At 46.6% G+C, this 239,830-nt stretch overlaps 6 protein-coding genes and 1 pseudogene across 10 annotated transcripts; all 7 read right to left on the bottom strand.

The window, feature by feature from the left end:
- Positions 1-37,298: 37,298 nt before the first annotated feature.
- Positions 37,299-80,630, bottom strand: LOC133361798 (zinc finger protein 271-like; annotated as a pseudogene).
- Positions 80,631-82,218: 1,588 nt separating this feature from the next.
- LOC133361792 (zinc finger protein OZF-like) lies at positions 82,219-171,294 on the bottom strand. 3 transcript variants are annotated; one of them, XM_061580790.1, is made up of 7 exons: positions 136,663-137,673; positions 128,685-129,244; positions 110,254-110,673; positions 106,676-107,282; positions 98,584-98,857; positions 89,562-90,658; positions 82,219-83,454 (listed from the first exon to the last, which is right to left on the bottom strand). In XM_061580790.1, the coding sequence occupies exons 1-7, from the start codon at positions 137,339-137,341 to the stop codon at positions 82,559-82,561; spliced, it is 4,533 nt and encodes a 1,510-aa protein (XP_061436774.1). In that variant the 5' UTR covers positions 137,342-137,673; the 3' UTR covers positions 82,219-82,558. The 3 variants fall into 3 exon arrangements, with proteins under 3 accessions (XP_061436774.1, XP_061436775.1, XP_061436773.1); XM_061580791.1 differs by lacking the exons at positions 82,219-83,454; positions 106,676-107,282; positions 110,254-110,673; positions 128,685-129,244; positions 136,663-137,673 and adding an exon at positions 94,247-94,262 and having other exon boundaries at positions 89,026-90,589; positions 98,615-99,547; XM_061580789.1 differs by lacking the exons at positions 82,219-83,454; positions 98,584-98,857; positions 106,676-107,282; ... (1 more) ...; positions 128,685-129,244; positions 136,663-137,673 and adding an exon at positions 171,219-171,294 and having other exon boundaries at positions 89,026-90,790.
- On the bottom strand, positions 162,316-201,475 carry LOC133361787 (zinc finger protein 62 homolog). Its single transcript, XM_061580783.1, has 5 exons — positions 200,667-201,475; positions 186,567-187,685; positions 180,333-181,164; positions 173,681-174,489; positions 162,316-164,333 (listed from the first exon to the last, which is right to left on the bottom strand). The coding sequence occupies exons 1-5, from the start codon at positions 201,332-201,334 to the stop codon at positions 163,121-163,123; spliced, it is 4,641 nt and encodes a 1,546-aa protein (XP_061436767.1). The 5' UTR covers positions 201,335-201,475; the 3' UTR covers positions 162,316-163,120.
- Positions 201,476-206,214: 4,739 nt separating this feature from the next.
- On the bottom strand, positions 206,215-212,863 carry LOC133361795 (zinc finger protein OZF-like). Its single transcript, XM_061580793.1, has 3 exons — positions 212,799-212,863; positions 212,293-212,377; positions 206,215-209,038 (listed from the first exon to the last, which is right to left on the bottom strand). Exon 3 carries the CDS (start codon positions 209,008-209,010, stop codon positions 207,424-207,426), a length of 1,587 nt encoding a protein of 528 aa, XP_061436777.1. The 5' UTR covers positions 209,011-209,038; positions 212,293-212,377; positions 212,799-212,863; the 3' UTR covers positions 206,215-207,423.
- Positions 212,864-213,723: 860 nt separating this feature from the next.
- LOC133361797 (zinc finger protein 664-like) lies at positions 213,724-220,625 on the bottom strand. Its single transcript, XM_061580795.1, has 3 exons — positions 220,574-220,625; positions 219,659-219,743; positions 213,724-215,247 (listed from the first exon to the last, which is right to left on the bottom strand). Exon 3 carries the CDS (start codon positions 215,217-215,219, stop codon positions 214,278-214,280), a length of 942 nt encoding a protein of 313 aa, XP_061436779.1. The 5' UTR covers positions 215,220-215,247; positions 219,659-219,743; positions 220,574-220,625; the 3' UTR covers positions 213,724-214,277.
- A 906-nt stretch (positions 220,626-221,531) lies between these two features.
- On the bottom strand, positions 221,532-228,430 carry LOC133361796 (zinc finger protein 664-like). The gene is made up of 3 exons (XM_061580794.1): positions 228,379-228,430; positions 227,459-227,543; positions 221,532-223,073 (listed from the first exon to the last, which is right to left on the bottom strand). Exon 3 carries the CDS (start codon positions 223,043-223,045, stop codon positions 222,101-222,103), a length of 945 nt encoding a protein of 314 aa, XP_061436778.1. The 5' UTR covers positions 223,046-223,073; positions 227,459-227,543; positions 228,379-228,430; the 3' UTR covers positions 221,532-222,100.
- A 906-nt stretch (positions 228,431-229,336) lies between these two features.
- LOC133361786 (oocyte zinc finger protein XlCOF19-like) lies at positions 229,337-235,887 on the bottom strand. Of its 3 annotated transcripts, XM_061580780.1 has the most exons (4): positions 235,839-235,883; positions 235,329-235,413; positions 233,200-233,240; positions 229,337-230,878 (listed from the first exon to the last, which is right to left on the bottom strand). In XM_061580780.1, the coding sequence occupies exon 4, from the start codon at positions 230,848-230,850 to the stop codon at positions 229,906-229,908; it is 945 nt and encodes a 314-aa protein (XP_061436764.1). In that variant the 5' UTR covers positions 230,851-230,878; positions 233,200-233,240; positions 235,329-235,413; positions 235,839-235,883; the 3' UTR covers positions 229,337-229,905. The 3 variants fall into 3 exon arrangements, with proteins under 3 accessions (XP_061436764.1, XP_061436763.1, XP_061436765.1); XM_061580779.1 differs by lacking the exon at positions 233,200-233,240 and having other exon boundaries at positions 235,839-235,887; XM_061580781.1 differs by lacking the exons at positions 233,200-233,240; positions 235,329-235,413 and having other exon boundaries at positions 235,839-235,860.
- Between the last annotated feature and the right edge of the window lie 3,943 nt (positions 235,888-239,830).

Here is a 239,830-nt window from a genome sequence, read left to right as displayed (position 1 = left end):
ACTTGACACTGTAACACACAATGGCATGGTAAAAAGGTGGTGTGTTCAGAACCATGCCTGGCCACCTTCATATGCTCCGTAATAATGCTTCCCCACAATAAGTGAAGTTTTCACCAATCAATCACGTTTGCTGTCGGCGATAATCAAACTTTAATTGTGATAACACTATGTAACACAATTTTTGTTCCTGGGTACTAATTGTTATTTTTTTATTGCTTATGCCAAAATGTCTAGAAAATGGCTTATTCCCCACAAACATTGCTTTTGTGACCAGAATTATACAAGAACTAAAAAAACTAATTCACCTATTTTCTCATTGAAAAGAGATACATTTCTAAATATCACTGTCCTGGTCACAAAAGCAAAGTTTGTGGGGAATAATTTCCATTTTTTGTACTTTAGAGGCAAAAGCAATTAGGAAATAACACATACTACCTAGGATCAAATGTTTTTTGTTATACAGTGGAAAAACTGCGCCACCGCTCCCCACATAAACTCTTACATACACATATATTTCACATGAATGCCATGTAAGTGTGGATCACTTGTCAGCATGTCATGGGAATGATCCAGGTGTCAAGGGATGACTGACTGAGATGATTAACAGACGCACCAGCTGTGCTTCCTGCTGTCTTGCTGCATTTGAGGCACCCAGCGTTCCATCCATTCATGTGATTGTTGCTACTCTAACCTCATTGTTGTTGCAGAGCAAATACCTCCAACTGCCCTGCAGCGTATGTCACGGGCCTCTTCGAGAGGCCGATCTTGACAGCAGGTCTGATCAACTCCACATCCTCCAATCTCTTCTCTAGCCAATGCCATGCCCGTTTAGCCCGTAACATCTGGACTAACAAAAGATGATTGTGCATGCTGTCTGTTTATGCGGAATTCATGACCCAACCAATGCAGCCTCCCCTGCCAAAGTCTCAGATTATATTCTGTACTGATATTTTAGGAATCTATAAAGTTTTAATACAATCTTGTTTGGTTCAATAGAGGGGATCATATGCCAGCCTTAATTAAAAGCCAGCACAGACAGTCCTTAAAATAAGTTCATATTTTGCATCCACAGAGAAAGGAGTAATGTCTGTGGCCAAGAAGACTCACAGCTTTATTCGTTCATTTATTTCTAAATCCTCTTGTCTTGGTGAGGTTTGTGGTGGCAGCACATTCAGTAGGGCAGTCCAGACCTCCCTTTCCCTGGCGACAGACTCTAGCTCTTCCTGGGGAATTCCCAGGCGTTCCCAAATCCAGCCAAGTGACATATTCCCACCAGAATGTCCGGGGCCAGGCTCCTGGGACGTCCCCCAGTGGGACGTGCCTGGTAGAGTTCCAGGGACAGTGGGGGCATCCTTACAGATATTATATATTGATATCACTCATGGAACGATGCCTGGTGGCTCGGTGACCCACGTAACCCATTTGGACCCAGCCTGGAATGGCTGCGTGGCACCGTCCTGTGCGCCCGCCATCCACAGTACGAAGAGTGAGAGGCGGGTGCGATGCCAGTATGGCAGGGAGAGGGATGGTCTCAGACAGACTAGACCTTGGTGATGGACACTCACAGCTTTGTATGGAGCAAAAGTCCAGGCAGCTTCCACACAGTGTTACACAGTCTAATGAAAGAATGCTGCTCGACAAATTTAAAGTGAGACTTTGGCTGCCAAACCAGAGCTGGTCGTGAACACATTAACCAGGTATGGGAGCTCCTCCATTACTTGCAGAACTGCCTGATTACTCATGGAGAGTTGAGCAGGTACAGTGTTGTATGACATGAAATTCCCCAGCAGGTGATTTATTTTGGTGGAACATACGCAAGGCCACCTTTCATGATGGAATTATCCAGGCACAGAACGAGATTATCTAACCCCATCTCCTTGAGTAGCCATTTCCAGATCATCAGCAGATATAACATGGTTGACCAGGGAACGATCCCTTAACTATAACCAGCCATCGATGCGCGTATCATTTTAACTGTAACGAATGCAATTTATTTATATGGCTATTGTGAGCTTCTCAACTACATAATTAATGAAGATGCTATGTAATGTAATGCATGGGGGCAGAGTGAATTTCTGTCACAAGCCAAATTGAACAGCAAATGGCTCCAATTCCTGGTCACGCAGCTTTAGACGGGCTTGCCCAAAATCATAAAAATCGTCAATGAATGTGAGCAGAGGCAGAGACATAAAAAACAAAGAACAACCCAAAGCCCCAAGCCTCGATATGGTACGATAGACCTTAATTACATAAAAAAGCAAAGACATTACTCTTAATGTTTGATTACTGAGACCTGAGCTAAGCCGGGTAACTTAGTTATTGCTGGATAAATACTATACTTCCGATTAAGTTTGTGAGTGAGTGGGGAGCGGTAGTGCAACGATTAGCGTGCTGCGCTATGAACCCAGCGAGCCGATTTCTATTCCCACAGAGCCAAGCCACAACATTTGGCTGTCGTCTGATGAAGCTGGTTGGGATTACTGTCAAAACGTTGTACTTAGATTGTAAATGTTGTGGCTTGGCTCTCCAACACACCGATGAGATGTACTAGTACACTACACTATACACTACTGTACAGTCCAGAGGTGGGACAAAGTCATTGTTATGCAAGTCACAAGTAAGTCTCAAGTCTTTGCTCTCGAGTCCCAAGTCAAGTCGAGTCAAAGATGAGGCAAGTCCCAAGTCGAGTCAGAAGTCAAAGCCTGCAAGTCTCAAGTCGATTCCGGAAGTCCTACCATTTTAGTTGAGTCATTTCAAGTCCTCTTACCACAGAAATAAAATTTATACAAATCATGTATGTCTGTAAGATTTGTATTTATTTAAACCTCTTTTTATACAATGACATTAATCAAACACAGTAAAAAACAGAAAATTTAATTTTCACAAAAAATGCTCTTATTTCAACAGCAGATTGCACTAGAACAATGCACAGCAGCTTCAGTCCTGTATTGCATTGACCTCATATTGCAAAACAGTTTAACTTTCAAATAGACATGGGTTCTTTTAGCATAAACTTTTTTAAACATGTCATCAATAAAATCCTCACTCCTCAAAATTATCACTTCTGAAAAACTGGACCAACCTGATAATATAATTGGAATGCCTCCATAGAGACTGGTGTGTATGAGAGAGAGAGAGCTGTGTGGACAGGTGATGAGCAGAGAGTGAGTGTGTGTGCGCATGCGTGCTGTGGACAGGTGGAGGGAGGCCCCTACACTGCATTGCATTTGCAAAAGATCAAATTGGCCAAAAGTCTGTCAGTCATTTGTGCACGATGGGGACGCAGAATGATGCCACCATGGCTGAAAACTCGCTCCACTGGAGCACTAGAAGCAGGCACTGCCAAGACTCGGATGGCTACTTGAAAGAGTGAAGGAAAAGTCTTACTGTTCAGTGCCCAGAACAAAAGGGCATTCTGTCCTTCTGCCATGTCAATGTAGTGACTTAGCTGTACTGCTGGTGGGGTCCCAACATCCCTTTTCTGCCTCTTATGGTATGCAGCAAACAGCCCTTCTCCTTCCATGTCCTCTAGTTCTTCTTCAGCAGGCACCGGCACAGGCACAGGTTGCTCCGTCTCTGCAGCATCTTTCAGGATCAATTCTAAAAAAACGTGTCACAACAGCAGAAACAAAAGAGCTCTTATTACCATTACTGATGTTGATGATACTGTGCAAGACTGAAAATTGTTATTATTGTTAAAGTCAGATTAATATCACATTAGATCCTAGATCAGATTAAGATCAAATTATTTTACGTTGCATTTAAGTTGCATTGCAAGTCAATAAGATTTACCTTTAACTCGTTGTGCCACCTCTGCCTTGATGTCACGGTTGACCAGCACATGGGGCTCAATCCACAGCAGACAAAAGGCTGGATCCAAGGCAGCTGCTTTCAGGTAGACTGTGTCTGAAAAGGGGGCAGTGATCCCTTCTTGAGACTGGGCCATTTTCACATTAATGAAGATCCCAAGAAATCTTTTTTCCAGGGATGCCTGCAGACCTCTGACCAGGCCGCTCAGGAAACGAACTTGAGGCTTCAGCTTCTCAAGATGGTGATTGAGGGACAAGACGGATGGAACAACTGCACTGATTGTAATGACTTTCTCCCCCTGTGTCAAATCAGTTGCTTCTCCGAACGGTTTCAAGATGTCCACCAACTCCTTCAGCAGATTCCACTCTCGTAGTGTGAATGACAGTTCTTTATGCCCGGCCTTCTCAAGAACTGCGCAGAGCTTTTGCTGATCACAATGAAGGACTGCTTTCACCTGCCGCAGTGTAGAATTCCACCTCGTGCTCACTGCAGCAGGGATGCCTCTGTGCTCCCCAAATTCACCATCGAATATGTCTTTAAACGTTGTGCTTGTGTGGAGCAGGGAGCTAAGTTTTGATAACTTGGAGAGAGAAGGACATGCCGCTTTTGTTTCTTTCAAACCGTCTCCCACCACCAGCTGCAATGTGTGTGCAAAACACTGCAGGCGCTGTTTCTTTGCCATAGCAGCATCGACGGTTTGCTGGTCTTCTAGGGTTAAGTCATGCCATAGCTCAGGATCATCAAGATTATCTCCAGCATCATCATCTTCCTCCTGTTCGCTGGGGAAGCAGACCGTAAATGCCTTGCGCATGTTAGCAGCATTGTCACTAATGATATAGTCCAATTTAGCTTTGATGTTGTATTCATCACATATTGCCTCAAATTGGTCACAGATGCGCTCCGCTGTGTGAGAGCCTTTGAAGCGGTTGCAGGCCAAGAGATTTGTCCTTAGCTGTACCCTCTCTGCATCTCTCTCCATCCAGTGCACAGTGACACCAAGGAATCCCCTCATCTTTCGATCAGACCAAATGTCCACAGTGACTGAAACATGGTCAGTGTTGCTCAATTGAGTTTTTAACTTTGAACGTCTCTCCTCAGCAAGGCTCTCTGTTTTTGTGGTCAGCGTTCGGCGACAGACTGGGGTATACTTGCTGTCCAGCACAGCCAGAAAGTGACGAAAGCTCTTATTTTCCACAATAGATAGAGGAAAATTGCAATCAATAATCAAGTCAGACAGTATCGCATTGGAGATGGCCTTCTGCTGTGGGTGGCTCATGCTGTAACGCCCTACACGAGTGTCCAGGAATTGTGAGATTGAAGGCTGTTGTGGTTCATCTACGATGCTTTTGTTCATCTGGTATTCTTCATACCTGTAACAGAAAAGAATATGAAACAGATGTCAGAAAATCCCTTATAGCCACACATGTTGTATTTGAAACTACTCTTTACTCATATCAATGTTGTTGTGTTAATATTCATTGTCTATTGTACACTACGGTATACGATAATACATTTCAGTTTCAGTGTATGCAATATTAAGAATATTTTCACTGCTTCAAAAGTCATAAGAAAGCCCTTTCCCTCAAGAAACTGAAGTCATATGCTTTATAGCAGTGGTTTTCAAAGTGGGGACGGGGACCCCTGGGTGCCGCGAGGGGGTGCTAGGGGGGCCATGGCAAGTTGGCATGAAAAGTATAGCAAAACAAAATAATTGAATAAATTAAATAAGTAAAATAAACCAAATTAAACCAAAAATAAGCTAAACAATATCCCCATTAGTTAAGAACTGCACTATAATAATCTATTGCATCTATGAACATTACTACTATAATCGTTATTATTTTATTATATACTGTATATATCCCAGTGGTGCGCTGCCTCACAGACCTAGACTACGGTAGCACGCTATGTCCATGCGCTGCCTGCTGTTTGGGCATGATATGAAAAGGGAAGGCTAATGGTGGATCTTCTGTGACTGTGTCATCATTTTCCTCTTTACAGTGTATATGTCTTACTATGTTTCCTGTTGTACTTGGATGGGTTTAGGGATGCACCAACTCTATCGAGTTGTGAAAGGAGGTGCACAGAAAAAAGAGTGTGGCACGGCCCATGTCGGGGGGCCTTGGCTGGAATCTACTGGTATATGGGGGGCCTTGTCATGGTAAAGTTTGGGAACCCCTGCTTTATAGTTCACTCTCTCCTGCACACCAGATTCCATGGTGCCTTGCTGCATCACACAGCAATTGCAGGTCTACTGCTGCCTCATTCATTGTTTAATTGTGATAGTTTATGTCTTCAGCGACAGTTCAGCTTAGTTGTGATTAACCAAAATTACATAAACGACCTCAATGAGGCAGCACACCAGCCACTCTGAAACTGAACGATTGAAAGAGTAAAACTGGAAGGCCTGTTTTTGTCTCATGTGTGTTGGAGAGACTGAGATATACATTTGTGTTTATCCGTCTAGCAGCAAGGTAGAAATGATACTTTAAAACGGACGTTGACATGATGTTGAAGAGGTTTTCCATCTGAGTGTGCTACACTCATGTACCTCATATAATCGGGGTTCAAAAATCCCTATTTTTGTAAGCATTAACCAGCAAGGGAGACGTGCGTTTACTGTCTCGTTGATACAGTAAATATGCAGCAGCTAGTAAGTTACGGTACATCCGATAAGGTGCTTAGCATTCGTTCAAAACTTACCTTTCTTTGTGCAACTTCAGGTGTCGAACAAACTTAGACGTTGTGGCAGCACCGTCTGTAATCTTCGACCCGCATGTTTTGCAAATTGCAACTCGTTTTTTGTCGACTACATCGTAATTTTTATAGCCAAACGAAACTATCTTCGGTATCATTTTGCCAACTGGCGCGTTGTTGCTTGTTGCGCTTCATTGGTTGTCTTGCAATGTGCCTGCTTAGATGCTGTCCAATCAAAACAACGTGGGATTACAGTGATTGGATGTCGTGCAGGCAGCGCGCGTGCTCTCTGCATGCATACAGGTGGTGCACATTTTTTTCACATATGCAGATAAACTGAGAGCGGCGCGGCCGTGTGAACATTTTTTCCCCCAGTTTTCATGGGAAGTAGCAAGTCTTCTCGAGTCAAAAGGCGCAAGTCCAAGTGAAGTCACGAGTCATTGATGTTAAAGTCCAAGTTGAGTTGCAAGTCTTTGTACATTTTGTCGAGTCGAGTCTGAGTCATCAAATTCATGACTCGAGTCTGACTCGAGTCCAAGTCACATGACTCGAGTCCACACCTCTGCTATACACTACACACTACTATACACTACAGTATTATACACTACACACTAGTGCTGTACTAGTGACGCATTGGCCACGTTCTGTTTACCTGACAAACCTCTTACTAATTGGCTGTGTCGGGTGGTGGCGGGGTTAACGGCACATTGATTTATTTACGCGATCTCACACAAACAAACCTGTATTATGGCTGTATATTTGGAGTTTGCGTGTCCCTCTCTCTCCGTGGTCGCGTGGATTCTCCTCCGGATCCTGCGGTTTTCCCTGCACATGTAGAGTCAACATCACCACGCGTTTAGAGTATTTGACCGATAAACATTTCCACACGTAAAATTTCGATTTAAAGCTTTCGTGACTGCAGGGATTCATCTTCTTGGTTCTTTCGGTAAAGTCACGTAGAAGGGAAGTAATAAACTAATCAAAATAAAACATAATAAAATAATTCTCACGACGTTTCGGCCGCAACGCAAGCACCCGTCCCTCAGGTGAAAACCAGGTGTCGACAGACCTGGTTTTCACCTGAGGACGGCTGCTTGCGTTGTGGCCGAAACGTCGTGAGAATTATTTTATGTTTTATTTGTATTATTGTATTACTTCCCTTCTACGTGACTTTACCGAAAGAACCAAGACGATTTCCACACGTTGATAAGCCCACTGCGTTGTGGGCAGGTCGCGTCTGAAAAAGAGCGGTGTAGCTCAAGTGGGCTATGCCTGGTAAAATAAAAAGTAGAAATATTAAAAGTAAAACAAAGTTTCAAAGTAGTGAGCCAGGTGAAGACAAATTCAACTTAAGCAGAGAATTAAAGCAAATGCAATCAGGCGAGGGCAGGAGGCAAGGCCCCGCATGGCTAGGCCCCGCATTGTAATGTTCCAACCTGGACATCGATTCCATACTCGCTGCTACTTAATTGATATCCCTACGAGGGAGAAGGAGCGAGGCTCTACCTGGGTTCACAACAACAACTCCAACAACAATCACCACAACAACAATCACCACAACAACAACAACCACCACGATGTAAACTTCTCACCTCGGATCTCAGTGAGCGAGCGTGCGCGAAGCAGCAGAGACCTGGTAACTCGTGACGTCATGCGGCAGCAGGAGGTGACATGACGTCACTTGCGAGGTTCACACAATCCTCTTCCCCAACGAGCAGCAGGGTAACTGAATATATTATGTTAATGAGAAGAACCCATGTCAGGTGATGGTGCTTGGCTGCTGACCCCGTCCCAAATAAGCATTTTACTGGAACAGAAATCGGTAGACGTGACGTCACGCTCAAAATCCCGGTGGAGGGGTAATTACCTCGGTGACATGACGTCACTAGTGGGGGACACCTCCCCCTCGCATATCATGCCGAGTTAATGAGGGGTGACGTCAGAGAGCGAGACCAGGGTTAGAGTTCAAGTTTATTTAGATTCCATTTCTGTGGCTCCCTCTCTTGAACAGACACCCATTGGGTGCGTGAGCTCAACAACAACGTGAACATTGTGTGTGTACACTGTTTGTTGGCGCAGTGGGGGCACAGGTGGTGCATTGGCCAGTCATTTAAGTCAGTCGACCCATGACACCTGGATCTGCCCCGTGCACATAGCCTGGCACAAGCGCCGTGGTGACGTCACCGCCACTTAGTGGCGAATGGCGGTTGTTACTGTGTGTATACACTGTGCGTGTACAGACTGTATACTGTGTGGGTAAACTGTGTGTACGCTGTGTACATGGTGTGTGTAGACCTTGTGGGTACACTGTGTGTGTACAGTGGGTGGTCCGAATCAGTCGGGCGGCATTATCTTTTCATCGGCTGCGCTATGCTGTGGAAGCTACCTGGTCTGTCGCTCCGCATGAAGCTTCGGTTCTTCTCGGCCAGTTTTGCCCTCCCTTCTGTAGGCATGTGAAACGTGGACCCCTCTAAATGAAACATCTGCGCCAGTTAGAAACATTCAGGCTGTCATGCCTACACTCAGATTGAGGGAAGCCAAGTGGTAGCACATTATTTATTTATTGCAGAGGTTCAAGGTTCAAATCCGACAGGCACGTCTGGCTACTCCAGTAACATTTAACAAAATATGCACCGTCTGCTTAACAGTGGATGTAAAACATACGATTGTGTCATTCAAAACGCATAGGTCATTGGATGTTGGTGTCATGGTCAATATTTGGGCAATTTCAAACATGATCCAGAAATTACATAATGAAGATTACACATCAATCATCACCCCCTATTGACAGACTCATGCACACATGCAGGTGTAGTGTGGTTCAAGGAGGCTTGGACGACGTAGTCGGAGGCACACTTATTTATTCAACACAGTTGTATCTACAGGCCGAGATATACAACATGCGGAGGGGTATCGGCCCCTCCACCCGTCTAACTGGGAGATCGACAACCTATGTTACAGCTAGCCTATTCCTAGGTCCTCCACTATCGGGCAAGGGGAGGCTAGCTAACCCAGCCCTGGTTAATCTGGGATTACGGCACCCTGAGTTCCCAGACCGGCTCTTACAAGAGCATCGGCTCTGGGCTCTTGGGGCCACGCCACTGGCTGGCCTTGGTCGGTCCTGAGAAGGACAGCGATCCAAGGGAGTCCCAGGGCTTATCTAGCAGGTCTTCTTGCTTCTCTGGTTAAAGCTGAACACTCAAACCTCGAGCCCTCTGGCTAACCGCCTTATATAGCAATTCCCCCCTGAGGGGTGGGGCCGTGGGGGATCCCAGCGCCGTATTAGCCCCCCAGGCTTAACGGTGTGGACGTCAATATAAGCACCTGCTCGCGTACAGACATAGCCACGCCCAGTGTGTTTGTTTCCCATCCGTATCAACTCTATAACACCCCCTATGTAACACCTCTACACAGGTGACAGCAGTGTCACCTTATGACACAGAGGCAGCTGCCACTTGAAGGTGCTCTTCGAACGTTTGTGATGAGATATGAAACTGAGTTGCTGAGGCAATTAAGCAAGCACCATATCAATGCAAAAATAAATATAACAGTGGAATACTTGGAAGCTTATTGGCTCTTGCTCCTGATTATTCATCTACCCAACCCACAGGTCCACAAATACTCGCCGCTCTTACTCTGCAGGTTGAACCCAGGAATTTGAGTGGTCGAATTCACGTTCTTTTTATTAAAGGCCAATGACAAAGGTGAATCTATTGGAGCTTTATTAAGCTTACACATCTACCGGGTCTCCATTTTAATTTGTATTGTCTAAGAAGTCCACCCACACCTCCACTTTCACAAACTGCTTGGAGTTGCCTCGCTCTGCCTCAAAGTCAGAATTCTCCACCTGCTTCACGTTGCCTCCATCGATGTGAAGGTACGATTTTGGAGTTGAATCTTCATCTTCACAGTTTACCGTCACTTTTTCGCTCTTCACCATCACTTCACATTTCACCTTCACTTCTTCGTTCTTCATCACTTCTTCACATTTCACCTTCGCCTCTTCACATTTCACCTTGATACCTTTAAAAGTGTCCAAGCTGGGATTCACTCTGGTTTCATGAGGGATGGGCTCATTGCAGCACTTGGACTTTCACAAGCTGATTTCAGACTCCATTTCTTGGGGATATTCTGATGCTTGTGTGTCTTCTGGTGATGTTTAAGAATTGATGACTGTGCAAACGCCTTCCCACACAGAGTGCAACTTAAGGGTTTCTCTCCCGTGTGTGTTCTCTGGTGTGCTTGAAGATGTGATGATTGTGCAAACGCCTTCCCACACAAAGTGCAACTGAAGGGTTTCTCTCCCGTGTGAGTTCTCTGGTGTCTATGAAGACCTGATGACTGTGCAAATGCCTTGTCACACACAAAGCACTTGAAGGGTTTCTCTCCCGTGTGTGTTCTCTGGTGTAATTGAAGATGTTGTGAATGTGCAAACGCCTTTCCACACACAGTGCACTTGAAGGGTTTCTCTCCAGTGTGTGTTCTCTGGTGGTTCCTTAGAAATGATGGATATGAAAATGCCTTGTCACACACAGTGCACTTGAAGGGTTTCTCTCCTGTGTGAGTTCTCTGGTGCTGTGTTAAATGTCCAACACGATCCGTGCTGTATGCACGCTGGTCGCGTTGTTGCCTTTTTGTACCGAGCTGCGCTGAGTGCCTTTGTTCCATCAAACCAATTCTGCAGAGGAAGTGTCAGCTGCAGACAGAAAAAAGAGAATATCCACACCATCTACGTCAGTATTGAGGCACAAAGGAATGCATATATAGTCACACATGACTTGCATGTCTATACTCATTCATATATTCATGATAATATGAAAAAGATTCCCAAATTCATCACACGGGCACACAATTAGAGGGCAAATGGTCAATCTGGAAGCCCTAGTATCTTCAAAATAAATGTTAACCTAAAACTCCAAGCACACAATTTCAGTTGTCTGGCTACAAAAGGAATATTTATAAAAGAAAAATGCAGCTAACATAGAAAAGGGTGTTGAAAATAATACTATTTTTATTATGCAGAAATGCATAAATTAATGTTCAATCGCTAACTTAGAGGCATGAAGCCAGGCTCAGATTTCCTTGAATGCTGGGATGAACAGATCTAACTTCAGCTGCATATGTGCTGTGTTAACTTCCCGTTTCCATTATTATGAAAAGCCCCAAAGGAAAACTAAAATAAACTATTGTTTTGATTTAACCAACGTGTTCAAAAGAGTTAATATACTTAACTGCAAATACAAACTTTACACTGTCACACATTGGCATGGTAAAAAGGTGGTGGTGTGTCCAGAACCATGCATGGCCACCTTCATCTGCTCAGTATTAATGCTTCTCTCACTTCAAGTAATTAATTGAGGATCAATCAACATAGCCGAGACCCACAAGAAGTGAAGTTTTCACTTATCAATCACGTTTGTTGTCGGCGATAATCAAACTCTAATTATTGAGTTCATAATACAGTGATAACACTGTAATAAAGGACTCGACCACTGTGTCTGTCTTCGTTGTCCTTTATTCGGGTTCTTTACACTTGCCCCACACGGCTCTCTCTCCGAGACTCCCCCGCTTGGCAGCCCGATGCTGCCGTCGCTCCCGTAGCCTCTCACTCCACTCTGATGCAGCTCCGCTGCTGATCTCCTCGTGCAGGCCTCCGGCTGCCCTCACTGCAGCCTCAACCGGCTCCCCGTTCCTCCGTGCTCGGTCACCGCTGGCCGACGCTGCCGAGTCTTATCCTGGGTGTGTGTGGCGATCTCGCCACCCTCCAACCTCCGCCCTGCGTGGCCTCACTCTCTATCTCTCTCCAACTCTCCCCCCTGCTCTTCCGGTTTCTCCCCCTTAAGACTTGATCCCTCTCTCCCACGTGACCTAACTCCTCCCCCCGTGACGTCACATCCGCGAGGCCATTTACGCCCGCATTACAACACTATGAAACACAATTTTTGTTCATGGGTATTAAGTGTTATTTTTTTATTGCTCATGCCTAAAAAGTATAGAAAATCGCTATTATTCCCCACAAACTTTGCTTTTGTAACCAGGCCCGTTTTGAAAATAGGTAAATTTCTAAATATCAATATCCTGGTCACAAAAGCAAAGTTTGTTGGGTATAATAGCAATTTTCTGTACTTTTGAGGCATAGGCAATTAGGAAATAACACTACCCAGGAACATTTTTTGTTGTTACACAGTGTAATAACTGCGCCACCGCTCCCCACGTAAATAAACTCTTACAGATGTAGTGACATAGCAGGATGTTACTGTGTAGTGCCGGCCCTAGAGAGGCACGGCGTGCGGTGTAATGACATCACGGATACCACGATGGTGGGTGTAGTACCGGCCCTAGAGGGGCTCCGTGAGCGCTGATTGATATCGCTGGATGGCACCACACTTGGCGTGTAGTACCGGCCCTACAGGATAGGGTGTGGGAGTGCCAGCCGTAGGAATGAGGTTACTAAAGGCCATGGCACTCTTGTTGACCTAGAGGACACGTGACCAGTTAAGTCTACAAAGGGGCCCCAAGTGGGGGCTAGGGGTGGTCACGTGGTTGGGGTCCAGATCCTGCTCGAAGATTCTGGAAGGTGGTCGTGGCCAAGGGTGGAGCCAGCCACACCGCAGAGAATATAAGGCGGGTCCCCCAGAGGGACCGGCGTTGTTGTTCATCCTGAAGAAACCTTCGTATACGTTCTACGTTCCACCGAGTCTCCAACAAGTGGACCTGGACCCGAGCCGTGGTCCCTGTCCGTCGTAGATATTTACGTTGTAATTAGTGTAATTAGCCTGGTGGTCACCACCATAGGTTGTTATTCTGTTAAGGGGCAGTTACCCCGTGTGTTGGTGTTAAATAAATGTGTTGCCTCCAAGTGTACATCTGCGACTCAGATGAACTCACTACACATACATTTCACATGAATGCCATGTAAGTGTGGATCACTTGTCAGCACCACCAAACACATACTATTCATACCCACTTCAAGCACTGCAAACAATTACTCCCTTCAACAACTTACATCCTTATACTTCATTCCTCTGCAGCTTTGTCTTCACATTCCTACAACGATTACACATTCAACTATCAGTTCATTAACAATCTCACCACAGCATTCACTCACACACTCACTATTTATGCTTATTCTGCTTACTAATTTTTACCTCCACCTATAACGTTCCTTGCAGAAAACGCGCACTTTTCTTCACCAAAGCTGATTACAATAACTGATGCCATTCGTACAAGTGCTGCCATGGCTGCATCTATTGAGGACACTTCTGAACACCCAAGAAGCAAGACGGCATGCTGCCAGTGCTGCTATGCCTGCACCAACAGTGAATGCATCTCATCAACAGCAATAGGCTACACAAAACTAACACAGCACAAATGGCTGCTGCCACAGCTAATCAAACTCCAGTCCGCCAACAAGCACGGCAGCTTGCAAACAGTACGACAATGGCTGCAACCAGGTGCCTACCCTGCAGCCACAAAGATAAGCATTTTTTTCCATACATTCCTCACTTCATTTACACTTCTGATCCATTAGATGCCACTGGTTCAATGTCTACTTCTTGCAGCTACTGCCATGCAATGATATGGAAAGGAGACACTCTAGGGCTATGCTGCAACAGTACCATGGTTCAGCTGCCTACATTTAATGACCATACCGAGCCTATTTATGTATTGATACCTGACAAGCCATTTCCGAAACAACAATATAAGATATAACTCATGGTTCCAAATAATCATGTTCTGGCATCGAGCAACTCATCCTAACATCTGGCTACATGCCCACATTTCAATTCAGGGCCAGGTACATAATCTCATTGGCAGTCTGCTGCCACTACCTAATAACCTACCTACATTACCACAGATCTACTTGCATCTCTGACAATACCAGACAGGCTCACCAGCATTGCAAAAATGTCATCAACACCAAGATGCCAGTCCTATTGCAAGACATGCTCCATAAGGAAAACTCTTACAATCACAGTTTCAAGTGTGCCATGGAGAAGATTACTTCAGAGTACAATGTTGTCATTCATGCAAACTAAACTCCACATGGTCAAACTGACCCAGCAACAGGCTTGCCAACATAAAAGAAGATTTCCGCCATGGTCTGCTTTGCCTTCAGCATCATGGTGCGAACGGCAACTTCAATCTCTTCTTGAGATGCAAAGAGCTCTTCCACAAATTTGCTGTCGACATGTATGCCAAAATGGAAGCATCATTTGATTAAACCTACCAGATGGAAAAACATACAACATTGTCTATCCTGAAGCTCTCCAAGGGCAACACATTTTAAAGCTGTCCTCATTATGAAAAAACAAGCCCTGCGATTGTATAACACAACTTAAAAACCGTGACGATATACACACATTTATGGATTTCATTGGCAGAATTCAATAATTCTAATAAAGCCAGCATGGCAAGACATTACTCTTAATGTTTGATTACTGAGAACTGAGCTAAGCTATTACTGGATAAATACTATTCTTCCGATTAAGTTTGTGCGTGAGTGGGGAGTGGTAGTGGAACGTTTAGCGTGCTGCGCTATGAACCAAGTGAGCCGATTTATATTCCCAGAATCAAGCCACAACATTTGGCTGTCGCCTGATGAAGCTGGTTGTAATTACTGTCAAAACGTTGTACTCAGATGGTAAATGTTGTGGCTTGGCTTTCCAACACTAGTACACTACATTTCGATTTAAAGCTTTCGTAACTGCAGGGATTCATCTTCTTGGTTCTTTCGGTAAAGTCACGTAGAAGGGAAGTAATAAAATAATAAAAATAAAACATAATAAAACAATTCTCACGACGTTTCGGCCACAACGCAAGCAGCCGTCCTCAGGTAAAAACCAGGTCTGTCGAGGCAACAGCGCCTGAATGAAACAGCACACGTGCTTATTATACACTACACCATACACTACTATACACTACACTACACACTACACTACTATGCACTACACTATACACTACTACACACTACACTACATTACACACTAGTGCTGTACTAGTGACGCATTGGCCACGTTCTGTTTACCTGACAAACCTATTACTAATTGGCTGTGTCGGGTGGTGGCGGGGTTAACGACACATTTATTTATTTACGCGATCAATCCCAAACAAACCTGTATTATGGCTGTATATTTGGAGTTTGCGTGTCCCTCTCTCTCCGTGGTCGCGTGGATTTTCCTCCGGATCCTGCGGTTTTCCCTGCACATTTAGAGTCAACATCACCACGCGTTTAGAGTATTTGACCGATAAACATTTCCACACGTTGATAAGCCCACTGTGTTGTGGGCAGGTCGCTTATGAAAAGAGCGGTGTAGCTCAAGTGGGCTATGCCTGCTAAAATAAAATCGTAGAAATATTTAAAGTAAAACAAAGTTTCAAAGTAGTGAGCCAGGTGAAGACAAATTAAACTTAAGCAGAGAAATAAAGCAAATGCAATCAGGCGAGGGCAGGAGGCAAGGCCCCGCATGGCTAGGCCCCGCGTTGTAATGTTTCAACCTGGACATCGATTCCATACTCGCTGCTACTCAATTGATATCCCTACGAGGGAGAAGGAGCGAGGCTCTACCTGGGTTCACAACAACAACCACAACAACAATCACCACAACAACAACAACGACCACCACGATGTAAACTTCTCACCTCGGATCTCAGTGAGCGAGCGTGCGCGGAGCAGCAGCTACCTGGCAACTCGTGACGTCATGCGGCAGCAGGAGGTGACATGACGTCACTTGCGAGGTTCACACAATCCCCTCCTCCTACGAGCAGCAGGGTAACTGAATATATTATTTCTAGATTTGAAGCTTTTGTGACTGCAAGGATTCATACTCTTAGATTTTTCGGTAAAGTCACGTAAGTAAAAAATTAAAATTAATAAAAGTAAAATAAAATAAAAATCACGACGTTTCGGAGGCAACACAAGCTTCCGTCTTCAGGTGGAACCGTCACAGCCACGACAGCTGTATCAAGTAAATGAGAGATCACAAGAGCTACCACTCTGTATATATAATGGTTGAAGAGGGGAAGGGCCAAGTACGGCACATTTTTTTTAATATGGTAAGGTGAGGCTTAAGACTAGGAATAGACTGCATAACAAAAGACTGAGCCTTTATTATGGAGAGGTACCTAAGAGTATGAATAAATTATGTTAATGAGAAGGGCCCATGTCAGGTGATGGTGCTTGCCTGCTGTCCCCGTCCCAAATAAGCATTTTACTGGAACGGAAAGTAGGCAGACGTGACGTCACGCTCAAAATCACGTTGGAGGGGGTAAATACCTCGGTGACATGACGTCAATAGTGGGGACACCTCCCCCTCGCGCATCACGGCAAGTTAATGAGTGGTGACGTCAGAGAGCGAGATCAGGGATAGAGTTTAAGTTTATTTAGATTCCATTTCTATGGCTCCCTCTCTTGAACAGAGACCCCTTGGGTGTGTGAGCTCAACAACAACAACGTGAACATTATTGTGTGCGTGAACATTGTGTGTGGACACTGTTTGTTGGCGCAGTCGGAGGCACAGGTGGTGCATTGGCCAGTCATCTGTCAGTCGACCCATGACACCTGGATCTGCCCCGTGCACATAGCCTGGCATAAGCGCCGTGGTGACGTCACCACCACTTCGTGGCGAATGGCGGTTGTTATTACTGTGTGTATATGTAGGGGTTATTACGGGGAGAAGGGCGGACAGAAAACACAGGGTGTCTGCACCCACACACGGGTGTCTACATCCACGTCCGCATCCATTAACCACTGGGGGGCCATGGGGGCTCTGTGATCCCCCATAAATCCGCCCCTCGGAGGGAATTCCTATAAAAGGCGGGGAGCCAGAGAGCTCGGGGCCAGTGTGGAAGAAGCTTACCAGTGAAGTCTGAAGACCGGCAGAATAGGCCCTGGGACTCCCCTGTCTCGCTGCTCTTGTCACCACCGAGCTGGGCAAGTCAGTGGCGCGGCCCCACGAGCTTCCGGACCTCTGCTCTTGTTAGAGCAAGGCCGGGTTAGCTGGGTGCCGGGATCCGTGCTTTTACCAGGGCCGGATCAGACAGCCTTCCATAGCACTATTAGAGGAGGACTGGGAACAGGACAGGGGGAATAGTGCGAGGGGTGTTTTCCCATCTAGTATGGGTGAAGGGGGCGTTACCCCTTCAAGTATTGTACTGCCCTTGAGTTTAATAAAAGAGTGTGCCTCGACTCCGTCGTCAGTCTCCCTGGAACCCACTACATCTGGCGTCAGAAGTGGTCGAAAGAATGGATACGAGACGGACAACTCGTACCCAAGACCCCGGAGAGGACGACAGCGAGGGAGAAGCGGTGCAAGATATCGTCGCCGACGTACCTGAGCAACCGCTGCCGACTCCACCACCTGCAGGGCAGTTGGAGAGAGCCGGGACATCGGCTGATGAGTTGGCATTGGCCCACTCGCGACTGGCGGAGCTCCTGTATGCAGCGGCCACCACACTTGAGCAGATAACACGCCTGGGGCCGGGGGGAGCGGCGCAGCGTGAAGACGGACAGCGCCCGCCAGAAACTCCCGCCTTTGCGATGGGCCGGAGGCTTGAACTTCCCGCCACGGGTACAGTAGGAGCCGAGGGAGGGGCCCCAGCACGTCACGCGGGCGGCAGGGCCCAACCAGCAAGCACCACGTCATCGGTGGGGGCGGGTCGCAGTGGCTACCTATCAGCAGTCGCCGGGTCATCAACAGCGGACAACTGCACCGACCAAGCCGAAACCAGCACATCACCAATGGCGTGACCTCCATTAGGGTCCGCCATTGCTCCCCATACAGTCCATGGAGACAGTACGCAAGCTGGGCGATCGTCGGAGACGGAGCCGACATTTTAGCAACGCCTGCCGGCCCTGCAGGAGTTCGTATCGAGCGGCGGCGACTGGGGTGGGTTTCAGCGCCGTTTCCTCGCCCACCAAAAGATGGCTGGGTGGACGGACAACGAGGCGCTGCATGCTCTTCCGGCGATGCTGGATAGCGACGCCCTTGGCACCCTCACCGCTGCACCCAGGTCGGAACGCTCCACACTTCGGTCGGCGCTGCAAGTGCTGGCCACGGTTTATGGGCCGCCTTCCGATTGTCGCCAGCTTTTCTACGAGCGGCAGAGAGGCGACAAGGAGTCACCACTCGCGTACCGCACGGCCCTGTTGGCGTTGGCGGCTTTCCCGCGTATGGACGAGGAAGGGGTGGATGCGATGGTGGCCGAAAAATGTTTTGCTGTTGGCCGACGACTTGAACTTCGTCATCCTGGCGCAGGATGATGCGGATATGTATTCATTGTGGGCTGCAAGGCACATCCATGCCAACCTGATTTCCCAACGGAGGAAGGCCAACAAGGCAGCTGCGGGACACACCGTGGCAGCAACCACCTCCGAATCCGAGGGGGTCTTCGCTGCGGGCCGTTCTGCGGGATGGCGGTCTGGCGGGCGACCGGCTCAGGACGCGCCGAGCCATCGAGAGCAGCCCAAGTCTTCTGGAGCACTCGTCGTGTGCTACAACTGTGGCCTCTGGGGCCACGTGGCATCGGGATGCCGGGTTCCTCGACAGCGTGGAGCAAGAACTGGGACTGAGGACGGCCCTCTTCAAAAGCCTCCACAACATCCTCCGGCAAGTCGTGGCACCCCACATGTTCGGCCTGCACGCACACCCACTTCTTTTTCACATGCCCCGACACACGATTCTCAGGGTTCGGGTGCTGGTGCGTCAAGTCGCGGCTTGATGGGGAGGGCGCTCCAACCGGGCCAATGGTCCGAGTTGGCTCACCGGATTGTGGCTGCGTCGGCGGGGTCGTCCGTTGTCACGGGGCACATTGATGGGGTGGAAGTACGGGTATTGATCGACACAGGAGCATCGGCGACTATCATTTCCGATTTAATTTATAATATCCTGCCTGTTCAAAGTCGGCCGTTGCTCCCCGTCGACATACCTTGTTACGCTGCAAACGGGGGCTCGTTAGGTATCGTCGGCCAAATTCGACAGCAAATTTCTATCGGGGACATTAAATTATCTGGGCCGGTGTTGGTCTCCTCCTCTCTGGCAATTCCGTGCCTGTTGGGGACAGACTTTTTGGCCAAAATGCCTGTCAAAATTTTTATTGACCAGGGATGCATCGAACTTCCATCGGGCCGACGTATAACGTTCTTGCCCTCCACCCCTGCCTTGCGTACAGCCTGTGCAACAGTACAGGCGCTCGTTGCTCGAACGGTGCGCGTACCCCCGGGGGCACAGATGCTCATGCCCCTGCGGTTGCGTCGACCGTTCGCTAAAGGGGTCTTAGACCAGGGTATTTTGCTGGGGTCGTCTAGGGCCGGGGTGAATGGGCCAGATTTGGTGACGGCCCAGACAATTGTTAAAGGGGATGAGGACCCGTTTATCGCGGTCCTCAATGTCGGGACACGGACGGCGGTGGTTTCCCAGGGAACCGTGTTCGCACATGCGATTCCGGTACCTGCGGAAACGCCGATCATTGGCCAGGTGGCCACCGCTTCTCAGCCGCAACTGCAGTCAGACCATGACGAGGGTTGGCTAGAGGCGCTTTGTGCTGAGACACCTGACCTATCTGACTCACAACGTGCTAAATTGCGTACCCTTTTGCGAGAATTTTCCGACGTCTTTAGTAAGCACAAATATGATATCGGATGTACGAAATTGCTGCGCCACCATATTGACACCGGTGACAACGCTCCTATCCGCCAAAATCCTTTTCGGTTAAGTCCCGCCGAAAAGGATCATGTCAAATTGGCTGTAGATTACATGCTGGTTTCTGACATTATTTCTCCCTCAACCAGCCCTTGGGGTGCACCCATAGTGTTGGTTAAAAAGCAGGATGGGTCCCTAAGGTTCTGCGTTGATTTTCGGCGTTTGAATAAAATCTCTGTGGCCGATGCTTACCCGCTTCCTCGAATGGACGAATCTCTGGATGCCCTGGCTGGATCACGATTCTTCTCCACCTTGGATTTGCTGTCAGGGTTTTGGCAACTTCCTTTGGATGACGAATCGAAGCCCAAAACGGCTTTTCGAACGCCGCACAGCCTCTTCCAATTCAATCGTTTGCCTATGGGGCTCCACTCAGCTCCCGCAACGTTCCAGCGCCTAATGGAATTGGTTCTCGCTGGCTTGCAATGGGAGGTCTGTTTGATTTACCTGGACGACGTGATCGTATTTAGTAGGACATTGGAGGAACATCTTGATAGGCTTCGGGCCGTCTTTCTCAAAATGTGCACAGCTAATTTGAAATTTAAACCGCAAAAGTGCCATTTGCTCCACGAATCTGTGAGATATTTGGGTCACATCTTCGGACGGTCAGGTATCTCAACCGATCCCGCCAAAACGCGTTGTGTCAGCTCCTGGCCGACTCCCACCTCGGTGGGGGAGGTTAGAAGCTTCATCGGTTTTGCTTCATATTACCGGCGGTTTGTCGCGGAGTTCGCTTCCATCGCTAAGCCGTTACATGCCTTAACGGCGAAGGGGGTGAAGTTTCATTGGGGGCCGGAAGAGGAGGCCGCATTTAACTCTCTTCGTGATGCCTTGGTGGGGGCCCCGCCGTTGAGTTACCCCGATTTTTCACTACCTTTCGTGCTCGACACTGACGCGAGCAACACAGGGATTGGGGGCGTGCTTCCCCAAGTTGTTGGTGGCGTGGAGCACGTTGTGTCTTACGGTAGTAGAGTATTGTCTCCTGCCGAGCAAAGATACTGCGTCACCCGCCGTGAACTGTTGGCTATTGTTTTCTTTATTCAACAGTACCGGCCATATCTGTACGGCCGGCATTTCACCGTCCGTACAGATCATGCGGCATTGCAGTATGCCCTGCGTATTCACCAGCCATCGGGGCAGTTGTCCCGATGGCTGGAGATCATTCAGGATTTCGATTTCGAAACAACATATCGCAAGGGGATTCGCCACACTAATGCCGATGCCCTGTCGCGCCTGCCGGCCACTTCGGATTGCACTTGTTTCTTGGGCTCGGGGCGTTGCAAATCGGCGAGCGACGGCCAGGATCGGGTCCTTGCGGCCGCCGTTGAGGCTCCTTCGGGCGTTGGCCCTATTGATATGGGAGAGAAGGATTCCCTACTGGGCTTGTCAGGTGCGGAGTGGGGGCACCTCCAATTGGAGGATACTTCCCTCCTGGTGCTACGGCGTCGTGCGGAAGGATCCGGTCAGGGGAAGTCGGGCGTTGACTCATGGAGGTTGTGCCAGGGCCTCCTCATGCGTTGGGACGGGACGATCCACCGCCACAGGCTGGTAGTGCTTTCCACGTTGAGGTGTAGGGCTGTATGGGCTGCTCATGAGCGGCCCCTGCACCTGGGCACCCACAAAACCCTTGCCATGCTCCAGCTTAATTTCTTTTGGCCGGGCATGGCAAGGGATGTGGACGATCTCTTGCAGTCTTGTACCCAGTGTGCTCAACGGAAGCCGCCAGCAAGGGGAGCCAGCCCACCGTTCCAGTCTATTTCGGTCTCCCGGGTTAATGAGCTGGTCGCTCTTGATATTTGGGGGCCGTTTCCCTCCACGCTTAGGGGTAATAAGTACCTACTGGTTGGCGTGGAATATTTCACGCGATGGCCTATGGCTTGGCCCCTCGCCAACCAGTCGGCAGCAGCCGTTGCGGAGGCTTTTGTCCAGGGCTATGTCCTCGACAAGGGCGCTCCGGAACGGTTGTTGACCGATCAGGGAAAGAACTTCACTAGTTCCCTTTTATACGAGGTGTGTGAGCTTCTCGGTACGAAGAAAATTCGTACTTCCCCTTACCACCCACAAACGGATGGGATGGTAGAACGCCTGCATAGGACTATTACGTCCATGCTATCACACCAGGTATCTGAGTCCCAAACTGATTGGGACCTTCAGATCCCGGGAGTTCTGGCAGCTTACAGGATGGCTCCTCACACGGCGACCGGATTCTCGCCATTTTTTTTCATGTATGGCCACGAAGTTGACCCGCCTGTCGCGGCCCAGCTGAGAATTTCCACTCCACACGCTAAGTCCAAATTGGCTGACAATGTTAAATTTAATATCCTCAAGTTGGCTGAGGTGCGGGAGGCGGCTATTCAAAACTCTGACTCTCGCCAGAAGGCGAATGAAAGGTTGCGATTGCGCCGGTCACACACGGACGAATGGCACCCGGGCAACAGAGCGTGGCTACACTGTCCCCAGGTGCCATTGGCTACCTCGTCTAAACTGTTGCGACCATGGAGAGGCCCCATGGAAATTGTGCAGGTTGTGCGACCCCAATGTGTTCGCATTAAATGGGGGAAGCGTCGGTGGTTCGTCCACCCTTCACGGTTGAAGCCGTTCTTTGCGCCACATGCTTTCTCTCACAACTATGGCCGAACATGTGGGGGGTCCACTGACTCCTGGAGGGTGGGTTCACCACCAGCCTCTGATCCGCTGCTAACTGTTCCGCCTTCAGGGGTCCAAGGATTAATGCCCTCTCGGCCGCCAGCCTCTCCCGAGGGGGTCGGCGCAGACTCGTCCAGGAAGCCGGAGGGCCGTGCGCCTGAACTGTCAACACCCGCCGCCAGCCCGACCGGGTCGGGCCCTTGTGACGGGCCCGCTGCACGGACACGCGCCAAAACGCGCTGGTTGTTATGAATTGCTTCCCGCGCGTGTTCCGCTGCCGTGGGGCTCGCTCACCGTTTTTTTTTTGGGGGGAGTGAATCACACTCTGTACATATGTTGCATGTTGGGGCTGGGGTATTTATAGGGGACCGTCGGTTGTTTGTTACTCTTGTTATTGTTACGGGGCACACGCATGTTGACTGTGTTAAGTCTTTATTGTTGGTTTTTGAGGGGTTTTGTTGCAGCCGGGACGGCTGCGGGCTGTATAGGGGCGGTGATGTAGGGGTTATTACGGGGAGAAGGGCGGACAGAAAACACAGGGTGTCTGCACCCACACATGGGTGTCTACATCCACGTCCGCATTCGTTAACCACTGGGGGGCCATGGGGGCTCTGTGATCCCCCATAACTCCGCCCCTCGGAGGGAATTCCTATAAAAGGCGGGGAGCCAGAGAGTTTAGGGCCAGTGTGGAAGAAGCAGTGAAGTCTGAAGACCGGCAGAATAGGCCCTGGGACTCCCCTGTCTCGCTGCCCTTGTCAGGGCCGAGCTGGGCAAGCCAGTGGCGCGGCCCCAAGAGCTTCCGGACATCTGTTCTTGTAAGAGCAAGGCCGGGTTAGCTGGGTGCCGGGATGTGCTTTACCAGGGCCGGATCAGACAGCCTCCCATAGCACTATTAAAGGACTGGGAACAGGACAGGGGAAATAGTGCTAGGGGTATTTTCCCATTTAGTACGGGTGAAGGGGCCGTTACCCCTTCAAGTATTGTACTGCCCTTGAGGTTAATAAAAGAGTGTGCCTCGACTCCGTCGTCAGTCTCCCTGGAACCCACTACATATACACTGTGCGTGTACAGACTATTTGTATACTGTGTGGGTAAACTGTGTACGCTGTGTACATGGTGTGTGTAGACCTTGTGGGTACACTGCGTGTGTACAGTTTGTGGGTTGTCTGGATCAGTCGGGCGGCAACATCTTTTCATCGGCTGCGCTATGCTGTGTGGAAGCTACCTGGTCTGTCGCTCCGCATGAAGCTTCGGTTCTTCTCGGCCAGTTTTGCCCTCCCTTCTGTAGGCATGTGAAACGTGGACCCCTCTAAATGGAACATCTGCGCCAGTTAGAAACATTCAGGCTATCATGCCTACACTCAGATTGAGGGAAGCCAAGTGGTAGCACATTCTATATTTATTGCAGAGGTTCAAGGTTCAAATCCGACAGGCACGTCTGGCTACTCCAGTAACATTAAACAAAATATGCACCGTCTGCTTAACAGTGGATGTAAAACATACGATTGTGTCATTCAAAACGCATAGGTCATTGCATGTTGGTGTCATGGTCAATATTTGGGCAATTTCAAACATTATCCAGAAATTACATAATAAAGATTACAAATCAATCATTACCCCCTACTGACAGACTCATGCCCACATGCAGTTGACAGCAGTGTCACCTTATGACAAAGAGGCAGCTGCCACTTGAAGGTGCTCTTCGAGTGTTTGTGATGAGATATGAAACTGAGTTGCTGAGGCAATTAAGCAAGCACCATATCAATGCAAATATAAATATAACAGTGGAATTACTTGGAAGCTTATTGGGTCTTGCTCCTGATTATTCATCTACCCAACCACAGGTCAACAAATACTCGCCGCTCTTACTCTGCAGGTTGAACCCAGGAATTCAGTGTTCAAATTCACGTTCTTTTCATTAAAGGCCTGTGACAAAGGTGCATCTATTGGAGCTTCATTGTCTCAAGCCTACCCATCTACCGGGTCTCCATTTGACTTTGTATTGTCTAAGAAGTCCACCCACACCTCCACTTCCACAAACTGCTGGGAGTTGCCTAGCTCTGCCTCGAAGTCAGAATTCTCCTCCTGCTTCACGTTGCCTCCATCGATGTGAAGGTACGATTTTGGAGTTGAATCTTCATCTTCACAGTTTACCGTCACTTTTTCGCTTTTCACCATCACTTTCTCACATTTCACCTTTACTTCTTCGCTCTTCATCATTTCTTCACATTTCACCTTCGCCTCTTCACATTTCACCTTGATACCTTTAAAAGTGTCCAAGCTGGGATTCACTTCTGGTTTCATGAGGGATGGGCTCATTGCAGCACTTTGACTTTCACAAGCCGATTTCAGACTCCATTTCTTTGGGATCTTCTGATGATTGTGTGTCCTCTGGTGTCTTTTAAGATTTGATGAATGTGCAAACGCCTTCCCACACAGAGTGCAACTGAAGGGTTTCTCTCCCGTGTGTGTTCTCTGGTGTGATACAAGACCAGATGACTGTGAAAACGCCTTCCCGCACAGACTGCACTTGAAGGGTTTTTTTCCTGTGTGTGTTCTCTGGTGTCTATGAAGACCTAATGACCGTGCAAATGCCTTGTCACACAGAGTGCACCTGAAGAGTTTATCTTCTGTGTGAGTTCTCTGGTGCTGTGTCAAATGGCCAGGACGATCCGTGCTGTATGCACACTGGTCGCATTGGTGCCTTTTTGTACCGAGCTGCGATGAGCGCCTTTGCTCCATCAGACAATTCTGCAGAGGAAGCGTCAGCTGCAGACAGAAAAAAGAGAATATCCACACCATCTACGTAAGTATCGAGGCACAGAGGAATACATATATACACAGTTACACATGACTTACACGTCTATACTTATTCATATGTTCATGAAATAGTGAAAATATTCCAAAATTCATCACAGGGGCTGTTATGACAAACAATGAGAGGGCAAATGGTCATAAATATGCCTGGAAGCCCTAGTATCTTCAAAATGAATGTTAACCCAAAACTCCAAGCACACAATTTCGGTTGTCTGGTTAGAAAATGAATATTTCTAAAAGCTAAATTCAGCTAACAAAGCAAAGTGTGTTGAAAATAATACTATTTGTATTATGCATAAATGCATAAATTAATGTTCAATCACAACTTAAAGGTGTGAAGCCAGGCTCAGATTTCCTTGAATGCTGGGATGACCAGATCTAACTTCAGCTGCATATGTGCTGTGTTAACGTCCCGTTTCCATTCCTATGAAAAGTTCCAGAGGAAAACTAAAATAAACTATTATTTTGATTTAACCTCAGCGTTCAAAAGAGTTACTACACTTTACTGCAAATACAAACTTTACACTGTCACACACTGGCATGGTAAAAAGATGGTGGTGTGTCCAGAACCATGCCTGGCCACCTTCATCTGCTCAGTATTAATGCTTTTCTCACTTCACCAATTAATTAATTGAGGATCAATCAACATAGCCCAGACCCACAATAAGTTACGTTTTAACTTATCAATTACGTTTGTTGTCAGAGATAATCAAACTCTAGTTATTGATTTCATAATCTTTCTATATATAAAAGTCTCCATGCGCTCGCGCTTGTGGGGGATTTGGCTCTCGGACGGTGGGGTTTAAGACCGAAATAATTTGCCAGGCGGCACGGCCTAAGCCCCGTGGTGGGAATAGGCTATTCCGTTTTCACATTTGTAAACTTTAAAGTAGTTTAATTAACACACTTGTGCCGTTTCATTATTCATTATTTACTTATTGCACGACATCGACCGTACCAAGTGACGCCAATTGCGTGGAGGGGGCGGACCCTGCCAAGTCATGCGCGTTCGCTCCAGCTCACGGGGGACATTTTCTTTCACGCGTTTTACAGCCAACACATACACACATCACGCTGCGGATATTTCTTCACAGTGTCATGTCCTCTTCGCACCCCCCCCCCCCAACACGATGCGTCCAGTTTATACTACAGACTCCGTAGATAATAATATTTTACTGCTTAAATAGCATTATTCTTGCACGGGCAGGGGATGCTGGGGAGGGGGGTAGCGGCTCAGCGCCTAGCCTGGCAACGTGCCAACTCCGCTGCCTCGACAATGTAGGCCAGGACGGGGGCTGCGCATGGCACAAGGCATCAACACGCCTATGGTAAGTACAAATTTCCTTGCTTTTTACACTAATAACTCAAGTCGATTGTTTACTATTGTTATACATATTAGTTGACAAACTTCTTCTTCCTAGCGTTGTTCCCACTGTGGCGCAGGGTCCGCTTTTCGGCATTGTCTTCTCCATTTGGCTCGGTCCAGGGCATCTTCAGGGGATGCGTTGACCGTCTAGTTGACAAACATTACTATAATAATGTTTGTGTGCAGATAAGAACTCACGTTGATTGCTTAGTATTATCAAGCAAATACGTTGGGAGATATTACAATAATAATGTTTGTGTGCACAAAACTCTTTATTTTTAGGTTGCTAAATTTTCCCTTTTTTTGCTGAACTTTTATGACGCTGCGACGGTCTGCCAGTCTGTGATGTGGCCATGTACGTCCATGTGTATGTGTGTGTCAGTCCATATGTGTGTGTTAGTCCACATATGTGTGTAAGTCTATACATGTGTGTGTCACTCGATGTGTGTGTGTAAGTCAATGCATTTGTGTGAGTCCATATGTGTGTGTTCATCCATGTCTGTGTATCTCAAGTAGATGTCTGTGTGTCACATGTGTATGTGTGTAGGGCTGTGTGTGTCAGTCTATCTATGTGTGTCTAAGTCCATGTGTGTGTGTCTTAGTCCATATGTGTGTGAGTACATGTGTGTTTACGTCAATGTGTGAGTCAACGTATGTCTGTGTGTGAGTCGCTGTATGTGTGTACGTAGATATGTGTGTGTAACTCCATGTGTGTATATCTCAAGTGGATGTCTATGTGTGACAGTCTGTATGTGTGTGTACGGCAATGTGTGTGTCACTATGTATGTGTGTGAGTCGCTGTATGTGTGTACGTCCATGTGTGTGTAACTCCATGTGTGTGTATCTCAAGTGGATGTCTATGTGTGTGTGAGTCCATATGTGTGTGTGTGTCTGAGTCCATGTGCGTGTGTGTTAGTTGCTGTAAGCAGTGTAAGTCCATTTCTTTGCGTGTCTGTAGGTCCATGTGTGCGTCTTAGTCCATGTGTGTGCTTTATTGACCTGCTCAAGGCCTATGATACCATCAGTAGGCCTGGCCTATGGGATGTTCTTCGTGCTTTCCGAGTCCCTCACCCACTGCTCACCATCCTTAAGGACCTTCATGATGGTGAGCGGCCACGCATCAAACTACGTGGCCGTGAGTCAGAGACATTCCCTGTACACCTTGGGGTGCAACAGCGATATCCTCTGGCTCCCACGTTATTTACATATATTTGGACCACGTCGTTCATGAAGCCTTCAATGGCTGTACCGCTAGAATTTTCATCTGGTACAGATACAATGGGAGGCTGATCGATGCCCGGGTGCGGTCAAGGGATGGCACTCTATTGTTCAACCACGTTATGTATGCCGATGATCTGCTAATTGCAACTCACTCGGAGGAGGAGTTCGAGGTGCTGCTGCTGAACCTGGAGCTTGCCACCAAGAGGTGGGGCCTTACCATCAGCCCCACTAAAACTAAGCACCTGCCTGGGTATTTTCTACCATCGGACGCTCCACCCCCACAACTTCCATTTGGTGATGGGCCAGTTGTGGAGACAGTGGAGAGTTTCCCATACCTTGCCAGTGTGCTAATGACCAGCTCTGGTTTAACAGCAGAGGTCTCACTCCGAATCAGTCGAGCCACATTATCTTGTCATTGGTTGCGTGACACTGTGTGGAAGCTACCTGGTCTATCACTCCGCACGAAGCTTCAGGTTTTCTCGGCCACGGTCATTCCCTCCCTTCTCTACGCTTGCGCCCCCCTAATGGAACATCTTCGCCGGTTACAAACATTTAGGATGGCCTGCCTACGATCCATCCTAGATTTAGCTAGGCTGCATTGTGTGAGGAACTCACAAATCCTTGAAAGATGTGGACAAAGTCCCATCAGTGAGCTCCTCCACCAGGTAAGGCTGCGTTGCCTGAGTCATGTAGCCCGCATGGCCAGACACCACATGCCTAAACATCTTTTGTTCGGCCGGATCGAGGGGGCTAAACGGGCCGGCACGGGCTAGAGAAGACATGGAGTGATGTGGTACAGGAGGACGTGGAGCTGAGTCGACTTGCCGATGACTGGTACCAGCCGTGTCAAGATCGGCCTCTGTGGAGGAGCCTCCTGAAGGATGCTACTGGGCAGTTGGAGGCAGTCGCCCTCCAACAACAATGGAGGGCAGAGGAGCGACGCTCACAACAACGAGCGGAGCGCCGGGTGGCTAAAGCACAGCAAGTTGCCACAGTAGGGGGCACAGGTGGTGCATCAGCCAGTCGTATCAGTCAGTCGACCAGTGCCATCTGGGTCTGCCCCGTGACCTCCTGCCAGCGGGCGTTCGACACTTTACGTGGCCTCAAGGTGCACATAGCCTGGCACAAGCATTGCAAGCGTTGTGGTGATGTCACCGCCACTTACTGGCGAATGGCGGTTGTTGTTGTTCAGTCTATGTATGTATGTGTGAGTCGATATGTGCGTGTAACTCTGTGTATGTGTCAGTCGATTTGTGTGTGTAACTACATGTGTGTGTCTGCCTTTTTGGCCCAGGCAACGCTGGGTACTCACCGCTCGTGTCAATATAAATGTACGTGTCTGTATCCATTACGGTATTCATTACAATACAAATGAATGTGTATTTATTCTAATTGTAAGGTTTATTAACTACGTTAATTTAGTGTTAATGAGTTTGAATGTGCTTTGACTAAAGCACTCAGCTTTTGTATTGTTTTTTTGTTAATTTGTGTACATGTATGCACTTTAAAATATAAATGTACGTGTCTATATTTATTGTAATACAAATACAAGGATATTTATTCAAATATTGGGTTTATTTTATTTGTTTATTGAGTTAAAAATGACACCGGTCACACTTTTTCTGGCATAAGGTATTCTAACGGTTTTAAGGTTATTTTGGGGTGCTGATTCCAAATCTGGCATCAGTTTTCAGGTTTTTAAGATATCAAATATTGCATTTTCAATAAAAACAGCAAATGTATGCTCATATACGAATAGCTAAACAGACATCCATACAAGAATAAGATAACATACAATAATAATGAAACAAACATTTAATGAGCCGTAGCACAAAGTTGTGAGAGTGACTGCATATCAATGTGGGTGAATGCATATTACCATGTAAGAATTGAATTGTGAAGATAAGAAAAATATGTACAAAAAGGTCATTCACAATAGTGATGTTACATCTGCATAAACAACCTCTTCTTTGATGATCTCCGATGTACAGCTTGTGGAATGTCTCTCATCAAGGACCAGCAGTAATCTGCCATCATGTTTGAGTCCCATCGGCCTTGGTAACGTTCTTCCAAAACTTTAATGTCTTGATGAAAGCATTCACCTTGCTCTTCGCTCACGTGATCCATGTTCTCTGGAAACTGGGCCAAGTGACTATGTAAGTAGTGAATCTTGATGCTCATTCTACATCCAAGTGCTTGGAAACTCAAGAGCAGCTCCTCCACAATCTCGCGATAGTTGTCCGCTTTCCTGTTCTCAAGGAAATTCCGCACCACATCAGATAATGCATTCCAAGCTCTAGCCTCTGCCGCAGTCATTGTTATAACAAAGTGTGGATCCCTGATGAGTGTTCTTATTTGAGGGCCATCAAATATTCCTGCCTTTTCTACTCGGCACTGAGACTTGAAAAGGTTGAACATATATAGCTAAAGCAGTCTCCAGTGTGATCAAGAGCTTTGACGAATTGCTTCATTAATCCAAGTTTTATGTGCAGTGGGGGAAATACAATTTTTTTCCTATCAACCAGAGGCTCATTCTTGATGTTCTTGTCACCAGGCGTCAAACTCATTCTTGGTGGCCAGTTCTTTTTAACCCAGTGTTCTAATGTAGCCCTACTGTCTCAGTAGCACAGGAAACAAGGGTATTTGGTGTGACCTCCTTGCTGACCCAGCAGAAAATTAACCATTTTCAAAGCAACACAAACTAGCCATCCATGAACATGGTATTCCAATCTATCCAGAACAATCTTGATGTTGGCATACTCTTCATTCATTTTTACAGAGTGTCCTATTGGGATTGAACCATATATATTTCTGTTGTGAAGTAACACACATTTCAAACTCCTTTTACTACTGTCAATAAAAAGTCTCAATTCACTTGAATCATATGCGGGCAGTCCCATATTGAGAAGAAGCTCTTCAACATCATTACAATAAACAAGTTGACCATCTGAATGGAAGTACTGCTTCTCTGTTACGATAAAAGGGGACAGTAGTGCCAGGTCTGAGTAGTCATTTCCCTTGCAGCCTGGAAGCCAACAATTCAGCAGACTGCTTTGGCAAATCCAAATATCTTATAAGATCATTCAATTCAGGCTGACTAAACAGATAAATTTTATCACAATCTGCATCAGATGGCGTAAATTCGATCTGAGCATCATCATCATCATCTGTAGAAGCAGGTAAACTAAGGGATTCAACATCAATCTCTGGTAGCTCAGTAAATACAGGCACAGGTATTTCCTCAGTGCTCAACTGGTCGTTTGGCAGATGGGATATCTGGGTATTGTAAGTGTTGTTTATTTTTCTTATTGAAACCTTTTACATTCACAAGGCAGAAGTAGCAGTTATCCAAATGGTTTGTAGGTTCTCTCCAAACCATTGGCACACCAAACTTCAGCTTAGCATTCTTTCCTTTAGACCATGATCGCAAAGTTTCAACACAGGTTTTACACACTTTGTGAGGAGCCCAATTTTTGTCTTGGTCTCCAAGTCGTACTTTAAAGTAGGCAAGATAAACCTTCTTGACAAAGGTATTGATGTTGTGCCTTTGATTCTGAAAAGTGAAGCTGCCACAGATGTAGCAGAAGATATCTGGGCCATTACTGCATTTCCTTCTTTCGGATGTTGCAGCCATTGTTAGATCACGCCCTGCAGAAGAAAAATATTAAGTAAATGTGGATATCTACATAAAATGGTATTATAAACACACTATCCTAAAAATACAGCACCATATTTTTACACTAACTCGCAACAACTTGAAATCATAAGTGACAGAGCTAATTTCGGGTAAAATCAATGAGAATGGGGTATGCCGATAGCATAAAAATGAGATGTGATAGGGCAAATCTGAGATCAGATTTGGAATCAGCACCCTGAAATTAGTCTAAAACAGCTAGTTCGCCAGCACATTGTCTAAAGCCCTAGGCTACAAGCTTTTCGTATTGTGTATTTATTATCCTTTACGGTTTATGAATGAATGAGGAAGCCACTGGGGCAGATTGAAAACTATTTTCTCTAGAACAGTTTGTTTGCGTGCTTAGTTTGTTGTCCTTCCCCCGCACCTCCGATTATCGCGGTCAGCTGTGTACGGTGCGAAAGAAGTTCAACGTAGAGTTGTGAGCTGCTCACACGAGGCGGCCTGGTGACACCCAGGACGGGTCGTAGGCAGGACTCCCAGGACGTAACAAAAAGCGCAGATATTCAACTCAACACTCACAAAGACCCACACACAAATGGTGACAACCGCAATTTGCCGCTAAGTGGCGGTGACGTCACCACGACGCTTGTGCCAGGCTATGTGCACGACCCAATTGCCACGGGTTGACTTGCACACAACCACACTCAGACGAAGACCCACATTTAGCCTTAACGTGCTGTTCCCGAGCAGTATAAATGGGGGCCGGCATGGCACAGGAGGAGGTGTGTGGGTAGAACCAGGCCCGGCCGCCTTGGTCACCCGAAGTCACAGGGAGCAGCACCCAGGGCCATGCGGACCGCCGTGGTCGTGGTGGTGAGGAGTGACGCGTCGCTCATGCTCGTGTGAAGTGCACGGAGAGTCTGTGACGGAGTGCTTGAGCAGACCGAGAGAGCCAAGGCAGGACTACGACGCCATGGCAGAGGTGAAGGAGGGCTGGCTCTACAAATCAGGCACACAGGCCGGCAGAGGGAACTGCAGACCACGCTCCGCTCGCTGTCCTCCAAGCTCGAGGATATGAGCACATGCAACCTGATCGGCAAGCACGGAGCCGCCCTCCAGCGCTCGCTCAACGACCTGGAAAACCTTCAGCTGCCGCCCGAGTGCAGCGAGAAGCTCAAGGCCATAAATGAGCGCGCCAACCTCTTCTACGTCACCTCCAATGCTGTGACCAATAGTGCACACGGGTGAGAAGCCGTGCATGTGTGGCGAGTGTGGCAAGACGTTTCTCGCGCTCGGCCTACAAGTATATATATTTTTCGCTCATGTGTTAAACTATGTGTATCCCTGATGTTTTAAAGATGGCAATTCTCCTGCTGTATATTCTACTGCTGTCCCTCCCGGCCATATCTAGTGCCACACTCAACTCTACAAACGGCTACCCTCGTTACTTCGCATCCATACTTGTTGCTCAATTTGCCACTACACCTGCTAATTAAACAGCGTATAGACAATTCTACACTCCATCATTGAATCATTTTCAACCTTATCTTTGTCCCATTACTTCACCAGCACTCCTTCCAAACTTCATTCTGCTCTTAAGAATATCACCACCTGCGAGCTGCTGATATTCATCCAAGGTTCGCCGCTCTTCATCCTTTCACAGAAAATACCTGTGCAAACTATTAATTCTACTTTTCTTATTTCTGGGTGGTATTGCGCTTCATCCTGGCCCAAATGTAAAGAAATCATATAATTCTATAGATTTTTCTGGCAGAAAAGGTGTTGGTGTTCTACACGTCAACATCAGAGGGCTTGTGATTAAATTAAGTCAACTAAAATTAGAAGTGGCAAGCCTGGACCCGGACATTGTTTGCCTAACAGAAACATTTCTCACTCCTGCTGTAAATGACTTGCAGATTACGATTGACAACTACATGACTTGCAGATTACGATTGACAACTACAACCTTTTTGAGCTTGACCGAGGATCTAAAGGAGGTGGAATTGCCATCTATGCTTGTAATACTATTGCATGTTCACCAGCTCACTCCTTGTTTAAAAAAATTGTATTGAAGGTCTTGTTCTCAGAATAACTCTCCCAAATAATCAACAGATATTGGTAGTGTGCTGCTATAGACCGCCTAGTGGGAAGGATGTTGAAGCTGCGTCTGCACTGAGAGAGCTTCTTGGGGGCCTCCCTAAAGGTGAAATCGTTTTAGTAGGTGATCTAAATTGGAATTGGCTAAAATTGCCGGCCGTGGCCACAAATTTTGCAGATAGATTAACCTGTTTCAATGAATAAATGTCCCCACAAAACCCAACCTAAAAAATCAGGGAGTCATGTCTGCTTGACGTCCTATTGACAAATGCCCCTCACAATTGGTTGAGAAGCACTCCATGAGATACTTGAGCATTCAGGCATTTACTAATGATGTGCTTCACTTGGATATTGACAAGGTCTCTGAAATCCCTAACCTGACTACGGCTTGGGAGACCTTCAGGTACACGTTTCTCCAAATTCTTGACAAACATGCTCCGTTGGTTAGATTTAAAACTAAAGGCAACCGCCCACCATGGTTTGATCCTTTGATTACTAAGCTCATGAAAACTAGGGACAAGGCTTGGGCACTTGCCCCAACATTCTGTCCAGGCTATATGGGGGATCTTTGTCTTTGTGTGTTCGGAGCAAGTTTGAGTGGCGTGTAGCCATGGGAGTTAAACGGGTGCGTGCCGCTACAGTCATTGACTATGGTTGGACAGACGCTGATAGACAAGACACACACAGACAGACAAGACAGGCGGACAGACACAGACAAGAGGAACACAGAGACGGAGAAAGATAGAGACGACAGAGACAGACACACAGAGGCGGGCAGAGATGTTGAATCGAACACACTTAACTCGCTCCATGGAAAGAGTTTCCTCGATCTTTGCCCATCCCCGTTAGTCGTTCTAGTTTATATTTATTTCAGTGTGGCGTGTACATGTGTAACGGGTTCCGGAGACACTTGTAGAGGTAACTTCTTTATTATAATACAACACTCCAACAGTCCTGATACTCTGTTACAGCCTAGGTACACAGCCTAGGTACACAGCCTAGATACTCTACTCTGGCTACGCTCTGGAACTCGCCTCAAAAGGTCGTCGAGTCGGGAGTTCCAGAGTCCCACCACTGGCTCTCACAGCATCCCAGGGTCTTCAGATGGCTGGTCGTGGGTCTTGGGTCTTGAGTTACAACTGGGCCCTGATCGTCCAGGGAGCTCTCCTTTTATGCCCAGTCCCCAACGAGGGGTGGGGCCGTGTGCGCCACCAGACATCCCACAGAGCACACACAGCCCCCCCCCCCCCCCCCCCCGTTGGCGGCGCCAAGAGGCTTAAGCGTCTGGACCCGCCTGAGAACCCAACGCCTGGTGCCAAGAGGCTTAAGCGCCAGGCCCACCCAGGTCCCAGAGCCCCCAGCAGCCCCTCCCTTCTTATGTCACTACACATGTAAGCAATGTGGGATATCGATGTACACAGATATGAACAAGATCAGCAGACGAGACGTCTTTCATACTCATTGGTTCTTTCCGTAAAGTCACGTAGGTAGAAAAAAGAAAATAAATCGCGACGTTTCGATCACAACAAGCGGTCGTCCTCAGGCGAAAACATCTAGACATTTTCGCGGCAGAAGTCACGTGAGCTACGGCACGTGACATATATAAGGTGCCCCCCCCCCCCCCCCCCCCCACTGTGACTTGCCCCGCTCAGCTGAGCATTGTTTTAATGCGGTGGGCTCACGCGAAATTGATTTCTGTAAGACAAAGGTACTTTGAAACCCACTGGCTATACTCTTATATAAGCACACAACTTCATCTACCTATGACGAACGCTGCACTTTCCGTCGTTTTCATGCAGGGGGCGCTGCAAACATACGCACCCCCTGTATGAACGACGGAGGCGCAGGGACAGACGTTCGATCATGTTGGAATCGATCTACGGACGGCGGTCTTCTCGCACAGCCAGCTCTGTGCCGCCTTATTTCGATCCCGCAATCCCGAAAAGGTGAAACTCCGCATGGAACCAAATCCCCGGCAAGGCCATCTACTTAACGACGAAAGGAAATTTACACGAAATGTCGTTTTCAATTAAGTCTACCAGATGTAAAATTATATAAGCTTTTAATGAAGAAATACAATTATCTAATTCAAAACATAATACAATTCAACATTGTTTCATTTTAAAACTTTAAAACGGACCATCAGGAGCTTGCGTGGATGCGTCGTTCGTGCGCAGTTTTTTTTCATGACTTTCCTGGCCCAAGGCCGTAAATGGTTCTGAGGGGCTTGCTTCAACCCATGGTTGTGAACATTCAGACGTTAATCAGCAAGGATAATTTCTAGTCCTAGTTCGACAAAATCTACGTCAACACGTAATACAAAATTATAATTCGTGTTGTAGAGAATGTACCTCCTATTCGTGTAACTTTTGAGTGGTATGCCTTGTAACTGATGAATGATCCGAATGCGCTCCCTATTTCAAAGACAATGAGTTGCTCCAAAGGGAGATGCTTCCTGAAAACACAAAAGTACCCTTTGACCTGTATCACAAAAACAACGGGTCTCACCAGAGTGATCTGTCCAGGTTACTTCCAAAACACACACTTTGTCCTAACATCACTTAATCAATGTTTAACCCTTATAGACAAAATGTTACATGTACACACACAATCATACAAGTATTAATTCTAAATTATTGAGTCATTTTAACAAAATGTAATTACTGCACCTAATTATGCTGCATCAGGTTACATCGTATTAACAATAAGTTATTTTAAAAAATACACACCGTCTACTTAAGTGTATGTACATCTTCTTGGTTCTTTCTGTAAAGTCACGTAGAAGGGAAAATAATAAAAATAAAACATAATAAAATAATTCTCACAAAGTTTCGGCTGCAACGCAAGCAGCCGTCCTCAGGTGAAGAATGAAACACCACCAAGCTTGGAGCGAATATTTAAGCTGGGTTGGCGGGGGAAGAAGAGCGCCTTGACAAAATAATTTGCATATCAAGAGGAATTTAGCATATTTATGGGAAATGCGTAGGAGGTGGGCGGGGGGTTTCAAAGTCATATTATGCCCGTGCATTATGCAGGATTAGCAGCATCAAAGGGAGGGGACAGGGGGTAGAATTAACAAAGGGAAGGAATGTTAAATTCCTCTTGATATGCAAATTAATTTGTCAAGGCGCTCTTCTTCCCCCTCCAACCCAGCTTAAATATACGCTCCAAGCTTGGTGGTGTTTCATTCTTCACCCGAGGATGGCTGCTTGCGTTGTAGCCGAAACGTCGTGAGAATTATTTTATTATGCTGTATTTTTATTATTTTATTATTTCCCTTCTACGTGACTTTACCGCAAGAACCAAGAAGATGAATCCCTGCAGTCACGAAAGCTTTAAATCGAAGTGAATGTACAACATAATAGTGTAATTCAAAACGAGTAGGCCATTGCATTCTGACGTCTGGGTCAAAATTGATCAAATTCTAAAACATTACCGACAAACTCCACAACTAAGATGCCACATCAACCACCGCCCCCTACTGACAGGCTCTTGTCCACATGCAGGCCGGTGCAGGGCCACCTCCTTGTGCCACACAGGGGCAGCTGCTACTTGGGGATGCTCTTCGAGTGTTTGAGACAAGATACGATACAAAACTCCAAGTTGCTGAGGCAATTAAGCAAGCACCATGTAAATGCAATTATGATTACATATCGAATGCTTGGGAGCTTATTGGCTCTCACTCCTGGTTAGAGATCTACACAACCCACAGGTCCACAAAGACTGGCCGCTCTTGCCCTGCAGGTTGAACCTAGGAATTGAGCGTTCAACTTCACATTCTTGTCATTAAAGGCCTGTGACAAAGGTGCGTCTATTGGAGCGACATAATCTCAAGCTACACATCTACCGGGTCTCCATTTGACTTTGTATTGTTTCAGAGGAAGTCCACCCACACCTCAACTTCCACAAACTGCTGGGAGTTGCCTCGCTCTGCCTCACAGTCAGAATTCTCCTCCTGCTTCACGTTGCCTCTATCGATGTGAAGGTCTGATTTTGGAGTGAAATCTTCATCTTCACATTTTACCTTCACTTCTTCGCTCTTGTCCATCACTTCTTCACATTTCACCTTCACCTCTTCATATTTCACCTTGATACCTTTAAAAGTGTCTAAGCTGGGATTTTCTTCCGGTTCTTGTTTAATGAGGGATGGGCTCATTGCGGCACTTTGACTTTCACAAGCCGATTTCAGACTCCACTCCTTCTGGATCTTCTGATGCTTGTGTGTTCTCTGGTGTGCATGAAGATTTGATGAAAGTGCAAATGTCTTCCCGCAAGGAGTGCACCTGAAGGGGTTCTCTCCCGTGTGTGTTCTCTGGTGTGCTACAAGACGAGTTGAACGTGCAAACGCCTTCCCACACACACTGCACTTGAAGGGTTTCTCTCCCGTGTGTGTTCTCTGGTGTATTCCAAGAGTAGATGACTGTGCAAATGCCTTCCCACAAACACTGCATTTGAAGGGTTTCTCTCCCGTGTGTGTTCTTTGGTGTGCTACAAGAGGAGATGAAAGTGCAAACGCCCTCCCACGAACACTGCACTTGAAGGGTTTCTCTCCTGTGTGTGTTCTCTGGTGGTCTACAAGAGTAGATGAGCGTGCAAACCCCTTCCCACACACACTGCACTTGAAGGGTTTCTTTGCCGTGTGTATTATCTGGTGTTTTGCAAGAGTAGATGACTGTGCAAACGCCTTCCCACACACACTGCACTTGAGAGGTTTCTCTCCTGTGTGTGTTCTCTGGTGTTCTACAAGAGTAGTTGACTGTGCAAACGCCTTCCCACACACACTGCATTTGAAGGGTTTCTCTCCTGTGTGCGTTCTCTGGTGTGCTACAAGAGAAAATGAATGTGCAAATGCCTTCCCACACACACTGCACTTGAAGGCTTTCTCTCCCGTGTGTGTTCTCTGGTGCATTGCAAGAGTAGATGACTGTGCAAACGCCTTCCCACACACACTGCACTTGAAGGGTTTCTCTCCCGTGTGTGTTCTCTGGTGTATTACAAGACAAGATGAACGTGCAAATGCCTTCCCACACACACTGCATTTGAAGGGTTTCTCTCCCGTGTGTGTTCTCTGGTGTGCTACAAGATGAGATTAAAGTGCAAACGCCTTCTCACACACATTGCACTTGAAGGGTTTCTCTCCTGTACGAGTTCTCTGGTGCCGTGTCAAATTTCCAGTACGATCCATGCTGTAAGCACCGAGCCGCGCAGAGTGCCTTTGCTCCATTAGACTAATTCTGCAGAGGAAGTGACAGCTGCAGACAGAAAAAAAAATATCAACACCATCTACACGTCAGTATCGATACACAGAGGAATGCATATTTACACAGATAAACGTCTATACCTATTCTTATATTCACGATATAGTGAAAAAGTGTCCCAAATTCATCACACGGGCTGTTATGGCACACAATGAGAAGGAAAATGGTCACAAACATGCCTAGAAGCCCTCATATCTTCAAAATGAATGTTAACCCAATACTCCGAGCACACAAAACGGCTGTCTGGCTACAAAAGTAATATTTATGAAAGCTAAATTCAGCTGATAAAGCAAAGGCTGTTGAAAATAATACTATTTGTTTTGATTTAAAGCTTTCGTGACTGCAGGGATTCATATTCGTGGTTCTTTCGGTAAAGTCACGTAGAAGGGAAACAATTAAATAATAAAAAATATAAAACAATAAAATTCTCACGATGTTTCAACTGCAACACAAGTAATCTTCATCAGGTGTGGAAAAAAAACACCTGATGATGATTGCTTGTTTTGAAGTCGAAACGTCGTGCTTGCGGGGGATTTGGCTCTCGGACGGTGGCCTTCACGTAGAAAAAAATTTGCCGAGCGACACGCCCTAAGCCCCGTGGTGGGAATAGGCTATTCCATTTTCCCATCCGTAAACATTAAAGTAGTTTAATTAACACATTTGTGCCGTTTCTATTATTCATTATTTACTTATTGCACGACATCGACCGTACCAACTGACGCCAATTGCGTGGGGGGGCGGACCCTACCAAGTGCTGCGCGTTCGCTCCAGCTCACGGGGGACATTTCCTTTTACACGTTTTACAGGCAATACATACACACATAACGCTGCGGATATTTATTCAGTGTCATGTCCTCTTGCCCCCCCCCCCAACACAATGCGTCCAGTTTATACTGCAGACTCCGTAAATCATATTTCAGTGCTTGCATACCATTATTCTTGCACGCCCGGGGGATGCTGGGGGGAGGGGTAGTGGCCCAGCCCCTAGCCTGGCAATGTGCCAACTCTGCTGCCTCGCTAATGTAGGCCAGGACGGGGGCTACGCATGGCACAAGGCCTCAACATGGCTATAGTAAGTACAAAGTCCATTGCTTCTTATGCTAACAACAAGTCCATTGTTTACTATTGTTAAACACATTAGTTGACAAACATTACTATAATAATGTTTGTGTGCAGATAGGAACTCACGTTGATTGCTTATTATTATTTAAACAATACGTTGCCAGATATTGTGTGCAGATAACAACTCAGGTTCATTGTTTACCATTATGAAACAAGTTGACATGTTACAATAATTATGTTTGTGTACACAAAACTCTTTTTGGATTTTTAGGTTGCTCATTTTCCCTTTTTTGCTGTCTTTCATTACGCTGCCACGGTCTACTGCCAGTCTGTGATTTGATTATTTCTTCAATAAATTTATATTGTTTCCATCGCTCACGTCACGCTATTTCCTCATACGTAGTACTGCCATACTGATAGCTGTGCCATCATCGGGGATTGCTGTGCCCGTCGATGTGTGTGTCTTTGAGTCCATATGTGTGTGCGTGTAGAGCCATGCGTGTCTTTAACGCCATGTGTGTCTGTCTTTTTCTAACGGACAACGCCCCATGTGTGTGTGCATGTCAAAGTGGTTATGTGTGTGTGTCAGTCCAAGTGTGCGTGTCAGTCCATTTGTGTGCATATCAGTCGCTGTGTGTGTGTGTAAGTCCATGTGTGTGCATCTTAGTCCATATGTGTGTAAGTACATGTGTGTTTACGTCAATGTGTGTGTGAGTCCACGTATTGCTGTGAGTCGGTGTGTGTGAGTCGCTGTATGTGTGTACATCCATATATGTGTGTGTATCTTAAGTGCATGTCTATGTGTGTGTGAGTCCATATGTGTGTGTGTCTGTAAGTCGATGTGTTTGTGTGAGTCGATATGTGTGTGTCTCAGTCCATGTGCGTGTTAGTCGGTGTAACTCCATTTCTTTGCGTGTCTGTAGGTCCATGTGTGCATCTTAGTCCATGCGTGTGCTTTATTGACCTGCTCAAGGCCTATGATACCATCAGTAGGCCTGGCCTCTGGGTTGCTCTTTGTGCTTTCCGAGTCCCTGACCCACTAATCACCATCCTTAAGGACTTTCATGATGGCGAGCCGCCTCACGTCTAAATACGTGGCCGTGAGTCAGAGCCATTCCCTTTCCACCTTGGGGTGCAACAGGGATGTCCTCTGGCTCCCACATTATTTTACATATATTTGGACCACGTAGTTCGTCAAGCCTTCAATGCCTGTACCAAAAGAATTCCCATCTGCTACAGAAACAATGGGAGGCTGATCGATGCCCGGGTGCGGTCAAGGGATGGCACTCTATTGTTCAACCACGTTAAGTATGCCGATGATCTGCTAATTGCAACTCACTCGGATGAGGAGTTCGAGGTGCTGCTGCTGAACCTGGAACTTGCCACCAAGAGGTGGGGGCCTTACCATCAGCCCCACCAAAACTAAGCACCTGCCTGGCTATTTTGTACCATTGGACACTCCACCCCCACAACTCCCAATTGGTGATGGGGCAGTTGCGGAGACAGTGGAGAATTTCCCATACCTTGCCAGTGTGCTAATGATCGGCTCCGGTTTAACAGCAAAGGTCGCACTCCGAATCAGTCGAGCTGCATTATTTTTTCATTGGCTGCGTAACACTGTGTGGAAGCTACCTGGTCTATCACTCCGTACGAAGCTTCAGGTCTTCTCGGCCACGGTCATTCCCTCCCTTCTCGATGCTTGCGAAACTTGGACCCCCTAATGGAACATCTTCGCCGATTATAAACATTTAGGATGGCCTGCCTACGATCCATCCTGGGTTTAACCAGGCTGCATTGTGTGAGGAGCTCACAAATCCTTGAAAGATGTGGACAAAGTCCCATCGGTGACCTCCAGCAGGCAAGGCTGCGTTGCCCAAGTCATGTAGCCCGCATGGCCAGCCACCGCATGCCTAAACAGCTTTTGTTCGACCGGATCGAGGGGGCTAAACGGGCGCGGCACGGGCTGGAGAAGACATGGAGTGATCTGGTACAGGATGACTTGGAGCTGAGTCCACTTGCGGATGACTGGTACCAACGGTGTCAAGATCGGCCTCTGGAGCAGGCTCCTGAAGGACGCTACTGGGCAGTTGGAATCAGTCACCCTCCAACAACAACGGAGGGCGGAGGAGTGATGCTCACAACAACGAGCGGAGCGCCGGGTGGCTAAAGCACAGAAAGTTGCCACAGTAGGGGCCACAGGTGGTGCATCAGCCAGTCGTCTCAGTCAGTCGATCTGTGCCATCTGGGTTTGCCCCCTGACCTCCTGCCAGCGGGCGTTCGACACTTCATGCACATAGCCTGGCACAAGCATTGTCGTGACGTCACCGCCACTTAGTGGTGAATGGCGGTTTTTGTTCAGTCTATGTATGTATGTGTGAGTCGATTTGTGCGTGTAACTCTGTGTGTGTGAGCCGATTTGCGTGTGTAACTACATGTGTCTGCCTTTTTCGCCCGGGCAACGCCGGGTACTAACCGCTAGTACAATGATAATACTATGTAACACAATTTTTGTTCCTGCGTACAAAGTGTTATTTTTTTTATTGCTTATGCCTAAAAAGTATAGAAAATCGCTATTATTCCCCACAAACTTTGCTTTTGTGACCAGGACTTTATGTGAACGAAAAGACACAAATTTATCATTGAAAATAGGTAAATTTCAAAATATCACTGTCCTAGTCACAAAAGCAAAGTTTGTGGGGAATAATAGCATTTCCTGTACTTTTGAGGTATATGCAATTAGGAAATAACACTACCCGGGAACAAAAATGTTTTTTTGTTACACAGTGTAATAACTACGCCACCGCTCCCCACATAAATAAACTCTTACAGATGTAGTGACATTGCGGGATGTCACTGTGTAGTGCCGGCTCTAGAGAGGCACGGCGTGCAGTGTAACGACATTGCGGATACCATTATGGTGAGTGTAGTACTGGCCCTAGAGAGGCTCGGTGAGCGCTGATTGATATCGCCGGATGGCACCACGCTTGGCGTGTAGTGCCGGCCCTACAGGATAGGATGTGGGAGTGCCAGCCGTAGGAATGAGGTTACTAAAGGCCATGGCACTCTTGTTGACCTAGAGGACACGTGACCAGTTAAGTCTACAAAGGGGCCCACAGTGGGGGCTAGGGGTGGTCACGTGGTCAGGGTCCAGATCCTGCTCGAGGATTCGGAAAGGTGGTCGTGGCCAAGGGCGGAGCCAGCCACACCACAAAAAATATAAGCCGGGTCCCCCAGAGGAACCGGCGTTGTTGTTCAACCTGAAGAAACGTTCGTCTACGTTCCACCAAGTCTACAACATGTGGAACTGGACCCGAGCTGTGGTCCCGGTCCGTAGTAGCTCGTTACGTTGTAATTAGTGCAGTTAGCCTGGTGGTCACCACCACAGGTTGTTATTCTGTTAAGGGGCAGTTACCCCGTGTGTTGGTGTTAAATAAATGTGTTGCCTCCAAGTGTACGTCTGCGACTCAGTTGAACTCACTACACATACATTTCAAATGAATGCCATGTAAGTGTGGATCACTTTTCAGCAGGTCATTGGAATGATCCAGGTGTCAAGGGATGAATGACTGAGATGTTTGACAGATGCACCAGCTGTGCTTCACACTGTCTTGCTGCATTTTAGGCACCCGGCGTTCCACCCATTCATGTGAGCGTTGCTCCTCCGATCTCACTGTTGTTGCAGAGCAAATACCTACAACTGCCCTGCAGCATACGTCACGGGCCTCGTCGAGAGGCAGGTCTGATCAACTCCACATCCTCAAATCTCTTCTCTAGCCAATGCCATGCCCGTTTAGCCCGTAACATCTGGACTAACAGAAGATGATTGTGCATGCGGTCTGTTTATGCGGAATTCATGACCCAACCAATGCAGCCTCGCCTGCCAAAGTCTCAGATTATATTCTGTACTGATATTTTAGGGCTCTGTAAGGTTATAATACAATCTTGTTTGGTTCAATAGAGGGGATCATAGGGAGGCCAGCCTTAATAAAAAGCCAGAACATACAGTCCTTAAAATAAGTTCATATTTTGCATCCACAGAGAAAGGAGTAATATCTGTGGCCAAGAAGACTCACAGCTTTATTCGTTCATTCATTTTTAAATCTTCTTGTCTTGGTGAGGTTGGAGGTGGCGGCACATTCAGTAGGGCAGTCCAGACCTCCCTTTCCCTGGCGACAGACGAGCTCTTCCTGGAGAATTCCCAGGCGTTCCCAAAGCCAGCCAAGCGACGTATTCCCACCAGAATGTTCTGGGCCAGGCCCCTGGGATGTTTCCCAGTGGGACGTGCCTGGTAGAGTTCCAGGGACAGTCTATTGGGGGGACTCCTTACAGATATTATATATTGATATCACTCATAGAACGATGCCTGGTGGCTAGCAGACCCACGTAACCCATTTGGGCTCAACCTGGAATGGCTGCGTGGCACCGTCCTGTGCGCCCACCGTCCACAGGACGAAGGGTGAGAGGCAGGTGCGATGCCAATATGACAGGGAGAGGGGATGATCTCAGACAGACTAGACCTTGGTGATGGACACTCACAGCTTTGTATGGAGCAAAAGTCCAGGCAGCTTTCACACAATGTTACACAGTCTAATGAAAGAATGCTGCTAGACAAATTTAAAGTGAGACTTTGGCTGCCAAACCAGAGCTGGTCGTGAACACATTAACCAGGCATGGGAGCCCCTCCATTACTTGTAGAACTGCCTGATTGCTCATGGAGAGTTGAGCAGGTACAGTGTTGTATGACCTGAAATTCCCAGGCAGGTGATTTATTTTTGTGGAACATAAGCAAGGCCACCTTTCATGATGGAATTATCCAGGCACAGAACGAGATTATCTAACCCGATCTCATTGAGTAGCCATTTCCAGATCATCAGCAGATATAACATGGTTGATCAGGGAACGATCCCTTAACTATAACCAGGCATCGATGCGGGTATCATTTTAACTGTAACGAATGCAATTTATTTATATGGCTATTATGAGCTTTTCAAACTGCATAATTAATGAACATGCTATGTAATGTAATGCATGGGGACAGATTTAATTTCTGTCACAAGCCAAGTTGAACAGCAAATGGCTCCAACTCCTGGTCACGCAGCTTTAGACGGGCTTGCCCAAATCATAAAAATCGTCAATGAATGTGAGCAGAGTCAGAGACATAAAAATACAAAGAACCCAAATCCCGAAGCCTCGATATGGTACGATAGACCTTAATTACATAAAAAAGCAGAGACATTACTCTTAATGTTTGATTACTGAGACCTGAGCTAAGCAGGGTAACTTAGTTATTGCTGGATAAATACTATACTTCCGATGAAGTTTGTGAGTGAGTGGGGAGCAGTAGTGAAACGGTTAGCGTGCTGCGCTATGAACCCAGCGAGCCGATTTCTATTCCCACAGAGCCAAGCCACAACATTTGGCTGTCGTCTGATGAAGCTGGTTGGAATTACTGTCAAAATGTTCTACTTAGATTGCAAATGTTGTGGCTTGGCTCTCCAACACACTGATATTCTGTACTAGTACACTACACTATACACAACTATACACTACATTATACACTACACTATACACTACTATACACTACACTATGCACTACTATACACTACACTATACACTACTATGCACTACAAATTAGTGCTGTACTAGTGACGCATTGGCCACGTTCTGTTTACCTGACAAACCTCTTACTAAATGGCTGTGTCGGGTGGTGGCGGGGTTAACGACACCGATTTATTTACGCGATCAATCCCAAACAAACCTGTATTATGGCTGTATATTTGGAGTTTGCGTGTCCCTCTGTCTCCGTGGTCGCGTGGATTCTCCTCCGGATCCTGCGGTTTTCCCTGCACATTTAGAGTCAACATCACCACGCGTTTAGAGTATTTGACCGATAAACATTTCCACAAGTTGATAAGCCCACTGTGTTGTGGGCAGGTCGCTTCTGAAAAAGAGCGGTGTAGCTCAAGTGGGCTATGCCTGGTAAAATAAAAAAAAACGTAGAAATATTTAAAGTAAAACCAAGTTTCAAAGTAGTGAGCCAGGTGAAGACAAATTAAACTTAAGAGAAAGCAAATGCAATCAGGCGAGGGCAGGAGGCAAGGCCCCGCATGGCTAGGCCCCGCGTTGTAATGTTTCAACGTGGACATCGATTCCATACTCGGTGCTACTCAATTGATATCCCTACGAGGGAGAAGGAGCGAGGCTCTACCTGGGTTAATAACAACAACCACCACAACAACAACAACAACCACCACGATGTAAACTTCTCACCTCGGATCTCAGTGAGCGAGCGTGCGCGAAGCAGAAGCGACCTGATAACTCGTGACGTCATGTGGCAGCAAGAGGTGACATGACGTCACTTGCGGGGTTCACACAATCCTCTTCCCCAACGAGCAGCAGGGTAACTGAATACAGTATATTATAGTAATAGGTTTTTACCCTTTTAAACTGGTACAAAACCTTTATACAAGGCATCATGTTTGCAATAACCACAACACAAGTAGTCAAAAATGCAAACAAAAAAAGCAACTCTGATAATGATAATATGCACTGTCCTTGAAGTTGATTGGTCCACACCCGAGACGGCTTTCTCCGATACTGCACTGTGTTTGAGTAGTACGCCTTCTGGTGTCATCTGGTTCTATGGCTCCCTCTCTTGAACAGAGACCCATTGGGTGCGTGAGCTCAACAATAACGTGCACATTGTGTGTGGACACTGTTTGTTGTCGCAGTCGGGGGCACAGGTGGTGCATTGGCCAGTCATCTCAGTCAGTCGACCCATGACACCTGGATGTGCCCCGTGCACATAGCCTGGCACAAGCGCCGTGGTGACGTCACCGCCACTTAGTGGCGAATGGCGGTTGTTACTGTGTGTATACACTGTGCGTGTACAGACTGTATACTGTGTGGGTAAATTGTGTCTACGCTGTGTACATGGTGTGTAGACCTTGTGGGTACACTGCGTGTGTACAGTGTGTGGGTTGTCTGGATCAGTCGGGCGGCATTATCTTTTCATCGGCTGCGCTATGCTGTGTGGAAGCTACCTGGTCTGTCGCTCCGCATGAAGCTTCGGTTCTTCTCGGCCAGTTTTGCCCTCCCTTCTGTAGGCATGTGAAACGTGCAGAGGTGGGACAAAGTCCAAGTCGAGTCTGAAGTCATCAAATTCATGACTCGAGTCTGACTCGAGTCCAAGTCACATGACTCGAGTCCACACCTCAGAGGTGGGACAAAGTCATTGTTATGCAAGTCCAAGTCGAGTCTGAAGTCATCAAATTCATGACTCGAGTCCAAGTCACATGACTCGAGTCCACACCTCTGGAAACGTGGACCCCTCTAAATGGAACATCTGCGCCAGTTAGAAACATTCAGGCTATCATGCCTACACTCAGATTGAGGGAAGCCAAGAGGTAGCACATTCTATATTTATTGCAGAGGTTCAAGGTTCAAATTCGACAGGCACGTCTGGCTACTCCAGTAACATTAAACAAAATATGCACCGTCTGCTTAACAGTGGATGTAAAACATACGATTGTGTCATTCAAAACGCATAGGTCATTGCATGTTGGTGTCATGGTCAATATTTGGGCAATTTCAAACATTCTCCAGAAATTACATAATAAAGATTACACATCAATCATCACCCCCTACTGACAGACTCATGCCCACATGCAGTTGACAGCAGTGTCACCTTATGACACAGAGGCAGCTGCCACTTGAAGGTGCTCTTCGAGTGTTTGTGATGAGATATGAAACTGAGTTGCTGAGGCAATTAAACACCATATCAATGCAAATATAAATATAACAGTGGAATACTTGGAAGCTTATTGGGTCTTGCTCCTGATTATTCATCTACCCAACCACAGGTCAACAAATACTCGCCGCTCTTACTCTGCAGGTTGAACCCAGGAATTCAGTGTTCAAATTCACGTTCTTTTCATTAAAGGCCTGTGACAAAGGTGCATCTATTGGAGCTTCATTGTCTCAAGCCTACCCATCTACCGGGTCTCCATTTGACTTTGTATTGTCTAAGAAGTCCACCCACACCTCCACTTCCACAAACTGCTGGGAGTTGCCTAGCTCTGCCTCGAAGTCAGAATTCTCCTCCTGCTTCACGTTGCCTCCATCGATGTGAAGGTACGATTTTTGAGTTGAATCTTCATCTTCCCAGTTTGCCATCACTTCTTCGCTCTTCACCATCACTTTCTCACATTTCACCTTCACCTCTTCGCTCTTCATCCTTTCTTCACATTTCACCTTCGCCTCTTCACATTTCACCTTGATACCTTTAAAAGTGTCCAAGCTGGGATTCACTTCTGGTTTCATGAGGGATGGGCTCACTGCAGCACTTTGACTTTCACAAGCCGATTTCAGACTCCATTTCTTGGGGATCGTCTGATGCTTGTGTGTCCTCTGGTGATGTTTAAGAATTGATGACTGTGCAAACGCCTTCCCACACAGAGTGCAACTGAAGGGTTTCTCTCCCATGTGTGTTCTCTGGTGTGATTGAAGATGTGGTGATTGTGCAAATGCCTTGTCACACACAGTGCACTTGAAGGGTTTATCTCCCGTGTGTGTTCTCTGGTGTAATTTAAGATGTTGTGAATTTGCAAACGCCTTCACACACAGAGGGCAACTGAAGGGGTTCTCTCTTGTGTGTGTTCTCTGGTGTCTATGAAGACATGAGGACCGTGCAAATTCCTTGTCACACACAGTGCACTTGAAGGGTTTCTCTCCCGTGTGTGTTCTCTGGTGTAATTTAAGATGTTGTGAATTTGCAAACGCCTTCCCACACAGAGTGCAAATGAAGGGTTTCTCTCCCGTGTGTGTTCTCTGATGTAATACAAGAGAAGATGACCGTGAAAACACCTTCGCGCACAGACTGCACTTGAAGGGTTTTTCTCCTGTGTGTGTTCTCCGGTGTGTTTTAAGAGCAGATGAATATGAAAATGCCTTCCCACACACACTGCACTTGAAGGGTTTCTCTCCTGTGTGAGTTCTCTGGTGCTGTATCAGATGTCCAACATGATCCGTGCTGTATGCACACTGGTTGCATTGTTGCCTTTTTGTACCGAGCTGCGCTGAGTGCCTTTGCTCCATCAAACCAATTCTGCAGAGGAAGTGTCAGAGGAACCGTCAGCTGCAGACAGAAAAAAATGATATCCAGACCATCTACGTCAATATCGAGGCACAAAAGAATGCATATATACACAGTCACACATGACTTGCACGTCTATACTCATTCATATATTCATGATAAGAGTGAAAAAGATTCCCAAATTCATCACATGGGCACACAATGAGAGGGCAAATGGTCAGCCTGGAAGCCCTAGTATCTTGAAAATGAATGTTAACCTAAAACTTCAAGCACACAATTTCGGTTGTCTGGCTACAAAAGGAATATTTATAAAAGCAAAATGCAGCTAACGTAGCAAAAGGTGTTGAAAATAATACTATTTGTATTATGCATGAATTAATGTTCAATCACAACTTAAAGGTGTGAAGCCAGGCTCAGATTTCCTTGAATGCTGGGATGAACAGATCTAATTTCAGCTGCATATGTGCTGTGTTAATTTCCTGTTTCCATTCTCGTAAAAAGTTCCAAAGGAAAACTAAAATAAACTATTGTTTTGATTTAACCTCTGTGTTCAATCGAGTTAATATACTTTACAACAAATACAAACTTGACACTGTAACACACACTGGCATGGTAAAAAGGTGGTGTGTTCAGAACCATGCCTGGCCACCTTCATATGCTCCGTCATAATGCTTCCCCACAATAAGTGAAGTTTTCACCAATCCCATTTGCTGTCGGCGATAATCAAACTTTAATTGTGATAACACTATGTAACACAATTTTTGTTCCTTGGTACTAAGTGTAATTTTTTTATTGCTTATGCCAAAAAGTCTAGAAAATGGCTTATTCCCCACAAACATTGCTTTTGTGACCAGAATTATACAAGAACTAAAAAAACTAATTCACCTGTTTTCTCATTGAAAAGAGATACATTTCTAAATATCACTGTCCTGGTCACAAAAGCAAAGTTTGTGGGGAATAATATCCATTTTTTGTACTTTAAAGGCAAAAAAAATTAGGAAATAACACATACTACCCAGGAACAAACCACTTTTTTTTGTTACACAGTGGAATAACTGCGCCACCGCTTCCCACATAGATAAACTCTTACATACACATATATTTCACATGAATGCCATGTAAGTGTGGATCACTTGTCAGCAGGTCATGGGAATGATCCAGGTGTCAAGGGATGACTGACTGAGATGATTAACAGATGCACCAGCTGTGCTTCCTGCTGTCTTGCTGCATTTGAGGTACCCAGCGTTCCACCCATTCATGTGATCGTTGCCACCCCTAATCTCATTGTTGTTGCAGAGCAAATACCTCCAACTGCCCTGCAGCATACGTCACGGGCCTCTTCCAGAGGCAGGTCTGATCAACTCCACATCCTCCAATCTCTTCTCTAGCCAAAGCCATGCCCGTTTAGCCCATAACATCTGGACTAACAGAAGATGATTGTGCATGCTGTCTGTTTATGCGGAATTCATGACCCAACCAATGCAGCCTCGCCTGCCAAAGTCTCAGATTATATTCTGTACTGATATTTTAGGCTCTGTAAGGTTATAATATAATCTTGTTTGGTTCAATAGAGGGGATCATAGGGAGGCCAGCCTTAATAAAAAGCAAGAACATACAGTCCTTAAAATAAGTTAATATTTTGCATCCACAAAGAAAGGAGTAATATCTGTGGCCAAGAAGACTCACAGCTTTATTCATTTATTTCTAAATCCTCTTGTCTTGGTGAGGTTTGTGGTGGCAGCACATTCAGTAGGGCAGTCCAGACCTCCCTTTCCCTGGCGACAGACGAGCTCTTCCTGGGGAATTTCCAGGCGTTTCCAAAGCCAGCCAAGCGACGTATTCCCACCAGAATGTCCTGGGCCAGGCCCCTAGGAAGTCCCCCAGTGGGACATGCCTGGTAGAGTTCCAGGGACAGTCTATTGGGGGGCCTCCTTACAGATATTATATATTGATATCACTCATGGAACAATGCCTGGTGGCTAGGTGACCCACGTAACCCATTTTGGCTCAACCCTGGAATGGCTCCGTGGCACCGTCCTGTGCGCCCACCATCCACAGGACGAAAGGTGAGAGGCGGGTGCGATGCCAATATGACAGGGAGAGGGGATGATCTCAGACAGACTAGACCTTGGCGATGGACACTCACAGCTTTGTATGGAGCAAAAGTCCAGGCAGCTTTCACACAGTGTTACACAGTCTAATGAAAGAATGCTGCTAGACAAATTTAAAGTGAGCCTTTGGCTGCCAAACCAGAGCTGGTCGTGAACACATTAACCAGGCATGGGAGCTCCTCCATTACTTGTCGAACTGCCCGATTGCTCATGGAGAGTTGAGCAGGTACAGTGTTGTATGACATGAAATTCCCAGGCGGGTGATTTATTTTTGTGGAACATACGAAAGGCTACCTTTCATGATGGAATTATCCAGGCACAGAACGAGATTATCTAACCCCATCTCATTGAGTAGCCATTTCCAGATCATCAGCAGATATAACATGGTTGACCAGGGAACAATCCCTTAACTATAACCAGGCATCGATGCGGGTATAATTTTAACTGTAACGAATGCAATTTATTTATGTGGCTATTATGAGCTTTTCAAACTGCATAACTAATGAAGATGCTATGTAATGTAATGCATGGGGACAGATTTAATTTCTGTCACAAGCCAAGTTGAACAGCAAATGGCTCCAACTTCTGGTCACGCAGCTTTAGATGGGCTTGCCCAAAATCATAAAAATCGTCAATGAATGTGAGCAGAGTCAGAGACATACAAAACAAAGAACCCAAATCCCCAAGCCTCGATATGGTACGATAGACCTTACTTACATAAAAAAGCAGAGACATTACTCTTAATGTTTGATTACGGAGACCTGAGCTCAGCCGGGTAACTTAGTTATTGCTGGATAAATACTATACTTCCGATGAAGTTTGTGAGTGAGTGGGTGTTGTATATGTTGGGTTAAGAAAATTTGTTATGTTGTATGCGTGCGTGGGTGAAATTATTATGTTGTATATGTGGGTTATGAATATTCAGTGAAAATAATAATAATTAAATGAAATTTGGCCAAATGTGTAATTATCCGGAAATATGTTAATTTATGTAATTACGCACATTTTAATTATGCCAATTCGAGAGGTAATCGTATTAATTATGCGAGTGGGTGTAATTATGATAATGCAAGTCGTTATGATAACCAGACCCCGCCTCGGTGACGAGGGTGGGTTATCGATCGGAATAAGGCAATTAATCGTATGCAGTTATGCAGGTGTGGTATAAGTATGCAAGATTAACTTAGATTAACTCGGCATCGTTGTCTAGGTTCGTCTCATTCTCGCTTTAACATTCCCAGAGTTTTTATTCGTGGTTATATTTTTAGGTCCCCGGTTCACCCCGTTATCGCTTTAACATTTACTGAGTATGTGTTAGTGTGTTTATTAAGGTCACCAAGTTCAAATCTCAACGCAGAAGCAGATCTTATGCATAGATCTCAGGAAAGAATCACACAACCACTTCTGTATTAATCAATTTATTACTAATTCAACCTTAACTATGATATAATATGCGAACTCTCAATCCCGGAACGTCAACACGGCATCAATACAGTATCATCAACGATTGTCTGATTTCACTTTGACAACTGCACATGGATCCCGCATAACGCGATGGTTGTTAGTGAGAGAGAGTCGTTAAAACACGCAAATACTATGCTAAGAAAACCTTAATGTTAATGAATGATTATACTCAATATTGTTCATAACGCGATGGTTGTTAGTGAGAGAGAGAGTCGTTGAAATATGCAAATACTATGCTAAGAAAACCTTAATGTTAATGAATGATTATACTCAATATTGTTCATAACGCGATGGTTGTTAGTGAGAGAGAGAGTCGTTGAAATATGCAAATACTATGCTAAGAAAACCTTAACGCTAATGAATGATTATACTCAATATTGTTCACGCAGTACCACACTCCTTATTGACCATACGCAACCCTTATCACGTTGTTAACACCTTGGGTCACGGGACAGTTGAATATTCTGTAGAGGATGCGAGTACGTGCGGCGATTATGACTGAAAGATACTTGAAAGATTATACGGCGATAAAAAAAAACACAATCAAAAACAGTTATTATTCTTAAAGGCACCAATCTCAACAGATACATCGGCAGGTTATCTCAGAACGGCTCGGAGTAAGGGCCTGCGACGGTGCTCCTTTTCCGAAGATTGTTATCTTATACCAAGTTTACTAATTGGGGACCAGATCACCTGATAAGGATCCGGTGGGCCACCACTCCCCACGTGAGCGTGGCTCGGCGGAAGGAGGTGCCAAGAATCAGTTCGTATTGATGGATCTGTTGGGAATTTATGCGATTAAGAGTACAGCCCACTAAATATTAAAGATAAAAATTAAGAATACTGTAGGCTCCTTGATAATAAACATGCCTTTTCTGCTGATTTACCCAGACCCCGGATCTTAGCCTCCTGTTCCACTGTAGCTATGTGAGTGTGTATATCCCTGTTCTTGTTATGTGGATCGAAATAGGGAATTCTCATGAGTGCTTTGTCCATTAGTTTTAGTGTCTTACTGTTAAAAGTGTGTTGTTCGTCATCAGTGGTGTCGGTTCCTGAGGAGTGCTCCCTTGAGCTACCCTTGTCTCCACTATCACTGTTGTCATGTGTCCCGTGTCCGTGTCGTGATCTCCCTCTGTCCGAGGATTCGTATCTGTCCCGTTGCTTGTGTCTCTTGTTTTCCTTATGTGGGTCTTGTGATTCGTGCTTGTGGGTTGGTGTGCGTGATCTCCTTGAGCGGTGTCTATGTGGTGAGTGTTTTTGTCCTCGACCTTCATGCTGCCTACTACGTGAGTGGTGCCTGCTAGGTGAGGTGTTGAATTTATGTTTGTCTCGTGCTTCATGGTTATCGGGATTCCTGTCTCTGTGATTTTTGGTGCGGGTGGTTTTGCGTGGGTGATTTTTACATGTCATGCGTCCCTCTGGTGAGCTCTCTCTGGTACCCATGTCGTGTTGGTCATTGTCAGAGGAGTCAGTGTCAGATGAGCCGTCACCATCACGGTGGCTCTGCTTAACATAACTTTTGTAGTGCCTTTTGCACCTGTTACGTGGGTCAACTTGGCTCGGTGATTTCTGCTTATCCCATGGCTCATGCTTGTGTGATGTGCGTCTCTCTGGTGAGCTCCTGTTACTCGTGTCGTGTTGGTCATTGTCAGAGGAGTCAGTGTCAGATGAGCGGTCACCATCACGGTGGCTCTGCTTAACATCACTTTTGTAGTGCCTTTTGCACCTGTTACGTGGGTCAATTTGGCTCGGTGATTTCTGCTTATCCCATGGCTCATGCTTGTGTGATGTGCGTCTCTCTGGTGAGCTCTTGTTACGTGTGTCGTGTTGGTCGTGTTTGTGCGAGGTGCGTTTCTCTGGTGAGCTGTCTCTGTCATCTGCATCATGTCGGTCATACTTGCGTAGCGTGCGTCTGCCTGGTGTTCTGTTTATGTCATGTTTCCCGTCTTGCACCAGCTCCGCCCTTTCCCGCTCTATCATTACAGTGTATCCTGATGACTTAGGGTTAATTATTTGTCTCTCTCTAACGTTGGGGTGGTCGGCCTCATGTTTTCCCGTTTGTATTATTATTTCCTCTTCTCTCTCCTCGATTTGCGAGGGTGTTACTTTATCAAAATTGCTTTGCATAGTAGCCATACTCATTGTGGGATCTGGCCCTGGGCTACGTCCCCGTGGCTCGGAGTGTGGTAAATTGTTACTCCCGTATGTGTTCTGTGTATCAACGTCTGGGTGTTTCACTGGTGCATTTAGTGCGGATTCTTTCTCTCTCACGAGGGCGTGCAGACGCTCTACCTGCACCATTAAGGACAGTTTCTCTTGTCTCTCCCTTTCAAATTTTTCCTCATTCCATAATCTTTCTCTGTCTGTCTGTGCGAGGAGATACGAGTCTACCCTCGCTATTTCTGCAATTTTTACATCACGTTTGGCTTTGCCACATTTCATCACGTCCTTAAGTAGTTTCCTTCTATGGGCCTTAACATCTTCTGTATGGCTCCCCTCCCATATATCTCTCTGCTCCGTCTGCTGGCTAGCAGTCCGTCCAGTACGTTTTAACACAAATTCCCGATATTGGTTTTCTATAGATTCCATCTCCTCCTCAGAGGTCCACTCTGTATCAGTGTTATGCGTTGGTGTGTCAAACTCAGAATGTTGTGGATCCTGTGCCATCTCTATTATGTAGTGTGGTTAATAGACTTAAGAGTGTATCTTAATTCTAACATCTCATGTGCGTCGTGAGTTACTCTAGAATTCCCCTTCAGAGCACATATAAACAATTGTATCACAGGATGCGTCAGTTCAACTCGAGCAAATAATCTCAGCCCAGCTGTCTTTGTTATACTCTGCTACTCTGGTATTTCCCTTCAGAGCGCGTTTTGTTTGTATACCCCCGTTTACAAGCACAAGGCAACGTTAGTTCACAACACTTTGATTAACACATCAGTGATTCGTTCCTGAATTCATGCATAAACTGTCTGCGAGAGATCCCGGAAGACGAGCCCCCATTATGTTGTATATGTTGGGTTAAGAAAATTTGTTATGTTGTATGCGTGCGTGGGTGAAATTATTATGTTGTATATGTGGGTTATGAATATTCAGTGAAAATAATAATAATTAAATGAAATTTGGCCAAATGTGTAATTATCCGGAAATATGTTAATTTATGTAATTACGCACATTTTAATTATGCCAATTCGAGAGGTAATCGTATTAATTATGCGAGTGGGTGTAATTATGATAATGCAAGTCGTTATGATAACCAGACCCCGCCTCGGTGACGAGGGTGGGTTATCGATCGGAATAAGGCAATTAATCGTATGCAGTTATGCAGGTGTGGTATAAGTATGCAAGATTAACTTAGATTAACTCGGCATCGTTGTCTAGGTTCGTCTCATTCTCGCTTTAACATTCCCAGAGTTTTTATTCGTGGTTATATTTTTAGGTCCCCGGTTCACCCCGTTATCGCTTTAACATTTACTGAGTATGTGTTAGTGTGTTTATTAAGGTCACCAAGTTCAAATCTCAACGCAGAAGCAGATCTTATGCATAGATCTCAGGAAAGAATCACACAACCACTTCTGTATTAATCAATTTATTACTAATTCAACCTTAACTATGATATAATATGCGAACTCTCAATCCCGGAACGTCAACACGGCATCAATACAGTATCATCAACGATTGTCTGATTTCACTTTGACAACTGCACATGGATCCCGCATAACGCGATGGTTGTTAGTGAGAGAGAGTCGTTAAAACACGCAAATACTATGCTAAGAAAACCTTAATGTTAATGAATGATTATACTCAATATTGTTCATAACGCGATGGTTGTTAGTGAGAGAGAGAGTCGTTGAAATATGCAAATACTATGCTAAGAAAACCTTAATGTTAATGAATGATTATACTCAATATTGTTCATAACGCGATGGTTGTTAGTGAGAGAGAGAGTCGTTGAAATATGCAAATACTATGCTAAGAAAACCTTAACGCTAATGAATGATTATACTCAATATTGTTCACGCAGTACCACACTCCTTATTGACCATACGCAACCCTTATCACGTTGTTAACACCTTGGGTCACGGGACAGTTGAATATTCTGTAGAGGATGCGAGTACGTGCGGCGATTATGACTGAAAGATACTTGAAAGATTATACGGCGATAAAAAAAAAACACAATCAAAAACAGTTATTATTCTTAAAGGCACCAATCTCAACAGATACATCGGCAGGTTATCTCAGAACGGCTCGGAGTAAGGGCCTGCGACGGTGCTCCTTTTCCGAAGATTGTTATCTTATACCAAGTTTACTAATTGGGGACCAGATCACCTGATAAGGATCCGGTGGGCCACCACTCCCCACGTGAGCGTGGCTCGGCGGAAGGAGGTGCCAAGAATCAGTTCGTATTGATGGATCTGTTGGGAATTTATGCGATTAAGAGTACAGCCCACTAAATATTAAAGATAAAAATTAAGAATACTCTTATAAACGACGGAGGGCCATCCCTCGGTCTCGTTGTGATGCTTTCCAGCCACGGATGGCTTATGGGTTCGAGTGTTTTTGAGTGGTAAGACTTGTCTTGAATATTCAGTGTTCGGAGTCGATTCTTTAGGTCAAACAGACGCCTGGTGGTCGTGTGGTGAGGGGGCGGTGCGCGTCATACGTATCAGTTGATCCCCTGTCACCGTGGCGAACTGGTTCGGATGCCCGTTGATACGCTGTCGCAGTTCGGAACCCGGTCGGTAGGTGGCGCCCACAACTCGCTCGTAGCGTGCAGCTCTGGGTTATCGCCGATCCGCGATGCTCACCACTCCGGTGGCAGCAGAGACCCCCGATTCGGCAGAGGTTGACGAGCTGAAGATGAGTCGAGCCGACCCGCTGGTCGCAGCTCGCTCCTGAGTCGACCCTCCCGGTCGAGCTCGCTCCTGGGTCGACCCGCTGGTCGCCCTCGCTCCTGAGTCGACCCTCTGGTCGCACTCCTGAGTGGACCCGCTGGTCGCACTCCTGAGTGGACCCACTCTGGTCGCACCCGTTCCTGAGTCGACCCTCCCGTCGCACTGATTTCCAATGCTCAGGATCCTTTACTTTATGCCGAAAATTCCCCCTGGATCCCGCCCACAAGGCGGGACTTCTTTCGATTTTTGCTGTGTCAGGATCTGTCCGTAGGCAGGTGTGTCCATGTGTCTGTCCGTATGTCCGTGTGCATCACTGACGGTATATTCGTTGTCACACTCCCTCCATAAACCCACGAGCAAACAATCAGATGTTACAAATTGCCTCGAGGTCGTCTCTCTGTCTGGGTGCAATATTATCTCTTGTCTGGCCTTCTTCATGAACCCAAAACACAGACGTCACAAATGTCTCATAGGCGTCTTTGTTCGCACCACCTGGAGGGAGGGGCAACGCTCTCTCCGACCCGGCGCACAAAGAAATGGCCAAAAGTTTTAAGTTAACATTTGTCCCTTACTATTTCACAGCCATGATTCCGCATGTAACCCAAGGTCTGTCGTTTCCCATCGTGGTGCCCGACCCAAGTGGAGGCGTCTCCCCGAGCGTACACACACTCCCCTCCCGCGCTGCGGGGATACAAAGACGGCCGGGATCTCCCTTTCTCTCCGACCCTGGGTTTAACATCGTTTTTTTACTATGTATTTATATTCGACCTGGTGGTGATTCATCCCGTTATCCTGGCTTTTCCATAAGTTTTACTTTTGTCTTTTCATGCATATGCTTCGGGTCGAGTTGTATAGAAAGCATTAAAGTATGGAAATAACATTTCATATTGACTTAATGATGGTGATGGTTCAGTAGGCGTACTTGTGACCTGGTTTAATTGGAGTGGGTGTGAATATCAATAACTTTAGCCTACCCTGTTGTTAAATTCCGACTTTAACGTTACTTTAATAGCAATACAGAATAATTGAGCTTTTTGTCTTAACTAGGCGAACGCGAACTTCTGGTGACCCCCGCAGCCGTGTTATTTAGCTGGGTCTGCCCGCCTTGAGAGATATACAACATTTTTTTTAAATCAGCTCTCCCCTGTCCCTCCAACCTTCTGCTCTGGGAATGTTATTCTTAATTTCAGGTCCAAGGCCTCTTTGGGTTTATCTTTATTTCCTCAGCTGCAAGAGAACAAGGCGTGCTTCTACCTCCCTTCCTGTGTGCACGTGTTCTAATTAGCTCGGAATCCCTAACACACAATCAGTGATGATTCCTGGCTTTCTGTGGTTATGACTTAGACAAAGGCCCTCTGCTTCCTTTCACTGCCTTTGCCTTGAAGCAAGGTTGCAATTCTGTCATCCTAGCCCTCCTCTCGTTCATTACTTAACAACACCTGGTGTTTTGCAGTTTGGTGCGCTTTGGTGTGTTTCACTCATTAAAAAAACAAGTAAAAAGATAATATATAAAAATCATCAAATATTATTAATCTCAATTATGGAAGAAGGGTTAGGATACAACATTCCGCCCTTTTAAAAATGACCAGTGGTCAAATGGCCACGGGTTATTTTTAAAAAAAATGTATACCCTTCTTCCATCATGAACCATCGATTGTCCTCAAGTTTTGCTGCTATTCCTTACAACGCGCGCGTACGTGTCACAACTTAACAGGTTATATGTGACAAGAGAGAGGAGAAAAAAAAATTCTAAAGGAAGGTAAGACGATAAGGGAGGGAAAAATTATTCTATTGACTACGTGTTATAGGAGATATCGTTAAAAAGATAGTTTCTACGGTTATTCTTGGGTGGCATCATCAGGCCTTGGCTCTATCCCTGTTCCCGGGCTCGAATGGTAGGTGGCTTGTGCCTGCGATTAGTCTTTTAAGTTCGGCATTCATTTTGGCCACACGGTATGTTAAGGTTAGAATAGCCAGGACTAGTATGATCATCCCTGTTGCCCCTGTGATTCCCATCCCCATCTGTTGATTTCGCTGATATCCAGCCACTTCGGTCGCCCAAGTAAGATCTGTTATGTTAATCTCTGATTCGCTGAGGGATAATTTCACCATATGGAATTCTTTACTGTTCAACAAGTTGGACAGAGTGCTGCTTATCTCAAACTTGTGGCCTCGGAATGTGTCTACTATTTCTACCTCCGCTTGGTGTAGGCTTTTGTCTAGGTTATATAATACCTTGTCCCCTATGCGTACGAATGTTCCTCTTGGTATCGTGACCAGTGCGACGTGGCTTGGAATCGGAACTTCCATGGTTATGGAGTGTTGATCGGTGGAAACAATTGCCGTGTCTAGAGGAGTGCTAATCAACCACTGGGCATTAGCTATCATGGCCACTGTTCCGGTTCTTTCTTTGGGTTTACTTAGCTTAAACTTGCAAGTTTCCTTGGAGCTTAGGTTTGACAGACCACACATTAGTTCTGCTGTATTGGTCAGAAATGGTTCCCCTGGGCAGAGCCAGTGAACCTCTTTCATTATTTGACACAGGTTTAGGTCAGGCACCAGGTACTTAAGGGGGCCTTCTTCCTGGTAGGCCACCACTAAGGGAGTTTCCATCTTGGAGTAAATGTCGTTATTCCATGTACCCACGTTCAATACTGTCCGCAATCGAAATACATTTCCGGGTTTGACCAGGGGTAAATTTAGCAAAAATGGCAGCTGTCTAGTTTGGGGGTCCACATGTATGGGTGTGGCTGTACCCATGTTGAAGGCAATTTGTACTTGAGTTGGACTGATTGTTTCCGGGGATGCTGCTTGTAGCACATCTTTTATCAGTGTAGGAGTTACCAGATATGACGGAATTTGTCCTTGTATAAGATCACTGACGCTGCCGCTGATGCTACGCAACAAGTCTTGGATCACCCACTGAATTGGCTCTCGAATACTCTCTTCTTCGTATAGACCTCGGATTGCAGAACTCAATTCTTGGAATGTTAAGTTAATCATGATAGAATGTAGGTTTACGAGAACCACGGTGTCTCGGAGGGTGGATCCCATTTCGACCAGATTCTTTTGTTGGTGTTGTATTTGCTGATGGATCTGATGCATATCGAGCTGTAAATTCTCGATACCTTGCGTGAGGTGTCCAATCTTTACGGCGTTGGATATGGATACTCCTAGTGTGATTAAGGAGCTAAAACCGGATAGTATTCCAAAGACCCCTCCCAGGCCGATAGACCTCTTGGAACGTTTTAGGTTGACAGTGGTGGGGGGAAGTATCATGGTTCTTTGTAATTGCTTCAGGATCGTTCCGATATTCTGTTCACTATATCCTAGGAAGTCATAATACCATATTCGGGTTGCTTGGGTGGCTTGGGGTGGTAACTTCCCGAAGTGCTTCTTTACCACCAAGGCAGGTTCCAAGGAGACATAGACTTGTTGGGTTACTATTTTCGTTTCGGTTACTAGGAAGCTGGAGGAGTCTCTCAGCATCACCCCGGATTCTGGTCCTGGCTTGATCAGCTCTTGGCTCCCTTCTAGCTTGACAAGGTACGTTAGCAGGAGCGTGAGCAGGAGGGCTGCCATTCCCTGGAAAACATGTTACATATTATTGTAGTGTGATAAGCCCATTAGTTTAGTCCCCCCCCTTTTCCACCTTTATTCCTCATCTCGCTCCACCAGCACAGGGTACGGTTTGATTTGGTTGATGTGCACCCACTTGTATTGCTGCTCTCTTCCTGTCTTTGTGATTTTTAGCTGATATACGACTGGGGACATTTTGTCAACAACCTCGTGTGGTCCTGTCCAGGAAGGCAGGAATTTCCTGCACTTCTGTTTCCTTTTCTCGTAATTGAGGTACCACACCTGGTCTCCTAGCTGGTATTCTGCGTGGCTGGCTTTTTGGTCATAGTATGCTTTGCTCCCCTGAGCCTCTACTTGCAACTGGTCCCTGACCATAGCGAATGTGCTCTGTAGGTGACTATTGAGTCCCGTCAGGTATTCAGTTGGCGTCATTGCCGTCGGGGTCTCGTCCTCCGCTGGGACATATAACAGGTGTACTGGGAGGGTCATTAGCCTCCCTGTCATGATCTCGAAGGGTGTCCTGCCTGTAGCTCGGTTGGGTGTGGCTCGCATGGCCATCAAGACTAGGGGTAGTTTCGTATCCCAGTCGCGGCCCGTGGTAGACACATATTTCTTTAGGAGGCTCACGATGGTCCTGTTGGCTCTTTCCACCTGTCCTGAGGATTGTGGATGGTATGCGACATGTAATTGTCTTTTTACTCCCAACATCTTCCACACTTCTGTGATGACCTCGGCTGTGAAGTGGCTTCCTTTGTCTGAATCGATCGTTGACGGTAGGCCCCATCTACTGAATATTTGGTTAATCAGTAGTATAGCGGTTGTTTCCGCGGTGTTGTTGGGTGCTGGTAAACACTCTGTCCATTTAGAGAATGCACAGGTCACAGTTAGCATGTACTTGTTCCCTTTGGTTGATCGGTTGACAGGTCCTATCCAGTCGATTTGTAGGTTGGACCAAGGATAATCTGCTCCCCTCCTCTGTAGGGGTGCCCTATGCTGTGAGGTCGTTGGCTGGTACTTACAACACACGAGACAGTTGGACACATGTTTGTGTATGTCTACCCCCATTTTTGGCCAGTAGGCCACCTGTCGCAGCATCTGTCCCGTATTCACCTCGCATCGGTGGCCGCTGCACGGTTCATTGTGGGCGTGTTGTAACATTATTTCTCGATATTGAGAGGGGACTACCCATCTAGGTCGACCGTCTTTTTCGTTTGTGTATACCAGTAGCCCTTTTCGCATTGAGAACCTTTTGATTTGGCTATGCATGATCTCGAGCTCTTTGTTGTCATTCAAGTTGTCAGTAGTGATTGGTTTTCCTGCTGGATCTTGGATATGATCGGCGAGTGTCTTTAGTGTTTCGTCCTCTTGTTGCATTCTGATCAGGTCTTCGGAAGGCTGGGCACTGTTCAATTGGGCTCTGGTTCCAGCTTCTGCCGGGTTCTTCCCACTTCTTGTGACCAGTCTTATCACGGCGATGTCTTGGTTCGTCGACTCTTGTTGTCCGTCTCTGTCGGTTTGGTCTTCTAGCTTCCACGGGGTGCCTTCCAGGCTTCCCACTTTTGCTATAGCATCTGCTTGGTCGTTCCCAGTTTTCTCTTGACCAGGTATCTTGGAGTGCCCTTTGACTTTCTTCCAAAATATCTTCATATCCTTGTTCTGAACCATCTTATCTATGGCCTCGAATAGTTCTCGATGGCGAATTGGTTTATTCCTATGGTTCTTCATCTCGTTTTTTTTCCATATGGGTAGGTGGTGCAGGAAGCTGTGCTGTACGTAGTTGGAATCAGTGCACACCACCATGGTCCGTATTTGGTTATCGGATGCCATCTGGACAGCGATGTGTACCCCGACCAACTCTGCATACTGGTTTGACTTTGGTCCCAGCTGAAATCCCTCTTGAATCCCTGCGAGTGGGCCAGTTTCCCAAATGACTCCTGACCCAGCGTGAAGCTTGTTCTCCTTCATCTTGGAGCATCCATCGATGTATACCACTGGTAGGTCGGCGCATGTCTCCTTCCTGAAGGGCAGGTACCTGTTGTCCTCCGGAGGTATCTTTTCGTCCTCTGCTTCTATGCTGTCAAAGGTACAATCATGTAAATCGGCAAGACCTTGGGCCATTGGACTTTTCTTGTTTTTTGCGTATTTCACTGTGATTGGTAGGCCTTGGAGTGTCAGTGCCCAGCTGGCTATTCGGCTGCTGGTTACGCGGCCCTCTCGAATCTTCTTACTGTTGAGGTATGCCAAGGATTCATGATTCGTTTCCAGGATGATCTTCTCTCCGTTCAACAAGTTCCGAAAATGTTGTATGGCCCAGATGTTTCCAAATATCGCCTTCTCACACTCGGAGAACTTCATCTCCACTCCCCGGAGGGCTTTGCTGGCATAGGCAATGACTCGTTTCTCTGCTTCCTGTCTCTGGTACAGTACCGAGCTGATACTATGATCTGAGTATGCGGTCTCCAGGTAGTATTCTTTCCCTTTCTCTGGGTATGCTAGGCAGGATGCCTCTGTGATCTGTCGTTTTAATTCTTTTTCTGCGGCTTCCTGTTCCTGTCCCCACTCCCATGGTTCGTCTTTTTGCAGTAGTTTGACTAAGGGTCGAACGATTCCTGCGTAGTCGTCCACGAACTGTCGAAGGTAGTTGCAAATCCCTAAGAAGCTCCGAAGGGTCGTGACTGTGGTGGGCGATTTGAGTGCGAGGAGGGCTTCAAGTCTTTTGGTTTGGGGTAACATTCCCTCAGTGCCGACCTGGAGCCCGAGGTAGTCCACCCTTTTGCGTGCCCACTGTCCTTTTTGTATTGAAATCTTTGCGCCTGCTTCCTTTAACTGCTCGAGGGTATGCTGGAGGCTCTCGAGGTGTTCTTCCCATGAGGAGTCCTTGACTAGTATGTCGTCGACGTAGACGATGGTGCCTCGCTCTTTTGCGTCGCCCATCGCCTTGTGGAGGAATATGTTGAAGTCTGCGGGTGAGTTCGAGTATCCGAACGGGCAGCGATTCCAAGTATACTGTATTCCGTCGAAGGTGAAGGCCAACTTGTATTGATCGGTTTCTTTTACTGGCATGGTCCAGAAGCCATTTGCTAGGTCCATTGTGGTGAGTACCTTTGCGCCTTTTATTTGGTTGAGACCGTGGTCGATTTCTGCCATTGGCCATCGAGATAGGGGAACCGTTTTGTTGAGTTGCCTATAGTCGATGGTGAGTCGCCACTTGCCTGTGGGTTTCAATACAGGCCAAATCGGTGAGTTGTAGGTTGAGTTGCATTCCCGGATTATGTTCTTCTTGAGTAGGTTCTCTAGGGTTTCTTGGATCGATTCATAGGCGGCCAGTGGAATCTTGTATTGTTTCACGTATACCGCTGGTGCTCCCTCCAGTGTGGGAATGGATACCACATGTAGGTCGGTTTTGCCGCAATCATAGGGGTCTTCTGAGAACAGGAAGTGGTATTTGTGGAGCAGTTGACGAAGCTCATTTCGTTGAGTGTCGTTCTCGAGGGCGTCTGCTGCTTCAATTTGTTGTTCGATTTGTTCTTCTATTATGGAGACTCCTTGTCCTGGGTCTGGGTCCAAGGCCTTCGTGGTTTCGGGCGGCTTGGTTGAAAGTTCCTTTTGCGTTACTATCGGTTGAGTTGCCTTGGCTTCATCCGAGGGTAATACGCTCTTGCCCTTGTGTTCTCCTTCATCAGTTCGCAGTTCGTCGGTTTGGCCTCCAGGGGGCGGTATATACTCCATGAGGGGACGGTCATTCGGTGATACTGACTCTAAGTCGGCTTCCTTTCGGTCTTCTCTCAGTCTGTTAGTCATTAGCTGAGTGATTCGAATTCCTGCGGGGAGCTCGTCTTCGTTCCTGATTGTCGTTGATAGGTCGTCGAGCTCTTGTGTTATCACTTGGATTCCCGTGGAGTCTCTCATAACGTCTTCATCTTCTGAGTCCCTTTGTTGCTCCGGCATTGACTGTGCCCAAATTTGTCGGGATTCAAGGTTCATAATGGGTTTCAGGCGATTCAGCAGTTCGATCCCAATAATCAGTTCTTTTCCTGGGTATTGTACGACATATAGGGGATGGTTCATGTTGATTTTGTTGAACGTCAACTTCGTCATAACTTTGCCCAATGGTCGCATGTGGGTCCCTTCACATCCTGAGTAGGTAAGTTTACTTGGCATCACTTGTAGTGTTTCATTCTTCCTCTGGAGGGCAGTCTGGAGTTCGTCAAATAATTATCTGGATATCATGGATATTTCTGCTCCAGTATCACAAAGGCCTTGGCTGGTCAGGGTGTCTTGCAGTATTACTTCCACGTGGACTCGTCCGACTGGTCCTACGGGAATCAATTCCCCCAGATGGTACCCTTTTCCCTCTGGTACCACTTCGGTGATTGCTTCGAGGCTTCTTGTCTTCTCTACGTTCACTTGGGCTACCTTTGCTCTGGGTGTGTCCTCCTCCTGTGTGGGTATAGTTGGTATTCTTCCCTTTGCTACTTGCATGGAAGTCTTCATACTCCCTAGGAGCTCTTTTTCCATCCTAATGTGGTGAGCATATCGATTCCTGTTAGCTAACGGTGGTCTATGCTCTATTGCTGGTGGAGGCGGCAGTAGGGGACGATATGGTGACTGGTTTGGTGGGCGTCGGCCTCCGCGGGGTAGGTGTGGCCCGTCACTCTCTCTTCCTCCTCCATAATTCCAGCCTCCGCCCTCTTCTGAATTCCATGGTGGTGGCGGCTGTGGGTGCCAAGTTCCTCTGGCCTCGTTCCTCCCCCCACGTGGAACGTTATTCAGCGTGTTGTGGACGGGTGTCGATTCTATTGGGTTAGGCGCCCTCTCCTGGGGGAATTCATGTCCACCCCGTGTGGCGCTAATATTATTCCTTGGAGATTCGCTTCCCTCCAGATCGAGGCATTCTTTATCTCTGGTGACGATGTGGGTTTTGGCTATGCCAGTGGTTTTCCGTCCGTTCACCCAGGCCGTGTGGGCCTTGCTTTCAATCTGGCGTAGGGAGGCAGTCTCGGGGTCCAACATCATTCCTACTATTCTCACTATTTCAGGTCTCAATGATTGGAAGAACATCACTTTTAAGACTGTCTTATCTCCCTGGGCATTGTCCACGTCCCCTGCGTAATATGCTTTCTTAAGGCGCAGGAGATAATCTCGTGGGTCTTCGTCTACACGCTGGGTCATCAACTTTGCCGCGTTCAATCCTTCGGATAGTGTGGAGTATTCCCCAAATCTCTTAACTACTGCTCGGCTCAATTGTTTAAAGTCACTCTTCACCCTATTTGGCAGGGAGGCTACCCATGGTCTGGCGGGTTCATGTAGGCTCCTTGATAATAAACATGCCTTTTCTGCTGATTTACCCAGACCCCGGATCTTAGCCTCCTGTTCCACTGTAGCTATGTGAGTGTGTATATCCCTGTTCTTGTTATGTGGATCGAAATAGGGAATTCTCATGAGTGCTTTGTCCATTAGTTTTAGTGTCTTACTGTTAAAAGTGTGTTGTTCGTCATCAGTGGTGTCGGTTCCTGAGGAGTGCTCCCTTGAGCTACCCTTGTCTCCACTATCACTGTTGTCATGTGTCCCGTGTCCGTGTCGTGATCTCCCTCTGTCCGAGGATTCGTATCTGTCCCGTTGCTTGTGTCTCTTGTTTTCCTTATGTGGGTCTTGTGATTCGTGCTTGTGGGTTGGTGTGCGTGATCTCCTTGAGCGGTGTCTATGTGGTGAGTGTTTTTGTCCTCGACCTTCATGCTGCCTACTACGTGAGTGGTGCCTGCTAGGTGAGGTGTTGAATTTATGTTTGTCTCGTGCTTCATGGTTATCGGGATTCCTGTCTCTGTGATTTTTGGTGCGGGTGGTTTTGCGTGGGTGATTTTTACATGTCATGCGTCCCTCTGGTGAGCTCTCTCTGGTACCCATGTCGTGTTGGTCATTGTCAGAGGAGTCAGTGTCAGATGAGCCGTCACCATCACGGTGGCTCTGCTTAACATAACTTTTGTAGTGCCTTTTGCACCTGTTACGTGGGTCAACTTGGCTCGGTGATTTCTGCTTATCCCATGGCTCATGCTTGTGTGATGTGCGTCTCTCTGGTGAGCTCCTGTTACTCGTGTCGTGTTGGTCATTGTCAGAGGAGTCAGTGTCAGATGAGCGGTCACCATCACGGTGGCTCTGCTTAACATCACTTTTGTAGTGCCTTTTGCACCTGTTACGTGGGTCAATTTGGCTCGGTGATTTCTGCTTATCCCATGGCTCATGCTTGTGTGATGTGCGTCTCTCTGGTGAGCTCTTGTTACGTGTGTCGTGTTGGTCGTGTTTGTGCGAGGTGCGTTTCTCTGGTGAGCTGTCTCTGTCATCTGCATCATGTCGGTCATACTTGCGTAGCGTGCGTCTGCCTGGTGTTCTGTTTATGTCATGTTTCCCGTCTTGCACCAGCTCCGCCCTTTCCCGCTCTATCATTACAGTGTATCCTGATGACTTAGGGTTAATTATTTGTCTCTCTCTAACGTTGGGGTGGTCGGCCTCATGTTTTCCCGTTTGTATTATTATTTCCTCTTCTCTCTCCTCGATTTGCGAGGGTGTTACTTTATCAAAATTGCTTTGCATAGTAGCCATACTCATTGTGGGATCTGGCCCTGGGCTACGTCCCCGTGGCTCGGAGTGTGGTAAATTGTTACTCCCGTATGTGTTCTGTGTATCAACGTCTGGGTGTTTCACTGGTGCATTTAGTGCGGATTCTTTCTCTCTCACGAGGGCGTGCAGACGCTCTACCTGCACCATTAAGGACAGTTTCTCTTGTCTCTCCCTTTCAAATTTTTCCTCATTCCATAATCTTTCTCTGTCTGTCTGTGCGAGGAGATACGAGTCTACCCTCGCTATTTCTGCAATTTTTACATCACGTTTGGCTTTGCCACATTTCATCACGTCCTTAAGTAGTTTCCTTCTATGGGCCTTAACATCTTCTGTATGGCTCCCCTCCCATATATCTCTCTGCTCCGTCTGCTGGCTAGCAGTCCGTCCAGTACGTTTTAACACAAATTCCCGATATTGGTTTTCTATAGATTCCATCTCCTCCTCAGAGGTCCACTCTGTATCAGTGTTATGCGTTGGTGTGTCAAACTCAGAATGTTGTGGATCCTGTGCCATCTCTATTATGTAGTGTGGTTAATAGACTTAAGAGTGTATCTTAATTCTAACATCTCATGTGCGTCGTGAGTTACTCTAGAATTCCCCTTCAGAGCACATATAAACAATTGTATCACAGGATGCGTCAGTTCAACTCGAGCAAATAATCTCAGCCCAGCTGTCTTTGTTATACTCTGCTACTCTGGTATTTCCCTTCAGAGCGCGTTTTGTTTGTATACCCCCGTTTACAAGCACAAGGCAACGTTAGTTCACAACACTTTGATTAACACATCAGTGATTCGTTCCTGAATTCATGCATAAACTGTCTGCGAGAGATCCCGGAAGACGAGCCCCCATTATGTTGTATATGTTGGGTTAAGAAAATTTGTTATGTTGTATGCGTGCGTGGGTGAAATTATTATGTTGTATATGTGGGTTATGAATATTCAGTGAAAATAATAATAATTAAATGAAATTTGGCCAAATGTGTAATTATCCGGAAATATGTTAATTTATGTAATTACGCACATTTTAATTATGCCAATTCGAGAGGTAATCGTATTAATTATGCGAGTGGGTGTAATTATGATAATGCAAGTCGTTATGATAACCAGACCCCGCCTCGGTGACGAGGGTGGGTTATCGATCGGAATAAGGCAATTAATCGTATGCAGTTATGCAGGTGTGGTATAAGTATGCAAGATTAACTTAGATTAACTCGGCATCGTTGTCTAGGTTCGTCTCATTCTCGCTTTAACATTCCCAGAGTTTTTATTCGTGGTTATATTTTTAGGTCCCCGGTTCACCCCGTTATCGCTTTAACATTTACTGAGTATGTGTTAGTGTGTTTATTAAGGTCACCAAGTTCAAATCTCAACGCAGAAGCAGATCTTATGCATAGATCTCAGGAAAGAATCACACAACCACTTCTGTATTAATCAATTTATTACTAATTCAACCTTAACTATGATATAATATGCGAACTCTCAATCCCGGAACGTCAACACGGCATCAATACAGTATCATCAACGATTGTCTGATTTCACTTTGACAACTGCACATGGATCCCGCATAACGCGATGGTTGTTAGTGAGAGAGAGTCGTTAAAACACGCAAATACTATGCTAAGAAAACCTTAATGTTAATGAATGATTATACTCAATATTGTTCATAACGCGATGGTTGTTAGTGAGAGAGAGAGTCGTTGAAATATGCAAATACTATGCTAAGAAAACCTTAATGTTAATGAATGATTATACTCAATATTGTTCATAACGCGATGGTTGTTAGTGAGAGAGAGAGTCGTTGAAATATGCAAATACTATGCTAAGAAAACCTTAACGCTAATGAATGATTATACTCAATATTGTTCACGCAGTACCACACTCCTTATTGACCATACGCAACCCTTATCACGTTGTTAACACCTTGGGTCACGGGACAGTTGAATATTCTGTAGAGGATGCGAGTACGTGCGGCGATTATGACTGAAAGATACTTGAAAGATTATACGGCGATAAAAAAAAAACACAATCAAAAACAGTTATTATTCTTAAAGGCACCAATCTCAACAGATACATCGGCAGGTTATCTCAGAACGGCTCGGAGTAAGGGCCTGCGACGGTGCTCCTTTTCCGAAGATTGTTATCTTATACCAAGTTTACTAATTGGGGACCAGATCACCTGATAAGGATCCGGTGGGCCACCACTCCCCACGTGAGCGTGGCTCGGCGGAAGGAGGTGCCAAGAATCAGTTCGTATTGATGGATCTGTTGGGAATTTATGCGATTAAGAGTACAGCCCACTAAATATTAAAGATAAAAATTAAGAATACTCTTATAAACGACGGAGGGCCATCCCTCGGTCTCGTTGTGATGCTTTCCAGCCACGGATGGCTTATGGGTTCGAGTGTTTTTGAGTGGTAAGACTTGTCTTGAATATTCAGTGTTCGGAGTCGATTCTTTAGGTCAAACAGACGCCTGGTGGTCGTGTGGTGAGGGGGCGGTGCGCGTCATACGTATCAGTTGATCCCCTGTCACCGTGGCGAACTGGTTCGGATGCCCGTTGATACGCTGTCGCAGTTCGGAACCCGGTCGGTAGGTGGCGCCCACAACTCGCTCGTAGCGTGCAGCTCTGGGTTATCGCCGATCCGCGATGCTCACCACTCCGGTGGCAGCAGAGACCCCCGATTCGGCAGAGGTTGACGAGCTGAAGATGAGTCGAGCCGACCCGCTGGTCGCAGCTCGCTCCTGAGTCGACCCTCCCGGTCGAGCTCGCTCCTGGGTCGACCCGCTGGTCGCCCTCGCTCCTGAGTCGACCCTCTGGTCGCACTCCTGAGTGGACCCGCTGGTCGCACTCCTGAGTGGACCCACTCTGGTCGCACCCGTTCCTGAGTCGACCCTCCCGTCGCACTGATTTCCAATGCTCAGGATCCTTTACTTTATGCCGAAAATTCCCCCTGGATCCCGCCCACAAGGCGGGACTTCTTTCGATTTTTGCTGTGTCAGGATCTGTCCGTAGGCAGGTGTGTCCATGTGTCTGTCCGTATGTCCGTGTGCATCACTGACGGTATATTCGTTGTCACACTCCCTCCATAAACCCACGAGCAAACAATCAGATGTTACAAATTGCCTCGAGGTCGTCTCTCTGTCTGGGTGCAATATTATCTCTTGTCTGGCCTTCTTCATGAACCCAAAACACAGACGTCACAAATGTCTCATAGGCGTCTTTGTTCGCACCACCTGGAGGGAGGGGCAACGCTCTCTCCGACCCGGCGCACAAAGAAATGGCCAAAAGTTTTAAGTTAACATTTGTCCCTTACTATTTCACAGCCATGATTCCGCATGTAACCCAAGGTCTGTCGTTTCCCATCGTGGTGCCCGACCCAAGTGGAGGCGTCTCCCCGAGCGTACACACACTCCCCTCCCGCGCTGCGGGGATACAAAGACGGCCGGGATCTCCCTTTCTCTCCGACCCTGGGTTTAACATCGTTTTTTTACTATGTATTTATATTCGACCTGGTGGTGATTCATCCCGTTATCCTGGCTTTTCCATAAGTTTTACTTTTGTCTTTTCATGCATATGCTTCGGGTCGAGTTGTATAGAAAGCATTAAAGTATGGAAATAACATTTCATATTGACTTAATGATGGTGATGGTTCAGTAGGCGTACTTGTGACCTGGTTTAATTGGAGTGGGTGTGAATATCAATAACTTTAGCCTACCCTGTTGTTAAATTCCGACTTTAACGTTACTTTAATAGCAATACAGAATAATTGAGCTTTTTGTCTTAACTAGGCGAACGCGAACTTCTGGTGACCCCCGCAGCCGTGTTATTTAGCTGGGTCTGCCCGCCTTGAGAGATATACAACATTTTTTTTAAATCAGCTCTCCCCTGTCCCTCCAACCTTCTGCTCTGGGAATGTTATTCTTAATTTCAGGTCCAAGGCCTCTTTGGGTTTATCTTTATTTCCTCAGCTGCAAGAGAACAAGGCGTGCTTCTACCTCCCTTCCTGTGTGCACGTGTTCTAATTAGCTCGGAATCCCTAACACACAATCAGTGATGATTCCTGGCTTTCTGTGGTTATGACTTAGACAAAGGCCCTCTGCTTCCTTTCACTGCCTTTGCCTTGAAGCAAGGTTGCAATTCTGTCATCCTAGCCCTCCTCTCGTTCATTACTTAACAACACCTGGTGTTTTGCAGTTTGGTGCGCTTTGGTGTGTTTCACTCATTAAAAAAACAAGTAAAAAGATAATATATAAAAATCATCAAATATTATTAATCTCAATTATGGAAGAAGGGTTAGGATACAACATGGGGAGCAGTAGTGCAACGGTTAGCGTGCTGCGCTATGAACCCAGCGAGCCGATTTCTATTCCCACAGAGCCAAGCCGCAACATTTGGCTGTCGTCTGATGAAGCTGGTTTGAATTACTGTCAAAACGTTGTACTCAGATTGCAAATGTTGTGGCTTGGCTCTTCCACACACTGATGTTCTGTACTAGTACACTACACTATACACAACTATACACTACACTACACACTAGTGCTGTACTAGTGACGCACTGGCCACGTTCTGTTTACGTGACAAACCTCTTACTAAATGGCTGTGTCGGGTGGTGGCGGGGTTAACGACACATCGATTCACGCGATCAATCCCAAACAAACCTGTATTATGGCTGTATATTTGGAGTTTGCGTGTCCCTCTCTCTCCGTGGTCGCGTGGATTCTCCTCCGGATCCTGCGGTTTTCCCTGCACATTTAGAGTCAACATCACCACGCGTTTAGAGTTTTTGACCGATAAACATTTCCACACGTTGAAAAGCCCACTGCGTTGTGGGCAGGTCGCTTCTGAAAAAGAGCGGTGTAGCTCAAGTGGGCTATGCCTGGTAAAATAAAAAAAACGTAGAAATATTGAAAGTAAAACAAAGTTTCAAAGTAGTGAGCCAGGTGAAGACTAATTAAACTGAAGCAGAGAAATAAAGCAAATGCAATCAGGCGAGGGCAGGAGGCAAGTTCCCGCATGGCTAGGCCCCGCGTTGTAATGTTCCAACATGGACATCGATTCCATACTCGCTGCTACTCAATTGATATCCCTACGAAGGAGAAGGAGCGAGGCTCTACCTGGGTTCACAACAACAACCACAACAACAATCACCACAACAACAACAACCACCACGATGTAAACTTCTCACCTCGGATCGCAGTGAGCGAGCGTGCGCGGAGCAGCAGCTACCTGGTAACTCGTGACGTCACGTGGCAGCAGGAGGTGACATGACGTCACTAGCGGGGTTCACACAATCTCCTCCCCCAACGAGCAGCAGGGTAACTGAATATATTATGTTAATGAGAGGGGCCCATGTCAGGTGATGGTGCTTGGCTGCTGACCCCGTCCCATAAAAGCATTTTACTGGAACGGAAATCGGTAGACGTGACGTCACGCCCAAAATCTCGGTGGAGGGGGATTTTGGGGGTATATACCTTGGTGACATGACGTCACTAGTGGGGGCCACCTCCCCCTCGCGCATCACGCCGAGTTAATGAGTGGTGACGTCAGAGCGAGATCAGGGTTAGAGTTCAAGTTTATTAAGATTCCATTTCTATGGCTCCCTCTCTTGAACAGAGACCCATTGGGTGCGTGAGCTCAACAACGTGAACATTATTGTGTGCGTGAACATTGTGTGTGTACATTGTTTGTTGGCGCAGTCGGGGGCATAGGTGATGCATTGGCCAGTCATTTAATTCAGTCGACCCATGACACCTGGATCTGCCCCGTGCACATAGCCTGGCACAAGCGCCGTGGTGACGTCACCGCCACTTAGTGGCGAATGGCGGTTGTTGTTACTGTGTGTATACACTGTGCGTGTACAGACTGTTCGCTGTGTACATGGTGTGTGTAGACCTTGTGGGTACACTGCGTGTGTACAGTGTGTGGGTGGTCCGAATCAGTCGGGCGGCATTATCTTTTCATCGGCTGCGCTATGCTGTGGAAGCTACCTGGTCTGTCGCTCCGCATGAAGCTTCGGTTCTTCTCGGCCAGTTTTGCCCTCCCTTCTGTAGGCATGTGAAACGTGGACCCCTCTAAATGGAACATCTGCGCCAGTTAGAAACATTCAGGCTGTCATGCCTACACTCAGATTGAGGGAAGCCAAGTAGAAGCACATTTTCTATTTATTGCAGAGGTTCAAGGTTCAAATCCGACAGGCACGTCTGGCTACTCAAGGAACATTTAACAAAATATGCACCGTCTGCTTAACAGTGGATGTAAAACATACGATTGTGTCATTCAAAACGCATAAGTCATTGCATGTTGGTGTCATGGTCAATATTTGGGCAATTTCAAACATTATCCAGAAATTACATAATGAAGATTACACATCAATCATCACTCCCTACTGACAGACTAATGCCCATATGCAGGTGACAGCAGTGTCACCTTATGACAGAGGCAGCTGCCACTTGAAGGTGCTCTTCGAGTGTTTATGATGAGATATGAAACTGAGTTGCTGAGGCAATTAAACACCATATCAATGCAAATATAAATATAACAGTGGAATACTTAGAAGCTTATTGGCTCTTGCTCCTGATTCTTCATCTAACCAACCCACAGGTCAACAAATACTTGCCGCTCTTACTCTGCAGGTTGAACCCAGGAATTCAGTGTTCAATTTCACGTTCTTTTCATTAAAGGCCTGTGACAAAGGTGCATCTGTAAAGTAGTAACTCGGCAGGAGACGACTTCACGGGTAGCACACTCTTTATTTTCACCAACTTGTAGTTACACGGATGACTAACACCCTACTTCGTTACACGGGTGACCAACACCCACTTAGCTACACGGGTGACGGACACCCACTCCGCTACACGGGTGACTAACACCCTACTTCGTTACATGGGTGACCAACACCCACTTAGCTACACGGGTGACGGACACCCACTCAGCTACACGGGTGACTAACACCCTACTTCGTTACACGGGTGACCAACACCCACTCAGCTACACGGGTGACTAACACCCACTCAGCTACACGGGTGACCAACACCCACTCAGCTGTACTGACACGGGCTCTTACGCCCCGTAGCCTTCCGGGACACACCCATCCGGGGCGCCCGTCTCGGCTCTGGGTACCACCGTCCCGACCCACACGGGCGTCGGACCACGGTCCCCCCAGTCTCGGCTCCGAGCCACACAGGGCCCCGGTCCCCACAAGGACGGCGGGACTAGGGGTCTCGGGCCACTACCTCCTCCACCCCGTCTTCGGTCTTCAACTGGTTAACACTGACCACGAGTGCTCTCGCGCGTCTCCCTTTATACCCCTCCTGCGGACGTCGCTGAGAGTACCCACTTATCTGACCAATCACTGCGCACTCGCTACGATCCTCTTTTCCCAGCTTGTGTCAGCGCGCCTTACCACCGGCGCGCGCGTCCATGCCACGCCCACATCGCGTGCCCAACCCCGCGCCCCGTGATCCATCACTGTCGGCGCACGTCAATACCACCACTACACATCTATTGGAGCTTCATTGTCTCAAGCCTACCCATCTACCGGGTCTCCATTTGACTTTGCATTGTCTAAGAAGTCCACCCACACTTCCACAAACTGCTGGGAATTGCCTAGCTCTGCCTCGCAGTCAGAATTCTCCTCCTGCTTCACGTTGTCTCCATCGATGTGAAGGTACGATTTTGGAGTTGAATCTTCATCTTCACAGTTTACCGTCACTTTTTCGCTCTTCACCATCACTTCACATTTCACCTTCACTTCTTCGCTCTTCATCACTTCTTCACATTTCACCTTCGCCTCTTCACATTTCACCTTGATACCTTTAAAAGTGTCCAAGCTGGGATTCACTTCTGGTTTCATGAGGGATGGCCTCATTGCAGCACTTTGACTTTCACAAGCCAATTTCAGACTCCATTTCTTGGGGATCTTCTGATGCTTGTGTGTCCTCTGGTGTCTTTTAAGAATTGATGACTGTGCAAACGCCTTCCCACACAGAGCGCAACTGAAGGGTTTCTCTCCCGTGTGTGTTCTCTGGTGTCTATGAAGACCTGATGACTGTGCAAATGCCTTGTCACACACAGTGCACTTGAAGGGTTTCTCTCCCGTGTGTGTTCTCTGGTGTAATTGAAGATGTTGTGAATGTGCAAACGCCTTCCCACACACAGTGCACTTGAAGGGTTTCTCTCCAGTGTGTGTTCTCTGGTGTAATTTAAGATATGGTGATTGTGCAAACGCCTTCCCACACAGAGTGCAACTGAAGGGTTTCTCTCCCGTGTGTGTTCTCTGGTGTATTTTAAGATGTTGTGAATGTGCAAACGCCTTCCCACACAAAGTGCAACTGAAGGGTTTCTCTCTCGTGTGAGTTCTCTGATGTAATACAAGAGCAGATGACTGTGAAAACGTCTTCCCGCACAGACTGAACTTGAAGGGTTTTTCTCCTGTGTGTGTTATCCGGTGTTTTTTAAGAGGAGATTTATCTGAAAATGCCTTCCCACACACACTGCACTTGAAGGGTTTATCTCCCGTGCGTGTTCTCTGGTGCGATACAAGACCAGATGACTGTGAAAACGCCTTCCCGCACAGACTGCACCTGAAGAGTTTCTCTCCCGTGTGTGTTCTCTGGTGGTTCCTAAGAACTGATGAATGTGAAAATGCCTTGTCACACACAGTGCACTTGAAGGGTTTCTCTCCTGTGTGTGTTCTCTGGTGTATTTTAAGATGTTGTGAACGTGCAAACGCCTTCCCACACAGAGTGCAACTGAAGGGTTTCTCTCCCGTGTGTGTTCTCTGATGTAATACAAGAGCAGATGACTGTGAAAACGCCTTCGCGCACAGACTGCACTTGAAGGGTTTTTCTCCTGTGTGTGTTCTCTGGTGGTTCCTTAGAACTGATGGATATGAAAATGCCTTGTCACACACAGTGCACTTGAAGGGTTTCTCTCCTGTGTGAGTTCTCTGGTGCTGTGTTAAATGTCCAACACGATCCGTGCTGTATGCACGTTGGTCGCGTTGTTGCCTTTTTGTACCGAGCTCCGCTGAGTGCCTTTGTTCCATCAAACCAATTCTGCAGATGAAGCGTCAGCTGCAGACAGAAAAAAGAGAATATCCACACTATCTACGTCAGTATTGAGGCACAAAGGAATGCATATATACAGTCACACATGACTTGCATGTCTATACTCATTCATATATTCATGATAATATGAAAAAGATTCCCAAATTCATCACACGGGCACACAATTAGAGGGCCAATGGTCAACCTGGAAGCCCTCGTATCTTCAAAATGAATGTTAACCTAAAACTCCAAGCACACAATTTCAGTTTTCTGGCTACAAAAAGAATATTTATGAAAGAAAAATGCAGCTAACATAGAAAAGGGTGTTGAAAATAATACTATTTTTATTATGCAGAAATGCATAAATTAATGTTCAATCGCTAACTTAGAGGCATGAAGCCAGGCTCAGATTTCCTTGAATGCTGGGATGAACAGATCTAACTTCAGCTGCATATGTGCAGTGTTAATTTCCTGTTTCCATTCTCCTAAAAATTTTCAGAAGAAAAAAAGTATATACTATTGTTTTGATTTAACCTCCGTGTTCAATTGAGTTAATATACTTTACTGCAAATACAAACTTGACACTGTAACACACACTGGCATGGACAAAAGGTGGTGGTGTGTTCAGAACCATGCCTGGCCACCTTCATATGCTCAGTATTAATGCTTCCCCACAATAAGTTAAGTTTTCACGAATCAATCACGTTTTTTGTCGAAGATAATCAAACTTTAATTGTGATAACACTATGTAACACAATTTTTGTTCCTGGGTACTAAGTGTTATTTTTTTATTGCTTATGCCTAAGAGTCTAGAAATTGGCTATTATTCCCCACAAATTTTGCTTTTGTGACCAGAATTGTACGTGAACGAAAATAACAAATTCACCAGTTTTTTCATTGAAAAGAGGTAAATTTCTAAATATCACTGTCCTGGTCACAAAAGCAAAGTTTGTGGGGAATAGCCATTTTTTGCACTTAAGAGGCAAAAGCAATTAGGAAATAACACATACTACCCAGGAACAAGACTTTTTTTTTGGTTACACAGTGGAAAAACTGCGCCACCGCTCCCCACATAGATAAACTCTTACATACACATATATTTCAAATTAATGCCATGTAAGTGTGGATCACTTGTCAGCGTGTCATGAGAATGATCCAGGTGTCAAGGGATGACTGACTGAGATGATTAACAGATGCACCAGCTGTTTTTCCTGCTGTCTTGCTGCATTTGAGGCACCCAGCGTTCCCACCCATTCATGTGATTGTTGCTACTCCAACCTCATTGTTGTTGCAGAGCAAATACCTCCAACTCCCCTGCAGCATACGTCAACGGGCCTCTTCGAGAGGCCGATCTTGACAGCAGGTCTGATCAACTCCACATCCTCCAATCTCTTCTCTAGCCAATGCCATGCCCGTTTAGCCCGTAACATCTGGACTAACAGAAGATGATTGTGCATGCTGTCTGTTAATGCGGAATTCATGACCCAACCAATGCAGCCTCCCCTGCCAAAGTCTCAGATTATATTCTGTACTGATATTTTAGGGCTCTGTAAGGTTATAATACAATCTTGTTTGGTTCAATAGAGGGGATCATAGGCTGGCCAGTCTTAATTATAAGCCAGAACAGACGGTCCTTTAAATAAGTTAATATTTTGCATCTACAGAGAAAGGAGTAATATCTGTGGCCAAGAAGACTCACAGCTTTGTTTGTTCGTTTATTTCTAAATCCTCTTGTCTTGGTGAGGGTTGTAGCGGCAGCACATTTAGTAGGGCAGTCCAGACTTCCCTTTCCCTGGCGACAGACTCTGGATCTTCCTGGGGAATTCCCAGGCATTCCCAAATCAGCCAAGCAACATATTCCCACCAGCAAGTCCTGGCCCGGGCCCCGGGGACTTCCCTCAGTGGGACGTGCCCGATAGAGTTCCAGGGGCAGTCTATTGGGGGGCCTCGTTACAGATATTGTATATTGATATCACTCGTGGAATGAGGCCTGGTGGCTCGGTGACCCACGTAACCCATTTGGACCCAGCCTGGAATGGCTGCGTGGCACCGTCCTGTGCGCCCACCATCCACAGTACGAAGAGTGAGAGGCGGGTGCGATGCCAGTATGGCAGGGAGAGGGATGGTCTCAGACAGACTAGACCTTGGTGATGGACACTCACAGCTTTGTATGGCGCAAAAGTCCAGGCAGCTTCCACACAGTGTTACACAGTCTAATGAAAGAATGCTGCTAGACAAATTTAAAGTGAGACTTTGGCTGCCAAACCAGAGCTGGTCGTGAACACATTAACCAGGTATGGGAGCTCCTCCATTACTTGCAGAACTGCCTGATTACTCATAGAGAGTTGAGCAGGTACAGTGTTGTATGACATGAAATTCCCCGGCAGGTGATTTATTTTGGTGGAACATACGCAAGGCCACCTTTCATGATGGAATTATCCAGGCACAGAACGAGATCATCTAACCCCATCTCCTTGAGTAGCCATTTCCAGATCATCAGCAGATATAACATGGTTGACCAGGGAACGATCCCTTAACTATAACAAGGCATCGATGCGCGTATCATTTTAACTGTAACGAATGCAATTATTTATATGGCTATTGTGAGCTTCTCAAACTACATAATTAATGAAGATGCTATGTAATGTAATGCATGGGGGCAGAGTGAATTTCTGTCACAAGCCAAATTGAACAGCAAATGGCTCCAATTCCTGGTCACGCAGCTTTAGACGGGCTTGCCCAAAATCATAAAAATCGTCAATGAATGTGAGCAGAGGCAGAGACATAAAAAACAAAGAACAACCCAAAGCCCCAAGCCTCGATATGGTACGATAGACCTTAATTACATAAAAAAGCAGAGACATTACTCTTAATGTTTGATTACTGAGACCTGAGCTAAGCCGGGTAACTTAGTTATTGCTGGATAAATACTATACTTCCGATTAAGTTTGTGAGTGAGTGGGGAGCGGTAGTGCAACGGTTAGCGTGCTGCGCTATGAACCCAGCGAGCCGATTTCTATTCCCACAGAGCCAAGCAACAACATGTGGCTGTCGTCTGATGAAGCTGGTTGGAATTAGTGTCAAAACGTTGTACTCAGATTGTAAATGTTGTGGCTTGGCTCTTCAACACACCGATGTGCTGTACTAGTACACTACACTATACACAACTATACACTACATTATACACTACACTATACACAACTATACACTACACTATACACAACTATACACTACACTATACACTACACTATACACAACTATACACTACACTATACACAACTATACACTACACTATGCACTACAAATTAGTGCTGTACTAGTGACGCATTGGCCACGTTCTGTTTACATGACAAACCTCTTACTAAATGGCTGTGTCGGGTGGTGGCGGGGTTAACGGCACATTTATTTACGCGATCAATCCCAAACAAACCTGTATTATGGCTGTATATTTGGAGTTTGCGCGTCCCTCTCTCTCCGTGGTCGCGTGGATTTTCCTCCGGATCCTGCGGTTTTCCCTGCACATTTAGAGTCAACATCACCACGCGTTTAGAGTATTTGACCGATAAACATTTCCACAAGTTGATCAGCCCACTGTGTTGTGGGCAGGTGGCTTCTGAAAACGAGCGGTGTAGCTCAAGTGGGCTATGCCTGGTAAAATAAAATATCAAAATATTTAAAGTAAAACAAAGTTTCAAAGTAGTGAGCCAGGTGAAGACAAATTAAACTTAAGCAGAGAATTAAAGCAAATGCAATCAGGCGAGGGCAGGAGGCAAGGCCCCGCATGGCTAGGCCCCGCGTTGTAATGTTCCAACCTGGACATCGATTCCATACTCGCTGCTACTCAATTGATATCCCTACGAGGGAGAAGGAGCGAGGCTCTACCTGGGTTCACAACAACAACAACCACCACCACCACAACGACCACCACAATGTAAACTTCTCACCTCGGATCTCAGTGAGCGAGCGTACGCGAAGCAGAAGCGACCTGGTAACTCGTGACGTCATGCGGCAGCAGGTGACATGACGTCACTCCCCCAACGAGCATCAGGGTAACTGAATATATTATAGCAATAGGTTTTTACCCTTTTAAACTGGTACAAAACTGACACCTTTATACAAGGCATCATGTTTGCAATAACCACAACACAGGTAGTCAAAAATGCAAACAAAAAGAAGCAACTATGATAATGATAATATGCACTGTCCTTGAAGTTGATTGGTCCACACCCGAGACGGCTTTCCCTGATACTGCACTGTTTGAGTAGTACGCCTTCTGGTGTCATCTGGTTCTATGGCTCCTTCTCTTGAACAGAGACCCATTGGGTGCGTGAGCTCAACAATAACGTGAACATTGTGTGTGGACACTGTTTGTTGTCGCAGTCGGGGGCACAGGTGGTGCATTGGCCAGTCATCTCAGTCAGTCGACCCATGACACCTGGATGTGCCCCGTGCACATAGCCTGGCACAAGCGCCGTGGTGACGTCACCGCCACTTAGTGGCGAATGGCAGTTGTTGTTATTGTGTGTATACACTGTGCGTGTACAGACTGTTTGTATACTGTGTGGGTAAACTGTGTGTACGCTGTGTACATGGTGTGTGTGTGTAGACATTGTGGGAACACTGCGTGTGTACACTGTGTGTGGGTGGTCCGAATCAGTCGGGCGGCATTATCTTTTAATCAGCTGCGCTATGCTGTGTGGAAGCTACCTGGTCTGTCGCTCCGCATGAAGCTTCGGTTCTTCTCGGCCAGTTTTGCCCTCCCTTCTGTAGGCATGTGAAACGTGGACCCCTCTAAATGGAACATCTGCGCCAGTTAGAAACATTCAGGCTATCATGCCTACACTCAGATTGAGGGAAGCCAAGAGGTAGCACATTCTATATTTATTGCAGAGGTTCAAGGTTCAAATTCGACAGGCACGTCTGGCTACTCCAGTAACATTAAACAAAATATGCACCGTCTGCTTAACAGTGGATGTAAAACATACGATGGTGTCATTCAAAACGCATAGGTCATTGCATGTTGGTGTCATGGTCAATATTTGGGCAATTTCAAACATTATCCAGAAATTACATAATAAAGATTACACATCAATCATCACCCCCTACTGACAGACTCATGGCCACATGCAGTTGACAGCACTGTCACCTTATGACACAAAGGCAGCTGCCACTTGAAGGTGCTCTTCGAGTGTTTGTGATGAGATATGAAACTGAGTTGCTGAGGCAATTAAACACCATATCAATGCAAATATAAATATAACAGTGGAATACTTGGAAGCTTATTGGGTCTTGCTCCTGATTATTCATCTACCCAACCACAGGTCAACAAATACTCGCCGCTCTTACTCTGCAGGTTGAACCCAGGAATTCAGTGTTCAAATTCACGTTCTTTTCATTAAAGGCCTGTGACAAAGGTGCATCTATTGGAGCTTCATTGTCTCAAGCCTACCCATCTACCGGGTCTCCATTTGACTTTGTATTGTCTAAGAAGTCCACCCACACCTCCACTTCCACAAACTGCTGGGAGTTGCCTAGCTCTGCCTCGAAGTCAGAATTCTCCTCCTGCTTCACGTTGCCTCCATCGATGTGAAGGTACGATTTTGGAGTTGAATCTTCATCTTCACAGTTTACCGTCACTTTTTCGCTTTTCACCTTTACTTCTTCGCTCTTCATCATTTCTTCACATTTCACCTTCGCCTCTTCACATTTCACCTTGATACCTTTAAAAGTGTCCAAGCTGGGATTCACTTCTGGTTTCATGAGGGATGGGCTCACTGCAGCACTTTGACTTTCACAAGCCGATTTCAGACTCCACTCCTTGGGGATGTTCTGATGATTGTATGTCCTCTGGTGTGTTTTAAGATTTGATAAACCTGCAAACGCCTTCCCACACACAGTGCACCTGAAGGGTTTCTCTCCCGTGTGTGTTCTCTGGTGTAATTTAAGATATGGTGATTGTGCAAACGCCTTCCCACACAGAGTGCAACTGAAGGGTTTCTCTCCCGTGTGTGTTCTCCGGTGTGCTTGAAGATGTGATGATTGTGCAAACGCCTTCCCACACAAAGTGCAACTGAAGGGTTTCTCTCCCGTGTGAGTTCTCTGGTGTATTTTAAGATGTTGTGAATGTGCAAACGCCTTCTCACACAGAGTGCAACTGAAGGGTTTTTCTCCTGTGTGTATTATCCAGTGTTTTTTAAGAGTAGATTTACGTGAAAATGCATTCCCACACACACTGCACTTGAAGGGTTTATCTCCCGTGTGTGTTCTCTGGTGTGATACAAGACCAGATGACTGTGAAAACGCCTTCCCGCACAGACTGCACTTGAAGGGTTTCTCTCCTGCGTGAGTTCTCTGGTGCTGTATCAGATGTTTAACATGATCCGTGCTGTATGCACACTGGTTGCATTGTTGCCTTTTTGCACTGAGCTGTGCTGAGTGCCTTTGCTCCATCAGACCAATTCTGCAGAGGAAGTGCCAGAGGAAGCATCAGCTGCAGACAGAAAAAAATTAATATCCAGACCATCTACGTCAGTATAGAGGCACAAAAGAATGCATATATACACAGTCACACATGACTTGCACGTCTATACTCATTCATATATTCATGATAAGAGTGAAAAAGATTCCCAAATTCATCACATGGGCACACAATGAGAGGGCAAATGGTCAGCCTGGAAGCCCTAGTATCTTAAAAATGACTTGTTAACCTAAAACTCCAAGCACACAATTTCAGTTGTCTGGCTACAAAAGGAATATTTATGAAAGCAAAATGCAGCTAACGTCATAAAGGGTGTTGAAAATAATACTATTTGTATTATGCAGAAATGCATAAATTAATGTTCAATCACAACTTAAAGGTGTGAAGCCAGGCTCAGATTTCCTTGAATGCTGGGATGAACAGATCTAATTTCAGCTGCATATGTGCTGTGTTAATGTCCTGTTTCCATTCTCGTAAAAAGTTCCAAAGGAAAACTAAAATAAACTATTGTTTTGATTTAACCTCTGTGTTCAATCGAGTTAATATACTTTACAGCAAATACAAACTTGACACTGTAACACACAATGGCATGGTAAAAAGGTGGTGTGTTCAGAACCATGCCTGGCCACCTTCATATGCTCCGTAATAATGCTTCCCCACAATAAGTGAAGTTTTCACCAATCAATCACGTTTGCTGTCGGCGATAATCAAACTTTAATTGTGATAACACTATGTAACACAATTTTTGTTCCTGGGTACTAATTGTTATTTTTTTATTGCTTATGCCAAAATGTCTAGAAAATGGCTTATTCCCCACAAACATTGCTTTTGTGACCAGAATTATACAAGAACTAAAAAAACTAATTCACCTATTTTCTCATTGAAAAGAGATACATTTCTAAATATCACTGTCCTGGTCACAAAAGCAAAGTTTGTAGGGAATAGCCATTTTTTGTACTTAAGAGGCAAAAGCAATTAGGAAATAACACATACTACCCAGGAACAAGACATTGTTTTTGTTACACAGTGGAAAAACTGCGCCACCGCTCCCCACATAGATAAACTCTTACATACACATATATTTCAAATGAATGCCATGTAAGTGTGGATCACTTGCCAGCATGTCATGGGAATGATCCAGGTGTCAAGGGATGACTGACTGAGATGATTAACAGATGCACCAGCTGTTTTTCCTGCTGTCTTGCTGCATTTGAGGCACCCAGCGTTCCACCCATTCATGTGATCGTTGCTACTCCAACCTCATTTATTGTTGCAGAGCAAATACCTCCAACTCCCCTGCAGCATACGTCACGGGCCTCTTCGAGAGGCCGATCTTGACAGCAGGTCTGATCAACTCCACATCCTCCAATCTCTTCTCTAGCCAATGCCATGCCCGTTTAGCCCGTAACATCTGGACTAACAGAAGATGATTGTGCATGCTGTCTGTTTATGCGGAATTCATGCCCCAACCAATGCAGCCTCCCCTGCCAAAGTCTCAGATTATATTCTGTACTGATATTTTAGGGCTCTGTAAGGTTATAATACAATCTTGTTTGGTTCAATAGAGGGGATCATAGACTGGCCAGTCTTAATTATAAGCCAGAACAGACGGTCCTTTAAATAAGTTAATATTTTGCATCTACAGAGAAAGGAGTAATATCTGTGGCCAAGAAGACTCGCAGCTTTGTTCGTTTATTTCTAAATCCTCTTGTCTTGGTGAGGGTTGTAGCGGCAGCACATTCAGTAGGGCAGTCCAGACCTCCCTTTCCCTTGCGACAGCCTCTGGATCTTCCTGGGGAATTCCCAGGCGTTCCCAAGCCAGCCAAGCGACATTCCCACCAGCATGTCCTGGCCCGGGCCCCGGGGAATTCCCTCAGTGGGACGTGCCGGATAGAGTTCCAGGGGCAGTCTATTGGGGGGCCTCGTTACAGATATTGTATATTGATATCAGTCGTGGAATGAGGCCTGGTGGCTCGGTGACCCACGTAACCCATTTGGACCCAGCCTGGAATGGCTACGTGGCACCGTCCTGTGCGCCCACCATCCACAGTACGAAGAGTGAGAGGCGGGTGCGTTGCCAGTATGGCAGGGAGAGGGATGGTCTCAGACAGACTAGACCTTGGTGATGGACACTCACAGCTTTGTATAGCGCAAAAGTCCAGGCAGCTTCCACACAGTGTTACACAGTCTAATGAAAGAATGCTGCTAGACAAATTTAAAGTGAGACTTTGGCTGCCAAACCAGAGCTGGTCGTGAACACATTAACCAGGCATGGGAGCTCCTCCACCACATGTAGAACTGCCTGATTACTCTTTGGTTCTTTCGGTTAAGTCACGTCTAAAGATAAAATAATAATAAAATAATACAAATAAAACATAATAAAATTATTCTCACGACGTTTCGGCCACAACGCAAGCAGCCGTCCTCAGGTGAAAACCAGGTCCGTCGAGGCGACAGTCTGAATGAAACAGCACACGAGCTTGGAGCATATATATAATCTATATAAATAAAGCAAACTTTGTGCATATGAACGTTTTTTTGGGAACCAAATTGTGCCAACACCACCAGATGGCAAAAATCCAACATTGTCCATCCTGAAGCTCTCCAAGGGCAACGTATTTAAAAGCTGTCCTCATGAAACAAACAAGCCCCGCTATTGTATAACACAACTACAAAACCGTGACAATATACACATTTACAGCTTTCTTTGGCAGAATTAAATTATTCTAATAAAGCCAGCATGGCAAGACATTACTTTTAATGTTTGATTACCGAGACCTGAGCTAAGCCGGGAAACTTAGTTATTACTGGATACTATACTTCCGATAAAGTTTGTGCGTGAGTGGGGAGCGGTAGTGCAACGGTTAGCGTGCTGCGCTATTAACCCAACGAGCCGATTTCTATTCCCACAGAGCCAAGCCACAACATGTGGCTGTCGTCTGATGAAGCTGGTTGGAAATAGTTTCAAAACGTTGTACTCAGATTGTAAATGTTGTGGCTTAGCTCTTCAACACACCGATGTGCTGTACTAGTACACTACACTATACACTACACGCTACTATACACTACAGTATTATACACTACACACTAGTCCTGTACTAGTAACGCATTGGCCACGTTCTGTTTACGTGACAAACCCCTTATTAATTGGATGTATCGGGTGGTAGCGGGGTGAACGACACATTTATTTATTTACACGATCTCACACAAACAAACCTGTATTATGGCTGTATATTTGGCGTTTGCGTGTCCCTCTCTCTCCGTGGTCGCGTGGATTTTCCTCCGAATCCTGCGGTTTTCCCTGCACATTTAGAGTCAACATCACCACGCGTTTAGAGTATTTGACCGATAAACATTTCCACACGTAAAAATTCGATTTAAAGCTTTCGTGACTGCAGGGATTCATCTTCTTGGTTCTTTCGGTAAAGTCACGTAGAAGGGAAGTAATAAACTAATCAAAATAAAACAAAATAATTCTCACGACGTTTCGGCCAAAACGCAAGCACCCGTCCCTCAGGTGAAAACCAGGTCTGTCGACACCTGGTTTTCACCTGAGGACGGCTGCTTGCGTTGTGGCCGAAACGTCGTAAGAATTATTTTATTATGTTTTATTTTTATTATTTTATTACTTCCCTTCTACGTGACTTTACCGAAAGAACCAAGACGATTTCCACACGTTGATAAGCCCACTGTTTTGTGGGCAGGTCGCTTCTGAAAACGAGCGGTGTAGCTCAAGTGGCCTATCCCTGGTAAAATAAAAAAACGTAGAAATATTTAAAGTAAAAACAAAGTTTCAAAGTAGTGAGCCAGGTGAAGACAAATTAAACTTAAGCAGAGAAATAAAGCAAATGCAATCAGGCGAGGGCAGGAGGCAAGTCCCCGCATGGCTAGGCCCCGCGTTGTAATGTTCCAACCTGGACATCGATTCCGTACTCGCTGCTACTCAATTGATATCCCTACGAGAAGGAGCGAGGCTCTACCTGGGTTCACAACATCAACAACCACCACAACAACAACAACCACCACGATGTAAACTTCTCACCTCGGAACTCAGTGAGCGAGCGTGCGCGGAGCAGCAGTTACCTGGTAACTCGTGACGTCATGTGGCAGCAGGAGGTGACATGACGTCACTTGCGGGGTTCACACAATCCTCTTCCCCAACGAGCAGCAGGTTAACTGAATATATTATGTTAATGAGAGGGGCCCATGTCAGGTGATGGTGCTTGACTGCTGTCCCCGTACCAAATAAGCATTTTACTGGAACGGAAATCGGTAGACGTGACGTCACGCTCAAAATCCCGGTGGGGGGGTAATTACCTCGGTGACATGACGTCACTAGTGGGGGACACCTCCCCCTCGCATATAATGCCGAGTTAATGAGGGGTGACGTCGGAGAGCGAGACCAGGGTTAGAGTTCAAGTTTATTTAGATTCCATTTCTGTGGCTCCCTCTCTTGAACAGAAACCCATTGGGTGCATGAGCTCAACAACAACGTGAACATTATGTGTGTACACTGTTTGTTGGCGCAGTAGGGGGCACAGGTGGTGCATTGGCCAGTCATTTAAGTCAGTCGACACATGACACCTGGATCTGCCCCGTGCACATAGCCTGGCACAAGCGCCGTGGTGACGTCACCGCCACTTAGTGGCGAATGGCGGTTGTTACTGTGTATACACTGTGCGTGTACAGACTGTTTGTATACTGTGTGGGCAAACTGTGTGTACGCTGTGTACATGGTGTGTGTAGATCTTGTGGGTACACTGCGCGTGTAGTGTGGGTGGTCCGAATCAGTCGGGCGGCATTATCTTTACATCGGCTGCACTATGCTGTGTGGAAGCTGCCTGGTCTGTCGCTCCACATGAAGCTTCGGTTCTTCTCGGCCAGTCATGCCCTCCCTAATGTAGGCATGTGAAACGTGGACCCCTCTAAATGGAACATCTGCGCCAGTTAGATACATTCAGGCTGTCATGCCTACACTCAGATTGAGGGAAGCCAAGTAGAAGCACATTCTCTATTTATTGCAGAGGTTCAAGGTTCAAATCCGACAGGCACGTCTGGCTACTCAAGGAACATTTAACAAAATATGCACCGTCTGCTTAACAGTGGATGTAAAACATACGATTGTGTCATTCAAAACGCATAGGTCATTGCATGTTGGTGTCATGGTCAATATTTGGGCAATTTCAAACATTATCCAGAAATTACATAATGAAGATTACACATCAATCATCACCCCCTACTGACAGACTCATGCCCACATGCAGGTGACAGCAGAGTCACCTTATGACAGAGGCAGCTGCCACTTGAAGGTGCTCTTCGAGTGTTTGTGATGAGATATGAAACTGAGTTGCTGAGGCAATTAAACACCATATCAATGCAAATATAAATATAACAGTGGAATACTTAGAAGCTTATTGGCACTTGCTCCTGATTCTTCATCTACCCAACCCACAGGTCAACAAATACTCGCCGCTCTTACTCTGCAGGTTGAACCCAGGAATTCAGTGTTCAATTTCACGTTCTTTTCATTAAAGGCCTGTGACAAAGGTGCATCTATTGGAGCTTCATTGTCTCAAGCCTACCCATCTACCGGGTCTCCATTTGACTTTGTATTGTCTAAGAAGTCCACCCACACCTCCACTTCCACAAACTGCTGGGAGTTGCCTAGCTCTGCCTCGCAGTCAGAATTCTCCTCCTGCTTCACGTTGTCTCCATCGATGTGAAGGTACGATTTTGGAGTTGAATCTTCATCTTCACAGTTTACCGTCACTTTTTCGCTCTTCACCATCACTTTCTCACATTTCACCTTCACTTCTTCGCTCTTCATCATTTCTTCACATTTCACCTTGATACCTTTAAAAGTGTCCAAGCTGGGATTCACTTCTGGTTTCATGAGGGATGGGCTCATTGCAGCACTTTGACTTTCACAAGCCGATTTCAGACTCCATTTCTTGGGGATCTTCTGATGCTTGTGTGTCCTCTGGTGTCGTTTAAGAATTGATGACTGTGCAAACGCCTTCCCACACAGAGTGCAACTGAAGGGTTTCTCTCCTGTGTGTGTTCTCTGGTGTCTATGAAGACCTGATGACTGTGCAAATGCCTTGTCACACACAGTGCACTTGAAGGGTTTCTCTCCCGTGTGTGTTCTCTGGTGTAATTGAAGATGTTGTGAATGTGCAAACGCCTTCCCACACACAGTGCACTTGAAGGGTTTCTCTCCAGTGTGTGTTCTCTGGTGTAATTTAAGATATGGTGATTGTGCAAACGCCTTCCCACACAGAGTGCAACTGAAGGGTTTCTCTCCCGTGTGTGTTCTCTGGTGTATTTTAAGATGTTGTGAATGTGCAAACGCCTTCCCACACAAAGTGCAACTAAAGGGTTTCTCTCTCGTGTGAGTTCTCTGATGTAATACAAGAGCAGATGACTGTGAAAACGCCTTCCCGCACAGACTGCACTTGAAGGGTTTTTCTCCTGTGTGTGTTATCCGGTGTTTTTTAAGAGGAGATTTATCTGAAAATGCCTTCCCACACACACTGCACTTGAAGGGTTTATCTCCCGTGTGTGTTCTCTGGTGCGATACAAGACCAGATGACTGTGAAAACGCCTTCCCGCACAGACTGCACCTGAAGAGTTTCTCTCCCGTGTGTGTTCTCTGGTGGTTCCTAAGAACTGATGAATGTGAAAATGCCTTGTCACACACAGTGCACTTGAAGGGTTTCTCTCCTGTGTGTGTTCTCTGGTGTATTTTAAGATGTTGTGAACGTGCAAATGCCTTCCCACACAGAGTGCAACTGAAGGGTTTCTCTCCCGTGTGTGTTCTCTGATGTAATACAAGAGCAGATGACTGTGAAAACGCCTTCGCGCACAGACTGCACTTGAAGGGTTTTTCTCCTGTGTGTGTTCTCCGGTGTTTTTTAAGAGCAGATGAATGTGAAAATGCCTTCCCACACACACTGCACTTGAAGGGTTTTTCTTCTGTGTGTGTTCTCTGGTGGTTCCTTAGAACTGATGGATATGAAAATGCCTTGTCACACACAGTGCACTTGAAGGGTTTCTCTCCTGTGTGAGTTCTCTGGTGCTGTGTTAAATGTCCAACACGATCCATGCTGTATGCACGCTGGTCGCGTTGTTGCCTTTTTGTACCGAGCTGCGCTGAGTGCCTTTGTTCCATCAAACCAATTCTGCAGAGGAAGCGTCAGCTGCAGACAGAAAAAAGAGAATATCCACACTATCTACGTCAGTATTGAGGCACAAAGGAATGCATATATACAGTCACACATGACTTGCATGTCTATACTCATTCATATATTCATGATAATATGAAAAAGATTCCCAAATTCATCACACGGGCACACAATTAGAGGGCCAATGGTCAACCTGGAAGCCCTAGTATCTTCAAAATGAATGTTAACCTAAAACTCCAAGCACACAATTTCAGTTTTCTGGCTACAAAAAGAATATTTATAAAAGAAAAATGCAGCTAACATAGAAAAGGGTGTTGAAAATAATACTATTTTTATTATGCAGAAATGCATAAATTAATGTTCAATCGCTAACTTAGAGGCATGAAGCCAGGCTCAGATTTCCTTGAATGCTGGGATGAACAGATCTAACTTCAGCTGCATATGTGCAGTGTTAATTTCCTGTTTCCATTCTCCTAAAAATTTCCAGAGGAAAAAAAGTATATACTATTGTTTTGATTTAACCTCCGTGTTAAATCGAGTTAATATACTTTACTGCAAATACAAACTTGACACTGTAACACACACTGGCATGGAAAAAAGGTGGTGGTGTGTTCAGAACCATGCCTGGCCACCTTCATATGCTCATTATTAATGCTTCCCCACAATAAGTTAAGTTTTCATGAATCAATCACGTTTGTTGTCGGAGATAATCAAACTTTAATTGTGATAACACTATGTAACACAATTTTTGTTCCTGGGTACTAAGTGTTATTTTTTTATTGCTTATGCCTAAGAGTCTAGAAATTGGCAATTATTCCCCACAAATTTTGCTTTTGTGACCAGAATTGTACGTGAATGAAAATAACAAATTCACCTGTTTTTTCATTGAAAAGAGGTAAATTTCTAAATATCACTGTCCTGGTCACAAAAGCAAAGTTTGTGGGGAATAGCCATTTTTTGTACTTAAGAGGCAAAAGCAATTAGGAAATAACACATACTACCCAGGAACAAGACTTTTTTTTTGGTTACACAGTGGAAAAACTGCGCCACCGCTCCCCACATAGATAAACTCTTACATACACATATATTTCACATGAATGCCATGTAAGTGTGGATCACTTGTCAGCATGTCATGAGAATGATCCAGGTGTCAAGGGATGACTGACTGAGATGATTAACAGACGCACCAGCTGTGCTTCCTGCTGTCTTGCTGCATTTGAGGCACCCAGCGTTCCACCTATTCATGTGATCGTTGCTACTCCAACCTCATTGTTGTTGCAGAGCAAATACCTCCAACTCCCCTGCAGCATACGTCACGGGCCTCTTCGAGAGGCCGATCTTGACAGCAGGTCTGATCAACTCCACATCCTCCAATCTCTTCTCTAGCCAATGCCATGCCCGTTTAGCCCGTAACATCTGGACTAACAGATGATTGTGCATGCTGTCTGTTTATGCGGAATTCATGACCCAACCAATGCAGCCTCTCCTGACAAAGTCTCAGATTATATTCTGTACTGATATTTTAGGGCTCTGTAAGGTTATAATACAATCTTGTTTGGTTCAATAGAAGCGATCATAGGCTAGCCAGTCTTAATTATAAGCCAGAACAGACGGTCCTTTAAATAAGTTAATATTTTGCATCTACAGAGAAAGGAGTAATATCTGTGGCCAAGAAGACTCACAGCTTTGTTTGTTCGTTTATTTCTAAATCCTCTTGTCTTGGTGAGGGTTGTAGCGGCAGCAGATTTAGTAGGGCAGTCCAGACTTCCCTTTCCCTGGCGACAGACTCTGGATCTTCCTGGGGAATTCCCATGCATTCCCAAATCAGCCAAGCGACATATTCCCACCAGCAAGTCCAGGCCCGGGCCCCGGGGACTTCCCTCAGTGGGACGTGCCCGATAGAGTTCCAGGGGCAGTCTATTGGGGGGCCTCGTTACAGATATTGTATATTGATATCACTCGTGGAATGAGGCCTGGTGGCTCGGTGACCCACGTAACCCATTTGGACCCAGCCTGGAATGGCTGCGTGGCACCGTCCTGTGCGCCCACCATCCACAGTACGAAGAGTGAGAGGCGGGTGCGATGCCAGTATGGCAGGGAGAGGGATGGTCTCAGACAGACTAGACCTTGGTGATGGACACTCACAGCTTTGTATGGCGCAAAAGTCCAGGCAGCTTCCACACAGTGTTACACAGTCTAATGAAAGAATGCTGCTAGACAAATTTAAAGTGAGACTTTGGCTGCCAAACCAGAGCTGGTCGTGAACACATTAACCAGGTATGGGAGCTCCTCCATTACTTGCAGAACTGCCTGATAACTCATGGAGAGTTGAGCAGGTACAGTGTTGTATGACATGAAATTCCCAGGCAGGTGATTTATTTTGGTGGAACATACGCAAGGCCACCTTTCATGATGGAATTATCCGGGCACAGAACGAGATTATCTAACCCGATCTCATTGAGTAGCCATTTCCAGATCATCAGCAGATATAACATGGTTGACCAGGGAACGATCCCTTAACTATAACCAGGCATCGATGCGCGTATCATTTTAACTGTAACGAATGCAATTATTTATATGGCTATTGTGAGCTTCTCAAATTACATAATTAATGAAGATGCTATGTAATGCAATGCATGGGGGCAGAGTGAATGTCTGTCACAAGCCAAATTGAACAGCAAATGGCTCCAACTCCTGGTCACGCAGCTTTAGACGGGCTTGCCCAAAATCATAAAAATCGTCAATGAATGTGAGCAGAGGCAGAGACATAAAAAACAAAGAACCCAAAGCCCGAAGCCTCTATATGGTACTATATGCCTTAATTGCATCAATAAAGCAGAGATATAGTTTCTGCTGAAAATCGGCACTCCTCAGCCCCTTGAATATAGAGGTTACGATCTGGGAAAGTGCCTCGCAAAGCCAAAAGTGCGATATTCAATACTTAAGCCTTACCTAAATAATGGCATGAGGTAAAAGGAAAATAAAAAAACTAAACAATTAAAATGAACATTGAGAAACCATACACAAGACAAAATATGGGAAAAATCTATATAAATAAAGCAAACTTTGTGCACATGAACGTTTTTTTGGGAACCAAATTGTGCCAACACCACCAGATGGCAAAAATCTAACATTGTCCATCCTGAAGCTCTCCAAGGGCAACGTATTTAAAAGCTGTCCTCATGAAACAAACAAGCCCCGCTATTGTATAACACAACCACAAAACCGTGACAATATACACATTTACAGCTTTCTTTGGCAGAATTAAATTATTCTAATAAAGCCAGCATGGCAAGACATTACTTTTAATGTTTGATTACCGAGACCTGAGCTTAGCCGGGAAACTTAGTTATTACTGGATACTATACTTCCGATAAAGTTTGTGCGTGAGTGGGGAGCGGTAGTGCAACGGTTAGCGTGCTGCGCTATTAACCCAGCGAGCCGATTTATATTCCCACAGAGCCAAGCCACAACATTTGGCTGTCGTCTGATGAAGCTGGTTGGAATTAGTGTCAAAACGTTGTACTCAGATTGTAAATGTTGTGGCTTGGCTCTCCAACACACCGATGAGATGTACTAGTACACTACACTATACACTACTATCAGTGGCGGCTGGTGATATTTATTTTTGGGGGGGCGCATTTTTTTTATTTTATTGAGGGGGGCAAATAAATATTAAGCAGTACCAAAAACCATTTTGACTACTTGAATATAAATTTTGATGATCTTTATTTACATTTCAGACCAAAAGAAGTACCAAAAAGCATGTTTCCTACTTGAACATAAATGTTTCTCTTTTATATACATTTCAGACCAAAGTACCAAAAAGCATGTTTCCTACTTGAACATAAATGTTTCTCTTTTATATACATTTCAGACCAAAGTACCAAAAGCATGTTTCCTACTTGAACATAAAAACGTTAGTTTCATGCTATTATCAATATGGCTGCGGCTACTTTCATGACGTTTGCATTTGTCAGAGAGATGTTTGAGGTCTCTTACCCCCGTCGTTGTCCACAAAACTTCAGTGCCGACACTTTGAAATAAAAGACAGGGAAAACAAAAAAAAGAATTGCTAACATCACATCCAGCCAGCCACCTCCGTTTCTCATAACAAGCGCGGGTGAAGCTTCGTGTGTAGCTTCGTCCTCTGTCACTGGCCTGCTGCTGGATTTGTAAATCGGGTTGGTCCGGTCCGAGATCCTTTATCTTTTTTATTTCTTCCAGCGAAAGCCTTGTGAAAGGGTTTTTTTTGTAAATAAATTACAGAATTTGGATGAACTGCTGCCATTGTTTACACAAAAAATTTGATCAGCCTAGCAAGTGTCAAAGTGGTGTCGCCTTCGCACTCGCAGTAGTGGCCTACAGCGTAAATTTGAATGACAGGTGACGAGAACCAATCAGATTGGATAAAATAACATGTATCCAATTCTGATTGGCCAGGGACGCAACGACTTGCGCCCCGAGGAGAATCTTTAAGAAACCAATTAGAGACCAGCTTCAGGTCACATGCTGTCCGAAAATGTAAAGTCTCACATAGACATCCATTTGTCCGGCGCCCCGCATGAAACACATTGAAAAACATAGAAAATAGTTGACCGATTAAAGCCAGTTTTTATTAAATGCTGATGCTTTTCTTACTACCAGCCGGCACATCGTATGAAAAAAATATTTTATTTATGTATTTTTATATAAATTTTGCATATGTATATTTCTTGAATATTGATGGGGGCGGCGCCCCCGCGCCCTCTATTGACGAGCCGCCACTGACTACTATACACTATACACTACACACTACTATACACTACAGTATTATACACTACACACTAGTGCTGTACTAGTGACGCATTGGCCACGTTTTGTTTACGTGACAAACCCTTACTAATTGGATGTATCGGGTGGTAGCGGGGTGAACGACACATTTATTTATTTACGCGATCTCACACAAACAAACCTGTATTATGGCTGTATATTTGGAGTTTGCGTGTCCCTCTCTCTCCGTGGTCGCGTGGATTTTCCTCCGGATCCTGCGGTTTTCCCTGCACATTTAGAGTCAACATCACCACGCGTTTAGAGTATTTGACCGATAAACATTTCCACATGTTAAATTTCGATTTAAAGCTTTCGTGACTGCAGGGATTCATCTTCTTGGTTCTTTCGGTAAAGTCACGTAGAAGGGAAGTAATAAAATAATCAAAATAAAACATAATAAAATAATTCTCACGACGTTTCGGCCACAACGCAAGCAGCCGTCTTCAGGTGAAAACCAGGTGTCGACAGACCTGGAATTTCACCTGAGGACGGCTGCTTGCGTTGTGGCCGAAACGTCGTGAGAATTATTTGGTCTGTCGACACCTGGTTTTGACCTGAGGACGGCTGCTTGCGTTGTGGCCGAAACGTCGTGAGAATTATTTTATTATGTTTTATTTTTATTATTTTATTACTTCCCTTCTACGTGACTTTACCGAAAGAACCAAGACGATTTCCACACGTTGATAAGCCCACTGCGTTGTGGGCAGGTCGCTTCTGAAAACGAGCGGTGTAGCTCAAGTGGGTTATGCCTGGTAAAATAAAATAAAAAGTAGAAATATTTAAAGTAAAACAAAGTTTCAAAGTAGTGAGCCAGGTGAAGACAAATTCAACTTAAGCAGAGAATTAATGCAAATGCAATCAGGCGAGGGCAAGAGGCAAGTCCCCGTATGGCTAGGCTCCGCGTTGTAATGTTCCAACCTGGACATCGATTCCATACTCGCTGCCACTCAATTGATATCTCTACGAGGCTCTACCTGGGTTCACAACAACAACCACAACAACAATCACCACAACAACAACAACGACCACCACGATGTAAACTTCTCACCTCCGATCTCAGTGAGCGAGAGTGCGCGGAGCAGCAGCTACCTGGTAACTCGTGACGTCATGTGGCAGCAGGAGGTGACATGACGTCACTTGCGGGGTTCACACAATCCTCTTCCCCAACGAGCAGCAGGGTAACTGAATATATTATGTTAATGAGAGGGGCCCATGTCAGGTGATGGTGCTTGGCTGCTGACCCCGTCCCAAATAAGCATTTTACTGGAACGGAAATCGGTAGACGTGACGTCACGCTCAAAATCCCGGTGGGGGGTAATTACCTCGGTGACATGACGTCACTAGTGGGGGACACCTCCCCCTCGCATATAATGCCGAGTTTATGAGGGTGACGTCAGAGAGCGAGATCAGGGTTAGAGTTTAAGTTTATTTAGATTCCATTTCTGTGGCTCCCTCTCTTGAACAGAGACCCATTGGGTGCGTGAGCTCAACAACGTGAACATTGTGTGTGGACACTGTTTGTTGGCGCAGTTGGGGGCACAGGTGGTGCATTGGCCAGTCATCTCAGTCAGTCGACCCATGACACCTGGATCTGCCACGTGCACATAGCCTGGCACAAGCGCCGTGGTGACGTCACCGCCACTTAGTGGCGAATGGCGGTTGTTACTGTGTGTATATACTGTGCGTGTACAGACTGTTTGTATACTGTGTGGGCAAACTGTGTGTACGCTGTGTACATGGTGTGTGTAGATCTTGTGGGTATACTGCGCGTGTAATGTGGGTGGTCCGAATCAGTCGGGCGGCATTATCTTTACATCGGCTGCGCTATGCTGTGTGGAAGCTGCCTGGTCTGTCGCTCCACATGAAGCTTCGGTTCTTCTCGGCCAGTCATGCCCTCCCTTCTGTAGGCATGTGAAACGTGGACCCCTCTAAATGGAACATCTGCGCCAGTTAGACACATTGAGGCTGTCATGCCTACACTCAGATTGAGGGAAGCCAAGTAGAAGCACATTCTCTATTTATTGCAGAGGTTCAAGGTTCAAATCTGACAGGCACGTCTGGCTACTCAAGGAACATTTAACAAAATATGCACCGTCTGCTTAACAGTGGATGTAAAACATACGATTGTGTCATTCAAAACGCATAGGTCATTGCATGTTGGTGTCATGGTCAATATTTGGGCAATTTCAAACATTATCCAGAAATTACATAATGAAGATTACACATCAATCATCACCCCCTACTGACAGACTCATGCCCACATGCAGGTGACAACAGAGTCACCTTATGACAGAGGCAGCTGCCACTTGAAGGTGCTCTTCGAGTGTTTGTGATGAGATATGAAACTGAGTTGCTGAGGCAATTAAACACCATATCAATGCAAATATAAATATAACAGTGGAATACTTAGAAGCTTATTGGCTCTTGCTCCTGATTCTTCATCTACCCAACCCACAGGTCAACAAATACTCGCCGCTCTTACTCTGCAGGTTGAACCCAGGAATTCAGTGTTCAATTTCACGTTCTTTTCATTAAAGGCCTGTGACAAAGGTGCATCTATTGGAGCTTCATTATCTCAAGCCTACCCATCTACCGGGTCTCCATTTGACTTTGTATTGTCTAAGAAGTCCACCCACACCTCCACTTCCACAAACTGCTGGGAGTTGCCTAGCTCTGCCTCGCAGTCAGAATTCTCCTGCTTCACGTTGCCTTCATCGATGTGAAGGTACGATTTTGGAGTTGAATCTTCATCTTCACAGTTTACTGTCACTTTTTCGCTCTTCACCATCACTTCTTCACATTTCACCTTCACTTCTTTGCTCTTCATCACTTCTTCACATTTCACATTCGCCTCTTCACATTTCACCTTGATACCTTTAAAAGTGTCCAAGCTGGGATTCACTTCTGGTTTCATGAGGGATGGGCTCTTTGCAGCACTTTGACTTTCACAAGCCAATTTCAGACTCCACTCCTTGGGGATGTTCTGATGATTGTATCTCCTCTGGTGTGTTTTAAGATTTGATAAACCTGCAAACGCCTTCCCGCACACAGTGCACCTGAAGGGTTTCTCTCCCGTGTGTGTTCTCTGGTGTAGTTTAAGATGTGATGACTCAGAAAACGCCTTCCCGCACAGAGTGCACATGAAGAGTTTCTCTCCTGTGTGTGTTCTCTTGTGGCAATTAAGACATGATAACCATGCAAATGCCTTCTCACAGACAGTGCACTTGAAAGGTTTCTCTCCCGTGTGTGTTCTCTGGTGTAGTTTAAGATGTGTTGACTCAGCAAACGCCTTCCCGCACAAAGTGCACCTGAAGGGTTTCTCTCCAGTGTGTGTTCTCTGGTGTCTATGAAGATCTGATGACCATGGAAATGCCTTGTCACACACAGTGCACTTGAAGGGTTTATCTCCTGTGTGAGTTATCTGGTGCTGTGTCAAATGTTCAGGACGATCCGTGCTGTATGCACACTGGTCGCGTTGTTGCCTTTTTGTACCGAGCTGCGCCGAGTGCCTTTGCTCCATCAGATCTATTCTGCGGAGGAAGCGTCAGCTGCAGACAGAAAAAAAGAATATCCACACCATCTACGTCAGTATCGAGGCACAGAGGAATGCATATATACAGTCACACATACTTACACGTCTATACTTATTCATATATTCATGATATAGTGAAAAAGATTCCCAAATTAATCACATGGCTGTTATGACACACGATGAAAGGACAAATGGTCAGAAATATGCCTGGAAGCCCTTTAATTTAAAAAATGAATGTTAACCCAAAACTCCAAGCACACAATATCAGTTGTCTGGCTACAAAAGGAATATTTATTAAAGAAAAATGCAGCTAACATAGCAAAGGGTGTTTAAAATAATACTATTTGTATTATGCAGAAATGCATAGATTAATGTTCAATCGCTTACTTAGAGGTATGAAGCCAGGCTCAGATTTCCTTGAATGCTGGGATGAACAGATCTAACTTCAGCTGCATATGTGCTGTGTTAACTTCCCGTTTCCATTATTATAAAAAGCCCCAAAGGAAAACTAAAATTAACTATTGTTTTGATTTAACCTACGTGTTCAAAAGAGTTAATATACTTAACTGCAAATACAAACTTACACTGTCACACATTGGCATGGTAAAAAGGTGGTGGTGTGTCCAGAACCATGCATGGCCACCTTCATCTGCTCAGTATTAATGCTTCTCTCACTTCACCAAGTTATTAATTGAGGATCAATCAACATAGCCGAGACCCACAAGAAGTGAAGTTTTCACTTATCAATCACGTTTGTTGTCGGCGATAATCAAACTCTAATTATTGAGTTCATAATACAGTGATAACACTGTAATAAAGGACTCGACCACTGTGTCTGTCTTCGTTGTCCTTTATTCGGGTTCTTTACACTTGCCCCACACGGCTCTCTCTCCGAGACTCCCCCGCTTGGCAGCCCGATGCTGCCGTCGCTCCCGTAGCCTCTCACTCCACTCTGATGCAGCTCCGCTGCTGATCTCCTCGTGCAGGCCTCCGGCTGCCCTCACTGCAGCCTCAACCGGCTCCCCGTTCCTCCGTGCTCGGTCACCGCTGGCCGACGCTGCCGAGTCTTATCCTGGGTGTGTGTGGCGATCTCGCCACCCTCCAACCTCCGCCCTGCGTGGCCTCACTCTCTATCTCTCTCCAACTCTCCCTCCTGCTCTTCCGGTTTCTCCCCCTTAAGACTTGATCCCTCTCTCCCACGTGACCTAACTCCTCCCCCCGTGACGTCACATCCGCGAGGCCATTTACGCCCGCATTACAACACTATGAAACACAATTTTTGTTCATGGGTATTAAGTGTTATTTTTTTTATTGCTCATGCCTAAAAAGTATAGAAAATCGCTATTATTCCCCACAAACTTTGCTTTTGTAACCAGGCCCGTTTTGAAAATAGGTAAATTTCTAAATATCAATATCCTGGTCACAAAAGCAAAGTTTGTTGGGTATAATAGCAATTTTCTGTACCTTTGAGGCATAGGCAATTAGGAAATAACACTACCCAGGAACATTTTTTGTTGTTACACAGTGTAATAACTGCGCCACCGCTCCCCACGTAAATAAACTCTTACAGATGTAGTGACATAGCAGGATGTTACTGTGTAGTGCCGGCCCTAGAGAGGCACGGCGTGCGGTGTAATGACATCACGGATACCACGATGGTGGGTGTAGTACCGGCCCTAGAGGGGCTCCGTGAGCGCTGATTGATATCGCTGGATGGCACCACGCTTGACGTGTAGTACCGGCCCTACAGGATAGGGTGTGGGAGTGCCAGCCGTAGGAATGAGGTTACTAAAGGCCATGGCACTCTTGTTGACCTAGAGGACACGTGACCAGTTAAGTCTACAAATGGGCCCCAAGTGGGGGCTAGGGGTGGTCACGTGGTTGGGGTCCAGATCCTGCTCGAAGATTCTGGAAGGTGGTCGTGGCCAAGCGTGGAGCCAGCCACACCGCAGAGAATATAAGGTGGGTCCCCCAGAGGGACCGGCATTGTTGTTCATCCTGAAGAAACCTTCGTATACGTTTTACGTTCCACCGAGTCTCCAACAAGTGGACCTGGACCCGAGCCGTGGTCCCTGTCCGTCGTAGATATTTACGTTGTAATTAGTGTAGTTAGCCTGGTGGTCACCACCATAGGTTGTTATTCTGTTAAGGGGCAGTTACCCCGTGTGTTGGTGTTAAATAAATGTGTTGCCTCCAAGTGTACATCTGCGACTCAGATGAACTCACTACACATACATTTCACATGAATGCCATGTAAGTGTGGATCACTTGTCAGCACCACCAAACACATACTATTCATACCCACTTCAAGCACTGCAAACAATTACTCCCTTCAACAACTTACATCCTTATACTTCATTCCTCTGCAGCTTTGTCTTCACATTCCTACAACGATTACACATTCAACTATCAGTTCATTAACAATCTCACCACAGCATTCACTCACACACTCACTATTTATGCTTATTCTGCTTACTAATTTTTACCTCCACCTATAACGTTCCTTGCAGAAAACGCGCACTTTTCTTCACCAAAGCTGATTACAATAACTGATGCCATTCGTACAAGTGCTGCCATGGCTGCATCTATTGAGGACACTTCTGAACACCCAAGAAGCAAGACGGCATGCTGCCAGTGCTGCTATGCCTGCACCTACAGTGAATGCATCTCATCAACAGCAATAGGCTACACAAAACTAACACAGCACAAATGGCTGCTGCCACAGCTAATCAAACTCCAGTCCGCCAACAAGCACGGCAGCTTGCAAACAGTACGACAATGGCTGCAACCAGGTGCCTACCCTGCAGCCACAAAGATAAGCATTTTTTTCCATACATTCCTCACTTCATTTACACTTCTGATCCATTAGATGCCACTGGTTCAATGTCTACTTCTTGCAGCTACTGCCATGCAATGATATGGAAAGGAGACACTCTAGGGCTATGCTGCAACAGTACCATGGTTCAGCTGCCTACATTTAATGACCATACCGAGCCTATTTATGTATTGATACCTGACAAGCCATTTCCGAAACAACAATATAAGATATAACTCATGGTTCCAAATAATCATGTTCTGGCATCGAGCAACTCATCCTAACATCTGGCTACATGCCCACATTTCAAGTTCAGGGCCAGGTACATAATCTCATTGGCAGTCTGCTGCCACTACCTAATAACCTACCTACATTACCACAGATCTACTTGCATCTCTGACAATACCAGACAGGCTCACCAGCATTGCAAAAATGTCATCAACACCAAGATGCCAGTCCTATTGCAAGACATGCTCCATAAGGAAAACTCTTACAATCACAGTTTCAAGTGTGCCATGGAGAAGATTACTTCAGAGTACAATGTTGTCATCCATGCAAACTAAACTCCGCATGGTCAAACTGACCTAGCAACAGGCTTGCCAACACAAAAGAAGATTTCCGCCATGGACTGCTTTGCCTTCAGGATCATGGTGCGAACGGCAACTTCAATCTCTTCTTGAGATGCAAAGAGCTCTTCCACAAATTTGCTGTCGACATGTATGCCAAAATGGAAGCATCATTTGATTAAACCTACCAGATGGAAAAACATACAACATTGTCTATCCTGAAGCTCTCCAAGGGCAACACATTTTAAAGCTGTCCTCATTATGAAAAAACAAGCCCTGCGATTGTATAACACAACCTAAAAACCGTGACGATATACACACATTTATGGATTTCATTTGCAAAATTCAATAATTCTAAAAAAGCCAGCACGGCAAGACATTACTCCTAATGTTTGATTACTGAGAACTGAGCTAAGCCGGGTAACTTAGTTATTACTGGATAAATACTATACTTCCGATTAAGTTTGTGCGTGAGTGGGGAGTGGTAGTGGAACGTTTAGCGTGCTGCGCTATGAACCAAGTGAGCCGATTTATATTCCCAGAATCAAGCCACAACATTTGGCTGTCGCCTGATGAAGCTGGTTGTAATTACTGTCAAAACGTTGTACTCAGATGGTAAATGTTGTGGCTTGGCTCTCCAACACTAGTACACTACATTTCGATTTAAAGCTTTCGTAACTGCAGGGATTCATCTTCTTGGTTCTTTCGGTAAAGTCACGTAGAAGGGAAGTAATAAAATAATAAAAATAATAAAAATAAAACATAATAAAACAATTCTCACGACGTTTCGGCCACAACGCAAGCAGCCGTCCTCAGGTGAAAACCAGGTCTGTCGAGGCAACAGCGTCTGAATAAAACAGCACACGTGCTTATTATACACTACACCATACACTACTATACACTACACTACACACTACACTACTATGCACTACACTATACACTACTACACACACTATACACTACATTACACACTAGTGCTGTACTAGTGACGCACTAGCCACGTTCTGTTTACCTGACAAACCTCTTACTAATTGGCTGTGTCGGGTGGTGGCGGGGTTAACGACACATCGATTTATTTACGCGATCTCACACAAACAAACCTGTGTTATGGCTGTATATTTGGAGTTCGCGTGTCCCTCTCTATCCGTGGTCGCGTGGATTTTCCTCCGGATCTTGCGGTTTTCCCTGCACATTTAGAGTCAACATCACCACGCGTTTAGAGTATTTGACCGATAAACATTTCCACAAGTTGATAAGCCCACTGCGTTGTGGGCAGGTCACTTCTGAAAACGAGCGGTGTAGCTCAAGTGGGCTATGCCTGGTAAAATAAAAAAAAACGTAGAAATATTTAAAGTAAAACAAAGTTTCAAAGTAGTGAGCCAGGTGAAGACAAATTAAACTTAAGCAGAGAATTAAAGCAAATGCAATCAGGCGAGGGCAGGAGGCAAGGCCCCGCATGGCTAGGCCCCGCGTTGTAATGTTCCAACCTGGACATCGATTCCATACTCGCTGCTACTCAATTGATATCCCTACGAGGGAGAAGGAGCGAGGCTCTACCTGGGTTCACAACAACAACTACAACAACAATCACCACAACAACCACAACAACCACCACGATGTAAACTTCTCACCTCGGATCTCAGTGAGCGAGCGTGCGCGAAGCAGAAGCGACCTGGTAACTCGTGACGTCATGCGGCAGCATGAGGTGACATAACGTCACTTGCGGGGTTCACACAATCCCCTCCCCCAACGAGCAGCAGGGTAACTGAATAAATTATGTTAATGAGAGGGGCCCATGTCAGGTGATGGTGCTTGGCTGCTGTCCCGGTCCCAAATAAGCATTTTACTGGAACGGAAATCGGTAGACGTGACGTCACGCACAAAATCCCGGTGGGGGGGGTAATTACCTCGGTGACATGACGTCACTAGTGGGGGACACCTCCCCCTCGCATATCACGCCGAGTTAATGAGGGGTGACGTCAGAGAGAGAGACCAGGGTTAGAGTTCAAGTTTATTTAGATTCCATTTCTGTGGCTCCCTCTCTTGAACAGAAACCCATTGGGTGCGTGAGCTCAACAACAACGTGAACATTGTGTGTGGACACTGTTTGTTGGCGCAGTCGGGGGCACAGGTGGTGCATTGGCCAGTCATTTAAGTCAGTCGACCCATGACACCTGGATCTGCCCCGTGCACATAGCCTGGCACAAGCGCCGTGGTGACATCACCGCCACTTAGTGGCGAATGACGGTTGTTACTGTGTGTGTATACACTGTGCGTGTACAGACTGTATACTGTGTGGGTAAACTGTGTGTACGCTGTGTACATGGTTTGTGTAGACCTTGTCGATACACTGCGTGTGTACAGTGTGTGGGTGGTCCGAATCAGTCGGGTGGCATTATCTTTACATCGGCTGCGCTATGCTTTGGAAGCTACCTGGTCTGTCGCTCCGCATGAAGCTTCGGTTCTTCTCGGCCAGTTTTGCCCTCCCTTCTGTAGGCATGTGAAACGTGGACCCCTCTAAATGGAACATCTGCGCCAGTTAGAAACATTCAGGCTGTCATGCCTACACTCAGATTGAGGGAATCCAAGAAGAAGCACATTCTCTATTTATTGCAGAGGTTCAAGGTTCAAATCCGACAGGCACGTCTGGCTACTTCAGTAACATTAAACAAAATATGCACCGTCTGCTTAACAGTGGATGTAAAACATACGATTGTGTCATTCAAAACGCATAGGGCTTCCAGGCTGTGAATGTTGTTGCTTCAACACACCGGTGGGCTAAAGCAGTGAACTATTTGTCTTTGTCAACGTGACACATTTTTTACTGATTGGCCATGTCGGGTGGTGGAGGGTTACGACACATTTATAAATAAACGCGATCTAAACCCAAAAATCGTTGATTATGCCCAAATATTGACCATGACACCAACATGCAATGACCTATGCGTTTTGAATGACACAATCGTATGTTTTACATCCACTGTTAAGCAGACGGTGCATATTTTGTTTAATGTTACTGAAGTAGCCAGACGTGCCTGTCGGATTTGAACCTTGAACCTCTGCAATAAATAGAGAATGTGCTTCTTCTTGGATTCCCTCAATCTGAGTGTAGGCATGACAGCCTGAATGTTTCTAACTGGCGCAGATGTTCCATTTAGAGGGGTCCACGTTTCACATGCCTACAGAAGGGAGGGCAAAACTGGCCGAGAAGAACCGAAGCTTCATGCGGAGCGACAGACCAGGTAGCTTCCACAGCATAGCGCAGCCGATGTAAAGATAATGCCACCCGACTGATTCGGACCATGAATAACATTGGTCGCGAAAGCCTACGTGTTAAACTGAATATTTGGGCAATTTCAAACATTATCCAGAAATTACATAATGAAGATTACACATCAATCATCACCCCCTACTGACAGACTCATGCCCACATGCAGTTGACAGCAGTGTCACCTTATGACACAGAGGCAGCTGCCACTTGAAGGTGCTCTTCGAGTGTTTGTGATGAGATATGAAACTGAGTTGCTGAGGCAATTAAGCAAGCACCATATCAATGCAAATATAAATATAACAGTGGAATACTTGGAAGCTTATTGGGTCTTGCTCCTGATTATTCATCTACCCAACCACAGGTCAACAAATACTCGCCGCTCTTACTCTGCAGGTTGAACCCAGGAATTCAGTGTTCAAATTCACGTTCTTTTCATTAAAGGCCTGTGACAAAGGTGCATCTATTGGAGCTTCATTGTCTCAAGCCTACCCATCTACCGGGTCTCCATTTGACTTTGTATTGTCTAAGAAGTCCAACCACACCTCCACTTCCACAAACTGCTGGGAGTTGCCTAGCTCTGCCTCGAAGTCAGAATTCTCTTCCTGCTTCACGTTGCCTCCATCGATGTGAAGGTACGATTTTGGAGTTGAATCTTCATCTTCACAGTTTACCGTCACTTTTTCGCTTTTCACCATCACTTTCTCACATTTCACCTTTACTTCTTCGCTCTTCATCATTTCTTCACATTTCACCTTGATACCTTTAAAAGTGTCCAAGCTGGGATTCACTTCTGGTTTCATGAGGGATGGGCTCATTGCAGCACTTTGACTTTCACAAGCCGATTTCAGACTCCATTTCTTGGGGATCTTCTGATGATTGTGTGTCCTCTGGTGTCTTTTAAGATTTGATGACTGTGCAAACGCCTTCCCACACAGAGTGCAACTGAAGGGTTTCTCTCCCGTGTGTGTTCTCCGGTGTGATACAAGACCAGATGACTGTGAAAACGCCTTCCCGCACAGACTGCACCTGAAGAGTTTCTCTCCTGTGTGTGTTCTCTGGTGTCTATGAAGACCTAATGACCATGCAAATGCCTTGTCACACACAGTGCACTTGAAGGGTTTTTCTCCCGTGTGTGTTCTCTGGTGTGATACAAGACCAGATGACTGTAAAAACGCCTTCCCGCACAGACTGCACTTGAAGGGTTTTTCTCCTGTGTGTGTTCTCCGGTGTTGTTTAAGAGTAGATGAATCTGAAAATGCCTTCCCACACACACTGCACTTGAAGGGTTTATCTCCAGTGTGTGTTCTCTGGTGGTTCCTAAGATCTGATGAATGTGAAAATGCCTTGTCACACACAGTGCACTTGAAGGGTTTCTCTCCCGTGTGAGTTCTCTGGTGTATTTTAAGATGTTGTGAATGTGCAAACGCCTTCCCACACACAGTGCAACTGAAGGGTTTTTCTCCTGTGTGTGTTCTGTGGTGTGATACAAGAGCAGATGACTGTGAAAACGCCTTCCCGCTGTTGTGTATGTACCCCCTTTTTAATATTTGTAATATTAATTTTTTTAAGAATTATTCTGCCAACATATATAATCGTTTTTTTTAATAGACACTGGGCAACGTGGAACGAACACGCCCCCACACTTCCACAGATGCGGTCATACCTCATTTCAAAGGAAAGAGGGCATGAAAGAGAGCAATCAAGGTCATAAAACTCCCCGAATTTCACACAAGAGGAACAAGGGAGGGGGGAATTGCAAGCGGGGGGGTCAGGAGGACATCCTTTTGTTAAAAAAAAAACCCTTTGATAAATACAAAACCAGGCACCACGGAGAAAGAGATAATTATATTCTTAACAAAGAAACAGCATTGACGACAAAAAGCACATACGGGTATTTGAACCATGTTAGATGCACAAAGTTACCAACTTAGCCATGAAGATTAAGCAAACAGTATCCATCCTCACTCCAATTGGAAATCAGACTACAGTCTGCACCAGAATCGCGACTCATCATTGTTAATTAAATACTGACATTATTTACCTTTAAAGAATTTCTACACGGCCGGGCCGAAGCATCAAACAATAATTATGGCATCTATTTCGCTCCAAAACAAAGATCCCTAGCCGGGATATCAGATTAAATAATCACAAGAAGTCAAATAATAAGTACGGAATTAAAGTAGAAGAGGAATCAAGGGCGGAGAAGGCTCTCAAAATTAACCAAACACAACACCCCATGGGAAGCGAGCAACACGGCCGCCTTTGTCTTTCCGAGAGGATCTCCACACGCAGGCACAAAGCCAGGAAATGACACCCATAAAGGTTGGGGCAATGGCTCAAAGGGAATTAACACGTATTCGGAAATAAATAAATAAGTGCATGCGCCGGGTGCTCCCACCGTGGAAACAACCGTCTTTGTCTCCCCACAATACGGACAGCAAAAATTGCACACGCGAGGAAATAACATTTCCATGGGAGATCGGGTCACGATGAAACATCGTGAACACGGTTTCGGCATAACTGGGCATAATGGAAATAAGTCGCATTTCAACTTCCAAACCAAAAACAACTTAAGCTGTGTGAGACAAAAGATATGATCCCCGAGCAAGGGAGGGAATAATTAAGCTCGCTTAACGCATAGGTTTTCGCGAGAAATATTATTCAGTAACAAAAACATGGATTCGAATACTTTTTTTTATATATAACTCAATGCGAACGCGAATCATCGGTCTGGTTAATGGATAAACTTAGGTGGCGCCGTCACAAGGCCCCCCCCCCCCACCCCTTTCTTCCAGAACGACACACAGCTGTGTCTTCAAAGCTAATAAACACACGGACAAACACGCACGCGAAACACACGGACGGACACGCACACACACACACACGAACGCAGATGGTTCACACCCACAGGAATGTTTTATGACAGACTTTGAACAACTCGGGAAACTGAGTGGAATGTCCAGATATAAACCGAAGGAAAATCCATTCAAAGCAGATCGCCAGGGCTCTGAGCCCCATCTCGTCGCCAGGGCTTCGACTCCACCACAGATCGTCCGGGCCACGGGCCCCACCAGAGATCGTCCGGGCCATGGGCCCCATCTCATATCAACGCCGACAACGAAGAAGTTTTCGTCATCCAGAATGACGAGGTTCGCGGAGTAGCGACGCGCAGCTACAAGCCGAGGTCTGCACCACCTGAGAAGAATCGCTACCCTGTGTCGCCGAGCTGCGAGTGAAGCCAACAAAGACGCCAACGTCCACCCTGCCACGAATGAAGCATCGCTCCTCGTCAGAGTGACGACCAGCGAACAACCCGCAGGAAAGGCGGAGATCGCCAAGCGAGCAAAGCAGAGAGTCAAAGTCTTCCGAACGAGCGCCACCGAGCGCCGCCGAGCGCCACCGAGCGCCGTCGAGCGCCACCGAGCGCCGTCGAGCGACACCGAGTGACAACGAGCGACAACGATCGCCGCCGAGCGCCGCCGAGCGCCACCGAGCGCCGTCGAGCGACACCGAGCGACAACGAGCGACAACGATCGCCGCCGAGCGCCGCCGAGCGCCGTCGAGCGCCACCGAGCGCCGTCGAGCGACGCCGAACGACACCGAGCGACAACGAGCGACAACGATCGCCACCGAGCGCCGCCGAGCGCCGCCGCTCACCTCACCGCGGAGAAAGTCTCGGCTGCAACCCGCACGGACAGAGGTCGTATCGCTCCCCACATACAGACTCAAGGAAGAACAGAGAAAATCTTGTCAAACCAGTTTCCTTTGTTATAGAGTCTCGCCGAAGAATTAATTAAAACAGAGCCAAATTCGCTCTCCCCCACACACGCCTCACCCACCATTGACTCAAAGATTCCGTTAAAAGGATTTTACACTTGCCGATGAATCTATTGACATATACTTTCGCCTCTTGGGTATAATAAGTGCTTTTTATTACCGCAAAATGAAGTGTGTCATGCTTGTTTTCAAACTCGGCCAGTCGCCGATTGTGATGGCATAATCTTGCTCATGAATTTATTGACGCATGTTTGACCTACATGATAGAATGTCACGTGCTTGTTAGAATAAAATTGTTATCACAGAAGCATATCGAGTGTTCCTTCCAAGTCCATGCAAAACTGTCTTATTCATAAGAGCTGTTACCTGCGATGAGATATGAAAATGGAGACCTAAAATATTATAACACACACTAGGATAATCGGTAAATGAATCCATGATAATCGTGTTATCCTGATTGATAACTCTGGATAAACGAAACTAAGCAAATTATCATAACTGCACACATTAACATAATCGCAAGCCTCCGCATAAATTACTATGATTATCTCCGTGATTATCATAATTTATGCATATAATTACACGCATTATCACAATTTATGCATAGTAATACACACATTAACATAATTGATGCGATTTGCGCATTTTTGGAAAAATTATTAATATTTATTATTTTTATCAAAATTTCACCATACCAACACATACAACACCGCACAGACTGCACTTGAAGGGTTTATCTCCTGTGTGTGTTCTCCGGTGTTTTTTAAGAGCAGATGAATGTGAAAATGCCTTCCCACACACACTGCACTTGAAGGGTTTTTCTCCTGTGTGTGTTCTCTGGTGGTTCCTTAGAACTGATGGATATGAAAATGCCTTGTCACACACAGTGCACTTGAAGGGTTTCTCTCCCGTGTGTGTTCTCTGGTGTAATTGAAGATGTTGTGAATGTGCAAACGCCTTCCCACACACAGTGCACTTGAAGGGTTTCTCTCCCGTGGGTGTTCTCTGGTGTAATTTAAGATATGGTGATTGTGCAAACGCCTTCCCACACAGAGTGCAACTGAAGGGTTTCTCTCCCGTGTGTGTTCTCTGGTGTGCTTGAAGATGTGATGATTGTGCAATCGCCTTCCCACACAAAGTGCAACTGAAGGGTTTCTCTCCCGTGTGAGTTATCTGATATAATACAAGAGCAGATGACTGTGAAAACGCCTTCCGCAACAGACTGCACTTGAAGGGTTTCTCTCCTGCGTGAGTTCTCTGGTGCTGTATCAGATGTTGAACATGATCCGTGCTGTATGCACACTGGTTGCATTGTTGCCTTTTTGCACCGAGCTGTGCTGAGTGCCTTTGCTCCATCAGACCAATTCTGCAGAGGAAGTGCCAGAAGAAGCATCAGCTGCAGACAGAAAAAAATAATATCCAGACCATCTACGTCAGTATAGAGGCACAAAAGAATGCATATATACACAGTCACACATGACTTGCACGTCTATACTCATTCATATATTCATGATAAGAGTGAAAAAGATTCCCAAATTCATCACATGGGCACACAATGAGAGGGCAAATGACAGCCTGGAAGCCCTAGTATCTTAAAAATGACTGTTAACCTAAAACTCCAAGCACACAATTTCAGTTGTCTGGCTACAAAAGGAATATTTATGAAAGCAAAATGCAGCTAACGTCATAAAGGGTGTTGAAAATAATACTATTTGTATTATGCAGAAATGCATAAATTAATGTTCAATCACAACGTAAAGGTGTGAAGCCAGGCTCAGATTTCCTTGAATGCTGGGATGAACAGATCTAATTTCAGCTGCAAATGTGCTGTGTTAATTTCCTGTTTCCATTCTCGTAAAAAGTTCCAAAGGAAAACTAAAATAAACTATTGTTTTGATTTAACCTCTGTGTTCAATCGAGTTAATATACTTTACAGCAAATACAAACTTGACACTGTAACACACAATGGCATGGTAAAAAGGTGGTGTGTTCAGAACCATGCCTGGCCACCTTCATATGCTCCGTAATAATGCTTCCCCACAATAAGTGAAGTTTTCACCAATCAATCACGTTTGCTGTCGGCGATAATCAAACTTTAATTGTGATAACACTATGTAACACAATTTTTGTTCCTGGGTACTAATTGTTATTTTTTTATTGCTTATGCCAAAATGTCTAGAAAATGGCTTATTCCCCACAAACATTGCTTTTGTGACCAGAATTATACAAGAACTAAAAAAACTAATTCACCTATTTTCTCATTGAAAAGAGATACATTTCTAAATATCACTGTCCTGGTCACGAAAGCAAAGTTTGTGGAGAATAATTTCCATTTTTTGTACTTTAGAGGCAAAAGCAATTAGGAAATAACACATACTACCTAGGAACAAATGTTTTTTGTTATACAGTGGAAAAACTGCGCCACCGCTCCCCACATAAACTCTTACATACACATATATTTCACATGAATGCCATGTAAGTGTGGATCACTTGTCAGCATGTCATGGGAATGATCCAGGTGTCAAGGGATGACTGACTGAGATGATTAACAGACGCACCAGCTGTGCTTCCTGCTGTCTTGCTGCATTTGAGGCACCCAGCGTTCCACCCATTCATGTGATCGTTGCTACTCTAACCTCATTGTTGTTGCAGAGCAAATACCTCCAACTGCCCTGCAGCGTATGTCACGGGCCTCTTCGAGAGGCCGATCTTGACAGCAGGTCTGATCAACTCCACATCCTCCAATCTCTTCTCTAGCCAATGCCATGCCCGTTTAGCCCGTAACATCTGGACTAACAAAAGATGATTGTGCATGCTGTCTGTTTATGCGGAATTCATGACCCAACCAATGCAGCCTCCCCTGCCAAAGTCTCAGATTATATTCTGTACTGATATTTTAGGAATCTATAAAGTTTTAATACAATCTTGTTTGGTTCAATAGAGGGGATCATAGGCCGGCCAGCCTTAATTAAAAGCCAGCACAGACAGTCCTTAAAATAAGTTCATATTTTGCATCCACAGAGAAAGGAGTAATGTCTGTGGCCAAGAAGACTCACAGCTTTATTCGTTCATTTATTTCTAAATCCTCTTGTCTTGGTGAGGTTTGTGGTGGCAGCACATTCAGTAGGGCAGTCCAGACCTCCCTTTCCCTGGCGACAGACTCTAGCTCTTCCTGGGGAATTCCCAGGCGTTCCCAAATCCAGCCAAGTGACATATTCCCACCAGAATGTCCGGGGCCAGGCTCCTGGGACGTCCCCCAGTGGGACGTGCCTGGTAGAGTTCCAGGGACAGTGGGGGCATCCTTACAGATATTATATATTGATATCACTCATGGAACGATGCCTGGTGGCTCGGTGACCCACGTAACCCATTTGGACCCAGCCTGGAATGGCTGCGTGGCACCGTCCTGTGCGCCCGCCATCCACAGTACGAAGAGTGAGAGGCGGGTGCGATGCCAGTATGGCAGGGAGAGGGATGGTCTCAGACAGACTAGACCTTGGTGATGGACACTCACAGCTTTGTATGGAGCAAAAGTCCAGGCAGCTTCCACACAGTGTTACACAGTCTAATGAAAGAATGCTGCTCGACAAATTTAAAGTGAGACTTTGGCTGCCAAACCAGAGCTGGTCGTGAACACATTAACCAGGTATGGGAGCTCCTCCATTACTTGCAGAACTGCCTGATTACTCATGGAGAGTTGAGCAGGTACAGTGTTGTATGACATGAAATTCCCCAGCAGGTGATTTATTTTGGTGGAACATACGCAAGGCCACCTTTCATGATGGAATTATCCAGGCACAGAACGAGATTATCTAACCCCATCTCCTTGAGTAGCCATTTCCAGATCATCAGCAGATATAACATGGTTGACCAGGGAACGATCCCTTAACTATAACCAGGCATCGATGCGCGTATCATTTTAACTGTAACGAATGCAATTTATTTATATGGCTATTGTGAGCTTCTCAACTACATAATTAATGAAGATGCTATGTAATGTAATGCATGGGGGCAGAGTGAATTTCTGTCACAAGCCAAATTGAACAGCAAATGGCTCCAATTCCTGGTCACGCAGCTTTAGACGGGCTTGCCCAAAATCATAAAAATCGTCAATGAATGTGAGCAGAGGCAGAGACATAAAAAACAAAGAACAACCCAAAGCCCCAAGCCTCGATATGGTACGATAGACCTTAATTACATAAAAAAGCAAAGACATTACTCTTAATGTTTGATTACTGAGACCTGAGCTAAGCCGGGTAACTTAGTTATTGCTGGATAAATACTATACTTCCGATTAAGTTTGTGAGTGAGTGGGGAGCGGTAGTGCAACCATTAGCGTGCTGCGCTATGAACCCAGCGAGCCGATTTCTATTCCCACAGAGCCAAGCCACAACATTTGGCTGTCGTCTGATGAAGCTGGTTGGGATTACTGTCAAAACGTTGTACTTAGATTGTAAATGTTGTGGCTTGGCTCTCCAACACACCGATGAGATGTACTAGTACACTACACTATACACTACTGTACAGTCCAGAGGTGGGACAAAGTCATTGTTATGCAAGTCACAAGTAAGTCTCAAGTCTTTGCTCTCGAGTCCCAAGTCAAGTCGAGTCAAAGATGAGGCAAGTCCCAAGTCGAGTCAGAAGTCAAAGCCTGCAAGTCTCAAGTCGATTCCGGAGTCCTACCATTTTAGTTGAGTCATTTCAAGTCCTCTTACCACAGAAATAAAATTTATACAAATCATGTATGTCTGTAAGATTTGTATTTATTTAAACCTCTTTTTATACAATGACATTAATCAAACACAGTAAAAAACAGAAAATTAAATTTTCACAAAAAATGCTCTTATTTCAACAGCATATTGCACTAGAACAATGCACAGCAGCTTCAGTCCTGTATTGCATTGACCTCATATTGCAAAACAGTTTAACTTTCAAATAGACATGGGTTCTTTTAGCATAAACTTTTTTAAACATGTCATCAATAAAATCCTCACTCCTCAAAATTATCACTTCTGAAAAACTGGACCAACCTGATAATATAATTGGAATGCCTCCATAGAGACTGGTGTGTATGAGAGAGAGAGAGCTGTGTGGACAGGTGATGAGCAGAGAGTGAGTGTGTGTGCGCATGCGTGCTGTGGACAGGTGGAGGGAGGCCCCTACACTGCATTGCATTTGCAAAAGATCAAATTGGCCAAAAGTCTGTCAGTCATTTGTGCACGATGGGGACGCAGAATGATGCCACCATGGCTGAAAACTCGCTCCACTGGAGCACTAGAAGCAGGCACTGCCAAGACTCGGATGGCTACTTGAAAGAGTGAAGGAAGAGTCTTACTGTTCAGTGCCCAGAACAAAAGGGCATTCTGTCCTTCTGCCATGTCAATGTAGTGACTTAGCTGTACTGCTGGTGGGGTCCCAACATCCCTTTTCTGCCTCTTATGGTATGCAGCAAACAGCCCTTCTCCTTCCATGTCCTCTAGTTCTTCTTCAGCAGGCACCGGCACAGGCACAGGTTGCTCCGTCTCTGCAGCATCTTTCAGGATCAATTCTAAAAAAACGTGTCACAACAGCAGAAACAAAAGAGCTCTTATTACCATTACTGATGTTGATGATACTGTGCAAGACTGAAAATTATTATTGTTAAAGTCAGATTAATATCACATTAGATCCTAGATCAGATTAAGATCAAATTATTTTACGTTGCATTTAAGTTGCATTGCAAGTCAATAAGATTTACCTTTAACTCGTTGTGCCACCTCTGCCTTGATGTCACGGTTGACCAGCACATGGGGCTCAATCCACAGCAGACAAAAGGCTGGATCCAAGGCAGCTGCTTTCAGGTAGACTGTGTCTGAAAAGGGGGCAGTGATCCCTTCTTGAGACTGGGCCATTTTCACATTAATGAAGATCCCAAGAAATCTTTTTTCCAGGGATGCCTGCAGACCTCTGACCAGGCCGCTCAGGAAACGAACTTGAGGCTTCAGCTTCTCAAGATGGTGATTGAGGGACAAGACGGATGGAACAACTGCACTGATTGTAATGACTTTCTCCCCCTGTGTCAAATCAGTTGCTTCTCCGAACGGTTTCAAGATGTCCACCAACTCCTTCAGCAGATTCCACTCTCGTAGTGTGAATGACAGTTCTTTATGCCCGGCCTTCTCAAGAACTGCGCAGAGCTTTTGCTGATCACAATGAAGGACTGCTTTCACCTGCCGCAGTGTAGAATTCCACCTCGTGCTCACTGCAGCAGGGATGCCTCTGTGCTCCCCAAATTCACCATCGAATATGTCTTTAAACGTTGTGCTTGTGTGAAGCAGGGAGCTAAGTTTTGATAACTTGGAGAGAGAAGGACATGCCGCTTTTGTTTCTTTCAAACCGTCTCCCACCACCAGCTGCAATGTGTGTGCAAAACACTGCAGGCGCTGTTTCTTTGCCATAGCAGCATCGACGGTTTGCTGGTCTTCTAGGGTTAAGTCATGCCATAGCTCAGGATCATCAAGATTATCTCCAGCATCATCATCTTCCTCCTGTTCGCTGGGGAAGCAGACCGTAAATGCCTTGCGCATGTTAGCAGCATTGTCACTAATGATATAGTCCAATTTAGCTTTGATGTTGTATTCATCACATATTGCCTCAAATTGGTCACAGATGCGCTCCGCTGTGCGAGAGCCTTTGAATCGGTTGCAGGCCAAGAGATTTGTCTTTAGCTGTACCCTCTCTGCATCTCTCTCCATCCAGTGCACAGTGACACCAAGGAATCCCCTCATCTTTCGATCAGACCAAATGTCCACAGTGACTGAAACATGGTCAGTGTTGCTCAATTGAGTTTTTAACTTTGAACGTCTCTCCTCAGCAAGGCTCTCTGTTTTTGTGGTCAGCGTTCGGCGACAGACTGGGGTATACTTGCTGTCCAGCACAGCCAGAAAGTGACGAAAGCTCTTATTTTCCACAATAGATAGAGGAAAATTGCAATCAATAATCAAGTCAGACAGTATCGCATTGGAGATGGCCTTCTGCTGTGGGTGGCTCATGCTGTAACGCCCTACACGAGTGTCCAGGAATTGTGAGATTGAAGGCTGTTGTGGTTCATCTACGATGCTTTTGTTCATCTGGTATTCTTCATACCTGTAACAGAAAAGAATATGAAACAGATGTCAGAAAATCCCTTATAGCCACACATGTTGTATTTGAAACTACTCTTTACTCATATCAATGTTGTTGTGTTAATATTCATTGTCTATTGTACACTACGGTATACGATAATACATTTCAGTTTCAGTGTATGCAATATTAAGAATATTTTCACTGCTTCAAAAGTCATAAGAAAGCCCTTTCCCTCAAGAAACTGAAGTCATATGCTTTATAGCAGTGGTTTTCAAAGTGGGGACGGGGACCCCTGGGTGCCGCGAGGGGGTGCTAGGGGGGCCATGGCAAGTTGGCATGAAAAGTATAGCAAAATAAAATAATTGAATAAATTAAATAAGTAAAATAAACCAAATTAAACAAAAAATAAGCTAAACAATATCCTCATTAGTTAAGAACTGCACTATAATAATCTATTGCATCTCTGAACATTACTACTATAATCGTTATTATTTTATCATATACTGTATATATCCCAGTGGTGCGCTGCCTCACAGACCTAGACTACGGTAGCACGCTATGTCCATGCGCTGCCTGCTGTTTGGGCATGATATGAAAAGGGAAGGCTAATGGTGGATCTTCTGTGACTGTGTCATCATTTTCCTCTTTACAGTGTATATGTCTTACTATGTTTCCTGTTGTACTTGGATGGGTTTAGGGATGCACCAACTCCATCGAGTTGTGAAAGGAGGTGCACAGAAAAAAGAGTGTGGCACGGCCCATGTCAGGGGGGCCTTGGCTGGAATCTACTGGTATATGGGGGGCCTTGTCATGGTAAAGTTTGGGAACCCCTGCTTTATAGTTCACTCTCTCCTGCACACCAGATTCCATGGTGCCTTGCTGCATCACACAGCAATTGCAGGTCTACTGCTGCCTCATTCATTGTTTAATTGTGATAGTTTATGTCTTCAGCGACAGTTCAGCTTAGTTGTGATTAACCAAAATTACATAAACGACCTCAATGAGGCAGCACACCAGCCACTCTGAAACTGAACGATTGAAAGAGTAAAACTGGAAGGCCTGTTTTTGTCTCATGTGTGTTGGAGAGACTGAGATATACATTTGTGTTTATCCGTCTAGCAGCAAGGTAGAAATTATACTTTAAAACGGACGTTGACATGATGTTGAAGAGGTTTTCCATCTGAGTGTGCTACACTCATGTACCTCATATAATTGGCGTTCAAAAATCCCTATTTTTGTAAGCATTAACCAGCAAGGGAGACGTGCGTTTACTGTCTCGTTGATACAGTAAATATGCAGCAGATAGTAAGTTACGGTACATCCGATAAGGTGCTTAGCATTCGTTCAAAACTTACCTTTCTTTGTGCAACTTCAGGTGTCGAACAAAGTTAGACGTTGTGGCAGCACCGTCTGTAATCTTCGACCCGCATGTTTTGCAAATTGCAACTCGTTTTTTGTCGACTACATCGTAATTTTTATAGCCAAACGAAACTATCTTCGGTATCATTTTGCCAACTGGCGCGTTGTTGCTTGTTGCGCTTCATTGGTTGTCTTGCAATGTGCCTGCTTAGATGCTGTCCAATCAAAACAACGTGGGACTACAGTGATTGGATGTCGTGCAGGCAGCGCGCGTGCTCTCTGCATGCATACAGGTGGTGCACATTTTTTTCACAGATGCAGATAAACTGAGAGCGGCGCGGCCGTGTGAACATTTTTCCCACAGTTTTCATGGGAAGTAGCAAGTCTTCTCGAGTCAAAAGGCGCAAGTCCAAGTGAAGTCACGAGTCATTGATGTTAAAGTCCAAGTCGAGTTGCAAGTCTTTGTACATTTTGTCGAGTCGAGTCTGTGGTCATCAAATTCATGACTCGAGTCTGACTCGAGTCCAAGTCACATGACTCGAGTCCACACCTCTGCTATACACTACACACTACTATACACTACAGTATTATACACTACACACTAGTGCTGTACTAGTGACGCATTGGCCACGTTCTGTTTACCTGACAAACCTCTTACTAATTGGCTGTGTCGGGTGGTGGCGGGGTTAACGGCACATTGATTTATTTACGCGATCTCACACAAACAAACCTGTATTATGGCTGTATATTTGGAGTTTGCGTGTCCCTCTCTCTCCGTGGTCGCGTGGATTCTCCTCCGGATCCTGCGGTTTTCCCTGCACATTTAGAGTCAACATCACCACGCGTTTAGAGTATTTGACCGATAAACATTTCCACACGTAAAATTTCGATTTAAAGCTTTCGTGACTGCAGGGATTCATCTACTTGGTTCTTTCGGTAAAGTCACGTAGAAGGGAAGTAATAAACTAATCAAAATAAAACATAATAAAATAATTCTCACGACGTTTCGGCCGCAACGCAAGCACCCGTCCCTCAGGTGAAAACCAGGTGTCGACAGACCTGGTTTTCACCTGAGGACGGCTGCTTGCGTTGTGGCCGAAACGTCGTGAGAATTATTTTATGTTTTATTTTTATTATTGTATTACTTCCCTTCTACGTGACTTTACCGATAGAACCAAGACGATTTCCACACGTTGATAAGCCCACTGCGTTGTGGGCAGGTCGCGTCTGAAAAAGAGCGGTGTAGCTCAAGTGGGCTATGCCTGGTAAAATAAAAAGTAGAAATATTAAAAGTAAAACAAAGTTTCAAAGTAGTGAGCCAGGTGAAGACAAATTCAACTTAAGCAGAGAATTAAAGCAAATGCAATCAGGCGAGGGCAGGAGGCAAGGCCCCGCATGGCTAGGCCCCGCATTGTAATGTTCCAACCTGGACATCGATTCCATACTCGCTGCTACTCAATTGATATCCCTACGAGGGAGAAGGAGCGAGGCTCTACCTGGGTTCACAACAACAACTCCAACAACAATCACCACAACAACAACCACCACGATGTAAACTTCTCACCTCGGATCTCAGTGAGCGAGCGTGCGCGAAGCAGCAGAGACCTGGTAACTCGTGACGTCATGCGGCAGCAGGAGGTGACATGACGTCACTTGCGAGGTTCACACAATCCTCTTCCCCAACGAGCAGCAGGGTAACTGAATATATTATTTCTAGATTTGAAGCTTTTGTGACTGCAAGGATTCATACTCTTAGATTTTTCGGTAAAGTCACGTAGGTAAAAAATTAAAATTAATAAAAGTAAAATAAAATAAAAATCACGACGTTTCGGAGGCAACACAAGCTTCCGTCTTCAGGTGTAACCCTCACAGCCACGACAGCTGTATCAAGTAAATGAGAGATCACAAGAGCTACCACTCTGTATATATAATGGTTGAAGAGGGGAAGGGCCAAGTACGGCACATTTTTTTTAATATGGTAAGGTGAGGCTTAAGACTAGGAATAGACTGCATAACAAAAGACTGAGCCTTTATTATGGAGAGGTACCTAAGAGTATGAATAAATTATGTTAATGAGAAGGGCCCATGTCAGGTGATGGTGCTTGCCTGCTGTCCCCGTCCCAAATAAGCATTTTACTGGAACGGAAAGTAGGCAGACGTGACGTCACGCTCAAAATCACGTTGGAGGGGGTAAATACCTCGGTGACATGACGTCACTAGTGGGGACACCTCCCCCTCGCGCATCACGGCAAGTTAATGAGTGGTGACGTCAGAGAGCGAGATCAGGGATAGAGTTTAAGTTTATTTAGATTCCATTTCTATGGCTCCCTCTCTTGAACAGAGACCCCTTGGGTGTGTGAGCTCAACAACAACAACGTGAACATTATTGTGTGCGTGAACATTGTGTGTGGACACTGTTTGTTGGCGCAGTCGGAGGCACAGGTGGTGCATTGGCCAGTCATCTGTCAGTCGACCCATGACACCTGGACCTGCCCCGTGCACATAGCCTGGCATAAGCGCCGTGGTGACGTCACCACCACTTCGTGGCGAATGGCGGTTGTTATTACTGTGTGTATATGTAGGGGTTATTACGGGGAGAAGGGCGGACAGAAAACACAGGGTGTCTGCACCCACACACGGGTGTCTACATCCACGTCCGCATCCATTAACCACTGGGGGGCCATGGGGGCTCTGTGATCCCCCATAAATCCGCCCCTCGGAGGGAATTCCTATAAAAGGCGGGGAGCCAGAGAGCTCGGGGCCAGTGTGGAAGAAGCTTACCAGTGAAGTCTGAAGACCGGCAGAATAGGCCCTGGGACTCCCCTGTCTCGCTGCTCTTGTCAGCACCGAGCTGGGCAAGTCAGTGGCGTGGCCCCACGAGCTTCCGGACCTCTGCTCTTGTTAGAGCAAGGCCGGGTTAGCTGGGTGCCGGGATCCGTGCTTTTACCAGGGCCGGATCAGACAGCCTCCCGAAGCACTATTAGAGGAGGACTGGGAACAGGACAGGGGGAATAGTGCGAGGGGTGTTTTCCTATCTAGTATGGGTGAAGGGGGCGTTACCCCGTCAAGTATTGTACTGCCCTTGAGTTTAATAAAAGAGTGTGCCTCGACTCCGTCGTCAGTCTCCCTGGAACCCACTACATCTGGCGTCAGAAGTGGTCGAAAGAATGGATACGAGACGGACAACTCGTACCCAAGACCCCGGAGAGGACGACAGCGAGGGAGAAGCGGTGCAAGATATCGTCGCCGACGTACCTGAGCAACCGCTGCCGACTCCACCACCTGCAGGGCAGTTGGAGAGAGCCGGGACATCGGCTGATGAGTTGGCATTGGCCCACTCGCGACTGGCGGAGCTCCTGTATGCAGCGGCCGCCACACTTGAGCAGATAACACGCCTGGGGCCGGGGGGAGCGGCGCAGCGTGAAGACGGACAGCGCCCGCCAGAAACTCCCGCCTTTGCGATGGGCCGGAGGCTTGAACTTCCCGCCACGGGTACAGTAGGAGCCGAGGGAGGGGCCCCAGCACGTCACGCGGGCGGCAGGGCCCAACCAGCAAGCACCACGTCATCGGTGGGGGCGGGTCGCAGTGGCTAACTATCAGCAGTCGCCGGGTCATCAACAGCGGACAACTGCACCGACCAAGCCGAAACCAGCACGTCACCAACGGCGTGACCTCCATTAGGGTCCGCCATTGCTCCCCATACAGTCCATGGAGACAGTACGCGAGCTGGGCGATCGTCGGAGACGGAGCCGACATTTTAGCAACGCCTGCCGGCCCTGCAGGAGTTCGTATCGAGCGGCGGCGACTGGGGTGGGTTTCAGCGCCGTTTCCTCGCCCACCAAAATATGGCTGGGTGGACGGACAACGAGGCGCTGCATGCTCTTCCGGCGATGCTGGATAGCGACGCCCTTGGCACCCTCACCGCTGCACCCAGGTCGGAACGCTCCACACTTCGGTCGGCGCTGCAAGTGCTGGCCACGGTTTATGGGCCGCCTTCCGATTGTCGCCAGCTTTTCTACGAGCGGCAGAGAGGCGACAAGGAGTCACCACTCGCGTACCGCACGGCCCTGTTGGCGTTGGCGGCTTTCCCGCGTATGGACGAGGAAGGGGTGGATGCGATGGTGGCCGAAAAATGTTTTACTGTTGGCCGACGACTTGAACTTCGTCATCCTGGCGCAGGATGATGCGGATATGTATTCATTGTGGGCTGCAAGGCACATCCATGCCAACCTGATTTCCCAACGGAGGAAGGCCAACAAGGCAGCTGCGGGACACACCGTGGCAGCAACCACCTCCGAATCCGAGGGGGTTTTCGCTGCGGGCCGTTCTGCGGGATGGCGGTCTGGCGGGCGACCAGCTCAGGACGCGCCGAGCCATCGAGAGCAGCCCAAGTCTTCTGGAGCACTCGTCGTGTGCTACAACTGTGGCCTCTGGGGCCACGTGGCATCGGGATGCCGGGTTCCTCGACAGCGTGGAGCAAGAACTGGGACTGAGGACGGCCCTCTTCAAAAGCCTCCACAACATCCTCCGGCAAGTCGTGGCACCCCACATGTTCGGCCTGCACGCACACCCACTTCTTTTTCACATGCCCCGACACACGATTCTCAGGGTTCGGGTGCTGGTGCGTCAAGTCGCGGCTTGATGGGGAGGGCGCTCCAACCGGGCCAATGGTCCGAGTTGGCTCACCGGATTGTGGCTGCGTCGGCGGGGTCGTCCGTTGTCACGGGGCACATTGATGGGGTGGAAGTACGGGTATTGATCGACACAGGAGCATCGGCGACTATCATTTCCGATTTAATTTATAATATCCTGCCTGTTCAAAGTCGGCCGTTGCTCCCCGTCGACATACCTTGTTACGCTGCAAACGGGGGCTCGTTAGGTATCGTCGGCCAAATTCGACAGCAAATTTCTATCGGGGACATTAAATTATCTGGGCCGGTGTTGGTCTCCTCCTCTCTGGAAATTCCGTGCCTGTTGGGGACAGACTTTTTGGCCAAAATGCCTGTCAAAATTTTTATTGACCAGGGATGCATCGAACTTCCATCGGGCCGACGTATAACGTTCTTGCCCTCCACCCCTGCCTTGCGTACAGCCTGTGCAACGGTACAGGCGCTCGTTGCTCGAACGGTGCGCGTACCCCCGGGGGCACAGATGCTCATGCCCCTGCGGTTGCGTCGACCGTTCGCTAAAGGGGTCTTAGACCAGGGTATTTTGCTGGGGTCGTCTAGGGCCGGGGTGAATGGGCCAGATTTGGTGACGGCCCAGACAATTGTTAAAAGGGATGAGGACCCGTTTATCGCGGTCCTCAATGTCGGGACACGGGCGGCGGTGGTTTCCCAGGGAACCGTGTTCGCACATGCGATTCCGGTACCTGCGGAAACGCCGATCATTGGCCAGGTGGCCACCGCTTCTCAGCCGCAACTGCAGTCAGACCATGACGAGGGTTGGCTAGAGGCGCTTTGTGCTGAGACACCTGACCTATCTGACTCACAACGTGCTAAATTGCGTACCCTTTTGCGAGAATTTTCCGACGTCTTTAGTAAGCACAAATATGATATCGGATGTACGAAATTGCTGCGCCACCATATTGACACCGGTGACAACGCTCCTATCCGCCAAAATCCTTTTCGGTTAAGTCCCGCCGAAAAGGATCATGTCAAATTGGCTGTAGATTACATGCTGGTTTCTGACATTATTTCTCCCTCAACCAGCCCTTGGGGTGCACCCATAGTGTTGGTTAAAAAGCAAGATGGGTCCCTAAGGTTCTGCGTTGATTCTCGGCGTTTGAATAAAATCTCTGTGGCTGATGCTTACCCGCTTCCTCGAATGGACGAATCTCTGGATGCCCTGGCTGGATCACGATTCTTCTCCACCTTGGATTTGCTGTCAGGGTTTTGGCAACTTCCTTTGGATGACGAATCGAAGCCCAAAACGGCTTTTCGAACGCCGCACAGCCTCTTCCAATTCAATCGTTTGCCTATGGGGCTCCACTCAGCTCCCGCAACGTTCCAGCGCCTAATGGAATTGGTTCTCGCTGGCTTGCAATGGGAGGTCTGTTTGATTTACCTGGACGACGTGATCGTATTTAGTAGGACATTGGAGGAACATCTTGATAGGCTTCGGGCCGTCTTTCTCAAAATGTGCACAGCTAATTTGAAATTTAAACCGCAAAAGTGCCATTTGCTCCACGAATCTGTGAGATATTTGGGTCACATCTTCGGACGGTCAGGTATCTCAACCGATCCCGCCAAAACGCGTTGTGTCAGCTCCTGGCCGACTCCCACCTCGGTGGGGGAGGTTAGGAGCTTCATCGGTTTTGCTTCATATTACCGGCGGTTTGTCGCGGAGTTCGCTTCCATCGCTAAGCTGTTACATGCCTTAACGGCGAAGGGGGTGAAATTTCATTGGGGGCCGGAAGAGGAGGCCGCATTTAACTCTCTTCGTGATGCCTTGGTGGGGGCCCCACCGTTGAGTTACCCCGATTTTTCACTACCTTTCGTGCTCGACACTGACGCGAGCAACACAGGGATTGGGGGCGTGCTTTCCCAAGTTGTTGGTGGCGTGGAGCACGTTGTGTCTTACGGTAGTAGAGTATTGTCTCCTGCCGAGCAAAGATACTGCGTCACCCGCCGTGAACTGTTGGCTATTGTTTTCTTTATTCAACAGTACCGGCCATATCTGTACGGCCGGCATTTCACCGTCCGTACAGATCATGCGGCATTGCAGTATGCCCTGCGTATTCACCAGCCATCGGGGCAGTTATCCCGATGGCTGGAGATCATTCAGGATTTCGATTTCGAAACAACATATCGCAAGGGGATTCGCCACACTAATGCCGATGCCCTGTCGCGCCTGCCGGCCACTTCGGATTGCACTTGTTTCTTGGGCTCGGGGCGTTGCAAATCGGCGAGCGACGGCCAGGATCAGGTCCTTGCGGCCGCCGTTGAGGCTCCTTCGGGCGTTGGCCCTATTGATATGGGAGGGAAGGATTCCCTACTGGGCTTGTCAGGTGCGGAATGGGGGCACCTCCAATTGGAGGATACTTCCCTCCTGGTGCTACGGCGTCGTGCGGAAGGATCCGGTCAGGGGAAGTCGGGCGTTGACTCATGGAGGTTGTGCCAGGGCATCCTCATGCGTTGGGACGGGACGATCCGCCGCCACAGGCTGGTAGTGCTTTCCACGTTGAGGTGTAGGGCTGTATGGGCTGCTCATGAGCGGCCCCTGCACCTGGGCACCCACAAAACCCTTGCCATGCTCCAGCTTAATTTCTTTTGGCCGGGCATGGCAAGGGATGTGGACGATCTCTTGCAGTCTTGTACCCAGTGTGCTCAACGGAAGCCGCCAGCAAGGGGAGCCAGCCCACCGTTCCAGTCTATTTCGGTCTCCCGGGTTAATGAGCTGGTCGCTCTTGATATTTGGGGGCCGTTTCCCTCTACGCCTAGGGGTAATAAGTACCTACTGGTTGGCGTGGAATATTTCACGCGATGGCCTATGGCTTGGCCCCTCGCCAACCAGTCGGCAGCAGCCGTTGCGGAGGCTTTTGTCCAGGGCTATGTCCTCGACAAGGGCGCTCCGGAACGGTTGTTGACCGATCAGGGAAAGAACTTCACTAGTTCCCTTTTACACGAGGTGTGTGAGCTTCTCGGTACGAAGAAAATTCGTACTTCCCCTTACCACCCACAAACGGATGGGATGGTAGAACGCCTGCATAGGACTATTACGTCCATGCTATCACACCAGGTATCTGAGTCCCAAACTGATTGGGACCTTCAGATCCCGGGAGTTCTGGCAGCTTACAGGATGGCTCCTCACACGGCGACCGGATTCTCGCCATTTTTTTTAATGTATGGCCACGAAGTTGACCCGCCTGTCGCAGCCCAGCACGCTAAGTCCAAATTGGCTGACCATGTTAAATTTAATATCCTCAAGTTGGCTGAGGTGCGGGAGGCGGCTATTCAAAACTCTGACTCTCGCCAGAAGGCGAATGAAAGGTTGCGATTACGCCGGTCACACACGGACGAATGGCACCCGGGCGACAGAGCGTGGCTACACTGTCCCCAGGTGCCATTGGCTACCTCGTATAAACTGTTGCGACCATGGAGAGGCCCCATGGAAATTGTGCAGGTTGTGCGACCCCAATGTGTTCGCATTAAATGGGGGAAGCGTCGGTGGTTCGTCCACCCTTCACGGTTGAAGCCGTTCTTTGCGCCACATGCTTTCTCTCACAACTATGGCCGAACATGTGGGGGGTCCACTGACTCCTGGAGGGTGGGTTCACCACCAGCCTCTGATCCGCTGCTAACTGTTCCGCCTTCAGGGGTCCAAGGATTAATGCCCTCTCGGCCGCCAGCCTCTCCCGAGGGGGTCGGCGCAGACTCGTCCAGGAAGCCGGAGGGCCGTGCGCCTGAACTGTCAACACCCGCCGCCAGCCCGACCGGGTCGGGCCCTTGTGACGGGCCCGCTGCACGGACACGCGCCAAAACGCGCTGGTTGTCATGAATTGCTTCCCGCGCGTGTTCCGCTGCCGTGGGGCTCGCTCACCGTTTTTTTTTTGGGGGGAGTGAATCACACTCTGTACATATGTTGCATGTTGGGGCTGGGGTATTTATAGGGGACCGTCGGTTGTTTGTTACTCTTGTTATTGTTACGGGGCACACGCATGTTGACTGTGTTAAGTCTTTATTGTTGGTTTTTGAGGGGTTTTGTTGCAGCCGGGACGGCTGCGGGCTGTATAGGGGCGGTGATGTAGGGGTTATTACGGGGAGAAGGGCGGACAGAAAACACAGGGTGTCTGCACCCACACACGGGTGTCTACATCCACGTCCGCATCCGTTAACCACTGGGGGGCCATGGGGGCTCTGTGATCCCCCATAACTCCGCCCCTCGAAGGGAATTCCTATAAAAGGCGGGGAGCCAGAGAGCTCAGGGCCAGTGTGGAAGAAGCAGTGAAGTCTGAAGACCGGCAGAATAGGCCCTGGGACTCCCCTGTCTCGCTGCCCTTGTCAGGGCCGAGCTGGGCAAGCCAGTGGCGCGGCCCCAAGAGCTTCCGGACATCTGCTCTTGTAAGAGCAAGGCCGGGTTAGCTGGGTGCCGGGATGTGCTTTACCAGGGCCGGATCAGACAGCCTCCCATAGCACTATTAGAGGACTGGGAACAGGACAGGGGAAATAGTGCTAGGGGTATTTTCCCATTTAGTACGGGTGAAGGGGCCGTTACCCCTTCAAGTATTGTACTGCCCTTGAGGTTAATAAAAGAGTGTGCCTCGACTCCGTCGTCAGTCTCCCTGGAACCCACTACATATACACTGTGCGTGTACAGACTATTTGTATACTGTGTGGGTAAACTGTGTACGCTGTGTACATGGTGTGTGTAGACCTTGTGGGTACACTGCGTGTGTACAGTTTGTGGGTTGTCTGGATCAGTCGGGCGGCAACATCTTTTCATCGGCTGCGCTATGCTGTGTGGAAGCTACCTGGTCTGTCGCTCCGCATGAAGCTTCGGTTCTTCTCGGCCAGTTTTGCCCTCCCTTCTGTAGGCATGTGAAACGTGGACCCCTCTAAATGGAACATCTGCGCCAGTTAGAAACATTCAGGCTATCATGCCTACACTCAGATTGAGGGAAGCCAAGTGGTAGCACATTCTATATTTATTGCAGAGGTTCAAGGTTCAAATCCGACAGGCACGTCTGGCTACTCCAGTAACATTAAACAAAATATGCACCGTCTGCTTAACAGTGGATGTAAAACATACGATTGTGTCATTCAAAACGCATAGGTCATTGCATGTTGGTGTCATGGTCAATATTTGGGCAATTTCAAACATTATCCAGAAATTACATAATAAAGATTACACATCAATCATCACCCCTTACTGACAGACTCATGCCCACATGCAGTTGACAGCAGTGTCACCTTATGACAAAAAGGCAGCTGCCACTTGAAGGTGCTCTTCGAGTGTTTGTGATGAGACATGAAACTGAGTTGCTGAGGCAATTAAGCAAGCACCATATCAATGCAAATATAAATATAACAGTGGAATACTTGGAAGCTTATTGGGTCTTGCTCCTGATTATTCATCTACCCAACCACAGGTCAACAAATACTCGCCGCTCTTACTCTGCAGGTTGAACCCAGGAATTCAGTGTTCAAATTCACGTTCTTTTCATTAAAGGCCTGTGACAAAGGTGCATCTATTGGAGCTTCATTGTCTCAAGCCTACCCATCTACCGGGTCTCCATTTGACTTTGTATTGTCTAAGAAGTCCACCCACACCTCCACTTCCACAAACTGCTGGGAGTTGCCTAGCTCTGCCTCGAAGTCAGAATTCTCCTCCTGCTTCACGTTGCCTCCATCGATGTGAAGGTACGATTTTGGAGTTGAATCTTCATCTTCACAGTTTACCGTCACTTTTTCGCTTTTCACCATCACTTTCTCACATTTCACCTTTACTTCTTCGCTCTTCATCATTTCTTCACATTTCACCTTCGCCTCTTCACATTTCACCTTGATACCTTTAAAAGTGTCCAAGCTGGGATTCACTTCTGGTTTCATGAGGGATGGGCTCACTGCAGCACTTTGACTTTCACAAGCCGATTTCAGACTCCATTTCTTGGGGATCTTCTGATGCTTGTGTGTCCTCTGGTGATGTTTAAGAAATGATGACCGTGCAAACGCCTTCCCACACAGAGTGCAACTGAAGGGTTTCTCTCCCGTGTGTGTTCTCTGGTGTAATTGAAGATGTTGTGAATGTGCAAACGCCTTACCACACACAGTGCACTTGAAGGGTTTCTCTCCCGTGTGTGTTCTCTGGTGTAATTTAAGATATGGTGATTGTGCAAACGCCTTCCCACACAGAGTGCAACTGAAGGGTTTCTCTCCCGTGTGTGTTCTCTGGTGTGCTTGAAGATGTGATGATTGTGCAAACGCCCTCCCACACAAAGTGCAACTGAAGGGTTTCTCTCCCGTGTGAGTTCTCTGGTGTATTTTAAGATGTTGTGAATGTGCAAACGCCTTCTCACACAGAGTGCAACTGAAGGGTTTTTCTCCTGTGTGTATTATCCAGTGTTTTTTAAGAGTAGATTTATGTGAAAATGCCTTCCCACACACACTGCACTTGAAGGGTTTATCTCCCGTGTGTGTTCTCTGGTGTGATACAAGACCAGATGACTGTGAAAACGCCTTCCCGCACAGACTGCACTTGAAGGGTTTCTCTCCTGCGTGAGTTCTCTGGTGCTGTATCAGATGTTTAACATGATCCGTGCTGTATGCACACTGGTTGCATTGTTGCCTTTTTGCACCGAGCTGTGCTGAGTGCCTTTGCTCCATCAGACCAATTCTGCAGAGGAAGTGCCAGAGGAAGCATCAGCTGCAGACAGAAAAAAATTAATATCCAGACCATCTACGTCAGTATAGAGGCACAAAAGAATGCATATATACACAGTCACACATGACTTGCACGTCTATACTCATTCATATATTCATGATAAGAGTGAAAAAGATTCCCAAATTTATCACATGGGCACACAATGAGAGGGCAAATGGTCAGCCTGGAAGCCCTAGTATCTTAAAAATGACTGTTAACCTAAAACTCCAAGCACACAATTTCAGTTGTCTGGCTACAAAAGGAATATTTATGAAAGCAAAATGCAGCTAACATCATAAAGGGTGTTGAAAATAATACTATTTGTATTATGCAGAAATTCATAAATTAATGTTCAATCACAACTTAAAGGTGTGAAGCCAGGCTCAGATTTCCTTGAATGCTGGGATGAACAGATCTAATTTCAGCTGCATATGTGCTGTGTTAATTTCCTGTTTCCATTCTCGTAAAAAGTTCCAAAGGAAAACTAAAATAAACAATTGTTTTGATTTAACCTCTGTGTTCAATCGAGTTAATCTACTTCACAGCAAATACAAACTTGACACTGTAACACACAATGACATGGTAAAAAGGTGGTGTGTTCAGAACCATGCCTGGCCACCTTCATATGCTCCGTAATAATGCTTCCCCACAATAAGTGAAGTTTTCACCAATCAATCACGTTTGCTGTCGGCGATAATCAAACTTTAATTGTGATAACACTATGTAACACAATTTTTGTTCCTGGGTACTAATTGTTATTTTTTTATTGCTTATGCCAAAATGTCTAGAAAATGGCTTATTCCCCACAAACATTGCTTTTGTGACCAGAATTATACAAGAACTAAAAAAACTAATTCACCTATTTTCTCATTGAAAAGAGATACATTTCTAAATATCACTGTCCTGGTCACAAAAGCAAAGTTTGTGGGGAATAATATCAATTTTTTGTACTTTAGAGGCAAAAGCAATTAGGAAATAACACATACTACCCAGGAACAAATGTTTTTTTTGTTACACAGTAGAAAAACTGCGCCACCGCTCCCCACATAAACTCTTACATACACATATATTTCACATGAATGCCATGTAAGTGTGGATCACTTGTCAGCAGGTCATGGGAATGATCCAGGTGTCAAGGGTTGACTGAAATGATTAACAGATGCACCAGCTGTGCATCCTGCTGTCTTGCTGCATTTGAGGCACCCAGCATTCCACCCATTCATGTGAGCATTGCTACTCCAACCTCATTGTTGTTGCAGAGCGAATACCTCCAACTGCCCTGCAGCATACGTCACGGGCCTCTTCGAGAGGCTGATCTTGACAACAGGTCTGATCAACTCCACATCCACCAATCTCTTCTCTAGCCAATGCCATGCCCGTTTAGCCCGTAACATCTGGACTAACAGAAGATGATTGTGCATGCTGTCTGTTTATGCGGAATTCATGACCCAACCAATGCAGCCTCGCCTGCCAAAGTCTCAGATGATATTTTGTACTGATATTTTAGGGCTCTGTAAGGTTATAATACAATCTTGTTTGGTTCAATAAAGGGGATCATAGGGAGGCCAGCCTTAATAAAAAGCCAGAACATACAGTCCTTAAAATAAGTTCATATTGTGCATCCACAGAGAAAGGAGTAATATCTGTGGCCAAGAAGACTGACAGCTTTATTCGTTCATTTATTTCTAAATCCTCTTGTCTTGGTGAGGTTTGTGGTGGCAGCACATTCAGTAGGGCAGTCCAGACCTCCCTTTCCCTGGCGACAGACGAGCTCTTCCTGGGGAATTCCCAAGCGTTCCCAAAGCCAGCCAAGCGACGTATTCCCACCAGAATGTCCTGGGCCAGGCCCCTGGGACGTCCCCCAGTGGGACGTGCCTGGTAGAGTTCCAGGGACAGTCTATTAGAGGGCATCCTTACAGATATTATATATTGATATCACTCATGGAACGATGCCTGGTGGCTAGGTGACCCACGTAACCCATTTGGGCTCAACCTGGAAAGGCTGCGTGGCACCGTCCTGTGCACCCACCATCCACAGGACGAAGGGTGAGAGGCGGGTGCGATGCCAACATGACAGGGAAAGGGGATGGTCTCAGATAGACTAGACCTGGGCGATGGACACTCACAGCTTTGTATGGAGCAAAAGTCCAGGCAGCTTTCACAGTGTTACACAGTCTAATGAAAGAATGCTGCTAGACAAATTTAAAGTGAGACTTTGGCTGTCAAACCAGAGCTGGTCGTGAACACATTAACCATGCATGGGAGCTCCTCCACCACTTGCAGAACTGCCTGATTACTCATGGAGAGTTGAGCAGGTACAGTGTTGTATGAAATCAAATTCCCAGGCAGGTGATTTATTTTTGTGGAACATACGAAAGGCCCCATTTCATGATGGAATTATCCAAGCACAAAACAAGATTCTCTAACCCCATTTCATTGAGTAGCCATGACCAGATCATCAGCAGATATAACATGGTTGACCAGGGAACGATCCCTTAACTATAACCAGGCATCGATGCGCGTATCATTTTAACCGTAACAAATGCTATTTATTTCTATGGCCATTGAGAGCTTCTCAAACGACAATTATTGAAGATGCTCTGTAATGTAATGAATGGGGCCAGAGTGAATTTCTGTCACAAGCCAAGTTGAACAGGAAATGGCTCCGATTCCTGGTCACGCAGCTTTAGACGGGCTTTCCCAAAATCATAAAAATCATCAAAGAATGTGAGCAGAGGCAGACATAAAAAAACAAAGAACCCAAAGCCCCAATACTCTATATGGTACTATTTGCCTTAATTACATCAATAAAGCAGAGATCTAGTTTCTGCTGAAAATCCGTAATCCTCAGCCCCTTGAATATCAGAGACTACGATCTGGGAAAGTGCCTCGCAAAGCCAAAAGTGCAATATTCAAAAATTAAGCTTTAAGTAAATAATGGCCTGAGGTAAAAAGAAAATAAATAATAAATTACGCAATTGAAATAAACATTGAGAAACCATATACAAAAACATTTGCAAGACAAAATATGGGAAAAATCTACATAAAGCAAACTTTGTGCATGTGAACGTTTTTTTGTGAACCAAATTGTGCCATCACCACCAGATGGCAAAACATCAAATATTGTCTATCCTGAAGCTCTCCAAGGGCAACGTATTTAAAAGTTGTCCTCATTATTATGAAACAAATAAGCCCTGCTATTGTATAACACAACCACAAAACCGTGACAATATACACACATCTACAGACATCATTGGCAGAATTCAATTGTAATGAAACCCAGCATGGCAAGACATTACTCTTAATGTTTGATTACCGAGACCTGAGCTAAGCCGGGAAACTTAAGTTATTACTGGATACTATACTTCCGATAAAGTTTGTGCGTGAGTGGGGAGCGGTAGTGCAACGGTTAGCGTGCTGCGCTATTAACCCAACGAGCCGATTTCTATTTCCACAGAGCCAAGCCACAACATTTGGCTGTCGTCTGATGAAGATGGTTGGAATTAGTGTCAAAACGTTGTACTCAGATTGTAAATGTTGTGGCTTGGCTCTCCAACACACCGATGAGATGTACTAGTACACTACACTATACACTACTATACACTACATTATACACAACTATACACTACACTAAACTATACACTACACTATACACTACACTACACACTAGTTCTGTACTAGTGATGCATTGGCCACGTTCTGTTTACCTGACAAACCTCTTACTAATTGGCTGTGTCGGGTGGTGGCGGGGCTAACGGCACATTGATTTATTTACGCGATCTCACACAAACAAATCTGTATTATGGCTGTATATTTGGAGTTTGCGTGTCCCTCTCTCTCCGTGGTCGCGTGGATTCTCCTCTGGATCCTGCGGTTTTCCCTGCACATTTAGAGTCAACATCACCACGCGTTTAGAGTATTTGACCGATAAACATTTCCACACGTTAAATTTCGATTTAAAGCTTTCGTGACTGCAGGGATTCATCTTCTTGGTTCTTTCGGTAAAGTCACGTAGAAGGGAAGTAATAAACTAATCAAAATAAAACATAATAAAAAAATTCTCACGACGTTTCGGCCACAACGCAAGCAGCCGTCCTCAGGTGAAAACCAGGTGTCGACAGACCTGGTTTTCACCTGAGGACGGCTGCTTGCGTTGTGGCCGAAACGTCGTGAGAATTATTTTATTATGTTTTATTTTTATTATTGTATTACTTCCCTTCTACGTGACTTTACCGAAAGAACCAAGACGATTTCCACACGTTGATAAGCCCCCCACTGTGTTGTGGGCAGGTCACTTCTGAAAACGAGCGGTGTAGCTCAAGTGGCCTATGCCTGGTAAAATAAAAAAAACGTAGAAATATTTCAAGTAAAACAAAGTTTCAAAGTAGTGAGCCAGGTGAAGACAAATTAAACTTAAGCAGAGAATTAAAGCAAATGCAATCGGGCGAGGGCAGGAGGCAAGGCCCCGCATGGCTAGGCCCCGCGTTGTAATGTTCCAACCTGGACATCGATTCCATACTCGCTGCTACTCAATTGATATCCCTACGAGGGAGAAGGAGCGAGGCTCTACCTGGGCTTACAACAACAACCACCACAACAACCACCACGATGTAAACTTCTCACCTCGGATCTCAGTGAGCGAGCGTGCGCGAAGCAGCAGAGACCTGGTTACTCGTGACGTCATGAGGCAGGTGACGTGACGTCACTTGCGGGGTTCACACAATCCCCTCCCCCAACGAACAGCAGGGTAACTGAATATATTATACACTATGGGGACCTCATTTGCCAGTAAAAATATGATAATTGGTTCTTTACCCTTCTATCTGGCAACAAAACTGACACCTTTTTACAAGGAGTCATGTTTGCATAGACCACAATACCTGCAGTCATAAATACAAACAAAAGACATAACTCTGATAATGTGCACTGTCCTTGAAGTTGATTGGTCCACACCCGAGACAGCTTTCCTTCGAGCCTAGTCTCACATGGGTTGGACCAGAAGACGCCAAAAGGCGCACAACTCAAAGACAATGCACCATCAGAGTATGAGAGCTCGGGGCAAACATCTACACTATGGGGACCTCATTTGCCAGTAAAAATATGATAATTGGTTCTTTACCCTTCTATCTGGCAACAAAACTGACACCTTTTTACAAGGAGTCATGTTTGCATAGACCACAACACCTGCAGTCATAAATACAAACAAAAGACATAACTCTGATAATGTGCACTGTCCTTGAAGTTGATTGGTCCACACCCGAGACAGCTTTCCTTCGAGCCTAGTCTCACATGGGTTGGACCAGAAGACGCCAAAAGGCGCACAACTCAAAGACAGTGCACATTATCAGAGTTATGTCTTTTGTTTGTATTTATGACTGCAGGTATTGTGGTCTATGCAAACATGACTCCTTGTAAAAAGGTGTCAGTTTTGTTGCCAGATAGAAGGGTAAAGAACCAATTATGAATATATTATGTTAATGAGAGGGGCCCATGTCAGGTGATGGTGCTTGGCTGCTGACCCCATCCCAAATAAGCATTGTACTGGAACGGAAATCAGCAGACGTGACGTCACGCTCAAAATCAAGCTGGAGGGGGTAAATACCTCGGTGACATGACGTCACTAGTGGGGGACACCTCCCCCTCACATATAATGCCGAGTTAATGAGGGGTGACGTCAGAGAGCGAGATCAGGGTTAGAGTTCAAGTTTATTTAGATTCCATTTCTGTGGCTCCCTCTCTTGAACAGAAACCCATTGGGTGCGTGAGCTCAACAACAACGTGAACATTGTGTGTGGACACTGTTGGCGCAGTCGGGGGCACAGGTGGTGCATTGGCCAGTCATTTAAGTCAGTCGACCCATGACACCTGGATCTGCCCCGTGCACATAGCCTGGCACAAGCGCCGTGGTGACGTCACCGCCACTTAGTGGCGAATGGCGGTTGTTGTTACTGTGTGTGTATACACTGCGTGTACAGACTGTATACTGTGTGGGTAAACTGTGTGTACGCTGTGTACATGGTGTGTGTAGACCTTGTGGGTACACTGCGTGTGTACAGTGGGTGGTCCGAATCAGTCGGGCGGCATTATCTTTTCATCGGCTGCGCTATGCTGTGTGGAAGCTACCTGATCTGTCGCTCCGCATGAAGCTTCGGTTCTTCTCGGCCAGTTTTGCCCTCCCTTCTGTAGGCATGTGAAACGTGGACCCCTCTAAATGGAACATCTGCGCCAGTTAGAAACATTCAGGCTGTCATGCCTACATTCAGATTGAGGGAATCCAAGTAGAAGCACATTCTCTATTTATTGCAGAGGTTCAAGGTTCAAATCCGACAGGCACGTCTGGCTACTCCAGTAACATTTAACAAAATATGCACCGTCTGCTTAACAGTGGATGTAAAACATACGCTTGTGTCATTCAAAACGCATAGGTCATTGCATGTTGGTGTCATGGTCAATAATTGGGCAATTTCAAACATGATCCAGAAATTTCATAATGAAGATTACACATCAATCATCACCCCCTGCTGACAGACTCATGCCCACATGCAGGTGACAGCAGTGTCACCTTATGACACAGAGGCAGCTGCCACTTGAAGGTGCTCTTCGAGTGTTTGTGATGAGATATGAAACTGAGTTGCTGAGGCAATTAAGCAAGCACCATATCAATGCAAATATAATAGTGTAATACTTGGAAGCTTATTGGCTCTTGCTCCTGATTCTTCATCTACCCAACCCACAGGTCAACAAATACTCGCCGCTCTTACTCTGCAGGTTGAACCCAGGAATTCAGTGTTCAAATTCACGTTCTTTTCATTAAAGGCCTGTGACAAAGGTGCATCTATTGGAGCTTCATTGTCTCAAGCCTACCCATCTACCGGGTTCTATTTGACTTTGTATTGTCTAAGAAGTCCACCCACACCTCCACTTCCACAAACTGCTGGGAGTTGCCTAGCTCTGCCTCGCAGTCAGAATTCTCCTCCTGCTTCACGTTGCCTCCATCGATGTAAAGGTACGATTTTTGAGTTGAATCTTCATCTTCCCAGTTTGCCATCACTTCTTCGCTCTTCACCATCACTTTCTCACATTTCACCTTCACCTCTTCGCTCTTCATCCTTTCTTCACATTTCACCTTCGCCTCTTCACATTTCACCTTGATACCTTTAAAAGTGTCCAAGCTGGGATTCACTTCTGGTTTCATGAGGGATGGGCTCACTGCAGCACTTTGACTTTCACAAGCCGATTTCAGACTCCATTTCTTGGGGATCGTCTGATGCTTGTGTGTCCTCTGGTGATGTTTAAGAATTGATGACTGTGCAAACGCCTTCCCACACAGAGTGCAACTGAAGGGTTTCTCTCCCGTGTGTGTTCTCTGGTGTGATTGAAGATGTGGTGATTGTGCAAATGCCATGTCACACACAGTGCACTTGAAGGGTTTATCTCCCGTGTGTGTTCTCTGGTGTAATTTAAGATGTTGTGAATTTGCAAACGCCTTCACACACAGAGGGCAACTGAAGGGTTTCTCTCTTGTGTGTGTTCTCTGGTGTCTATGAAGACATGAGGACCGTGCAAATTCCTTGTCACACACAGTGCACTTGAAGGGTTTCTCTCCCGTGTGTGTTCTCTGGTGTAATTTAAGATGTTGTGAATTTGCAAACGCCTTCCCACACAGAGTGCAACTGAAGGGTTTCTCTCCCGTGTGTGTTCTCTGATGAAATACAAGAGAAGATGACCGTGAAAACACCTTCGCGCACAAACTGCACTTGAAGGGTTTTTTTCCTGTGTGTGTTCTCCGGTGTGTTTTAAGAGCAGATGAATTTGAAAATGCCTTCCCACACACACTGCACTTGAAGGGTTTCTCTCCTGTGTGAGTTCTCTGGTGCTGTATCAGATGTCCAACATGATCCGTGCTGTATGCACACTGGTTGCATTGTTGCCTTTTTGTACCGAGTTGCGCTGAGTGCCTTTGCTCCATCAAACCAATTCTGCAGAGGAAGTGTCAGAGGAACCGTCAGCTGCAGACAGAAAAAAATTATATGCAGACCATCTACGTCAATATCGAGGCACAAAAGAATGCATATATACACAGTCACACATGACTTGCACGTCTATACTCATTCATATATTCATGATAAGAGTGAAAAAGATTCCCAAATTCATTACATGGGCACACAATGAGAGGGCAAATGGTCAGCCTGGAAGCCCTAGTATCTTGAAAATGAATGTTAACCTAAAACTCCAAGCACACAATTTCGGTTGTCTGGCTACAAAAGGAATATTTATAAAAGCAAAATGCAGCTAACGTAGCAAAGGGTGTTGAAAATAATACTATTTGTATTATGCATGAATTAATGTTCAATCACAACTTAAAGGTGTTAAGCCAGGCTCAGATTTCCTTGAATGCTGGGATGAACAGATCTAATTTCAGCTGCATATGTGCTGTGTTAATTTCCTGTTTCCATTCTCGTAAAAAGTTCCAAAGGAAAACTAAAATAAACTATTGTTTTGATTTAACCTCTGTGTTCAATCGAGTTAATATACTTTACAACAAATACAAACTTGACACTGTAACACACACTGGCATGGTAAAAAGGTGGTGTGTTCAGAACCATGCCTGGCCACCTTCATATGCTCCGTCATAATGCTTCCCCACAATAAGTGAAGTTTTCACCAATCAATCCCGTTTGCTGTCGGCGATAATCAAACTTTAATTGTGATAACACTATGTAACACAATTTTTGTTCCTTGGTACTAAGTGTCATTTTTTTATTGCTTATGCCAAAAAGTCTAGAAAATGGCTTATTCCCCACAAACATTGCTTTTGTGACCAGAATTATACAAGAACTAAAAAAACTAATTCACCTGTTTTCTCATTGAAAAGAGATACATTTCTAAATATCACTGTCCTGGTCACAAAAGCAAAGTTTGTGGGGAATAATATCCATTTTTTGTACTTTAGAGGCAAAAACAATTAGGAAATAACACATACTACCCAGGAACAAACCACCTTTTTTTGTTACACAGTGGAATAACTGCGCCACCGCTTCCCACATAGATAAACTCTTACATACACATATATTTCACATGAATGCCATGTAAGTGTGGATCACTTGTCAGCAGGTCATGGGAATGATCCAGGTGTCAAGGGATGACTGACTGAGATGATTAACAGATGCACCAGCTGTGCTTCCTGCTGTCTTGCTGCATTTGAGGTACCCAGCGTTCCACCCATTCATGTGATCGTTGCCACCCCTAATCTCATTGTTGTTGCAGAGCAAATACCTCTAACTGCCCTGCAGCATACGTCACGGGCCTCTTCCAGAGGCAGGTCTGATCAACTCCACATCCTCCAATCTCTTCTCTAGCCAAAGCCATGCCCGTTTAGCCCATAACATCTGGACTAACAGAAGATGATTGTGCATGCTGTCTGTTTATGCGGAATTCATGACCCAACCAATGCAGCCTCGCCTGCCAAAGTCTCAGATTATATTCTGTACTGATATTTTAGGCTCTGTAAGGTTATAATATAATCTTGTTTGGTTCAATAGAGGGGATCATAGGGAGGCCAGCCTTAATAAAAAGCAAGAACATACAGTCCTTAAAATAAGTTAATATTTTGCATCCACAAAGAAAGGAGTAATATCTGTGGCCAAGAAGACTCACAGCTTTATTCATTTATTTCTAAATCCTCTTGTCTTGGTGAGGTTTGTGGTGGCAGCACATTCAGTAGGGCAGTCCAGACTTCCCTTTCCCTGGCGACAGACTCTGGATCTTCCTGGGGAATTCCCAGGCATTCCCAAATCAGCCAAGCGACATATTCCCACCAGCAAGTCCTGGCCCGGGCCCCGGGGACTTCCCTCAGTGGGACGTGCCCGATAGAGTTCCAGGGGCAGTCTATTGGGGGGCCTCGTTACAGATATTGTATATTGATATCACTCGTGGAATGAGGCCTGGTGGCTCGGTGACCCACGTAACCCATTTGGACCCAGCCTGGAATGGCTGCGTGGCACCGTCCTGTGCGCCCACCATCCACAGTACGAAGAGTGAGAGGCGGGTGCGATGCCAGTATGGCAGGGAGAGGGATGGTCTCAGACAGACTAGACCTTGGTGATGGACACTCACAGCTTTATATGGCGCAAAAGTCCAGGCAGCTTCCACACAGTGTTACACAGTCTAATGAAAGAATGCTGCTAGACAAATTTAAAGTGAGACTTTGGCTGCCAAACCAGAGCTGGTCGTGAACACATTAACCAGGTATGGGAGCTCCTCCATTACTTGCAGAACTGCCTGATTACTCATGGAGAGTTGAGCAGGTACAGTGTTGTATGACATGAAATTCCCCGGCAGGTGATTTATTTTGGTGGAACATACGCAAGGCCACCTTTCATGATGGAATTATCCAGGCACAGAACGAGATCATCTAACCCCATCTCCTTGAGTAGCCATTTCCAGATCATCAGCAGATATAACATGGTTGACCAGGGAACGATCCCTTAACTATAACCAGGCATCGATGCACGTATCATTTTAACTGTAACGAATGCAATTATTTATATGGCTATTGTGAGCTTCTCAAACTACATAATTAATGAAGATGCTATGTAATGTAATGCATGGGGGCAGAGTGAATTTCTGTCACAAGCCAAATTGAACAGCAAATGGCTCCAATTCCTGGTCACGCAGCTTTAGACGGGCTTGCCCAAAATCATAAAAATTGTCAATGAATGTGAGCAGAGGCAGAGACATAAAAAACAAAGAACAACCCAAAGCCCCAAGCCTCGATATGGTACGATAGACCTTAATTACATAAAAAAGCAGAGACATTACTCTTAATGTTTGATTACTGAGACCTGAGCTAAGCCGGGTAACTTAGTCATTGCTGGATAAATACTATACTTCCGATTAAGTTTGTGAGTGAGTGGGGAGCGGTAGTGCAACGGTTAGCGTGCTGCGCTATGAACCCAGCGAGCCGATTTCTATTCCCGCAGAGCCAAGCAACAACATGTGGCTGTCGTCTGATGAAACTGGTTGGAATTAGTGTCAAAACGTTGTACTCAGATTGTAAATGTTGTGGCTTGGCTCTTCAACACACCGATGTGCTGTACTAGTACACTACACTATACACAACTATACACTACACTATACACTACACTATACACAACTATACACTACACTATACACAACTATACACTACACTATACACAACTATACACTACACTATACACTACTATACACTACACTATGCACTACAAATTAGTGCTGTACTAGTGACGCATTGGCCACGTTCTGTTTACATGACAAACCTCTTACTAAATGGCTGTGTCGGGTGGTGGCGGGGTTAACGGCACATTTATTTACGCGATCAATCCCAAACAAACCTGTATTATGGCTGTATATTTGGAGTTTGCGTGTCCCTCTCTCTCCGTGGTCGCGTGGATTTTCCTCCGGATCCTGCGGTTTTCCCTGCACATTTAGAGTCAACATCACCACGCGTTTAGAGTATTTGACCGATAAACATTTCCACAAGTTGATAAGCCCACTGCGTTGTGGGCAGGTCGCTTCTGAAAACGAGCGGTGTAGCTCAAATGGGCTATGCCTGGTAAAATAAAAAAAAACGTACAAATATTTAAAGTAAAACAAAGTTTCAAAGTAGTGAGCCAGGTGAAGACAAATTAAACTTAAGCAGAGAATTAAAGCAAATGCAATCAGAAGAGGGCAGGAGGCAAGGCCCCGCATGGCTAGGCGCCGCGTTGTAATGTTCCAACCTGGACATCGATTCCATACTCGCTGCTACTCAATTGATATCCCTACGATAAAGAAGGAGCGAGGCTCTGTCTGGGTTCACAACAACAACAACCACAACAACGACCACCACGATGTAAACTTCTCACCTCGGATCTCAGTGAGCGAGCGTACGCGAAGCAGAAGCGACCTGGTAACTCGTGACGTCATGCGGCAGCAGGTGACATGACGTCACTTGCGGGTTCAATCCCCTCCCCCAACGAGCAGCAGGGTAACTGAATATATTATAGCAATAGGTTTTTACCCTTTTAAACTGGTACAAAACTGACACCTTTATACAAGGCATCATGTTTGCAATAACCACAACACAAGTAGTCAAAAATGCAAACAAAAAGAAGCAACTATGATAATGATAATATGCACTGTCCTTGGAGTTGATTGGTCCACACCCGAGACGGCTTTCCCTGATACTGCACTGTTTGAGTAGTACGCCTTCTGGTGTCATCTGGTTCTATGGCTCCCTCTCTTGAACAGAGACCCATTGGGTGCGTGAGCTCAACAATAACGTGAACATTGTGTGTGGACACTGTTTGTTGGTGCAGTCGGGGGCACAGGTGGTCCATTGGCCAGTCATCTAAGTCAGTCGACCCATGACACCTGGATGTGCCCCGTGCACATAGCCTGGCACAAGCGCCGTGGTGACGTCACCGCCACTTAGTGGCGAATGGCGGTTGTTGTTATTGTGTGTATACACTGTGCGTGTACAGACTGTTTGTATACTGTGTGGGTAAACTGTGTGTACGCTGTGTATATGGTGTGTGTAGATATTGTGGGAACACTGCGTGTGTACACTGTGTGTGGGTGGTCCGAATCAGTCGGGCGGCATTATCTTTTCATCGGCTGCGCTATGCTGTGTGGAAGCTACCTGGTCTGTCGCTCCGCATGAAGCTTCGGTTCTTCTCGGCCAGTTTTGCCCTCCCTTCTGTAGGCATGTGAAACGTGGACCCCTCTAAATGGAACATCTGCGCCAGTTAGAAACATTCAGGCTGTCATGCCTACACTCAGATTGAGGGAATCCAAGAAGAAGCACATTCTCTATTTATTGCAGAGGTTCAAGGTTCAAATCCGACAGACATGTCTGGCTACTCCAGTAACATTAAACAAAATATGCACCGTCTGCTTAACAGTGGATGTAAAACATACTATCGTGTCATTCAAAACGCATAGGTCATTGCATGTTGGTGTCATGGTCAATATTTGGGCAATTCCAAACATTATCCAGAAATTACATAACGGAGATTAAACATCAATCATCACCCCCGACTGACAGACTCATGCCCCATGCAGGCGACAGCAGGGTCACCTTATGACACAGAGGCAGCTGCCACTTTAAGCTGCTCTTCGAGTGTCTGTGATGAGATATGAAACAACTGAGTTGCTAAGCCAATTAAGCAAGCAGCAAATCAATGCAAATATAAATATAACAGTGGAATACTTGGGAGCTTATTGGCTCTTGCTCCTGATTATTCATCTACCCAACCCACAGGTCCACAAATACTCGCCACTCTTACTCTGCAGGTTGAACCCAGGAATTTGAGTGGTCGAATTCACGTTCTTTTCATTAAAGGCCTGTGACAAAGGTGAATCTATTGGAGCTTTATTAAGCTTACACATCTACCGGGTCTCCATTTTAATTTGTATTGTCTAGGAAGTCCACCCACACCTCCACTTTCACAAACTGCTGGGAGTTGCCTCGCTCTGCCTCGCAGTCAGAATTCTCCTCCTGCTTCACGTTGTCTCCATCGATGTGAAGGTACGATTTTGGAGTTGAATCTTCATCTTCACAGTTTACCGTCACTTTTTCGCTCTTCACCATCACTTCACATTTCACCTTCACTTCTTCGCTCTTCATCACTTCTTCACATTTCACCTTCGCCTCTTCACATTTCACCTTGATACCTTTAAACGTGTCCAAGCTGGGATTCACTTCTGGTTTCATGAGGGATGGGCTCATTGCAGCACTTTGACTTTCACAAGCCGATTTCAGACTCCATTTCTTTGGGATCTTCTGATGATTTTGTGTCCTCTGGTGTCTTTTAAGATTTGATGAATGTGCAAACGCCTTCCCACACAGAGTGCAACTGAAGGGTTTCTCTCCCGTGTGTGTTCTCTGGTGTGATACAAGACCAGATGACTGTGAAAACGCCTTCCCGCACAGACTGCACTTGAAGGGTTTTTCTCCTGTGTGTGTTCTCTGGTGTCTATGAAGACCTAATGACCGTGCAAATGCCTTGTCGCACAGAGTGCACCTGAAGAGTTTATCTTCTGTGTGGGTTCTCTGGTGCTGTGTCAAATGGCCAGGACGATCCGTGCTGTATGCACACTGGTCGCATTGGTGCCTTTTTGTACCGAGCTGCGATGAGCGCCTTTGCTCCATCAGACAATTCTGCAGAGGAAGCGTCAGCTGCAGACAGAAAAAAGAGAATATCCACACCATCTACGTAAGTATCGAGGCACAGAGGAATACATATATACACAGTTACACATGACTTACACGTCTATACTTATTCATATGTTCATGAAATAGTGAAAATATTCCAAAATTCATCACAGGGGCTGTTATGACAAACAATGAGAGGGCAAATGGTCATAAATATGCCTGGAAGCCCTAGTATCTTCAAAATGAATGTTAACCCAAAACTCCAAGCACACAATTTCGGTTGTCTGGTTAGAAAATGAATATTTCTAAAAGCTAAATTCAGCTAACAAAGCAAAGTGTGTTGAAAATAATACTATTTGTATTATGCATAAATGCATAAATTAATGTTCAATCACAACTTAAAGGTGTGAAGCCAGGCTCAGATTTCCTTGAATGCTGGGATGACCAGATCTAACTTCAGCTGCATATGTGCTGTGTTAACGTCCCGTTTCCATTCCTATGAAAAGTTCCAGAGGAAAACTAAAATAAACTATTATTTTGATTTAACCTCAGCGTTCAAAAGAGTTACTACACTTTACTGCAAATACAAACTTTACACTGTCACACACTGGCATGGTAAAAAGATGGTGGTGTGTCCAGAACCATGCCTGGCCACCTTTATCTGCTCAGTATTAATGCTTTTCTCACTTCACCAATTAATTAATTGAGGATCAATCAACATAGCCCAGACCCACAATAAGTTACGTTTTAACTTATCAATTACGTTTGTTGTCAGAGATAATCAAACTCTAATTATTGATTTCATAATCTTCCTATATATAAAAGTCTCCATGCGCTCGCGCTTGTGGGGGATTTGGCTCTCGGACGGTGGGGTTTAAGACCGAAATAATTTGCCAGGCGGCACGCCCTAAGCCCCGTGGTGGGAATAGGCTATTCCGTTTTCACATTTGTAAACTTTAAAGTAGTTTAATTAACACATTTGTGCCGTTTCATTATTCATTATTTACTTATTGCACGACATCGACCATACCAAGTGACGCCAATTGCGTGGAGCGGGCGGACCCTGCCAAGTGATGCGCGTTCGCTCCAGCTCACGGGGGACATTTTCTTTCACGCGTTTTACAGCCAACACATACACACATCACGCTGCGGATATTTCTTCACAGTGTCATGTCCTCTTCGCACCCCCCCCCCCCCCCAACACGATGCGTCCAGTTTATACTACAGACTCCGTAGACAATAATATTTTACTGCTTAAATAGCATTATTCTTGCACGGGCAGGGGATGCTGGGGAGGGGGGTAGCGGCTCAGCCCCTAGCCTGGCAACGTGCCAACTCCGCTGCCTCGACAATGTAGGCCAGGACGGGGGCTGCGCATGGCACAAGGCCTCAACACGCCTATGGTAAGTACAAATTTCCTTGCTTTTTACACTAATAACTCAAGTCGATTGTTTACTATTGTAGGGCTGTTACAGAGGGGCTGGTTGTGTAGGGCTGTTTGCATAGGGGCTAACGGATAACAAACACAGTGGGCGGGGACTCCGTGAGCACACGGGGTGGTGCCCGCAACGACGTCCGTACTGGACGGCGTGAGGGGGGTTTCGATCCTCTAGGGGGGTATAAAAAGGGTTGAGCCAGAGAGCTCGGGGCTCAGTCTTAGTGTAGTTAAGGGAAGAGAGAAGACCGGCCAGATAGGCCCTGGACTCCCCCTGGGACGCCGCCCTTGTAAGGGCAGTGCAGGCTGGAGCCAGTGGCGTGGTCCCGGAACCAGAGTCAGACCTCTGGGATTCCGGGTACCGTAGCCCGACTGACCAGTGTCGGGCCAGACAGCCTCCCCTAGCCCGTTAGCGGAGGACTCGGCTAGGAAGGCTAGCTAGGGGTGAATTCCCAGTTGTACGGGTGAGGGGGCCGATACATCCCTCCAGTATTGTAAGACATTGTGCAAATAAATACGTGTGCCTTACCCCGTTGTCCACGCGTCTTCAAGAACACTTCATCTGGCGTCAGAAGAACCAAGAACATGGACACGCGCCAAACAGCTCGAGCCAGGGAACAGCAAACGGAAGACGCCGCCGAAATTGTCGAGCCCGAGATGGCTCAACAAGACGACGTGCAGCCGGGGCCGGACGCGTTCTTGCCGGAGCGTCGCCATGAAGAGGAGCAGCGGACAGACCACCTGAGGCTGGCTCACGAGAGGCTGGCGGAACTGCTCTACGCCGCTGCCGCTACGCTGGAGAACATCACACGGCTGGGGGCTGGTGGTCCACCGCGGGGCGAGGGGAACCGGCGTCCGGAGCGCCTTCCCGCCATTTCTGAAGATTCAAATTTTGAATTTCCCGCCATCGACGCGGCGACCGCTAGGGGCGTGGCCAACCTCAACCTGGGGTCCGACATCGGCCGCGCTGGGGCTGCCGCATCAACGACGGAGGAGGGCGCGTCATCAAAGCTGCGACAGGCGATGCCATCTGCCGTTCGCGCCGAGACGCAGCCGGGTCGGGGAGACAGCAGCCCACGGGACTCCACGGCAACCGCTGCGCTGCATCAAAGGCTGCCCCCGCTTAAAGAATTCGTGGGCGCAGAGGGCGACTGGAGCGGCTTCCGAAGACGCTTCCTCGCCCACCAAGAAATGGCTAAATGGACAGACGCAGAAGCTCTCAGCGCCCTGCCGGCGCTCCTGGACGGCGACGCGCTTGCCGCCCTAACATCGGCACCGAAGGAAAGGCGCTCTACGTTACCAATGGCGCTGCAGCTGCTGGGAGGGGTCTACGGACCATCGGCGGAATGCAGACAGGAGTTCTACGACCGCAAGCGGGGAGAAAAGGAGTCGCCCCTGGCGTACCGAACGAGCCTCCTGGCGATGGCCAAGTCGGCCTTCCCCCGTATGGATGACGACGGCATCGACGCTATGGTGACGGAGAAAATACTCCTCCTGGCTGACGATCTTGACATCGCTGTCGTCGCACAGGAGGACGCGGAAATGACATCGCTCCAGGCGGCGCGGCTCCTCCACGCAAACCTCCTGTCGCTCCGGCGAAAAGCCAGCAGGGCATCGGCGGGGCGTGCGGTGGCTGCAGCCACCCTTCCGACGGAGGAACTCTACGCCGTCGACCACCGACGGCAACAGGCGACGAGTGTACGGCCGGGCCAGGACGGGTCGGGCCGTTCCGACCATTCGTCACCTCCGACGTCGCTCCCGCGGTGCTTTAACTGCGGCGTCCGGGGCCACGTCGCCTCGGGGTGCCGCTCTCCTCGTCAGCGCGGGACGACACCTCACCGGGACGACGGGCCTCATCCCAAGCTCCACCATCAAAAACCGGCGAGTCGCGGCACCCCACACGTTTGGCCCACACACACACCCGTCACGCACTCAAACACCGCGACGAGAGGGGGGCCGGTATCACGCACCATCGCACCATCACGCACCACTCCGGGTACCCATATCGAACCCGGCCAGTGGTCCGTGCTGGCCGATCGCGTGGTTGCCGCATCGTCGGGGTCGTCGGCCGTTGTGGGGTATATCGACGGGGTTGAAGTGCGCATCCTGGTCGATACGGGAGCATCGGCGACTATTATTTCGGAATTAATTTATAATATTCTCCCCGTCCGGAGTCGTCCCTTGATGCCAGTTAACATACCATTCTATGCGGCTAACGGGGGCTCACTTGGCATCATCGGACAAATTCGTGCCCAAATTTGTATCGGGGAAATAAAATTGTCTGGGCCGATTTTTGTTTCTTCCTCGCTGGCGGTTCCGTGCCTGCTGGGGACGGACTTCCTGGCCAAAATGCCGATTGTAATTTTGATCGACCAGGGGTGCGTAGAGCTTCCATCGGGCAGATGCATGGCGTTTCTGCCATCACCGGTTGCGACTCGGACGGCGTTCGCGACGGTGCCGGCGCTCGTGGAAAGAACGGTACGCGTTCCTCCGGGGACGCAAATGCTGGTACCCTTGAAACTTCGGCGGCCCCTCGTTAAGGGTGCTGGGGCACAAGGGGTACTGTTGGGACCGTCTAGGGCCGGGATTAGTGGACCTGACTTACTACCGGCCCAGACCATAGTGAGAGGGGATGGTGAACCCTTCATCGCGGTCCTAAATGTGGGCTCGCGGACGGTGGTGATCCCACAGGGGACCGTGCTTGCTCACGCAACGCCGGTGCCGTGTGAGGAACCCGCCGTAAATTGCGTCAACACTGTCCCTGCGTCGCGACCGCATTCGGACAGCGATGAAGGGTGGCTCGAGGCGCTTTGTGCGGGATCGACGGACCTGTCCGATTCAGAGCGTCAACAACTTAAAACATTACTGCGAGAATTTTCCGACGTTTTTAGTCGAAATAAATATGATTTGGGTTGCACTCACTTGCTGCGTCACCATATTGACACGGGTGACAGCGCGCCAATTCGCCAAAATCCGTTTCGGTTGAGTCCCGCCGAAAAGGACCATGTCAAATCGGCTGTTGATGACATGTTGGCCGCGGACATAATTTCTCCTTCCACCAGCCCTTGGGGAGCGCCGATCGTCCTGGTTAAAAAGCAGGACGGTTCGTTGCGGTTTTGCGTTGACTTCCGGCGTCTTAATAAAATTTCGGTTGCCGACGCATACCCGCTCCCTCGGATGGATGAATCGCTTGACGCCTTGGCGGGAGCGCGATTCTTTTCCACATTCGATTTACTTTCGGGATTCTGGCAGCTTCCTCTGGATGATGAGTCAAAGCCTAAAACTGCTTTTCGTACACCGCACGGCTTGTTTCAATTCAACCGGTTGCCGATGGGCTTACACTCAGCGCCGGCAACTTTCCAGCGTTTAATGGAATTGGTTTTGGCTGGACTGCAATGGGAGTCGTGCCTCATTTATTTGGATGACGTTATCGTCTTTGGAAAAACCTTTGATGAACATCTCCAGAGGTTGCGGGCGGTTTTCCTAAAGATGCGGGCTGCTAATTTGAAATTCAAGCCCCAAAAATGGCATTTGTTGCGTGATTCGGTGCGTTATTTGGGGCACATCGTGGGACGCTCAGGTATTGCTACCGATCCCGCCAAAACGCAGTGTGTCAGCTCCTGGCCGACTCCCACCTCGGTGGGAGAGGTCAGGAGTTTCATTGGGTTCGCGTCGTATTATCGACGGTTTGTTGCTGATTTTGCGACAATTGCTAAACCCCTGCACGCTTTAACATCTAAAGGGGTTCGGTTCCACTGGGGTCAAGAGGAGGAGGCTGCGTTCCGCTCCCTTCGGGACGCCCTGGTGAAAGCCCCTCCCTTAATCTACCCTGATTTCTCGAAGCCCTTTTTGCTCGACACCGATGCGAGCAACACGGGTATTGGGGGTGTGCTTTCCCAGGTGGTTGATGGCGTTGAACGGGTGGTCGCATACGGTAGTCGGGTGTTGTCTCCTGCGGAGCAGAGATATTGTGTCACCCGTAGAGAACTGTTGGCAATTGTTTTTTTCATCCAACAGTATCGCCCATATCTGTACGGTCGGCATTTCACCGTCCGCACAGATCATGCGGCTCTACAGTATGCCCTGCGGGTTCAACAACCATCGGGACAGTTGTCTCGATGGTTGGAGGTTCTCCAGGATTTTGATTTTGAGACCACTTACCGTAAGGGCGTTCGCCATACCAACGCGGACGCTCTGTCACGCATGCCAACCACCTCGGAATGTGCATGCCTCCTGGGGTCGGGACGTTGCAGACCTTCAGGGGACGCATCGGTTCCGATCCTGGCAGCCACCGACGACGACGAACCACTGCCTGATAATTCGATCGAACAACAGGGAAGGGATTCCCTGTTGGGGTTGCCCGTCACTGAGTGGGGGCGCCTCCAAATGGAGGATACCTCCCTCCTCGGGTGGCGTCGTCGCGTCGGGGGTGCTGGCCGGGTGAAAGGTCATTCGGGTGCATGGGAAATGGTACAGGGTCTGCTCATGCATTGGGACGCAAAATCACAGCGACATCGGCTGGTCGTCCCTTCGGAGTTGCGAGGCAAAGTGGTGTGGGCCGCGCATGAGCGCCTGTTACATCTGGGGACTCTAAAGACCCTTGCACTGATACAACTAGATTTTTTTTGGCCTGGTATGACAAAGGATGTTGGGGATCTTTTGAATTCATGCCCGCGGTGTGCGCAACGGAAACCGCCGGCACGGGAGTCTAACCCGCCTTTACAATCAATCAAGGTGTCCAGAATAAATGAGCTTGTCGCGCTGGACATCTTGGGCCCATTTCCCGCCACCCCCAGGGGCAATAGGTATTTGCTGACAGGAGTCGAGTATTTTACGCGCTGGCCCATGGCCTGGCCCCTTGCCAACCAGTCGGCAGCAGCCATCGTGGACGCCTTTGTTCAGGGATACGTCCTGGACAAAGGTGCTCCGGAACGGCTGCTGACCGACCAGGGTAAAAATTTTTCAAGCAAATTACTTAAACAAGTCTGTGACCTCTTAGGCACAAAGAAAATTCGGACCTCCCCGTATCACCCACAGACAGACGGAATGGTCGAGCGCCTGCATCGCACCATTTCGTCAATGATGGCACAGCAGGTCTCAGATTCTCAGACTGATTGGGACCTGCATATTCAGGGGGTCTTGGCGGCATACCGGATGGCACCCCATGCAGCTACGGGATTTTCCCCCTTTTACCTTATGTACGGTCGCGAACCCGACCCGCCTGTTCGCGCCCAGCTGCAGATCCCCGACCCGCAAGGAAAAACTAAATTGGCTGACCACGTCAAATTTAATCTGGCTAAATTAACAGAGGCGCGGGATGCTGCGAGGTTGAACTCGGACCTCCGTCAAAAGGCGAACGAGCGCCTCAGGCTGGGTCGGGCGCATGTAATACAGTGGAAACCGGGGGACAGGGCATGGTTGCACTGTCCCCAAATACCCCTGGCCACCTCCCCTAAGCTGGCGCGGCCGTGGCGGGGCCCTGTGGAAGTGGTCGAGGTCTTGCGACCACAGTGCGTGCGCATTCGTTGGGGGAAGCGGCGATGGTTCGTGCACCCCTCTCGGTTGAAACCTTTCGTCGCGGAACACAAACCCACTTCACACATGCGTGGCCAGACGTGTGGGGGGTCGACCGACTCACTAGCTCCGTCTCCACCGCGCTCACCTAATGCCTTGCCGGCCGTGCCACCTCCAGGTGCATCGGGACTGACGAGCCCGCACCCACCTGCTGCTGCAAGGGACGCCGCGGTTCCCGCGACGTCAGACGCGGACTCTATACAAAACGAACAACCGCCACCGGCGGGTTCGCCACCCGGGATTGCCCCGTGTGACGGGCCTGCAGCAAGGACACGCGCAAAAATGCGCAGACTCTTATAATGCATTGGACGAACAGTTTTTTTCTTCTTCTCTCTTACGTACGGTTGCGTGGTGCTGCGTCGGTGGGGAGCTCCTAACACATTTTTTTTGTATTGTGTTGCATGTGTGCTGCGAGTTCCCTGCTTAACCTGTATATATGCGTCGCTCTTACGGTATTCGTATTTATTCAGGGGGGGTGCATCGGATTGTTCCCTTCGGGGTTGTGGGTTTTGTTGTTGTTGTCATTGTTGTTGTTGTTGTCGTTGTTGCTGTTGGTTCCTTCATGTTAGCGTTAAAAACGTTTTTTTAAGGCACACGCGGGTATCCAGGGGTTAAATAGCCTTTATTAAAGTTGTTGCAGCCGGGACGGCTGCGAGCTGTACAGGGGGGGGTGATGTAGGGCTGTTACAGAGGGGCTGGTTGTGTAGGGCTGTTTGCATAGGGGCTAACGGATAACAAACACAGTGGGCGGGGACTCCGTGAGCACACGGGGTGGTGCCCGCAACGACGTCCGTACTGGACGGCGTGAGGGGGGTTTCGATCCTCTAGGGGGGTATAAAAAGGGTTGAGCCAGAGAGCTCGGGGCTCAGTCTTAGTGTAGTTAAGGGAAGAGAGAAGACCGGCCAGATAGGCCCTGGACTCCCCCTGGGACGCCGCCCTTGTAAGGGCAGTGCAGGCTGGAGCCAGTGGCGTGGTCCCGGAACCAGAGTCAGACCTCTGGGATTCCGGGTACCGTAGCCCGACTGACCAGTGTCGGGCCAGACAGCCTCCCCTAGCCCGTTAGCGGAGGACTCGGCTAGGAAGGCTAGCTAGGGGTGAATTCCCAGTTGTACGGGTGAGGGGGCCGATACATCCCTCCAGTATTGTAAGACATTGTGCAAATAAATACGTGTGCCTTACCCCGTTGTCCACGCGTCTTCAAGAACACTTCACTATTGTTAAACACATTAGTTGACAAACGTCTTCTTCCTAGCGTTGTTCCCGCTGTGGCGCAGGGTCCGCTTTTCGGCATTGTCTTCTCCATTTGGCTCGGTCCAGGGCATCTTCAGGGGATGCGTTGACCGTCTAGTTGACATACATTACTATAATAATGTTTGTGTGCAGATAAGAACTCACGTTGATTGCTTAGTATTATCAAGCAAATACGTTGGGAGATATTACAATAATGTTTGTGTGCACAAAACTCTTTATTTTTAGGTTGCTAAATTTTCCCTTTTTTTGCTGAACTTTTATGACGCTGCGACGGTCTGCCAGTCTGTGATGTGGCCATGTACGTCCATGTGTATGTGTGTGTCAGTCCATATGTGTGTGTTAGTCCACATATGTGTGTAAGTCTATACATGTGTGTGTCACTCGATGTGTGTGTGTAAGTCAATGCATTTGTGTGAGTCCATATGTGTGTGTTCATCCATGTCTGTGTATCTCAAGTAGATGTCTGTGTGTCACATGTGTATGTGTGTAGGGCTGTGTGTGTCAGTCTATCTATGTGTGTCTAAGTCCATGTGTGTGTGTCTTAGTCCATATGTGTGTGAGTACATGTGTGTTTACGTCAATGTGTGAGTCAACGTATGTCTGTGTGTGAGTCGCTGTATGTGTGTACGTAGATATGTGTGTGTAACTCCATGTGTGTATATCTCAAGTGGATGTCTATGTGTGACAGTCTGTATGTGTGTGTACGGCAATGTGTGTGTCACTATGTATGTGTGTGAGTCGCTGTATGTGTGTACGTCCATGTGTGTGTAACTCCATGTGTGTGTATCTCAAGTGGATGTCTATGTGTGTGTGAGTCCATATGTGTGTGTGTGTCTGAGTCCATGTGCGTGTGTGTTAGTTGCTGTAAGCAGTGTAAGTCCATTTCTTTGCGTATTTGTAGGTCCATGTGTGCGTCTTAGTCCATGTGTGTGCTTTATTGACCTGCTCAAGGCCTATGATACCATCAGTAGGCCTGGCCTATGGGATGTTCTTCGTGCTTTCCGAGTCCCTCACCCACTGCTCACCATCCTTAAGGACCTTCATGATGGTGAGCGGCCACGCATCAAACTACGTGGCCGTGAGTCAGAGACATTCCCTGTACACCTTGGGGTGCAACAGCGATATCCTCTGGCTCCCACGTTATTTACATATATTTGGACCACGTCGTTCATGAAGCCTTCAATGGCTGTACCGCTAGAATTTTCATCTGGTACAGATACAATGGGAGGCTGATCGATGCCCGGGTGCGGTCAAGGGATGGCACTCTATTGTTCAACCACGTTATGTATGCCGATGATCTGCTAATTGCAACTCACTCGGAGGAGGAGTTCGAGGTGCTGCTGCTGAACCTGGAGCTTGCCACCAAGAGGTGGGGCCTTACCATCAGCCCCACTAAAACTAAGCACCTGCCTGGGTATTTTCTACCATCGGACGCTCCACCCCCACAACTTCCATTTGGTGATGGGCCAGTTGTGGAGACAGTGGAGAGTTTCCCATACCTTGCCAGTGTGCTAATGACCAGCTCTGGTTTAACAGCAGAGGTCTCACTCCGAATCAGTCGAGCCACATTATCTTGTCATTGGTTGCGTGACACTGTGTGGAAGCTACCTGGTCTATCACTCCGCACGAAGCTTCAGGTTTTCTCGGCCACGGTCATTCCCTCCCTTCTCTACGCTTGCGCCCCCCTAATGGAACATCTTCGCCGGTTACAAACATTTAGGATGGCCTGCCTACGATCCATCCTGGATTTAGCTAGGCTGCATTGTGTGAGGAACTCACAAATCCTTGAAAGATGTGGACAAAGTCCCATCAGTGAGCTCCTCCGCCAGGTAAGGCTGCGTTGCCTGAGTCATGTAGCCCGCATGGCCAGACACCACATGCCTAAACATCTTTTGTTCGGCCGGATCGAGGGGGCTAAACGGGCCGGCACGGGCTAGAGAAGACATGGAGTGATGTGGTACAGGAGGACGTGGAGCTGAGTCGACTTGCCGATGACTGGTACCAGCCGTGTCAAGATCGGCCTCTGTGGAGGAGCCTCCTGAAGGACGCTACTGGGCAGTTGGAGGCAGTCGCCCTCCAACAACAACGGAGGGCAGAGGAGCGACGCTCACAACAACGAGCGGAGCGCCGGGTGGCTAAAGCACAGCAAGTTGCCACAGTAGGGGACACAGGTGGTGCATCAGCCAGTCGTATCAGTCAGTCGACCAGTGCCATCTGGGTCTGCCCCGTGACCTCCTGCCAGCGGGCGTTCGACACTTTACGTGGCCTCAAGGTGCACATAGCCTGGCACAAGCATTGCAAGCGTTGTGGTGATGTCACCGCCACTTACTGGCGAATGGCGGTTGTTGTTGTTCAGTCTATGTATGTATGTGTGAGTCGATATGTGCGTGTAACTCTATGTGTATGTGTCAGTCGATTTGTGTGCGTAACTACATGTGTGTGTGTCTGCCTTTTTGGCCCGGGCAACGCTGGGTACTCACCGCTCGTGTCAATATAAATGTACGTGTCTGTATTCATTACGGTATTCATTACAATACAAATGAATGTGTATTTATTCTAATTGTAAGGTTTATTAACTACGTTAATTTAGTGTTAATGAGTTTGAATGTGCTTTGACTAAAGCACTCACCTTTATGTATTGTTTTTTTGTTAATTTGTGTACATTTATGCACTTTAAAATATAAATGTACGTGTCTATATTTATTGTAATACAAATACAAGGATATTTATTCAAATGTTGGGTTTATTTTATTTGTTTATTGAGTTAAAAATGACACCGGTCACACTTTTTCTGGCATAAGGTATTCTAACGGTTTTAAGGTTATTTTGGGGTGCTGATTCCAAATCTGGCATCAGTTTTCAGGTTTTTAAGATATCAAATATTGCATTTTCAATAAAAACAGCAAATGTATGCTCATATACGAATAGCTAAACAGACATCCATACAAGAATAAGATAACATACAATAATAATGAAACAAACATTTAATGAGCCGTAGCACAAAGTTGCGAGAGTGACTGCATATCAATGTGGGTGAATGCATATTACCATGTAAGAATTGAATTGTGAAGATAAGAAAAATATGTACAAAAAGGTCATTCACAATAGTGATGTTACATCTGCATAAACAACCTCTTCTTTGATGATCTCCGATGTACAGCTTGTGGAATGTCTCTCATCAAGGACCAGCAGTAATCTGCCATCATGTTTGAGTCCCATCGGCCTTGGTAACGTTCTTCCAAAACTTTAATGTCTTGATGAAAGCATTCACCTTGCTCTTCGCTCACGTGACCCATGTTCTCTGGAAACTGGGCCAAGTGACTATGTAAGTAGTGAACCTTGATGCTCATTCTACATCCAAGTGCTTGTAAACTCAAGAGCAGCTCCTCCACAATCTCGCGATAGTTGTCCGCTTTCCTGTTCTCAAGGAAATTCCGCACCACATCAGATAATGCATTCCAAGCTCGAGCCTCTGCCACAGTCATTGTTATAACAAAGTGTGGATCCCTGATGAGTGTTCTTATTTGAGGGCCATCAAATATTCCTGCCTTTTCTTCTCGGCACTGAGACTTGAAAAGGTTGAACATATATAGCTGAAGCAGTCTCAAGATACAAGAGCTTTGACGAATTGCTTCATTAATCCAAGTTTTATGTGCAGTGGGGGAAATAAAAAATGTTACCTATCAACCAGAGGCTCATTCTTGATGTTCTTGTCACCAGGCGTCAAACTCATTCTTGGTGGCCAGTTCTTTTTAACCCAGTGTTCTAATGTAGCCCTACTGTCTCAGTAGCACAGGAAACAATGGTATTTGGTGTGACCTCCTTGCTGACCCAGCAGAAAATTTACCATTTTCAAATCAACACAAATTAGCCATTCATGAACAGGGTATTCCAATCTATCCAGAACAATATTGATGTTGGCATACTCTTCATTCATTTTTACAGTGTCCTATTGGGATTGAACCATATATATTTCTGTTGTGAAGTAACACACATTTCAAACTCCTTTTACTACTGTCAATAAAAAGTCTAAATTCACTTGAATCATATGCGGGCAGTCCCATATTGAGAAGAAGCTCTTCAACATCATTACAATAAACAAGTTGACCATCTGAATGGAAGTACTGCTTCTCTGTTACGATAAAAGGGGACAGTAGTGCCAGGTCTGAGTAGTCCTTTCTCTTGCAGTCTGGAAGCCAACAATTCAGCAGACTGCTTTGGCAAATCCAAATATCTTACAAGATCATTCAATTCAGGCTGACTAAACAGATAAATTTTATCACAATCTGCATCAGATGGCGTAAATTCGATCTGAGCATCATCATCATCATCTGTAGAAGCAGGTAAACTAAGGGATTCAACATCAATCTCTGGTAGCTCAGTAAATACAGGCACAGGTATTTCCTCAGTGCTCAACTGGTCGTCTGGCAGATGGGATATCTGGGTATTGTAAGTGTTGTTTGTTTTTCTTATTGAAACCTTTTTACATTCACAAGGCAGAAGTAGCAGTTATCCAAATGGTTTGTAGGTTCTCTCCAAGCCATTGGCACACCAAACTTCAGCTTAGCATTCTTTCCTTTAGACCATGATCGCAAAGTTTCAACACAGGTTTTACACACTTTGTGAGGAGCCTAATTTTTATCTTGGTCTCCAAGTCGTACTTTAAAGTAGGCAAGATAAACCTTCTTGACAAAGGTATTGATGTTGTGCCTTTGATCCTGAAAAGTGAAGCTGCCACAGATGTAGCAGAAGATATCTGGGCCATTACTGCATTTCCTTCTTTCGGATGTTGTAGCCATTGTTAGATCACGCCCTGCAGAAGAAAAATATTAAATAAATGTGGATATCTACATAAAATGGTATTATAAACACACTATCCTAAAAATACAGCACCATATTTTTACACTAACTCGCAACAACTTGAAATCATAAGTGACAGAGCTAATTTCGGGTAAAATCAATGAGAATGGGGTATGCCGATAGCATAAAAATGAGATGTGATATGGCAAATCTGAGATCAGATTTGGAATCAGCACCCTGAAATTAGTCTAAAACAGCTAGTTCGCCAGCGCATTGTCTAAAGCCCTAGGCTACAAGCTTTTCGTATTGTGTATTTATTATCCTTTACGGTTTATGAATGAATATGAGGAAGCCACTGGGGCATATTGAAAACTATTTTCTCTAGAACAGTTTGTTTGCGTGCTTAGTTTGTTGTCCTTCCCCCGCACCTCCAATTATCGCGGTCAGTTGTGTACGGTGCGAAAGAAGTTCAACGTAGAGTTGTGAGCTGCTCACACGAGGCGGCCTGGTGACACCCATGACAGGTCGTAGGCAGGACTCCCAGAACGTAACAAAAAGCGCAGATACTGTATTCAACTCAACACTCACAAACACCCACACTCAAATGGTGACAACCGCAATTTGCCGCTAAGTGGCGGTGATGTCACCACGACGCTTGTGCCAGGCTATGTGCACGACCCAGGTGCCACGGGTTGACTTGCACACAACCACACTCAGACGAAGACCCACATTTAGCCTTAACGTGCTGTTCCCGAGCAGTATAAATGGGGGCCGGCATGGCACAGGAGGAGGTGTGTGGGTAGAACCAGGCCCGGCCGCCTTTGTCACCCGAAGTCACAGGGAGCAGCACCCAGGGCCCTGCGGACCGCCGTGGTCGTGGTGGTGAGGAGTGACGCGTCGCTCATGCTCGTGTGAAGTGCACGGAGAGTCTGTGGCGGAGTGCTTGAGCAGACCGAGAGAGCCAAGGCAGGACTACGACGCCATGGCAGAGGTGAAGGAGGGCTGGCTCTACAAATCAGGCACACAGGCCGGCAGAGGGAACTGCAGACCACGCTCCGCTCGCTGTCCTCCAAGCTCGAGGATATGAGCACATGCAACCTGATCGGCAAGCACGGAGCCGCCCTCCAGCGCTCGCTCAACGACCTGGAAAACCTTCAGCTGCCGCCCGAGTGCAGCGAGAAGCTCAAGGCCATAAATGAGCGCGCCAACCTCTTCTACGTCACCTCCAATGCTGTGACCAATAGTGCACACGGGTGAGAAGCCGTGCATGTGTGGCGAGTGTGGCAAGACGTTTCTCGCGCTCGGCCTACAAGTATATATATTTTTCGCTCATGTGTTAAACTATGTGTATCCCTGATGTTTTAAAGATGGCAATTCTCCTGCTGTATATTCTACTGCTGTCCCTCCCGGCCATATCTAGTGCCACACTCAACTCTACAAACGGCTACCCTCGTTACTTCGCATCCATACTTGTTGCTCAATTTGCCACTACACCTGCTAATTAAACAGCGTATAGACAATTCTACACTCCATCATTGAATCATTTTCAACCTTATCTTTGTCCCATTACTTCACCAGCACTCCTTCCAAACTTCATTCTGCTCTTAAGAATATCACCACCTGCGAACTGCTGATATTCATCCAAGGTTCGCCGCTCTTCATCCTTTCACAGAAAATACCTGTGCAAACTATTAATTCTACTTTTCTTATTTCTGGGTGGTATTGCGCTTCATCCTGGCCCAAATGTAAAGAAATCGTATAATTCTATAGATTTTTCTGGCAGAAAAGGTGTTGGTGTTCTACACGTCAACATCAGAGGGCTTGTGATTAAATTAAGTCAACTAAAATTAGAAGTGGCAAGCCTGGACCCGGACATTGTTTGCCTAACAGAAACATTTCTCACTCCTGCTGTAAATGACTTGCAGATTACGATTGACAACTACATGACTTGCAGATTACGATTGACAACTACAACCTTTTTGAGCTTGACCGAGGATCTAAAGGAGGTGGAATTGCCATCTATGTTTGTAATACTATTGCATGTTCACCAGCTCACTCCTTGTTTAAAAAAATTGTATTGAAGGTCTTGTTCTCAGAATAACTCTCCCAAATAATCAACAGATATTGGTAGTGTGCTGCTATAGACCGCCTAGTGGGAAGGATGTTGAAGCTGCGTCTGCACTGAGAGAGCTTCTTGGGGTCCTCCCTAAAGGTGAAATCGTTTTAGTAGGTGATCTAAATTGGAATTGCTAAAATTGCCGGCCGTGGCCACAAATTTTGCAGATAGATTAACCTGTTTCAATGAATAAATGTCCCCACAAAACCCAACCTAAAAAATCAGGGAGTCATGTCTGCTTGACGTCCTATTGACAAATGCCCCTCACAATTGGTTGAGAAGCACTCCATGAGATACTTGAGCATTCAGGCATTTACTAATGATGTGCTTCACTTGGATATTGACAAGGTCTCTGAAATCCCTAACCTGACTACGGCTTGGGAGACCTTCAGGTACACGTTTCTCCAAATTCTTGACAAACATGCTCCGTTGGTTAGATTTAAAACTAAAGGCAACCGCCCACCATGGTTTGATCCTTTGATTACTAAGCTCATGAAAACTAGGGACAAGGCTTGGGCACTTGCCCCAACATTCTGTCCAGGCTATACGGGGGATCTTTGTCTTTGTGTGTTTGGAGCAAGTTTGAGTGGCGTGTAGCCATGGGAGTTAAACGGGTGCGTGCCGCTACAGTCATTGACTATGGTTGGACAGACGCTGATAGACAAGACACACACAGACAGACAAGACAGGCGGACAGACACAGACAAGAGGAACACAGAGACGGAGAAAGATAGAGACGACAGAGACAGAGAGAGACACACAGAGGCGGGCAGAGATGTTGAATCGAACACACTTAACTCGCTCCATGGAAAGAGTTTCCTCGATCTTTGCCCATCCCCGTTAGTCGTTCTAGTTTATATTTATTTCAGTGTGGCGTGTACATGTGTAACGGGTTCCGGAGACACTTGTAGAGGTAACTTCTTTATTATAATACAACACTCCAACAGTCCTGATACTCTGTTACAGCCTAGGTACACAGCCTAGGTACACAGCCTAGATACTCTACTCTGGCTACGCTCTGGAACTCGCCTCAGAAGGTCGTCGAGTCGGGAGTTCCAGAGTCCCACCACTGGCTCTCACAGCATCCCAGGGTCTTCAGATGGCTGGTCGTGGGTCTTGGGTCTTGAGTTACAACTGGGCCCTGATCGTCCAGGGAGCTCTCCTTTTATGCCTGGTCCAACGAGGGGTGGGGCCGTGTGCGCCACCAGACATCCCACAGAGCACACACAGCCCCCCCCCCCCCCCCCCCCCCCGTTGGCGGCGCCAAGAGGCTTAAGCGTCTGGACCCGCCTGAGAACCCAACGCCTGGTGCCAAGAGGCTTAAGCGCCAGGCCCACCCAGGTCCCAGAGCCCCCAGCAGCCCCTCCCTTCTTATGTCACTACACATGTAAGCAATGTGGGATATCGATGTACACAGATATGAACAAGATGAGCAGACGAGACGTCTTTCATACTCATTGGTTCTTTCCGTAAAGTCACGTAGGTAGAAAAAAGAAAATAAATCGCGACGTTTCGATCACAACAAGCGGTCGTCCTCAGGCGAAAACATCTAGACATTTTCGCGGCAGAAGTCACGTGAGCTACGGCACGTGACATATATAAGGTGCCCCCCCCCCCCCCCCCCACTGTGACTTGCCCCGCTCAGCTGAGCATTGTTTTAATGCGGTGGGCTCATGCGAAATTGATTTCTGTAAGACAAAGGAACTTTGAAACCCACTGGCTATCTATATATATAAAATCGTTCATGTCTGTGTGTCTGTGTGTGTGTGTATTTCGGCCCATACGCACTTTCATTGGACGGCGGTTGCCCCTGGCAACGGCTAGCCACGCCTTCGCCGCTTTCATTGGACGGCGGTTGCCCCTGGCAACGAGTAGCAACTTTTCTCCGCGGGGTGGACGCCATTTTTAATAGCGCGGGGGGGGGGGGGGGGACCCAGCGTTCGCCGGGTGGGAAAATCAGGCAAGGCGGGAGGCTCTGCACGGTGCTAGGCCTCGACACCCAACACGCCACTCTGAGGTAAATTCATACAAATTTCACGTCCTCTACAGAGTGGCGAGGGAGGCAGAGTGGCGAGGGAGGGACTCAGCCTCAAAACGAGTAACTGGTGTGGCGTATTAACATCGCCACTGGGGAGACAAAGGCGGCCGGGCGTGGTGGATACAAGTCCCGGGCGAAGCCGGGTAGTACAGCTAGTACTCTTATATAAGCACACAACTTCATCTACCTATGACGAACGCTGCACTTTCCGTCGTTTTCATGCAGGGGGCGCTGCAAACATACGCACCCCCTGTATGAACGACGGAGGCACAGGGACAGACGTTCGATCATGTTGGAATCGATCTACGGACGGCGGTCTTCTCGCACAGCCAGCTCTGTGCCGCCTTATTTCGATCCCGCAATCCCGAAAAGGTGAAACTCCGCATGGAACCAAATCCCCGGCAAGGCCATCTACTTAACGACGAAAGGAAATTTACACGAAATGTCGTTTTCAATTAAGTCTACCAGATGTAAAATTATATAAGCTTTTAATGAAGAAATACAATTATCTAATTCAAAACATAATACAATTCAACATTGTTTCATTTTAAAACTTTAAAACGGACCATCAGGAGCTTGCGTGGATGCGTCGTTCGTGCGCAGTTTTTTTCATGACTTTCCTGGCCCAAGGCCGTAAATGGTTCTGAGGGGCTTGCTTCAACCCATGGTTGTGAACATTCAGACGTTAATCAGCAAGGATAATTTCTAGTCCTAGTTCGACAAAATCTACGTCAACACGTAATACAAAATTATAATTCGTGTTGTAGAGAATGTACCTCCTATTCGTGTAACTTTTGAGTGGTATGCCTTGTAACTGATGAATGATCCGAATGCGCTCCCTATTTCAAAGACAATGAGTTGCTCCAAAGGGAGATGCTTCCTGAAAACACAAAAGTACCCTTTGACCTGTATCACAAAAACAACGGGTCTCACCAGAGTGATCTGTCCAGGTTACTTCCAAAACACACACTTTGTCCTAACATCACTTAATCAATGTTTAACCCTTATAGACAAAATGTTACATGTACACACACAATCATACAAGTATTAATTCTAAATTATTGAGTCATTTAAAAAAAATTTAATTACTGCACCTAATTATGCTGCATCAGGTTACATCGTATTAACAATAAGTTATTTAAAAAAATACACACCGTCTGCTTAAGTGTATGTACATCTTCTTGGTTCTTTCGGTAAAGTCACGTAGAAGGGAAAATAATAAAAATAAAACATAATAAAATAATTCTCACAAAGTTTCGGCTGCAACGCAAGCAGCCGTCCTCAGGTGAAGAATGAAACACCACCAAGCTTGGAGCGAATATTTAAGCTGGGTTGGCGGGGGAAGAAGAGCGCCTTGACAAAATAATTTGCATATCAAGAGGAATTTAGCATATTTATGGGAAATGCGTAGGAGGTGGGCGGGGGGTTTCAAAGTCATATTATGCCCGTGCATTATGCAGGATTAGCAGCATCAAAGGGAGGGGACAGGGGGTAGAATTAACAAAGGGAAGGAATGTTAAATTCCTCTTGATATGCAAATTTATTTGTCAAGGCGCTCTTCTTCCCCCTCCAACCCAGCTTAAATATACGCTCCAAGCTTGGTGGTGTTTCATTCTTCACCCGAGGATGGCTGCTTGCGTTGTAGCCGAAACGTCGTGAGAATTATTTTATTATGCTGTATTTTTATTATTTTATTATTTCCCTTCTACGTGACTTTACCGAAAGAACCAAGAAGATGAATCCCTGCAGTCACGAAAGCTTTAAATCGAAGTGAATGTACAACATAATAGTGTAATTCAAAACGAGTAGGCCATTGCATTCTGACGTCTGGGTCAAAATTGATCAAATTCTAAAACATTACCGACAAACTCCACAACTAAGATGCCACATCAACCACCGCCCCCTACTGACAGGCTCTTGTCCACATGCAGGCCGGTGCAGGGCCACCTCCTTGTGCCACACAGGGGCAGCTGCTACTTGGGGATGCTCTTCGAGTGTTTGAGACAAGATACGATACAAAACTCCAAGTTGCTGAGGCAATTAAGCAAGCACCATGTAAATGCAATTATGATTACATATCGAATGCTTGGGAGCCTATTGGCTCTCACTCCTGGTTAGAGATCTACGCAACCCACAGGTCCACAAAGACTGGCCGCTCTTGCCCTGCAGGTTGAACCGAGGAATTGAGCGTTCAACTTCACATTCTTGTCATTAAAGGCCTGTGACAAAGGTGCGTCTATTGGAGCGACAATCTCAAGCTACACATCTACCGGGTCTCCATTTGACTTTGTATTGTTTCAGAGGAAGTCCACCCACACCTCAACTTCCACAAACTGCTGGGAGTTGCCTCGCTCTGCCTCAGTCAGAATTCTCCTCCTGCTTCACGTTGCCTCTATCGATGTGAAGGTCTGATTTTGGAGTGAAATCTTCATCTTCACATTTTACCTTCACTTCTTCGCTCTTGTCCATCACTTCTTCACATTTCACCTTCACCTCTTCATATTTCACCTTGATACCTTTAAAAGTGTCTAAGCTGGGATTTTCTTCCGGTTCTTGTTTAATGAGGGATGGGCTCATTGCGGCACTTTGACTTTCACAAGCCGATTTCAGACTCCACTCCTTCTGGATCTTCTGATGCTTGTGTGTTCTCTGGTGTGCATGAAGATTTGATGAAAGTGCAAATGTCTTCCCACAAGGAGTGCACCTGAAGGGGTTCTCTCCCGTGTGTGTTCTCTGGTGTGCTACAAGACGAGTTGAACGTGCAAACGCCTTCCCACACACACTGCACTTGAAGGGTTTCTCTCCCGTGTGTGTTCTCTGGTGTATTCCAAGAGTAGATGACTGTGCAAATGCCTTCCCACAAACACTGCATTTGAAGGGTTTCTCTCCCGTGTGTGTTCTTTGGTGTGCTACAAGAGGAGATGAAAGTGCAAACGCCCTCCCACAAACACTGCACTTGAAGGGTTTCTCTCCTGTGTGTGTTCTCTGGTGGTCTACAAGAGTAGATGAGCGTGCAAACCCCTTCCCACACACACTGCACTTGAAGGGGTTCTTTGCCGTGTGTGTTATCTGGTGTTTTGCAAGAGTAGATGACTGTGCAAACGCCTTCCCACACACACTGCACTTGAGAGGTTTCTCTCCTGTGTGTGTTCTCTGGTGTTCTACAAGAGTAGTTGACTGTGCAAACGCCTTCCCACACACACTGCATTTGAAGGGTTTCTCTCCTGTGTGCGTTCTCTGGTGTGCTACAAGAGAAAATGAATGTGCAAATGCCTTCCCACACACACTGCACTTGAAGGCTTTCTCTCCGGTGTGTGTTCTCTGGTGCATTGCAAGAGTAGATGACTGTGCAAACGCCTTCCCACACACACTGCACTTGAAGGGTTTCTCTCCCGTGTGTGTTCTCTGGTGTATTACAAGACAAGATGAACGTGCAAATGCCTTCCCACACACACTGCATTTGAAGGGTTTCTCTCCCGTGTGTGTTCTCTGGTGTGCTACAAGATGAGATGAAAGTGCAAACGCCTTCTCACACACACTGCACTTGAAGGGTTTCTCTCCTGTACGAGTTCTCTGGTGCCGTGTCAAATTTCCAGTACGATCCATGCTGTAAGCACCGAGCCACGCAGAGTGCCTTTGCTCCATTAGACTAATTCTGCAGAGGAAGTGACAGCTGCAGACAGAAAAAAAATATCAACACCATCTACACGTCAGTATCGATACACAGAGGAATGCATATTTACACAGATAAACGTCTATACCTATTCTTATATTCATGATATAGTGAAAAAGTGTCCCAAATTCATCACACGGGCTGTTATGGAACACAATGAGAAGGCAAATGGTCACAAACATGCCTAGAAGCCCTCATATCTTCAAAATGAATGTTAACCCAATACTCCGAGCACACAAAACGGCTGTCTGGCTACAAAAGTAATATTTATGAAAGCTAAATTCAGCTGATAAAGCAAAGGCTGTTGAAAATAATACTATTTGTTTTGATTTAAAGCTTTCGTGACTGCAGGGATTCATATTCTTGGTTCTTTCGGTAAAGTCACGTAGAAGGGAAACAATAAAATAATAAAAAATATAAAACAATAAAATTCTCACGATGTTTCAACTGCAACACAAGTAATCTTCATCAGGTTTGGAAAAAAAACACCTGATGATGATTGCTTGTTTTGAAGTCGAAACGTCGTGCTTGCGGGGGATTTGGCTCTCGGACGGTGGCCTTCACGTAGAAAAAAATTTGCCGAGCGACACGCCCTAAGCCCCGTGGTGGGAATAGGCTATTCCATTTTCCCATCCGTAAACATTAAAGTAGTTTAATTAACACATTTGTGCCGTTTCTATTATTCATTATTTACTTATTGCACGACATCGACCGTACCAACTGACGCCAATTGCGTGGGGGGGCGGACCCTACCAAGTGCTGCGCGTTCGCTCCAGCTCACGGGGGACATTTCCTTTTACACGTTTTACAGGCAATACATACACACATAACGCTGCGGATATTTATTCAGTGTCATGTCCTCTTGCCCCCCCCAACACAATGCGTCCAGTTTATACTGCAGACTCCGTAAATCATATTTCAGTGCTTGCATACCATTATTCTTGCACGCCCGGGGGATGCTGGGGGGAGGGGTAGTGGCCCAGCCCCTAGCCTGGCAATGTGCCAACTCTGCTGCCTCGCCAATGTAGGCCAGGACGGGGGCTACGCATGGCACAAGGCCTCAACATGGCTATGGTAAGTACAAAGTCCATTGCTTCTTACGCTAACAACTCAAGTCCATTGTTTACTATTGTTAAACACATTAGTTGACAAACATTACTATAATAATGTTTGTGTGCAGATAAGAACTCACGTTGATTGCTTATTATTATTTAAACAATACGTTGCCAGATATTGTGTGCAGATAACAACTCAGGTTCATTGTTTACCATTATGAAACAAGTTGACATGTTACAATAATTATGTTTGTGTACACAAAACTCTTTTTGGATTTTTAGGTTGCTCATTTTTCCCTTTTATGCTGTCTTTTATGACGCTGCCACGGTTCACTGCCAGTCTGTGATTTGATTATTTCTTCAATAAATTTATATTGTTTCCATCGCTCACGTCACGCTATTTCCTCATACGTAGTACTGCCATACTGATAGCTGTGCCATCATCGGGGATTGCTGTGCCCGTCGATGTGTGTGTCTTTGAGTCCATATGTGTGTGCGTGTAGAGCCATGCGTCTTTAACCCCATGTGTGTGTCTGTCATTTTATAACGGACAACGCCCCATGTGTGTGTATGTCAAAGTGGTTATGTGTGTGTGTCAGTCCAAGTATGCGTGTCAGTCCATTTGTGTGCGTATCAATCGCTGTGTGTGTGTGTAAGTCCATGTGTGTGCGTCTTAGTCCATATGTGTGTGTGTAAGTACATGTGTGTTTACGTCAATGTGTGTGTGAGTCCACGTATTGTTGTGTGAGTCGGTGTGTGAGTCGCTGTATGTGTGTACATCCATATATGTGTGTGTATCTTAAGTGCATGTCTATGTGTGTGTGAGTCCATATGTGTGTGTCTGTAAGTCGATGTGTTTGTGTGAGTCGATATGTGTGTGTCTCAGTCCATGTGCGTGTTAGTCAGTGTAACTCCATTTCTTTGCGTGTCTGTAGGTCCATGTGTGCATCTTAGTCCATGCGTGTGCTTTATTGACCTGCTCAAGGCCTATGATACCATCAGTAGGCCTGGCCTCTGGGTTGCTCTTTGTGCTTTCCGAGTCCCTGACCCACTAATCACCATCCTTAAGGACCTTCATGATGGCGAGCCGCCCGCGTCTAAATACGTGGCCGTCAGTCAGAGCCATTCCCTTTCCACCTTGGGGTGCAACAGGGATGTCCTCTGGCTCCCACATTATTTTACATATATTTGGACCACGTAGTTCGTCAAGCCTTCAATGCCTGTACCGGAAGAATTCCCATCTGCTACAGAAACAATGGGAGGCTGATCGATGCCCGGGTGCGGTCAAGGGATGGCACTCTATTGTTCAACCGCGTTCTGTATGCCGATGATCTGCTAATTGCAACTCACTCGGAGGAGGAGTTCGAGGTGCTGCTGCTGAACCTGGAGCTTGCCACCAAGAGGTGGGGGCCTTACCATCAGCCTCACCAAAACTAAGCACCTGCCTGGCTATTTTGTACCATTGGACACTCCACCCCCACAACTCCTAATTGGTGATGGGGCAGTTGTGGAGACAGTGGACAATTTCCCATACCTTGCCAGTGTGCTAATGACCGGCTCCGGTTTAACAGCAAAGGTCTCACTCCGAATCAGTCGAGCTGCATTATCTTTTCATTGGCTGCGTAACACTGTGTGGAAGCTACCTGGTCTATCACTCCGTACGAAGCTTCAGGTCTTCTCGGCCACGGTCATTCCTTCCCTTCTCGATGCTTGCGAAACTTGGACCCCCTAATGGAACATCTTCGCCGATTATAAACATTTAGGATGGCCTGCCTACGATCCATCCTGGGTTTAACCAGGCTGCATTGTGTGAGGAGCTCACAAATCCTTGAAAGATGTGGACAAAGTCCCATCGGTGACCTCCAGCAGGCAAGGCTGTGTTGCCCGAGTCATGTAGCCCGCATGGCCAGCCACCGCATGCCTAAACAGCTTTTGTTCGACCGGATCGAGGGGGCTAAACGGGCGCGGCACGGGCTGGAGAAGACATGGAGTGATCTGGTACAGGATGACTTGGAGCTGAGTCCACTTGCGGATGACTGGTACCAACGGTGTCAAGAGCGGCCTCTGGAGCAGGCTCCTGAAGGACGCTACTGGGCAGTTGGAATCAGTCACCCTCCAACAACAACGGAGGGCGGAGGAGTGACGCTCACAACAACGAGCGGAGCGCCGGGTGGCTAAAGCACAGAAAGTTGCCACAGTAGGGGCCACAGGTGGTGCATCAGCCAGTCGTCTCAGTCAGTCGATCTGTGCCTCTGGGTTTGCCCCCTGACCTCCTGCCAGCGGGCGTTCGACACTTCATGTGGCCTCAAGGTGCATATAGCCTGGCACAAGCATTGTCGTGACGTCACCGCCACTTAGTGGTGAATGGCGGTTTTTGTTCAGTCTATGTATGTATGTGTGAGTCGATTTGTGCGTGTAACTCTGTGTGTGTGAGTCGATTTGCGTGTGTAACTACATGTGTCTGCCTTTTTCGCCCGGGCAATGCCGGGTACTAACCGCTAGTACAATGATAATACTATGTAACACAATTTTTGTTCCTGCGTACAAAGTGTTATTTTTTTTTATTGCTTATGCCTAAAAAGTATAGAAAATCGCTATTATTCCCCACAAACTTTGCTTTGGTGACCAGGACTTTATGTGAACGAAAAGACACAAATTTATCATTGAAAATAGGTAAATTTCAAAATATCACTGTCCTAGTCACAAAAGCAAAGTTTGTGGGGAATAATAGCATTTCCTGTACTTTTGAGGTATATGCAATTAGGAAATAACACTACCCAGGAAGAAAAATGTTTTATTGTTACACAGTGTAATAACTACGCCACCGCTCCCCACATAAATAAACTCTTACAGATGTAGTGACATTGCGGGATGTCACTATGTAGTGCCGGCTCTAGAGAGGCACGGCGTGCGGTGTAACGACATCGCGGATACCATTATGGTGAGTGTAGTACTAGCCCTAAAGGGGCTCGGTGAGCGCTGATTGATATCGCCGAATGGCACCACGCTTGGCGTGTAGTGCCGGCCCTACAGGATAGGGTGTGGGAGTGCCGGCCGTAGGAATGAGGTTACGAAAGGCCATGGCACTCTGGTTGACCCGAGAGGGCACGTGACAAGCTAAGTCCACAAAGGGGCCCAAAATGGGGGCTAGGGGTGGTCACGTGGTCGGGGTCCAGATCTTGCTTGAGGATTCTGAAAGGTGGTCGTGGCCAAGGGCGGAGCCAGCCACACCGCAAAAAATATAAGCCGGGTCCCCCAGAGGAACCGGCGTTGTTGTTCAACCTGAAGAAACGTTCGTCTACGTTCCACCAAGTCTACAACATGTGGAACTGGACCCGAGCTGTGGTCCCGGTCCGTAGTAGCTCGTTACGTTGTAATTAGTGCAGTTAGCCTGGTGGTCACCACCACAGGTTGTTATTCTGTTAAGGGGCAGTTACCCCGTGTGTTGGTGTTAAATAAATGTGTTGCCTCCAAGTGTACGTCTGCGACTCAGTTGAACTCACTACACATACATTTCAAATGAATGCCATGTAAGTGTGGATCACTTTTCAGCAGGTCATTGGAATGATCCAGGTGTCAAGGGATGAATGACTGAGATGTTTGACAGATGCACCAGCTGTGCTTCACACTGTCTTGCTGCATTTTAGGCACCCGGCGTTCCACCCATTCATGTGAGCGTTGCTCCTCCGATCTCACTGTTGTTGCAGAGCAAATATCTTCAACTGACCCGCAGCATATATCTCGGGCCTCCTCCACAGAGGCTGATCATGACACTCCTGGTACCAGTCATCAGCAGGTGTGATCAACTTCACATCATCCAATCTCTTCTGAAGCCAATGCCATGCCTGTTTAGCTCGTAACACCTGGACTAACAGAAGATGCTTGAGCATGCTGTCTGTTAATGCGGGATTCATGACCCAACCAATGCAGCTTGGCCTCCCAAATAAACTCGCTGATTATGTTCTGTACTGATATTTTAGGGATCTGTAAGGTTCTAATACAATCTTGTTTGGTTCAATAGAGGGGATCATAGGCTGGCAAGTCTTAATTATAAGCCAGAACAGACAGTCCTTTAAGTAAGTTAATATTTTGCATCCACAGAGAAAGGAGTAATATCTGTGGCCAAGAAGACTCACAGCTTTGTTTGTTCGTTTATTTCTAAATCCTCTCGTCTTGGTGAGGGTTGTAGCGGCAGCAGATTTAGTAGGGCAGTCCAGACTTCCCTTTCCCTGGCGACAGACTCTGGATCTTCCTGGGGAATTCCCAGGCATTCCCAAATCAGCCAAGCGACATATTCCCACCAGCAAGTCCAGGCCCGGGCCCCGGGGACTTCCCTCAGTGGGACGTGCCCGATAGAGTTCCAGGGGCAGTCTATTGGGGGGCCTCGTTACAGATATTGTATATTGATATCACTCGTGGAATGAGGCCTGGTGGCTCGGTGACCCACGTAACCCATTTGGACCCAGCCTGGAATGGCTGCGTGGCACCGTCCTGTGCGCCCACCATCCACAGTACGAAGAGTGAGAGGCGGGTGCGATGCCAGTATGGCAGGGAGAGGGATGGTCTCAGACAGACTAGACCTTGGTGATGGACACTCACAGCTTTGTATGGCGCAAAAGTCCAGGCAGCTTCCACACAGTGTTACACAGTCTAATGAAAGAATGCTGCTAGACAAATTTAAAGTGAGACTTTGGCTGCCAAACCAGAGCTGGTCGTGAACACATTAACCAGGTATGGGAGCTCCTCCATTACTTGCAGAACTGCCTGATTACTCATGGAGAGTTGAGCAGGTACAGTGTTGTATGACATGAAATTCCCAGGCAGGTGATTTATTTTGGTGGAACATACGCAAGGCCACCTTTCATGATGGAATTATCCGGGCACAGAACGAGATTATCTAACCCGATCTCATTGAGTAGCCATTTCCAGATCATCAGCAGATATAACATGGTTGACCAGGGAACGATCCCTTAACTATAACCAGGCATCGATGCGCGTATCATTTTAACTGTAACGAATGCAATTATTTATATGGCTATTGTGAGCTTCTCAAATTACATAATTAATGAAGATGCTATGTAATGCAATGCATGGGGGCAGAGTGAATTTTTGTCACAAGCCAAATTGAACAGCAAATGGCTCCAACTCCTGGTCACGCAGCTTTAGACGGGCTTGCCCAAAATCATAAAAATCGTCAATGAATGTGAGCAGAGGCAGAGACATAAAAAACAAAGAACAACCCAAAGCCCCAAGCCTCGATATGGTACGATAGACCTTAATTACATAAAAAAGCAGAGACATTACTCTTAATGTTTGATTACTGAGACCTGAGCTAAGCCGGGTAACTTAGTTATTGCTGGATAAATACTATACTTCCGATGAAGTTTGTGTGTGAGTGGGGAGCAGTAGTGCAACGGTTAGCGTGCTGCGCTATGAACCCAGCGAGCCGATTTCTATTCCCAGAGCCAAGCCACAACATTTGGCTGTCGTTTGATGAAGCTGGTTGGAATTACTGTCAAAACGTTGTACTTAGAGTGTTAATGTTGTGGCTTGGCTCTCCAAAACACCGGTGAGATGTACTAGTGCACTACACTACACACTAGTGCTGTACTAGTGACGCATTGGGCACGTTCTGTTTACCTGACAAACCTCTTACTAAATGGCTGTGTCGGGTGGTGGCGGGGTTAACGGCACATTGATTTATTTACGCGATCAATCCCAAACAAACCTGTATATTTGGAGTTTGCGTGTCCCTCTCTCTCCGTGGTCGCGTGGATTCTCCTCCGGATCCTGCGGTTTTCCCTGCACATTTAGAGTCAACATCACCACGCGTTTAGAGTATTTGACCGATAAACATTTCCACACGTTGATAAGCCCACTGCGTTGTGGGCAGGTCGCTTCTGAAAACGAGCGGTGTAGCTCAAGTGGGCTATGCCTGGTAAAATAAAAAAAACGTAGAAATATTTAAAGTAAAAACAAAGTTTCAAAGTAGTGAGCCAGGTGAAGACAAATTAAACTTAAGCAGAGAAATAAAGCAAATGCAATCAGGCGAGGGCAGGAGGCAAGTCCCGCATGGCTAGGCCCCGCGTTGTAATGTTCCAACCTGGACATCGATTCCATACTCGCTGCTACTCAATTGATATCCCTACGAGGGAGAAGGAGCGAGGCTCTACCTGGGTTCACAACTACAACCACAACAACAATCACCACAACAACAACCACAACAACGACGATGTAAACTTCTCACCTCGGAACTCAGTGAGCAAGCGTGCGCGGAGCAGCAGCTACCTGGTAACTCGTGACGTCATGTGGCAGCAGGAGGTGACATGACGTCACTTGCGGGGTTCACACAATCCTCTTCCCCAACGAGCAGCAGGGTAACTGAATATATTATGTTAATGAGAGGGGCCCATGTCAGGTGATGGTGCTTGACTGCTGTCCCCGTACCAAATAAGCATTTTACTGGAACGGAAATCGGTAGACGTGACGTCACGCTCAAAATCCCGGTGGGGGGGTAATTACCTCGGTGACATGACGTCACTAGTGGGGGACACCTCCCCCTCGCATATAATGCCGAGTTAATGAGGGGTGACGTCGGAAAGCGAGACCAGGGTTAGAGTTCAAGTTTATTTAGATTCCATTCCTGTGGCTCCCTCTCTTGAACAGAAACCCATTGGGTGCGTGAGCACAACAACAACGTGAACATTGTGTGTGGACACTGTTTGTTGGCGCAGTCGGGGGCACAGGTGGTGAATTGGCCAGTCATTTAAGTCAGTCGACACATGACACCTGGATCTGCCCCGTGCACATAGCCTGGCACAAGCGCCGTGGTTACGTCACCGCCACTTAGTGGCGAATGGCGGTTGTTACTGTGTATACACTGTGCGTGTACAGACTGTTTGTATACTGTGTGGGCAAACTGTGTGTACGCTGTGTACATGGTGTGTGTAGATCTTGTGGGTACACTGCGCGTGTAGTGTGGGTGGTCCGAATCAGTCGGGCGGCATTATCTTTACATCGGCTGCACTATGCTGTGTGGAAGCTGCCTGGTCTGTCGCTCCACATGAAGCTTCGGTTCTTCTCGGCCAGTCATGCCCTCCCTAATGTAGGCATGTGAAACGTGGACCCCTCTAAATGGAACATCTGCGCCAGTTAGACACATTCAGGCTGTCATGCCTACACTCAGATTGAGGGAAGCCAAGTAGAAGCACATTCTCTATTTATTGCAGAGGTTCAAGGTTCAAATCCGACAGGCACGTCTGGCTACTCAAGGAACATTTAACAAAATATGCACCGTCTGCTTAACAGTGGATGTAAAACATACGATTGTGTCATTCAAAACGCATAGGTCATTGCATGTTGGTGTCATGGTCAATATTTGGGCAATTTCAAACATTATCCAGAAATTACAAAATGAAGATTACACATCAATCATCACCCCCTACTGACAGACTCATGCCCATATGCAGGTGACAGCAGTGTCACCTTATGACAGAGGCAGCTGCCACTTGAAGGTGCTCTTCGAACGTTTGTGATGAGATATGAAACTGAGTTGCTGAGGCAATTAAGCAAGCACCATATCAATGCAAATATAAATATAACAGTGGAATACTTGGAAGCTTATTGGCTCTTGTTCCTGATTATTCATCTACCCAACCCACAGGTCAACAAATACTCGCCGCTCTTACTCTGCAGGTTGAACCCAGGAATTCAGTGTTCAATTTCACGTTCTTTTCATTAAAGGCCTGTGACAAAGGTGCATCTATTGGAGCTTCATTGTCTCAAGCCTACCCATCTACCGGGTCTCCATTTGACTTTGTATTGTCTAAGAAGTCCACCCACACCTCCACAAACTGCTGGGAGTTGCCTAGCTCTGCCTCGCAGTCAGAATTCTCCTCCTGCTTCACGTTGTCTCCATCGATGTGAAGGTACGATTTTGGAGTTGAATCTTCATCTTCACAGTTTACCGTCACTTTTTCGCTCTTCACCATCACTTCACATTTCACCTTCACTTCTTCGCTCTTCATCACTTCTTCACATTTCACCTTCGCCTCTTCACATTTCACCTTGATACCTTTAAACGTGTCCAAGCTGGGATTCACTTCTGGTTTCATGAGGGATGGGCTCATTGCAGCACTTTGACTTTCACAAGCCAATTTCAGACTCCATTTCTTGGGGATCTTCTGATGCTTGTGTGTCCTCTGGTGTCTTTTAAGAATTGATGACTGTGCAAACGCCTTCCCACACAGAGTGCAACTGAAGGGTTTCTCTCCCGTGTGTGTTCTCTGGTGTCTATGAAGACCTGATGACTGTGCAAATGCCTTGTCACACACAGTGCACTTGAAGGGTTTCTCTCCCATGTGTGTTCTCTGGTGTAATTGAAGATGTTGTGAATGTGCAAACGCCTTCCCACACACAGTGCACTTGAAGGGTTTCTCTCCAGTGTGTGTTCTCTGGTGTAATTTAAGATATAGTGATTGTGCAAACGCCTTCCCACATAGAGTGCAACTGAAGGGTTTCTCTCCCGTGTGTGTTCTCTGGTGTATTTTAAGATGTTGTGAATGTGCAAACGCCTTCCCACACAAAGTGCAACTGAATGGTTTCTCTCTTGTGTGAGTTCTCTGATGTAATACAAGAGCAGATGACTGTGAAAACGCCTTCCCGCACAGACTGCACTTGAAGGGTTTTTCTCCTGTGTGTGTTATCCGGTGTTTTTTAAGAGATTTATCTGAAAATGCCTTCCCACACACACTGCACTTGAAGGGTTTATCTCCCGTGTGTGTTCTCTGGTGCGATACAAGACCAGATGACTGTGAAAACGCCTTCCCGCATAGACTGCACCTGAAGAGTTTCTCTCCCGTGTGTGTTCTCTGGTGGTTCCTAAGAACTGATGAATGTGAAAATGCCTTGTCACACACAGTGCACTTGAAGGGTTTCTCTCCTGTGTGAGTTCTCTGGTGCTGTGTTAAATGTCCAACACGATCCGTGCTGTATGCACGCTGGTCGCGTTGTTGCCTTTTTGTACCGAGCTGCGCTGAGTGCCTTTGTTCCATCAAACCAATTCTGCAGAGGAAGCGTCAGCTGCAGACAGAAAAAAGAGAATATCCACACTATCTACGTCAGTATTGAGGCACAAAGGAATGCATATATACAGTCACACATGACTTGCATGTCTATACTCATTCATATATTCATGATAATATGAAAAAGATTCCCAAATTCATCACACAGGCACACAATTAGAGGGCCAATGGTCAACCTGGAAGCCCTAGTATCTTCAAAATGAATGTTAACCTAAAACTCCAAGCACACAATTTCAGTTTTCTGGCTACAAAAAGAATATTTATAAAAGAAAAATGCAGCTAACATAGAAAAGGGTGTTGAAAATAATACTATTTTTATTATGCAGAAATGCATAAATTAATGTTCAATCGCTAACTTAGAGGCATGAAGCCAGGCTCAGATTTCCTTGAATGCTGGGATGAACAGATCTAACTTCAGATGCATATGTGCAGTGTTAATTTCCTGTTTCCATTCTCCTAAAAATTTCCAGAGGAAAAAAAGTATATACTATTGTTTTGATTTAACCTCCGTGTTCAATCGAGTTAATATACTTTACTGCAAATATAAACTTGACACTGTAACACACACTGGCATGGAAAAAAGGTGGTGGTGTGTTCAGAACCATGCCTGGCCACCTTCATATGCTCATTATTAATGCTTCCCCACAATAAGTTAAGTTTTCATGAATCAATCACGTTTGTTGTCGGAGATAATCAAACTTTAATTGTGATAACACTATGTAACACAATTTTTGTTCCTGGGTACTAAGTGTTATTTTTCTATTGCTTATGCCTAAGAGTCTAGAAATTGGCTATTATTCCCCACAAATTTTGCTTTTGTGACCAGAATTGTACGTGAACGAAAATAACAAATTCACCTGTTTTTTCATTGAAAAGAGGTACATTTCTAAATATCACTGTCCTGGTCACAAAAGCAAAGTTTGTGGGGAATAGCCATTTTTTGTACTTAAGAGGCAAAAGCAATTAGGAAATAACACATACTACCCAGGAACAAGACATTTTTTTTGTTACACAGTGGAAAAACTGCACCACCGCACCCCACATAGATAAACTCTTACATACACATATATTTCACATGAATGCCATGTAAGTGTGGATCACTTGTCAGCATGTCATAATGATCCAGGTGTCAAGGGATGACTGACCAAGATGATTAACAGATGCACCAGCTGTTTTTCCTGCTGTCTTGCTGCATTTGAGGCACCCAGCGTTCCCACCCATTCATGTGATCGTTGCTACTCCAACCTCATTGTTGTTGCAGAGCAAATACCTCCAACTCCCCTGCAGCATATGTCACGGGCCTCTTTGAGAGGCCGATCTTGACAGCAGGTCTGATCAACTCCACATCCTCCAATCTCTTCTCTAGCCAATGCCATGCCCGTTTAGCCCGTAACATCTGGACTAACAGAAGATGATTGTGCATGCTGTCTGTTTATGCAGAATTCATGACCCAACCAATGCAGCCTCCCCTGCAAAAGTCTCAGATTATATTCTGTACTGATATTTTAGGGCTCTGTAAGGTTATAATACAATCTTGTTTGGTTCAATAGAGGGGATCATAGGCTGGCCAGTCTTAATTATAAGCCAGAACAGACGGTCCTTTAAATAAGTTAATATTTTGCATCTACAGAGAAAGGAGTAATATCTGTGGCCAAGAAGACTCGCAGCTTTGTTTGTTCGTTTATTTCTAAATCCTCTTGTCTTGGTGAGGGTGTAGCGGCAGCACATTTAGTAGGGCAGTCCAGACTTCCCTTTCCCTGGCGACAGACTCTGGATCTTCCTGGGGAATTCCCAGGCATTCCCAAATCAGCCAAGCGACATATTCCCACCAGCAAGTCCTGGCCCGGGCCCCGGGGACTTCCCTCAGTGGGACGTGCCCGATAGAGTTCCAGGGGCAGTCTATTGGGGGGCCTCGTTACAGATATTGTATATTGATATCACTCGTGGAATGAGGCCTGGTGGCTCGGTGACCCACGTAACCCATTTGGACCCAGCCTGGAATGGCTGCGTGGCACCGTCCTGTGCGCCCACCATCCACAGTACGAAGAGTGAGAGGCGGGTGCGATGCCAGTATGGCAGGGAGAGGGATGGTCTCAGACAGACTAGACCTTGGTGATGGACACTCACAGCTTTGTATGGCGCAAAAGTCCAGGCAGCTTCCACACAGTGTTACACAGTCTAATGAAAGAATGCTGCTAGACAAATTTAAAGTGAGACTTTGGCTGCCAAACCAGAGCTGGTCGTGAACACATTAACCAGGTATGGGAGCTCCTCCATTACTTGCAGAACTCCCTGATTACTCATGGAGAGTTGAGCAGGTACAGTGTTGTATGACATGAAATTCCCCGGCAGGTGATTTATTTTGGTGGAACATACGCAAGGCCACCTTTCGTGATGGAATTATCCAGGCACAGAACGAGATTATCTAACCCCATCTCCTTGAGTAGCCATTTCCAGATCATCAGCAGATATAACATGGTTGACCAGGGAACGATCCCTTAACTATAACCAGGCATCGATGCGCGTATCATTTTAACTGTAACGAATGCAATTATTTATATGGCTATTGTGAGCTTCTCAAATTACATAATTAATGAAGATGCTATGTAATGCAATGCATGGGGGCAGAGTGAATTTTTGTCACAAGCCAAATTGAACAGCAAATGGCTCCAACTCCTGGTCACGCAGCTTTAGACGGGCTTGCCCAAAATCATAAAAATCGTCAATGAATGTGAGCAGAGGCAGAGACATAAAAAACAAAGAACAACCCAAAGCCCCAAGCCTCGATATGGTACGATAGACCTTAATTACATAAAAAAGCAGAGACATTACTCTTAATGTTTGATTACTGAGACCTGAGCTAAGCCGGGTAACTTAGTTATTGCTGGATAAATACTATACTTCCGATGAAGTTTGTGTGTGAGTGGGGAGCAGTAGTGCAACGGTTAGCGTGCTGCGCTATGAACCCAGCGAGCCGATTTCTATTCCCAGAGCCAAGCCACAACATTTGGCTGTCGTTTGATGAAGCTGGTTGGAATTACTGTCAAAACGTTGTACTTAGAGTGTTAATGTTGTGGCTTGGCTCTCCAAAACACCGGTGAGATGTACTAGTGCACTACACTACACACTAGTGCTGTACTAGTGACGCATTGGGCACGTTCTGTTTACCTGACAAACCTCTTACTAAATGGCTGTGTCGGGTGGTGGCGGGGTTAACGGCACATTGATTTATTTACGCGATCAATCCCAAACAAACCTGTATATTTGGAGTTTGCGTGTCCCTCTCTCTCCGTGGTCGCGTGGATTCTCCTCCGGATCCTGCGGTTTTCCCTGCACATTTAGAGTCAACATCACCACGCGTTTAGAGTATTTGACCGATAAACATTTCCACACGTTGATAAGCCCACTGCGTTGTGGGCAGGTCGCTTCTGAAAACGAGCGGTGTAGCTCAAGTGGGCTATGCCTGGTAAAATAAAAAAAACGTAGAAATATTTAAAGTAAAAACAAAGTTTCAAAGTAGTGAGCCAGGTGAAGACAAATTAAACTTAAGCAGAGAAATAAAGCAAATGCAATCAGGCGAGGGCAGGAGGCAAGTCCCGCATGGCTAGGCCCCGCGTTGTAATGTTCCAACCTGGACATCGATTCCATACTCGCTGCTACTCAATTGATATCCCTACGAGGGAGAAGGAGCGAGGCTCTACCTGGGTTCACAACTACAACCACAACAACAATCACCACAACAACAACCACAACAACGACGATGTAAACTTCTCACCTCGGAACTCAGTGAGCAAGCGTGCGCGGAGCAGCAGCTACCTGGTAACTCGTGACGTCATGTGGCAGCAGGAGGTGACATGACGTCACTTGCGGGGTTCACACAATCCTCTTCCCCAACGAGCAGCAGGGTAACTGAATATATTATGTTAATGAGAGGGGCCCATGTCAGGTGATGGTGCTTGACTGCTGTCCCCGTACCAAATAAGCATTTTACTGGAACGGAAATCGGTAGACGTGACGTCACGCTCAAAATCCCGGTGGGGGGGTAATTACCTCGGTGACATGACGTCACTAGTGGGGGACACCTCCCCCTCGCATATAATGCCGAGTTAATGAGGGGTGACGTCGGAAAGCGAGACCAGGGTTAGAGTTCAAGTTTATTTAGATTCCATTCCTGTGGCTCCCTCTCTTGAACAGAAACCCATTGGGTGCGTGAGCACAACAACAACGTGAACATTGTGTGTGGACACTGTTTGTTGGCGCAGTCGGGGGCACAGGTGGTGAATTGGCCAGTCATTTAAGTCAGTCGACACATGACACCTGGATCTGCCCCGTGCACATAGCCTGGCACAAGCGCCGTGGTTACGTCACCGCCACTTAGTGGCGAATGGCGGTTGTTACTGTGTATACACTGTGCGTGTACAGACTGTTTGTATACTGTGTGGGCAAACTGTGTGTACGCTGTGTACATGGTGTGTGTAGATCTTGTGGGTACACTGCGCGTGTAGTGTGGGTGGTCCGAATCAGTCGGGCGGCATTATCTTTACATCGGCTGCACTATGCTGTGTGGAAGCTGCCTGGTCTGTCGCTCCACATGAAGCTTCGGTTCTTCTCGGCCAGTCATGCCCTCCCTAATGTAGGCATGTGAAACGTGGACCCCTCTAAATGGAACATCTGCGCCAGTTAGACACATTCAGGCTGTCATGCCTACACTCAGATTGAGGGAAGCCAAGTAGAAGCACATTCTCTATTTATTGCAGAGGTTCAAGGTTCAAATCCGACAGGCACGTCTGGCTACTCAAGGAACATTTAACAAAATATGCACCGTCTGCTTAACAGTGGATGTAAAACATACGATTGTGTTATTCAAAACGCATAGGTCATTGCATGTTGGTGTCATGGTCAATATTTGGGCAATTTCAAACATTATCCAGAAATTACAAAATGAAGATTACACATCAATCATCACCCCCTACTGACAGACTCATGCCCATATGCAGGTGACAGCAGTGTCACCTTATGACAGAGGCAGCTGCCACTTGAAGGTGCTCTTCGAACGTTTGTGATGAGATATGAAACTGAGTTGCTGAGGCAATTAAGCAAGCACCATATCAATGCAAATATAAATATAACAGTGGAATACTTGGAAGCTTATTGGCTCTTGTTCCTGATTATTCATCTACCCAACCCACAGGTCAACAAATACTCGCCGCTCTTACTCTGCAGGTTGAACCCAGGAATTCAGTGTTCAATTTCACGTTCTTTTCATTAAAGGCCTGTGACAAAGGTGCATCTATTGGAGCTTCATTGTCTCAAGCCTACCCATCTACCGGGTCTCCATTTGACTTTGTATTGTCTAAGAAGTCCACCCACACCTCCACAAACTGCTGGGAGTTGCCTAGCTCTGCCTCGCAGTCAGAATTCTCCTCCTGCTTCACGTTGTCTCCATCGATGTGAAGGTACGATTTTGGAGTTGAATCTTCATCTTCACAGTTTACCGTCACTTTTTCGCTCTTCACCATCACTTCACATTTCACCTTCACTTCTTCGCTCTTCATCACTTCTTCACATTTCACCTTCGCCTCTTCACATTTCACCTTGATACCTTTAAACGTGTCCAAGCTGGGATTCACTTCTGGTTTCATGAGGGATGGGCTCATTGCAGCACTTTGACTTTCACAAGCCAATTTCAGACTCCATTTCTTGGGGATCTTCTGATGCTTGTGTGTCCTCTGGTGTCTTTTAAGAATTGATGACTGTGCAAACGCCTTCCCACACAGAGTGCAACTGAAGGGTTTCTCTCCCGTGTGTGTTCTCTGGTGTCTATGAAGACCTGATGACTGTGCAAATGCCTTGTCACACACAGTGCACTTGAAGGGTTTCTCTCCCATGTGTGTTCTCTGGTGTAATTGAAGATGTTGTGAATGTGCAAACGCCTTCCCACACACAGTGCACTTGAAGGGTTTCTCTCCAGTGTGTGTTCTCTGGTGTAATTTAAGATATAGTGATTGTGCAAACGCCTTCCCACATAGAGTGCAACTGAAGGGTTTCTCTCCCGTGTGTGTTCTCTGGTGTATTTTAAGATGTTGTGAATGTGCAAACGCCTTCCCACACAAAGTGCAACTGAATGGTTTCTCTCTTGTGTGAGTTCTCTGATGTAATACAAGAGCAGATGACTGTGAAAACGCCTTCCCGCACAGACTGCACTTGAAGGGTTTTTCTCCTGTGTGTGTTATCCGGTGTTTTTTAAGAGATTTATCTGAAAATGCCTTCCCACACACACTGCACTTGAAGGGTTTATCTCCCGTGTGTGTTCTCTGGTGCGATACAAGACCAGATGACTGTGAAAACGCCTTCCCGCATAGACTGCACCTGAAGAGTTTCTCTCCCGTGTGTGTTCTCTGGTGGTTCCTAAGAACTGATGAATGTGAAAATGCCTTGTCACACACAGTGCACTTGAAGGGTTTCTCTCCTGTGTGAGTTCTCTGGTGCTGTGTTAAATGTCCAACACGATCCGTGCTGTATGCACGCTGGTCGCGTTGTTGCCTTTTTGTACCGAGCTGCGCTGAGTGCCTTTGTTCCATCAAACCAATTCTGCAGAGGAAGCGTCAGCTGCAGACAGAAAAAAGAGAATATCCACACTATCTACGTCAGTATTGAGGCACAAAGGAATGCATATATACAGTCACACATGACTTGCATGTCTATACTCATTCATATATTCATGATAATATGAAAAAGATTCCCAAATTCATCACACAGGCACACAATTAGAGGGCCAATGGTCAACCTGGAAGCCCTAGTATCTTCAAAATGAATGTTAACCTAAAACTCCAAGCACACAATTTCAGTTTTCTGGCTACAAAAAGAATATTTATAAAAGAAAAATGCAGCTAACATAGAAAAGGGTGTTGAAAATAATACTATTTTTATTATGCAGAAATGCATAAATTAATGTTCAATCGCTAACTTAGAGGCATGAAGCCAGGCTCAGATTTCCTTGAATGCTGGGATGAACAGATCTAACTTCAGATGCATATGTGCAGTGTTAATTTCCTGTTTCCATTCTCCTAAAAATTTCCAGAGGAAAAAAAGTATATACTATTGTTTTGATTTAACCTCCGTGTTCAATCGAGTTAATATACTTTACTGCAAATATAAACTTGACACTGTAACACACACTGGCATGGAAAAAAGGTGGTGGTGTGTTCAGAACCATGCCTGGCCACCTTCATATGCTCATTATTAATGCTTCCCCACAATAAGTTAAGTTTTCATGAATCAATCACGTTTGTTGTCGGAGATAATCAAACTTTAATTGTGATAACACTATGTAACACAATTTTTGTTCCTGGGTACTAAGTGTTATTTTTCTATTGCTTATGCCTAAGAGTCTAGAAATTGGCTATTATTCCCCACAAATTTTGCTTTTGTGACCAGAATTGTACGTGAACGAAAATAACAAATTCACCTGTTTTTTCATTGAAAAGAGGTACATTTCTAAATATCACTGTCCTGGTCACAAAAGCAAAGTTTGTGGGGAATAGCCATTTTTTGTACTTAAGAGGCAAAAGCAATTAGGAAATAACACATACTACCCAGGAACAAGACATTTTTTTTGTTACACAGTGGAAAAACTGCACCACCGCACCCCACATAGATAAACTCTTACATACACATATATTTCACATGAATGCCATGTAAGTGTGGATCACTTGTCAGCATGTCATAATGATCCAGGTGTCAAGGGATGACTGACCAAGATGATTAACAGATGCACCAGCTGTTTTTCCTGCTGTCTTGCTGCATTTGAGGCACCCAGCGTTCCCACCCATTCATGTGATCGTTGCTACTCCAACCTCATTGTTGTTGCAGAGCAAATACCTCCAACTCCCCTGCAGCATATGTCACGGGCCTCTTTGAGAGGCCGATCTTGACAGCAGGTCTGATCAACTCCACATCCTCCAATCTCTTCTCTAGCCAATGCCATGCCCGTTTAGCCCGTAACATCTGGACTAACAGAAGATGATTGTGCATGCTGTCTGTTTATGCAGAATTCATGACCCAACCAATGCAGCCTCCCCTGCAAAAGTCTCAGATTATATTCTGTACTGATATTTTAGGGCTCTGTAAGGTTATAATACAATCTTGTTTGGTTCAATAGAGGGGATCATAGGCTGGCCAGTCTTAATTATAAGCCAGAACAGACGGTCCTTTAAATAAGTTAATATTTTGCATCTACAGAGAAAGGAGTAATATCTGTGGCCAAGAAGACTCGCAGCTTTGTTTGTTCGTTTATTTCTAAATCCTCTTGTCTTGGTGAGGGTGTAGCGGCAGCACATTTAGTAGGGCAGTCCAGACTTCCCTTTCCCTGGCGACAGACTCTGGATCTTCCTGGGGAATTCCCAGGCATTCCCAAATCAGCCAAGCGACATATTCCCACCAGCAAGTCCTGGCCCGGGCCCCGGGGACTTCCCTCAGTGGGACGTGCCCGATAGAGTTCCAGGGGCAGTCTATTGGGGGGCCTCGTTACAGATATTGTATATTGATATCACTCGTGGAATGAGGCCTGGTGGCTCGGTGACCCACGTAACCCATTTGGACCCAGCCTGGAATGGCTGCGTGGCACCGTCCTGTGCGCCCACCATCCACAGTACGAAGAGTGAGAGGCGGGTGCGATGCCAGTATGGCAGGGAGAGGGATGGTCTCAGACAGACTAGACCTTGGTGATGGACACTCACAGCTTTGTATGGCGCAAAAGTCCAGGCAGCTTCCACACAGTGTTACACAGTCTAATGAAAGAATGCTGCTAGACAAATTTAAAGTGAGACTTTGGCTGCCAAACCAGAGCTGGTCGTGAACACATTAACCAGGTATGGGAGCTCCTCCATTACTTGCAGAACTCCCTGATTACTCATGGAGAGTTGAGCAGGTACAGTGTTGTATGACATGAAATTCCCCGGCAGGTGATTTATTTTGGTGGAACATACGCAAGGCCACCTTTCGTGATGGAATTATCCAGGCACAGAACGAGATTATCTAACCCCATCTCCTTGAGTAGCCATTTCCAGATCATCAGCAGATATAACATGGTTGACCAGGGAACGATCCCTTAACTATAACCAGGCATCGATGCGCGTATCATTTTAACTGTAACGAATGCAATTATTTATATGGCTATTGTGAGCTTCTCAAATTACATAATTAATGAAGATGCTATGTAATGCAATGCATGGGGGCAGAGTGAATTTTTGTCACAAGCCAAATTGAACAGCAAATGGCTCCAACTCCTGGTCACGCAGCTTTAGACGGGCTTGCCCAAAATCATAAAAATCGTCAATGAATGTGAGCAGAGGCAGAGACATAAAAAACAAAGAACAACCCAAAGCCCCAAGCCTCGATATGGTACGATAGACCTTAATTACATAAAAAAGCAGAGACATTACTCTTAATGTTTGATTACTGAGACCTGAGCTAAGCCGGGTAACTTAGTTATTGCTGGATAAATACTATACTTCCGATGAAGTTTGTGTGTGAGTGGGGAGCAGTAGTGCAACGGTTAGCGTGCTGCGCTATGAACCCAGCGAGCCGATTTCTATTCCCAGAGCCAAGCCACAACATTTGGCTGTCGTTTGATGAAGCTGGTTGGAATTACTGTCAAAACGTTGTACTTAGAGTGTTAATGTTGTGGCTTGGCTCTCCAAAACACCGGTGAGATGTACTAGTGCACTACACTACACACTAGTGCTGTACTAGTGACGCATTGGGCACGTTCTGTTTACCTGACAAACCTCTTACTAAATGGCTGTGTCGGGTGGTGGCGGGGTTAACGGCACATTGATTTATTTACGCGATCAATCCCAAACAAACCTGTATATTTGGAGTTTGCGTGTCCCTCTCTCTCCGTGGTCGCGTGGATTCTCCTCCGGATCCTGCGGTTTTCCCTGCACATTTAGAGTCAACATCACCACGCGTTTAGAGTATTTGACCGATAAACATTTCCACACGTTGATAAGCCCACTGCGTTGTGGGCAGGTCGCTTCTGAAAACGAGCGGTGTAGCTCAAGTGGGCTATGCCTGGTAAAATAAAAAAAACGTAGAAATATTTAAAGTAAAAACAAAGTTTCAAAGTAGTGAGCCAGGTGAAGACAAATTAAACTTAAGCAGAGAAATAAAGCAAATGCAATCAGGCGAGGGCAGGAGGCAAGTCCCGCATGGCTAGGCCCCGCGTTGTAATGTTCCAACCTGGACATCGATTCCATACTCGCTGCTACTCAATTGATATCCCTACGAGGGAGAAGGAGCGAGGCTCTACCTGGGTTCACAACTACAACCACAACAACAATCACCACAACAACAACCACAACAACGACGATGTAAACTTCTCACCTCGGAACTCAGTGAGCAAGCGTGCGCGGAGCAGCAGCTACCTGGTAACTCGTGACGTCATGTGGCAGCAGGAGGTGACATGACGTCACTTGCGGGGTTCACACAATCCTCTTCCCCAACGAGCAGCAGGGTAACTGAATATATTATGTTAATGAGAGGGGCCCATGTCAGGTGATGGTGCTTGACTGCTGTCCCCGTACCAAATAAGCATTTTACTGGAACGGAAATCGGTAGACGTGACGTCACGCTCAAAATCCCGGTGGGGGGGTAATTACCTCGGTGACATGACGTCACTAGTGGGGGACACCTCCCCCTCGCATATAATGCCGAGTTAATGAGGGGTGACGTCGGAAAGCGAGACCAGGGTTAGAGTTCAAGTTTATTTAGATTCCATTCCTGTGGCTCCCTCTCTTGAACAGAAACCCATTGGGTGCGTGAGCACAACAACAACGTGAACATTGTGTGTGGACACTGTTTGTTGGCGCAGTCGGGGGCACAGGTGGTGAATTGGCCAGTCATTTAAGTCAGTCGACACATGACACCTGGATCTGCCCCGTGCACATAGCCTGGCACAAGCGCCGTGGTTACGTCACCGCCACTTAGTGGCGAATGGCGGTTGTTACTGTGTATACACTGTGCGTGTACAGACTGTTTGTATACTGTGTGGGCAAACTGTGTGTACGCTGTGTACATGGTGTGTGTAGATCTTGTGGGTACACTGCGCGTGTAGTGTGGGTGGTCCGAATCAGTCGGGCGGCATTATCTTTACATCGGCTGCACTATGCTGTGTGGAAGCTGCCTGGTCTGTCGCTCCACATGAAGCTTCGGTTCTTCTCGGCCAGTCATGCCCTCCCTAATGTAGGCATGTGAAACGTGGACCCCTCTAAATGGAACATCTGCGCCAGTTAGACACATTCAGGCTGTCATGCCTACACTCAGATTGAGGGAAGCCAAGTAGAAGCACATTCTCTATTTATTGCAGAGGTTCAAGGTTCAAATCCGACAGGCACGTCTGGCTACTCAAGGAACATTTAACAAAATATGCACCGTCTGCTTAACAGTGGATGTAAAACATACGATTGTGTCATTCAAAACGCATAGGTCATTGCATGTTGGTGTCATGGTCAATATTTGGGCAATTTCAAACATTATCCAGAAATTACAAAATGAAGATTACACATCAATCATCACCCCCTACTGACAGACTCATGCCCATATGCAGGTGACAGCAGTGTCACCTTATGACAGAGGCAGCTGCCACTTGAAGGTGCTCTTCGAACGTTTGTGATGAGATATGAAACTGAGTTGCTGAGGCAATTAAGCAAGCACCATATCAATGCAAATATAAATATAACAGTGGAATACTTGGAAGCTTATTGGCTCTTGTTCCTGATTATTCATCTACCCAACCCACAGGTCAACAAATACTCGCCGCTCTTACTCTGCAGGTTGAACCCAGGAATTCAGTGTTCAATTTCACGTTCTTTTCATTAAAGGCCTGTGACAAAGGTGCATCTATTGGAGCTTCATTGTCTCAAGCCTACCCATCTACCGGGTCTCCATTTGACTTTGTATTGTCTAAGAAGTCCACCCACACCTCCACAAACTGCTGGGAGTTGCCTAGCTCTGCCTCGCAGTCAGAATTCTCCTCCTGCTTCACGTTGTCTCCATCGATGTGAAGGTACGATTTTGGAGTTGAATCTTCATCTTCACAGTTTACCGTCACTTTTTCGCTCTTCACCATCACTTCACATTTCACCTTCACTTCTTCGCTCTTCATCACTTCTTCACATTTCACCTTCGCCTCTTCACATTTCACCTTGATACCTTTAAACGTGTCCAAGCTGGGATTCACTTCTGGTTTCATGAGGGATGGGCTCATTGCAGCACTTTGACTTTCACAAGCCAATTTCAGACTCCATTTCTTGGGGATCTTCTGATGCTTGTGTGTCCTCTGGTGTCTTTTAAGAATTGATGACTGTGCAAACGCCTTCCCACACAGAGTGCAACTGAAGGGTTTCTCTCCCGTGTGTGTTCTCTGGTGTCTATGAAGACCTGATGACTGTGCAAATGCCTTGTCACACACAGTGCACTTGAAGGGTTTCTCTCCCATGTGTGTTCTCTGGTGTAATTGAAGATGTTGTGAATGTGCAAACGCCTTCCCACACACAGTGCACTTGAAGGGTTTCTCTCCAGTGTGTGTTCTCTGGTGTAATTTAAGATATAGTGATTGTGCAAACGCCTTCCCACATAGAGTGCAACTGAAGGGTTTCTCTCCCGTGTGTGTTCTCTGGTGTATTTTAAGATGTTGTGAATGTGCAAACGCCTTCCCACACAAAGTGCAACTGAATGGTTTCTCTCTTGTGTGAGTTCTCTGATGTAATACAAGAGCAGATGACTGTGAAAACGCCTTCCCGCACAGACTGCACTTGAAGGGTTTTTCTCCTGTGTGTGTTATCCGGTGTTTTTTAAGAGATTTATCTGAAAATGCCTTCCCACACACACTGCACTTGAAGGGTTTATCTCCCGTGTGTGTTCTCTGGTGCGATACAAGACCAGATGACTGTGAAAACGCCTTCCCGCATAGACTGCACCTGAAGAGTTTCTCTCCCGTGTGTGTTCTCTGGTGGTTCCTAAGAACTGATGAATGTGAAAATGCCTTGTCACACACAGTGCACTTGAAGGGTTTCTCTCCTGTGTGAGTTCTCTGGTGCTGTGTTAAATGTCCAACACGATCCGTGCTGTATGCACGCTGGTCGCGTTGTTGCCTTTTTGTACCGAGCTGCGCTGAGTGCCTTTGTTCCATCAAACCAATTCTGCAGAGGAAGCGTCAGCTGCAGACAGAAAAAAGAGAATATCCACACTATCTACGTCAGTATTGAGGCACAAAGGAATGCATATATACAGTCACACATGACTTGCATGTCTATACTCATTCATATATTCATGATAATATGAAAAAGATTCCCAAATTCATCACACAGGCACACAATTAGAGGGCCAATGGTCAACCTGGAAGCCCTAGTATCTTCAAAATGAATGTTAACCTAAAACTCCAAGCACACAATTTCAGTTTTCTGGCTACAAAAAGAATATTTATAAAAGAAAAATGCAGCTAACATAGAAAAGGGTGTTGAAAATAATACTATTTTTATTATGCAGAAATGCATAAATTAATGTTCAATCGCTAACTTAGAGGCATGAAGCCAGGCTCAGATTTCCTTGAATGCTGGGATGAACAGATCTAACTTCAGATGCATATGTGCAGTGTTAATTTCCTGTTTCCATTCTCCTAAAAATTTCCAGAGGAAAAAAAGTATATACTATTGTTTTGATTTAACCTCCGTGTTCAATCGAGTTAATATACTTTACTGCAAATATAAACTTGACACTGTAACACACACTGGCATGGAAAAAAGGTGGTGGTGTGTTCAGAACCATGCCTGGCCACCTTCATATGCTCATTATTAATGCTTCCCCACAATAAGTTAAGTTTTCATGAATCAATCACGTTTGTTGTCGGAGATAATCAAACTTTAATTGTGATAACACTATGTAACACAATTTTTGTTCCTGGGTACTAAGTGTTATTTTTCTATTGCTTATGCCTAAGAGTCTAGAAATTGGCTATTATTCCCCACAAATTTTGCTTTTGTGACCAGAATTGTACGTGAACGAAAATAACAAATTCACCTGTTTTTTCATTGAAAAGAGGTACATTTCTAAATATCACTGTCCTGGTCACAAAAGCAAAGTTTGTGGGGAATAGCCATTTTTTGTACTTAAGAGGCAAAAGCAATTAGGAAAAAACACATACTACCCAGGAACAAGACATTTTTTTTGTTACACAGTGGAAAAACTGCACCACCGCTCCCCACATAGATAAACTCTTACATACACATATATTTCACATGAATGCCATGTAAGTGTGGATCACTTGTCAGCATGTCATAATGATCCAGGTGTCAAGGGATGACTGACCAAGATGATTAACAGATGCACCAGCTGTTTTTCCTGCTGTCTTGCTGCATTTGAGGCACCCAGCGTTCCCACCCATTCATGTGATCGTTGCTACTCCAACCTCATTGTTGTTGCAGAGCAAATACCTCCAACTCCCCTGCAGCATATGTCACGGGCCTCTTTGAGAGGCCGATCTTGACAGCAGGTCTGATCAACTCCACATCCTCCAATCTCTTCTCTAGCCAATGCCATGCCCGTTTAGCCCGTAACATCTGGACTAACAGAAGATGATTGTGCATGCTGTCTGTTTATGCAGAATTCATGACCCAACCAATGCAGCCTCCCCTGCAAAAGTCTCAGATTATATTCTGTACTGATATTTTAGGGCTCTGTAAGGTTATAATACAATCTTGTTTGGTTCAATAGAGGGGATCATAGGCTGGCCAGTCTTAATTATAAGCCAGAACAGACGGTCCTTTAAATAAGTTAATATTTTGCATCTACAGAGAAAGGAGTAATATCTGTGGCCAAGAAGACTCGCAGCTTTGTTTGTTCGTTTATTTCTAAATCCTCTTGTCTTGGTGAGGGTGTAGCGGCAGCACATTTAGTAGGGCAGTCCAGACTTCCCTTTCCCTGGCGACAGACTCTGGATCTTCCTGGGGAATTCCCAGGCATTCCCAAATCAGCCAAGCGACATATTCCCACCAGCAAGTCCTGGCCCGGGCCCCGGGGACTTCCCTCAGTGGGACGTGCCCGATAGAGTTCCAGGGGCAGTCTATTGGGGGGCCTCGTTACAGATATTGTATATTGATATCACTCGTGGAATGAGGCCTGGTGGCTCGGTGACCCACGTAACCCATTTGGACCCAGCCTGGAATGGCTGCGTGGCACCGTCCTGTGCGCCCACCATCCACAGTACGAAGAGTGAGAGGCGGGTGCGATGCCAGTATGGCAGGGAGAGGGATGGTCTCAGACAGACTAGACCTTGGTGATGGACACTCACAGCTTTGTATGGCGCAAAAGTCCAGGCAGCTTCCACACAGTGTTACACAGTCTAATGAAAGAATGCTGCTAGACAAATTTAAAGTGAGACTTTGGCTGCCAAACCAGAGCTGGTCGTGAACACATTAACCAGGTATGGGAGCTCCTCCATTACTTGCAGAACTCCCTGATTACTCATGGAGAGTTGAGCAGGTACAGTGTTGTATGACATGAAATTCCCCGGCAGGTGATTTATTTTGGTGGAACATACGCAAGGCCACCTTTCGTGATGGAATTATCCAGGCACAGAACGAGATTATCTAACCCCATCTCCTTGAGTAGCCATTTCCAGATCATCAGCAGATATAACATGGTTGACCAGGGAACGATCCCTTAACTATAACCAGGCATCAATGCGCGTATCATTTTAACTGTAACGAATGCAATTATTTATATGGCTATTGTGAGCTTCTCAAACTACATAATTAATGAAGATGCTATGTAATGTAATGCATGGGGGCAGAGTGAATTTCTGTCACAAGCCAAATTGAACAGCAAATGGCTCCAATTCCTGGTCACGCAGCTTTAGACGGGCTTGCCCAAAATCATAAAAATCGTCAATGAATGTGAGCAGAGGCAGAGACGTAAAAAACAAAGAACAACCCAAAACCCCAAGCCTCGATATGGTACGATAGACCTTAATTACATAAAAAAGCAGAGACATTACTCTTAATGTTTGATTACTGAGACCTGAGCTAAGCCGGGTAACTTAGTTATTGCTGGATAAATACTATACTTCCGATTAAGTTTGTGAGTGAGTGGGGAGCGGTAGTGCAACGGTTAGCGTGCTGCGCTATGAACCCAGCGAGCCGATTTCTATTCCCACAGAGCCAAGCCACAACATTTGGCTGTCGTCTGATGAAGCTGGTTGGAATTACTGTCAAAACGTTGTACTTAGATTGTAAATGTTGTGGCTTGGCTCTCCAACACACTGATCTGCTGTACTAGTACACTACACTATACACAACTATACATTACACTTTACACAACTATACACTACACTTTACTATACACAACTATACACTACACATTAGTGCTGTAATAGTGACGCACTGCCCACGTTCTGTTTACGTGACAAACCCTTACTAATTGGCTGTGTCGGGTGGTGGCGGGGTGAACGGCACATTGATTTATTTACGCGATCAATCCCAAACAAACCTGTATTATGGCTGTATATTTGGAGTTTGCGTGTCCCTCTCTCTCTGTGGTCGCGTGGATTTTCCTCCGGATCCTGCGGTTTTCCCTGCACATTTAGAGTCAACATCACCACGCGTTTAGAGTATTTGACCGATAAACATTTCCACACGTTGATCAGCCCACTGTGTTGTGGGCAGGTCACTTCTGAAAAAGAGCGGTGTAGCTCAAGTGGGCTATGCCTGGTAAAATAAAAAAAAACGTAGAAATATTTAAAGTAAAAACAAAGTTTCAAAGTAGTGAGCCAGGTGAAGACAAATTAAACTTAAGCAGAGAATTAAAGCAAATGCAATCAGGCGAGGGCAGGAGGCAAGGCCCCGCATGGCTAGGCCCCGCGTTGTAATGTTTCAACCTGGACATCGATTCCATACTCGCTGCTACTCAATTGATATCCCTACGAGGGAGAAGGAGCGAGGCTCTACCTGGGTTCACAACAACAACTACAACAACAATCACCACAACAACAACAACAACCACCACGATGTAAACTTCTCACCTCGGATCTCAGTGAGCGAGCGTGCGCGGAGCAGCAGCTACCTGGCAACTCGTGACGTCATGCGGCAGCAGGAGGTGACATGACGTCACTTGCGAGGTTCACACAATCCCCTCCTCCTACGAGCAGCAGGGTAACTGAATATATTATTTCTAGATTTGAAGCTTTTGTGACTGCAAGGATTCATACTCTTAGATTTTTCGGTAAAGTCACGTAGGTAAAAAATTAAAATTAATAAAAGTAAAATAAAATAAAAATCACGACGTTTCGGAGGCAACACAAGCTTCCGTCTTCAGGTGGAACCGTCACAGCCACGACAGCTGTATCAAGTAAATGAGAGATCACAAGAGCTACCACTCTGTATATATAATGGTTGAAGAGGGGAAGGGCCAAGTACGGCACATTTTTTTTAATATGGTAAGGTGAGGCTTAAGACTAGGAATAGACTGCATAACAAAAGACTGAGCCTTTATTATGGAGAGGTACCTAAGAGTATGAATAAATTATGTTAATGAGAAGGGCCCATGTCAGGTGATGGTGCTTGCCTGCTGTCCCCGTCCCAAATAAGCATTTTACTGGAACGGAAAGTAGGCAGACGTGACGTCACGCTCAAAATCACGTTGGAGGGGGTAAATACCTCGGTGACATGACGTCACTAGTGGGGACACCTCCCCCTCGCGCATCACGGCAAGTTAATGAGTGGTGACGTCAGAGAGCGAGATCAGGGATAGAGTTTAAGTTTATTTAGATTCCATTTCTATGGCTCCCTCTCTTGAACAGAGACCCCTTGGGTGTGTGAGCTCAACAACAACAACGTGAACATTATTGTGTGCGTGAACATTGTGTGTGGACACTGTTTGTTGGCGCAGTCGGAGGCACAGGTGGTGCATTGGCCAGTCATCTGTCAGTCGACCCATGACACCTGGATCTGCCCCGTGCACATACCCTGGCATAAGCGCCGTGGTGACGTCACCACCACTTCGTGGCGAATGGCGGTTGTTATTACTGTGTGTATATGTAGGGGTTATTACGGGGAGAAGGGCGGACAGAAAACACAGGGTGTCTGCACCCACACACGGGTGTCTACATCCACGTCCGCATCCATTAACCACTGGGGGGCCATGGGGGCTCTGTGATCCCCCATAAATCCGCCCCTCGGAGGGAATTCCTATAAAAGGCGGGGAGCCAGAGAGCTCGGGGCCAGTGTGGAAGAAGCTTACCAGTGAAGTCTGAAGACCGGCAGAATAGGCCCTGGGACTCCCCTGTCTCGCTGCTCTTGTCAGCACCGAGCTGGGCAAGTCAGTGGCGCGGCCCCACGAGCTTCCGGACCTCTGGGAACAGGACAGGGGGAATAGTGCGAGGGGTGTTTTCCCATCTAGTATGGGTGAAGGGGGCATTACCCCTTCAAGAATTGTACTGCCCTTGAGTTTAATAAAAGAGTGTGCCTCGACTCCGTCGTCAGTCTCCCTGGAACCCACTACATCTGGCGTCAGAAGTGGTCGAAAGAATGGATATGAGACGGACAACTCGTACCCAAGACCCCGGAGAGGACGACAGCGAGGGAGAAGCGGTGCAAGATATCGTCGCCGACGTACCTGAGCAACCGCTGCCGACTCCACCACCTGCAGGGCAGTTGGAGAGAGCCGGGACATCGGCTGATGAGTTGGCATTGGCCCACTCGCGACTGGCGGAGCTCCTGTATGCAGCGGCCGCCACACTTGAGCAGATAACACGCCTGGGGCCGGGGGGAGCGGCGCAGCGTGAAGACGGACAGCGCCCGCCAGAAACTCCCGCCTTTGCGATGGGCCGGAGGCTTGAACTTCCCGCCACGGGTACAGTAGGAGCCGAGGGAGGGGCCCCAGCACGTCACGCGGGCGGCAGGGCCCAACCAGCAAGCACCACGTCATCGGTGGGGGCGGGTCGCAGTGGCTACCTATCAGCAGTCGCCGGGTCATCAACAGCGGACAACTGCACCGACCAAGCCGAAACCAGCACGTCACCAACGGCGTGACCTCCATTAGGGTCCGCCATTGCTCCCCATACAGTCCATGGAGACAGTACGCGAGCTGGGCGATCGTCGGAGACGGAGCCGACATTTTAGCAACGCCTGCCGGCCCTGCAGGAGTTCGTATCGAGCGGCGGCGACTGGGGTGGGTTTCAGCGCCGTTTCCTCGCCCACCAAAAGATGGCTGGGTGGACGGACAACGAGGCGCTGCATGCTCTTCCGGCGATGCTGGATAGCGACGCCCTTGGCACCCTCACCGCTGCACCCAGGTCGGAACGCTCCACACTTCGGTCGGCGCTGCAAGTGCTGGCCACGGTTTATGGGCCGCCTTCCGATTGTCGCCAGCTTTTCTACGAGCGGCAGAGAGGCGACAAGGAGTCACCACTCGCGTACCGCACGGCCCTGTTGGCGTTGGCGGCTTTCCCGCGTATGGACGAGGAAGGGGTGGATGCGATGGTGGCCGAAAAATGTTTTGCTGTTGGCCGACGACTTGAACTTCGTCATCCTGGCGCAGGATGATGCGGATATGTATTCATTGTGGGCTGCAAGGCACATCCATGCCAACCTGATTTCCCAACGGAGGAAGGCCAACAAGGCAGCTGCGGGACACACCGTGGCAGCAACCACCTCCGAATCCGAGGGGGTCTTCGCTGCGGGCCGTTCTGCGGGATGGCGGTCTGGCGGGCGACCGGCTCAGGACGCGCCGAGCCATCGAGAGCAGCCCAAGTCTTCTGGAGCACTCGTCGTGTGCTACAACTGTGGCCTCTGGGGCCACGTGGCATCGGGATGCCGGGTTCCTCGACAGCGTGGAGCAAGAACTGGGACTGAGGACGGCCCTCTTCAAAAGCCTCCACAACATCCTCCGGCAAGTCGTGGCACCCCACATGTTCGGCCTGCACGCACACCCACTTCTTTTTCACATGCCCCGACACACGATTCTCAGGGTTTGGGTGCTGGTGCGTCAAGTCGCGGCTTGATGGGGAGGGCGCTCCAACCGGGCCAATGGTCCGAGTTGGCTCACCGGATTGTGGCTGCGTCGGCGGGGTCGTCCGTTGTCACGGGGCACATTGATGGGGTGGAAGTACGGGTATTGATCGACACAGGAGCATCGGCGACTATCATTTCCGATTCAATTTATAATATCCTGCCTGTTCAAAGTCGGCCGTTGCTCCCCGTCGACATACCTTGTTACGCTGCAAACGGGGGCTCGTTAGGTATCGTCGGCCAAATTCGACAGCAAATTTCTATCGGGGACATTAAATTATCTGGGCCGGTGTTGGTCTCCTCCTCTCTGGCAATTCCGTGCCTGTTGGGGACAGACTTTTTGGCCAAAATGCCTGTCAAAATTTTTATTGACCAGGGATGCATCGAACTTCCATCGGGCCGACGTATAACGTTCTTGCCCTCCACCCCTGCCTTGCGTACAGCCTGTGCAACGGTACAGGCGCTCGTTGCTCGAACGGTGCGCGTACCGCCGGGGGCACAGATGCTCATGCCCCTGCGGTTGCGTCGACCGTTCGCTAAAGGGGTCTTAGACCAGGGTATTTTGCTGGGGTCGTCTAGGGCCGGGGTGAATGGGCCAGATTTGGTGACGGCCCAGACAATTGTTAAAGGGGATGAGGACCCGTTTATCGCGGTCCTCAATGTCGGGACACGGACGGCGGTGGTTTCCCAGGGAACCGTGTTCGCACATGCGATTCCGGTACCTGCGGAAACGCCGATCATTGGCCAGGTGGCCACCGCTTCTCAGCCGCTACTGCAGTCAGACCATGACGAGGGTTGGCTAGAGGCGCTTTGTGCTGAGACACCTGACCTATCTGACTCACAACGTGCTAAATTGCGTACCCTTTTGCGAGAATTTTCCGACGTCTTTAGTAAGCACAAATATGATATCGGATGTACGAAATTGCTGCGCCACCATATTGACACCGGTGACAACGCTCCTATCCGCCAAAATCCTTTTCGGTTAAGTCCCGCCGAAAAGGATCATGTCAAATTGGCTGTAGATTACATGCTGGTTTCTGACATTATTTCTCCCTCAACCAGCCCTTGGGGTGCACCCATAGTGTTGGTCAAAAAGCAGGATGGGTCCCTAAGGTTCTGCGTTGATTTTCGGCGTTTGAATAAAATCTCTGTGGCCGATGCTTACCCGCTTCCTCGAATGGACGAATCTCTGGATGCCCTGGCTGGATCACGATTCTTCTCCACCTTGGATTTGCTGTCAGGGTTTTGGCAACTTCCTTTGGATGACGAATCGAAGCCCAAAACGGCTTTTCGAACGCCGCACAGCCTCTTCCAATTCAATCGTTTGCCTATGGGGCTCCACTCAGCTCCCGCAACGTTCCAGCGCCTAATGGAATTGGTTCTCGCTGGCTTGCAATGGGAGGTCTGTTTGATTTACCTGGACGACGTGATCGTATTTAGTAGGACATTGGAGGAACATCTTGATAGGCTTCGGGCCGTCTTTCTCAAAATGTGCACAGCTAATTTGAAATTTAAACCGCAAAAGTGCCATTTGCTCCACGAATCTGTGAGATATTTGGGTCACATCTTCGGACGGTCAGGTATCTCAACCGATCCCGCCAAAACGCGTTGTGTCAGCTCCTGGCCGACTCCCACCTCGGTGGGGGAGGTTAGGAGCTTCATCGGTTTTGCTTCATATTACCGGCGGTTTGTCGCGGAGTTCGCTTCCATCGCTAAGCCGTTACATGCCTTAATGGCGAAGGGGGTGAAGTTTCATTGGGGGCCGGAAGAGGAGGCCGCATTTAACTCTCTTCGTGATGCCTTGGTGGGGGCCCCGCCGTTGAGTTACCCCGATTTTTCACTACCTTTCGTGCTCGACACTGACGCGAGCAACACAGGGATTGGGGGCGTGCTTTCCCAAGTTGTTGGTGGCGTGGAGCACGTTGTGTCTTACGGTAGTAGAGTATTGTCTCCTGCCGAGCAAAGATACTGCGTCACCCGCCGTGAACTGTTGGCTATTGTTTTCTTTATTCAACAGTATACGGCCATATCTGTACGGCCGGCATTTCACCGTCCGTACAGATCATGCGGCATTGCAGTATGCCCTGCGTATTCACCAGCCATCGGGGCAGTTGTCGGGGCAGTTGTCCCGATGGCTGGAGATCATTCAGGATTTCGATTTCGAAACAACATATCGCAAGGGGATTCGCCACACTAATGCCGATGCCCTGTCGCGCCTGCCGGCCACTTCGGATTGCACTTGTTTCTTGGGCTCGGGGCGTTGCAAATCGGCGAGCGACGGCCAGGATCGGGTCCTTGCGGCCGCCGTTGAGGCTCCTTCGGGCGTTGGCCCTATTGATATGGGAGGGAAGGATTCCCTACTGGGCTTGTCAGGTGCGGAGTGGGGGCGCCTCCAATTGGAGGATACTTCCCTCCTGGTGCTACAGCGTCGTGCGGAAGGATCCGGTCAGGAAAAGTCGGGCGTTGACTCATGGAGGTTGTGCCAGGGCCTCCTCATGCATTGAAACGGGACGATCCGCCGCCACAGGCTGGTAGTGCTTTCCACGTTGAGGTGTAGGGCTGTATGGGCTGCTCATGAGCGGCCCCTGCACCTGGGCACCCACAAAACCCTTGCCATGCTCCAGCTTAATTTCTTTTGGCCGGGCATGGCAAGGGATGTGGACGATCTCTTGCAGTCTTGTACCCAGTGTGCTCAACGGAAGCCGCCAGCAAGGGGAGCCAGCCCACCGTTCCAGTCTATTTCGGTCTCCCGGGTTAATGAGCTGGTCGCTCTTGATATTTGGGGGCCGTTTCCCTCCACGCCTAGGGGTAATAAGTACCTACTGGTTGGCGTGGAATATTTCACGCGATGGCCTATGGCTTGGCCCCTCGCCAACCAGTCGGCAGCAGCCGTTGCGGAGGCTTTTGTCCAGGGCTATGTCCTCGACAAGGGCGCTCCGGAACGGTTGTTGACCGATCAGGGAAAGAACTTCACTAGTTCCCTTTTACACGAGGTGTGTGAGCTTCTCGGTACGAAGAAAATTCGTACTTCCCCTTACCACCCACAAACGGATGGGATGGTAGAACGCCTGCATAGGACTATTACGTCCATGCTATCACACCAGGTATCCGAGTCCCAAACTGATTGGGACCTTCAGATCCCAGGAGTTCTGGCAGCTTACAGGATGGCTCCTCACACAGCGACCGGATTCTCGCCATTTTTTTTATGTATGGCCGCGAAGTTGACCCGCCTGTCGCGGCCCAGCTGAGAATTTCCACTCCACACGCTAAGTCCAAGTTGGCTGACAATGTTAAATTTAATATCCTCAAGTTGGCTGAGGTGCGGGAGGCGGCAATTCAAAACTCTGACTCTCGCCAGAAGGCGAATGAAAGGTTGCGATTGCGCCGGTCACACACGGACGAATGGCACCCGGGCAACAGAGCGTGGCTACACTGTCCCCAGGTGCCATTGGCTACCTCGTCTAAACTGTTGCGACCATGGAGAGGCCCCATGGAAATTGTGCAGGTTGTGCGACCCCAATGTGTTCGCATTAAATGGGGGAAGCGTCGGTGGTTCGTCCACCCTTCACGGTTGAAGTCGTTCTTTGCGCCACATGCTTCCTCTCACAACTATGGCCGAACATGTGGGGGGTCCACTGACTCCTGGAGGGTGGGTTCACCACCAGCCTCTGATCCGCTGCTAACTGTTCCGCCTTCAGGGGTCCAAGGATTAACGCCCTCTCGGCCGCCAGCCTCTCCCGAGGGGGTCGGCGCAGACTCGTCCGGGAAGCCGGAGGGCCGTGCGCCTGAACTGTCAACACCCGCCGCCGGCCCGACCGGGTCGGGCCCTTGTGACGGGCCCGCTGCACGGACACGCGCCAAAACGCGCTGGTTGTTATGAATTGCTTCCCGCGCGTGTTCCGCTGCCGTGGGGCTCGCTCACCGTTCTTTTTTGGGGGGAGTGAATCACACTCTGTACATATGTTGCATGTTGGGGCTGGGGTATTTATAGGGGACCGTCGGTTGTTTGTTACTCTTGTTATTGTTATGGGGCACACGCATGTTGACTGTGTTAAGTCTTTATTGTTGGTTTTTGAGGGGTTTTGTTGCAGCCGGGACGGCTGCGGGTTGTATAGGGGGGGTGATGTAGGGGTTATTACGGGGAGAAGGGCGGACAGAAAACACAGGGTGTCTGCACCCACACACGGGTGTCTACATCCACGTCCGCATCCGTTAACCACTGGGGGGCCATGGGGGCTCTGTGATCCCCCATAACTCCGCCCCTCGGAGGGAATTCCTATAAAAGGCGGGGAGCCAGAGAGCTCGGGGCCAGTGTGGAAGAAGCAGTGAAGTCTGAAGACCGGCAGAATAGGCCCTGGGACTCCCCTGTCTCGCTGCCCTTGTCAGGGCTGAGCTGGGCAAGCCAGTGGCGCGGCCCCAAGAGCTTCCGGACCTCTGCTCTTGTAAGAGCAAGGCCGGGTTAGCTGGGTGCCGGGATGTGCTTTACCAGGGCCGGATCAGACAGCCTCCCATAGCACTATTAGAGGACTGGGAACAGGACAGGGGGAATAGTGCTAGGGGTATTTTTCCATTTAGTACGGGTGAAGGGGCCGTTACCCCTTCAAGTATTGTACTGCCCTTGAGGTTAATAAAAGAGTGTGCCTCGACTCCGTCGTCAGTCTCCCTGGAACCCACTACATATACACTGTGCGTGTACAGACTATTTGTATACTGTGTGGGTAAACTGTGTACGCTGTGTACATGGTGTGTGTAGACCTTGTGGGTACACTGCGTGTGTACAGTGTGTGGGTGGTCCGAATCAGTCGGGCGGCAACATCTTTTCATCGGCTGCGCTATGCTGTGTGGAAGCTACCTGGTTTGTCGCTCCGCATGAAGCTTTGGTTCTTCTCGGCCAGTTTTGCCCTGCCTTCTGTAGACATGTGAAACGTGGACCCCTCTAAATGGAACATCTGCGCCAGTTAGAAACATTCAGGCTGTCATGCCTACACTCAGATTGATGGAAGCCAAGTGGTAGCACATTCTCTATTTATTGCAGAGGTTCAAGGTTCAAATCCGACAGGCACGTCTGGCTACTCCAGTAACATTAAACAAAATATGCACCGACTGCTTAACAGTGGATGTAAAACATTTGATTGTGTCATTCAAAACGCATAGGTCATTGCATGTTGGTGTCATGGTCAATATTTGGGCAATTTCAAACATGATCCAGAAATTACATAATGAAGATTAGACATCAATCATCACCCCCTACTGACAGACTCATGCCCACATGCAGGTGACAGCAGTGTCACCTTATGACACAAAGGCAGCCGCCACTTGAAGGTGCTCTTCGAACGTTTGTGATGAGATAGGAAACTGAGTTGCTGAGGCAATTAAGCAAGCACCATATCAATGCAAATATAAATATAACAGTGGAATACTTGGAAGCTTATTGGCTCTTGCTCCTGATTATTCATCTACCCAACCCACAGGTCCACAAATACTCGCCGCTCTTACTCTGCAGGTTGAACCCAGGAATTTGAGTGGTCGAATTCACGTTCTTTTCATTAAAGGCCAATGACAAAGGTGAATCTATTGGAGCGTTATTAAGCTTACATATCTACCGGGTCTCCATTTTAATTTGAATTGTCTAAGAAGTCCACCCACACCTCCACTTCCACAAACTGCTGGGAGTTGCCTCGCTCTGCCTCAAAGTCAGAATTCTCCTCCTGCTTCACGTTGCCTCCATCGATGTGAAGGTACGATTTTGGAGTTGAATCTTCATCTTCACAGTTTACCGTCACTTTTTCGCTCTTCACCATCACTTCACATTTCACCTTCACTTCTTCGCTCTTCATCACTTCTTCACATTTCACATTCGCCTCTTCACATTTCACCTTGATACCTTTAAAAGTGTCCAAGCTGGGATTCACTTCTGGTTTCATGAGGGATGGGCTCATTGCAGCACTTTGACTTTCACAAGCCGATTTCAGACTCCATTTCTTGGGGATCTTCTGATGCTTGTGTGTCTTCTGGTGATGTTTAAGAATTGATGACTGTGCAAACGCCTTCCCACACAGAGTGCAACTGAAGGGTTTCTCTCCCGTGTGTGTTCTCTGATGTGCTTGAAGATGTGATGATTGTGCAAACGCCTTCCCACACAAAGTGCAACTGAAGGGTTTCTCTCCCGTGTGAGTTCTCTGGTGTATTTTAAGATGTTGTGAATGTGCAAATGCCTTCTCACACAGAGTGCAACTGAAGGGTTTTTCTCCTGTGTGTGTTATCCGGTGTTTTTTAAGAGTAGATTTATGTGAAAATGCCTTCCCACACACACTGCACTTGAAGGGTTTATCTCCCGTGTGTGTTCTCTGGTGTGATACAAGACCAGATGACTGTGAAAACGCCTTCCCGCACAGACTGCACCTGAAGAGTTTCTCTCCCGTGTGTGTTCTCTGGTGTATTTTAAGATGTTGTGAATGTGCAAACGCCTTCTCACACAGAGTGCAACTGAAAAGTTTCTCTCCCGTGTGAGTTATCTGATGAAATACAAGAGCAGATAACTGTAAAAACGCCTTCCCGCACAGACTGCACTTGAAGGGTTTCTCTCCTGTGTGAGTTCTCTGGTGCTGTATCAGATATTTAACATGATCCGTGCTGTATGCACACTGGTTGCATTGTTGCCTTTTTGTACCGAGCTGTGCTGAGTGCCTTTGCTCCATCAGACCAATTCTGCAGAGGAAGTGTCAGAGGAAGCGTCAGCAGCAGACAGAAAAAAACAATATCCAGACCATCTACGTCAGTATCGAGGCACAAAGGAATGCATATATACACAGTCACACATGACTTGCACGTCTATACTCACTCATATATTCATGATAGAGTGAAAAAGATTCCCACATTCATCACACGGGTACAAAATGAGAGGGCAAATGGAAGCCCTAGTATCTTCAAAATGAATGTTAACCTAAAACTCCCAGTACACAATTTCGGTTGTCTGGCTACAAAAGGAATATTTATGAAAGCAAAATTCAGCTAACATAGCAAAGTGTGTTGAAAATAATACTATTTGAATTATGCAGAAATGCATAAATTAATGTTCAATCACGACTTAAAGGTGTGAAGCCGGGCTCAGATTTCCTTGAATGCTGGGATGAACAGATCTAACTTCAGCTGCATATGTGCAGTGTTAATTTCCTGTTTCCATTCTCATAAAAAGTTCCAGAGAAAAACAAAAATAAACTATTGTTTTGATTTAACCTCCGTGTTCAATCGAGTTAATATACTTTACTGTAAATACAAACTTGACACTGTAATACACACTGGCATGGTAAAAAGGTGGTGTGTTCAGAACCATGCCTGGCCACCTTCATATGCTACGTATTAATGCTTCCCCACAATGAGTTAAGTTTTCACGAATCAATCACGTTTGTTGTCGGCGATAATCAAACTTTAATTGTGATAACACTATGTAACACAATTTTTGTTCCTGGGTACTTAGTGTTATTTTTTTTATTTCTTATTTCTAAGAGTCTAGAAAATGGCTATTATTCCCCACAAACTTTGCTTTTGTGACCATAATTTTACGTTAACGAAAATAACAAATTGACCTGTTTTCTCATTGAAAAGAGGTACATTTCTAAATATCACTGTCCTGGTCACAAAAGCAAAGTTTGTGGAGAATAGCCAATTTTTGTACTTTAGAGGCAAAAGAAATTAGGAAATAACACATACTACTCAGGAACAATTTTTTTTTTTTTTTTACACAGTGGAATAACTGCGCCACCGCTCCCCACATAGATAAACTCTTACATACACATATATTTCTCATGAATGCCCCATGTAAGTGTGGATCACTTGTCAGCATGTCATGAGAATGATCCAGGTGTCAAGGGATGACTGACATGATTAACAGATGCACCAGCTGTGCTTCCTGCTGTCTTGCTGCATTTCAGGCACCCAGCGCTCCACCCATTCATGTGAGCGTTGCTACACCTACCTCATTGTTGTTGCAGAGCAAATACCTCCAACTGCCCTGCAGCATACATCACGGGCCTCTTCCAGAGGCAGGTCTGATCAACTCCACATCCTCCAATCTCTTCTCTAGCCAAAGCCATGCCCGTTTAGCCCATAACATCTGGACTAACAGAAGATGATTGTGCATGCTGTCTGTTAATGCGGAATTCATGACCCAACCAATGCAGCCTCGCCTGCCAAAGTCTCAGATTATATTCTGTACTGACATTTTAGGGCTCTGTAAGGTTATAATACAATCTTGTTTGGTTCAATAGAGGGGATCATAGGGAGGCCAGCCTTAATAAAAAGCCAGTACAGTCCTTAAAATAAGTTCATATTTTGCATCTACAAAGGAGTAATATCTGTGGCCAAGAAGACTCACAGCTTTATTCATTTATTTCTAAATCCTCTTGTCTTGGTGAGGTTTGTGGTGGCAGCACATTCAGTAGGGCAGTCCAGACCTCCCTTTCCCTGGCGACAGACGAGCTCTTCCTGGGGAATTCCCAGGCGTTCCCAAAGCCAGCCAAGCGACGTATTCCCACCAGAATGTCCTGGGCCAGGCCCCTAGGAAGTCCCCCAGTGGGACGTGCCTGGTAGAGTTCCAGGGACAGTCTATTGGGGGGCCTCCTTACAGATATTATATATTTATATCACTCGTGGAATGAGGCCTGGTGGCTAGGTGACCCACGTAACCCATTTGGGCTCAACCTGGAATGGCTCCGTGGCACCGTCCTGTGTGCCCACCATCCACAGGACGAAGGGTGAGAGGCGGGTGCGATGCCAATATGACAGGGAGAGGGGATGATCTCAGACAGACTAGACCTTGGCGATGGACACTCACAGCTTTGTATGGAGCAAAAGTCCAGGCAGCTTTCACACAGTGTTACACAGCCTAATGAAAGAATGCTGCTAGACAAATTTAAAGTGAGACTTTGGCTGCCAAACCAGCGCTGGTCGTGAACACATTAACCAGGTATGGGAGCTCCTCCATTACTTGTAGAACTGCCTGATTACTCATGGAGAGTTGAGCAGGTACAGTGTTGTATGACATGAAATTCCCAGGCAGGTGATTTATTTTGGTGGAACATACGCAAGGCCACCTTTCATGATGGAATTATCCAGGCACAGAACGAGATTATCTAACCCGATCTCATTGAGTAGCCATTTCCAGATCATCAGCAGATATAACATGGTTGACCAGGGAACGATCCCTTAACTATAACCAGGCATCGATGCGCGTATCATTTTAACTGTAACGAATGCAATTATTTATATGGCTATTGTAAGCTTCTCAAACTACATAATTAATGAAGATGCTATGTAATGTAATGCATGGGGGCAGAGTGAATTTCTGTCACAAGCCAAATTGAACAGCAAATGGCTCCAACTCCTGGTCACGCAGCTTTATACGGGCTTGCCCAAAATCATAAAAATCGTCAATGAATGTGAGCAGAGGCAGACATAAAAAACAAATAACAACCCAAAGCCCCAAGCCTCGATATGGTACGATAGACCTTAATTACATAAAAAAGCAGAGACATTACTCTTAATGTTTGATTACTGAGACCTGAGCTAAGCCGGGAAACTTAGTTATTTCTGGATAAATACTATACATCCGATGAAGTTTGTGCGTGAGCGGGGAGCGGTAGTGCAACGGTTAGCGTGCTGCGCTATGAACCCAGCGAGCCGATTTCTATTCCCACAGAGCCAAGCAACAACATGTGGCTGTCGTCTGATGAAGCTGGTTGGAATTAGTGTCAAAACGTTGTACTCAGATTGTAAATGTTGTGGCTTGGCTCTTCAACACACCGATGTGCTGTACTAGTACACTACACTATACACTACATTATACACTACACTATACACAACTATACACTACACTATACACAACTATACACTGCATTATACACTACACTATACACTACACTATACACTACACTATACACTACTATGCACTACAAGTGCTGTACTAGTGACGCATTGGCCACGTTCTGTTTACGTGACAAACCTCTTACTAAATGGCTGTGTCGGGTGGTGGCGGGGTTAACGACACCGATTTATTTACGCGATCAATCCCAAACAAACCTGTATTATGGCTGTATATTTGGAGTTTGCGTGTCCCTCTCTCTCCGTGGTCGCGTGGATTCTCCTCCGGATCCTGCGGTTTTCCCTGCACATTTAGAGTCAACATCACCACGCGTTTAGAGTATTTGACCGATAAACATTTCCACACGTTGATAAGCCCACTGCGTTGTGGGCAGGTCGCTTCTGAAAACGAGCGGTGTAGCTCAAGTGGGCTATGCCTGGTAAAATAAAAAAAAACGTAGAAATATTTAAAGTAAAACAAAGTTTCAAAGTAGTGAGCCAGGTGAAGACAAATTAAACTTAAGCAGAGAATTAAAGCAAATGCAATCAGGCGAGGGCAGGAGGCAAGGCCCCGCGTTGTAATGTTCCAATCTGGACATCCATTCCATACTCGCTGCTACTCAATTGATATCCCTACGAGGGAGAAGGAGCGAGGCTCTACCTGGGTTCACAACAACAATCACCACAACAACCACCACGACAACGACCACCACGATGTAAACTTCTCACCTCCGATCTCAGTGAGCGAGCGTGCGCGGAGCAGCAGCGACCTGGTAACTCGTGACGTCATGCGGCAGCAGGAGGTGACATGACGTCACTTGCGAGGTTCACACAATCTCTCCCCCAACGAGCAGCAGGGTAACTGAATTAATTATGTTAATGAGAGGGGCCCATGTCAGATGATGGTGCTTGGCTGCTGACCCCGTCCCAAATAAGCACTTTACTGGAACTGAAATCGGCAGACGTGACGTCACGCCCAAAATCCCGGTGGAGGGGGATTTGGGGGGCTATATACCTCGGTGACATGACGTCACTAGTGGGGGCCAACTCCCCCTCGCGCATCACGCCGAGTTAATGAGTGGTGACGTCAGAGCGAAATCAGGGTTAGAGTTTAAGTTAATTTAGATTCCATTTCGATGGCTCCCTCTCTTGAACAGAGACCCCTTGGGTGCGTGAGCTCAACAACAACAACGTGAACATTATTGTGTGCGTTAACATTGTGTGTACACTGTTTGTTGGCGCAGTCGCGGGCACAGGTGGAGCATTGGCCAGTCATCTGTCAGTCGACCCATGACACCTGGATCTGCCCCGTGCACATAGCCTGGCATAAGCGCCGTGGTAACGTCACCGCCACTTAGTGGCGAATGGCGGTTGTTACTGTGTGTATACACTGTGCGTGTACAGACTGTTTGTATACTGTGTGGGTAAACTGTGTGTATGCTGTGTACATGGCGTGTGTAGACCTTGTGGGTACACTGCATGGGTACACTGTGTGTGGGTGGTCCGAATCAGTCGGGCGGCAATATCTTTTCATCGGCTGCGCTATGCTGTGTGGAAGCTACTTGGTCTGCCGCTCCGCATGAAGCTTCGGTTCTTCTCGGCCAGTTTTGCCCTCCCTTCTGTAGGCATGTGAAACGTGGACCCCTCTAAATGGAACATCTGCGCCAGTTAGAAACATTCAGGCTGTCATGCCTACACTCAGATTGAGGGAAGCAATGTGGTAGCACATTCTCTATTTATTGCAGAGGTTCAAGGTTCAAATCCGACAGGCACGTCTGGCTACTCCAGTAACATTAAACAAAATATGCACCGTCTGCTTAACAGTGGACGTAAAACATACGATTGTGTCATTCAAAACGCATAGGTCATTGCATGTTGGTGTCATGGTCAATATTTGGGCAATTTCAAACATGATCCAGAAATTACATAATGAAGATTACACATCAATCATCACCCCCTATTGACAGACTCATGCCCACATGCAGGTGTAGTGTGGTTCAAGGAGGCTTGGACTACGTAGTCGGAGGCACACTTATTTATTCAACACAGTTGTATCTACAGGCCGAGATATACAACACTCGGAGAGGTATCGGCCCCTCCAACCGTCTAACTGGGAGATCGACAACCTATGTTACAGCTAGCCTATTCCTAGGTCCTCCACTATCGGGCTAGGGGAGGCTAGCTAACCCAGCCCTGGTTAAGCTGGGATTACGGCACCCTGAGTTCCCAGACCGGCTCTTACAAGAGCATCGGCTCTGGGCTCTTGGGGCCACGCCACTGGCTGGCCTTGGTCGGTCCTGAGAAGGACAGCGATCCAAGGGAGTCCCAGGGCTTATCTAGCAGGTCTTCTTGCGTCTCTGGTTAAAGCTGAACACTCAACCCCGAGCCCTCTGGCTAACCGCCTTATATAGCAATTCCCCCCTGAGGGGTGGGGCCGTGGGGGATCCCAGCGCCGTATTAGCCCCCCAGGCTAAACGGCGCGGACGTCAATATAAGCACCTGCTCGCGTACAGACATAGCCACGCCCAGTGTGTTTGTTTCCCATCCGTATCAACTCTATAACACCCCCTATGTAACACCTCTACACAGGTGACAGCAGTGTCACCTTATGACACAGAGGCAGCTGCCACTTGAAGGTGCTCTTCGAACGTTTGTGATGAGATATGAAACTGAGTTGCTGAGGCAATTAAGCAAGCACCAAATCAATGCAAATATAAATATAACAGTGGAATACGTGGAAGCTTATTGGCTCTTGATCCTGATTATTCATCTACCCAACCCACAGGTCCACAAATACTCGCCGCTCTTACTCTGCAGGTTGAACCCAGGAATTTGAGTGGTCGAATTCACGTTCTTTTCATTAAAGGCCAATGACAAAGGTGAATCTATTGGAGCTTTATTAAGCTTACACATCTACCGGGTCTCCATTTTAATTTGTATTGTCTAAGAAGTCCACCCACACCTCCACTTCCACAAACTGCTGGGAGTTGCCTAGCTCTGCCTCGCAGTCAGAATTCTCCTCCTGCTTCACGTTGTCTCCATCGATGTGAAGGTACGATTTTGGAGTTGAATCTTCATCTTCACAGTTTACCGTCACTTTTTCGCTCTTCACCATCACTTCACATTTCACCTTCACTTCTTCGCTCTTCATCACTTCTTCACATTTCACCTTCGCCTCTTCACATTTCACCTTGATACCTTTAAAAGTGTCCAAGCTGGGATTCACTTCTGGTTTCATGAGGGATGGGCTCATTGCAGCACTTTGACTTTCACAAGCTGATTTCAGACTCCATTTCTTGGGGATCTTCTGATGCTTGTGTGTCCTCTGGTGTCTTTTAAGAATTGATGACTGTGCAAACGCCTTCCCACACAGAGTGCAACTGAAGGGTTTCTCTCCCGTGTGTGTTCTCTGGTGTCTATGAAGACCTGATGACTGTGCAAATGCCTTGTCACACACAGTGCACTTGAAGGGTTTCTCTCCCGTGTGTGTTCTCTGGTGTAATTGAAGATGTTGTGAATGTGCAAACGCCTTCCCACACACAGTGCACTTGAAGGGTTTCTCTCCAGTGTGTGTTCTCTGGTGTAATTTAAGATATGGTGATTGTGCAAACGCCTTCCCACACAGAGTGCAACTGAAGGGTTTCTCTCCTGTGTGTGTTCTCTGGTGTATTTTAAGATGTTGTGAATGTGCAAACGCCTTCCCACACAAAGTGCAACTGAAGGGTTTCTCTCTCGTGTGAGTTCTCTGATGTAATACAAGAGCAGATGACTGTGAAAACGCCTTCTCGCACAGACTACACTTGAAGGGTTTTTCTCCTGTGTGTGTTATCCGGTGTTTTTTAAGAGGAGATTTATCTGAAAATGCCTTCCCACACACACTGCACTTGAAGGGTTTATCTCCCGTGTGTGTTCTCTGGTGCGATACAAGACCAGATGACTGTGAAAACGCCTTCCCGCACAGACTGCACCTGAAGAGTTTCTCTCCCGTGTGTGTTCTCTGGTGGATCCTAAGAACTGATGAATGTGAAAATGCCTTGTCACACACAGTGCACTTGAAGGGTTTCTCTCCTGTGTGTGTTCTCTGGTGTATTTTAAGATTTTGTGAACGTGCAAACGCCTTCCCACACAGAGTGCAACTGAAGGGTTTCTCTCCCGTGTGTGTTCTCTGATGTAATACAAGAGCAGATGACTGTGAAAACGCCTTCGCGCACAGACTGCACTTGAAGGGTTTTTCTCCTGTGTGTGTTCTCCGGTGTTTTTTAAGAGCAGATGAATATGAAAATGCCTTCCCACACACACTGCACTTGAAGGGTTTTTCTTCCGTGTGTGTTCTCTGGTGGTTCCTTAGAACTGATGGATATGAAAATGCCTTGTCACACACAGTGCACTTGAAGGGTTTCTCTCCTGTGTGAGTTCTCTGGTGCTGTGTTAAATGTCCAACACGATCCATGCTGTATGCACGCTGGTCGCGTTGTTGCCTTTTTGTACCGAGCTGCGCCGAGTGCCTTTGTTCCATCAAACCAATTCTGCAGAGGAAGCGTCAGCTGCAGACAGAAAAAAGAGAATATCCACACTATCTACGTCAGTATTGAGGCACAAAGGAATGCATATATACAGTCACACATGACTTGCATGTCTATACTCATTCATATATTCATGATAATATGAAAAAGATTCCCAAATTCATCACACGGGCACACAATCAGAGGGCCAATGGTCAACCTGGAAGCCCTAGTATCTTCAAAATGAATGTTAACCTAAAACTCCAAGCACACAATTTCAGTTTTCTGGCTACAAAAAGAATATTTATGAAAGAAAAATGCAGCTAACATAGAAAAGGGTGTTGAAAATAATACTATTTTTATTATGCAGAAATGCATAAATTAATGTTCAATCGCTAACTTAGAGGCATGAAGCCAGGCTCAGATTTCCTTGAATGCTGGGATGAACAGATCTAACTTCAGCTGCATATGTGCAGTGTTAATTTCCTGTTTCCATTCTCCTAAAAATTTCCAGAGGAAAAAAAGTATATACTATTGTTTTGATTTAACCTCCGTGTTCAATCGAGTTAATAAACTTTACTGCAAATACAAACTTGACACTGTAACACACATTGGCATGGAAAAAAGGTGGTGGTGTGTTCAGAACCATGCCTGGCCACCTTCATATGCTCATTATTAATGCTTCCCCACAATAAGTTAAGTTTTCATGAATCAATCACGTTTGTTGTCAGAGATAATCAAACTTTCATTGTGATAACACTATGTAACACAATTTTTGTTCCTGGGTACTAAGTGTTATTTTTTTTATTGCTTATGCCTAAGAGTCTAGAAATTGGCTATTATTCCCCACAAATTTTGCTTTTGTGACCAGAATTGTACGTGAACGAAAATAACAAATTCACCTGTTTTTTCATTGAAAAGAGGTATATTTCTAAATATCACTGTCCTGGTCACAAAAGCAAAGTTTGTGGGGAATAGCCATTTTTTGTACTTAAGAGGCAAAAGCAATTAGGAAATAACACATACAGGAACAAGACATTTTTTTTGTTACACAGTGGAAAAACTGCGCCACCGCTCCCCACATAGATAAACTCTTACATACACATATATTTCACATGAATGCCATGTAAGTGTGGATCACTTGTCAGCATGTCATGAGAATGATCCAGGTGTCAAGGGATGACTGACTGAGATGATTAACAGACGCACCAGCTGTGCTTCCTGTCTTGCTGCATTTGAGGCACCCAGCGTTCCACCCATTCATGTGATCGTTGCTACTCCAACCTCATTGTTGTTGCAGAGCAAATACCTCCAACTCCCCTGCAGCATACGTCATGGGCCTTTTCGAGAGGCCGATCTTGACAGCAGGTCTGATCAACTCCACATCCTCCAATCTCTTCTCTAGCCAATGCCATGCCCGTTTAGCCCGTAACATCTGGACTAACAGAAGATGATTGTGCATGCTGTCTGTTTATGCGGAATTCATGACCCAACCAATGCAGCCTCCCCTGCCAAAGTCTCAGATTATATTCTGTACTGATATTTTAGGGCTCTGTAAGGTTATAATACAATCTTGTTTGGTTCAATAGAGGGGATCATAGGCTGGCCAGTCTTAATTATAAGCCAGAACAGACGGTCCTTTAAATAAGTTAATATTTTGCATCTACAGAGAAAGGAGTAATATCTGTGGCCAAGAAGACTCGCAGCTTTGTTTGTTCGTTTATTTCTAAATCCTCTTGTCTTGGTGAGGGTTGTAGCAGCAGCAGATTTAGTAGGGCAGTCCAGACTTCCCTTTCCCTGGCGACAGACTCTGGATCTTCCTGGGGAATTCCCAGGCATTCCCAAATCAGCCAAGCGACATATTCCCACCAGCAAGTCCAGGCCCGGGCCCCGGGGACTTCCATCAGTGGGACGTGCCCGATAGAGTTCCAGGGGCAGTCTATTGGGGGGCCTCGTTACAGATATTGTATATTGATATCACTCGTGGAATGAGGCCTGGTGGCTCGGTGACCCACGTAACCCATTTGGACCCAGCCTGGAATGGCTGCGTGGCACCGTCCTGTGCGCCCACCATCCACAGTACGAAGAGTGAGAGGCGGGTGCGACGCCAGTATGGCAGGGAGAGGGATGGTCTCAGACAGACTAGACCTTGGTGATGGACACTCACAGCTTTGTATGGCGCAAAAGTCCAGGCAGCTTCCACACAGTGTTACACAGTCTAATGAAAGAATGCTGCTAGACAAATTTAAAGTGAGACTTTGGCTGCCAAACCAGAGCTGGTCGTGAACACATTAACCAGGTATGGGAGCTCCTCCATTACTTGCAGAACTGCCTGATTACTCATGGAGAGTTGAGCAGGTACAGTGTTGTATGACATGAAATTCCCAGGCAGGTGATTTATTTTGGTGGAACATACGCAAGGCCACCTTTCATGATGGAATTATCCGGGCACAGAACGAGATTATCTAACCCGATCTCATTGAGTAGCCATTTCCAGATCATCAGCAGATATAACATGGTTGACCAGGGAACGATCCCTTAACGATAACCAGGCATCGATGCGCGTATCATTTTAACTGTAACGAATGCAATTATTTATATGGCTATTGTGAGCTTCTCAAATTACATAATTAATGAAGATGCTATGTAATGCAATGCATGGGGGCAGAGTGAATTTCTGTCACAAGCCAAATTGAACAGCAAATGGCTCCAACTCCTGGTCACGCAGCTTTAGACGGGCTTGCCCAAAATCATAAAAATCGTCAATGAATGTGAGCAGAGCCAGAGACATAAAAAACAAAGAACAACCCAAAGCCCCAAGCCTCGATATGGTACGATAGACCTTAATTACATAAAAAAGCAGAGGCATTACTCTTAATGTTTGATTACTGAGACCTGAGCTAAGCCGGGTAACTTAGTTATTGCTGGATAAATACTATACTTCCGATGAAGTTTGTGTGTGAGTGGGGAGCAGTAGTGCAACGGTTAGCGTGCTGCGCTATGAACCCAGCGAGCCGATTTCTATTCCCAGAGCCAAGCCACAACATTTGGCTGTCGTTTGATGAAGCTGGTTGGAATTACTGTCAAAACGTTGTACTTAGATTGTAAATGTTGTGGCTTGGCTCTCCAACACACCGGTGAGATGTACTAGTACACTACACTACACACTAGTGCTGTACTAGTGACGCATTGGGCACGTTCTGTTTACCTGACAAACCTCTTACTAAATGGCTGTGTCGGGTGGTGGCGGGGTTAACGGTACATTGATTTATTTACGCGATCAATCCCAAACAAACCTGTATTATGGCTGTATATTTGGAGTTTGCGTGTCCCTCTCTCTCCGTGGTCGCGTGGATTCTCCTCCGGATCCTGCGGTTTTCCCTGCACATTTAGAGTCAACATCACCACGCGTTTAGAGTATTTGACCGATAAACATTTCCACACGTTGATAAGCCCACTGCGTTGTGGGCAGGTCGCTTCTGAAAACGAGCGGTGTAGCTCAAGTGGGCTATGCCTGGTAAAATAAAAAAAACGTTGAAATATTTAAAGTAAAACAAAGTTTCAAAGTAGTGAGCCAGGTGAAGACAAATTAAACTTAAGCAGAGAATTAAAGTAAATGCAATCAGGCGAGGGCAGGAGGCAAGGCCCCGCATGGCTAGGCCCCGCGTTGTAATGTTCCAACCTGGACATCGATTCCATACTCGCTGCTCCTCAATTGATATCCCTACGAGGGAGAAGGAGCGAGGCTCTACCTGGGTTTACAACAACCACCACAACAACCACCACGATGTAAACTTCTCACCACGGATCTCCGTGCGCGAGCGTGCGCAGAGCAGAAGATTCCTGGTATGTCGTGACGTCACTTGCGGCAGCAGGAGGTGACATGACGTCACTTGCGGGGTTCACACAATCCTCTTCCCCAACGAGCCATATAAGCATTGTACCGGAACGGAAATCGGTAGACGTGACGTCATGCTCAAAATCCCGGTTGGGGGGGGGGGGGGTAAATACCTCGGTGACATGACGTCACTAGTGGAGGACACCTCCCCCTCGCGCATCACGGCAAGTTAATGAGGGGTGACGTCAGAGAGCGAGATCAGGGTTAGAGTTCAAGTTTATTTAGATTCCATTTCTGTGGCTCCCTCTCTTGAACAGAGACCCATTGGGTGCGTGAGCTCAACAACAACGTGAACATTGTGTGTGGACACTGTTTGTTGGCGCAGCCGGGGGCACAGGTGGTGCATTGGCCAGTCATTTAAGTCAGTCGACCCATGACACCTGGATCTGCCCCGTGCACATAGCCTGGCACAAGCGCCGTGGTGACGTCACCGCCACTTAGTGGCGAATGGCGGTTGTTACTGTGTGTATACACTGTGCGTGTACAGACTGTTTGTATACTGTGTGGGTAAACTGTGTGTACACTGTGTACATGGTGTGTGTAGACCTTGTGGGAACACTGCGTGTGTACAGTGTGTGGGTGGTCCGAATCAGTCGGGTGGCATTATCTTTTCATCGGCTGCGCTATACTGTGTGGAAGCTACCTGGTCTGTCGCTCCGCATGAAGCTTCGGTTCTTCTCGGCCAGTTTTGCCCTCCCTTCTGTAGGCATGTGAAACGTGGACCCCTCTAAATGAAACATCTGCGCCAGTTAGAAACATTCAGGCTGTCATGCCTACACACAGATTGAGGGAAGCCAAGTGGTAGCACATTCTCTATTTATTGCAGAGGTTCAAGGTTCAAATCCGACAGGCACGTCTGGCTACTCCAGTAACATTAAACAAAATATGCACCGTCTGCTTAACAGTGGATGTAAAACATACGATTGTGTCATTTAAAACGCATAGGTCATTGCATGTTGGTGTCATGGTCAATATTTGGGCAATTCCAAACATTATCCAGAAATTACACAACGGAGATTACACATCAATCATCACCCCCTACTGACAGACTCATGCCCACATGCAGGCGACAGCAGGGTCACCTTATGACACAGAGGCAGCTGCCACTTTAAGCTGCTCTTCGAGTGTCTGTGATGAGATATGAAACTGAGTTGCTAAGCCAATTAAGCAAGCACCATATCAATGCAAATATAAATATAACCGTGGAATACTTGGAAGCTTATTGGCTCTTGTTCCTGATTATTCATCTACCCAACCCACAGGTCAACAAATACTCGCTCTTACTCTGCAGGTTGAACCCAGGAATTCAGTGTTCAAATTCACGTTCTTTTAATTAAAGGCCTGTGACAAAGGTGCATCTATTGGAGCTTCATTGTCTCAAGCCTACCCATCTACCGGGTCTCCATTTGACTTTGTATTGTCTAGGAAGTCCACCCACACCTCCACTTCCACAAACTGCTGGGAGTTGCCAAGCTCTGCTTCGCAGTCAGAATTCTCCTCCTGCTTCACGTTGCCTCCATCGATGTGAAGGTACGATTTTGGAGTTGAATCTTCATCTTCACAGTTTACCGTAACTTTTTCGCTTTTCACCATCACTTTCTTACATTTCACCTTCACTTCTTCGCTCTTCATCATTCCTTCACATTTCACCTTCGCCTCTTCACATTTCACCTTGATACCTTTAAAAGAGTCCAAGCTGGGATTCACTTCTGGTTTCATGAGGGATGGGCTCATTGCAGCACTTTGACTTTCACAAGCCGATTTCAGACTCAATTTCTTGGGGATGTTCTGATGATTGTATCTCCTCTGGTGTGTTTTAAGATTTGATAAACCTGCAAACGCCTTCTCGCACACAGTGCACCTGAAGGGTTTCTCTCCCGTGTGTGTTCTCTGGTGTAGTTTAAGATGTGATGACTCAGAAAACGCCTTCCCGCACAGAGTGCACATGAAGAGTTTCTCTCCTGTGTGTGTTCTCTTGTGGCAATTAAGACATGATAACCATGCAAATGCCTTCTCACAGACAGTGCACTTGAAAGGTTTCTCTCCCGTGTGTGTTCTCTGGTGTAGTTTAAGATGTGTTGACTCAGCAAACGCCTTCCCGCACAAAGTGCACCTGAAGGGTTTCTCTCCCGTGTGTGTTCTCTGGTGTCTATGAAGATCTGATGACCATGGAAATGCCTTGTCACACACAGTGCACTTGAAGGGTTTATCTCCTGTGTGAGTTATCTGGTGCTGTGTCAAATGTTCAGGACGATCCGTGCTGTATGCACACTGGTCGCGTTGTTGCCTTTTTGTACCGAGCTGCGCCGAGTGCCTTTGCTCCATCAGATCTATTCTGCGGAGGAAGCGTCAGCTGCAGACAGAAAAAAAGAATATCCACACCATCTACGTCAGTATCGAGGCACAGAGGAATGCATATATACAGTCACACATACTTACACGTCTATACTTATTCATATATTCATGATATAGTGAAAAAGATTCCCAAATTAATCACATGGCTGTTATGACACTCGATGAAAGGACAAATGGTCAGAAATATGCCTGGAAGCCCTTTAATTTAAAAAATGAATGTTAACCCAAAACTCCAAGCACACAATTTTAGTTGTCTGGCTACAAAAGGAATATTTAGTAAAGAAAAATGCAGCTAACATAGCAAAGGGTGTTGAAAATAATACTATTTGTATTATGCAGAAATGCATAGATTAATGTTCAATCGCTTACTTAGAGGTATGAAGCCAGGCTCAGATTTCCTTGAATGCTGGGATGAACAGATCTAACTTCAGCTGCATATGTGCTGTGTTAACTTCCCGTTTCTATTATTATAAAAAGCCCCAAAGGAAAACTAAAATAAACTATTGTTTTGATTTAACCTACGTGTTCAAAAGAGTTAATATACTTAACTGCAAATACAAACTTTACACTGTCACACATTGGCATGGTAAAAAGGTGGTGGTGTGTCCAGAACCATGCATGGCCACCTTCATCTGCTCAGTATTAATGCTTCTCTCACTTCACCAAGTAATTAATTGAGGATCAATCAACATAGCCGAGACCCACAAGAAGTGAAGTTTTCACTTATCAATCACGTTTGTTGTCGGCGATAATCAAACTCTAATTATTGAGTTCATAATACAGTGATAACACTATGAAACACAATTTTTTGTTCATGGGTATTAAGTGTTATTTTTTTTATTGCTCATGCCTAAAAAGTATAGAAAATCGCTATTATTCCCCACAAACGTTGCTTTTGGTCACAAAAGCAAAGTTTGTTGGGTATAATAGCAATTTTCTGTACTTTTGAGGCATAGGCAATTAGGAAATAACACTACCCAGGAACAATTTTTGTTGTTACACAGTGTAATAACTGCGCCACCGCTCCCCACGTAAATAAACTCTTACAGATCTAGTGACCTAGCAGGATGTTACTGTGTAGTGCCGGCCCTAGAGAGGCACGGCGTGCGGTGTAACGACATCACGGATACCACGATGGTGGGTGTAGTACCGGCCCTAGAGGGGCTCCGTGAGCGCTGATTGATATCGCTGGATGGCACCACGCTTGGCGTGTAGTACCGGCCCTACAGGATAGGGTGTGGGAGTGCCGGCCGTAGGAATGAGGTTACGAAAGGCCATGGCACTCTGGTTGACCCGAGAGGGCACGTGACAAGCTAAGTCCACAAAGGGGCCCAAAGTGGGGGCTAGGGGTGGTCACGTGGTCAGGGTCCAGATCCTGCTCGAGGATTCTGAAAGGTGGTCGTGGCCAAGGGCGGAGCCAGCCACACCGCAAAAAATATAAGCCGGGTCCCCCAGAGGACCGGCGTTGTTGTTCAACCTGAAGAAACGTTCGTCTACGTTCTACCAAGTCTACAACATGTGGAACTGGACCCGAGCTGTGGTCCCGGTCCGTAGTAGCTCGTTACGTTGTAATTAGTGCAGTTAGCCTGGTGGTCACCACCACAGGTTGTTATTCTGTTAAGGGGCAGTTACCCCGTGTGTTGGTGTTAAATAAATGTGTTGCCTCCAAGTGTACGTCTGCGACTCAGTTGAACTCACTACACATACATTTCACATGAATGCCATGTAAGTGTGGATCACTTGTCAGCAGGTCATTGGAATGATCCAGGTGTCAAGGGATGAATGACTGAGATGTTTGACAGATGCACCAGCTGTGCTTCACACTGTATTGCTGCATTTTAGGCACCCGGCGTTCCACCCATTCATGTGAGCGTTGCTCCTCCGATCTCACTGTTGTTGCAGAGCAAATATCTTCAACTGCCCCGCAGCATATATCACGGGCCTCCTCCACAGAGGCTGATCATGACACTCCTGGTACCAGTCATCAGCAGGTGTGATCACCTCCACATCCTCCAATCTCTTCTCAAGCCAATGCCATGCCTGTTTAGCTCGTAACACCTGGACTAACAGAAGATGCTTGAGCATGCTGTCTGTTTATGTGGGATTCATGACCCAACCAATGCAGCTTGGCCTCCCAAAGAAACTCGCTGATTATGTTCTGTACTGATATTTTAGGGATCTGTAAGGTTCTAATACAATTTTGTTTGGTTCAATAGAGGGGATCATAGGATGGCAAGTCTTAATTATAAGCCAGAACAGACAGTCCTTTAAGTAAGTTAATATTTTGCATCCACAGAGAAAGGAGTAATATCTGTGGCCAAGAAGACTCACAGCTTTGTTTGTTCGTTTATTTCTAAATCCTCTCGTCTTGGTGAGGGTTGTAGCGGCAGCACATTTAGTAGGGCAGTCCAGACTTCCCTTTCCCTGGCGACAGACTCTGGATCTTCCTGGGGAATTCCCAGGCATTCCCAAATCAGCCAAGCGACATATCCCCACCAGCATATACTTGCCTGGGCCCCGGGGACTTCCCTCAGTGGGACGTGCCCGATAGAGTTCCAGGGGCAGTCTATTGGGGGGCCTCGTTACAGATATTGTATATTGATATCACTCGTGGAATGAGGCCTGGTGGCTCAGTGACCCACGTAACCCATTTGGACCCAGCCTGGAATGGCTGCGTGGCACCGACCTGTGCACCCACCATCCACAGTACGACGAGTGAGAGGCGGGTGCGATGCCAGAATAGAAGGGAGAGGGATGGTCTAGACTTTGGTGATGGACACTCAGCTTTGTATGGCGCAAAAGTCCAGGCAGCTTCCATGCAGTGTTACACAGTATAATGAAAGAATGCTGCTCGACTAATTTAAAGTGAGACTTTGGCTGCCAAACCAGAGCTGGTCGTGAACACATTAACCAGGCATGGGAACTCCTCCACCACTTGTAGAACTGCCTGATTACTCATGGAGAGTTGAGCAGGTACAGTGTTGTATGACATGAAATTCCCAGGCAGGTGATTTATTTTGGTGGAACATACGCAAGGCCACCTTTCATGATGGAATTATCCAGGCACAGAACAAGATTATCGAACCCCATCTTATTAAGTAGCCATTTCCAGACCATCAGCAGATATAACATGGTTGACCAAGGAACGATCCCTTAACTATAAGCAGGCATCGATGCGCGTATCATTTTAACCGTAACCAATGCTATTTATTTCTATGGCCATTGAGAGCTTCTCAAACGACATAATTATTTAAGATGCTCTGTAATGTAATGCATGGGGCCAGAGTGAATTTTTGTCACAAGCCAAGTTGAACAGGAAATGACTCCGACTTCTGGTCACGCAGCTTTAGATGGGCTTTCCCAAAATCATAAAAATCATCAAAGAATGTGAGTAGAGGCAGAGACGTAAAAAACAAAGAACACAAAGCCCCAAGCCTCTATATGGTACTATATGCCTTAATTACATCAATAAAGCAGAGATATAGTTTCTGCTGAAAATCGGCACTCCTCAGCCCCTTGAATATAGAGGTTACGATCTGGGAAAGTGCCTCGCAAAGCCAAAAGTGCGATATTCAATACTTAAGCCTTACCTAAATAATGGCATGAGGTAAAAGGAAAATTAAAAAACTAAACAATTATAATGAACATTGAGAAACCATACACAAGACAAAATATGGGAAAAATCTATATAAATAAAGCAAACTTTGTTGAACGTTTTTTTGGGAAACAAATTGTGCCAACAACACCAGATGGCAAAAACCCAACATTGTCTATCCTGAAGCTCTCCAAGGGCAACGTATTTAAAAGCTGTCCTCATTATGAAACAAACAAGCCCTGCTATTGTATAACACAACCACAAAACCGTGACAATATACACATTTACAGACTTCATTGGCAGAATTAAATTATTCTAATAAAGCCAGCATGGCAAGACATTACTTTTAATGTTTGATTACCGAGAGCTGAGCTTAGCCGGGAAACTTAGTTATTACTGGATACTATACTTCCAATAAAGTTTGTGCGTGAGTGGGGAGCGGTAGTGCAACGGTTAGCGTGCTGCGCTATTAACCCAACGAGCCGATTTCTATTCCCACAGAACCAAGCCACAACATTTGGCTGTCGTCTGATGAAGATGGTTGGAATTAGTGTCAACACGTTGTACTCAGATTGTAAATGTTGTGGCTTGGCTCTCCAACACACCGATGAGATGTACTAGTACACTACACTATACACTACTATACACTACACACTACTATACACTACAGTATTATACACTACACACTAGTGCTGTACTAGTGACGCATTGGCCACGTTTTGTTTACGTGACAAACCCTTACTAATTGGATGTATCGGGTGGTAGCGGGGTGAACGACACATTTATTTATTTACGCGATCTCACACAAACAAACCTGTATTATGGCTGTATATTTGGAGTTTGCGTGTCCCTCTCTCTCCGTGGTCGCGTGGATTTTCCTCCGGATCCTGCGGTTTTCCCTGCACATTTAGAGTCAACATCACCACGCGTTTAGAGTATTTGACCGATAAACATTTCCACATGTTAAATTTCGATTTAAAGCTTTCGTGACTGCAGGGATTCATCTTCTTGGTTCTTTCGGTAAAGTCACGTAGAAGGGAAGTAATAAAATAATCAAAATAAAACATAATAAAATAATTCTCACGACGTTTCGGCCACAACGCAAGCAGCCGTCTTCAGGTGAAAACCAGGTGTCGACAGACCTGGAATTTCACCTGAGGACGGCTGCTTGCGTTGTGGCCGAAACGTCGTGAGAATTATTTGGTCTGTCGACACCTGGTTTTGACCTGAGGACGGCTGCTTGCGTTGTGGCCGAAACGTCGTGAGAATTATTTTATTATGTTTTATTTTTATTATTTTATTACTTCCCTTCTACGTGACTTTACCGAAAGAACCAAGACGATTTCCACACGTTGATAAGCCCACTGCGTTGTGGGCAGGTCGCTTCTGAAAACGAGCGGTGTAGCTCAAGTGGGCTATGCCTGGTAAAATAAAAAGTAGAAATATTTAAAGTAAAACAAAGTTTCAAAGTAGTGAGCCAGGTGAAGACAAATTCAACTTAAGCAGAGGATTAAAGCAAATATAATCAGGCGAGGGCAGGAGGCAAGTCCCCGCATGGCTAGGCCCCGCGTTGTAATGTTCCAACCTGGACATCGATTCCATACTCGCTGCCACTCAATTGATATCTCTACGAGGGAGAAGGAGCGAGGCTCTACCTGGGTTCACAACAACAACCACAACAACAATCACCACAACAACAACAACGACCACCACGATGTAAACTTCTCACCTCCGATCTCAGTGAGCGAGAGTGCGCGGAGCAGCAGCTACCTGGTAACTCGTGACGTCATGTGGCAGCAGGAGGTGACATGACGTCACTTGCGGGGTTCACACAATCCTCTTCCCCAACGAGCAGCAGGGTAACTGAATATATTATGTTAATGAGAGGGGCCCATGTCAGGTGATGGTTCTTGGCTGCTGACCCCGTCCCAAATAAGCATTTTACTGGAACGGAAATCGGTAGACGTGACGTCACGCTCAAAATCCCGGTGGGGGGTAATTACCTCGGTGACATGACGTCACTAGTGGGGGACACCTCCCCCTCGCATATAATGCCGAGTTTATGAGGGTGACGTCAGAGAGCGAGATCAGGGTTAGAGTTCAAGTTTATTTAGATTCCATTTCTGTGGCTCCCTCTCTTGAACAGAGACCCATTGGGTGCGTGAGCTCAACAACGTGAACATTGTGTGTGGACACTGTTTGTTGGCGCAGTCGGGGGCACAGGTGGTGCATTGGCCAGTCATCTCAGTCAGTCGACCCATGACACCTGGATCTGCCACGTGCACATAGCCTGGCACAAGCGCCGTGGTGACGTCACCGCCACTTAGTGGCGAATGGCGGTTGTTACTGTGTGTATATACTGTGCGTGTACAGACTGTTTGTATACTGTGTGGGCAAACTGTGTGTACGCTGTGTACATGGTGTGTGTAGATCTTGTGGGTATACTGCGCGTGTAATGTGGGTGGTCCGAATCAGTCGGGCGGCATTATCTTTACATCGGCTGCGCTATGCTGTGTGGAAGCTGCCTGGTCTGTCGCTCCACATGAAGCTTCGGTTCTTGTCGGCCAGTCATGCCCTCCCTTCTGTAGGCATGTGAAACGTGGACCCCTCTAAATGGAACATCTGCGCCAGTTAGACACATTCAGGCTGTCATGCCTACACTCAGATTGAGGGAAGCCAAGTAGAAGCACATTCTCTATTTATTGCAGAGGTTCAAGGTTCAAATCTGACAGGCACGTCTGGCTACTCAAGGAACATTTAACAAAATATGCACCGTCTGCTTAACAGTGGATGTAAAACATACGATTGTGTCATTCAAAACGCATAGGTCATTGCATGTTGGTGTCATGGTCAATATTTGGGCAATTTCAAACATTATCCAAAAATTACATAATGAAGATTACACATCAATCATCACCCCCTACTGACAGACTCATGCCCACATGCAGGTGACAGCAGAGTCACCTTATGACAGAGGCAGCTGCCACTTGAAGGTGCTCTTCGAGTGTTTGTGATGAGATATGAAACTGAGTTGCTGAGGCAATTAAACACCATATCAATGCAAATATAAATATAACAGTGGAATACTTAGAAGCTTATTGGCTCTTGCTCCTGATTCTTCATCTACCCAACCCACAGGTCAACAAATACTCGCCGCTCTTACTCTGCAGGTTGAACCCAGGAATTCAGTGTTCAATTTCACGTTCTTTTCATTAAAGGCCTGTGACAAAGGTGCATCTATTGGAGCTTCATTGTCTCAAGCCAACCCATCTACCGGGTCTCCATTTGACTTTGTATTGTCTAAGAAGTCCACCCACACCTCCACTTCCACAAACTGCTGGGAGTTGCCTAGCTCTGCCTCGCAGTCAGAATTCTCCTGCTTCACGTTGCCTTCATCGATGTGAAGGTACGATTTTGGAGTTGAATCTTCATCTTCACAGTTTACTGTCACTTTTTCGCTCTTCACCATCACTTCTTCACATTTCACCTTCACTTCTTCGCTCTTCATCCTTTCTTCACATTTCACCTTCGCCTCTTCACATTTCACCTTGATACCTTTAAAAGAGTCCAAGCTGGGATTCACTTCTGGTTTCATGAGGGATGGGCTCATTGCAGCACTTTGACTTTCACAAGCCGATTTCAGACTCAATTTCTTGGGGATGTTCTGATGATTGTATCTCCTCTGGTGTGTTTTAAGATTTGATAAACCTGCAAACGCCTTCTCGCACACAGTGCACCTGAAGGGTTTCTCTCCCGTGTGTGTTCTCTGGTGTAGTTTAAGATGTGATGACTCAGAAAACGCCTTCCCGCACAGAGTGCACATGAAGAGTTTCTCTCCTGTGTGTGTTCTCTTGTGGCAATTAAGACATGATAACCATGCAAATGCCTTCTCACAGACAGTGCACTTGAAAGGTTTCTCTCCCGTGTGTGTTCTCTGGTGTAGTTTAAGATGTGTTGACTCAGCAAACGCCTTCCCGCACAAAGTGCACCTGAAGGGTTTCTCTCCCGTGTGTGTTCTCTGGTGTCTATGAAGATCTGATGACCATGGAAATGCCTTGTCACACACAGTGCACTTGAAGGGTTTATCTCCTGTGTGAGTTATCTGGTGCTGTGTCAAATGTTCAGGACGATCCGTGCTGTATGCACACTGGTCGCGTTGTTGCCTTTTTGTACCGAGCTGCGCCGAGTGCCTTTGCTCCATCAGATCTATTCTGCGGAGGAAGCGTCAGCTGCAGACAGAAAAAAAGAATATCCACACCATCTACGTCAGTATCGAGGCACAGAGGAATGCATATATACAGTCACACATACTTACACGTCTATACTTATTCATATATTCATGATATAGTGAAAAAGATTCCCAAATTAATCACATGGCTGTTATGACACTCGATGAAAGGACAAATGGTCAGAAATATGCCTGGAAGCCCTTTAATTTAAAAAATGAATGTTAACCCAAAACTCCAAGCACACAATTTTAGTTGTCTGGCTACAAAAGGAATATTTAGTAAAGAAAAATGCAGCTAACATAGCAAAGGGTGTTGAAAATAATACTATTTGTATTATGCAGAAATGCATAGATTAATGTTCAATCGCTTACTTAGAGGTATGAAGCCAGGCTCAGATTTCCTTGAATGCTGGGATGAACAGATCTAACTTCAGCTGCATATGTGCTGTGTTAACTTCCCGTTTCTATTATTATAAAAAGCCCCAAAGGAAAACTAAAATAAACTATTGTTTTGATTTAACCTACGTGTTCAAAAGAGTTAATATACTTAACTGCAAATACAAACTTTACACTGTCACACATTGGCATGGTAAAAAGGTGGTGGTGTGTCCAGAACCATGCATGGCCACCTTCATCTGCTCAGTATTAATGCTTCTCTCACTTCACCAAGTAATTAATTGAGGATCAATCAACATAGCCGAGACCCACAAGAAGTGAAGTTTTCACTTATCAATCACGTTTGTTGTCGGCGATAATCAAACTCTAATTATTGAGTTCATAATACAGTGATAACACTATGAAACACAATTTTTTGTTCATGGGTATTAAGTGTTATTTTTTTTATTGCTCATGCCTAAAAAGTATAGAAAATCGCTATTATTCCCCACAAACGTTGCTTTTGGTCACAAAAGCAAAGTTTGTTGGGTATAATAGCAATTTTCTGTACTTTTGAGGCATAGGCAATTAGGAAATAACACTACCCAGGAACAATTTTTGTTGTTACACAGTGTAATAACTGCGCCACCGCTCCCCACGTAAATAAACTCTTACAGATCTAGTGACCTAGCAGGATGTTACTGTGTAGTGCCGGCCCTAGAGAGGCACGGCGTGCGGTGTAACGACATCACGGATACCACGATGGTGGGTGTAGTACCGGCCCTAGAGGGGCTCCGTGAGCTGCTGATTGATATCGCTGGATGGCACCACGCTTGGCGTGTAGTACCGGCCCTACAGGATAGGGTGTGGGAGTGCCGGCCGTAGGAATGAGGTTACGAAAGGCCATGGCACTCTGGTTGACCCGAGAGGGCACGTGACAAGCTAAGTCCACAAAGGGGCCCAAAGTGGGGGCTAGGGGTGGTCACGTGGTCAGGGTCCAGATCCTGCTCGAGGATTCTGAAAGGTGGTCGTGGCCAAGGGCGGAGCCAGCCACACCGCAAAAAATATAAGCCGGGTCCCCCAGAGGACCGGCGTTGTTGTTCAACCTGAAGAAACGTTCGTCTACGTTCTACCAAGTCTACAACATGTGGAACTGGACCCGAGCTGTGGTCCCGGTCCGTAGTAGCTCGTTACGTTGTAATTAGTGCAGTTAGCCTGGTGGTCACCACCACAGGTTGTTATTCTGTTAAGGGGCAGTTACCCCGTGTGTTGGTGTTAAATAAATGTGTTGCCTCCAAGTGTACGTCTGCGACTCAGTTGAACTCACTACACATACATTTCACATGAATGCCATGTAAGTGTGGATCACTTGTCAGCAGGTCATTGGAATGATCCAGGTGTCAAGGGATGAATGACTGAGATGTTTGACAGATGCACCAGCTGTGCTTCACACTGTATTGCTGCATTTTAGGCACCCGGCGTTCCACCCATTCATGTGAGCGTTGCTCCTCCGATCTCACTGTTGTTGCAGAGCAAATATCTTCAACTGCCCCGCAGCATATATCACGGGCCTCCTCCACAGAGGCTGATCATGACACTCCTGGTACCAGTCATCAGCAGGTGTGATCACCTCCACATCCTCCAATCTCTTCTCAAGCCAATGCCATGCCTGTTTAGCTCGTAACACCTGGACTAACAGAAGATGCTTGAGCATGCTGTCTGTTTATGTGGGATTCATGACCCAACCAATGCAGCTTGGCCTCCCAAAGAAACTCGCTGATTATGTTCTGTACTGATATTTTAGGGATCTGTAAGGTTCTAATACAATTTTGTTTGGTTCAATAGAGGGGATCATAGGATGGCAAGTCTTAATTATAAGCCAGAACAGACAGTCCTTTAAGTAAGTTAATATTTTGCATCCACAGAGAAAGGAGTAATATCTGTGGCCAAGAAGACTCACAGCTTTGTTTGTTCGTTTATTTCTAAATCCTCTCGTCTTGGTGAGGGTTGTAGCGGCAGCACATTTAGTAGGGCAGTCCAGACTTCCCTTTCCCTGGCGACAGACTCTGGATCTTCCTGGGGAATTCCCAGGCATTCCCAAATCAGCCAAGCGACATATCCCCACCAGCATATACTTGCCTGGGCCCCGGGGACTTCCCTCAGTGGGACGTGCCCGATAGAGTTCCAGGGGCAGTCTATTGGGGGGCCTCGTTACAGATATTGTATATTGATATCACTCGTGGAATGAGGCCTGGTGGCTCAGTGACCCACGTAACCCATTTGGACCCAGCCTGGAATGGCTGCGTGGCACCGACCTGTGCACCCACCATCCACAGTACGACGAGTGAGAGGCGGGTGCGATGCCAGAATAGAAGGGAGAGGGATGGTCTAGACTTTGGTGATGGACACTCAGCTTTGTATGGCGCAAAAGTCCAGGCAGCTTCCATGCAGTGTTACACAGTATAATGAAAGAATGCTGCTCGACTAATTTAAAGTGAGACTTTGGCTGCCAAACCAGAGCTGGTCGTGAACACATTAACCAGGCATGGGAACTCCTCCACCACTTGTAGAACTGCCTGATTACTCATGGAGAGTTGAGCAGGTACAGTGTTGTATGACATGAAATTCCCAGGCAGGTGATTTATTTTGGTGGAACATACGCAAGGCCACCTTTCATGATGGAATTATCCAGGCACAGAACAAGATTATCGAACCCCATCTTATTAAGTAGCCATTTCCAGACCATCAGCAGATATAACATGGTTGACCAAGGAACGATCCCTTAACTATAAGCAGGCATCGATGCGCGTATCATTTTAACCGTAACCAATGCTATTTATTTCTATGGCCATTGAGAGCTTCTCAAACGACATAATTATTTAAGATGCTCTGTAATGTAATGCATGGGGCCAGAGTGAATTTTTGTCACAAGCCAAGTTGAACAGGAAATGACTCCGACTTCTGGTCACGCAGCTTTAGATGGGCTTTCCCAAAATCATAAAAATCATCAAAGAATGTGAGTAGAGGCAGAGACGTAAAAAACAAAGAACACAAAGCCCCAAGCCTCTATATGGTACTATATGCCTTAATTACATCAATAAAGCAGAGATATAGTTTCTGCTGAAAATCGGCACTCCTCAGCCCCTTGAATATAGAGGTTACGATCTGGGAAAGTGCCTCGCAAAGCCAAAAGTGCGATATTCAATACTTAAGCCTTACCTAAATAATGGCATGAGGTAAAAGGAAAATTAAAAAACTAAACAATTATAATGAACATTGAGAAACCATACACAAGACAAAATATGGGAAAAATCTATATAAATAAAGCAAACTTTGTTGAACGTTTTTTTGGGAAACAAATTGTGCCAACAACACCAGATGGCAAAAACCCAACATTGTCTATCCTGAAGCTCTCCAAGGGCAACGTATTTAAAAGCTGTCCTCATTATGAAACAAACAAGCCCTGCTATTGTATAACACAACCACAAAACCGTGACAATATACACATTTACAGACTTCATTGGCAGAATTAAATTATTCTAATAAAGCCAGCATGGCAAGACATTACTTTTAATGTTTGATTACCGAGAGCTGAGCTTAGCCGGGAAACTTAGTTATTACTGGATACTATACTTCCAATAAAGTTTGTGCGTGAGTGGGGAGCGGTAGTGCAACGGTTAGCGTGCTGCGCTATTAACCCAACGAGCCGATTTCTATTCCCACAGAACCAAGCCACAACATTTGGCTGTCGTCTGATGAAGATGGTTGGAATTAGTGTCAACACGTTGTACTCAGATTGTAAATGTTGTGGCTTGGCTCTCCAACACACCGATGAGATGTACTAGTACACTACACTATACACTACAGTATTATACACTACACACTAGTGCTGTACTAGTGACGCATTGGCCACGTTTTGTTTACGTGACAAACCCTTACTAATTGGATGTATCGGGTGGTAGCGGGGTGAACGACACATTTATTTATTTACGCGATCTCACACAAACAAACCTGTATTATGGCTGTATATTTGGAGTTTGCGTGTCCCTCTCTCTCCGTGGTCGCGTGGATTTTCCTCCGGATCCTGCGGTTTTCCCTGCACATTTAGAGTCAACATCACCACGCGTTTAGAGTATTTGACCGATAAACATTTCCACATGTTAAATTTCGATTTAAAGCTTTCGTGACTGCAGGGATTCATCTTCTTGGTTCTTTCGGTAAAGTCACGTAGAAGGGAAGTAATAAAATAATCAAAATAAAACATAATAAAATAATTCTCACGACGTTTCGGCCACAACGCAAGCAGCCGTCTTCAGGTGAAAACCAGGTGTCGACAGACCTGGAATTTCACCTGAGGACGGCTGCTTGCGTTGTGGCCGAAACGTCGTGAGAATTATTTGGTCTGTCGACACCTGGTTTTGACCTGAGGACGGCTGCTTGCGTTGTGGCCGAAACGTCGTGAGAATTATTTTATTATGTTTTATTTTTATTATTTTATTACTTCCCTTCTACGTGACTTTACCGAAAGAACCAAGACGATTTCCACACGTTGATAAGCCCACTGCGTTGTGGGCAGGTCGCTTCTGAAAACGAGCGGTGTAGCTCAAGTGGGCTATGCCTGGTAAAATAAAATAAAAAGTAGAAATATTTAAAGTAAAACAAAGTTTCAAAGTAGTGAGCCAGGTGAAGACAAATTCAACTTAAGCAGAGGATTAAAGCAAATATAATCAGGCGAGGGCAGGAGGCAAGTCCCCGCATGGCTAGGCCCCGCGTTGTAATGTTCCAACCTGGACATCGATTCCATACTCGCTGCCACTCAATTGATATCTCTACGAGGGAGAAGGAGCGAGGCTCTACCTGGGTTCACAACAACAACCACAACAACAATCACCACAACAACAACAACGACCACCACGATGTAAACTTCTCACCTCCGATCTCAGTGAGCGAGAGTGCGCGGAGCAGCAGCTACCTGGTAACTCGTGACGTCATGTGGCAGCAGGAGGTGACATGACGTCACTTGCGGGGTTCACACAATCCTCTTCCCCAACGAGCAGCAGGGTAACTGAATATATTATGTTAATGAGAGGGGCCCATGTCAGGTGATGGTTCTTGGCTGCTGACCCCGTCCCAAATAAGCATTTTACTGGAACGGAAATCGGTAGACGTGACGTCACGCTCAAAATCCCGGTGGGGGGTAATTACCTCGGTGACATGACGTCACTAGTGGGGGACACCTCCCCCTCGCATATAATGCCGAGTTTATGAGGGTGACGTCAGAGAGCGAGATCAGGGTTAGAGTTCAAGTTTATTTAGATTCCATTTCTGTGGCTCCCTCTCTTGAACAGAGACCCATTGGGTGCGTGAGCTCAACAACGTGAACATTGTGTGTGGACACTGTTTGTTGGCGCAGTCGGGGGCACAGGTGGTGCATTGGCCAGTCATCTCAGTCAGTCGACCCATGACACCTGGATCTGCCACGTGCACATAGCCTGGCACAAGCGCCGTGGTGACGTCACCGCCACTTAGTGGCGAATGGCGGTTGTTACTGTGTGTATATACTGTGCGTGTACAGACTGTTTGTATACTGTGTGGGCAAACTGTGTGTACGCTGTGTACATGGTGTGTGTAGATCTTGTGGGTATACTGCGCGTGTAATGTGGGTGGTCCGAATCAGTCGGGCGGCATTATCTTTACATCGGCTGCGCTATGCTGTGTGGAAGCTGCCTGGTCTGTCGCTCCACATGAAGCTTCGGTTCTTGTCGGCCAGTCATGCCCTCCCTTCTGTAGGCATGTGAAACGTGGACCCCTCTAAATGGAACATCTGCGCCAGTTAGACACATTCAGGCTGTCATGCCTACACTCAGATTGAGGGAAGCCAAGTAGAAGCACATTCTCTATTTATTGCAGAGGTTCAAGGTTCAAATCTGACAGGCACGTCTGGCTACTCAAGGAACATTTAACAAAATATGCACCGTCTGCTTAACAGTGGATGTAAAACATACGATTGTGTCATTCAAAACGCATAGGTCATTGCATGTTGGTGTCATGGTCAATATTTGGGCAATTTCAAACATTATCCAAAAATTACATAATGAAGATTACACATCAATCATCACCCCCTACTGACAGACTCATGCCCACATGCAGGTGACAGCAGAGTCACCTTATGACAGAGGCAGCTGCCACTTGAAGGTGCTCTTCGAGTGTTTGTGATGAGATATGAAACTGAGTTGCTGAGGCAATTAAACACCATATCAATGCAAATATAAATATAACAGTGGAATACTTAGAAGCTTATTGGCTCTTGCTCCTGATTCTTCATCTACCCAACCCACAGGTCAACAAATACTCGCCGCTCTTACTCTGCAGGTTGAACCCAGGAATTCAGTGTTCAATTTCACGTTCTTTTCATTAAAGGCCTGTGACAAAGGTGCATCTATTGGAGCTTCATTGTCTCAAGCCAACCCATCTACCGGGTCTCCATTTGACTTTGTATTGTCTAAGAAGTCCACCCACACCTCCACTTCCACAAACTGCTGGGAGTTGCCTAGCTCTGCCTCGCAGTCAGAATTCTCCTGCTTCACGTTGCCTTCATCGATGTGAAGGTACGATTTTGGAGTTGAATCTTCATCTTCACAGTTTACTGTCACTTTTTCGCTCTTCACCATCACTTCTTCACATTTCACCTTCACTTCTTCGCTCTTCATCACTTCTTCACATTTCACATTCGCCTCTTCACATTTCACCTTGATACCTTTAAAAGTGTCCAAGCTGGGATTCACTTCTGGTTTCATGAGGGATGGGCTCTTTGCAGCACTTTGACTTTCACAAGCCAATTTCAGACTCCACTCCTTGGGGATGTTCTGATGATTGTATCTCCTCTGGTGTGTTTTAAGATTTGATAAACCTGCAAACGCCTTCCCGCACACAGTGCACCTGAAGGGTTTCTCTCCCGTGTGTGTTCTCTGGTGTAGTTTAAGATGTGATGACTCAGAAAACGCCTTCCCGCACAGAGTGCACATGAAGAGTTTCTCTCCTGTGTGTGTTCTCTTGTGGCAATAAAGACATGATAACCATGCAAATGCCTTCTCACAGACAGTGCACTTGAAAGGTTTCTCTCCCGTGTGTGTTCTCTGGTGTAGTTTAAGATGTGTTGACTCAGCAAACGCCTTCCCGCACAAAGTGCACCTGAAGGGTTTCTCTCCAGTGTGTGTTCTCTGGTGTCTATGAAGATCTGATGACCATGGAAATGCCTTGTCACACACAGTGCACTTGAAGGGTTTATCTCCTGTGTGAGTTATCTGGTGCTGTGTCAAATGTTCAGGACGATCCGTGCTGTATGCACACTGGTCGCGTTGTTGCCTTTTTGTACCGAGCTGCGCCGAGTGCCTTTGCTCCATCAGATCTATTCTGCGGAGGAAGCGTCAGCTGCAGACAGAAAAAAAGAATATCCACACCATCTACGTCAGTATCGAGGCACAGAGGAATGCATATATACAGTCACACATACTTACACGTCTATACTTATTCATATATTCATGATATAGTGAAAAAGATTCCCAAATTAATCACATGGCTGTTATGACACACGATGAAAGGACAAATGGTCAGAAATATGCCTGGAAGCCCTTTAATTTAAAAAATGAATGTTAACCCAAAACTCCAAGCACACAATATCAGTTGTCTGGCTACAAAAGGAATATTTATTAAAGAAAAATGCAGCTAACATAGCAAAGGGTGTTTAAAATAATACTATTTGTATTATGCAGAAATGCATAGATTAATGTTCAATCGCTTACTTAGAGGTATGAAGCCAGGCTCAGATTTCCTTGAATGCTGGGATGAACAGATCTAACTTCAGCTGCATATGTGCTGTGTTAACTTCCCGTTTCCATTATTATAAAAAGCCCCAAAGGAAAACTAAAATAAACTATTGTTTTGATTTAACCTACGTGTTCAAAAGAGTTAATATACTTAACTGCAAATACAAACTTACACTGTCACACATTGGCATGGTAAAAAGGTGGTGGTGTGTCCAGAACCATGCATGGCCACCTTCATCTGCTCAGTATTAATGCTTCTCTCACTTTACCAAGTTATTAATTGAGGATCAATCAACACAGCCGAGACCCACAAGAAGTGAAGTTTTCACTTATCAATCACGTTTGTTGTCGGCGATAATCAAACTCTAATTATTGAGTTCATAATACAGTGATAACACTGTAATAAAGGACTCGACCACTGTGTCTGTCTTCGTTGTCCTCTATTCGGGTTCTTTACACTTGCCCCACACGGCTCTCTCTCCGAGACTCCCCCGCTTGGCAGCCCGATGCTGCCGTCGCTCCCGTAGCCTCTCACTCCACTCTGATGCAGCTCCGCTGCTGATCTCCTCGTGCAGGCCTCCGGCTGCCCTCACTGCAGCCTCAACCGGCTCCCCGTTCCTCCGTGCTCGGTCACCGCTGGCCCACGGTGCCGAGTCTTATCCTGGGTGTGTGTGGCGATCTCGCCACCCTCCAACCTCCGCCCTGCGTGGCCTCACTCTCTATCTCTCTCCAACTCTCCCCCCTGCTCTTCCGGTTTCTCCCCCTTAAGACTTGATCCCTCTCTCCCACGTGACCTAACTCCTCCCCTCGTGACGTCACATCCGCGAGGCCATTTACGCCCGCATTACAACACTATGAAACACAATTTTTGTTCATGGGTATTAAGTGTTATTTTTTTTTATTGCTCATGCCTAAAAAGTATAGAAAATCGCTATTATTCCCCACAAACTTTGCTTTTGTAACCAGGCCCGTTTTGAAAATAGGTAAATTTCTAAATATCAATATTCTGGTCACAAAAGCAAAGTTTGTTGGGTATAATAGCAATTTTCTGTACTTTTGAGGCATAGGCAATTAGGAAATAACACTACCCAGGAACAATTTTTGTTGTTACACAGTGTAATAACTGCGCCACCGCTCCCCACGTAAATAAACTCTTACAGATGTAGTGACATAGCAGGATGTTACTGTGTAGTGCCGGCCCTAGATAGGCACGGCGTGCGGTGTAACGACATCACGGATACCACGATGGTGGGTGTAGTACCGGCCCTAGAGGGGCTCTGTGAGCGCTGATTGATATCGCTGGATGGCACCACGCTTGGCGTGTAGTACCGGCCCTACAGGATAGGGTGTGGGAGTGCCAGCCGTAGGAATGAGGTTACTAAAGGCCATGGCACTCTTGTTGACCTAGAGGACACGTGACCAGTTAAGTCTACAAAGGGGCCCCAAGTGGGGGCTAGGGGTGGTCACGTGGTAGGGGTCCAGATCCTGCTCGAAGATTCTGGAAGGTGGTCGTGGCCAAGGGTGGAGCCAGCCACACCGCAGAGAATATAAGGCGGGTCCCCCAGAGGGACCGGCGTTGTTGTTCATCCTGAAAAAACCTTCGTATACGTTCTACGTTTCACCGAGTCTCCAACAAGTGGACCTGGACCCGAGCCTGTCCGTCGTAGATATTTACGTTGTAATTAGTGTAGTTAGCCTGGTGGTCACCACCATAGGTTGTTATTCTGTTAAGGGGCAGTTACCCCGTGTGTTGGTGTTAAATAAATGTGTTGCCTCCAAGTGTACATCTGCGACTCAGATGAACTCACTACACATACATTTCACATGAATGCCATGTAAGTGTGGATCACTTGTCAGCACCACCAAACACATACTATTCATACCCACTTCAAGCACTGCAAACAATTACTCCCTTCAACAACTTACATCCTTATACTTCATTCCTCTGCAGCTTTGTCTTCACATTCCTACAACGATTACACATTCAACTATCAGTTCATTAACAATCTCACCACAGCATTCACTCACACACTCACTATTTATGCTTATTCTGCTTACTAATTTTTACCTCCACCTATAACGTTCCTTGCAGAAAACGCGCACTTTTCTTCACCAAAGCTGATTACAATAACTGATGCCATTCGTACAAGTGCTGCCATGGCTGCATCTATTGAGGACACTTCTGAACACCCAAGAAGCAAGACGGCATGCTGCCAGTGCTGCTATGCCTGCACCAATAGTGAATGCATCTCATCAACAGCAATAGGCTACACAAAACTAACACAGCACAAATGGCTGCTGCCACAGCTAATCAAACTCCAGTCCGCCAACAAGCACGGCAGCTTGCAAACAGTACGACAATGGCTGCAACCAGGTGCCTACCCTGCAGCCACAAAGATAAGCATTTTTTTCCATACATTCCTCACTTCATTTACACTTCTGATCCATTAGATGCCACTGGTTCAATGTCTACTTCTTGCAGCTACTGCCATGAAATGATATGGAAAGGAGACACTCTAGGGCTATGCTGCAACAGTACCATGGTTCAGCTGCCTACATTTAATGACCATACCGAGCCTATTTATGTATTGATACCTGACAAGCCATTTCCGAAACAACAATATAAATTATAACTCATGGTTCCAAATAATCATGCTCTGGCATCGAGCAACTCATCCTAAAATCTGGCTACATGCCCACATTTCAAGTTCAGGGCCAGGTACATAATCTCATTGGCAGTCTGCTGCCACTACCTAATAACCTACCTACATTACCACAGATCTACTTGCATCTCTGACAATACCAGACATGCTCACCAGCATTGCAAAAATGTCATCAACACCAAGATGCCAGTCCTATTGCAAGACATGCTCCATAAGGAAAACTCTTACAATCACAGTTTCAAGTGTGCCATGGAGAAGATTACTTCAGAGTACAATGTTGTCATCCATGCAAACTAAACTCCACATGGTCAAACTGACCCAGCAACAGGCTTGCCAACACAAAAGAAGATTTCCGCCATGGACTGCTTTGCCTTCAGGATAATGGTGCGAACGGCAACTTCAATCTCTTCTTGAGATGCAGAGAGCTCTTCCACAAATTTGCTGTCGACATGTATGCCAAAATGGAAGCATCATTTGATTAAACCTACCAGATGGAAAAACATACAACATTGTCTATCCTGAAGCTCTCCAAGGGCAACACATTTTAAAGCTGTCCTCATTATGAAAAAACAAGCCCTGCGATTGTATAACACAACCTAAAAACCGTGACGATATACACACATTTATGGATTTAATTGGCAGAATTCAATCATTCTAATAAAGCCAGCATGGCAAGACATTACTCTTAATGTTTGATTACTGAGAACTGAGCTAAGCCGGGTAACTTAGTTATTACTGGATAAATACTATACTACCGATTAAGTTTGTGCGTGAGTGGGGAGTGGTAGTGGAACGTTTAGCGTGCTGCGCTATGAACCAAGTGAGCCGATTTATATTCCCAGAATCAAGCCACAACATTTGGCTGTCGCCTGATGAAGCTGGTTGTAATTACTGTCAAAACGTTGTACTCAGATGGTAAATGTTGTGGCTTGGCTCTCCAACACACCGATATGCTGTACTAGTACACTACATTTCGATTTAAAGCTTTCGTAACTGCAGGGATTCATCTTCTTGGTTCTTTCGGTAAAGTCACGTAGAAGGGAAGTAATAAAATAATAAAAATAAAACAATTCTCACGACGTTTCGGCCACAACGCAAGCAGCCGTCCTCAGGTGAAAACCAGGTCTGTCGTGGCAACAGCGTCTGAATGAAACAGCACACGTGCTTATTATACACTACACCATACACTACTATACACTACACTACACACTACACTACTATGCACTACACTATACACTACTACACTATACACTACATTACACATTAGTGCTGTACTAGTGACGCATTGGCCACGTTCTGTTTACGTGACAAACCTCTTACTAATTGGCTGTGTCGGGTGGTGGCGGGGATAACGACACATTGATTTATTTACGCGATCTCACACAAACAAACCTGTATTATGGCTGTATATTTGGAGTTTGCGTGTCCCTCTCTCTCCGTGGTCGCGTGGATTTTCCTCCGGATCTTGCGGTTTTCCCTGCACATTTAGAGTCAACATCACCACGCGTTTAGAGTATTTAACCGATAAACATTTCCACACGTTGATAAGCCCCCATGTGTTGTGGGCAGGTCGCTTCTGAAAACGAGCGGTGTAGCTCAAGTGGGCTATGCCTGGTGAAATAAAAAAAAACGTAGAAATATTTAAAAGAAAACAAAGTTTCAAAGTAGTGAGCCAGGTGAAGACAAATGAAACTTAAGCAGAGAATTAAAGCAAATGCAATCAGGCGAGGGCTGGAGGCAAGGCCTCGCGTTGTAATGTTCCATCCAGGACGATTCCATACTCGCTGCTGCTCAATTTATATCCCTACGAGAAAAAGGAGCGAGGCTCTACCTGGGTTCACAACAACAACCACAACCACCACAACAACCACCACCACAATAACCACGATGTCAACTTCTCACCTCGGATCTCAGTGAGCGAGCGTGCGGGGAGCAGCAGCTTCCTAGTATGTCGTGACGTCATGCGGCAGCAGGTGACATGACGTCATTTGCGGGGTTCACACAATCCCCTCCCCTAGCGAGCAGCAGGGTAACTGAATAAATTATGATAATTTACCGGGCTCATTAACACTTAGTGGCGAATGGCGGTTGTTGTTCTTGTTACTGTGTGTGTACAGGCTGTTTGTATACTGTGTGTGGGTGGTCCGAATCAGTCGGGCAGCATTGTCATTTAATCGGCTGCGCTATGCTGTGTGGAAGCTACCTGGTCTGTCGCTCCGCATGAAGCTTCGGTTCTTCTCGGCCACAGTCATGCCCTCCCTTCTGTAGGCATGTGAAACGTGGACTCCTCTAAATGGAACATTCAGGCTGGCATGCCTACACTCAGATTGAGAGAAGCCCAAGTGGTAGCACATTCTATTATTGCAGAGGTTCAAGGTTCATTTAGCTGTGACGGTCCCACCTGATGACAGAGACTTGTATTGCCTCCGAAACGTCGTGATTTATTATTTTATTTCTATTATTATCTCAAATGTTTTATTATTTATTTATTTTTCCGCCCCACAGCACACGCTGAGCACCACGGTGCACTGCAGCTAACAATCACACTTGCAGAGTCAAGGACTTCGAGAAGTTGTAATGTACTAAGGTAAGAGGTGTGACAAGTTACGTGGTCGAGGAAAATTGTTCATCGGAGTTTTTGGTGGCAAGGAACCTTATACAGCATGCCTCATGCTATTGTTGAACAAAGGAATTTTCTACATGTTGTACAAAGCTAAGAGGTGTCAGAGAATCGTTGGCAAAAACGCCCGTGGTGACATTAATTACCTTTCCCAAGTGGAAACTTGAGGTGCACACCAGTCTCGAGTGTGCACAGAAACATTGCCCAAGCTACAGCCTGGGAACAGGGTTGCGATTTCCGCATGGAAAATGCGGAAGGAGGGTTCAAATTTTCCCGCATTTTTGCTAAAGTCAACCGCAAACGGTGGAAAGACTACTCCTGTGACCGCGCGCTTTTAACAACACGTTAATGCGTTCTATTGGAAAGGATACATGCAAGGCCCAGCATCACGTAGGGCTTTGAGTTACTGATTGGAATGAATATATGATTTCCGCATTTCCGCACAAGAACCACATACTTTATTCAAATGCGGAGCCGTGATTACGAGCACATGTACATGATGTATCCTTTCCAATAGAACGCATTAACGTGTTGTTAAAAGCGCGCGGTCATAGGAGTAGTCTTTCCACCGTTTGCGGTTGACTTTAGCAAAAATGCGGGAAAATTTGAACCCTCCTTCCGCATTTTCCATGCGGAAATCGCAACCCTGCCTGGGAAGTTCTGTTGGTGGTCGAGCCGCCATGACTGATTCTACGAGGTGTGGAGAGGCCGAGAGTGCGTCTGAAGTATCACGCACAGTCTCTGCTGAACCGGTGGCACCCAGACATCGCTGATTACCGAGAATGGGGCACCCTTTTAACGACGGGCTGTTGTAGGTAGAGTAAATATTAATTCATGCATTGGTTAACTAAGTTTATTTCATATTATGGGTTTATAATGTAAGTATCATACTCTTTGGTTCTTTCGGAAAAAGTCACGTAGGTATAAAATAAAACAAAATAAATAACGACGTTTCGGGCGCAACACAAGCGTCCGGCATCAGGTGGGAAAGCATGGTCTGCTGCAAGTAGTCGTACTCTCGTAAATTATTCAGTTATATTTTATACCTACGTGACTTTACCGAAAGAATCAAAGAGTATGAATTCCTGCAGTCACGAAAGCTTCAAATCAAGGTTGTAAGTATCTATGTTGCACACTCGAAATGAAGGACGTGGGCAGGTGCTCCAAATCGAGGGCAAACACATTTATTGTGGTTATTCTGTAATATGCAACAGCACGTGTGTCACACACAGCAATCTTCAACCGAGTCGCCATTAAACATGTGACTGGTGTACACGTCCGGCTAATCAATAACAGTTTCTCTTAACCCCAATTCTACTACTGATAAACCATCTTTGTCTTTGACAATAACCCTTGTACTTCACTATTCGAATATTACTTTAATCCTAAGCTGTATGTCTATACCATCGACTTACATCCATTACCTGTACTGTATATGTACAATATACGTACTGTATTTATCACCATTGTACAACTTACTACTTTACATGTGTAATAAAAGATGTTGACGACACACAGCTTGGTCTCCGTCACTCTTTATTTCTTGTTATTGTTGCTCACACTCCGCCGATCCTGACAGCGGACCGGCTGTCTCTCCCGCACGCCCTTTCCGTCAGTCGCACTCTCTCCTCCTCCCGCACACCGTTGGCTGACGATGTGCTGGGAGCAGAGGTTGCAACCGGGTACCCGATACCCGTACCCTACCCGATACCCGGCTACCCGTACCCGGCCGGATACGGGTACTCGTTTGCGACCCTGGTGCGGCCGGGTACAGGTATGGGTAGACCGTGAGTCACTGGTGAGTAACTGTTTGTCACTCATTTCCCAACGTCTTGTCTCTTCTCACAATTCAAGTTCCTAGAATCAACCCAACTGCGCCTGCAACATGGCTTCATCCCAGAGATCGCAATCGGGTACCCGTACCCTACCCGTACCCTACCCGTACCCGGGCGGGTACGGGTAGGGTACGGGTACAGCCGGGTACGGGTACCCGATTGCGACCCTGGTGCGGCCTGGGAGTCGTCTCCAGCCACATGGCCGATGGCGCAGGAGACGTCCCACAACTCAACGTGGTCCCACTTCGTGACTAGACCCACCGACCACGAGTCTCTTCCGGACCCCCCCTTATATTTCCCTCACGTCATCCTGTCTCACCACACCCCTTCCAAACCTTCCAAATTACACCCTTTGCTTCGCGCCCCTCTGGCTCCTCCCTTAGGCTCCGCCCCTGATCTTCCGGCATCTGATTGGACCGGAGGTGGGCGGCGGACCTTCCCATACGCCCACATTACTGGGCCCCGCCCCAAATACTCCGGGCGTCTGATTGGCCCAGAGCTGAGCGGCAAAACCCCACTCACGCTCGCATTACATACGTGTTCTGTTCTCAATAGCATTGCAAGTAGTCATACTCTGTGTGTATGGGCATGGTTATAGAATAAACAATATTAGGGTTGGAGAATCAATAATTACAGTGCGAAACCCCTCCTATTGAATATATCACAAACTAACAATTCAAAGCCAAGCTTGAAGTCTAGAACAAGTCTAGAACTTTTCTATGAAGATCAAAATCAACCTTTGGGTCCTTTACCTATAAAATGCAATAGCACGTGTGTCACACAGAGCAAACTTTAACCCAGTCGCCATTAACCATGTGACTGGTATGCAAGTGCCGTTAATCAATAACCCTGCCAGCCACCTACCGGCCCAACTCAGGTATCACATGCTGGTGTACACACGTGCATTGATGTACTGCACAGCACAAGGACTTTCACAAAACCACACTTTACTTTCTTGCTGCACGAGGAAATGATTAAAGAGTGGTCCATTCCTAATGTGCCAAATTGATGTATTCATATCCATTGCTTAAATCTTCTAAAGTACGTTTTTCTTAGTGAAAAGGGGTAACTTTCGATGCTATCGAAACAAATTAAGCCTTTAAAGTCTATTTCCTATACTCGCTTAAAGACCAAATCACTTAATGACCGGTTTCGTGGAACCACTTACCGCGGTTAAGAGGAGGGGTCCGACTGTATAGTGTGGTGTGAGTCCGTTCACGTGCAATCCTTGCATGAGGATCGCGTCACCAGCTGTACGTGGTGTGGTCACCTGATGGGTATGTGGAAGAGTCGGTGTTCATCTTCTATCTTCTCTGTATCCGAAAATACATCCAGTCCCACACGGGATGTGCAGAACGGCACGCTCGGTCCGCTGATGAAGTATGTTGTGAAAACGCGGCTCGCTGTACCACTGAGGGCTGTCCGCCTCTCAGGTGGAG

Source organism: Lethenteron reissneri, unplaced genomic scaffold (assembly GCF_015708825.2).
Source record: "Lethenteron reissneri isolate LAM-NWPU_2019-01 unplaced genomic scaffold, ASM1570882v1 scaffold_124, whole genome shotgun sequence".
Lineage (NCBI taxonomy): Eukaryota > Metazoa > Chordata > Hyperoartia > Petromyzontiformes > Petromyzontidae > Lethenteron > Lethenteron reissneri.
This window is presented reverse-complemented; position numbering and strand designations above follow the sequence as displayed.

What these genes read in the sequence shown, in the direction of transcription:
- LOC133361792 (XM_061580790.1), bottom strand. Translation starts at nt 137,341, where the DNA reads ATGGAGCAAAGGCACTCAGCGCAACTCGGTACAAAAAGGCAACAATGC. An exon ending in ACAGTCATCAATTCTTAAAC is followed by an intron (nt 129,245 to 136,662) that starts ATCACCAGAGGA and finishes AACATCTGATAC; the next exon opens with AGCACCAGAGAACTCACGCA. An exon ending in CTTAAAACACACCAGAGGAG is followed by an intron (nt 90,659 to 98,583) that starts ATACAATCATCA and finishes GCACCAGAGAAC; the next exon opens with TCACACAGGAGAGAAACCCT.
- LOC133361787 (XM_061580783.1), bottom strand. Translation starts at nt 201,334, where the DNA reads ATGGAGCAAAGGCACTCAGCACAGCTCGGTACAAAAAGGCAACAATGC. An exon ending in AAGGCGTTTGCACAGTCATC is followed by an intron (nt 187,686 to 200,666) that starts AATTCTTAAACA and finishes GGATCGTGTTGG; the next exon opens with ACATTTAACACAGCACCAGA. An exon ending in CTCTGTGTGGGAAGGCGTTT is followed by an intron (nt 174,490 to 180,332) that starts GCACAGTCATCA and finishes CAACGCGACCAG; the next exon opens with CGTGCATACAGCACGGATCG.
- LOC133361795 (XM_061580793.1), bottom strand. Translation starts at nt 209,010, where the DNA reads ATGGAACAAAGGCACTCGGCGCAGCTCGGTACAAAAAGGCAACAACGC.
- LOC133361797 (XM_061580795.1), bottom strand. Translation starts at nt 215,219, where the DNA reads ATGGAGCAAAGGCACTCGGCGCAGCTCGGTACAAAAAGGCAACAACGC.
- LOC133361796 (XM_061580794.1), bottom strand. Translation starts at nt 223,045, where the DNA reads ATGGAGCAAAGGCACTCGGCGCAGCTCGGTACAAAAAGGCAACAACGC.
- LOC133361786 (XM_061580779.1), bottom strand. Translation starts at nt 230,850, where the DNA reads ATGGAGCAAAGGCACTCGGCGCAGCTCGGTACAAAAAGGCAACAACGC.